This window comes from Squalius cephalus, assembly GCF_949319135.1.
Source record: "Squalius cephalus genome assembly, chromosome: 20".
Lineage (NCBI taxonomy): Eukaryota > Metazoa > Chordata > Actinopteri > Cypriniformes > Leuciscidae > Squalius > Squalius cephalus.
In genome coordinates, this window is record NC_137141.1 from 9,962,554 (window position 1) to 10,206,346 (window position 243,793).

Genomic DNA, 243,793 nt, shown 5'->3' on the forward strand with positions numbered 1-243,793 from the left:
ATAACATAATGTGCTCGTGAGCATGTCTTACACGCTAATAACTTTTGACTAAAAAATAACGCCATAATCTCTCCTCTAGCTTACTTCCCTTCATGCTTCTCTCTCCTCCACTCCCCACACCCCCCTTCATGTGCACGTGCATTAACCCCCACCCCCACCCCTTAATCATTCTTGTCGTATTGGCTGGAACACTGTTTGTTATGTTTCGTGGTCCAGGCTGGCCCAGTTTGTTTTTGTTGCCATTTGCGGAGCCTGGGCTGTCTACAGAGACCACGTTTTTTTTACAGTGTGTTCAGGGGACTAGTGGATAGTGAGGAGATGTTTGCTGTATGTGACAAAAAATATTTCAGTCAAAAAAAATGCATGATATCGCTTAGAGCACCTTTAATGCATTTGTACGATGAGGGCTTCCTCTTTCCTCGTTCCTCACATCCATAAGTGCATTTAGAGAATTAATATGTCCTTCATGATGATCGATTTTCGGGTCATGGGTTGAAGGACGGAGGAGTGAGGAAATGAGGAAACATTAAAATGAATATTGAGGAGCAGCCAATCTTGCATGACAGCAGCACCGACCGGAATTGCAGAAATAATGAACATGCCATCTCTCTCCCTAACATCAATATCAATGTTGCTGTGTCGGGCCGCCTAAACCAAGAGCAACAAGTCTATGAACTGCTTACTTATAGAGATACAAATATGTTATATTGATGAATATTGGTTATATGTAACCCTTGTACAACCACTCTTATTTGTCAAAAGACACTTTTCACAATCCTAATAGATAAAATCCTGCCCTACATTTCCCCCACCTTTTAAATAAATCTGATTGTGGGAGTTTCCTGTTAAGCTTAATTGTTTTTAAAGGTTTAGTTCACCCCAAAATGAAAATTCTGCCAGTAATTACTCACCCTCATGCCGTTCCAAACCCGTATGACTTTCGTTCATCTTCGGAACACAAATGAAGATCTATTTGAAATCTAAGCCAGTTTTTTACTCTCCATTGACAGCTACTTTGATGCTTCAAAAAGTTCATTAGGAGATCATAAAACTAATCCATATGAATTCAGCGGTTTAGCCCAAATTTCCTGAAGAGACATGATCATTTTATATGATGAGCAGATTGAATTTAGGCATTTATTTACATTTAAGCATTGATCAGCAGACATAAACAGAAGGTTTAACAAACCTTTTTGAGGAAGCTCAAACGTGCTGTGTAACACGAGAATGAACTTCATTGGTTCTTGCTGAAGCTCAAACGTGCTGCGTAACACGAGAATGAACCTCATTGGTTCATACAGAAGCTCAAACATGCAGCGTAACACGAGAATGAAGTGGTAGTTGTGTAGCTGTCAATGGAGGGACAGAAAGCCCTCAGGTTTACATTTGTGTTCTGAAGATCAATGAAAGACTAATGGGTTTGGAACTATGAGGGTGAGTAATTTATGACAGAATTTTAAGTTGAACAATCCCTTTAAGGAAAACTGGTCATATTAATTTTGATATTTGATATTTGCCCTGGTCCAAAAATTCTCCAGATCTCAATTACTCTCAAAGAAATCAAGTTACCTGGACAGCAAAATCCATCATGAGCGAAAACTCTAGATCTTGTTTCTCTTTGTGGCCTGGGGAAAGATATAAGCTTATGTGAATATATAAATTGTATCGGGTTTTTTTTTTCAGTAAAAGCAATGTGTCAATTAAGATCAAGATTAAGGCAAAGTTAACATTAGTTCACTTACTGGTGAGAAATATCTTTAAAGAGCCATTTTTCATGAGCTCTGTCACTAAACAGACAGGTTCACTAGTGGTACACACAGCATAGAGCCTCAGCAAACGCTCATGATGCAGCTCTTTCATGATGTCAATCTCTGTTTTGATATATGGATAATTGACAACTGCAAGTAAAATGGTACAGACAAAAAGTTGCATCATAAAAGTCAAGTCAAGTCAAGTCAAGTTTATTTATATAGCGCTTTTCACAACATAGGTTGTATCAAAGCAGCTTCACAGTAATAAATTAAAACAATACATCAATGTTTGTTTCTAGTGGAACGTCCACGTTTGGTAATGCTGATCAATGGTATCGTTGATTGATTAATTCAATTAAATATCCCCAAATATCCCCAACTGAGCAAGCCAAAGGCAACAGTGGCAAGGAACCGAAAAACTCCATCAGGTGACCTAATGGAGAAAAAAAACCTTGGGAGAACCCGGGCTCAGTCGGGGGCCAGTTCTCCTCTGCCGTTTATGAACTAGAGACCGGATTTAACTGTAAGATTAAAAGTATTATATAAATGCCTGGCTGAAGAGATGCGTCTTTAATCTAGTTTTAAACTGGGAGAGCGAGTCTGAGCAACGAACAGTATCCGGAAGACTATTCCAGAGTTTTGGAGCTAAATGTGAAAATGCTCTCCCTCCTTTGGTGGATCTGGATATCCTAGGTATGACCAAAAGCCTCGAATTTAGTGATCTTAAAGAGCGCGATGGATTATAGGGCGATAGAAGATCGGTTAAATAGACTGGAGCTAAGCCGTTTAGGGCTTTATAAGTCAGTAGCAATACCTTGTAAATAATACGTGACTTTATAGGTAACCAATGTAGTGATGATAAAATTGGTGTTATATGATCATATTTTCTTGACCTAGTAAGAACTCTAGCAGCTGCATTTTGGACTAACTGTAGCTTGTTTATTGAGGATGCAGGACAACCAGCTAATAAAGCATTACAGTAATCTAGTCTCGAGGTCATGAATGCATGAACTAACTTTTCTGCATCAGAAACTGATAGCATGTTACGTAGCTTAGCAATGTTTCTAAGGTGGAAAAAGTCTGTTTTTGTAACATATGAAATATGATTTTCAAAAGACAGGTTGCAGTCTAGTATAACACCCAGGTCTTTTACTGTAGAGGATAAAGTAACAGGACATCCTACTATGTTAAAGTTGTATTGTGAGAGGTTTTGTGGGTGGTTTTTTGAACCGATAAGTATTACCTCTGTCTTGTCTGGATTCAATAAAAGGAAATTGCGCGTCATCCAATCTTTTATATCTTTAACACACTCTGTCAATTTGGATAATTTAGCGTTTTCATCCGGCCGTGATGAAATATATATTTGAGTGTCATCAGCATAACAATGGAAACTAATTCCATGTTTCCTTATAATATTTCCAAGTGGCAGCATATATATTGAGAATAATAGAGGGCCTAAGACAGATCCCTGCGGCACTCCATAGTTTACTGGAGTTATGATCGATTTTTCTCCATTTAAATAAACAAAATGGTAGCGGTCAGATAAATACGATCTAAACCAGCTTAATGCTTGTCCTTGAACACCAGTATAATTTTGTAGTCGATCTAAGAGTATTGTATGATCTATAGTATTGAACGCAGCACTAAGATCAAGTAAAACTAGTATTGAGATACAGCCTTGGTCAGAAGCTAAAAGTAAATCATTTGTGATTTTAACGAGCGCAGTTTCAGTGCTATGATGCGGCCTAAACCCAGACTGAAACTTTTCATAGATGTCATTTTCTTGCAAGAAAGAGCCCAGTTGAGAGGACACAACTTTTTCTAGTATTTTAGACATAAAAGGTAGATTTGAAATGGGTCTATAATTTGCTAGATTATGTGGATCTAATTGTGGATTCTTAATGAGTGGTTTTATAACTGCCAGTTTAAATGTTCTTGGAACATAACCTAATGATAAAGATGAGTTAATAATATTGAGGAGAGGCTCTTCCACTACAGGTAACACTTCTTTCAATAGTTTAGTTGGTATAGGATCTAATAAACATGTTGTTGTTTTAGATGAAATGATAAGTTTATTTAACTCTTTTTGTTCTATAGTTGTAAAGCACTGTAATTGTTCTTGCGGGGTGATAATTGAGGCCGAATTATAAGGCGCGATTGAGGATTGAACGTTTACAATTGTGGTTCTGATGTTTTCTATTTTCTCAGTGAAGAACTTCATGAAATCATTACTACTAAACTGTAACAGAATATTTTGTTCAGGAGACATCTGTTTATTTGTTAGTCTAGCCACGGTGTTAAATAAGAACCTAGGATTGTTATGGTTGTTTTCTATTAGATTGCGGAGATGCTCAACCCTGGCCTCTTTTAGGGCCTTTTTATAACGTGACATACTGTCTTTCCATGCGATTCTAAAGACCTCTAAGTTAGTTTTTTTCCATTTACGCTCTAAATTACGGGTTTCTCTCTTTAGAACATGCGTAGTATTGTTGTACCATGGTGCTTTACTTTTCTCTCTGACCTTTTTTAGTCTAATGGGTGCAACAATATCCAATGTACCAGAGAGAATGGTGCTCATAGTGCTAGTTAATTCCTCAAGTTCATCTGTTTGTTTGGGTTCACTGAGCAGCTGAGACAAATCAGATAAGCTATTTGAAAAATTATCTATGGTGGATGGAAGGATTGTTCTGCCTAATCGATAACGCGGCGCAGCATGATATATTACAGGGGTACGTAATATGCAAGTTACCATGTAATGGTCAGTGACATCTTCACTTTGTGGAATGATATCTATATCGGTTGGATCGGTTCCATGTGATATAATTAAATCGAGTGTATGATTAAAACGATGAGTTGGTCCGGTAACGTTTTGCTTAATCCCAAAGGAATTTAATAAATCTGTAAACGCAGCCCCTAGCGCATCATTTGAATTATCTACGTGGATATTAAAGTCTCCAACAATTAATGCTTTATCGAAATTAACTAATAGGTCTGAGAGAAAATCTGCAAACTCTTTTAGGAAATCAGCGTAAGGCCCAGGCGGTCTATATACGGTAGCCAAGGCTAGAGATAATAGGGATGTTTTTCTAACATCTAAGAGCGTAACATTTAGTACAAGCCAAGAAAAATTATTTATGAGCCAAAACATTATGACCAGTCACAGATGAAGCGAATATCATTAATCATCTCCTAACAAGGCCACATGTTAAGGTCTGGGCAGAGTAAATGGTAAGCAAACAATCAGTTCTCGTAATCAATGTGTTGATGCAGGAGAAATGGGAATAAAGACCTGAGCGACTTTGATAAGAGCCAAATTGTTATTGCAAGGTGAATGGGTCAGAGTATCTCTGAAACGGCAAGGCTGGTGTGTTGCTCCCGGTCAGCAGTGGTGAGAATTTACCAACAGTTATCCAAGGAGGGACAAACCATAAACCAGTTACAGGTGTGTTGGGCGCCCAGAGCTCATCGATGCACAAGGGCAAGGAAGGGTATCCCGTCCGGTCCGAGCCAACAGAATGTCTACTGTGGCACAAGTCGCACAAAATTTAAATGATGGTTAGGGGAGTAATACCACAACACAGAGCATCATTCTCCTGTGTAGACCCAGACCTATCAGAGTGCCTATGATGACCCCTGTCCACCATCGAAAGAGCCTACAATGGGCACGCGAGCGTTGGAACTGGAACTTGGTGAGGTGGAACAAGGTCGCCTGGCCCGATGAGTCCTGCTTTCTTTTACATCACGTGGACGGCCGTGTACGTGTGCGCCGTTTACCTGGAGAAGTGACGACGACAAGCCGGTAGAGGGAGTGTGACTATGTTCTTCTGGGAAACACTGGATCCGGCCATTCATGTGGATTTTGACAGGTGCGACCGATCTTAAACATTGTTTCAGACCAGGTACACCCCTTCATGACAATAGTGGCGTCTTTCAGCAGGATAATGCACCTACCACACTGCACACATTGTTCAGGAATGGTTTGAGGAAGATGATGAAGAACTCAAGGTGTTTCCCTGGTCAAAAAATTCCCCAGATCTCAATCCAATCGAGCATATGTGGGATGTGCTGGACCAACAAGTTCAATCCACGGCGGCTCCACCTCATAACCTACAGAACTTGAAGGATCTGCTGTTTACAACTTGGTGCTAGATACTACAGGACACATTCACGGCTCTTGTATAGTCCATGCCTTGGTAGGTCGGCGCTGATTTGGCCGCATACAGGGGACCAACTTATTAGGCAGATGGTCACACCTGTAGGAGTTTCTTTCTTCTGTTGAACACAAAAGAAGTTCTATCATGACAACTCTCTGAAGATTTTTAGCATGGTAATGGATATTATGTTAATGTATTTGGTCGTGGCTGCTGAATTCCTGCTGTTGTTGTAGATTATTGCTGTTGTTGTAGATTATTGCTGTTGTTGTAGATTATTGCTGTTGCTGCTGCTGCTGCTCCTGCTTTAGAACAAGTACAGGAACTTGCGACTGCCAATACATATCTGATACGCTGCTGCACAAATAGCATTACCCCTAGCAGATCTTTACAGGTGGAGCTGGGGAAGGTGAAGGGTTTTAGACGAACTCTGAAAGCACGCTGCAAACTGCTATCGTGAATGATAAATGTTGAGCAACAAGCTCATTGGCTGCAGATGCGACATGAACCAATCAGCTTGTGCCAAGTAGTTGATGCTGTCAAATATCATCAGCTTGCATTAAGGACCCATCAGCCAGCGCCATATAGAGTTTCATGACAGAACTAGGCATATACTTACTATGGAAGTCAATGGGTGCCATCAACTTTCTGGTCACCAGCATTCTTTGAAATAATTTCTTTTGTGTTCAACAGAAGAAAGAAATTCAAACAGGTTTAAAACAATTTGAGGATAAGTAATGACATAATTTATGAACTATCTGGATGATCAATCCAGATCTTTAAGCAGATTATTTATTTACCCTTTACAGTTAAATGTAAAGGGTAAAAAAATGATGGAATTCCATGTTTATGTCTAACCAAGTTGTGCATTTTGTTTGCTTTTGTATGATAAACACTGTTGGTTCGCCACTCAATATCCAATGTAAAATATGGGACCTGAAGTAAAACCCGTCGAGAGCCACTGAATTAACCAATTTATTAATTACCTTTGAACTCTTTGATGGCCACGTCTGTTGTATTGTTCCAGAGCCCCTGCCACACATCGGCAAACTCCCCACTGCCGAGCTTCTTTATTCTGATTAGAGAACTTCTCTCTACCTCCCATTTGGAGTCAAATGACAGAGTAAGAGGAGCTGGCTGGTCCAGCTAGAAGAGTAATGAACAGATTGGAAGTGAGCTGAAAAAACGTATTTATAGGATGCTGCCCTGCTTTCAATAATCTGTAGGTTCAAACTCTTTACTGACCTTCACACAGGGTTCATGAAGCTTTGTGCAGAGTCCGCCTTCATTTGTAGAGTAAAACTCTACCAGCTCACGCAAGGTCTGGAAAGTTGTATGATGAACAAGGAAAAACTGCTTTTCGCTTTCCCTCTGCTTGATCCGGTAATGTCGTACATGAGGTCCATTCCTCACTTTAAATTAAATAATTACAGAAAATGTTATTCAGCTGCTCTGAAAGTTAAGATTAAGGCTGGTTCATTTTTAAATGATACTCTAATGTAGTTAGAGTGCAAAAAATACAGTTAAATGAAAAGCAGTAGAGGCTTGAGACATGATGTGTGTGTGAATCACATGTACCTGATAAGTAGTAATTGTTATTCTCATAACACTTCCAGATGAGAAATGCACCCTCGTGGTTCTGGGGTCTCAACAGACATCTCCTGGCCTCTATACGCATTTTAACATTCTCAAAATACCATCTGAAAATAGATTGATACTAGTTTTTATGACGTTCATTTTTATTTGTGTCCAATGTATGTGGTGTAACAACATTCTACTACCACAGATTAACTGAACAATGAAGTAAACAATATAATGGATGAATCTCGAAGAAAAAAAACTCTTTCACATACTGATATACATGTACAATTTTATATAGCCTAGGCATATACAATTATAGATAAATAAAACTGAAAAATAAATGTACTATTTATTTATTATTAAATTGACTGATTTGCAAAGTATCATTTTAAGTTTACTAAACTGTAATATTTATGCTGATTTTTTATTTAAAAAAATATTTTATGAAAAAATGTCATATTTTATGAAAAATTATGAAAAAAACAAACACATTTTTTCAACATTTTTAATTAGAATATGGAGGAAATCTGTTTATTTGATATTTGAATAATGTTACATGATCTTTATTTTATTATTTCTTATACTTGTCTCATGAGTTTTCATAAGATTCATCCTAATAGCATATATCTTAGTGTTCTATCAGTAATTTCCAAACCCCATCTCTGCACTGTAAAATCTAATTAGTTGGACTTACTTAAAAAAAAAGCATGCAAACCTATTGCCTTAAAAAAAACAAGTAAAGTGAAATAGGAAGATTAGTATGTGGTACTGACAAATGCTTAGTTAGTATAGTTCACTTACACAAGAGTTCTAGTAACTAAAAAAGAACTGAATAGAGTACTTGATAATTTACTTTAAATAAAATATAATTGTTACCATCGTTGTGTTTTGCAGGCTGAATGTTGAAGTCTGTGTGACTCAAGTATGATCAATTGTAAGATTGTCACAAATATAGAGGGATTATATAAACCCAATTAAAAGTTTCACAAGGTGTTTAGGACATAAGTGTTAGCAACAAAATTATAAAAGATCATTAATTGACATAAAATATAGTTATGTTATACATCATTCATTCATTCATATTCATATATGATTTATATAAATGAAGTTCCAAGTGCCCAACCAAAGGGATCACTAAACGCCATAATGGTGACTAAAAACATTTTAGGAAAATCAACATCAATTTATGAAGTTAGCTTGTGCGATGTTCTCTCAAATTTTTCAGTTGTATTAAAATTTCAACATTCAAGATGACTTTGGGAAATGAGTGAATGGAAACAGAGAAAAATAACTGCAGAAGTGGAGGAAATGAGTGAAAAGTCAATTAAGATTTCCCCTGCCTCAAAACCACACTCTTAACTTGGGTTTTCTTAGTAAACAAAACATAGTATGTGAATAGTGCAGATTGATAGATTTTTACAATTAAGTTAAGACATTAAGTAAAGTTAACTAAAAAGTGTTAGTTAGAATCACTGTTGGATTTCTCATGAGTCATTTCTACAGAGAAACACAAACTGAGCAATAACAGCACTGTAGCTGTTTCACCAAAACTTGTGAAACTGGAAAGATGGGATTCCAGTTTCTTTCAGGGCAAGGATTCAAAACACAAAGCATGAGATAACTCTGTACATTATTCATTCACACAAGCTCGAAATGATCAAAAGAACAACTCAAGGACTCACAACTCGGCCTCTACACTGTCCAGCGGCTTGACGAAGTCTTTAGGCACATATCCACGTTCCTGCACTTTAGCTCCGTCACCCTTAGCTGTTTGTCTCCTCACCAACAACCAGTACTCAGTCTCTGATATCACTTCCAGAACATCTCCTTTCTTCAGATTTAGATCCCATATTGTGCGTGAGGGATAGTCGTGGATTGACTTGACCCTGTTACGGTTGATGGACGGCTGTTCTTTCTTTGTTTGGCAACACCGGCAGCAGCGTTTGCAGGAAGAATTCCCCATGTTCACCAGTCATATCTTCTCATGCCGTGTGCATAAGAGCAGAATGATGGTACAATGGCATGACTAGGTTACTATAATACCAACTCGCTGTAGCCAGACAAGATCCTATTGGTTACATTTAGATCAAGGAAGTATTTGGTGAAAAAAAAAGATCAGAATTTCCCTGATGTCATCCAGTTGGGTTTACTTTAGCAAAAACAAAAGGCTGTAGCACGCTTGCATATCTTTTCATTTGTATGAAGAGTTGTTGTTGTAGATCCTTTGTAGATGCACGATAACACTTTACAATAAGGTTCATTAGTTAACATAAGTATTAGTTAGCATGAACTAATAATGAACTGCACTTTTACAGCATTTATTTATCTTTGTTAATGTCAATTTGAACATTTACTTAAAATACTTTATTAAAATCTTGTTAACATTGGTTAATGCACTGTGAACTAACATGAACAAACAATGAACAGCTTTATTTTTATTAACTAACATTAACAAAGATTTACAAATACATTAACAAATATTGATCACGGTTAGTTTATGTTAGTTAATACATTAACTAATGTTCACTAATGAACCTTATTGTAAAGTGTTACGAGTTACATAAAAGCCAAGCAACTTAAAACACTGTATCTTAAAAAATGTCCCATGATTGTGAGAATGCATCATTTCAAAAGTAAACAATTTTATAGGTAAACCTCACAGAAAAAAAATATGGATATTTCTTTTTTTCCCCTTTTTTTTTTAAATTTGCACACTTGCAAAGTATAAATGAAACCATACGTAATTGTAACATTTATGCATCATTTTATTGTGTGTTCAGTCCACAGTGCTCTTGTTTTTGAGGAGTTGAGGCAGGCGCTCACTGCATCTCGAATCACAGGATGACAGTCCAAATGACGCTGTGCTTCAGCATGAGTGCAGCCACTCTGGATCATCACCAGTGCAGTCGGGACAACCTGCCAGTGCAGGACATAGGTTGACAGTTAAATCTGCCTTTGGAAATAACACATTTCTTTATTAAATATGCAAAGCCAACTAAGCCATTCGGAGCAAAAGTGTAAACAATGTGGTTCCATCAAACCTCTGCTCTACTCAACAAGTGGTTTACGTTTGGGGTGGGGCTTGTTGTTTGTCTGGCAATAGAATGTGGGAAACCTGTTTAAAAACAATTTTTCACATTTTTTGCAATTCTGCATGGTGACTCTAGTAGCTTTAATCTTTAATCACTCAATGTCACCATGTTGATGTCTTGTTGGTTGTTTACTGTATGCAGTTTCTTCAAGGGCACTGAAATGACTGAAAAAAAATAATCATTTGAGTGTTGGACACCATTCCAAATTTACACTATTTACTTTTTCAGCGAACATACTAGTCTAGTGGTGAACAATTAATCCCTGCAAGTTTATACAGAGAACAAAACTGTTTTTGTCGTGATAAAACTAAATCTGAAAATTTGCTTCTGCTCTGGAATGGTTTTCCTTCTCTGATGAAGTCAGTTTAACAGCTTGAGCTAAGGGCTTTTCTTACACAAACTCACTACACTTTTATGATGGATAGATGCACTTTTATGGACTTCAAAACAGAAACAGCAATTCACTGCCATTATAAAGCTTGGAAGAGCCAGGACATGTTTTAATATAACTCCGATTGTATTCGTCTGAAAGAAGAATGTTATAAACACCTTGGATGACTTGAGGGTGAGTAATTCATGGGCTAATTTTCATTTTTGGGTGAACTACCACTCCCCTTGAGCGGAGGTGCGCTAAAGTAAAACCCCGCCCTCTATTCAATATTCCGTTTCACTTGGAAATACGTCACAACACTGAAGTAAAGTTGGTTGCAACTTTCGTTTCACGTGGACTTTAACGTTAACAAATGTTAACTAATAGCACTTTATTGTAAAATGTTAACTACTATTCTTTGTTTGTGTAAAAAAAAAAAAAACTTTAAAAGTAAGTGTTAGGCTATGTAACCTGACAATTTTTTAATCTTTCAAACTTCTGTCTGCCTCCACAGATGTTCAAGATAAATAAACCAGTTCTTACTCGCTCCCGAGTGTTAGCTGCATCTGTGTGTGTGTGGACATCTGCTGCGGTCATGTCTTCAGTCAGATCATCTGTGCTGTAGACGGCTCTCAGCAGAGCACTTTCACACTCGGTTTTGGAGCAGCCTGTGAACCGCTGACAGTGATTGTATATAATTAAACGACCATGCACAAAGGGGTCATATTACAGTTCCAGCTAAATTACTTTTCAAAATGTAAAGCTAAAATTTGCCATACAAATGATCTGAAGAAAATATGATTGTTCTTTGCCCATGCATAACTCTTTGTTACCATGTCAGGGTTTTGGTATGTGGTTACCAAGGTAATAGTTTTTGCATGTTGCATTGTTGCTAGAGCATGTCATTCAATATATAGTTTCTTTAAGAGATCAGTACAGAACATGCATTACTGATACCTGTAAAATGTTGATGGCTCTCCTGTACAACTTGCTGTTAGTTACTCTGAGATCTATCATGTAATTCATGTAGACTTTTCCCTTCAGTACATGAGCTCCTGTGCTGATTGCATTAAGACACAATTTGGTTGAAAGCTCCCAGTGCTGTCTCTGTTAAATAAAAGAAGGATTGAAATCTTTACGTAATCAGCTAAGTATTACAATACAGGTATGTCAACTAAATATTACTTACCATTACAACTGAGTTGTCCTTTGCTGAAGAAAAAGGCCATGTGATATACAGGACTGTTTCAAACATGTGGCAAACTGTTTCCTGAAACAATAAATATAAGTACCTGTCAAACAAGCAAATTAATTGTATTGATGGGGGGGGGGGGGCGTATTTTGACACTTCGATAATCTCTATTCAGTTTTCGCAAAATATTAGTTGGTTTCATCCTTTTGCAAGACATTGCACCATTTCATGCTTTCCATCTTCAGAAAGATCTTTCTTCCTCCCCATGTTGCATGAGAACAGTGACTTGCTTAATATTATGGAACAACCTTAATAGGTTTTCCACTTACCTAAGAAGACATGGCAAATTCTTCTTAACAAGAAGTTAACTCAACTTGTTAACTTCTTACCTAACAAACCTGTCTGATATTGATTTCTAAAAAGATATGAGAAATAAAACAAAAGTTTTCTTTGAAAAACTAAAATCTGAATGCCTTTTGTACTGAAATCCTACTAAAGGTATATAATCCTACTAAATATATACTGTATGTATACACTCACCTAAAGGATTATTAGGAACACCTGTTCAATTTCTCATTAATGCAATTATCTAATCAACCAATCACATGGCAGTTGCTTCAATGCATTTAGGGGTGTGGTCCTGGTCAAGACAATCTCCTGAACTCCAAACTGAATGTCAGAATGGCAATTTTGAGCGTGGCATGGTTGTTGGTGCCAGACGGGCCGGTCTGAGTATTTCACAATCTGCTCAGTTACTGGGATTTTCACGCACAACCATTTCTAGGGTTTACAAAGAATGGTGTGAAAAGGGAAAAACATCCAGTATGTGGCAGTCCTGTAGGCGAAAATGCCTTGTTGATGCTAGAGGTCAGAGGAGAATGGGCCGACTGATTCAAGCTGATAGAAGAGCAACTTTTACTGAAATAAACACTCGTTACAACCAAGGTATGCAGCAAAGCATTTGTGAAGCCACAACACGCACAACCTTGAGGCGGATGGGCTACAACAGCAGAAGACCCCACCGGGTACCACTCATCTCCACTACAAATAGGAAAAAGAGGCTACAATTTGCACGAGCTCACCAAAATTGGACAGTTGAAGACTGGAGAAATGTTGCCTGGTCTGATGAGTCTCGATTTCTGTTGAGACATTCAGATGGTAGAGTCAGAATTTGGCGTAAACAGAATGAGAACATGGATCCATCATGCCTTGTTACTACTGTGCAGGCTGGTGGTGGTGGTGTAATGGTGTGGGGGATGTTTTCTTGGCACACTTTAGGCCCCTTAGTGCCAATTGGGCATCGTTTAAATGCCACGGCCTACCTGAGCATTGTTTCTGACCATGTCCATCCCTTTATGACCACCATGTACCCATCCTCTGATGGCTACTTCCAGCAGGATAATGCACCATGTCACAAAGCTCGAATCATTTCAAATTGGTTTCTTGAACATGACAATGAGTTCACTGTACTAAAATGGCCCCCACAGTCACCAGATCTCAACCTAATAGAGCATCTTTGGGATGTGGTGGAACGGGAGCTTCGTGCCCTGGATGTGCATCCCAAAAATCTCCATCAACTGCAAGATGCTATCCTATCAATATGGGCCAACATTTCTAAAGAATGCTTTCAGCACCTTGTTGAATCAATGCCACGTAGAATTAAGGCAGTTCTGAAGGCGAAAGGGGGTCAAACACAGTATTAGTATGGAGTTCCTAATAATCCTTTAGGTGAGTGTATATATATATATATATATATATATATATATATATATATATATATATATATATATATATATATATTATTATTATTATTATTATTATTATTATTATTACTTAGTTTAATTAGTTTATTACTTAATTGCACTCAAAAATAAAATACTAAGTCCTGATTACATAAACAACCTTATGCATTTGTAAGAAATGTAGTGGAAGGGAACTGTGTTAGGAAGCGAGTTTTTGCCACAGGCAAAATTCCAGCTCACTCATTTTACTCACAGGAATGGTGAATTCCTCAAGGTCATGAGCAATTGCATACAAATTAGATGTCCTTTGCCTCAGTTGATTGGCCAGCACAGTCACCTCATTTAGGTCATCTCGAGAGAGAGACATTAAAATATATTTAAAACATACTCAAGGAACTGCTCATTTTCCAATTTAACCATATTGTCAAATGCATTTAAATCATAACTGATTCATGTTTGCTCACCATTCACTGTAAACAGAAATAAGATCATGTCATTTTGACTCAGGTTATGTAAGATGGTGTCCACAAAATCCTTGTGACCAATTATGAATTCTGGTCCCTAAAATAGTTGTTAATATATTAATAGCTGTTAATAAATGTTATTATAATAAATATTCATATACATGTATTACCAATGGTGTTCGATTACTGCAATTGTTACACATTTAAAGGTACTTTTGCAATATGCATGCAAAAAATGCATACAGGAATGAGTAGTAAAAAAAAATCATTTTTGCACAATCTATCCCTTCAAGTTGTTAAATCAATTGCTTTGAGCTCACCAAATATGATAGATCTCCTTCTTTGTTTTTCATTTCGCTGAAACCGTTGTTGATGAAACCTCTGATGTCACCAAAATCTGAAAAAATGAAATGTGGTTCTGGTTTAAAACATTTTCCAATATAAGTATGCTTGCGCTGTTATTAATTCACCCATTTGTCAAATTAACAAATTGAAATAACATATCATAATAAAATGACACTGTAAACAGCACCTGCTCCATATGTTGGGATACATTCACTGGCATCAGTCATTCCTATTATGCCAAGAGTTTTCCATCCAAGATAGTACACATGTGCTTTTATTTGAAGGCTGTTGAAACATTTACAGAAATAAATCATGCGTGAGCCTTTCATTATGATGAAACCTTCATTATTGAGATAAATTCTCCACTTTTTACTACATGCACCTAGTTCAGCCTATTCATGTGCATGGGAAAACTCCAAGGTTTATGTGTTAGAAAGCAGTGAAATGGTTCTACCTCTCTCCTGCTTTGTGAATAAGTGCTGCAAGTTCATCACTGCATGAGTAAGTAGTGTCATAAACCATCTCACTCGCTGAGATCCAGGCAGACATATATCTGGATGACACATTTAATTTTAGTACATTACTCATGAGGGAAATGTATACACACACACACACACACACACACACACACACACACATATATTCATATATGCAATATAATACTGATATATGCTTAATATGTGCAATATATACACACAACAACTATTTCACCTACTCAGTTCAGTTACTGCCTTACATTTTTTAAGTATAATCAAATTGACTGTACAAGTTATATCAACTTAAATTACATTATACTGACAAACCCCTTAAAGTGCCCCTATTATGCTACTTTAAAGGTTCCTAATTTTGTTTTCCTAGGTTTACATGCATCAAAGGTCAAAACACACTTTCATTTTCTTATAATACACATTGCACATCACCACATTTTTCAATGATTCTGGTCAGACGGCCCAGTCTGTTACGATTCCCTTACGCAACAAAAATATATTTCTCAATATATTACGTGACAATATATTTCATGTGTCTCCATATATTGTGAAATTGACATAGTAATATATCATATGATATATTATATAATAATATATTATATATGTAAGTTATATATTGCAATATATGGGACAATACTGCAATTATTGCCGTTTTCATATATTGAATAAATACATATTATTATAATATATTGTTATGTATATTGAAATATATCCCACATTATATGAAATTATATATTGGAAGAGGCATTGTATATATATGTAAATATATATGTAAAATTATATGCAATAATATACCTCAATGTACAAGATAATATAATCAGATTTATATGGGAACATATATTAAATATGTTGAAAAATATATTGATTTATATTACATAATATATTATATAATTATTATATTATATATTGTATACATGGTAAATATGAAATAATCTAATGTACAATGTCTGTCATATATTTTAAAATATAATAGATTGAATAAGACATCGATATAGTTCACATTAACTGAATGAGGTTTATTTCAAAAGCAGCAGCTGAAGGACAACTGTTCTTCATTGTAAAAAAATAAAACAGTTTTTAGTGCAACAAAAACAGAACAATCCCTCAGTGGAAAAAACTGGACAACAATCCTTTAGTGCAGTGTTATGTTATGGTGCTAAGAGCCAATAGGAGTGGCGCATTCAGATCGCGCTGGCGCCGCTGCCAGTGTGAGCAGGGGAGAGAGAGTCAGATGAGAGCAGATCTGATGAAACAGCAGGCAGCAGCACAGAGCATTTCTCCAAAGCATTTCTTCTCTTAACAAAAACTGTGATCAGGCCCTGTTTACACGAGAAAGCTCGCGGGTGAAAACGTAAAAATATTTTATCAGATGTGCCTTTCGTTTAGACGGCGACGGCGTTTTCGGGGCTTAAAAACGCAAAAAAGTGAAACCACCCTCCAGAGTGGAAATCTTAAAAACGCTCCACCGTCGCGTTTCCGTCTAAATGGTAAAAACGCAAAAGTTTGCTAGACAATGAAGGCACCGATCAGTGCTTCACATTGCCACCTAGCCGCCTGGAGTGCATACTACATTGAATTTCACACACTTTTGCGTCACCATATGCACGCAGATTTCCCCCCGATAACGCTCGTCTAAACGCAGAATAAAAAGTGATCACTTTTGCGTTTTCTCTTCAGATCGTTTCCGTGTAAACGTAGCCTCAAGTGCGCTTGGAAAGTTGGACTTTGGTCATGTTGAGGATGAAATGTCATGTGGGGGAATTCAAAGTGGACTCAAAAAAAAAAAAAAAAAAAAAAAAAAAAAAAATTGTAATTGCTGCTGTTAATGATAATTTAATTTATAATACTCTCATCTACATTTTACAATATATGAATCAACACATAGCCATATATGGCCCATCCATATGGCTATATAATGTAAAATATAATGAATGTCATGCAAAAATTTGATTTGGACTATTGTTAATCAATCTCTCTGTAAACCTATGCATGAGCTTGCTTAACTCATAAAAAATACTTTGTTTCAATAAACATACATGCAATAAATGTAATACAGTTTTGTTTGTATATCAATGTATTTTAATATATGAATCAATATATAGCAATAGGTTGTCCATCCATACATTGCTATATATTTTCAAATATATGAGGAAGTTTCTGATACATTTAAATATATTTTCTAATGTATTGCAATATAAATTCTAGTATATTGCAATATATTTTTGTTTCGTAAGGGTTGGTCTACCGCTTACAGAGCTTGTCTGAAGGTAAACGACCATTACCATAAATTAAGCGTAGCGTCAGTTCTGGCAGGTCACGTTAGTCAAGCTCGCATCAGCTGACACTCAGCTGATACATGTCTATCTATAGGAATATGAATACGACGCCTATCACTACATACATAAGCTCCTTCAGTATTATCAGCAGCTATCGCGTTTCTCAGGAGCTAATTACCCTCCTCCATCCCCAGCTCCTCCTCTCGTCAGTCAGTATGGCATTCTGATTCCCCTTGAATCAGAATAAATTCTCAAATTATGTTATACTTTAAAATCTTGAATTAATGATATCTGCATACATTCATGATGGTTCTGTTCTGTTTACCCCAAGGGGGGTTATTGCTGCTCTCCCTGCTCTTATCCATGCTGGTCTGCATGAATGCACAAGGAGTTCTCGCCCAGAACAGAACCATACCGCCAATCCTAACTGTATGCTAATTGTCAATCGTATTTGACGATAGTGGTCCTGACAGAACTGAACTTCAGCTCAGGAGGCTTCCTCAGTAATCAGCGATTGTACACACTGTAAAGACAATGACGTTGATTTTACCATATCAATCCGAGCACGAGAACATTGGAAGAACTAGTTATTCATCCCGAACCTCCATCGCAAGGACGATTTGAGCAGGACCTTTCTCAGTGATACGCTACTCAGTTTAAGATACGTTATGGTGAATGTATCATTACTGTTTTGTGATAGAAGTGATATTGTGACATAAATGTATTAATTTGTTAGAGGAGAACGCATCAAAAATAATTAAATGTAATGTGGGTGTCACCCGGTGGCTATTTTTGGTAAAGTGGCAAAAAAGAAAAAAAATCTCACAGGAACTTCAATTTTTGTGATATCAACTTTAAATTTGAAACACAACTTAGTTAGCCATATGTATTTGATTTTATAGCATTTTTAGAGTAAATATTATTTTAGAGTATATTTCGATTAAAATTAAAAATGTTTAGTGGAGTACATTTGCTTTACAGTAAACCTAAACTTCTATAACTTTTTTACACTTTTTTTAACTTGAGCAATAATCTGATGAGTGTATTCTTTAAAAAAGACCAACCTTATGTCTGTATTCCAAAGCATTCGTGAATTGCAACCGTTTTAAGTTTGGATAGTGCATTTTCATGTCTATGCTCAAAAATGGGTGACAGTAAAATCGAGAGAAAAACTAGTCGAATCTCGTATAACTTATAAAAAAAAGTTCACACTATTAAAGTTAAATTATTTTGATGATATAAAGTAAAGCAAAAACACATGGGACCCTATTTTAACGATCTGAAACGCAAGTAGCAAACGCAAAACGCAAGTAACTTTGTGGGCGGATCTCTGCGCTGTTGCTATTATACCAGCGGGATAAATGACTCTTGCACCCGACGCAAATCTAAAATGGGTTAGTCTGAAGTAGCAACATTACTCATAGGTGTGGTTTTGGGCGTAACGTGAAATAAACCAATCAGAGCGTCATCTCACATTCCCTTTAAGAGCAGGCGCGCTTGTTCCATGGCGGATTGCTATTATAACGGCGGATTTGCCAGGCGCACACCAGGAGCGGTTCACAGCTGAGCAGACCGATGTTCTTGTCAGGGCCGTAAAAGACAGAGAAGTGACATTGGGGATGGGAGAAACCCAACCAGATTAGCTTCGGTTAAACAGGCGTATAATAATTTGGGTAAATGTGATTAGATTTGGGTAGATTTAAGCCTATTTTTTCACATCTTCATGGACACAACAATGATTTCCCTCGTGTGTTAATATTGTTCCTTGTAATAATGTATGGTTTTCTAAAAATGAGAACTGCTGCGTCTGTGTGTAGATGAGATAAGCAAAGTGCATGCGTGTTGTGCACACACTACATTGATTATGGCCAAGCATGCGCCCTTAAAATAGCATATGAATAAACATGCGCCACTGACTTTAGACTAGGTTTTTCCTGGTCTGTGACGGAATTGTTTTCTGGAACTGCAAAATAGCACCAGGGAATGTTTGCGCCGGAACACGCCTCCTCTTTGCGCTGAACCGCCCCCCCGGGAGCGCAAATTCATTTCCTAATTTACCGACGTGCGTCTGCGGAGGGAAAAGTCTGCTGTGCGCGGGTGCAAAATAGGAATCATACATGCGTCGGTGTACAAAGTCAATTGTGCTGGGTGCAAGATAGGGCCCATGGTGTCTTGACTTCTATAAAGTATCTCACAAAAGTGAGTACACCCCTCACATTTCAGCAAACATTTTAGTATATCTTCTCAAGGGACAATACAATAGAAATGAAACTAGGATATATTTTAGAGTAGTCAATGTGCTGCTTGTATAGCAGTATATATTTACTGTTCTCTGAAAATAAATCAACATACAGCCATTATTGTCAAAATAGCTGGCAACAAAAGTGAGTACACCCTAAGTGAACATGTCAAAACAAGTCAATATTTTGTGTGAGCACCATTGTTATCTAGCACTGCCTAAATCCTCCTAGGCATGGAGTTCACCAGAGCTGCACAGGTTGTTGCTGGGATCCTCTTCTACTCCTCCACAATGACATCACGGAGTTGCTGGATGTTAGACACATGGTGCTTCTCCACCTTCCGCTTGAGGACGCCCCACAGGTGCTCAATAGGGTTCAGGTCTGGAAACATACTTTGGCTACTCCATCACCTTCACCTTCAGCTTCCTCAGCAAGGCAGTTGTCTTCTTGGCGGTGTGTTTGGGGTCGTTATCATGCCATTCGGCCCAGCTTCAGATTGTCACAGTACATGTTGGAATCAATGTTTCCCTCAATGAAGCGCAGCTCCCCAGTACCAGTAGCACTCATGCAGCCCCAGACCATGATGCTACCACCACCATGCTTGACTGTAGGCAAGACACAATTTTCTTGGTACTCCTCACCAGTGCGTCGCCACACATGCTGGGCACCATCTGAGCCAAACAAGCTTATTTTAGTCTCATCAGACCACAGGACATGGCTCCAGTAATTCATGCTCTTGGACAGGTTGCTTTCAGCAAACTGTTTGTGGGCTTTCTTGTGAGCCAGCTTCAGAAGATTCTTCCTTCTGGGACAACGGCCATGCAAACCGACTCGTTGCAGTGTGCAGCGTATGGTCTGAGCACTGACAAGCCGACCTTCTGCTTCTGCAACCTCTAAAGCAATGCTGGCAGGACTCATGCGTCTGTTTTTTTAAGCCAGCTTCTGCATCTGACGCACAGCATGAAGACTCAACTTCTTTGATCAACCCTTTGCGAGGCCTGTTCCAAGTGGAACCCGTCTTGGAAAACCTCTGTATGACCCTGGCCACTGTAACTCAGTTTCAGGGTGTTACCAATCTTCTTATAGCCTAGGCCATCTTTGTGGAGAGCAACCATTCTAATTCTCAAATTAGAGAGTTGTTTGCCATGAGGTGCCATGTTGAACATCCAGTGGTCAGTATGAGAGAATTATACTCATAGCACAAATTTTAACTGCTCTAATACAAGATACACACATTTGTATGGTCCTGTCAAGCAGACAAAAACATGAACATGATGAATAGGACATGTGGCTTTGCATGGTTAAACGACATACAGCTATTATCACTTAGGGTGTACTCACTTTTGTTGCCAGCTATTTTGACAATAATGGCTGTATATTGAGTTATTTCAGAGAACAGTTCACTAGTTCACACTTACAAATAAGTTAGATAGAATAAATGCGTATTTGGCGTGCTGTCCGAGGAGAGGGCTCCGGGCTCGGTATTCGGCCCGAACCCAGAATACTCCCCCCGTATTCCTGGCTGTAAAGATTAAGCCAAGAGTGAGGAGTCGGGGTGGTGGAGGGATGCTGAAAAACTGTCAAGGAATATTAGGTGAGTTGACAGTGTGGATATATATATACTTCTTGTCATGCTGATTAGGGTAGACATAATTGTTTGATGACGAGTAGATTGGATTGCTTATTTGAACGTGCTCCTCCCGAACTTTGTTTATAAAACATCATTAAATATATACTGCTATGATCCTTCTTTAATGGAGTCTTTCCTACAAAATTTAAATATACCCACTATTAATACATTAACAGAGGAGACTTTAGATTTACCTCTCAGGCTAGATGAAATCACCACCTGCATTGGTCTCATGCAGTGTAACAAGGCTCCAGGGCCGGATGGCTTCCCCTTAGACTTTTATAAAAAATTCTCAGCTCAGTTAGCCCCCTTATTGTTTGATATGTATGTGGAGTCATTTGAGCAAGGTTTTCTTCCAGCTTCATTAAATCAAGCATCTATCTCCCTTTTATTAAAAAAAAATAAAGACCCAACTTTATGTAGTAGCTATAGACCTATTAGTTTATTGAATGCTGACATAAAAATTCTAGCGAAGGTGCTGGCAAAGCGCATCGATGCATGTCTTCCTGATATTATTTCTGAGGATCAGACCGGCTTTATTAGGGGACGTCAGATGTCATCTAATATCCGGCGATTGCTAAATATACTTTTTAGTCCATCTATGTCTAAGACTTCTGAAATGATAATCTCTCTTGATGCTGAAAAAGCATTTGACCGTGTGGAATGGAATTATTTATTTACTGTATTAGAAAAGTTTGGCTTTGGGCACATTATTATCTCTTGGATTCGACTCCTATATTCGGCTCCCTCTGCAAGTGTTAAAACTAATGCTGATAGTTCGTCATTCTTTCCTCTTTCCCGTGGGACACGGCAGGGTTGCCCTCTGTCCCCTCTGCTCTTCGCTTTAGCTATTGAGCCACTTTCGATCGCCTTAAAAGAATCTTCATCTATACGCGGGATCCAAAGGGGAGGCACAGAACATCGTGTTTCTCTCTATGCTGACGACTTGTTGCTGTATGTACAGGATCCAGTTGGCTGCGCTAACAAGATTATGCACTTGCTCGACACCTTTGGCTCTTTTTCAGGTTACAAATTAAACTTTACCAAAAGTGAATGTTTCCCCATAAATGACGTGGCTAAAAAAATTCAGAAAAGCACTCTACCTTTTAATTTTTCACCTTCAGGGTTTCGTTATTTAGGTGTGAACATTTCACACTCTTTCGGTTCTCTCCTTAAGAATAACTTTACGAATTTGGTTGATCAAATTAAACTAGACTTAAAGCGTTGGGACAGCCTACCCCTTTCTCTTGTTGGGAGAGTGGAGACCATTAAAATGAATGTTTTGCCGCGACTTTTATTCCTCTTCCAGTCCCTCCCTCTATTTCTACCTAAATCTTTTTTTAAGTGCCTAGATAAAATTATCTCCTCTTTCATCTGGGCTGGTAAAACTCCTAAAGTGAATAAAATTATTCTGCAACGAAATAAACGTGATGGAGGTCTAGCTCTGCCAAATTTTCTTTATTATTACTGGTCCGCCAATATTTCGAAGATTTTCTTGTGGTGTAATTCGCCGGAGGTTAACTGGTGTACTCTAGAAGCTGCTACTTGTCTTTCCTCTTCTCTTCCTGCACTTGTCTTTGCTCCTTTGTTCATGCGTCCTTCCAATTATATTAGAAATCCTATTGTGCTATCGACTTTAAAAATCTGGAAACAATTTCGACAACATTTTCGGTTGGAGTCACTATCTGTTTTAAGTCCTATTTGCAACAATCACTTGTTTTTACCACCAGCTATTGATCACACTTTTAAAAGATGGAAAGATAAGGGTATGGCCTGTTTTTCAGATCTTTTTATTGATAATTATTTTGCCACATTCACCAATCTTATGTCCAAATTTAACCTGCATACTACAGGCTTATTCAGGTATTTCCAACTCCGCAATTTTGTTAAGACTAACTTCCCTAGTTTCCCTCAATTACCAGAAAAGTCTCTGGTTGAGAACTTATTGACAGCCCCTACAGGTGGTAGTCGTATATCCTCCGTCTACACCATGTTACTCTCATCTAATACGTCCTCTCTCTCCTGCCTAAAGATGACTTGGGAAAATGAGCTGCAAATTAAGTTTTCGGAAGAGCTATGGTCTGAGGCCCTTGCTAGAGTTCATTCTACTTCTGTATGTGCTCGGCTAAGTCTGATTCAGCTAAAAGTCTTTCATCGAATTCATCTTACCAAAGCTAAACTTCATAAATTGTTTCCAGAAACAGAGGACTCCTGTATCAGATGCTCATTTTCTCCTGCCGATCACACCCATACTTTCTTTAGCTGCCCAAAACTGGCTTCTTATTGGTCTTCTTTTTTTTGACTTCATGTCTAGGGCTCTGCACATTTCTCTATCTCCATGTCCCCTAGTCGCCATCTTTGGTGTATCTCAATTGTCATCCATTACGAGACAGAAAGCAGATGTTATCGCGTTTGCTTCTCTTATTGCTAGAAGGTGCATCTTGTTGCATTGGAAGTGTCCAACCCCCCCTCCAACTACCTCTTGGTTAAAGGATCTGATGTCATTCCTTTCACTTGAAAAATTGAAATATTCGACTCGGGGCTCAACTGATAAATTTTATAAAACTTGGAACCCTATTTTTAATCTTTATGACTCTGTATCCTCTCTAGATTCTGACTTAGTTATATAATGGTTGAGCAAGTGTTTTATTTTTATTTATTTTTTTTTATTTATTTTTTTTTTTTATTATTATATATATATATATATATTTTTTTTTTTTTTTTTCATCTAGGCATGTTTTTCATACAACTGATAACACAATTACTGTTTTTTTTTTTTTTTTTTTTTTTTTTTAAGTATTAGTATAATTGGTTGTAGAGACTACCGATTATTTTCTAATCCTCCTGGGTGGGTGGGGGGAGGGGTTGGGTTGGTGGTTACTCTGTTGTTTGTGTGATTCTTTTTTTTTTCCTTTTAAGGAATGTGTAAAAAGAAAAAAAGTGCAGACAATGTTTTTTCTTTTATGCTCGTCTCTTTAATGATTTAATGTAAACTCTTGTCTGTATAATAAAAATTGTTGTAAAAAAAAAAATATATATATACTGCTATACAAGCAGCACATACTCTAAAATATATCCAAGTTTAATTTCTATAGTATTGTCCCTTGAGAAAATATACTAAAATGTTTGCTGAAATGTGAGAGGTGTACTCACTTTCGTGAGATACTGTACATATACAAAACAAAATAATACTGTACATATTTTAATATTTTAAATATATATGTGTACATGAAATTAAAACAAAATTGAAATTGAAAACATACTCAGGTGTCATCATCTTGTCTCTAAATGCAGCTTCATGTCCGGCCAGAAGAACAGTTTCCAGAACGATTTTTGTTGCACTGCCTCCTTTCATCCTGGACGATCCACTGATGGCCTCAGCCTAAAGAGAAAACCAGAGGTTCTTCAACTACGACAACAGCATCATTACTGCTTATGACTGGCGGAAGGAGAAAGAACATTGATATTTATTGTTTATGTTCATTTAAATAATTATGTCAATGCAATTTCTCAAACCCCCAATACAGGATTCAGCACGTATGCTTTTTTATGTCTCTGCTCTGCAGCCATCCTCTCTGCAACATCTTTAAAGTGAAACGAACAGTCCTGCATTAGCTCACTCCTGTAAGGATGGCATCAGCGTTAGCAATCTGTTGTTGTTATTGATAAAAAATAAATAAATTATAAGTTTTTAATAAACAGAAAGGCATTTGTTTTTGTCTTGATTAGCCTTACCTCGCCATATGTACGGGATTGAATCCCAGAAGCACTGGGGTGAAGATGTCTAAGTGGTTCAGACAAAAATCCAGTTGCCCAGCAACAAATGGTGCCTTTGAAATAGAAGAGCATCATGAAGCACACTCACAGGTGGCTTTGATATGAGCATGCATTATATGTAGGGTTGGGTATTGTTTGAAATTTAGCGATTCCGATTCTGCTTATCAATCCCAATTCTTATCGATTCCTAGTTTTGATTCCAATAAGTAGAAAAAAAAAAATCATTCACATTTAAGTCTTTTTGCAAAACATTTAGTTGCAGCTGAATTCCATGAACAAAAACAGGCTAAAGAACTTTTGCCTATGGTTTTAAACAAAAATACCACAGAAAAAATAATGAACTATTTCAAGCATTATTAAAGGATAGGTAAACGCTCAGTAATTAAATAAGAAGAAATAAACAAAGCAGCAATAGCACAAACAAATGAAATAAACAGTGTTTTTTTTATTTTTAGGTCTAGGTCTAGGCCTATTCGGGTACAGAAACTGTAATAGAATTTAAAATCACACTGCACTTTATAAATAAAATATACATTACAAATATAGTAACAAAAGCTGTTCAGTCAAGAACAGAGAATTTTCCTCGCGTCTTTACGAAGGTCGCAGCCCTTGGTAAAGCATCAACTACCTTGATGCTCGACCTTTCGAAAGCGAACCGTAGGTCTATCGCCGCAATCTTCATTTTCAACACATGCACTCCACTGTCTCTAGGTGGGCGCCTGAAGAATTGAATTGTGAACAGACCACCTTGGGAGATGGGGGCATTTCGAAAGTGCACTTTCTCTGAATCCCACATCTCCACAAGGTTGAGCCACTCTTGGAGTGAGTGCCACTTGAGTGCCGCTCTTGGACCAGTAACGTGGACATCGCCCAACCGAGAGCCTGCGTCGTCACCTTCGTAGCCCGAAGGGTTTAGGCCCTGTCCCAACTTGCACCCTAAGTAGCCTACTTGCGGTCTTCCAACGAGTCCGCACTTTCATAACGTAACGCCGCTTTAACAATTAAACAGATTTTTTTTCTTTGTACAGTGTAGGAAAGCACGGCTGCCAACTCTGCGTCAGCCTCAGACTGCACTATCACGCCCAAGGGCGGCAGCACAGAGGAGTTATCCACGTCAGAAGGCATAAGCCCGCCCTCCGATGCTGCAAGTGACACTTCATCTTCCTCTCCAGCCCCAAATGAGAAATTAAGCTTGCCTGAGGGCGAGCAGCCAAACTCATCCAAAAACTCGCCCGGGGGGACTGATCATGCTGAGGAATGAGAGGCTTGCGGCCCGGGTACTGGCCTTTTACCCAGAGGGCAGGAGTCAACTGAGGACATTCTCAGCCTCTCAGAAGTGCGAGAGTCGTGACCAAAATGGTTTAGAACTATATCTTTATTGTTATTATTAGTTATCGCTAATAGCTGGTGTGAACTATCGGATTTTCAGTGGGGAGATTGCATTTTAAGATGAGGAGATTGATTATTTGAATTTCTTTTGTCATGACTATTGTCTTTTACTGCTAAATGGAATGTGATTTGAGAAAACAGACTTCATACCGACATGCCACAGGATATTCCAATGAACAGGACATGCTTCTTTCCTGCACAAACCTGTTTAGAGAATTTAGAAAATTTAGAGAAGTTAAGTATGTTTAATTGTGTCATAAATATCGTTTTTGTTAAGGCAACCATCACTATTAATATCATTATTCAAATATAAATACAAATGATTTAATATCTAAAAGTAACGTACCTCACTTACTTTTCTAATCGATTAGACTTGATTTTAACAGATGGTGATGAATGGGTGAAAAAATAAAGACTTATATTGAAGGATGGATTGAGGTGAGCAATTTTGACTTGAGTCTATAAGCAACACACGAGCAGCAAACACACAACATTGTTAATACCCACTTAGAACACTTTAGTAATCACTCTAGCATTGCGATGAGGTGCCGCTCACATGTTCTTCTGAAAATGTGAAAGAATAGCCTATTGTCTCACCACAGGGAAACTGATTTATTACTATGGTAAAGCTGCATTGCATTGTTTGTGTTCCCTCTCTGCTCTTGCATTCACCTTCTCCAGCGTGCGAGCTCCGAGCCCCGGGTCGTCCTCTGGAGCCTCCTGTGATGTCAGCAGGGCCCTTTAAAAACAGAGAGCTGAAATACTGCAGTGTCACACTGGAGTCTCATCTTATGCATCAAACAGACAGACTGTTTATTCACCTGTCACCTCCAGCTATGATGTACGAACAGATCTGTTTCTGTCTTTGGGCGTTCAACATCTCATTAAAGGACGTCTGAGGTGATAGAAAATAGAAATTGATTATGACGAATATAAAGTATAATGTAATTTAACACAGTGAGGAAAATGTCATTCAATGTCAAGGTTTTTTTTTTTTTTTTTAAATCAATACATCTTTCTTAAACTCTATACCACCAAAAGAAATGCAATACGGCCTGATGTTCCACAACCACTTAATACAATCAAACTCTCCTCTGGGTCCTGCAAAGACAAATCAGTTGTGATGTTTTAACATTTTTAAAGAAAGTAACTTAAATTAATTAAAAGAAAAAGAAAATGACTAAAATTAAAAATGAAATGTGAAATATGTACAGTGCCTAACAAAAGTATTCGTACCCATTCATTTTTCACATTCTGTTGTGTTGCTTCATTATGTTAAACTGCTTTCAAATTACTTTTTTAACTTCAGTCTACACTCCATATACCATAATGGAAAAGCAAAAAAAAAAAAAAAAAAAGATTTGTGACAACTTTACAAATGAAAAAAAAACTACAACAATTACATTGCATAAGTATTCAAACCCTTAACTCAGTATTTAAAGTACCTTTACAGCCTCAAGTCTTTTGGGGTATGATGCGACAAGCTTTGCACATCTGCATTTGGGGATTTTCTGCCATTCTTCTACAGATTCTCTCAAGCTCTGTCAGGTTGGATGAGGACGGTCATTTTCAGGTTTGGGTTCAAGCCCAGACTCTGGCTGGGTCACTCAAGGACATTAACAGAGTTGTCCATAAGCCTAGCATTGTCTTAGCTGTGTGCTTAGGGTCATTGTCCTGTTAGAAGGTGAACCTTCTGCCCAGTCCGAGGCTCTAAATGCTCTGGACCAGGTTTTCATTTAGGATATCTCTATAGTGTGCTGTGTTGAGCTTTCCTTCTACCCTGACAAACCCCCCAGTCCCTGCCGCTGAAAAACACACATGATGCTGCTACCACCACTTTACTGTCGGGATGGTGTTGTGCAGGTGAAGAGCAGTACCTGGTTTCCTCCATTCCATACATGATGCTTGGAACTGAGCTTCAGCAGACCTTTAGTTGCTCATTTGCAAATTTCCAGTGGGTTGCAGTGATGTCCTTCTCTAAGTTTGTCCATCTGTAAGTTTCTCCCGTCTGCATGTATGATCATGGAGCTCAACCAGAGTGACCATCATCTTCTTGGTCACCACTCTAACCAAAGTCCTTCTCCATCAATTGCTCAGTTTGCAATGGATCGATTTGCTCAGCTCTAGGAAGAGTCCTGGTTGTTCCAAACTTCTTCCATTGAAGCTTATGGAGGATACATGCTTCTGTGAACCTTCAATGCAGCAGATTTTTTTTTTTTTGTTGTAGTCTTCACCAGATCTGCGTCTTGACACAATCCTATCTCTGAGCTCTTCAGGCAGTTCTTTTGACCTCATGGCTTGGTTTTTGCTCTGATACTGTATGCATTTTCAGCTGTTAGACCTTTTATTGAGAGGTGTGTGCCTTTCCATATCAAATCCATTCAATTGATTTTGCCACAGATTACCGGTAACTCCACTCGAAGTGTAGTAACATCTCAAAGATGATCCAATGAAATTGGAGCTAAATTTCAAGTGTCCCCGAAAAGGGTATGAATACTTATGCAATAGAATTATTTCAAAAGTTTATTTTTAATAAATTTGCTAAGTTTTCACAAATCTGTTTTTAGCTTTGAGATCATGGTGTATGGAGTGTAAGATGTAGAAAATGTAAAGCAGGTTTTAGGATTTATTGCGGAAAAAAATGAAGGGGTGCAAATACTTTTGCAAGGCACTGTATTAGTGCTGGCTAACGATTAATCGCATCCAAAATAAAAGTTTAATTATTTTGTATATATAAATACAAACACAAAAAATAAATAAATACTGACCCTCAGAATCATTTCAACCCTCTTTGCAACATCCACCATCGTTTGGATGACAGGTAAACTATACAGTCTCTAAATAACAAAATGCACAGGTCAGCATTGTATGGGAAACTCTTGTTAGGAGCGTAACGACTTAAGAAAACACAATTAGTATCCTGTTTACACTCAATAGGCCAAACCTGATAAAATGGGTCATGATTTCTTTCTTTCTCAAAAATCTCAGCGTCGCATCGTTTCAGTATTTGCACCATCTGTTTGCTGTGCGCTCTGTCAATATCTCTGCTGATGGGGTTGCTTTTCTCTGTCACAGGTAGAGAGAGCTCGTAACACGACTGCTGTGTTAGACAGAAAACCGAGCACTTAAAGATTACCAGCATCACTCAAGAGCTCCTTTAATTACATTTAAGCTTACAAGGGAAGAAGATTTGTTGGTCTATTACCAGCTAAAGGACATTTGAAATGAAAGTACAGGCAGTTAACAGTGTTCGTTTCACTCACCTTCAAGTGATCCATGTTTATCAGACAGTATGAGGAATTCAGAATTTCAGCGCAAACAATGCAGTGTAAAAGCATGAAATTCAATGCACTGAAAGGAAAAGCCCTGACAGAGAACAAAGTGAGCATAACAAAGTTCACCAAATGAACTTTGACTCATCAGCTGTAAAAAAACTGTGTCAACTGTGTTTGATTACTGCATATAATGATCAGTTGACAAGGCAGTTTTCAATTCAATTCTATTCATACTGTATATTCTGGTTATTTCATGTTTATTTTAATTGCACATAGCCATCTTTTTTCTAATTATTTTGTTCATTTTAGGATTTTTATTCACATTTTTGGTTCTGTATTCTTAATCATAGTAGACTATTCCATTATTTACAAATTTGATCAATTTTGTCTTAGAATCATGCTTTATATTAAGCATATGTTTTAACACTTTACAATAAGGTTCATTAACATTAGTTAATGTATTTACTAACACAAACTAACAATGAGCAATACATTTGTTACAGTATTTATTAATCTTTGTTAATGTTAGTTAATAAAAATACAGCTGTTATTTGTTTGTTCATGTTAGTTCATAGTGCATTAACTAATGTTAACAAATACAACCTTTGATTTTAATAATGTATTAGGGTCAATGACGTATAAGGATTTTCAACAGGCCAATTTAAAATACGAAAATTAACAATATATATTGCAATTGTTCAATCATTAAGAATGTTATGTACATATAAATTCAAATAAAAAATTTAAATTAAGTGATTTTAGTATTTTTTCATCTAGATGAATTGTCCATAGGCTTAAAAAATGTCATGTGGGGCGACCGTGATTTATCTTAAAATTAATTAATTTCCTTAACATAAATGTATTTTTTTTTTACATGTTCTCAGTAATTAAAGTGTTTAAAAACAGAGTATTTGAATTTCTTTTGAGTTTTTGTATATAATGATCTCATATTTTTGTTCTGCAATTTCAGTCGCCTTCTAAAATGCAGTTAACAGACTTTTTCCTGTAAATCGCATAAAACTGATAGAAATGTTTTAAAAATATAATTTACAAAAGCATACTGTATCAGTGATTAATATTTCAGCCACAGAAATAAGATATTTTATTTTAAATTTAATACAGTGATAGCTTTTATTGGTCGCACCACATGATAAGTGGTCGCTCCAAATGACATGAAAACCTTATATAGTTAAAAATCTATTTAAAGAGATCAATGAACAATACATTTTATACAATTTTTTTTATTTAAACCAGATTTTATACAAATTTCACAGAATTTTCCTGAACATAAACATTTTATAAACTCACTTTTATAAAAAAAAAAATCACTTCACAAACACAAGTGCACCATTTAATTTAACTTGACTTAGAATTTCTTTCTAACAAATAATAATGTTATAGATATAAATTATTTCATAAAAGTATTGTATACAGGTAACATTTGGAGTCAATAGTTTTTTAAAGTAATTAATACTTTATTAATCAAGGACACATTCAGTGTCACATTCAGGCGCAGGCTATAATGTTCCGAAAAATTCTATTTCAAATAAATGCTGTTCTTTTGAACTTTATATTCATCAAATAATCCTGACATATAAAATGTATCACAGTTTCCCAAAAAAATATGAACATTGATAATAATCAGAAATGTTTCTTGAGCAGCAAATCATTAGTGACCCTGGATCACAAAACCAGTCACAAGTCGCACAGGGTATTTGTGGCAATAGCCAACAATACATTGTATGGGTCAAAATTATCGATTTTTCTTTTATTCCAAAAAATCATTAGGATATTAAATAAAGATCATGTTTTATATTTTGTAAATGTCCTACCATAAATTTATAAACATTTATTTTTGTCAGTGAATATAGCAATATTGCAAACATAAATGGACAACTTTAAAGGCGATTTTCTCAATGTTTCGATTTTGTAGCACCCTCAGATTCCAGATTTTCAGTTGTATCGGCCAAAAATTGTTCTATCTTAACAAATCATACATCAATGGAAAACTTATTTATTCAGCTTTCATATGATGTATAAATCTCAATTTCAAAAAATTTACCCATGTGACATTGACCCATTGAGTGGTTTTGTGGTCTAGGGTTACATATTAGAATTATTTCTGAAGGATCATGTGACACTGAAAACTGGAGTAACGATGCTGAAAATTCAGCTTTGATCATAGGAATAAATTACAGTTTACTATATATTCACATAGAAAACAGATATTTTAAACTGTAATAATATTTCACTCTTCTCCTATCAAGGTACTCTGCTCTTGTTGCAGGGTCAGAATTTTTTCGCTTGGCAGTGGCATCTGGTAAAATAGATTAAATAGTTTTAAATAAATAAATAGGCAATACAATACAATAAATACACTACTAATAAATGCATTATTACTAAACTGAAATTACATGCTCTAATTTTTTTTTTGTTGCATTTTTCTCATATTGTACAAAGAGTAAACACAAACTGTCTGAAATCTATAAAAAAGATCCCAAATTGCATAAAAATCTATTCCAAATGATACTAAAGTAAAGTACTTTTTTTATATAAACCGTCAAGTGAATATAAAAGCATAAAACTGCCAATCTAGGACATAGATCTATCATGGAAAACAGTCTGCAGTGGTCGCACCACATGATATTTGGTCGCACCACATGATATTTTCAAATTCAGTCATAATTTACAGGCACAGAATTGGTCACCTAAACAAAACAAGCTAGCTTGCCAAAAAAGGTCACTATGAATTTTATAATAAAGATATATATTTGTAGAAATAACTTTAATATTATTATTTTTTTGAGGTCATACCACATGACATCCAAATGTGGCAACTACATACCAACCATTACAAAGGTTTATTTTTTTTCCAATTTGAGAGAATTACAAACCTGCTTGCTGCTTCCATGGGTCCTTGGTAAATTGGTTTATGATGTAACTTCCTGTGTTTGAATAGTTTTCAACATATAAGTCGCAAAATGGTAGTTCCTTGATGGTCGCACCACATGATATTTCATAAAATGGACATCATCGGACAAAGTTTGTTTGTATATTATGATGGAAATATAAATACAAATGCTTTGAATTTTTTTAAAGGATTACAAAACATTTTGGAAATCATGCCAAATAGTGCAGAAAATAAATTTGAATAAATTCAGAGTAATTTCAAAGACGTTTTCAAAACAGAAGTTATGGCCGGACGGTCGCACCACATGATGTTTTGACACTTTAAATAACAAAAAAAATAACAAATAAGTAAAGGTTTTTTAAAAGTTAAAGTGAGTACATACATGGGAGAGGTACTATAAATATACAGTATCTTTTTATGCATTTAAACCCATTTTTGCCTGAAAAAATGCAATCGGACAGAAAATTTAGGCGTCACGTCATTGACCCATTAGTGAATGTTGAAATTAATATTAACTAAGATTAATAAATGCTGTAGATGTATTTTTCATTCTTAGTTCATGTTAACTAATGTAGTTAACTAATGTTAACCAATGAACCTTATTGTAAGGTGTTACCGATGTTGTTGGGTGTTGGTTTAAAAACAAATACCTTTTTAGGTCAAACACAAAATCTGAGACTTGGCAAATTACCTTGGATTGTCACTAATTTTGACCAACAGAGTCAAGCTTAATTCATTTGCATAATTTCCCAAGCCCAGCAGAGGGAATCAGCTAAATACATACAGACATTTTTATTTTATTATTAGTACTCCGTCTATCTGAAATTCTTGTGTTCATAATATAATAACACTATTGCAGTAGGCCTATACTATTCCATTCCTGATCTATTCTATTCTGTAATTCTTTTCTCACATCTGATGTGAAATATTCAAGTATTTGAAATGGCTTTGTTATTATAGCTTTAGTTTAGACTATATCAAGTCAAAATGTTGCCTCTTCTGTTCCTCTCGCACAGTTCGGTGTGAGATTCTCCAGATCTTGATGTTTGCCGTGGTCTATCGACGTGCAAGTTTGAATGGCGTCATAAATCGCGTCTAACAGATCTGGTGAGGGTGTTTTTACTGCATTCATCCCGGTGCGGGTTCGTGCGTCATGCGGCTACAGAAGGTGAATGAGTGACTGCTGAGAATCAATCAGTAACTGGCCACCTGTGGGTCATGTGCCCGCGATGCAGCGCAGATTTATTGGTATTCTCAAAGCGTCTTACTCGAGCGAGTGCTTAAAGTGAGGAAGGCGAACGCGAGCTTTGTGGTGGACGCCATGCGCGCTTACGCGTTACATTAGACGCGCAGCGAGCATGTAACTGGTGGTGAGGCTGACGATTCTCGAGTCCCTTTGTAAACATAAAAAGTGTGATTTCATTAGCTCTTAAATCACTGAAAATAATCGCAAAAGGAAGCGTCTCCCTCGCTCTTTCTCTCCAGCTGATGCGGATTCGGATGGCAACAGATTGAGGTGCGTTGGACATCAGACTGCGTGGATGCTGAAGAAGAAGATGCTGCTGGTTTATTAGACTGTTTATCATCGTCACAGTGTAGCAAAGAAAATGCGTTGTTGATAATCATGTGATAATTGGAGGGATGTTAACTTCAGGTTACTTTTCCTTGGAAATTGGCGTCACTCATCTGGAATAACTCTTGTGGAAGATATGATTCACCTATTCACTTTTATGAGCCTTGTTCTATCTCTGTTTGGATGCCACATCTGCTTTGCAGGGGCGAGTAAGTAAACTTATGTTCCTTCTGTCGAATAAACGTCCTACAGTATGACTAAGAATAAAGATCAAATGCAACATGCATATCTTTCTATGCTTGTGCGCTCATGTGTTGATCATCATGACTACAGTCTATAAGCATGCCGTGTTATATAATCCTTTCAGTGTTTTTAATGTAAGCCCTTCCCGAGCCAGCAGAGGAAGACATTAAGGAAATTGCCTTTTCTCTGTTAGTCGTTGTCTTTGATTTAATGGGCCAATAGATAGAGCTGAGAGAATGACCTGTGCTAGAGCATGTCAATTCATGGCATTTAAGTGCCAGTGCGATGTATGGTATGTTCTTAAGGGGAATAACGGTCTTTATTATGCTTTCTTGTATTAAAGATGATTTGATCCATCTATTATTTTTGTTTCTTAATAGATTACAGTCATTGAAGATCTCATTTTGCACACCCTTCGATGCACTAAAAGTCTTTTAAAGTGCTTGCCATCCATGTCCTGCCAAACCTTACATCAAAGTTCACAGCTAATTGAAAGACTGGCAGCTCTCTCAGTGCACTTATTCTTAATTAGACAATCTTACCAGAAAGCGTACCGTGCTTTCTAAGCTGATGCGTGTTCATGAAGCATTGACCTTGGTACATTACAATTAGCTTAATTTCTCTTTTCTTGGCAAATAACAAGATAAAAAGGATGGGTGCGGATACTGACGCAATGTTTGCTCTCTTGCTGAGCTCTGAGACTGTGTTTGATCCTAAAACACTGGCTGAATTGCCCTGCCAGGGTTGCAGTCATGCCTTATTGGGGACTAAATTATTAAGAAGGACGTGTTTAGCTTTGAAATGGAAACATAGATTGGGTTTAGTGTACTGCTGATATAGTAGGGCTCTATTATGACATTTTGAGCTGTACCCTATTGTACTAAAGGTTAATGCTTTTTCTATTTATTTCTGTTGTACATTTGTACTTATGATCAATATGCACTTTTTTACAGTGTTCTTGTTACATACATGTACTTACCATAGTAATAACAGTAAAAAAACTAAACTAAACCTCAACCAAATCCTAATCCTACCCAACCCTATAAGTACATGTTGTTAGTTAATATTACTTAAATATATAATAACACTACAATGACACCTTAAAATAAAGTGTAACCGTAATTTCTATAAATTTAGCATAATTACATGCAACCAACCCTAAACCAAACCTAGTCCTAACCCTGTACATGTAGTTAATTAATATTACTCAGTACTTACATGTATAATTACACTGTAACAAGGACACCTTAAAATAAAGTGAAACCTGCACTTTTTTTAAGCCTGTTATTTCAAAACTGATAATGTGCATATTCACAAAAAAGCGTTTAACTGATGTTAAACATTCTATTGATTATGAGCAAATTTCTCACTTTGCTTTTCTTTCTTTTTTATTATAATTTTTTTGCTCCAGGATGTAACATTAGCAATCTAGCCTGTTTTATTCATAAGGTCATCTCAGTAATTGAATTGTTTTCTGTCTACCTCTTGAAGTAATATATGCCAATATATGCATGAGCTCTGGTTAGAAAGCATACTTAAGAAAATAAAGATGTAAATGCCTTTGGATGTGCATCTGGACATATTAGAGCTTATGGTTCACAGGGATACAGGTTCAAGTCTGACCTGGGTCATATCCCATAGTAGCTTTTTTATTTCATATACAGTATAAGAAATTATTGGATATCAGCAAAATGCCAAATGTTAAAAATGTATGTAATAACATGTTTGCAAATTATAGACTCTGCAACCCATTTCTTGTCAGTTTTTAATCTTTTGTGCATTATAATGATATTTTTGATGTTATTTATACACCTATAAAATACATGTGCAGGAGTTATTTCTACCTTATCTGACCACTGAAACATTACTTTTTAGCAATATGTTGTCAGGTTGATTCAGACTTGATATATATATATATATTATTATTATTATTTTTTTTTATAGTGCATATTAAAGCAGATTTACATGTCGTTATATTGTATCAGAAGGTCATGCTTATAATGTTTAGAATGTTTTAAAGTCCCTATAATGAACACATTCAGCAAAAAAAAATTATTAAAAGTGTCACAATGCATTAGTCTTTATCTTCTCTAGATTGTTTGGATTGTTATTTTTTATTTGAAGAATATGTGGTTGGGTTTGACAAAACCTTCTGCATGTCCTTTTTCAGTCAAACACATTTTTCTCCTTGGCACACAAAGTCAGAAATTTGGCAAAGCACTGTGGATTGGAAGTCATTTGGACCAACTGAGTCACGCTTATCCCATTAAAGAGAAGAATTAATATTAGAATTCATTTGCATAAAATCCCAGCAGAGTGAATCAGCTGAATACAGAAGTGTTGCATATTTATGAACTGCATTATTGTAGTTGTTCATTGAGCCGGTGTCAAGTTGGTCCTTGGATGTCTCGGGGAAGCAGAGACAGGATGAATCTATAAATACTACAAAGCGTCTCAAAATCCCTCACAAGCATCATCCATTTGCATACAACAGTAACGTGTTTAATATAATGTTTTTAAACATGACGTTCATGGAGCCTGAATCTTTTATTGAATATTTCAGCTTTAATTTCAGTTGAGTGCATCAGATGTTGTGCTAAGAAATGATTCATGCTGTGATTTGTGTTTCACAGACCGCCCTGCTGCTCCTGTCAATGTCTCTGTTACACACCTGCGCGCAGATTCGGCCACCGTGTCCTGGAATATTCTGGACGGAGAGACCGTAATTGGCTTTGCCATCTCACAGCAGGTCAAACAAAGTTATTACAATGAGATTATATTGCAATCGAGGGAGTCTGACATTTAATATCTGCAATAAATATGCCCTCTAATGAATCTTTAAACGTGTGTATGTGCGTGTGTTTTAGCGTCAGGACGGGTTGATGCAGCGTTTCATTCGTGAGGTGAACACGACCAGTCATGCTTGTATACTTTGGGATCTGGATGAGGACACAGACTATATCATCCAGGTCCAATCCGTCGGACTCTATGGAGAGAGTCTGGCCAGCAAAAAGATTCACTTCAGGACGCTTAAAAAGTCTGAACATTTTCAATCCACCATGATGGATCAAGGTAAACATGTCTGTTAGATCAGCATTACTACAATGTCATTCATTTTATAATGAAACTCATGTTTTTTGTGAAAGATGCTATTGAGTGACTCAACCAGCACATATTTCATTTATTTGTATCTGCTAGTTTTTATCATCATTTACACTGAAAGAAAAAAAGAATTGATGTAGGATTTACTTTGAAACTATTTTCACTCAGAAAGTGCTAGTAAATTTTACAAATAATACTCAAACATGAACGTTGGATGTAGAAAGACTTAAATTCTAATTTCTTGTATAGCATAATCCAATAAGCTTGGTTTTATTTACAACTTTGACTTTTTTTTTTTTTTTTTTGGTGCATTAGCATATGATGACATACAAAGTTCTGTCATGAAACTCTAGGATGTTCCTTAGGTCCTTAACTCAATCTGCTTGCAATCACATCATTCTATAGGGCACAGCTGATTGGTTCCTGCTGTTTCAGTAGCCAATGAGCTTGCTGCTCAACCTTCAAATACTTGGTCAGCATTTGAAGCATTTCAGAAACCCTCCACCTTCCCCAGCTCCACCTGTAGAGATCTGCTATACGGCTAATTTGTGTACGCTATATTGTACAGCAGCAGCATGTCTTACTTGCTCACAGCAGTGTGTTTAGTGTGTATTGGCAGTAGCAAGTCCCGCACATTAATCCTTTCTACTCAACATTGTCATCTTATCCATTAGCATGCCAAACACTCCCAGGGTTGCCATGACTGAAATGAACTAAAAGCCACAAAACTTTCTAATTTCTTGAGTTTGTTAATAAATAACATCATCATTAATTCTGACATTTCTTCAATGATCTAACATGTGTTGTTGTCTTGTTTACCTGATCAGATGACCCTGCGGTTGAGGGTTTAGACATTTCCAGACACCTTCAGACTGGAGAGATACTGATCATAATGACTGTACTACTAATGTGGGCAGGTAAAGGGCATTGTCTTGGATTTAATTAAACATAATCATTATAAACAAGTAAAAAAAAAAATTCTCGTTGCAATGATATTCGTGATATTATTTACCAAAGAAAATCATTTGACTTGTCCCTCCATTTAACCCTGTAAAGCCTGATTTGATACATCAGGCTTTTATGGCTCATATACAGTGGGGCAAAAAAGTATTTAGTCAGCCACCAGTTGTGCAAGTTCTCCCACTTAAAAAGATGAGAGAGGCCTGTAATTTTCATCATAGGTACACTTCAACTATGAGAGACAAAATGAGAAAAAAAAAATCCAGAAAATCACATTGTAGGATTTTTAATGAATTTATTTGCAAATTATGGTGGAAAATAAGTATTTGGTCACCTACAAACAAGCAAGATTTCTGGCTCTCACAGACCTGTAACATCTTCTTTAAGAGGCTCCTCTGTCCTCCACTCGTTACCTGTATTAATGGAACCTGTTTGAACTTGTTATCAGTATAAAAGACACCTGTCCACAACCTCAAACAGTCACACTCCAAACTTCACTATGGCCAAGACCAAAGAGCTGTGAAAGGACACCAAAAACAAAATTGTAGACCTGCACCAGGCTGGGAAGACTGAACCTGCAATAGGTAAGCAGCTTGGTGTGAAGAAATCAACTGTGGGCGCAATTATTAGAAATGGAAGACATACAAGACCACTGATAATCTCCCTCGATCTGGGGCTCCACGCAAGATTTCACCCCGTGGGGTCAAAATGATCACAAGAACGGTGAGCAAAAATCCCAGAACTACACGGGGGGACCTAGTGAATGACCTCCAGAGAGCTGGGACAAAAGTAACAAAGGCTACCATCATTAACACACTACGCCGCCAGGGACTCAAATCCTGCAGTGCCAGACGTGTCCCCCTGCTTAAGCCAGTACATGTCCAGGCCCGTCTGAAGTTTGGTAGAGAGCATTTGGTTGATCCAGAAGAGGATTGGGAGAATGTCAGATGAAACCAAAATGGAACTTTTTGGTAAAAACTCAACTCGTCGTGTTTGGGGGAGAAAGAATGCTGAGTTGCATCCAAAGAACACCATACCCTCTGTGAATCATGGGGGTGGAAACATCATGCTTTGGGGCTGTTTTTCTGGGGACCAGGACGACTAATCCGTGTAAAGGAAAGAATGAATGGGGCCTTGTATCGTGAGATTTTGAGTGAAAACCTCAAAGGGCATTGAAGATGAAACTTGGCTGGGTCTTTCAGCATGACAATGATCCCAAACACACCGCCCGGGCAACGAAGGAGTGGCTTCGTAAGAAGCATTTCAAGGTCCTGGAGTGGCCTAGCCAGTCTCCAGATCTCAACCCCATAGAAAATCTTTGGAGGGAGTTTAAAAAGTCTGTGTTGCCCAGCGACAGCCCCAAAACATCATTGCTCTAGAGGAGATCTGCTTGGAGGAATGGGCCAAAATACCAGCAACAGTGTGTGAAAACCTTGTGAAGACTTACAGAAAACCTTTGACCTCTGTCATTGCCAACAAAGGGTATATAACAAAGTATTGAGATAAACTTTTGTTATTGACCAAATACTTATTTTCCACCATAATTTGCAAATAAATTCATTAAAAATCCTACAATGTGATTTTATGGATTTTTTTTCCTCATTTTGTCTCTCATAGTTGAAGTGTACCTATGATGAAAATTACAGGCCTCTCTCATCTTTTTAAGTGGGAGAACTTGCACAATTGGTGGCTGACTAAATACTTTTTTACCCCACTGTATATGATTCACAAGAATATGAAGCTCATTTCAATATTATTCAGAGACTCAAACTGAGCAAAAATATGCAGTTTAGTGCAGTTGCTGATATTTATATGACCAAAAAGTAAGATGAAATTCTGATAGCTTGTAATGTAAATCAATGAGACCTTTATAACAGTACTTACATAAATGCATATAAATATCAGTTGTCACTTTATATCTCTCAATAATATGTCTTTGTAACATGATATTTAAATGCTTAGTTTATAATCAAAGTAGTAGTTTTTATTGCACAAATAACTGTTCCTCAAAAGCTGGATTTATCACATTTGATACTCACATTTTAAGATTATTTTTTCTAAAAAATGATGTATGGATAATCAAGTAATCAAGTTTGTTCGGTCCTGTAAGTGTTCAATTTGAAATAATACTAACAATATAAATGTTATTCTTATGTTTACTTTATAAAAATCAGCAAAGTTTTGATCATGTTTATAATTTCGAGGCCTTGGATATTTTCATATCAGATATGAAACAATAGGCTTTACAGGGTAGTATCAAACCTGTAACAATATTTGAACTTTCTCTGTTCTGCATTTCAAATATTCTCCTAAGTATTGCTTTGTTGTTGTTTTTTTACAGTGACCTTAAGAAAACTTTTGTCCTTTCAAACTCAATTGTGATATCCAGATGGAAGATAGTGTTTTGTTTTAATTAAACGTATCAGATCTGCGTCCCCGTAATCAAACTGATCTCTGTCTTGCTGCAGCTGTGATTGTGCTCTTCTGTAAGCAGTATGATATCATCAAAGACAACGATTCCAACAACCACAGTAAAGAGAAAAGCAAGCCGCTGTCTGGCCAAAGTACCCCAGAGTACCATAACGGAGGCCTGCTGGGCAGCAAGGTGAGACCTTCACCACTGACCAACACTGTGGCTTTCACTGTGGTCAGTGTTGCCAGGGTCGCGGTTATCCCGCACAATTGGGTTATTTCGAAAATGCAGTCACGGGAAATGTACCGCGTACTTGTATAATGTACCGCGGCCGCCAGATGTTTATCTGTAGGCAAAGACAAATGAGAATACATTATTTTATTGAAAGTGTGTTGATCCTTGGAAACCTGGCAACCTAAAGCAGTAGCACCTCACTGCAGTACATGAGATCCAGGGGGCGGAGTTGGATCCAGATCTAAAGGGTGGAGCTTGGTAGGTTTAGGGGTGGGTTTAGGGATCAGGGGGTGGAGATGGGTAGGTTTAGGTATATGTAAGGATTTCCTGTTCTGCAGTGAGGACCATCTCATCTAAAGACCGCGGAAAGAGCGAGTGATTTATTAATCTTTGTTAATGTAAGTTAATAAAAATACAGGTGTTCATTGTTTGTTCATGTTAGTTCACAGTGCATTAACTTATGTTAACAAATGCAACCTTTGATTTTAATAACGTATTAGTAAATGTTGAAATTAATATTAACTAAGATTAATAAATGCTGAAGAAGTATTGTTCATTCTTAGTTCATGTTAACTAATATTAGTGAACTTTATTGTAAAGTGTTACCACATGTTTTAAGGCAAAGACAATCTTATAGACATAGCATTTTAATCTGCTAAATGCGACTATAAGGCAAAAAGGAATAAATAAATTATGAACATCATGATTTTCTGTAAAGCTGCTTTGAGACGGTGTGTATTGTGAAAAGAGCTATACAAATAGCCCAAATTGGACTTGAACTGACTTTTATGGATGGCTATGTCATTCATATTTGTAGCTTGAATTTTAAACAATTTATTATGCCAAGTGCTGAAAATTACAATCAAAGACAGAGTAAAAGAAGAATTAACAGTACCAAAGTTTAAAAAAGTATTTAACTGAAGAGGGATAATACAGATTCAATAATTAAATAAGCACATATACATATAAACATCTAAAATAAGATTTAAACCATAGAATAAACAAAATCAAAACGTTTATTAAGGACCTTAATGGGAATCCCGCAGCTTTCAACTGTGATTGGACGGGGGGTAAATTGGGCTGGTTTTCATCCCTTTTGGGCGGGGTTTGAGTCGGCTTTGGGCTGGAAATTTTTCTGGGACCTGGCAACCCTGACTGTTGTTTCCAATGGAATACTGCATTATCTACACCAGTCATTCCCAACCGTGGGTGCGTGTACCCTAGGTGGGGTACGTGTGCAGGTTCCAGGGGGTGCGCGATTTAGACTTTGCTTGGTTTGTTATGCCAGGAACACCGTCAATCGCACCAACATCGCCTCAGCCTGGCGCATTAGTCGCTGCAAATGTGTCCATTTACAACGTGATTTTGCAGCGTTGAGTATTGTAGCCAATTACTGGCATGTATGTTGAAAGTAATGTCCAATCAGAAGTGTTTAAGTTACTAGTTGTGAGAATCCGCCCAATATTCCTCAAAACACTGAATGAGTTTCTGTTTAGTGCCAGTTTAAGTTCTACATGCCTAACCCATTATAACAAACAAATTGTAAATGCATTGTGAATTAGACATTTATTGTGCACTTTAGTTAGATTCATTGATTAAAACGGGAGTTTTCGCAACTGTGCCGAAATCATTGCGTTAAAGTGACTGACAGCTTCAGTGATTATAAAAGGAGCGCTCGTTGTACCCTTTGTGTAATTCATTGCCAATTTATTACCAGTCAATTTAAGAACAGTTATTGTTTTTTATGAGACTTTGTGAGGCTACTTCAGTACAAAAAGTGACAAACTTTGATAAAACTATTTTTTTTTTTAAACGTAGTGGTTTTATAATGTCTAAATATAAATGTAAAAGCAAAATGAGGAAAAAAAACAATATTAGGGAATGGAAATAAGTTCTCCTCTGTCGCCATCTACTGGTTATAGTGGTAATTTCATGTCTTTTTTATTTTTAAATAAGTGTTTGTTTTCCATCAAATGTTGTATTTAAAATATTAAAATTTAAAATGTGTATTTTGTCCAGTCTTCTTTACCCACAACATTGATTTGTTGGTTTAGTGTCAATGAAGGGGGCCTTATTGATGGGGTTGTGGGGGTACTTAAAGTTTTTAATGTTGTCTATGTGGTGTTTTTAATATGCATTAAGACAAACCATGTGCAGATTCATAAGTCAGCACAATTGCTGAGTATTTTCTCTTTAAAACTGTAAAAACTCAAAAACGCGGTTTGAAATCGCTGGTGTTTCTGACGTCACAAACGACCTTGTAACCAATCATGTCAGCGTGCCGACAGGCTTTAGCATATCATTAACTGCAGTGAAGCAGGAGAGTCTCTAAGGCTAATCATATTATTACCGTTAAGTGTCTGACGTTGTAAAGAGTGATTGTGCAGTGTTTACCTCAGTAAGTTGGCCGAACAGATCTCTGAACTGGTGTGAGTGAGCGGAGGCGGGGCTAATTAGCATATTCATGAGTCTGCGGATAGTAAATAACGCAAGGGTGTAGTTACATTCAAGCTATTTTTATAGGGAAAAAAAACTTTAAAAATTTAATTTGGGTGATCAACTATTAATTTTAAGGGATACAATTATTGAATACAGAGTAAACTATAAACTATAGAGTTCTTCAGTCACTGTAATTTACAAATTATTGTTTAATTAGCTTGTATGTAGAGTTAGATAATGTTCTTTTATGCTTTGTATCCTAATCCTAACTGATGTTTAATGTATTTGTAAAAATGTTAAGGAACATTTCATGTTAATGTAATTAATGTCCAAGAAAGGATGATTTAAATCACTTAATTAATGACATTTTCCGATTGTCTCTGACTTAATCTAAAGTGAGAAAGTTCTGTTTACTCATAATAACCATTAACAGCTCCCTTTACTACTGGATTGAAATACTGTACATCACTTATATGGTTAATACGTTGTTAACAAAGCATTTAAAAAACAACTCTTTTCATATGAGCTAATTAAACAATATTTATCCTATCCATATAGTATATTAGAAACAAAGACTATAATTACCTATAAACTAATGGTTTGAAAATGATACTTTATTACTGTATACCTATTATAAAGTGTTAAAAAGATTATGCATTCAGCAAATATTAATCAAATAAAATGATTTAGCATTTTTAAATTCAGTTTTATGTAAATACTGTATGTCTTAACTCTATAGTCTGATCAAGTCATGCAGAGAAGTCAAAAATCACACCTTAAATTACTCTTGATTGACTCTTCACATTTTGGAATGTAAGGTTAAATAAGGAAGTCTATAATAATATTGTGATATTCATTCTCATTGTCCATAAGTACGCAACATAAAATATTTGATTCTCTCAAAACACACTGCTACTTTCCAAAGGACGTCAGTGTAGAAACATACTGTAATTGTATGTTTGAATATTGCATGTTTCATTGTGGTATAAAGTACTGTACACTGCATAATTTAATAAGACGATGTCATACAGGTATTTGGTATATGCTGAAAATTGGGTAACACTTTACAATAAGGTCCCATTAGTTAACATTAGGTCATGGGCGTACAGCTTGACATCGGGGCTTTCGCTTTGGTCATTCGCCATTTTTATCACATTTTAGCTTTTCTATAGTAAACCTACACTCTAAAAACTGCTGGGTTAAAAAATAACCCAACCTTAACCACACCGCTGGGTCACTATTGGACAGAACACGCGCTGGGTTGGTTTGACCCAAGTGCTGGGTTTTACCATTTAACCCATATTTCTGGGTCATTCATTTGACCCAACCAGTGGGTGGAATTAACCCTCTTGCTGGGTTAAGTCCTACTTATATGCTGGGTTATTTCGTGTCTCATTGCCTTAATAAAATTAGTAACAAATATTTGTTATATTACGAATATAAAATAATTATTGTCTCTGTAATACAATAAACCAGAGAGGCCGCTGTAAATTTGATTTAAATCTCGTTTAATTGTTTTTTTTAAAAACATTTTTAATACATATCTTTAATAATTTTTATACAATTATTACAATTATACAATGTATACTTCTAAGGTAATAAAAACATAACGTTCATTAAGTAAGGTCTTTATACACCACTGAAAACATAGTTATGTAGGCCTATATGATATTGCATTTCTGTCAACAGATCCTCGTAAATATTACACAATGCACCTTTAAAAGTCATTAAGCAACTCATTTGAACTTATACGATTACGATTTCATTTATTAAGATGTGTTGATTTATTAAGAACAGCAACAAACATTTAAAATGCGACTAAATATCACGTGGGCCTGAAACAACTGTTGTCCTCAAATTTGACAGAGGAGGACTCTTTCCATTAATTTGATACAAGGTATGCTGGAGAAACTCCCAGGTGGGGAAACACTGCTTTGTGTATTTAACATAAAAAACAAAAAAAGCTTTGAAACAAAGATGAACAGCCTTCAGCAAAGACTCGGTCTCGATGGTGTGGCCTGGAACAATGGCAAAGGTCTGACATGTCCTCCTCGTCTCATCCTTGAGGCACAGAATATGCAGCAATGCTCCAGTCATCTCATTTTGTGAATATTCAACCATGTTGGTCCCCACCTGTTGATTAAACACAATCACTTAGAGTGTTGCAATATAACTAACATGCAAGTTAAGCTTTTTTTTGTGTGTGGAAGTATCAAAAAAATGTTATTGCAAACATTACCAAATATGACTAAATGTGGCAAACAAACAAAATGTCTATTTAAATTCATTATTTGCAAACTGAATTATAGTAATAAAAGAGTACTTTGGACTAATATTTTCAACATTTAGGCAATAAAAGTAAAAATATTACTGTAGCTGTATATTACTGTAATGTTGATAGTGTCTTTCTTTAACATTAAAACTCACAAACCAACAAAGCTGCTCGTTAATCTCCTGACTGGCAGCCCTGATGATCGCCACGCTTAGATAATGTTACACAATAAAATGAAAGATGACATGCATGGTAGGGTATCATGTAAGTCTACATTTTTTAAGTTTTAAATATTGACGATCATTCTTAATAATTTTCTTCTCAAAACTGGCACCTGTCCATTGACAATCCAGGCGGAAATTCTTTACACTGTTGCCTACTAACCAGGTCACAATGTGACGGCGCGTATCGTGATGTTATTCCTCAGTTCATTTTTTTCTGAACGATCCCGACAGACATTACAGAAGACACACGCAAGAGGAGACTATGCTGGAACTTACCCCAGTCGCTTCTTCTGACGAGTATTTATACAATATACCAGCAGACTTTCCACACACAACTCACTAGCTAGTAGCTACAATAGCCTCGAGACTAATTTCCCGCAATTTTACGTGCAAGCCCTGTGAGGGACTAAAAATATACCGCGCTTGTATGGATTTCATTCAAAACGCTTTCCTCACTTTTAAATACACAACGTCCACAATGAATACGATAATTACGTGATGAATTTACAATTTAAACTGCATATTTTAAAAAGGCTGCTGATATAGGCCTAGCTGGTTTACAATTAAGGATTTAACGATGCGGAATTTTGTCAACAAATCTAACTGGCTAACTTAGCTGTGGCTATTTAGGTTTCACAGAATAAATACGTTACCCCTCGCACTTCCATATCAAAGACTGTATGTTGAACAGTGAAATTAGCTTGAAGTTACCACAACTTTTTAAAAATATAGGTAAACATTATTAACTTACCATAAAACACTGCCTGCTCCGGTGTGGCGTGCTCCTCGAGTCTGAAGTGAAGATCCAGAAAGTTCCGCAAAGAATAAACCGGTTGCTGGGTCAAAATAACCCAACCAACTGTTTATTTGTAAATAACCCCCTTACAACTCATTTGACCCAGCATGAGCAACCCAATAATGTGTTTACAGTACCCCAAACAACCCAATATTTTGACCCAGCACAATCAACCCAACAATGTGTTTACAGAAACAACCCAGCATTTTTTTGAGTGTACATATTCACACGCCATGTAAGCTTATATATGGTAATATTGAAGTTGTTTTAACCAGATGCATCGCATGCAGATTACTTGTAAGGGCTAAGTATATATATATAAATTATTTTTATTTTTTATTAAGCAAATAAAGGAGTGAAAAATTACTCACCCTCTGCTTTAAAACAGTTTGGCTGTTATCTTCCAAAATGCAGATTCATCACAGCATAACTTTATTAATTTATTTAAAAAAAAAAAAAAAAACACTTAAAAAGACCTACATTATATGCATATTTACTTTCAAGTTGAAAATATAATTTACTTGTAAAACTATATCATAGTATCTTCCAGTCGCCAGTCGCAACTCGCAAGCGTAGCGCTCATGCATTAGGTATGCATTAACTAACCTTATTAATACAATTTGTATATAGTACATTTGCAACAGTATGTATTAATATTATAGCAGAAGTTATAGCATACAAACACAAAATGCATTGATTGTTAGTTCATGTCAATTATGAATAATATTAACAGATACAACTTTTAATTTGAATTAAGTATTAGTAAATGCTGGAATTAACTTTGATTAAAATTGTTAAAAGCTTTAGAAATATTTGAATTGTCAGTTTATTGTGAAGTGTTATGGAACATTCACATGAATGCTGTGAAAATAGAAGTATAGTATTATACGTGCAGTTCAACCATAAAGATATTCAATCTTGGCTCAGTATTTTATTGATTTTTTTTTTTCTAATCTCTGACCATTTTTACTCTTTTGTAGTTCCAAAGGACATCATCCTCCCTTAGCATCATCAAGGTTTAACCAAGGCATCATCAGGAACCCTGGTCTGTCATCAGACCCGTCAGCGGATATCAGCTCATCTTCTGATATTCAAGACGAGCATTAAAGGCAATATTAATGTAAACCTCTCAGCTCCCTCAGCCAAGTCGGGAATTGTAAGGTAGTATACGGGTATTCAGTAGTATACTCCAATAAAGAACAATGTCCTGGACAATGAGCATACCTCTTTACCTATTACATAAACTATAATCACAGGAGGAGCTACTGGTGCTATGAATATGATTGTGGAGTTCAGACACTGGCAGCCAGATATACAGCGGTTTAGATGTGTGTATATGGATTTGTTGCGTGAATGTGTTTCATTGAAAGAGGATGAACAATAATAATAAATGTGGCATTTCTTATTAATACATGTAAATTATTACAATAAATTCATCGTCAGCCACAAGAGTGGCCTTATATTATGCATTAATAATTTCTAACCACAGTGAACTGTATATCAATGGCTTGTTTTGTGCTTTAAGTATTAGCACTGTTTTATTAAATGTTTCAGACCCTCGTAGAGTTGATTGTTCAACAGATTGGTTTACATGAGAACCAGTTCACCTGTGTTCATAGAAATGGTTTGGTGTGTGGCATTTCTATACCAAACTAGTAACGTTTCTATTAGTACAAGCATATGTCTACCCTGATATTGTAATGTGTTAAAAAAAAAAAAAAAATTCTTCTTTGTTCCCTATAAGTGAGAAGTTTTGATGAAGTTATGTACAGTAAATTAGCTACACATCGCTGTAGTTTTGGGCAATAGATAAAGAATGTAGTTTAAATACTGTATTTCACTGCAAAGGTTAGAAGCAAAGTTTATTAATATTCTTATTCTCAATCCTACTTTCCAATAAATGGAAAATGGAAAAACCATGAGTTTTGTCTGTTGGTTCTTAAAGAGGCAGACATTTCATATTATATTAAATCATATATATATATATATATATATATATATATATATAATCTATTACAATTCATATTTAGCCTATATATTATAATATTGATTAATATTAGTATATAAAATTGTAACATATTATAGGCCTATTACAGACAGACAGATAGATAGATAGATAGATAGATAGATAGATAGATAGATAGATAGATAGATAGATAGATAGATAGATAGATAGATAGATAGAATATACATATATTAAATCTATTACAATTAATATTTATATATTATAATATTTATTAATATTAGTATTTAAAATTGTAACATTATATTTCAGACAGACAGACAGACAGACAGACAGATATATATATATATATATATATATATATATATATATATATATATATATATATATATATATATATATATATATATATATATATATATATATAAAATCTATTACAATTCATATTTAGCCTATATATTATAATATTGATTAATATTAGTATTTAAAATTGTAACATATTATATTACAGATAGATAGATAGATAGATAGATAGATAGATAGATAGATAGATAGATAGATAGATAGATAGATATATCGAATATACATATATTAAATCTATTACAATTAACATTTATATATTATAATTTTATTAATATTAGTATTTAAAATTGTAACAATATATTTCAGACAGACAGACAGACAGACAGACAGACAGACAGACAGACAGATAGACAGACCGACAGACAGACAGACAGACAGACAGACAGATAGATAGATAGATAGATAGATAGATAGATAGATAGATAGATAGATAGATAGATAGATAGATAGATAGATAGATAGATAGATAGAGCGCTGCTATACTCTGATCTTCCAGTAGATGTCGCGGTTTCTCTGTTTCACACTGAACTCTTTCAATCACTTCCTGTGCTGCACATTCCCATCACAACACCAGCAGCAATGAAACTTGCACACTTTCACTTCTTCAACTCATGGAGACACTTCACAGGGATAAAAATCGACATGGACGAATAATTCCTCATGGAGAGACGTTGATGTTCCCGCTGCTGGCTGTCCAGTGGTTATAAACACTGGACTTTTATTGTATGTTCTCTTTTTGGGCTAGCTAGTCATGCTAGTTAGCCTTCGACTGATATCAGGATAAACACGAATTACATCCAAAATATCCTATTTTTTTCATCGATGTGGATTAAAATCAGGCTACAGTCGTCATCTTGCGATGTGAGGGTCATATAATCGTAAATGACAGTGTTTCTACAGTCCTGTCTGTGTATTATGTATGTAGTTTAATTTTAGCTCACGCTAACATAAATAATAACAAGAGTTTCAGTTGTTTGGCTGTTTGAATATGATTTTTGGGGATACATGTGATAAAACGTGTTTAATTCGGGGTTTATGAGGGAATTGAGGAACTCTTTGTTCGAGGGAGGAAGAGAAAAATGAGGAAGAGGAAGGTGATGGTGATGAAGACCAGCTCAACAGGGAACTGCTGATTATTAACAGACACATTAAGAAAAATGCCCAGAAGAAAACAGTCCAACCCACAGCCTGTCAAATGTAAGTCTGGACTTCTATCTCACTTGATTTCACCTCAATTCACAGTTTAACTCTATTTTCTGTTATTTCTTGAAAATAATGCCTGATTTTCATTTATTTTACTGTTGAAATCAGTGTGATTGTGATTATGTCTGTTGACAATAATCAACAAGAGCATACATTTGTGTGTGTGTATGGACATTGTTTTGAGACTATAACTATTCACATGGCCAACCATGACTAGTCTACAATAAACTGACTATTTGACTGTAATGCTTTGTAATCTCATAATGTAGTTTTCATACACACACTTTTTTACAATATTGATTGACACACATTTAGACTTAATAATGTAATGTCAGATCAGAATGTGTTTATGAAACACTTTTGTTGTAGATATGTTTTGTTATATTTTTTTTACTCTGGTTTGCATTTTTGTCCACTGTATTTTCGCTCTTGTTAACTTGCTTTTTCAGTACTTTCTGTTGAAATAGCCTAAGTGTTCATTTTCATTTCTTTCAAAAATGAATACACACAAGTTTAACCTTGAGCATGTCTTTCCTTTTGCTGTGTCCGTTAAGAAAACACAGCTCTTTTTAGTTCCTCTCGAGTTTTTATATAAGGTTTAAATGAGATGCCTTGACTAAGTGAGCAGAATCTCTTTCCAAAAGCTCTTGTTTAATATTGATTTACGTGTCTTTAAGAGTCAGCCAAGCTCGGTTCTATCTCAGTGAAAACATATCGGCTTCCCCTTCTTCTGTCGTCATTCTTTCCTCACTCCGTTTCCTCTGGACAGATCCCCCTGTTCCTGCTGCGGGACTCGGGCTTGACCCATCTCTGACCCAAAACCCTCTGTTTATCTAGTGTCTCTTCACTGTTCCTTCCTCCTTCATTCAATCCTATCATATTTTTTCCTCTGTCCAGAGCTCAAGTAGTGCTGTTAACCATCAGTCTCGTCACTGTTTAAATCCCGTTATCATTGGCTGATCCCCTTTTATATGACTGAGACAGAGAGAGATAATTATCAGACAAACGCATCTGAGATGTCCTCTAGAATGTTATATTTATAGTTAGTAAGAATTATTATTTAATTTAGTGTTCAATTGCCAATGCCGAAATCAAAAAATGGCCGGAATAAAACTGCTGCTAAATGACGTCCAATATAATGGTTAAATTAATATTTTACACAATATTCACTCTGAAAGTCTGAAAAATCCACCAAAGCTTTTTAGGAACCAAATGTGTGCCATCCTTTGACACGTTTGCTGGTAGATTTAGTGGACTATGACTCAGGAGTCATCCATGTCCACTTTATTTTCCCAATACTGAGAATCTCAAAATGAATACTTTCTTTTTAGTTTCATGTTTAAGACTGATGTGATTATCAGATTGATTCCAGCATGGTAAAGACGTAGGCTATAACTGTATAACACAGGCTGTGATGTTGTACTGGTTTTATTGCAGTGGGAGCTGAAGATGGTGCAGCGGTTGGCAATCAGGAAAACCTCGTCCTGGAGAGTGACTTCCTCCTCGGACAGGATCTGGGCTTTGGAGAAAATGACTACAGGATTGTTGGTTTTGAGAGGGACTCAGGTCAGTGACGTACATGAATTACTTTAATTCAGCTTAAATTACAGTATTTTGCTGTACTATTCCATAGTTCAGCCAAGCATTTGCCAGATTAAAGGGTTAGTTCACCCAAAAATGTAAATTGTCATCATTTACTCACCCTCAAGTTGTTCCAAACCTGAATGAATTCCTTTCTTCTGCTGAACACAAAGATATTTTGAAGAACGTCGGTATCCCATTGACTCTATTTTTTTTTCTGTACTATTGAAGTCAATGGGGTCCCTCAACTGTTTGATTACCGACATTCTTCAAAATATTTGCTTTCAAATCTGTGTTGGCACTGCTGACCCAGAGAGAGCGGTTACCATGTATAGGTATGAAACAGCTTCACAAGCAGTCTTTTAAAACACGCATTTTTGTTATTTCTGTGTTACAAATATTCATATTATCACAGAAGTACTGGTATAAAAGTTTATTGTTCAGATGATGTCTACGATAGCGATCAAAATAGAGCAAATCAACTTTTGAAAGTAACTTGGCGCTTCAAATAACGATTACATATACCGCTGAAAACATGTATTTGTCATTGAAATTATTGAATTTATTCAAGAGATTCGTTCAAAAATGCTGATTCATCCAGTAATGAAACAAGTGAAGAATTTAAGAGTCATTGAATCATTCTTTCTTAACGATGTTAAAAATAAGGAATTCAGATTAATTAAACTTTTTAAATAGACCTCAACAATTAACATTTTATCAGAACTTCTTAAATTACATGTTATTTTGTCTGGTTGTCTGTTCAGAATCATGGGAGAATCGTGATCAGTATTTGAAACAAAACAAAAAAAAGATTCTCGTTTTATCCAGAATCATGCAGCTCTACTTCACTGTAATTTTGCTATGAATAAATACCTCATAAATTATTGCAGCTTATAGTTCATCTCAGGTCATCTATATACTAGTGTTCTGTATTTTGCTATACTAATCCCTACTTTATTCCAAACTAAATTGTAAAAAAAAAAAATATTATTAAATAATTAATATAATATTTTATTATTATTATTACATTATATTTAGTGCTAGGCAACAATTAATCACATCCAAAATAAAAGTTTGTGTTTACATAATATATGTGTGTGTACTGTATTTATAAATACACACATATATATTTAAGAAATATTTGCATGTATATACTGTATATTTATACACAATTCGTTTTATACATAAATATTTTATATATAAATACAAATCTTCTTAAATATATACATGCATGCGTGTGTATTTATATATACAAAATAATTATACACAGTACACACACATATATTATGTAAACACAAACTTTTATTTTGGATGTGATTAATCGTTGCCCAGCTCTAATTATGTTATATTATTTATATCTTTTAAAGCATGAAACCTTTGATATGTTTTGCCTCAACATCCCATGTAAAGAAAACGGTTTTAAGCACTGTATAACACAGCATCTTGTGATCTCCCGACAGACTCCGTCACTGCCGACATGGGAATGCCGGTGTACGGCTTCAGCGACGAGGACTGCTCCAGCTACAACCGTCTCGGCATCGAGAGCGACTTCGAGGACCCGCGAGACACGGAGAGCGAGCGGGAGGAGATGGGCCCCGACGCCACGTTCACACCGTACCTGTCCTGCAGGCAGTGCGGGCAGCTGCTCGCCGACCCCCTGAGCGGGACGCTGGACCTCGCCCTGCACTGCCTCCAGTGCGGAGCCGAGGGCGGAGACGCCGACCGCCAGGACAGGCCGTTAGAGGAGGCCCACCCGGCCCACAGCGCGCAGGGGAGGATCCACCGAGGCAGATCCGCGACCGATGAGGGCGCCACTAAAACATACGCGTGCAAACTGTGCAGTTTCAGCTCACGTTACTCTAATCACTTGAAGCGGCACATGAAAACGCACAACGGCGAGAAGCCGTACCAGTGCCAGCACTGCTCGTACGCCTCCGCCCAGCTGGTGAACCTGCAGAGACACGTGCGCACACACACCGGCGAGAAGCCGTACAAATGCGAGTTCTGCACGTTCGCGTGCAACTCTCTGGGCAACCTGAAGAGACACCAGCGCATGCACACGCAGGAGAAAGAGCTGAACTGCGGCGAGTGCGACTTCCGTGGGAACAACAGCCACTCTTTAAAGAAACACATGATGAGCCACAAGGAGGACAAATCTACAGCCTTAACGGAAGGTATTTGTTTAATCCACCACGTTGTTTTTACTTTTCAATGAATGCTCCTGTTATTGTGAATGATTCGTCAGTGCACGTTAGGGCTGCACGAATAATCGAAGTAAAACCGAAATTGTGATATAGCTTTATTAGGGATGTCCCGATCCGATCCACGGCATCGGTATCGTGCCGATACTGGCCCAAAACGCTAGATCGGATATCGGAGGGGAGAAAAAAAATTATCCGATACCTATGATCCGATACCCATTAGCAGCTAGGGGTGGAACGGTACGTATTCGTACTGAACGTACGTTCGGTGCATGGATTTACACAGAGAATACACGGTATAAAAATAAATAAATCTCGCGTGCACATTAATTAATGTAATACGGAACTAACGTTACTGTTAGATACGCGCATATGCGGGTTCTTTAGGGACACCTAATCTGTAGCCCGCCTTAGCTCTGAACGCGCGTCTATATCGCTTCAAACGCTCACTTTATCATTATACGCGCGCGGCGCGTCCTATTCGCTTTGGACGCGCGAATGGATTCAAACTGTTCAAGCATCGAACTAGACGCGATAGACGCAAATTTGACGCTCTATTCGCGTTTGGTGTGGACGCAGCAAAATGAACAGGCTGCGATGTCAAGATTGCAATGCTGGAGTGTGTGTGTGTGTCAGAGAGAGAGAGAGGCACGGGCGCGATCGAACAGTGGAAACATAAAAACATACTCCGTCATTTTCATACAGGACATCATTAAAACTGCAAAAAGTGTTTAGCCTACTTATATTTCTGTAAAACACAACATTGTGCTTTTGTCAAACTGTCAACTCTTGTCAAACTGTAACTGTCACCCAACCAAAATCTCTCACACACACACACACACACACACACACACACACACACACACACACACACACACACACACACACACACACACACACACACACACACACACACACACACACACGCTGTTTAAAAGCAAAAATGATCTCATCTTTTGGACATTCATCATTGCATTGGTTTTCATTTCTTGTCCTAAAACAGAGCACTAATCTGTTTATTTTTAAGTTACACATTCTACATTGAATAAAAAATAAAATCAAATGTGTTTTTAAAAGTAGTATTATTTTATACAGAAATAAATTATTTATAATTCAGATGAGAATAAAGGGTTAATTAAAGGTTAATTAAAATTTTAAGGAAACAAATATATTGATCTGAAATATAGCAAATTAATTTTAAATTCATTCAGGTTACCAAACATATCTCAAGGTCTTTTGAATAAAGGCTGGCAGTCTTTCATTATCAACTGTTGTTGTGGACTATATACTGGAGAAGTATTTGTTCTCCATTTGAGTGAGATGTTTTTATGTGGCTAATTGAGCAAAGTGCTTCCATTATATTTTATTATTATTAGTATTAGTTCAAGAATAAAATTAAAATATCGGATTGATATCGGTATCGGCAAATAGCCAAAGCTGCGGCATCGGTATCGGTATCGGAAGTGAAAAAGTGGTATCGGGACATCCCTAAGCTTTATCAAATCTGGCTTAGTATCTTTTTTACTGTAACATTTAATAGTACTGATTTCTTATTGGATCATTCCATGTCAGCTCAACTTTATGATAATTTTTTTTTTTTTTGGTGAAAGAAATACATAAATGAAGAAGAAAGCCAAAAGGGGGGTCACAATAACAATTTTCACCTTGAGATTTGAAGCCAAATTACAGGGGAGTAAAAATGACTTTAAAAAAATGCATCATTATTTTATTTGTATACGGAGATTGGTTGGTCTATTAGTAAAATCTGTTCACTTTAGCAATTTTTGTCGCATTATATGCCAACGGTGACAGTTCAAAAATGGGGAAAAGCACTTCTTGTGTTTTTTTGCCCCAAGTTTGCATGCCTGTAACTCAAGAAGTATTAAATAAATCTTAATACCCCTCCGTCCTCTACAAAATAGTGGATACATTTAATATTTTGGCTTTCATCGCTATTTATGTTTGTCTTTCTTCATAAAAAAATATTTACGAAATTAAACATTTGAGCTGGTGAAGTTTCTGAAATTTGATTGATTTGACTTGGAATGACCCCATTTTGTTTATATTCAGTAATTTTTATCTTTTTATGTAGTAATAATAATGATTATTATTATTTAATAGCCATATTGAAATATAATCACACAATTTTGTAAAAAAAATAAAAGAAATATATATCTTAAATGTTAGATTTTAATGTGAAATATACGATGATAATAATAATGTTATATGTTTAATTTTAATATTATTATTAATATTATAGTGATATTTATTGATATGCAATCACATACTTTAAGAGACACATTTGTACAGCCTTATAAACAAGCACAGCAAACCTGGAAAATCATCTTTTAAAATTACAATTTTGATTTTATCAGAAAATTTGCACTTACCCAAATTTGAGTTTGAGTCCCAGCTTTTGGTCGTTTTCTGATCCTGTTCCCCTCTCACTTCTACTGACCTTTCATAATACATAATGTATAAATGCCAAAAATATAGCAAAATACTAGTTAGGCTATAATAATGTTAAATGAGGGCAGATGAGAACAAGAAGAGTTAGCACTGGCATAAGTGGAGATACTCTGAAGGATGAAACTCACTCTCAGTCCCGGTTCAAAACCTACACAAAAGTGTGCGCTGGTGGTGTTCCCCCACAATCCACTGCAAACTCATGTTCAGATCTGATTTGAAACACACTTTTCCTGTCAATTCCCGATGGATAAAAAGTGCGACCCTAAATATCTTTTCTTGTTTCACTCACAAATGTGTCATATTACAGAAGTAAAATGGGTTATGAATGCCATTTCTTGTTAACTTCAACTACTCTTTTATTTGCCTTTATTGGATTATCAGTACTAAACAGGAATACAGATTCCTTGAGGAAACATCTCTGCTATTCTGATGGCTTTTGAGTGTTTCAAAGTGAACAAAGAAGCACCTGTTCCCTTCAAAACTGCAGGTTTCTTGCTGGTGTATTTCCACTTGCTTACGACACTTTGCACTTTGAGCGCTTCATGCTGCAAGAATAAAAGAGGAAGTGGAGTGTGAAGTAAAGGGAAGTAGAAAGTGTTGGGTTCCTAAAACTGGGTTCGCTCAAAAGAGGAAAATAGCCCTTCAGCTTTTTTAGTTGTTTTTTCTTGTCTTTCAGAGTCGGTGGTGTCTGACCTCACTCTGCACATCAGCAACGACTCCGACTTCCTCCAAAGCTACGACACCCTACGAACGGACCGCCATCCCCCCGCCCTGCTGCACACCGAGAGTTTGGCCAAAGAGTCGGACCCTCTACCCGAGCTGCTATTCCCCTTCACGTGTCGCGTGTGTGGCGCGGTGCTGGAGGACGAGGAGGGCGCGACGGCGCAAATCTGCAGCAAATGCACATTAGACATGTTGTCCAAAAGCTCGCCCACCAGCCCGGAGAAAGACGACAAGCTGTACTCGTGCACGTCGTGCCCGTTCGTCACACAGTACCCCAACCACCTCGCCCGCCACATGAAGACTCACAGCGGCGAGAAGCCCTACAAGTGCCCGCAGTGCAACTACGCGTCCGCCCACTTCGACAACCTCAAGCGGCACCACCGCGTGCACACGGGCGAGAAGCCGTACAAATGCCACGCGTGCGACTACGCCTGCGGGAACTTGGCCAATCTCAAACGGCACGAGCGCATCCACTCGGGCGCCAAGCCGTTCCAGTGCAGCGTGTGCAGTTACAGCTGCAACCAGAGCATGAACCTGAAACGCCACATGCTGCGGCACACCGGCGAGAAGCCCTTTAAATGCCAGGAGTGCGGCTACACCACGGGACACTGGGACAATTACAAACGCCACCAGAAGAAGCACGGCCACTCCGCCGAGGGGTGGCTCAAGATGCAGCTACCGGAGAAAGAGGACGAGGACGAGGAAGGGGAAATGTAGCGGGATCTCTCTGTTGATGTCTAACTCCAGTTGCCTTATTTTTATCAGAGGAATCGGTGCGGTAACGCCGCGCCGCAACATGGCCGGTTTGCTGTTTTTTTTGTTGTTGTTGTTTTTTTCACATGGAATTTGATTGTATTTTGTATTTGGTCCAACTGTTTACAGCAGCTGATCACAGAATCACAGGTTTGTTATTTAAGACCGACATCTCAAACTCAAAGGGCACATTTATGCACCGCTGGGAGAATTTCACAAAACAACCAAAGGACAAATAAGAAGTCATATTTTGGTAACACTTTACAATAAGGTCTCATTTGTTTACATTAGTTAATGCATTAGTTTACATGTACTAACTATGAACAATATGTTTTTACAACATCTATTAACCTTTGTTGATGTTCGTTAATAAAAATACAATTGTTCATGTTAGTTCACAGTGCATTAACTAATGTTAACAGATACCACTTTTGATTTTAATAACATTACCTAAGATTAATAAATGCTGTACAAGTATTGTTTATCTTTAGTTTGTTTTCTAATGTAATTAACTAATGTTAACAAATGAAACCTTATTGTAAAGTGTTACCCATATTTTGCATGAAGAAAATGAGGTCTGTTTCTTAGGACCATTAAGATTTTTTTGCATTGTGAAAATATCTTTTAGACATTTTTTTTTATTATTATTTAATTTTTTTTTTTGTAGTTACTCTATTGCAGTAAAAAACTAATTTAAATTTCAGCACAGCATAACATAATTCTTTTTCACATTACAGTAATGAGTAAAATTGTTTTTGTTTGCTGTCATGAAAATAAATCTAAATCCTAAAACCAAACATTTTCTTTCATGCAAAATATAACTTCTTAATTTTTTCTTTTGAATTTGGGATCAAATATATTCTTGATGCGTTTTGTGAGATTTACTACAGAGCTCCTAAAGGGATAATGGAAAAAATAAATATGAGATGGGAGGAAAACTTATATTTCGTTGTCTTTGCTTTGCCCCGAGAAACTTTGCTTTCGCCCTGCAAAATGTTTCCGTTCCCCCAAGAAAAGAAATTTCCTCTGGAGGAAAGCAAAGCCTGGAATCTAATTTTTCCTCCCATCACCATGTCCCTTTAGGGGCACCATAGATTCACACCTCTGCTGTTTTGGATTCTAGTTGAATTGCTGAATGAGAGGACTGAAATAAAAGCAACGGGTCAGCAGCTGTAGTTGTTTCATGAGGGATTCGATGACACTGAAGATGTCTGGCTGCTACTGTATGTTCACTTATGCACAATGACAGTGATGTTGCCTTGTCTTGAGGAGGTGCTGCACCTCCTTCCCTCATTTACTGTACATGAATTTCCTGGTGCCACTGCAAAATGCTGCACTGATCGGGGGTTTCATCCGCCTCCAGCACACTCATAGTTTTTCCAGGGCATTAGAGGGACACGTATGATGAGTGAGTCTCACGAAAACTGTTCACAAACGCTAGTGTCGTATTGAACCCCAAAATCATAATCAAGGGAATGTTTTGCATGAAGAATACGAAGGTATTCTTTTTTTGCATTGTGACATTACTGTCCCCCTCTACAATGTTCATTACTGTAATATTAAAAAAAGTATATAAATTGTACAGTTATTGTATATATTGTGGTAGTATATGTTCTATCCCTTTATTTTTATTACTGTACTACAGTAAGTGATTTTTTATTGCATTACAGAATAAATGATTAACTGTCTTGAAATTGTCACAATGCAAAAAAAAAAGGCATAATGGTCCTAAAATAGGTCTCATTTTCTTTATGCATTTTGTGTGTGTGAGTGTGTGTGTTCAAAATGAATCAATGTTTTCATGAGATTCACAATGATGTGGGTGTGCGTTAGTGCGTCTTTTGTTTGACTTTAAAATATTCCCGTCAGATTTATTTAGATTAAAGTGTGATGCCTACTGTGAGATTTTCTCTTAAGGAAAGTAATCATGGAAACCTGTAAAGGTTTATTTTTTTCACACATTTAGTGGGGAAAACCCTGTTTTTCTTTTTTTCTTTTGGTTGTGCAAACCAGTTCAGGAGGAAGAAGGTGGGGACCACACATTAATCATCTCTTTATTGAAACACAGCGAACAGATCACATTCAAAACAAATATCTAAACATTTTGTACACAGTCACTTTCATACATATAGGATATGAATTGGTCCTCCCTTTTGTCCAATGTTGCTCTGTTACAGAAGTGGCACAGTCACTGAAATACACAGCAAGAGTTCAGTGCAATCAGGGAATTAGTGAAATAGAAGCACAGCACTGAAACCAATGACGTTTGATTTGCCATATAGTGTAATATGATTATTTATGTACTGTATTTTTGTGGGTTTCATTAGCTTTCTGATTTTTGTACACAAATTGTTGGTCTGAAGAACTGTCAAGTGGCCTTTGGTTTCATAATAAAGATGTTTATAACATTTTATTAAAATAGCTGAGTTAAGACATTTGTAACAACAAATGGAACAAAATTGGGGCTCCGAAGAATAAATATTTAGTACAACACTTAATTACTGTGCGCTAATTTGATTGGACAAGCAGAGTTCTAACGATGCTGATATTTGTTTCATTGTATCACTCCACTAGTTCGCTTTGACACACATTTCACGATTCGATTCTATATCAATTCACAAGCTTAATTAATTGGGGCCAATCAGGTACAGGGGAAATATTCTCAAGGAAAAACATCTCTCAACTACTGCTGTAAACTATACATTACCCTAAAATTAAAGGTTAAAATTAACTGATTGCTATAAGCTACTTACATTTAAATTACACAAAATAAATTTTTTTAATACAACTATTGTTGTAATAACTTTTATCACAATTATGTTTCTACTTGTTTTTTTGAAATGTAAACATTTAAATGGTGTCTGTCATAAATGGCAGTTTTATTCAAACATCCATTAAATATTGACGGATGCAAAAAATATGCAATGTAGTTTAACAAAATGTTCCTCTAAAGTTCATTTTTCCAGCTGACTAACAAGTTTGTGATCATTTTATGTTTTTTTTTTCTGGTGTAAATGTAACAAGCTGTTTTATTTACATCTGTCTGTGGTTGAAATGCTGATTAGGTGATTATATGAGACAAGATACAGATTCTGTATCTTTCATCATACACGTGTTCATTTATGTTTATTTCGTGCTGTAACTAGTAGTAAAGCGGAGGAGACGAACAGTGTTAGTACACAAGCTAAATACAGATATTAATGGTCATTATAACCTAGTTCAATCAGCATTTATCAGATTTTGTAGGATTTTTAAACAGGCGCGAAAATGTAATTGCATTTGCTTGGGGTCCTAATTTCGAGGAGGACCCGACAGCATAGACAGCGATGTCACGTTTAAAGAGCGCCAAAACGGTAATTATTGTTTGAATTTCATAATACAATTGACTATTTGAAAGCTGAGATTTTACTACATATCAAAAGTAACAAAGCTTATTGTGAATTATAGGATGGTGATGAAATATTTCATTCATCAACCAACTGTAGAAGTAACGTTAGTTAGGCCTACTGTGAGGGAAATCACGCGGGAAAGAATGGGATTTTAGCTGAAGTTGTTTGTGGTTGGCATCTCTGCACTGATACTAAGTTGCTCTTTTGGTTCACATGGCCTTCAACATGTGCTCATGATCAAAATAATAAGTCAAAACCACTTAATAATCACTCAATAATATGTTTTTGTTGACTAGTAGGCAGTCGGCCACCCAAAGAAAACAGCAATAAACCCTCATCCTCTCCTCCCGTATCTCTAACAAATCATTCAAGCCCTAAAATTATACTTAGTTATGTTTTTTTTTTTTTTTTTGTCCAGAAATGTCACTTGTATCATTTCATTTTTATATTTTTAATGCAAATTATTTGGGAGATATTTTATTTTTTATTATTCTTTTTATATTATTATATTGTATCTTTAATTTAATAATAAAATGTACGCACATTCTTCATATTCTTTAACTTAATATACAAAATAACATTTAATGCACAAACTCTACATTGTGTGTCTCTGCCGACCTCTTGTGGGGTAAATACATTATTATTATTATTTTTTCATACATACTACTTACCACTAGATGGCCTTATGGCTCTATATGGAGCAAATGAACTGTTCCCCTGGCCCTGGGTTCAGTTGCTTCAGTATGCATTCAGGTACATATTTTAGACATTATAAAATAATTTTTGGTAAAGTTTTAGCATTTTTAGTTTTAATTTTGAGCATTTTTTTTTGGGGGGGGGGGGGATTTTTGTAGTGTCAGATTTGTAATAATTCAAGTTAGTCAGGTGGACAGCAGGAAAAAACAAAAAAACCTTGAAGAATATTTACTTGCTAAGCAACACATGCAGCAACAAAGAATCACAAACGGCAGTTGCGCAGTAACACTAATGTAATGCGGCCACAGGTGTGTGTTTGTGGAGTAATTTACGAACGGCTTCAAAAGCGGCTCAACCAATCAGAATCAAGGACTGGAAATATCCGTTTTATAAATCAGCATTATATTCTCTATCTGATAGGCATCTTGTAGTTTTATGTTAAAGGCACACAGTAATTTTTTGCCAAGAAAAGGAGATTTAAACAAAAAGACTAACTGTATAACAATGATTAGTTTTCTGTCGATGAATGTATCCAAACAGTTGCTCACCTGTCTAATAAAACACACACACCTAAAAAATAATATATATATATATATATATAAGCTTCTTTGGTGTTTCTACAAAATAAAACCAGAAATTGAGGGTAACGCGGGGTATGACACGGTAGCTCAACACATTTAGTCTTTTTATTTAAATCTCATTTTCTTGATTTTTCTTGAAATTACACAGTGTGCCTTTAACATAAAACTACAAGATGCCTAGAGAATATAATGCTGATATATGCTCAAATCAGGTGTACCCTTTACAAAACCATGTAATAGGGTTGACATTTTAAAATTTTCAACAAAAATATATAAAGTAATAAAGTATTTTAAAACACTAGCCTATGTTCAAGTAATGTATTTTAAATAAATGTATGTTATTAATACATTATGGCAACAAAAATGTATGAAACAAACACTGAAAGACTAGAGAAAGAATAAAGACAAATGCTAGCTTTTATTTTTAATCGAAATGTGCTCATATTACAAGACAAGATGGAAAACACAGGACTGGCTTGAAAAAAAAAAAAGTTACTGGATTTAGAAAATATCTATAATAAAGAAACATTTGCCTGATGCACATTTACCTTTTCTTTCCTGTAGAGAGCAGAACTGAAAACCAGACCACTGCACATATTAAAAATCATTGGTATTAAAAATAATACACAACACCAGTGTTTTTGTGACATGGCAGTAATGCAATGAACACATATTGAATATACTTTTCATTTTGGATGCTAATCCACCTGTTTTTTTGTGTTGTTGCTGTTGCTGGCTGAATTCACGGCGCAGTAGCTGGTTGAAAGGGACCAAACCTCTCTCAAACACCTGACTTGGTTCCGTTTTACCAGCAACTAAGACGTGTTTCTGAGGACAGACGAGTTTCCAGCTTAATTCATCATCATATTTATAGAGGTGAGGAGGAGATGCATCGATTTCCTCGGTGTCATTCGCACATCAACATTTGACACGGCAATTATCCAGTCATCTGTCTGATTAATCTCAGATCTAACTTTTTGCTTTGCATGTAGGATCATGTCAGCAGAAGAAGTCCATCCACGTCATGATCTTCCTCCTCCTGCAGGACGATGACACCGAGAGTGCGTGGATGAGCCGGTGTGTCCTCATTCTGGGGTGTCAGGTCAGAATTAGCTCTTCTCCACCTGTCCAACAGCAGCTGTTCTGTCACTCAGAGCCATACAGTATTCATGTCATCATGGAGGAGCTCAGGAACATCAACATGTGTTTAACAATAGCCTGTGCTTGACTTTGACATAACCTTTATAAAGTCATTTGTAACAAGGTTGTTAAGAAGATCCTAATTCATACTTTAAAACAGAAGATGACAAACTTTCTAAACCAGGAGCACTTTAAAATAAAATGCTCAATTCTTGGAAAATCTCTATCTCTAACATTAAAACATTTTCCTGTAATATTGAGTATTTGTTCCGCCGTTGTATTGCCCAACTGACAGACATTTAATTGTTTGGAAATGTTTGTAAGCTCTATAGAATCAGCTAAATCAACCTAGATGATATTTGTGGTTCTTTTGAAAATAAATCATTTTAAATAAATTGAACAAATTAACTTCTTAATATATATATATATATAAAAATTGTATAATTAAAATATTTAAAATATTAAATTATTTTTTTTATGCTTTTAAACTTATTTTGATAGAACAATTATAACAATGTTATAAAACAAATTAACTATCTTAATGTTTTATTTATTTTTTTATAAATAAAGATTATATATATTTATAATAATCTTTAAAATGATCGTTTTTATATTTTATACATTTAACATTTATTTTTATATAACTAAGTTAGAACTAATTAACTATCTTATTTTTTATTTCTGTTATATATATATATATATATATATATATATATATATATATATATATATATATATATATACACAGTGTATGTATATATATATATATATATATATATATATATATATATATATATACACAGTGTGTGTATATATATATATATATATATATATATATATGTATATATATATATATATATATATATATATATATATATATATATACACACAATTTGTATAAGTAATAATATATATTTTTTCATATACACACACAGTATGTGTGATTAAAACTGTATAATTAAATATAATAAATTATATTTTACTATACATTTAAATTTATTTTTATACAGCAAATATAACAGTTATAAAACAAATGAACTATCTTAATGTTTTTTTATTTCTTTTATATATATATATATATATATATATATATATATATATATATATATATATATTACACACACACACACACATTAAATATGTATTTCTGCAATATGTCCATTAAGATGGATGGTAATGTTCTCTTGAGTACATAATATGTAATATAATTCAGTTTTATATTGTCTTAAAGTTTTAAGGAGCTGTGTGGATGGTGATGATGTCTCTCTGAGGCCACACACTTCCTTACATTCCATAGATTGATTCCGTATATGGGGATATAAGGAAGTATGTCGTCTCAACGAGCAACAGCCGGATCTGTTAAACACACAGTACATCACAACTTTGTTTGTACAACTCAGATAAAACAGTCCAATACTAATGCCAATATCTAAGGCATATGGGAAGTTGACACAGAACATGGACTTTTTCTGTAGACAAGACTTGATGAATCTAGGGAATGCGTTAAATCACCTTTTTTCCCTTCACTGGCTCATTTTAACCATGCAGTGAAACAAATTAACATTTAAAAGTACAAATATTCTGTGTATTATTAGGTCATAAAAACCTAATGCTTGCTGTTAAAAATCATTTGGATTGATTTTAGATGGTGTTAATTCCTAACTTTTAAGCAGTTTAAAAATAACTTTAGATGGAGTTCAGCACGTCACACCACAGGAGGACATGTCAACTTTCCATAAAGTCAAGCCATATCCCATTCTGGCCTGGCATGCATTTAGTGAATAACAGGCTATTGTCTAGAAAATTGCATGCTGCTTTTGCATGGCCTTTATAAAAAAGTAAAATGGTTAAAAATGGCATTTTCGCTCTGAAATGCGCTTGAGTAAACAAACCAAACCTCTAAAACAGAACGAAGCAGTAAAGAGAGACTCAACCAAGATCTGCTTCTGCATCGAAAAGCCCTGCAGTCCGACAGCAATGACAGTTTCAGCACAGGTTTCCCACATTACTTGCCCGTCCCTTGGCGCCCAGTCCGTCAGACGGGACAAACACAGGTCCGGCGCTCTCTGTCCTCCTCTCTTCTGTGCGTATCCTCGTCCATTGCCATCTCCTGGATTGTGTCCAGACCTGGCTTGGCTTCCCGTCCTTTTCTATGGGTTGCCCTCCCCCTTGTTGGCGGCCTTCCACCTGTTGGTGTCTTTTAGAGGCCGGGGTCTCTCCTAGACCTCCTGTTCGCAGCCCTCAGCGCTCTGACAGGGCCAGCAGCCTGTGAAATCACACCTCTCAGCTGTTCACACTGCACCCACAGCGAGAGCTGCCATTGAATGTCAATGGCTTCTTAAAAAAAGCATGGGGTGGGCAAAAAGACAACTGCCACCAGCTTTTATTGGGAGACAGCATGACAGAAAATGTTTTCTGGTGCACAGCTGACAAAGAAGTTCGTGTTTTTGGTGTGTATGCAGAAATATATCTCAGTGATGTTAATGTTAATAATTCTTTTGGTTTTACTGTAAACTTCTCAGAGTAGGGCTTCAGGACAGCTTTTACATGCTCATGTCATTTTTGTCTTTCATTTCAGTAGTGTCTATATATAGCCTAGAAGCGTGTTTCGTCCAGGGAATAAATAAATAAGTTAATTGCAACCTTTTTCTCTCACAATTTTGGCATTTTCTTGCTATTGCAAGTTTATATCTCACAATTGCAAGTTTATATCTCTCAATTCTGAGAGAAAAAAAGTCTGAATTGTGAGACTTGACACAACCTTTGAGGTGAGCAACTAAAGATATGAGTAGCATTTAATTCTGCTAATTAATAAAATAATTGGTTATTGGGGGTATTGGTTATGCGCGTGCCATACGAGGATGGGAAGTTCGAATCATTTTACTGACTCTCTTGTTTGATCTCGTTCATCAAAATGAAAGAATCTTTTTTCGAGCCATTTCGTTCATCTAAGGGGCAAATGTTATACTTTTAACACGCAAATTCCCCGAACACATCCACCTACGCAATCTTGATTATATTCTGAATTAAGAAATCATTATAATGCAGTCAAAAATAATTTACAAGGAACATGAATAATTACTTTACCTTCAGAGTCTTTCGTTCATCTGTCACGTGACAGACGCAATTATGAATGGATCGTTCATGAGCAACAGATATATAACAGCTACAAGTCACAAGTGTATGCACTACTTGCTTTATGCAAGCACTATAGGATAAATCACTATACAGGATTTACCCTATTATACTTTCTCGACCCGAATTGATAGGTCAAACAGCAAACATCCACCAACAAATAGTCTATAAATAGGCTGTCTTTGAGTTCACATGAACAACGGTTAAATTATTCGTCGGGCTACAGAAGAATACCATAATTCCTCCGTTCAATTAGGCCTAAGACATCGAGAGTCACGCAGACCTATAACAACCCAGCCACAACACATTTTGGGAATAACATGCCTTACCTTAACACAGAATGGATTTCAAGGACTTCGCGCGCAGATCAATGGCCTCGTTTATATTTTTTTCGACGAATCTGTGAGTTAACATGAGTGGAATTTGCACCGCAGCGCCACCACACCTTGATGCTCATGACAAGAATAGCATGCATAGTTACTTATCTTTATTGAAGTGAATTACCGGTAGGTTTAAATCGCCGTCCTGCATGAATGAATGATATTTTTGCTATTTTACACATAATAATCCACGATGATCACATTACACAAAACTGAAATTGCACGTCAAAATAACACATTGTCAATATTTTTTGAGACCCCCAAAATTTCACAAATCACGTTTTCAGGGGAGCCCATGTCTTATTAAGGGGAGCCGAGCTTCCCCTAGCTCCCCTGTAGATTGCACCCTGAATCTACCCATCACAGAAAACATTCTGCTTTTTTAGATTTAAAAATCATCACTTGGTATGATTTATAAGCTGTTTTCTTCAGGGGACCAAAACATTTTCCCACAAGGGCAAGGTTTTCAGATATCTTTTGGGGACATTTTGTCCTCATAACATAGAGAATACCTGAACCACACACACACACATTTATGTACAATTAAATGAATGAATTAAATGTAAATATTTATTTTATTTATATATTATAATATTTTATTTATATATTTATTTAATATATTATTTAATCTTATTTAATCTAATTTATATATATATATATATACTACTGTATATGCATATATTTGCATATATGCATATATGAATATACTACTTGTATATGCATTTTAATATTACATAATGTATCCTATTATTATTTAATTTATTACTAACTAGAAAAGTTATTTTAAATTGTAATAATATTTAACAATATTACTATTTTTACTGTATTTTAAAATAAATAAATGCAGCCTTGGTGAGCAGAAGCGGCTTCTTTCAAAGACATTAAAATTTTTTTAATGTTGCCAACCTGTTGATGGGTACTGTATGTATATGTGTGTGTGTTATATATGTAAATGTATATATGACATTCCTTATTTATATAATATCCTAGAATAAGGATAGGATACATTTATTATATGGAATTTCATCTAATTTGGCACAAGTGTAAACTAATTCATTTAAATATTTAGGCTACATACAGACCCAGAAAAAGTGACATATGCAAGACCAAAATAAAATGTATGCTGAAATTGTTAAAGTGCGACAGATGCTAAATTACTGAAAGGTGAAAGATTGGTGCTGTGGGTTGAAATGGTTACAAATGACAGGTCAAACACTAATCCTAACTCTTAACCGCTGCTACAGTCAGAGGGGAATGTTGTTCAGCTCAGGTCTATCTTACAGTCTGATTGGCTGAATGTTATCAACCAACAGGGATAATGATCCTGGAACATCTCTTTCTTGACATTGAAACGCACTGACCACATTTATGATGCCTTTGCCTATTTTTGCTTGACTCTGGGATCACATGTGAGACCGCTGCTCCACGGACAGAAACAGGAGCTGCTGGGGAATGTGAACGTGGAAGCTCATAATGGCTAAGGTCAACACCTGTGTTCTAAAATCAGCTGGAGTGGAGAGAGATAGATAGATTTAGAGACCGAGAGCGGTCGAGCTGTAAGACTCCTATTGAAATTCAACTCTCAGTCTATTTCAGTTGCACACAGAAGCTGTAAATAGCCTTGGCTGCTTGTGTGCGTGCCTTCAGATCGCTCCATGACATGATCGTGGAAGCAGGCCACTTCATGACTCTCTGTTTCAGTCGAAATCATTGATTATTCTTTATATTGGTTCATCATTGAATTGTTGAGTATTCTTTTAAAAAACCCATAAAGGTGTAGATTAGTTCAGCACTTTTTCCAGTACTTGTAGATGCGGGACACTGGGGTTAGCAGTCACTGTTTTACTCCAGCAAAAAACTAAAGAAAATATAGAAAGAAATAAAGGTTTATTTATTTAAAGTAGACACAATAGATTCTTATTTTTAATAGGTGCAAACTGTCTTCACTAAAAAAAACCTGAACATTTCCAGAGTTCATTTGTCACAGTATATGTATAATGTATTGTGTTGCATTTTATTAAAGTATTGAAAAAATATATATATAATAGATTTTCAGCTAAATTTAAACCGTAAACAACCATGAAACAAAACAATCAACCCAAATACTATAATTTAAGGGAACAAAAATATATATATAAAAAAATTGGCTAACTAATGTCAAAATGAATCTATATAATCAATTATATACACACACACACACACACACACACACAGTACACATACACAGTCAGACTAAAATTTATTCAGACACCTTCAACATTGCTCACATTATCACAGTTTATTCGCTATAGTTTAGAAAATGGTAATACAATATGACAAGAACTCAGAGTTATCAAATCAGTTGATATTTCACTGGTTTTGGCCATTCTTCTGTTAGACTGTCTCACGAATGAATTACTGTAGGTTGAATATCTGTCAGCTGTTGAATTTAACTACACAATTAGATAATACCAATTTCGGTCAAACAATAACCAAGCAATGCTTAATTTTCTTCAGTCTGTGGTGTAAAAAGGTTGCATTAGCAATTAAAGAAAAAACACTTAAGTAAACCATGATCAGGTCAGTGTCTGAATCATTTTTGGTCCCAATTTTTATACATTTTACTGGTAGTCCACTGTATGAAGAATTTTTGGGTGTAATATTTCAATATTTACTTTATTTTGTGTCCTGCACCCACTAGTAAAAAAATATCAAAAACTGTATCTGGTGTCTAAATAATTTTTGGTTTGACACTATATTATATACATACTGTATTTATGTTTGTGTGTGCATACACACATATTTAAAATGTGTAAAATTATTATCCTAATTTAAGATGGCAATAAAGGCAAGGCAAGTTTATTTATATAGCACATTTCATACACAATGGCAATTCAAAGTGCTTTACATAGAATAAATTAAAATAATAAAAAGAAATAAGAATAATTAAACAGTTTAGAAAAATAAAATACTGTACAGTACAAACAGTCGGACGAACAGTGGCACAGTGTTCAGTGCTCAAGCACATTGGACAGTTTTTGTATAGTTTTTCATTTTTGAGAATGTTACGTTCATCCATTTAGATGTTACCCCTTTATTATTGTATATTCTTTGTTGCTTTATAAGTTATTTAACATTACATTGCTTGGAAAACCCTTCCTACATCATGATGTTGAATGCCTTCTGTACATGTAAGATGAATTCGATTTTAAAGGGGTCATATAATGTCATTTTTGTACAAGCTAATATGATTCTTTAGGGTCTAAATTAAAAGTTTGTAATATACTTTAATTAAAAATTCTCATTAGTATTGTAAGAAAACACTAATTTTACCTGGTCAAAAACAGCTCTGTTTTCAGCACGCCGTTTGAGTGCATGTGTCTTTAAATGATAATGAGCTTTGCTCACCCACTCAACCACTCTGTTCTGTGCATACACCGTTTTTAATAATAACACAATACCCATAATGCGTTGTTCATTATAAACGTGGGATTATGAATTATATTGAGAACGTCATACATAGAAAACATGCCATAATGTACCCTGAGTGTAAAAATAGCCGCATTCATCATGAAGCGTGCAGCAAGCGATTTGCAAAGATTAATATAAAGATTAATAAAATGTTACACTCACTCACTTCTTTTGGAGGTGCAGCATGAACACGAATAGTTGGTACCGATCCTTTTTTCAGGAGCAGCTTCTTAGCAAAACCAGCTTTATACTGACCCTCGTTTGTAAAGCAGTGAAATGATTCGCGCAAACATGAAAGCAATGACTTTGATCGCGGGGAATTCCCTTGGAAAACAAACTCAGCCACTGCGTCTTCAGCTGTACGGATTTAGGAACATCAAAATGACTGTTGTGTTCGTTATTACACCCAAGAACACCACAATCGCTTAGACACCATTCTACTCAGTGCTCCAGCTATCAGCAATGAACGCGCCGGTTGGCTCAGGCTATGATTGACAGCTCGCTCACGAGGGCGCGTGGGCAGGTCTGTGCTGAAACGCTGCTGTCAATCAACCATTGTGGGAGGGGCGTCGATTTTGTGACGTCACAAAATCGAACAGCTTGATTCAGGAGAGGGGAAAACATATAAGAAGATTTAAAAAAAAAACACTGGATGGATTTTTATCATTATATGATGGTTGTGTACAGGCACTGCCAACACACACTTCAGTACAATCAACTTGGAAAAGTGCATGTACCATTATATGACCCCTTTAAAAATATCTCTGTGGAATTCATGAAGGCTTTTTATAGATAATTTCTTCAGAATGTGAGATCATGAACTACCAAATTACATTTCTATATCAACCCTGACTGATTTAAATCCAACATGAAGTGTTGAGGGGGATCAGCTAATGGCTTCCTCACATGTTGGTGCTGAATCATTAGCGTTTGAGCCATTAAAGTAAGAGGCCTGTGTTTGCCGGCCAGTTGCCGTTCCTGTGGTTGATACAGCTGTTCCATAAGGGCCACACGAGCAGACTCCTGAAAGACCTGCCATTGTGTACGTTTCTATCAGCGAGGTCAAAGGTACCGTAATCAACGGTTAAGAAACAGGTGGGGATTCTGACAGGAGATGGCAAATGCTGCTCTGGCCGTTTTATATGACAATGAAGACACAGATTCTTTGTTTGCAGGGTTGTAGGATCAGCTGAATAATGATAGTGACATTTTGAGTAAAGTTGGGTTAGATCTCCCTCAAAACCGAGCTTTTGATAATCTTTTGTACTGTACAGTATGTGAAATGAAATGACTTCATGGAATGTGACAGAGCCATTCTCAGCTCTTAAAGGGTTTACCCATAAATGAGAATCTAATGATAACTACTAAATATGAAAAGTGAAACTTCTAAATAATAAAAATTTGAGGGGAAAATGTGTCTCATTCACTAAGCATGCATACACACAAATTTGTGCATGAAACGAATGATTTTAAGAACAAATCACTATTTTCACCAAACATTTTGTAATAAAATGTATTCTAAATTTATGAAAAAAATACAGGAACAACTGAAACCACACATACACAAAAAGCACTTACTCTTTACGGCCTTATAATCGTGTTAAGAAATTATATTTCATCCTAACATGACTATAATTATATTGAAGTTGCTTTATATAATAATAATAATAATACAATTGAATTTCATCTTAAATACATTCCATCATATACAGTTAAAGAGTAAGAAAAGCGGCGTTATAGCTTCAGCGTCGAGGTTTCTCTGAATAACGCAGATATACGGGTATGTAGCTGGCTAATGAGAGGTCTGTAATCTGGGTCTGTATGAAATATGTTGTGAGAATGGCACACTTGGCATTGCTCGAGGATTGGGCTAGAGCGCGTCTGTCAAACAGCGGCAAGTTAGACAAGAGTGATGAAAGGCTGTAAGGAAAGCGTGTGCGGAAAGCGCTTATATGGAGATTGTTTGGACGTGTTTTATGCAAATGAATCCTCTCATGCACACGACCACTCATTTAGAGTACTGCAAATTCACTAACATCAGAGCGATGTTAAAACATTCATGTGCGCATGAATGTGTTGTGAATTAGGCAAAGGTTTTTCGTGTGAAGTTATCCTGTACAAATACAAAATAATCCACTCAATTATTTTACTGTTAATTACTGAATGAGACACATTATTCTTAATTGTCATGATTTTTCTTTTTATTAAATTAAATAAAAATTAAATGAAATGTATTTGATTACTAAAAATGTTTTTTAAAGTAATATTATCAATTATTTTTAGTTCATTTAAAACGTATGTAGTACTATAAGCAGTTAACATTGTCCCGAACATCATCTGTGTTTCAAGGAAGAAAGTATGTCATACAGGTTTGTAGTGAGTAAATACATTTTTCTCTATTTGGTGAACTATCCCTTGAACATCAACACTGGAAACAAAAGTCAGCAGAAACACAACTGAAATCAAAATGTTCTGCTGAAACCCTAGTGATATTTACTCTGGGAGTTTGTTGGATGAAAGGTGAGCAAATGTAAGCGAGGACAGGACATGATGAGTGCTTCAATGACTTCATGCTCAAGTGCGTGCTGAAGACATCCAGATTCCACACAGCAAGTGACAGCTGTCAGGTGTCGGAAACGGCTAGCCAACTCATAGTAACCAAATACATGCAAATGATCATTTTAACCATATAAAGCCTTTTGTATAGCTGAAAAACCTGTTGTTCACAATCTAATACATTCCTTCTGTTGTCAGGTTGATAGATCATATTTTTTGGCTAGTAAAAGGCATTTTATACGGTGGCCGATTGAGCTCAATGCTCTGCAACTGATGAAAACGCATGAAAATAGGAAAAAAAACCACGGGCAAATTCAATTAATTTCAAATTGCTGTTCCAGCCAGGTTTGGGATCCCCTTGAAACATTTCTGTTGTGGTCTGTGCTATTTGTAGCACGTCTCTGTATTTTGATGAGTTGTGAGTATTTGCAGTGCGTTTCTGTTTTTTTTTTTTTTTTTTGTATTTGTTTTTTAAAAAGTATTTGTTTATCAGAATTTCATCTTACTTTTTGGTCAAATATCAGTTATGATATAATTACAAAATGTAATAATTTTACTCAGTTTGAGTTTATAAATAGAATTTAGCACTTTGAATTAAACTGATTTTAATTAGAGCCCGACCGATTTATCGGTCTACCGATTTTTATCAGCCGATATGAGCCTGTTGCAGATATATCGGTATCGGGCGTATATGACGCAGATTTGCCACCAATATGAACTTTTTTTTTACAGAACATATAACGTGGATAAAATGCTTGTAAATTGTGTAATTACGTAGTTTGTCCAGCAGAGCGTCTCAATTGTTTGCTACTGGCGACCCAGGTTACTGTAGTGACACCAGACAAACCCTTTCACTTCAGTAAAAGGAGGTCTTTTCTTCAGATAAGGTGTAAGATGCGCACACATTAGCTTCCACTCCACTGACAAGGTATGAAACATGGCTTGTATGCAAACGAGTATGATAAGTTTGTTGTGAGAGTAAAAGACGGGGACATTGTTTGTTTATTTAGTTGCGACGCGAGCAACAACGGCCGCGTCCGGTGTAGACACAGTGTTAAAGCCCATTCTGCCTATAACGCTATGTTACAACATCAAGCAATATTCCAATCATTTCTATAATTATAACACTTTATATAGGGCCATTTTGCATAATGAGTAGTTTCACGTTTAGTACATGTTGCTGACTTATTTAAAATAGTATTTAAGTAAAAGTTCTGTACATATGTAATTAAACATGTTTCATTATGGTATTATTACTTTTACTTTAGTTAAAGATGAGTACTTCCTCCACTCGTCGAGACTAGAGGAATTAAGACTAATGATAAAAGATAAGGTTTTGCCTTTTTATTTATTGATGTTATTTTTTTATATAATGTGACTAAATAAAAAGACAAAGTCATTAGTGAAGATTTTGCAACAGTATTTATAATATAATATAGAATAGAACATGCAATGCAAACTTTGGTTACAGCTCAAATGTATCATTCTCATTCTATCATTCACCCTGCCTCCATTACATATCTGTCACACAAGTGTTTGATCACCACATTTGAGAGATCATTGCAAAAAATGTTTATATCTTACCTTATTATCTTATTCTACCCTCAATATCTTAAGTTATTTTGGATCTCAAGTAAATTATCTTGATTTAAAAAGCATTTTTTTGCAGTGTAATAATGTTGCAAAGAGTTGGGTTGACTATGCAATATTAATACATTTAAATGTGTCATAGTTTTGATTTACCAATTGCATGGAGAAAAACCAGGGAATCCCTGCTCTAGACTAAACGTGCCAGTGAAATCCCAGCCGCTCCTCAGAGGCAGTTGAAGCAGCAGCTGGTGAATTTCCCTCATACTGCATTGTGGGGGCTGCACATGGGCCACACGGCAGGTGGCACTGACCAGAGAACTTCTCCTCCGGCAGAAATGTCCCCTCTTTCCAAGGCCGGGATATTCAGCTGGGATATGATTAGGCCCTGTCTCTCATCCTTTAAGTTCCCGGGAGAATGAGAGGGAAAGGCATGTGCTTCTCTCACATTATCTGAATGGCAGACGTGCCTCGCGAGTCCTGCTGTCTGACGGCGAGTCACAGCCGCTGCTCCCTCCTGCAGTCCTTCATGACAATTGTGCACTCACTTGTTCAGGAAGCTTCATTCGGCAGGACCTTTGATTGTTTAGGGATTCCTATGAAGGACAAAAATATTAGAGAAGTGGTAGGGTACAACGGGGCACTGGGGTAAAAGGTGCATTTGACTATTCTCTTTTAAACCACTAGATGGCACAACAATTCTGCTCAGCACTTTTTCTTTACAACCGCTTTTGATGATGCACATGGGAGTTTGGCAGATCCTTGACGCGATTGCGGACAGCAACGCAAAGTTGATTCTGCGCTATTTTGATATAATATTAAATGGTGCTTTTAAAAATGTTGTAGATTTATGTAGTAAGAATTGATAAAAATATTCTCTATATTTTGAGACAAATGTTTTAATGATTTTCAGTTTTGTTCAAGGTAAATAAAGCAACAGTTTTTCAAAAATGGAAGAATATGTAAAAGTATGTTATTTGGGGTAAAAGGCGCCCCCAGCTGTTGGGGTGAAAGGCACAATAATTAAAGCTGCATCAGAGCCTGTCTACGGAGAGCCTGCGCACTCCCTATTAAGTCCTATTGTACCGAATTTTGGTTGTTGTTCCACCAGAGTTCCACTGGGGGCGATCGATCGCTCATGAGTGCAAAATGAATGGGAGTGTTCACGTGTTACTGCAGCCAGTCCAGAAACCGGAAGTAACCAGAGAGTGCCAATTCTCTTCCTATTAGACATTCTCTGGCTGCATTCGTAAAGTCTGGCAGATTGAGCAGGGGGGTAATCAAGCTCTCGAATTCTGTACCACCCCCGGGGTCCGCCATAGGCTAACAAGCCATCACCTGCTGTTAGCATTCCATTGACTCCCATTAATTTTGGCATCACTTTGACAGCGAATAACTTTACATCTGAGGCATTTAAAGACTCCATTTGTCCATTGTTTATTTCTAAAAAAACACGACAATGTATAAAAGGCTCCATTACCTTGTATCTTACGTTATGGCCCCGTAGAAGCATTTTTTTGTAAATAAATAGGCTAACGATTGCGTCATAACCATGTGGCTCTGTGGAAATTACCGTATAGACAGGACGAGAAGCTCGCACTCGCAGTCAATCGGAGGGACGTGGAGGCATAAAGCCAAGGGAGAAGCCCATAGAGAGTCCATAAAAGCAACGGAACAAAATATTTCAACAACGTTTTGAGGAATTGTAAATAATTCGGTATGTGGCAAGTGAAAATATATGAAGTAACATTCATCCACGAACTTTAAATAATTTATCTACTTCATTAAATATGAAGTATGGGTAACGGGGCATACCTATATTAACGGGGGATGGGGAAATTATACAGGCAATGAAAAAAAAAAACATCTCAATATCAATCGCAGTTAACGTTATTCCTTTTATTTATTTACATTTACATGAAGATGAATGTGATCCCTTTCATCCTGGTCGAAGCCATCTACAACATGTCTTGGCCTACCTAATGTGAAATAAAGAAATAAAAACGTTTCTGTTCAAGTGTTTTTGACCATGATTTATTAGCCAAACTTACATGATTTAACACCTATATAGTATGTGTGCATCTGTGCCTATTTGAATCACTTTTAATAATTTTGGAAGATTGTGCTGACTTGTTCTTTACCTGTTATTTTTTTATTTTATTGTGTGTATATATATATATATATATATAATATATATGTGTGTGTGTATATGTATATGGGTTGGGCATCTAAGGTATAATGCCGATCCAATATGCATCTCGATACAAAGTATCCGATCCGATATATTAACGATACATGTGTAGCATTTTGCGATGCAATACGATACGATTCACAGTCATCACGATACAATGCGATAATTCAGCACTAGCTAATTAGATCAAGTTTATGTGGTGATGTGAAAGAGGATGCAGTGCCATTGAATGAGTTTGATTATTTATTAACCAAGTAAAACCAAGACTTTTTTACAAACTGGCTTTTCTCTCAGAGCCTGAGTGTCGGTTTACTGTAGAGGGCCATTTTAGAACACATGGCACATATTATTTAAGTATTTCCAAAATAAACAGAAGGTATAAGTGCAATATATACAAAAAAAATAATATTTGCACTCTTTCAACAGAAAGAAGGCTTACCATTGCACAACAAGAATTGTGATTTCACTTTTCAACTATGAAAATAAGTTTTACAAAGAGATATTTTGCCACTGAATATTCAAATCTTAACGTTGTGAACTAGCAGTGTTATGCTGCTTTTACTTTGAAACATCACTGTCACTGTAAACAACAGGCTAATAAAATAAAATTAAATAAAAATTAAATAAAATTCTAAATAAAAAAATGCCTTTTAGAACAGTGCACATTGGTCAGTCACCTTCAGTTAAAGGTTTTTCTTCAGAAATATCAACTGATCAACATGATCAGGGTGAAGCAAGCTACGCTGAGCTGTAACTATGTCTCCAGCTGTGCTGAAAACTCTTTCAGCTGGTACGCTTGTTGCTGGGATGGACAGATATCTCTTTGCTAAAGCTGATAGTAGTGGAAGATCTACTTGCAGTCTCCACCACTGCAACACATCCCCATCCAAACCTAAAGTGTCCCTTTCTCTATATTTTAAGATTTCATCCTTAGCTTTCTCCCTGATGGTCTTTGCTGGTGGTCTTGCACTCAGGAAATCTCCAAACATCTGGTCCATGGCAGTCTTTTTCTTTGGAGGGGCATCATCTACAGAAGAGGGCAGAGGCTCATCAGTTGTGCTAAAAATATTCCTTTCATTTACAATCTGAAAATTACTTCACTATATTGAATCTTCACTACATACTTCTGTACATTTTTGGCATTGTCTCCATTTAAACCAACCTGTCTTGTCCTCTTTGGAAGGGCTTTTGTCGCCTTCTGTTTCAGCTGTCTGGTCCTCTTCCAATGTGCCTGTTGCCTGGTCTTCATTCGGCATTGCTGTGTCACTGACCTCTTCCTTAAAAATGCATAAACATGTAAAATAATGCATATTCATATATTATTAGTTCTAAACTGCAATAACAATCTTACTTTAACAAACTTCCCTCTCCATTCATCTGTACCACCTCTGTTGTTATCTTCATGAATACCATATCCTTGGCATCACTGTCATCCAGAAAAGCCAGGTTTTTAAAACGCGGGTCAAGTGCTGAGGCACAGTGGAGAGTGCCTTCAAGATATGTATAACGGCCATCAAAGTCCTGCCTGAATCTGTCTTTCATATGGGAAATAACCTCTAGATCACTCTCATCTGGTTGGAATTGTCTCTGCAATTTGGCTTGGATTGGAGAGATAATGGAGATGGTGGGATTTTTTTCCTCACTGAGGAGTGTGGTTGCCACTTTCAGAGGTGACATTAATTTGATGATCTCTGGGATCAGTGTCATGTCATCTTCTGTCAAACTGGCCATAGCCGCACGCCTCTTTATCTTCCTGGACAGCAGGGTGTTCAGCACAGCAGGCTGCTGCTCCCAGAAACGCTCCAACATGTCGAGGGTACTGTTCCATCTGGTGGAAACGTCATGGATGAGCTTGTGGTTGGGCAGGTGTAACTGGGTCTGTATTTCACGCTGAACTTCAGTTGCCTTGGGGCTTTTGTGGAAAAAGGAGACAAGCTTCCTAACTTTCACCACCAGCTCAGAGACACTGTCCACCTTAAAGACTTTTTGAGATGCCAAGTTCAATGTGTGGGCGATGCATCTCACGTGTGGGTCCATTTTGGCACCAGCACCAGCACCAGCACCAGCCAGGATCATGTTTCTGGCATTATCTGTGACTAACGCGGGGCTCTTCTCTTCGATCTTCCACTCGTGGCAAACATCCTGAAGTAAAACGGCTAGATTATTCCCTGTGTGAGCCTCGTTGAACACTCTGGTCTGCAAAACGTGGTTTTTGAGAACCCACCCGTCATCTATGTAGTGTGCTGTGACCGTTACATATGATGCTGTAGCGCACGATGTCCAACCGTCCACTGTTACAGCAACTCTTTGGGCTTTGTGCAGAGACTCCTCTATCTCTCTTCTGACTTTGTCGTAGAGAGCAGGTATCTGTTTATCGGAGAATAGCTTTCGGTTTGGTATCTTATAACGAGGCTCCAAAACATGGAGGAGGTGTTTAAAACCTTCGTTCTCCGTGACACTATAGGGCTGAATATCTTTACGGCAATAACAGATGCTATTGCATTGTTCATCTGCAGAGCGCGCGGAATTGTTAGCAAGCGGGGCATGGAAAAAACTTTCAATACTTTTCTCACCACTTTTGGAGCTGGTAGCTACAGGTGAGTCAGAGCAGGAGGCAGGGGATGCAGGGGCACTGGCAGATGCTTCCACAACAACACCGTGGCGCCGCTTCAAGTGAGATATCAGATTAGTCGTACTGCCCGTGTATTTTACAGATGCGTGGCACATCTGTCTTGTCAAGTCGTCTGTCTTTCTTGTAAAATCCTTAGTGTTTCCAAACTTTAGATTTAAAACTCAGTGGAGGATAAAATATCTCGGCATCCGACATGTTTGTTTTGCTTACTCCTCGCGCTTCCCGACAACTACCTTTGGGCGCATCACTGGCTTCATCCGCGCAGCTGATACATTGAGTTGTAGTGTACACATCCGCAAGTCCGTTGCTTAGGCCTACCTTATGTAGGTCGATTCAATTATGTGCCAAAAACAAGTTGACAACACTTGTTAATAAATAAATACATTCTGTATTAAAAGGATAAGCTGTATCTCGCAAAAACCGATGCATCTCTTGCTTCCAAATTTCATTCATCCTCTGCTGCTCTACCGATGCACTCGCATCGTGTACGCGCATGACCGCGTATCGATACATATCGGTTAATCTTCCCATCCCTTATATATATATATATATATATATATATATATATATATATATATATATATATATATATATATATATATATATATATATATATATATATATATATATATATATTAAACCTGTTCAAAATAAGCTAAGCTAAACTAACTGAAATGACTAAGAACTGCCCATAGGCTACTCAAATGATTACAATCCGAAAGTTTATTATTATATTTATTATAGCTATATTTTAAAGTCGATTTTAGCCACTTCTTTTGTCAGGCCTAGAATGTTTTAATGTAAGATGTCATATTGTAATTATATAGCGCAAGATGTTATATTAATTGTAATATATTAATATACATTATATTATGTTATTACTATATTATACGATTTAATTTCCAAACTCTCTCTCTCACGCGCACGCACGCACGCACGCGCACACACACACACAATGTTCAATGTGAGTTTACTCTGAATCTGACACATCATTGGTCAGCTTGCATGCGCTTTATGATAACACCTAGTCAAAGCCCTTTTTTCTGGAGAGCCGTGAGACTTCGACCTTGGAAACTTCTGATCATCATTCAAGACAAGTATTGTGTTATAGGTGGTATTTTGTTAATTCATTGTGTTAACTGTTTGTTGCCTTTTTTTCAGGTAAGTCCACTGTCTCCATCAGTATAATGCAAGATTATGATTATTTGAATCATCATTATATAGGCCTAAGCAGAGGTGTAAAGAGTGACGTTGCAATAAATCAAGGTAGACAGAACAGCCTTATAAACGTCTACAAACTCCCAATTAAGCTCAAGTGCACAAAAAGGCTATAAGTAAACCTATATTATACAAAAAGACCTTGTCAATATAGAGGATATATAAAATAATGTTAATTAAAATTAACTAGTCAAGGTCTACTTGCACTGGATGTGCTGGTTTCGGCCTCATCAGCAGCTGCAGTCGTGACCTCATCTCCAAAATCAAACACCTGCGATTCAGAAACCAAGCACAAAAACTAAGTGTACTGCAAGTGATATACCACAACAACAGGTTTATTTTAAATAAATGGCTGCAACAATAAAATATTTGTGAATATAGGGAGTGTATGTGCATAATGTGTGTGTTTGTGCATGCGCACGTGTGCGTTTATGTGTGCATGCCTGTACGTGCACATTCATATGGGTGTGTTTGTGTCATACAATAGCCTATAGTGCGCTGTTGAATGCTTACTACCAATTTTAATATACCACCACAGCCACATTTTATTGTTTGGTTGGATGTGAGTGACAGATCAGCTTGTGCATTGTCACTGCAATCGATTCTCAACTGAGGTGGGGGGTAGTGAGATCATTTTAGGGTAGCATGGCATGCAGATTCTTTGAGAGAGAAAAAAACCCATCACTCCATTAATTCATTTTCTTGAACAATGTTTTTTTTTTCTTGTCAGGTTCCCCTTCAATGATAAAGACAGGTTGCAGTGGTGGATACACAATGTCAAGAGAAAGAGCTGGACACCAAACAAGCATTCTCGCCTCTGCTCCCTTCACTTAACACAGGACTGTTTCATCCCTGTCCAGGGACTAAAAAAAAACCTTAAACCAGATGCGGTGACAACCATCTTCTACCCCCATTGCCAGGTGAAGGCCAAGGTGAGGCACACCAGAGTCAGTAAGAACACAATGGTTAGTAAGACTAACTCTGACACACAAGCTGGTAAACACAGGAACGTCAGTCATGACCATGATTACATCAGTTGCACTCACAGTGAACCACAGACAGTCGAGATGTGTAGCCAGCTGCAGCCATAGCCATTCTGCAGATCATGGTGCATGCACACTGAAAAACTCCCCCAATCCTCTAAAGAGGAAGGTGTCATTTGTTCAAAGTAGCTTGCGTTCTTGCACGAAAAAATTGAAGCTTCAAAAGCAGAGAGTCAGAAGACTGAAACAGAAAGTGAAGTCTCTCTCTTCAGTTGTTACTGATCTGAAAGAGAAGCTGCTTGTTTCCACGAGCTGTGGCGATATGCTGGAGGCTTCCTTTAGCGGTGTTGCTAAAGAAATTCTTACAAGGGCCAAGTGTAAGACTAAGGCTAAATCCCAATTCTCTGTCTTACCCCTTCCCCTTAGATTTGCACGTTCACGTGAGAGTAAGGGCTATCCCAATTCTCATTTTGATCTAGGGGTAGGGTTAAGGGGAAGGGGTAGACACCCCTTAAAACCAAGAATTTTCGCGAGCTTACTTGAAACCAAGGGGTACCCAGAATGCACTGCGCAACCGGCAACAATGGCGGGCATACCATCAAGAGTCCCATAAACGTAAGTATTTTCGGCTTAAAGGCACAATATGTAACTTTTTTGCTTTAAAATTAGCAAAAATCACTATATCTATGTTATATATTTTTTTTAGTTGTGTACTTACATTATCCCGACTGTTTCCAACAACTTTCAAACCAGGAGAAATTTTAATTTAATTTTTAGACACGGGACGTTTCTTTATTTCCGGTTTGTCGCAGTCAATGGCGTCATATCCGCGTTGTCCCTGGTTTCTGCCTATGATTTCTGCTCGTACTGCCATGGTAACCAGAGCTATGAGCAGAGCCCTCTGATTAACCAAAGCGACAGACGCAGACAACTGTGGAGTTCGCAATGTCTATTTGCACGCTGTTGTTGTTTCGTTCAAACATTACGGACCATGGCAAGCAGACTTTGGATAAAAAAGGAGAACTAAAACGAGTATCAATATCAGCGCGGTGTTTTCAAGATGCCTAGCGCTCCCATAGATAGTGTATATAAACGAGAGCTCCACGTCCGAGACTTCGACCGCTCCTACATGTACTTTATTAAACAGGTGAGCACATTTACATAAAACTAATCAATGTTATATAGTTCAACAATGATAAAATGTTAGAATATGATCTGTATGTTATTCTAATGTTGATCTAGCTTACTGCTAGTCTCATATAGACAAACTAACACATACATTTCAACACATTCAAATGCAGTTTAGTGTGCTAGTGTAATGTTAGACCAAGTGAAAAAGCACTGCGTTACCTCACAAGTTTAATTTGTCTAATAAACTGACCTGTGAGTTGTAATTCTGCACTGCGTGTAGTTCGGTAGAATGAAATGTCCATATTCCTTTTATATCCGCGGGACTCGTGTCGCGCGTGGAGCTGATAGCTGTCTTTTAGCAATCCCGAACTGCTTCATATCACAGTCATGATAAAAGCATCGATGTATTCAGTCATCCATAAACATTATAAGATCGGTCGGCTTGACATTGACGACAACATCCATAATTCTTAGCATGTTTTGCGTCATCAAACTACGCCTTTGTTATTGTAAAGAGGTTAGCGACCCCTAGTGGAGAAAAATTCCATACTGTGGCTTTAAATGATTGATTGAAAAATTATGACAGTCTTGTTTTGTGCTCTACACAGTCATGTACATATATATTTGCAAGCATGTTGTTAATTGAAATGTTTTTAAATGTTTTTAAAAATCGCTAGTCTGCTACGCTAGGCTATGCTAACGATACATTGCTGGTTTGCACAATCAGTCCTGCATTTCTCAGACTAGCCTTGAATGGACTCCATGCATGTCTACAGTTTTAACTAAAACTATAAGCAGTGAATTTTCTTTTCCCTGGACATGTCTGGCCAGGATTTCGAGATCGCCCATAATGTCCGGGATTCGGCTTTTGCTTTCTACATACGCCATTCATTATATGTACATTATTTGACACTGACACGTATGTGCCAGCTTTGCAGGTCATGCATTCAGCTTCAAACGGATCCCGACTGATACGAAAACAGGAATTTATGCAATGCTAAAACGCACATAAACCGATCACTTGTTTGATTGAATTGAAACAACACCTTGTGCATGTAAACATAATGAATAGCAACGGCAGAAAGCAAAAGCCGAATCCCGGAGATTTTGGGTGATCCCGAAATCCAGGCGACATGTCCGGGAAAAAGAGGATGTTGCATGGTCACCCTGGAGACATCTATACGTGCTTTACATATACTGTCCTGTATCACACAGGGACGCAGGAGGAAACCCGGCAGCTGATCCACTTTCGGGATGAAAACGAGCTGAAGTTTCTAAGATCAAAATATGATCCGATTTTTTTGCCTGTTATGTTTACTTTATTGGCCAATAAAGACAGATTTTTGTTAACAAAGAAAGTGTTTTTGAACATCAGTGACATTCAAAACAGTGATAACTGAAACAGATATACAAAACACGATGCAGTGTGTATAAAAAATATTAGTAGCGATGTATGATGACGTAACCAAGTGGTGTCTCATTTCATAGGGGTATGTTTTCACCCCTAGCGCTTATCACTCGGTTTCGAGGGACAAGGGCTAGAGGTAAGACGAAGGGGTAGGGGAAGGGGTAAGACAGAGAATTGGGATTCAGCCTAAATCTGCTAGAATCTCTGATAATTTGAAATCTTTTGCCATGACTGTCCATTTCTACTCTGCAAAAGCTTATCAGTTTGTTCGTGACAGCTTTGATTGTGTTCTGCCTCATCCTCAAACAATCAGGTCTTGGTACAGCAGCATTCCTGCAGACCCAGGCTTTACAGAGGCATCATTGGCTGCCCTCCAATCCCATGTGGAGGAAGGAAGGAAAGATGGTAAGGAGACTGTTTGTGCTCTTATGATGGATGAGATGACCATCAGAAAGCATGTTGAATATGCTAAAGGGAAATTCCATGGGTATGTTGATGTAGGATGTGGCAAAGTTGATGACTCTTTGCCAGTAGCCAAGGATGCATTGGTCCTTATGGTTGTAGCTGTTAATGGATCTTGGAAAATCCCTGTGGATTACTTTCTACTTGACGGGTTAAGTGGACATGAGAGAGCAAATATTGTCACACAGTGTCTTTACAAGCTGCATAACATTGGAGTGCGCGTTGTTTCCCTGACTTGTGATGGACCGTCTTGTCACTTCACCATGATGCAGGCTAGGGGTGTGAACCGACACTGGTCTCACGGTTCGGTTCGATTACGATTATCATGTCATCGATTCAGTTCAATTCGATATCACAATGCATCGCGATGCATCGCATCCTCAATTTAAAATTTTTCTTCAAAAGTGATGTGTGCGCGCGCGTGTGTGCTCGCCTGTTCAAACAGTGACATTCCAGTTTAATTTCAAGGGAGTAAAGCTTGTTTATGCCATTAAGAAAAGGAAAATCTGTCAAATAAATTTTGTTTTAAAGAAATGTTCATTTAAAAGCAGCGCTCATCACTCATTGTATTATGTTACCATTAAAGATGCACACATCAACCGTCGCCGAATCTGCTGTTGAAGGTGACGATCATCCATTTATGATCACGCATAACACAGAATAATTGTAATTTGACCATCGGGTGCGGATACTTAAATCAGAGAAAATTATTGGGGCGGGTGGATGATTTATTTTTGGCTGCGGATTCGGTGTTGGAGCTCATCCGCGCATCTCTAAAGCAGTCAGACTCTGCCAGGCATTAACAGCTCGGGGGGAAAACGGCTAACGTGGTTTATCAAGTTAGTGGTATTACCTCCTGCATATTCTATTTGTGCGTGACATGAGCGCACACAGCGCATGTCTTCTGTAGGTCGTGCTTACCAGGTTGTTCATAAAAGCCGAAATGTGCCCAGATGTAGGCTTTAAAAGTAGTTGGAGCATTTTTATTTTCTTGCACTCGTGTCTCACATCCCTCTGCCATTGTATGCTACCGCGACAAAGCATGTACTCGACAAATGACGTCAGAAAAGCATCAGTACATTATAATCGGTTATAGTCTATTACTGAACCGATACCGAATTGTCCTCGTCTGCTTCGTGGTGCATCGTAGAAACGATAAATTTTGACACCCCTAATGCAGGCTCTTGGAGCCAATATAACAGTTGGAAACATGAGGCCATTTTTTCCTCACCCTGCAAATTCAATGCAGGCTGTGCATGTTGTTTTTGACGTGTGTCATATGATGGAACTCTTGAGGAACGCTTTTGCTGATGGACGTGTTTTCCTGACAGGCAGTGGCAAAAAGATTAGGTGGCAATACCTAGAAGACCTCAACAAACTTCAGGAGACTGAGGGCTTGAGTCTGGGTAATAAGCTGAAGATGGCACATATTCTGTGGAGAAATCAGAAGATGAAGGTAAATCTTGCTGCTCAAGTTTTCAGCAGCAGTGTTGCAGATGCCCTTGAATTCTGCAACAAGGAACTTCACTTGCCTCAGTTTCATGGTTCAGAGGAAACCGTTGAATTTCTGAGAACAATCAACTTAGCTTTTGATGTTCTCAACAGCAGGAACCCTCTGGCAAAGGGTTCCAAAGCTCCTTTGAGAAGTTGTAATAAACTTTACATGCTGAGTCTGTTGGAGAGAGCTGAAAATTTCCTTCTGCAGCTCAGAGATAGCTCTGGGAGACATCTTCATGCAGGTCCTAGGAAAACGGGTCCCATTGGATTTGTTGCCAGCTCCAGAAGCATTTCCAACATTTTTAAAGAGCTGGTTGAAGCACAGGATGTAAGTATCTCCTCACTTACAAACTCAGTCAGGATCATCTTGAGCTGTTCTTTTCTGCAGTTAGGGCACGCGGAGGCTACAACAACAACCCAACTGCCCGACAGTTCAAAGCTGCGTACAAACGCCTCCTAGTGAGACATCAAGTGAAAAACGGAACAGGGAACTGTCTCATTAGAGATGGAACCAACATGTTGGCAGTGACAGTTTGTCCAGCTTCTCGTCAATTTGATGTCACACCAGCACTCCCTCTGGATTCTGACCACGACTACAGCATCTTACCTTATGTCGATTCAATATCCGAGTTCAAGGACGCCGCTATCCATTACATTGCTGGATTTGTGGTGAAAAGATGGAGAAAATCTTGTGCATGCCCTGTTCTCTTGCACTGAGTTCTGATTCCAGCATGCATGCTTTCATTGCCCTGAAGAACAGGGGAGGCTTACAGAATCCATCAACAAGCATTGTGGAGGTGTGTAAAGCCCCTCTGAAAGGTGCTTTCAAAGACTACTGAATACTAGTGGAGGAAAGCTTCCTCAAGGAAAAGGAGTGTCAGCTGCCATTATAATTCAGGTTCTGAGTGATTGTGCTGACAAGAATATTTTTTCAGAGTTGCACAACCACATGTTTGAGACCAGTGTTGAGGACAATCATGTTCACACCTTGGTTAAGATGGCAGCCTCCATGTACTGCAAGATACGCCTTCTTCATTTGGCAAGGCGAGAAACTGAGAAAGTAACAGGGGCTCTTGTGAGAAGGAGGATGAACAAATTAATACTTTTCCATCACCAATAGTATTGTGTTTTTACTGCATATCTTCCTGTTCAAATAATGTTTACAGCACTTTCTGTATGTATCGCTCACACTTGCTTTGCTTAGAGCCCGCATCAACGTGGCGTAAGCATTTGCTGAATAAACCTGACTTTACACATGTTCATACATCGCTCAGACTTGCTTTGCTTAGAGCCTGCATCAACGGGGCATAAGCATTTGCTGAATAAACCTGACTTTACACATGTTCATACATCGCTCACACTTGCTTTGCTTAGAGCCCGCATCAACGTGGCATAAGCATTTGCTGAATAAACCTGACTTTACACATGTTCATACAACGCTCACACTTGCTTTGCTTAGAGCTCGCAACAACGGGGCATAAGCATTTGCTGAATAAACCTGACTTTACACATGTTCATACATCGCTCACACTTGCTTTGCTTAGAGCCTGCATCAACGGGGCATAAGCATTTGCTGAATAAACCTGACTTTACACATGTTCATACATCGCTCACACTTGCTTTGCTTAGAGCCTGCATCAACGGGGCATAAGCATTTGCTGAACAAACCTGACTTTACACATGTTCATACAACGCTCACACTTGCTTTGCTTAGAGCCCGCATCAACGGGGCATAAGCATTTGCTGAATAATATGTTCATTGAATAAACCTGACTTTACACATGTTTATATAATGCTCACACTTGCTTTGCTTAGAGCTCGCAACAACGGGGCATAAGCATTTGCTGAATAAACCTGACTTTACACGTGTTCATACATCGCTCAGACTTGCTTTGCTTAGAGCCCGCATCAACGAGGCATACGCATTTGCTGAATAAACCTGACTTTACACATGTTCATACATCGCTCAGACTTGCTTTGCTTAGAGCCCGCATCAACGAGGCATAAGCATTTGCTGAATAAACCTGACTTTACACATGTTCATACAACGCTCACACTTGCTTTGCTTAGAGCCCGCATCAACGGGGCATAAGCATTTGCTGAATAAACCTGACTTTACACATGTTCATACATCGCTCACTCTTGCTTTGCTTAGAGCCCGCATCAACGGGGCATAAGCATTTGCTGAATAAACCTGACTTTACACATGTTCATACATCGCTCACACTTGCTTTGCTTAGAGCCCGCATCAACGGGGCATAAGCATTTGCTGAATAATATGTTCATTGAATAAACCTGACTTTACACATGTTTATACAGATGGTGGTCAACCAGAATGCCTATTACCGCCGCGCCAGCCGCCGCGGCGAAATTACCGCGGCGAAAATAAACCAGCCGCATTTCAAAGTCGTTCCCGAAATGACCGCCAGGTGGCGCAAAGGGACATTGTGCAAAACAGCAGCAATTGCCGTATTTTAAAATGTAAGTGGGTTAAATAATAGGCATATTTTTCATATATATAAATAGGCCTATTAGGCTACAACAGAATAGAACCAAAGATAGAATCAATTTTACAGCTAAAAAAATAGAATCAAAAGTTAAAAATAGAGACGATGTTAGGAGCAATGACGCTGAATATTTTTACTATTCTATTGAGGAATTAGATAAACGAAGAGCTCTCGTGAGCGATACAATTGCACAGTAATTTATAGTGATTTCAAAAGCAGTCCTTAAAAAAAAAAAATTTACATGGAGTAGTGTGGCATAATTTTTGAGAGATTACGCGGAACACGTTTTAGTTAAGATCCTGGTTTCAATGCCCTTAATGTATATAGGCTAGGCTTTAAAAAAAATTCACAACGCGTTTTGAGATTGTTTTGAATTAAACATTGAAGTTTAAAATGTAGTGTTTTGGCACACCAGGCCGAGTGGCGTTACGCATTGTTCAAAAATCAGGTTTTATTCTGGCATGTTGAAATGGCGTTAATGTTTTTTTTTTTTTTTTATTAGATTTAGATTTTAGGTTTTGTTAGATTTATTTTTCTCATAACAGCTAAAATAACTTAATATATGCCTTGTCTTCATATGATTTTTATCAATGAACTAGTGTTTTCTGACAGTGTCGACTGCAAAGATGAAGTTGACGATCGCCATATTTGTAGTGAACGCACCTAGAGAGAAATGCACAAAGACATAATCAGAGAGTAGCCTTTTTCTTTTTCGTTTTGAATTATTTCGTTTGAAGACATTTCAAGCTTTGTGTATTTGATGTATTTATCATGTCTGTGTGAGGCATACGCTGAGTTTCGTTAAATTAGGAGGATGAGATGCGCTCCAGCTGACGTGCAATGCAAGTGACCTCACGGGCGCCTCTATGATTAGTGTCTGTTATATTTGCTTCTCTTACTTATTGAATCCAGACAATTGGGTGATGAAAAAATGATTAAAATTAAGATACAATTTATAGAAAACGAAATTCACTTTAAAAAAAGGTTTCTACTAAACAAAACTTAATGAAGTGGTCAAAATCATGTCTGACCCACTCCATATCCATCTCTCGATATAATGCATCTTATCTTACTCATGCTGTTCACTTTTCATATTCAACATAGATTGAAAAAACTACATTATAATATTTTAACAAATATGATACTAAATGAGATTATTTAATGTCTACAACAGTATAGTAGGCCTATAGACTCTATTTGTACAAATTGCTGCACGTTAATGTAATTAAATGAAACCTTGTAACGAATTCACACTGTAGACTGTGTACAGTTGAGACACCTTAAATAACTTGCGTTCGCAGCAAGCACAAGTTGTGATTTTTGCTGTGCACTTGCATATTAGTGTCAGCTGGGAAGGAAATATAGAGACCAGACCTCTTGGAACTTTAATTGAATACATAGCGTTGGTAAAGCATACTGAAATTACATCCCTACAAATGTATTAGGCCCTACTGAAAATAAATGTATCGAATTTAAGCAAAGTAGCCTAAATGTTAAGACTGTAAGCCCTTTACTTTTTTTACGTAGCCTAAAGGACTCTTATAGCCGACTTTGGGTTAATTTAATTTGTAGAGGATTTTTTAACTCAAACATTAACACTGAAATAAATTAAACTAAATTATTGTAATTTTTTGGCACACCACGACGAGTGGCACTATGCATTGTTCTAAAGCCAGGTTTTATTCTGGCATGTTGAATTTGTGTTCAACAAATGCGACGGCGCGTTCATTTGAATGAAGAGCGTTTCTCGCTCGTGTGAGCGAACACACACTGGAACGTTAGGCCGTATCGCAACGAGTGAATAGTGGCCGAGTGGTTGAACTTACGTTACGATCATTTAGATGACACGGGTTCGAATCCCGAACTAACTTGGACTACTGGTGTTTTTATATTAGCCTATTAATGCATTTTATAGTCTATTGTTGATGCAGAGAGATTTGTCTTCTAAAACATTTTTTTTGCCTATTTACAAAATAAAATCGCCATGCATTTCCATTTTACACTAAGGAACAAATATTATACAATGACTTTACTTCTGTAGCCTATAATAATTCATATATATGACGTTTAAACGACAAACAATAAAATCAGAACCAGTATTCTGTTGCGTTCATGGTTCCAGTGGCAGTAATGCATCCACGGCTTTTCAAAATGTCACAAAGCGTTTTGAGATTGTTTTGAATTAAATATTGAAGTTTATAATTTGTTTGGCACGACGAGTGGCAAACTCTTTGTTTTGTTTTGCAAACTCAGCTAGCCTGTGGGGGGTTTGGAGAAGGCAATACTTTGCTTTATCGTGGGGGTGCAGGACAGAGGTGTTAATGTTCCGTCTTTCATATGGAGAGTGTCGGAGCCAGCCTGATGAGCAGGCAAAGGCAAAATTCTTTTAAGGATTAATCTCAAAATCTCCAAAAGTCCATAGCCTATGTACAGTAGGCCCTATATCTTATTAAATTATATATTGTAGTTTTATTGATTGTATAGGTTTTCCACAAACAATTTAAATTTAGCAGATACAGAGCTCTTTTATTGGCGACCCACCTCGTTTTATTGTAAGGTGAATTCAGCAAGGCATGTTGTATCTTTGAAGGAACAAAAGCTATTTGTTACAGTTTTTTCTTTCGTGATTTGTGTGGATGACACACAGCGACATATACAGTATTATCAGCTGTATGGTGTTTTTTTACGCTGAAATGCTTAATTTCGAGAAAGACCCACCGCGCGCAGTGAGGGAGACCAAACTTACTAAAAAAATATCCAGCGCGAGAGAGGCAAAGAAAAACGCCTGTTCTTAATTTATGTTGCTTTGAACTTTTTCCGTTTTGTACCGTTTTAATTTTTTAATTTAGCTGCAATTTCTTTGACAATAGAAATTTAAAATGTTGCAAGAATAGGCCTAAGATTCTGTGTTTCTTATTTTGCATCACAAAGGGAATAAACTCTATCGATGCAACCCTGTTTAAATAAATAAACTGTCCCGACACTTTATTCATATCTTAAAATGTGCGATGGGTTTTCAAACTTAATTAATTTTATTTTTATTTTACATTTTCATTGTTTATTTTTTAATTGAAAGCAATACTGTATTGAAAGTATTTTTCTGATTTGTTCGATCTGTTTTGAAAAATGTCTTCCGTTGATATGGCCGGGTATACTGTCAGTCATCTCAATCTCGTGAATGATTCACACACACACAAAAAAATAATTTAGCAGATTAAAGACGAGCTTCATCATCTTCATTTTCTGGTGCGATCGACTGACAGTCTTCCTTCATCAGATGTGTCGTCTTTGCAGCGGGAATGTAGCAAATTTATGTTGTAATGTACAATTGATAATTAAACAAGATGATTGACTTTAATAAACCGATACATATTTAAGCATCAACAACACTGTCGGCTACACTGAGATTCGATCTCAGATCGTTTGAAGCTCCGAGAGGCTCTTGTTAATGCTTTGACCACAGAGCTACCGTCTGAATCGCCAACGTCTACTATTTTCTCTGTTTTAAAAGTTTGTAACATGTAAGGCTATATTTAGTTCTGAATATAACAAAGAATGCTTAAACCGACTACATCGGTTAGGAGCTGCAAGTCCTGAAAATGTTTTAATTTCACGGTAAATTATTTTAATTTATTTCACTGTTATGTTTCAGTTAATAAATCTACAAACACATTAAAATAACACGAAGAAAATGACAAGTAACCTATTGACATAGCCTTTCTAAATTATAGAAAAACTGGGCACACAATGTTAACGTGTGTCTACTTTGTTTGAATTTAATGAATTTGAATTCGTTTAACCACAATATTTATCTTGAATTTATCTGTGACCTCAGCTCAAATTACTGCCGCGGCAGATTACGTCATAAAGAGAATAAACTGACACTTTTCAAAGTCTGTGATTACAGCGCCACTCAGCGGTAAAAGGCAGCAAATACACATCCCAATTTTGCCGCCGCGGGAACGGCGGCGGTAAAAGTCTCATTCTGGTTGACCACCATCTGTATAATGCTCACACTTGCTTTGCTTAGAGCCTGCATCAACGGGGCATAAGCATTTGCTGAATAATATGTTCATTGAATAAACCTGACTTTACACATGTTTATATAATGCTCACACTTGCTTTGCTTAGAGCTCGCAACAACGGGGCATAAGCATTTGCTGAATAAACCTGACTTTACACATGTTCATACATCGCTCACTCTTGCTTTGCTTAGACCCGCATCAACAGGGCATAAGCATTTGCTGAATAAACCTGACTTTACACATGTTCATACATCGCTCAGACTTGCTTTGCTTAGAGCCCGCATCAACGGGGCATAAGCATTTGCTGAATAAACCTGACTTTACACGTGTTCATACATCGCTCACTCTTGCTTTGCTTAGAGCCCGCATCAACGGGGCATAAGCATTTGCTGAATAAACCTGACTTTACACATGTTCATACATCGCTCAGACTTGCTTTGCTTAGAGCCCGCATCAACGAGGCATAAGCATTTGCTGAATAAACCTGACTTTACACATGTTCATACATCGCTCAGACTTGCTTTGCTTAGAGCCCGCATCAACGAGGCATAAGCATTTGCTGAATAAACCTGACTTTACACATGTTCATACATCGCTCAGACTTGCTTTGCTTAGAGCCCGCATCAACGAGGCATAAGCATTTGCTGAATAAACCTGACTTTACACGTTCATACATCGCTCACACTTGCTTTGCTTAGAGCCCGCATCAACGGGACATAAGCATTTGCTGAATAAACCTTACTTTACACATGTTCATACATCGCTCAGACTTGCTTTGCTTAGACCCGCATCAACGGGGCATAAGCATTTGCTGAATAAACCTGACTTTACATATGTTCAGCTGTCACGCTTCTCACTTGCTGTAAGAAACCTGCCTTTACATGAGAAAAACCTGTAAGTAACATATTTTTGTTCCCTGTTACTCAAATGCTATCCACAAATTACATGAAGTTTTAAGGTTAAACTGTTATTTTTTGTTATTATACAGTACGTTCTGTTCAAATGTTATACTCAAATGTTCAATTGTTCAATAGTTTCAGTGTTATCTGTTTGTGGCGTCTGTTTGTTACGTTTGTCTTGTCCTGTCTACCCACTCTGAGCCTGCACCTTGACGTGGTGAGTGGGCTTCTAACTAAGCCAGGCTAGATGTTGAGAGTTAAAGCCAAGATGCTGGTCATCTTTTCTCTTTTTCAGACATGCTGGTGGTTGCTGTTTCCAAGTTTTTCCAGTAACTAACATTGCTAAGTATGAAAGAACTTTTAACTCAGATTGAGGACAGTGAAGAGCAGCACACATACAAAACACACATACAAAGTTTAGTTATACTTAGTCACTTGGCTTGGCTGTTAAGCAATTAAGTGAGATGAATTATTTTCTCAGCTATGTTATTATTATGTCATTGCTATTACAGGTGTAATAGATCCTGGTGAACTTCTACTGCTGCAGCATCAAGAGCATCCTCACCAATTGTGTCACAGTATGGTATGGCCAACAGCTATGCCTCTGACTGGAACGCACTGCAGAGGGTGGTGAAAACTGCCCAACGCATCACTGCTTCCTCACACCCCTCCATCAAGGCCATCCAGGGCAAGCGATGCTTGAGTAAGGCGCACAGCATCACCAAAGACTGATCTCACCTCAACCAGACTGTTCACCTCATTCTACTCCAGGATGCGTTAAAGGTCTCTATGCACCCGGACCAGCAGGTTCAGAGGAAGCCCACCGACACCACCTTGCCTGTGCCTGATGAGCTGAACCATGTCCATGGGGCTGCTTTGACAGGGGCAACAAGGAGGTAGCCATCAACGTTGTTTTGTCAGTGTCAGTACACATATTTTAACACACAAAAGTAACTTGTATCGGGCCATTGATTTCTTTCTATCCAAACAAAAAAAGTCTATGCAGATATACAATAAAACACAAATTAATTGATCTTATCTGTTCATTGAAATAATATGACAATATAGGTATTACACAAGGTTAATTTATTATTTTATTCTCTCTTACGGTCAGTGATAAGACAATGTAGGTACAAGGTTAATTTATTATTTTATTCTCTCTTACGGTCAGTGATAAGACAATATAGGTACAAGGTTCATTTATTATTTTATTCTCTCTTACGGCCAATGTGTTGCTTTCAATATTTGACTTTAATCTAAATTATACTATAGCTACATGGCTTACCTTTGTTGTTAGGCATGGTGTAGTGCTACTTCAGTGCAGCTGTTAGTATTTTTGAACCTATGTCAGTCCCTCCAGGATTTCACGATTTTTTTGTGTGATTTTTGCGATCAAAATGACTGATTTTGTGGTGGTAATTTCCAGAAATTTGTGAAAAAATTTGCGATTTTTATTTTTTATAATTAGGACATCACATTTACCATAATAGTATTATGTCAGATGCACAATAGTCATACATGACACAAATCACAAACAAAATGCATAAAGCTTGTTTATTTTGGTCTAGTCAAATTAACTTTTAAAACAACCTATGGGCAATTTTTCTACCTTTGTAAATATTAACAGCAGGTGTAGTAATTTATACTGTAGAACTGTGTAAATCAAATTCAGTAATTCATAATCAAATTCACAATCAGTGGATAATTTACGTTTTTTTTTTTTTTAAATTGTGCTGTACTGTTGTTGCTTGATTAACATTAAAGGAGAAGTTCACTTTTAAAATGAAAATTCTCTCATCATATACTCACCCTCATGTTGTTTCAAAGCTGTATGAATTTCTTTCTTCTGCTGAACAGAAAGGAAGATATTTAGAAGAATGTCAGTAACCAGACAGTTTTTGGGTCCTATTGACTTCCATAGTAGGAAAAAAATATACTATGGAAGTCAATGGGACCCAAAAACTGTCTGGTTACTGATATTCTTCTAAATATCTTCCTTTCTGTTCAGCAGAAGAAAGAAATTCATACAGCTTTGAAACAACATGAGGGTGAGTATATGATGAGAGAATTTTCATTTTAAAAGTGAACTTCTCCTTTAACAACACTGACAACAGCAGGTAAATTAGGTTACTGTCACTTTAAGAACTACTACAGTAATGACAAACGTCCCAATCAGTTATTACTACTGATTGTTTTACGTAAATACTCGCCAAGATGAATATTTTGAAGTAATTGTAGCTATGTGTATTTGTTCAAGCGCTATAAAGAGAATTCAATACTCTAATGCTGACAGGCGGTGACACGCAGTCACACACACACACACACACACACACACACACACACACACACACACACACACACACACACACACACACTGCAGTCAGGCAGTCACTCAGTCAGAGACAGACTGTCACTCGACTGGCTGAAATTAGTTCTCTTTCGTGGTATACTGCACTTTTAATAATTATTTTTAGTCCCATCAAGCATATCATACCATTCGTGATGTCATTCAATCATGTTAAACGCGTTAATAAGTTTGCCGTAGCCTATACTGCCCAATGAAAACTGTTCGGATATCGGCTGATTCAGCTACATAGCCGGATATAAAAAAAAGAAAAAAATCTTTTCAATTGAGTGATTATAATTTAATGTTTTGTGAGGTCTTTTTCATTTTTGTGATTATTTTGCGGTTAAATTAGGAATTATGCAGGATCGCAAAAAAAATGCGACATTTTGTTGATTTTGTGTTGTATTCAGCAATCGCGGAATCGCGAAAAACTGGAGGGACTGCTATGTGGAAAGAAAAATGGAAAGGGCAACCATTAGTTATAGATGTTATTGGTGAAATTCGTTATTGTCCATCTATTATCTATATGTTATTTAACAGGCCAAAGCAGACGCTTTTGTCCAAAGCGATTTACTGAATAACTTTTTTATATGACTGATTCGTCCATTTCTCTTGCGATGTAGATAACAGTTAACGCTATTTTGTGGTTATATTCGGCGACCATTAACGTTATACAACCATCATGTGCATCAATTAACTATGTTAATTATGTGCCCAGCAAGCACGTTATCTTTACCAATGCCTAATTTCAACATGCTTAACGTTAAATGATATTTAAAATATGCGCTCCCTGGGCGGTTAAATAAATATGACTTATTTAACTTACATTCGACTTACACTTACACTTACACTTACAGTTTAATTAATAATGTTAAAGGTACTGTAAGTAGGAATTTCTCCCATCTAGTGGTGAAATTGTATTTTGCATTCAAACGAATAATGCTCTCCAGCGCCTCACTTTTTCAAATGCGCGTTGCATCTACGGTAGCCGTTATGTAACAAAAAGCTATGACAGGATGTCTTATAATAGCACTTCGAGTTTTTCTTCCTGTGAACAGGTTTGTTATTTAAAACAAACTGAAACTTGAAACAATGAAAAAATAATGTTACAGTATGAATTACTGACTGTGAAAAACATTAACTAAGGTAATTAGTAGTAATAAAGCCTTCTTTACTCGTTATATTTTTTGAAGTACGTGCATTGTTAGATATCATCATCATCATCAGAGCCTTCTCTAATGTTACTTTACTCAATAGCTGCTATTCATCAAAGAGCCTGTTTAACTTTTACTATAAATGTTCTTCTGTCTATATAATAAAGTACACAACCAAGCAATGAAAAAAAAGCTTGTAATTAAGACCGTAACATTGACTTACCTGTCGAGAAGAAAGCAGGCAACTTCAGCTTCTCTTTTAAAAGCTTTCTCCTGCATTAGCTATCCCGACATTAACCCTTGTTTTTGTAATCTCCGGTCACGTTTCATTTTACGGTCTATTTTGGACTTTTTCGACGACGAGGACTCCTTATCCTGTGACTCAGCATATGTATGAATGAACGGTGTATAAATAACCGTACAGTGCAGCCTTTTAAACTTGCAGTGACAAGCGCCTTTCTCTGCTCTGCTCCTCCGCTTCTGCTGACTTCAGTCACGTGACGCCTGGCTCTGAACGAAAACGCGTTGGTCTAGTACTTTTTGTCCCTCTCTGCTATTATAGTTTTTCAAGATGGCGGAACTACATGGAAGCCTCCGTGGACCTACCTGTCCCATGTATATAAAGATAATAAATTCTTCGTTTACGAGGATTAGTCTGATCATTGGCAAAGGTATTTGTACATCATTGAGGGCATATTTATTAATAAAAATATTGATTTTAGATAATAAAATACCTAAAAAGCTACACACAGTCCCTTTAACTAGCATTTAGTTAGCAATAATTAACCTGTGCCTAGTATGTTATCTCCTTACATATACCTATTGGGTATAAATTCATATCACAAGTTCTTGAATATAATTTTACATAATTCCTTAATATTATGCATTAACTTAATATGGCGTACTGGCGTTAAATTTGAAAATAAATACTATGCAAAATGACAAAATAACTAATCAGAAAACGTACCAAAAGTTGCTGCTCCTCTTAGCTCATTGATTCAATGATTCAGATAGACAGAAAGGATTTCTCTTGGCACCGCTACTACAAGACTTATAACTGTCAGACAGGTTGCTCACGTCACATCTACGTCATCAAGCTCAGTTTAAATCTGCACAGTACGCTCGGCCATCAGGAAGTGAGTGCTTCAAATTTGCTTCACTTTTCTCCGTTGAAACCTATGGGGTCGTTGTGTCCAGTTTATATACTATCTATGAGATTGAGGGGACTTAGCCAAAATTGTGAATGTTTACAACTCTCATGCCCCTCCCCACTACCACGAGCACCCTCCCATCGATTCCGTGCTCGTCAGTGCGTGTGCACCAGATTTTCTGTGAACACAACCATCTCTTCAGCATCGAAGCATCATTTTCTTTTCCTTGGTTATTTTAGACCTCCTTGCTCTGGTTGTTAACCAAGGAATTGGAAGCTTGTTAGTAGATTTCCTCTCCGCCATCACGCTTCGTACAATCCAACACACCTGCGAACTTCAGGCGTGTGCATGTGATATTGTAACGTGTGCGAGAGGGGAGGGGGGGATCTGTGGCGTGTGCACAAACTGTGATGAGCCTTGCGCTGATTGGACCAGAAGAACCGGGTTTTTTTACCTGGATTTTTGCAAAACAAATAACGCGGGTTTTTTTCTATAACCGGCTGATTTATGTTGTTCTGTCGGAGCATAGTGTCGGTTTCAGTGAATATGATAAAAAAAAACGGCAGCTTTAACATGATAATAAACAGATGGCTGACTTTTTTGACATGACATGGTTAGATTCAGTTAGTAAATATCATATTACAGGGTTTTTCCTGGCTCAAAACAAGGCAGAGGTGGTAAAACCGTGATCATATTTACTTATCGTATTTTATTAGTAAGATAATTAGATTTTTAATTTTGGAAGGCTATTATATATTGTCTTTCCCACTAGGGGTGTGACGGTTAGTATATAACTGTGAGACCGACGGTTATAGTTGAACACCGTCATTAGAACTCTATAACCACCAAAACAGTGTTATTAAAATATTTTTACAAACATTTCTTATCATAGAGAATGTTTAAATACTAATTAAAAACAATTGTTAACAGTCTGTGTCATTAATGGTCTACGTCGTTTCCAACTGTATTTGATTCTTTGCCAAGTAGCCTACCAATGCAAGTTTTGTTTTGTAAATCGTCAGACATGATTTTTACTACTTCATTAAGTTTTTCTTTGTAGAAAGCCTTTCTTTAAAACTAATTTCATTTTGTACAAATTGTATCTTAATTTTAATAAATGTTTCATCAACCAATTGCATGTATTTAATAAATAAAAAGCAGATATAGCAGACAATATAATAACCGGCGCTGGTGTGCCGCGTTCACTTGCATTGCATTGTGAACTAGAGCGCATCTCATCGTAAATGACTGAAACTCAGCGTAGGCCTATGCCTCATACATTAAGCATTAAATATCTTTGCTGCATCCTTTCTAGAACAGACAAGGGCTTTCTCGCGGCTCGCATCAGCAGAGCATTGCATCGTCCATAGACCGTCACCACAAAACAATCACACGGGCGGGTGCGGCTTAGAAATTTGGATAAAAAAACCGGTGCGGATGATGAGTGCGGTTGCGGGTGAAATAATACCCCATCTGCGTATCTTTATCGATAACATTGATTATTATTATTTTTTAATTTAGGCGATGTCTGCTCCTTTATTCAAACTAAGTTGTCCTATACAGACGAACGTCGCATGTGTCCCCCCCCCCCCCCCATGGTTATGTTACGAACCGTCACATTTGACTCACGTCATAACAGTCATCACTAATTCTGAAACGGCACACCCCTATTTCCCACATTATTTGCGTTGGTGGACCGTGGGACCTGTAGGGGGGTCCGGTGGCAATGCGACCCCGGGAGAAATTTTTGTACAATTTAAAGATAAAATTATTAATATAGAGCACTTTTAGAGTTCAAAATAAATAGCTCCAACCCATGTTCAGTGTGCAAATTGAACAAAGGAAGTCTGTGCATTGACTTGTACCTGAACTTTAAAGGGGTCTCTAGGGCATGTGCGCTAGAGATGTGCAGATCAGCTCTAACTTCACCTTAATCTGCTGTTAAAAATAAATCATCCACACGCCAACCGCTCAAACATATGATATTCTCTGATTTAGATATCTGCACCTGATCATCACATTACAATTATTAAAATTCTCAGTGTTAAGCATGATGATATGGTAACATAATATGGTCACACTGAAGTAGGCTGATTTAAAATGAAAATGTATTTAATATAAAAGTTCTAATAGCCTAAAAAGAGGCTTTACTCACTTCAAACTTAAATTGTCACTGTTTCATTACATCACTGTTGGAAAATAATCAGCAATATTTAAAAATGTATACGATATTTAATAGGGAGCCAATGCAGTGTTGACAGAACGGGGCTAAAATGGTCATACTTTCTGGTTGGGCTGTCACTTTTGAGAAAAATCAAATTCGAAGGGATATCAAATATCATGCAATGTATTCGAATATCTACGTGCCCACCCCCCCCCCCCCCCCACCCCCAATAAAAACAAAACAAAACAAAACACTGTAATGGAGATTCAATCACAAATTTATTAACAGTCTGACTGTCATAAACAGGACTCAGGCCATAGCCTGTTTGGAATTTTTTTTTCTTAACTTAATGTTTGAAACAGCAGGTTATCAACTTAATCTATATATGAAGTGCCACTATGCATAGCCAATCACAACATTAGGCTACATGGAAAAAAACAGAATCAGAACAGGCACAAACAATAACGTGACAACTTAAACAGCAGCAGGAGTAAGGCCTATAGCCTAGCCTAATTAATTTCTTAATATTGTTTGCTAGAAACACCAATCTATCAACTTGATCTGGATCAAGTGCGGCTCTCTTTTTATTGACGATGTTCCCCGCGGTGTAGAACACATGTTCGGAGCGCACAGACGAGCCTGGCACACACAGGTATTTGCGCGTCAGTGTTGAGAGAAGTGGGTATTTGTTGCAGCCTGTGTCTCTCCACCAATGCAGCGTGTTGCTGTCTGCGGGGAGAGGAGGTTCAGTCATGTAGTTTTTGAGCTCCTGGATACCATTAGTGTTGCGTGTGGCCGAGTCGATCGATTTATACATGTCCCCAAACAAGCTTCCCATGGCACCTAAAGCCGTCGGTCTCACATTCAGCTTCCTTCAGCTCCTGAGATAAGCTTTCAATTACGAGGTGTTTCTGCCCAGGCGAAAGGTGAACTAAGCGGCTGAACCGGGGGTCCAGAACCGCTTTATTGAGAAGCATCCATTCGGTGTTGTTTTCACTGTAGCGCGGTTTGAAATTGTCGACCATCCTCGCTAAGAATGGATGGAAATAATAAAATGAATTATTTTATGATTATGATTGAATGATTGTATCTGAAACTAATTGTTTTGAATAGCTCGTGTTATTAACTGTCATATTTCGATAGGTTATATTAATAGGCTTGGGAAATTAGGCAGTTAATGTTAAGCATTAGCCTGTGCTAAAAGGAATAAGGAAAAGAAGACACACCTACCTTTCATTTCTTTGATAGCTGCTCTCTATTGCGTCAGGAGCGGTCAGCTGAGAGAGCATAACATGTTGTAGAGGGAGGATGGCGAATGCTGTAGGGTAGGCATCGGTGGAGAGGGCCCGAGTTGCAATTTTGAATGGTTTCAGTGTGTCTTTTAGTTGTTCAACCACAGACCACTCCGAAGTGTTCCAAGTTCCAAGTGAGACATTTTCTTTTCAAAAATGACCGCGGCTGCTTGCTGTTCGGAGGCACGGCAGATCATGTCATACGTCGTGTTCCATCTCGTGGCGCAGTCATTTATCAGTCTCGCCTTTTTTAATTCCGAGAAGCTCCTGCTTTGCCTCCAACAGGCAGCAGTCAGCAGAAGACTTTCCAAAATGAGCTGCTGTCTAAGGCGAGAAAGGGCAGTATCAATAGCCCTCACCTCTAGTCCCTTGCGCACGGCTAGGTTTAACGTGTGTGTTAAGTAAGGTACATCTATGAGACCTAAATTGTGTACGGCTTTCACATAATTTTGCGCATTGTCTGTGGTGACCGCTATTACTGCTTCACGGGATATATCCCAGTCGTCCAGGGTGTTGCTGATGCTCTCTGCGACATGGGCAGCTGTGTGACTTCCCCTTAGCTCTTTCGTACAAAGAACGAAATTCTCTAGGTCCCATGTGTCTGAAATGAAGTGAGCTGTGATTGTCACGTAAGCATGTGAGGCCAGTGATGTCCACCCGTCTGTAGTTCGAGCGAGTTTCTTGTTCTGCAATAAGGTCTTAATGTTTTCTCGTGTGGCGTCATACAACTTTACTGTGCGGGCTGACATAGTGGTGTGACATGGAATTGTGTATCGTGGCTCCAGTTCCATTATGAGGTCCTGAAACCCGTCTCCCGAAATTACACTTATAGGTCTTATATCCCTGCAAATAAACCTTGCCATCTTATCGGTGATGGCCTTTACCCGTGCATCTGGCAAGGTGCCGACCGGTTTTGCAGGAAAGTATGCAGTCATACGATGTTGGACGCCCGATGCTCTGGCCGTCTGCTGTGTCTCTGACTCCGCTGCCTCATTTGGATGGTTACTCGACAGGTGAGCACGACGATTGGATGTGGATGATGTGCAAGTAAACCGTTTTTTTGCAAATCCGGCAAACTACTTTATCTTTAACGGTTACTTTACCATCTACGGTGTAGAACCCAAAATATTTCCAGACACTACTTTTAAGATGCGTTGGGGTTGTAATTGTCCGCTCAGGCTGGCCGTTCTGTGCGTTATCTTCCATTTTCAAAACAGGGTGGCTATTGGTATTATTTGCTTGATTTGGTCATGGTCCTACGCTACAATACGTCTAGAGTGCCCTCTACTGGATGAGATCGCAAACAATAAAATAAAAAACAAATGGTCTAATCGGGCACTTTAAAAACCGGATAGTTTATTTATAGTTCGATTACGGATATTTCACGTCATGTTCGAATGCTTATTCGAATATCAAATAAAAAGTGAAAGCCCTACTTCCTCGTTCTAGTAAGAACTCTAGATGCTGCATTTTGAACCAGCTGTAGTTTGTTTATTATGCGTGCAGGGCAACCACCCATAATAGCATTACAATAATCTAATGCATGAACTAACTGTTCCGCATTTGTCATTGAGAGCACATGTTGTAATTTAGATATTTTTAAGATGGAAGAATGCGGTTTTACAGATGCTAGAAACGTGGCTTTCAAATGAAAGATTGGTATCACCCAGGTTTCCAACCGTGTCGACGAGCCGCCTTAGTGTTTTAAAAATAGCGATTTTTGATGCTATCATAGAAATGCCCCAAGCACTCCCATTCAAAAGGCAATTTGACCGAAAACGAAAATACGGTCATTCTTAAAAGTGGCGTTTCCATTCTAATTATGCTTTTAAACGAAAGTTTGCCTCGGGTAGATTCCCAAAAAGAACCTAAGTTGCATTTTGGCGAGAGTTACGCTTTAAGAGAGAGATGGGCATGATGCGTTTAGCAGCTTATTTGCATTTTGCACTTTGCTTCAGCTTGATGAGCAGATGTTTCCTGATAAAAAGAGAAGTTAGGCTTTAATTTAACTCCCTTGAGAAGCTGCTGCATCAGTTAACCTGAGATGTCTTTCGAAACTTATTGCCTCTGACAAAAGCTAAAATAAATAAAGCATTCAAATTTATTTATTGTCTTTCCATTCACTTAGTACTCTTTCAGACACTGAAACATCTATATCCTATACAAAGAATCACATGTTCACAGATAATGAAGGCCTTTTTTTTGGATGTCTTTTCATGAGGCACTGAAGAATAGTTCCTGGGTGTGTGTTTAAAGAGGAGAGCATAACCTGCACATTGCTTGTTCTTGTAGGTTAGAATCTGATAGGCTTCCCCCATAAATCTCCCCTTTGAGGTTTGTGAGATCAGATGTTATTAATGCTTCACTGTTCTTTTAATGAAGGACTCTCTGTACGTCTCCAGTGTTTTCGACGGTAAAGGCATCGATAGCGCAGCGAACACCAATGGGACTGGTAAATATTATTTTTGTTCTGCACTCTTAGAAACAAATGTTCTATATAGAACCTTAAAGGTTCTGTCAGACGTTATGTAGAACCTTATAGGGGTTCCTGTCATTTTATCGATTTATTTTATGTAGTTTTAATTCATTTTTAATTCTAATTAAATGTTATGAATTAAACAGCTTGTAAACATACTTTATCACTAGAAAAAATGTAAAGAACCCATAAACATGAAAGTATTAAGCAATCATTTAAGACATTTCTCTTTATGTAGAACCTTTGTGGCATTGAGTCAAGAACCCTAGGGTTCTGTAAGTTTAGTTCTTTTCCATTTTTAGTTGAAAACGGTGGCACCTAAAACTAAACAAGGCAAACTTTTTATGGGTTTTGGCCATTCATTTACACGACAACAGCATTTTGGGGAGCCTGAAAATGCAAACTTTTAAAAACAATACTGTTATCATCTCTGTGTAAACTACAGAAACACAAATTTGTGAAAATGGGTATGTCATACGCATGCTTATTACATGTTCAGTCTATAGGCGCGTAGTTTCTCTTTACAAAGTGTAGTTACATTTACAAAGTGTACAGAACGTACGTTTAGTATAACGTTGTCGTGTAAACGTACCTTCTGTCTTGCCTTAGTTCTAGTTCGTTCATTAGTTGTCATGGTGTCGAATTAGTCCTCACCTGTTCCCTGTTCTGTTGATTACCTTCCTCATGTATTTAGACAGTCTAAGTTCCTCAGTTTTAGGTTTTGTGTTGAAGTTACATTCTACTGTGTATTTCTATATTGTTCCTGGTGTTTATTAAATGTTATTTCATAGTTTTTCTGCATCACGCATCTTTGTTTGGTTCATCACTACAGCTAAACTGGGACAATAGATCCCCATTGAACCCTTTTCTTTCTAAGAGTGTGATGTGATCGTGCTTTTAAAGTGTAGTTTCCTGATATCTTTACTTTTTTTCTTCTTCTCAGCATAACTCTCATCCGAAGCTTTACCCGGGAGATATTCTTGAGTTTCCCGGAAACAGTTACTTTTCTCATTTTGGACTTTACTATGGTGAACGGGACGGAGTTCCTTACGTGGCTCATCTGACCATCAGAGGTGAGTGTGTGTGCGATCTGTTGGTGTGAAATCTGAAATCTCATAACTTATTCTCCCATCATCTCTCTGCAAGATTCAGACACCAAACTCCTCCTTTTCGGCCGAGCTATAAACGCCGCAGTAAAGCTTGACCCGCTTGATGTGGTCGGGAAGAAATACAAGGTAAGAAACTACTTGGATGACAAGCATCCACCTCGAGATTTCTACACTCTCATCAAGCCGGAGATTGATGACATCATGGCGAAACCCATCACCTTTGACATCCTGTTCAACAACAGCGAACATCAGGCCACAATGTTTCGATACGGGGTTAAAAAGTCAGAGCAGGTAAGAAATGTTTTCTAATTCCAAACATGATTATCATCTTTTTCATTGTAGAGTCGACTTATTACACTTGTTCTGGAAAACATCATTGGCAGTTGAGTAACATTTTTGAAAATTGTTTCCAGATTGAAAAAGTCTATTCCAAGATAGTTCCCACCTGGAAAGATTTATTTGAGAAGAAAAAGATTTAAGGGACTCGTGCTGCATGAAGACAAGAGTTCAAGATCATACAAAAACATACTTTCTTTCTTAAATAATTCTTAAATGAAACAAAATATTGGAACTTACTGATGTCAAATATGCAAAATTATTTGAAGTTGCGTACAGTCTGAACAAATGGAAAAACCACAATACTCTTTATTGTATTGAATGTTTTGTAATGTGCATTGAATCTTCTGGTTCAAGTCTTGCATGTCTCCACAAGGAGGCGGCAGACAGTAAAAGTTTATATTGCATTGAACAACAGGTATGATAAAATGTCTTCATTAACCAGCAAAATGTCTTTTACATATTATTTTTTTTAAGTGTCTAACTAATATAACTAATATAGAACTGAAAAAATAAATGACTCTGACCTTTTTATTAATGTAAATGTGATAATCTGCAGATAATCATGTGCAAAAGCCAACAAACTTTTGTCTCATCTCATCATAGTATAGAAATTAAATTGAATGTCTCTGACCTTATGGATTTATACTATAAATGTGATGAATAATGTACAGATTTTCATGTACAAAAGCCAACTAACATTTTGTAAAACTAGAAAGTTATTAAAATGGCTTCCACGAAAACCGAGTCATTTCTGTTCACCCCCCCCCCCCCCCCACCCCCACCCCACACTTTAGTTAAAGCTTCATTTATTTTATAAAAGCCTAATTTTTCAACATGATGATGTTGCAGCAGGGGGCGATTAATCATCATGTTGACTGATTTATGGATAGAATGCATGGAAACGATGACTAAAGAGCCTCTCGTTGCTTTATTTTGGATGATCTCGGTGTTCACTGTGGCATGACGGAAAAGGATGCAGGTGTACAGTATGTGAGAGGGACAGTTCCCTAAACAGAGGGTGATAGAAAAAGGTCATAGGACTAACTATAAAAATCAACATAAAGGGAAGCCTCCCACTCTTATAGGTGCAATCGCTTATGTTGTGCCATGTTGGCTATTTAAAAATCTCATCTAATTATTCAAATCGGGTTTAACACTTAAAGGCTGGGTTTGTGATTTGTCCTAGAAACATTTTTTTTAATGCTGGCTTAAAGTCTCTTCACATCCTGATAGTAATCACATCCTGATAGTAATCACTAAGTTTTGTGTTCTAAGTGTGTGTGAAGTGAAGAAAACGTCCTGCAAAGCTACCTGAAAAACTATGCAAAAGTGTACCTGGACAAAAGCTTTTTTTTTTTAAATGCAAAGGGTCGTTACACCATATATTGATTTGAATTAGTTAATAGAAGTTAAATCATAAATAAATTTAATTTTTTAACATGCCTAAGACTTTTGAACAGTACTGTATGGATAGATGGATAGAATGCTGCCAAGGCAGCATTTCTCATTTTCATTTCATTTAACTTAAATAACCGATATAAAGATAGATTAAATAAAATTATATAGAGTATAGAAATTTAAAAACAAACAAATAAAATGAAGAAAAAAATACTACAACTTTAAAACTAAAAAAAACTAAAATAAAAACAGACTGTAAATGTAAACTAATTCAAAATAGTTACAAAGTCAAGTCACCTTCATTTATATAGTGCTTCTAACAATATAGATTGTTTCAAAGCAGCTTTACAGTGATAACAGGAAATAAAAGAGATGAGATGTGTTTTAGTCTAGATTTGAACTGACAAAATAAAAAGATACATAATTAAAAAAAAGTGTAATAGTATCTCAGTGATACTAAAATCACATATACTGATATTTTCAAGTATTTAAAAAATGTTTACCAAAAAAAAAAAAAAAAAATGGCATGCATAATATTATCTACAAGACTTTGAATGGAGGCTGTATGTTTGGTGGTTAAAACTGAAATAGTTACAAAAAAATTGCGAAGAAGAATAAAACTTAGCAAACTCTAAAATGATTTAGCAGACCAATCTTTCCTGTCCATCTTGTCCCTTTAGATGTTCATTGCTTTTAACAGCTTTTGCACAAAGTCATTGTGATGTACATGTTACTTTGGTGAGTCTTCAGTGAAAGAGTCATACTAACAGGCACTTCAAAAGTCATTTGCATAATTAATTATTCTGAATCTTATTGCCATTAAGAAAGTCAATTAACTCAAACAGTTACAGTGGCAGCAAAAATACACTGTCTGTCACAATGAGTTCTGTGTAATTTAGCTGTCTTGTTGTGTTAAGAATGATACTCTATTAAAAAGTTGTAGGCCTAATATTTAACTGGACTTCAATCACAAGTTTTCCACTTCATGCATTCCGATCAAAGGATACATAATTGTTTATGAAGTAAGCCAATTTATAAGCACACAAAAGACTTTGATAAAGGTAGGGATTTTGTATTACTCATACTCACTGTTTTGACAGCTTCCTTTTTAAATATTATAGAACTTGTGTGAAAATCCTTTCCGGTAATTATATGAAAGTTAAATAAAAGCAAAGAATAAACAGTCGGCAAATACTCATCGGGTATATGCATCAGTTCTTTGTAAGAAATCCATCTGAGAATAGAAAGGATTATCAGAGCAAAAGAAAATCACCAAACCGGAACCCCAGTTTCATCTGTTAAGGTTCTTCTCTATTGTTTGCGATATGAGTGCTAGATTGAATCCCAAAATTAATTTACTGAGCAGCATTAACACATATAACAGCAGAGCTAGAGCTCAAAGAAATCTCTCACGTCACTGGAAATAATTAAACCGGCACACGCAAAAGAAGAAACTATTACTGCTGCTTTTTGGATGAATATAAATAGAACTAATCACTTACACTTCTTATAGCTCCTATAAGCACAAATAATTAAAGATAAAAAAAAAAAAAATTCAGCTTTACACCCAAGATCTAAAAGAAATAAGATAAGAATCACTTTATTCACCAAATGCATCAGCAGATACACAGGAATTTGATATGGCCATCAGTAACACACACACTCAACACACAAACGTATATGCGTGTAGCTACAAAAAGCATGCCTAAAACAATCAAGTCAAATAATAAAATAGTCCAAAAATAGTGCTGGATCAGCTATTCATAAGGGAAATGGCTCTTGGAAACTATTAAAGGGATAGTTCACTTTGAAATTAAATTTTGGTATGTTTTAGCTTACCTAAAGGGCATCCAAGATGTAGGTGTCTTTTTTTCCACAGTAGTTTCAATTTTGATATTTTTAGGTCAAACCGTTCTTGTCTGACAGTCATATCATGCAGGTCTGTGGTCACTGTCTCTATTTATATCGTTTTTGCCTTTTGTAACACAGCCACGTCCGAGTGATCTGAAGGCGCGGGCGCTTCCTATTGTGTGACGTGTGCGCAGACTGGTGCATAGATATATACAATAGATGTCGCCTTGGCTACGGCAGTTCATTGGAACGAGGCGACATCTAGTGTATATATCTATGCACCAGTCTGCGCACACGTCACACAATAGGAAGCGCCCGCGCCTTCAGATCACTCAGACGTGGCTGTGTTACAAAAGGCAAAAACGATATAAATACTGTTCGTTTTCTCACACAAACCACTCGTTTCGTGTCTTAGGCCATCAATGTGTACTTGCGATGGGGAATTGTTTAATTTGGACGATGGGGAATTGTTTTAATTTGGACTCTGTGCATGCTCTTTGAGACAGTGACCATAGACCTGCATGATATGACTGTCAGACAAGAACGGTTTGACCTAAAAATATCAAAATTGAAACTACTGCGGAAAAAAAGACACCTACATCTTGGATGCCCTTGAGGTAAGCTAAAACATACCAAAATTTAATTTCAAAGTGAACTATCCCTTTAAGATGGCGTGAGGTCCTTGTCCTCACCGCCCTGTTCCTTCTTCCTGAGGGAAGCAGCCTAAAAATGTCACTTGCTGGATGGTACTGATCAGCAGCAATTTTAGCTGCCCTCTTCCTGACTCTGGCCTCATACAGGTCGTTAAGTGACAGCTGCCTCTGTCCAGTCAGCCTCTCTGCTGTACGCACAATGCGCTGTAGTCTGACCTTCACCTGGGCTGATGCCGATGCAAACCATACAGTGAATTATATATAGACAGACAGAGAATGCATTGAGTGTTTGAGGACTAATAGTATGGTAATTCACACTGACATGACTTGTTTCAGGATAAATGGACAGAAATGATGAATCAGTACTATCACGCACTCATAAATGCAAACTAAATACTTTTCAGTAGTCAAGTCACCTATATTTATATAGCGCTTTTAACAATATAGATTGTTTCAAAGGAAATTAAACTTAGTAATTAAAGTAGGATAAAGTTATTGTCCAGCTAAAGTTAGTTTTGATTGATTTGACTGATAACAGAAAACCCTTGACGCGCTCCGGCCGCTCATTCGCACAAGAACAGTGCCTGGTGGCTCGAGAACGCAAACCTTGAAATAGATTCCAAGGTGCAAACCTTGAAAAATTTTGTTTAAATTTTGTTAGCGCTTTAAGTAATCAGCAATATTTAAAAATGTATACAATGTTTAATAGGGAGCCAGTGCAGTGTTAACAGAACCGATGGTCATACTTCTGGTTCTGGTAAGAACTCTACAACTCAGATTTCTTCAACTTCAGTACTCTTCAACTCGGAGTACAACTCAGTACAAAGACCTAAAAACTTTACAGTACAAACACCTAAAATAAATTATTCCTCAAATCATGCATCTTGTCTATCTCTAAGAGATCAAAATAACGATTTGGAAAAAAAAATCTCACAGACTTGCATCGAGCCTGAGCCTGAGCCTAAGCCTGATCACTTTTGAATTTGACTATCTAGCAACCTCTCACATTTCAATGTAAAAATAGAGAATGTAAGAATATAGTTTTTTTTCCCGTTGCAAAATGTAAACTACATTGCTGAGCTAAAAGCATATATACAATATACTTTTGTAAAACAATATATATATAGAGTACATTGCAAATCTCATCTACATTCTTTATATTGTCGCAGATGTAATGTAAACTGTATTATCTATTGCTCAGCTCTATAGTTGGATATAGGCTATATTAAAGCCAACTTTTTTCTTTATACATACAGTACACTCACGTAAAACAATATATACTATACATCTATATTTAGCCATACAATGCAACTATCTTATCAGCCAGCTCTTTATATAAAGTTGGTTATATAAGTATGTCCAACTTTGTCTGCATACATACAGCACCATGAAACACTGTGTACTATATAAAAAATCTCAACTGCTTGATTGTTTGTATCCCCACATAACGTTAACTATATTATCACCCAGCTCTATTCTACTAACTTTAACAGGGTTTCTCAAACTCGGTCCTGGAGGGCCACTGTCCTGCACAGTTTAGCTCCAACCCTGATCAAACACACCTGAGCAAGCTAATCAATGTCTTCAGGATCACTAGAAAATCACAGCTAGGTGTGTTTGATCAGGGTTGGAGCTAAACTGTGCAGGACAGTGGCCCTCCAGGACCGAGTTTGAGAAACCCTGAACTATAAGGTATGAGGATATTAAGTGGGGGCGTTTCCTCTGAGGAGGCAAGTGACGTGTCAACGCGATGTCCGGTTCATGAATGAATCATTCTTTTGAACCCGTTCTTTTTAGTGAACCGGTCGACCCAGCTCACCAAATCAAACTGAATCGTTCAAAACAGTTCACATCTTGAGTCAGCGCTGATCCATAGTATTCTAAAGTTACTCTCTTTCGGACATGCCTGATAGTCAATCCGGAGTATATGTTACTCCAGTGACTCCAACAGTTCACTGAACTGAGACATGTTATGCTGAGAGAACTGATGAGCACGAGCCGCTGATACTGAGCATGCGTGTACTATCGCACACAGCCATGGTCGCTTTGGCCAGGTTGTATTTATAGCATAGGGGGTGGGATTCGCGGGACACTTCAGATTCTAGAGAGCATTTGATTGGACAGAATATGTGATGAGAAACTAAGGTCTGCGGTGATGTCATAAAAATCTGTGATCCATTTTAGCGGAAGTGTAAGTTTTGAATGTTTATATCTCCTAAATGCGAATTTTGTCATTGTTTTGGAACACACCAGCTTATTCATAACCTTAAGGCTAACATATTCATACTAAAAGCTAAAAAAAAAAAACTCACATTTTGATTTCAGGGGGCCTTTAAAGGGTTAGTTCACCCAAAAATGAACATTCTGTCAGTAATTACTCACCCTCGTGTTGTTCCAACCCCGTAAGACCTTTTGTTCATCTTCAGAACACAAATTAAGATATTTTTTATGAAATCTGAGAGATGTCTCACTCCTTCATAGGTTTCTAAGTAATTTCATTCTGCCATCCCAGAAAAGTTAGTAAAGACATGGTTAAAATAGTCCAAGTGACTACAGTGGCTCAACCTTAAGTTTATCAAGCGACTAGAATCCTTTTTTCAACTATTTTCAATGACTTTATTCAACTATATTCTTCTGTGTCGGCCTCTGACATGAGTTCACGAGAGCGCCACGACGCATACGCTTAGAGAACTGAGAAGATGACGCTCATGATCATTTGATGGGAAAGTGTGAAAGGTACGCCATTTTGCGGCACTGGTAAGGCACTTTTACGTTTTCTTGTTGGTTTCTCATGATACGGATACATCCAGGAAATGCACACTTTAGAACCATTTTAAACACTAGACCCATCTGCGTCATCTTCTCAGTTCTCACGCTTGCGTCGTGGCGCTCTCGTGAACGGAAGAAAATTAATAGTTGAATAAAGTCGTTATTTTTGGGGGGTTTTGCGCACAAAACGTATTCTCGTCGTTTAATAAATTTAAGGTTGAGCCACTGTAGTCACTTGGACTATTTTAAACATTGTCTTTACTAGCTTTTCTGGGCCGGCAGATATCAATTACCTAGCAGCCTATGAAGGAGTGAGACAGCTCTCAGATTTCATCAAAAATATCTTAATTTGTGTTCCGAAGATGAATGAAAGTCTTACAAGGTTGGAACAACATGAGGGTGAGTAATTACTGACAGAATTTAAATTTTTGGGTGAACTAACCCTTTGAACTGGACAATGACTTTCTTCTAGAGCTGCTGTCCAGCCAAAATCAATCTTTCTTGCATTATTCTTCTGTTATCACTGTAAAGCTGCTTTGAAACAATCTGTATTGTAAAAAGCGCTATATAAATAATGGTGACTTGAAACGATGTGTATTGTGCGCTATATAAATAATAGATTTGACTTGACTATCTTAAGCTTGCAGCTCATAGAAATCCTCTATTGCAGGGTTCCTCAAATCTTGCTCTGATCAGGGTTGGAGCTAAACTCTGCTGGGATGTGTCTTAAGTTTACGAAAGAGCCGAGACACACAGAATCTGTATTACACGTTTTGTTTACTGAACTCTCCTCTCCACCTCAACGCATGCGCACACCATAAACATCACGCAGCTGATTCTATAACAACCAACACAACTAATTTACTTCATAATAGTAGCCCCCTTGCTTTTTCCTAGCAGTGTGTAAATAAATGATTTTAGTTAATTATGTGAACACAACATTTCCCCCTCCCTCCCAAGAAACTAGACTTATGCATAACTAAGTCCTTGCCAAAACAATTGAACAGTCCAATACATAGTGCCAGGCCTAACTGTCACTCTGTGACAAAGTCCTTTAAGTAGGCAGGGCGGACCCTGGCCCTTACGGGTCGGCCCTCCTCGACCTCAGGCTGCGGCCATTCCAAAACCGCTGGGGAGTTCCCCATAGCTGAACTTGTGGCATGGCCCAGCCCTGGATCTGACGGGAGGCCAGGGGAAAGCCGATGAGATTGCAGGTCAGGGGCAGGTTGCGGTTGCTGGGGCGCTGGTGACAGTGCAGCCTGAGGAGTATGGGAAGCCTGCTGTGGCCCTGTACATGTTGGCACTAGTGGAGGAGGGGCCAATGGCAGTGGAGCCACTATTAATTCACCTGGGTTCCGCACTTTCCTCAGTCTTTTAGCATGCCATCGTGATCCGTCACTAAGCATGAATGTGGCTGGGCCCAGCTGGCGGTGCACCTGAAAGGGCTGGCTCCAGTAAGAAGCCATCTTGTTGCCCCGCTGTGGCCTACGTGCTCGAACCCAGTCACCTGCGGTAATAGCAGTGGCCTTGACCCTGTGTTTCCGGTCAAAATACTGCCGCATCCGTTGCTGGTGTCTGTTTACAGCGGCTTTGGTCTGAGCCTGAGAGCTGCCTGCTGTAGGCACTGCCATGCCTTGTGCCTTGAGTCTGTCCAGTGGCAGTTCCATCTCCCGGCCCAGCATGAGGAGTGCTGGAGAGGCCCCAGTTGTAGCGTGTTGGCTGGCCCTGTAGTGCATTAGGGTTTGGTTGAGTGCTGTCTGGAATGTACACCCCTGAGCCAGGTGGGCCCGGACACCATTCTTCAGGCTCTGGTTGAACCGCTCCACACTGCCATTTGCTTGTGGATTGTAGTATGCTGTGCGAATGTGTTTGATTCCCTTATCGCTGAGGAACTGAGAAAAGTCTGCAGAAATGAACTGGGGTCCATTATCTGTCGTAATGGCGCGAGGCATACAACCAACGCGCGAACAAGACTTCTAGAATGTCTGTGATTACCTGTGTTGTGACAGTTCCAGCCGGAACCACTTCAGGCCATTTCGAATGGAGGTCGTACAGCACCACAAGGAAACGCTGATGATGGGGAATTCCACGGCCATGTATCTCTCCACAGATGTCAAGCTGGAGATGTTCCCATGGGCGTGACGGCCATGGGACCGGCTGCAGAGGGGTTGGCACTGGAGGTCCAGTTTTCCCACTAAGGAGGCATGGCACACAATCTTTAACGAGGGCTTCAATATCGCGATCGATGCCTGGCCACCAGATGAGATCTCGGCATCGCTGTTTGAGTTTAACGATGCCTAGGTGCCCCTCGTGTGCCATGGATAGCACGCGGGCCCGCAGGCTACAGGGCACCACGGTGCACAAGCCCCTGGAGACACAAACATCACCCCAACATGAAAATTCATCACACACCCTTGTGAATGGCATGAGCTCATCACCAACCTTTGCTGGCCATCCAGAGCGAATGTACGTGCGTAGCGAGCACAGTGCGGGGTCACACTCTGACACTCTGCAACTCCTCCAACGACACGGCCGACTGCAAAGGCGTGTGAAGCATGTGAATTAATTCAGTCTCTGTGTCCTCGTCAGGGAAGACCATGGGTGTGGGGGCATCGATGGAACGAGAGAGTAAGTCGGCGACTACATTGTCCCTTCCAGGGGTAAATTTCAGTACATAGTCATATTGCCTCAGCCTTTCCCCCCATCTGTGCAGGCGCAGGGGTTTATGACCGGATCCAGATGCTGTAAGCAATGCGGTCAGGGCCTGATGGTCAGTCCTGAGGGTGAAACGCCGTCCGTAGAGGTAAAGATGCCACCTCTCTGAAGCCCAAACACAGGCAAGCGCCTCACGTTCACCCACGGAGTAGCGCTGTTCTGTTGGTGTTAATGCCCTGGAGGCGAAGGCTACAGGTCTTTCCACCCCGTCCTGCACCTGTGAAAGGACTGCACCAATAGCCCGATCTGAAGCATCACAGGTTACTAGAGTCAGACATGCAGGGTTGAAATGGGCTAGTACAGGAGGTGTTGTGAGCTAGGCTTTCAGTGTTTGTACGGCCTCCGAACATGCTTTAGTCCAGTGCCATGGCTCTTCTTTTTTAAGCAATTGGCGGAGAGGTGCAGTAGTCTGTGAGTAGTGGGGCAGGAAACGGAGGTAGTAGGCCGTCATGCCTAAAAATGAGGCCACTTGAGAGGCTGAGGTCGGCTCTGGAATCCTGTGTATGGCATCGATATTGGACTGTAGAGGGGAAATCCCTTTGGCTGACAAGCGGAACCCAACAAAGTCGATGGCTGGAGCAGCAAAGCAGCATTTATCTGGGTTCAGAGTCAGGTTGTTCTGAAGAAGGGCCTGAGCTACCCTCTGGAGGTGCTTGTTGTGTGTCTCGATGTCTTGAGCATGAATAACAATGTCATCCAGAAAAACCGCTACCCCAGGGATGCCAGCCAGTATTGTGCTCATCACCTTCTGAAAGCAGCTAGGGGCGGAGCTTAATCCAAAGGCCATTCGAGTGTACCGGAACACCCCAGCATGTGTCACGAAAGCAGTGAGGTCCCTGCTGGCTGGGTGGAGTGGTACCTGCAGATAGCCCTGACGTAAGTCAAGCTTTGTGAAGACTGTTGAGCGGTGAAAGTGTGCAGTGAGCTCCTCTGAGGTAGGCAAAGGATATCTGTCTGGAATAACTGCCTTATTCACTAAGCGTAGGTCCACGCATATTCTTATTCCCCCCAATTTTTTTTTTTGCAATGACTAGGTTTGAAATCCAGGGGGCAGCGTTGACTGGTTCAATAATTCCCATGTCCAGGAGTGTCCCAAGTTGACCTCGTCTCTCAAGGCGAAGGGGATCCTGCGCAGGGGCTGGATGACAGGTGACACGTCCGGGTTCACCAGAGGCCTGTGTGTGAAGGCTGAGAGACAGCCTAGGCCATCGAACAGAGCCGGCCACTTTTGCTGCCAAGTGGAGGTGATGTGGTGAATGTCGGAGCCAGCATCATCCCTGAGCGTGAACCCCAGGCCTGTGAACAGGTCCAGGCCTAGAAGGTTGGCTCCCCTCCTCGCAATGTGAAAGGGGAAAGATGGTAGGTGCTTGGAGCCATAGTGAACCGGCACGTGGAGCACACCTAGGATGTCAATCCTGGAGCTGTCATAGCCGCATAGAGCAGTGGCAGGATGTTCTAATGGCAGGTGAGAGAAAAACTTATAGTAAGTACTTGAATTTAGGAGCGATGCAGCCGCACCAGTGTCCATTAATAAGGGTAGGGTTACTTCGGCTAACTGGACGGTACATGTTTTGAAAGCCACCTGACCAGCAGTCACATTTCTGATCTCTGTATAGTTGTGCTGAGCTGGTGGAGGTCCAGTGTGTTGTGGGAGAGTGGCCGGGGCTGAACGGCACATTTTGGCAAAATGGTTTTGCTTCAGACAGTTTCTACATTGTTGTCCTTTGGCAGGACAATGCTGTGCCTTAGAATTGTGTGATTTAGAACCACAGTTACCACATACCTCTGCAGTTCGCCTATTGTTCTGTCTCTGCGTGAATTGTACCGGGAAACTTTGCTCTGAATACCGACTGTCGTTGGCGGAGTGCATGCTGGTGTGATAGGCAGGCTGTAACTGCTCTGCAGCTCTGTCCGCGAGGGGGCTCTCCTCTCCACCTCAACGCATGCGCACACCATAAACATCACGCAGCTGATTCTATAACAACCAACACAACTAATTTACTTCATAATAGTAGCCCCCTTGCTTTTTCCTAGCAGTGTGTAAATAAATGATTTTAGTTAATTATGTGAACACAACAATGTGGCCCTTCAAACACACCTGAGAAAGCTGAGAAATCACAGGTAGATGAGTTTGCATACAACTAATCTGCCTTGCATATGCAACGTTTCTAATCAATTTGTGCAACTCACACTTGAAACAAACAGTTTCACCAATAAAGATGAATGATTTTTGGAAACGTGTGGCCTCCAAATCTGCCGCTAACCTGCGATCTTCATGCATCATCTGTGGGATTGAGCATTTTGACGGGGTGAATTGTCCCTTGTGCACACTAAACCTTCGAGTATCAGAAGTTTCACTGATGGAGCACCTGTCTGTTTGTGTCCTTCATCCGATGAGTATAGAGCGATACTGTCAAACGTCATTCTGAGAGTGAACTGTACAGCACATCTCACGATACACATCGTTTCAAAGCAGCTTTACAGAAAATCATGATGTTAATGTTTATAATATCTCCATGCATTAGCAGATACTGTAAGAGCTGAGCGATAATAGTTTATATTTCTCAATGATGCAAACAATCATATTTGAGATTTACTACAGCATATTTCTTTATAAGAGTATACTATAATTTTGCAGGTTAAGTAGAATGTACTATTTGTCTAACTTTTAATAAGGCAGGGCAATAATAATATAGTTTACATTTTTAAGACAATATAAAGAAAACAAGCAGTTGAGAACTGATAAGTGCACTACATATTTAGAAGTTGGGCTTTAATTTTTATGGTTTTGTTTGGCAAAATGAATGCATCTGATGTATAACCTGCATTATGCAAATAATATACTAAAAAAATGACTTTTACAGATTTGGGAGATGCTTTTGTCCAAAGCAACCCCATGTCATGTACTACATGTAAATATTTAGTGGAACCATACATGTAAATACTTTATTTAAAACAAACACACCAATATCTAGATGCCAATCTAGATTTTAATAATGTTTAGGCTATCTGAAAACTCCTGTCCTGTTATCCATCCATGCTAATTAGGAAACATTTGTTTCTGGCCAGAACTTCAATAAAATATTCCATCATTACTGAAATTGCCTAAATCCAAAGCTGAATATGGTAAATAATTAAAGTGCATAATCATTAACAAGAAAGTGTAATTATCTATTACACAAGTACAAAAAGCAGAAACTTAACTTGAATCTTAGCAAACAGGAAGGATGTATAAACGCATGCTCTGTCCTCTGAGAGCTAGACATTGATGTTCAGAACATAATTTAAGGCTATCCCATTTGAAAACAGTGACTCGCTTGTAACTGCAAAACACTGAATCCTTTGTATATGAAATTATTTCCTTTGTATATGAAATGATTTCCTTTTTGAAATGAAGCAGTCGCGGTGGTTGTAGTGGCGAGCGCCTTCCTCTCTAAACTCCATTATAAGACAGTAATCTCAGGTCAAGGCAATCAGTCTGCTTCAACAAAGAGTGTAATCACAGCTCCGCCTCAGGAAATGACCAGACTGAGACTAGGCCTAAGACAGGACGCTTTTACACTTTAGGTTTGTTCATGTATTAAAGATGGAAATCAGACTACTATTGACTAAGAGGTAGTGCTCAACTGATATTTAGAGCAGCGTTCCTGATCAAATGCTGAAATGCTCACAAAGACTGCATTTATTTGATCAAAAAACAATATTACTAGAATTTAAAATAACTTTTCTATTTTCATTTATTCCTGTGATGCAAAGCTGAATTTTCAGCATCATTACTCCAGTCGTCAGTGTCGCATGATTCTTCAGAAATCATTTAATATAATTTGCTGCTCAAAATATTTTATTAATTATAAAAACTTATTTTTGTGGAAACCATTATATATACAGTTTTTTTTTTTTTTTATATTTATATATATATATATATATATATATATATATATATATATATATATATATATATATATATATATATATATATATATATATAAATATATATAATATATATATATAAAAAATAAAGCCTGTGGTAAACATAACTTGATGATGTTTTGTTCTACAATGTACACAGCACACACACACCCCAAGCTTTCTTATCTAGTTACTATTTAATAACTTACATTTTCAAATATGAGCACAACTGCCTCAAAATGTGTGTTTTTGCTATGGGTGTGTGTAATTTGCATTTGTAGAACAAAACGTCAAAGTATCGTCAAGTTATGTTTACCACAGGCTTTATTTTACACACAAATTGGAAAAACCTCATAGGAAAATCTCGTTGCTAATCAAAAAGCGGCCAATTACAGTAATTGGTCTGGCCGATGTCAGTCAGCAATATCAATATGTTTGTAGCAAACATTGATGATTGTTGAAGAAAGCAGAATTGATTCAGTTTTTTACAATGCATATTTATTAGTTTTCTTTAGCAAAGCTGTTAATAAAAACAATTCATAATAAAATGTGATTTAAAAAAAAAAATATATTAGGTTAAAAAAAGGCAGTGGCAGATAAAGTTTGCACCAAATATAAACAGCATCTTGTTTAGACTCAGTGACAGATGCTGTTCATACAAAATGTATGATATTTGAACAAAAGATGAAATATATGGGCAGTGTAAATAGACACTGCCTTTAGAAAATCTTCATTATTGCAGAATACGACTTCATATGTAAAGCAGTCAGAGGACTACTGAAATTCACTCAACTGACAATGGACTGTTATTATGCAATCAGCAAGCCTGGACATTAGAGCACTGTAGCCGAGCCGGTATAGTTAAATCAGGACGATCATCTCATAACTTGGGGTGAACAGGGATCAAGGTTTTCTGGTGTGTTTCCTTCAGCCAGGAGATGAGGATTTTATTGAGCTCTGCAGGCCTGAAGAGAGAAAAGGGAAGAGATTGGACTAATCGGATCATGTGATAGAACCAGAAATGACTATGGCATTAAAATAATTAGTGATGATTACTATAGCTCATGCTAAGGGTTAGAGAATTAAACAAATCATTAACCCTGTAAAGCCTACTGTATCATTTTTGTAACGTACATTTCAATTATCAACATGATCCAAACTTTGATGAAAAACCTGTGCCATAGTGACAGATTCTGCGCACACAAAATGTGAAATATATTCATACTCCGTCTGCTACATGCTTTTAATTACATTGTCTGGTTGATACTTTTTTTTTTTTTTTCAAGTAAAAGCCTTTTAGTATTAAGTGTAAAAACGTCCACCTTCAGCTCGTACCTTTTAGCTGTGAAATCTTTACTATTTTTATTAAGTAAACGGAAGAATAACGTTTATATTGTAATATTTTAAGGTGAACACTCCCAGTGAGCAACTTAGATTTACTTGATTATCCATACATCATGTAGAAAAATCATGTTCAGGCTTTTGAGGACCGTTTATTTGTTCATCTCTCGATCATCATTGTATTGCATTACATTATGTGTTAAAACTACAGAGTTTTGGTCATAAAACTAAGCACTTAAATATCATCTACATACTGTAAGACATATTATTTGGAGATATAGAGTGACAACTCATATTTCTATGCATTTATGCAAGAAGTCTGTTATAAAGATTTCTTTGATTTACATTACGAGCTCTCAGAATTTCATCTTCCTTTTAGGTCATACATTTCAGCAACTGCATTAAATTGCATAATTTTGCTCAGTTTGGGCCTCTGAAAAACTCAAGTATGAGCTCCATATTCTTTTATATCATATTATATGAGCCATAAAAGCCTGATGTATCAAATATGATTTTTTTTTAAATGAGATCTTCAATAGTAAAAAGATATTAACCACAAACCAACTCCACAAGAGAAAAAACACTGATCCGTGTCTACCCTTAACAAGAGTGTTTGTCTTATGGGGTCACAGAGGTCACGTCACATGTCCTGCTTTGAAAATGAAGCTTACAGGTTCAGAACGTCAGCGTTCATCTATTGATTGCTGAAGTTCAGTGGAGGGTGGAGAGGTGGATGGGTCAAGAGATATTAAAATAATTTACGGCTGCATGGGGCCGAGTTATGGAGCCCTCGGGTCATTGTGGAGAGGACGGTTAAATCGCGGTCTGCTCTGATAGTAGGACGGGTATAATTAGATGCACATTAACAACCACGACAAGGACATAACCATTATGTTTCAGAAGACACATTCACACAGCAAAAATAATTTTCTTTTCTGTCAAGTTTTTCCATGTGACTAAATTTGTTGTTGTGAAAAACAGAAGACACCAAAATCTGATAAATCGATCTGAAACAGCCCAGTTGAACTAACTAAAAGCTATAAAACACAGTCGCACCATGACCTGAATGGAAAGAGAAGTTAGTGGTTAGATTTTGACAGATCTGCTAACTGTACCAGTCATTTTTCACACTTCAAAAAGTGTGTAAGTTGCATTTCACCCCTCGACCAACACTGTGGCTCATTTTTGGTAAAACAGTTTCACAAGAAACGACTTGGTGGAAATGCATTGGAAACTGGTCAGTAATTCCTCAAATGAAGCTCCTTATTATAAAAGTCTATAATATACAACGATGTCTTTGTTGATTATGGGGTGAGATGTGACCTGGATGGGTTTGTGACAGATTCGTCCTGCATTATTAGATTGGACTTCTAGTGTTTTTGGATTTGTATCTTTAAATCATGGTAAATGAGAGATGTTTTTCTCTATATGGTTGTTCAACCTTGGGGTGAGCTGGATGTTTCTGTCAGTGTCACGTTACTGTTATTTATGTGATTGGTTGGTTGACCGAGGTGATGGTGTTGTACAATCAGTAAACCTGGCCTGACCCTGTTCAATGATGGAAACCCTGTATTCGATCTATCCTTCACCAGTCCTGATAGTAAACGCTCTCCTCTAAAAAATAAACTGAACGGTAACGTGTAAAGAGTGCTGGTCTCCCTTCATTTTAGTAGTCTTACATGCTCAAATGTGCTAGCCTGGTAATACCAGACTCTGCTACTTCACTTTGCTTCGTAGAGAGAGTCTGGAATAGCATAATAGAGAAGTGTTTTCTCTCTCGCGGGGGGGGCGCTTGTCTGAAGTTTAAAATCATTGGTTACCCGTAAGCCAATCACATAACGTTTGGTTATGGCGTGTGTTATGCGCATGCTCAGCCGCATCTAACTTCCACTGTAAACACATGTATGATGCAAAAACTAAACCATCGAGCGAAATACCGGAGTGAACATGGCTGTGAACGACTTTTGCAGATTATGTGAAGTAAATCTACGCAAGTACGCATCCACCACGGTACAATCAGCGTCTACGTCACGGCTCTCAGCCCGCCCTCTGTTCGTTGATTGGCCCGGCTGTTTTCAGGCCGGTGGAAAACTGAAAGATACGCTGCTATCTCAGACTGACTACAGGAGCGAAATGAAATTAGCGGAAGTAGGAAGTCTGACGTAGTCAGGCTAGCTCAGGGCTGGTGTAACGCCAAAAACAAAAGAAGCTCTAAAAGGCTTAGAAATAGTCATATAATGTTGAGTTGACATTCTGAATATGCTTTCAACACAATGCAGTGTGTTGCTGATGTACATCTGCAAGGTTTTAACATGACAAAAATGTCTGGGTCATATTTCATCCACATAAAAAAGGATAACAAATGAACTAATAAATATCTATACACAAATAAGCCTCATTTTTTATATTTTTATTATCATTGAGATACTATAAGTTTTAATAAAATGTATATTTATATTAATAAATGTTTTCATTTTAGTTTTAAAGTTAAGTCATTTTGTTGAGCATTGTCAATTTTTATTAGTGTTTATTTTTATTAGTGTATTTTTTTTTTCCGGTTCCTTGCCACTGTTGCCTTTGGCTTGCTCATTTGGTGATATTTTGGGAATATTTAATTTAATTTTATCAATCAATAAATCTCACTAGAAACAAACCTTGTTGTATTATTTTAATTTAATACTGTGAAGCTGCTTTGATACAATCTGTATTGTGAAAAGCGCTATAGAAATAAACTTGACTTGACTTGACTTTGTTTTTATTTAAATGTCTATATAGTTTTTAATAATTTTTTAGCTTTAGTTATTTTTGTACATCGTTTAACTATATGAAAAAGAAAAATGTTGCCTTAGCAATGCAACTAGCTGAAATAAAATAAATGTAACTTAATTATATTTATATAATAAACATTTTATTTCATTTCAAGCAAGACTTTTTTTTTTTTTTACTATTACTACTAGTACTACTACATTATACCCCGTGTCACAAAGCATACAATTTTAATGATTACATTTTTTTTTAGGTGAAATATAACTAATGCAATATACATCCTTGACTGTTTTCATGACAATTACCTGGTTCAAGGTGTGTGATCATATACTAAGTATTTACAACTGAAATGAGTGTAGCATTTGATCTGAGAGACCGATGGGGAGAAGGATGAAGTTTCAGAAAACGATACGATTCAAACATGCATCACCCACTTGAGCCAGCTAACCTGACATTGTATTAACCTTTTTATTCGATCAATTATTACACAAGAGTGAACTAAAGTACTAAAGGTCAGACAGTCCGTCAATTATTTTGTTCTCTCAATTAACTGGAAACCAAGTATTCTTGATTCCTTGCTGACATTTAAACAGCAGCACCCTGTAATTTTACAGCCGTTCAGGCATGTAACTTGTTGCTATATGAGTGTTTGATTATGTTTGTAATCATTTGATATGTCAATATATCTGTAAAAAGTCATTCTTGTTATGCAGTACAATTTTATATCCCCATCATATAGTGGATAAAATCAAGTCAATTTATAAAGATGCCAATCACAGTATTTTTCACAAGCAATCATAAGTGTGAATATTTAACAACTGCACTACTTTGAATTAAAGAGATGCTATTTTTGAAATAAACTTTTTTTTTCGTGTTTTTTTTTTTTTTAACAAAACATTCGAGTGAATGTTGTTTGAACCGGCAATCACTTCATAGTTTTTCCCCGTGTTCTCAATATCATTTTCCATCTTGTTAGTCTTTTGTAAAAACTCCTTTTAAAAGCCAGTTCCTCAATGACATCATCCTTCAGGAAGTGACATAAAAAATAAAAAGAAAGTGGGTAAACAGGCACAAACAATAGTTTCCAGTGACCCTTACCTCTCCATCTGAGTCCAGTGTCCACACTCCTCAATGTGGCCTCTGGTGAGGTTGGGGACCTTCAGACAGAAAACATCCAAGACATCCAGTTTACTGAATGACATCACACATCACTGCGTTTAGGCAAGTGTCAGAATGACCACAATTCACGTCTTTGTCTCGTAATTCTGAACTTGCCATAGACGCTAATAATTTGTGAGTCTGCGGACATGAACATCTCAGTAAAAATGATGTGAACGCAGAATTAACATTAAGAAAGAATAACTAAAGCTGTCTCACCAGGTTCTCCATGCCTTTGGCAAAGACTGGCAGAAGAACAGGGTCCTTTCCTGCGGTCACCATTAAAGCTGGCATCATGATCTGTGATGGCAGAAGCATTTTAAATGATGTCTTAAGGAACTGAATGAAAAACAATGCACCAATTTCATTCAAATAAATGTGCAATATATTATGTTTTATGCATGAAGAAAATGAAGCCTATGCTCCATTAAGATTTTTAAAATGATCTTATGCAAGTCTTAATTTTCTTTATAGAAAAATATAATTTCTTTTTTTTTCCTTTGATTTTGGGGAGGAATATAACCCAAATAAATCCTTTAGCATTATCATTAGAATAATCTGGTATATGCTGAATATCCCAATTTCATAAGGCATATCAAGTTTGATTGCATTTGCAGCATGAAACAACATTTAACAGCATCAATCAATCTGCAACGGTATATTTTTTTTAAAACATTTTTCTTTTTTTTAAATGAAAGGAAAAAAAAATTGGAAGAACCAGTTGTTAATTCCCACCCTAATAAAGATGTAAATTTCTGAGTGATGCATTTATGAGTTAAAACACTTGAGCTCAAGTCATAGAGGGGCAGATGTTGGGGCAAAGGGAACAGACACCATCTGCTTCCCTCAGGTCAAGCTGTGGTGTGTATTTGCTGGAATAAGGGACACTGGGGTATTTCTGGCAGTGCTGGTGTCAGAGATCTGGTTTGCTGGCAGAGAGCCGGAGCACGGTGAGGACACTTGCCTTGCCCCTTGGCCTGGAACTCATCCAACGCCAGTTCCTCTCCCCGTTACGGTACCAGTTCAGAGGACCCCTGGGACAAAACAAGACCCTCAGTGACAACATGTCATCCACCAGGTGCATGAGCATGCATATATTAGCAGTGCCTGAAACTTCACAGATAGAAATAAAAATTCTGTCTTTCCAAACCCATATGATTTTACGGGGAACGAGTCCCAGAGAAATACTGCTGTCCCTGCAGTAAAATATTACTGATATAAATCCTTGTTTGATTGAGATTCAATTATACCGACCTGCTAATCATTTCTCTGGTATTTCAACCATTGTGTAACTTGTGCTTTCTTCTTAGTTCCAAAAATAACTTTTTTTTGTGGAAAATCTCATGAAATCATGAGATGCAAAACTCTACAGACCGACGATAAATGGATGGATGGATGCCAAAACTGACAGCTTCACCTTTTATTTAAATATTATTAATCATTTGTAAAAGAGACTGTAAGCATATTGCAGTGATTTAATCAAACTTGGGTCAAAAAAAAGCAAACATCCCCTCTAGACATCACTTTTGCCCACCACTGAAGACTTTGTGGGTCATTTGAATCAGTGAGTTGTTGACTCAAGAACAGATGCAATCAGATCGGTCCAATTCATTAATGAATCGCTCAGTGCGATTTGTGAAACAATTTTACCGGTTAATTGAAGAGAATCAGCTCATTTATGAATAGCAATATCCAATTGCCTTGAGCAATATCCTTTATTGGACCATTGATATCAATCATAACCTCTAACATTACAATGAGTGCCGCCTATGGAAATGATAGTTTGGTAAGGGTTGTTCCAGGACTAACATGTCCTACTTTAGTAAATCATGTTCGCATAAGAAGAACACACACAGACACACAAATACCCATTTTGGAGCCCATTTTCTCAGTGTACCTGAAGCCGCTCTTGGTGTACTGCTGAACGTAGTACTGGAGAGCAGACTCGCTCAGAATAGCACTGCGGGGCGGATCATCAGACAACCCCACAAACAATCCACCTGATAAACAAGGAAAACACAACGATAAGGACAGTGCATTCACGCAGGCTTGTGAGGCTCGGTGCACAAACAGTTTGTACCGTTCTTCTCGAGTGCGACTCGAATCAAACTTGCATTCATTTCTCAATACAAAAACATAAAACCAAATCCGAAGTTGACTGAATATCAGTTTTAACTGCTGACGCTAATGATGCTGCCAATCACTCTCCATTGTTCATCAACTAATACCAATTCCAAATGTTAGTCATAGTTTGATGTACTTTCTTACCTCTCTGGCAGACTCCAGCAGTGTTAAACTTAGGAAATGCATCCTGCAGATTATAAAGAGAAGATATTTCAGGTGGTGGCCTTTCAACCAGTATAACGTTTATAATGTATATGAAAAACTTTGCCACCCTACCTAGTTTACTTTTTACCTAAAACCTACCCAGATGGTAATACACAAATTTGAACATGTGCACATTCAAGCATTTCATGAAACGGACTTAAACAGTTCGAATTTTTGTTTATAGTTCCTAAAGTTATTAATATGGTTATTTTCCTTACAAGAACGCATCGCTTCACTTCAGAAGGCATTTATTTACAACCTGGAGCCATTTGGATTTCTTTTATGTTGGATGGATGCACTTTTTTGGGCTTCAAAAAACAAGGTATCGTTCATTCCCATTATAAAGCTTTGAAGAGTCAGAATATTTTTCAGTAAAACTCCTTTTGTATTCGTCTGAAAGAAGAAAGGTATATACACCTAGTATGGCTTGAGGGTGAGTAAATGATGGGATAATTTTAATTTTTGGGTGAACTATCCCTTTAATAACGTACTTTTAATAATAACAGAGTTTTTTTTATAGCACATTACTATATGGCCCAAGACTCAGGTCCTGCCTTAAAATATAGAGATCAGAATTTTACAAAGACTTAGCAACCACATTACAACACACTAGCAACCATCAAAATACAAAATAAGTCTTTACATTAAAAAAAAAAAAAAAATCGTCAAGTAAAGTCACCTTCATTTATATAGCGCTTTTAACAATACAGATTGTTTCAAAGCAGCTTTACAGTGATAACAGGAGATTACAGTAACAGAGATTGTTTAGGCTTTACAGCAGCTCTAGAATAAAGTTATTGTCCAGCTAAAGTTAGTTTTGATGGATTCACTTCCGTCACAAAGATCATTAGTTATTAATTTAAGGGCCGCTAACACGACACCGTTCTAACTGAAAACCCTTGACGCGCTCCGGCCGCTCATCCGCACAACAACAGTGCCTGGTGGCTCGAGAACGCAAATCTTGAAATAGATTCCAAGGTGCAAGCGTTGAACATTTTTGAAAAACGTTATCATCTCCACGTAAGCTTAAAAAAACATGAACCTGTGAAAACGCTGACGGCGTGCACATGCGTATTACGTGTTCAGTCTATAGATGTGCGCGTTTGAATATGTGCGCAGTCTTTCTTTTCAAATTGACCACACCAAAAAATGTAAAGGTATTCACTTTTTACAGTTTAGCATAAATAACATGGCTCTTTGTTGGATAAATGGCATTGATACGTGTGAATGCAATTATTGGCTTAGTGTCTCCGCTGACGTGCTCCTCTCCTCCTCCGCGGTGATTTCCTCGTTTTATGGCTGAGACGTGCAGCAGAAGGGGATCGTGTCTAGAGATCCCCGTCTGCCCCGACACCACAGTCATTAAGATGTGGCGTGTGCGACCTGCGCCTGAGTGATGGCTTGTGATTCATTACTCCAGGATCAGAGTCCCAGATGAGAGCCCTTTATGTGGCCCTCATTAAGATGCTGGGTCATTCAGCACGGCTCGGCTCTTTGATCCCCATCAGCACTGGCTTTTTGATGCCGGTGATAAACAATGTCAATTTCTAACAGATAACCCTATCACTTTAGATCTCGTGCACAAGATGTTTGCAAGTGCAACAATAATTACTATGGTTCTTTTGAACCTCTTATTAAGATACTGGCAAGATTATGATCTTGGGGAAATCTAGTTTTAACTTCCTAAATACTCACAGATAGAACATCATTTTTGAGCCAAGAATGCCTTTTTAAAGGATCATTTCACACACACACACAAATTACTGGTACAATGCCATTATTAGGCTTATAGTGCATATACCAAAACTGTTCGGAGCTTGACAGACATGATCACTATGAATGAACTGTCATTGTTTGGATACATGAAGGTTCTTGCTCTGCTTTGTATTAACTCTAATTAAATAAATGAAATTAATGTTAAATTAAACTCTGAAACTTACAATCTCAGCACTTGAAAAGAACATCAGTTTGAAGGTTCGTTCAAGGTTTTTCTCCATTTCAGCCTCTGCAACACCCTGATACAAAAGATAAGAATATTTATATGCAGAAATACATATAAATGGTATCATTTTACAGTAATGTCCCATTAGTTAATGGACTACCTAACAATGAGCAATACATTTGTTAGAGCATTTTATAAAATCTTTTTTAATGTTAGTTAATAAAAATACAACTTCATTGAGAAATATAATATAAATATTATTTGTAATGTATATAAAGATTACTTAATTCAGTGGTGATGTTACTCACAGGCTTCTGAAAATATATCTGGTAATCAAAGATTGGCACGGCCTTGAGCTTCTCCATTGGATTTGTTTTTGGATCCACAGGAAAAAGGGGTGTGTTGAGAGACGCCACAGCCCTGCATGTCAAAAGTAAATGATTAGCATGGGAAGCAAAAATGTGAATGTCTGTTCAATGTGCACAACAATATGACGACATACATTCTTTAATCATTTTGTTAATGATTCTCTGCTTGAAATGTAATACCTCACTCTCTCAGGATGATACTGAGCCATGTTCCACACGAGGGAGCCGCCCCAGTCGTGGCCCACCAGGGTGACCTGAGGGATGCCCTGCGGAGCAGAAAGACTCAATTATAAACTGATTTATGCAATAATCTTCAAACTGGGAGAATTTCACAAGGAAATGTCATGACATGAGAAATCATATTTCAGTCCAAAACTATGAAGTTATTAATACTATGTGTTGAACTATTAAGATGTTTTACATTGTAACATATACATGTACTTTCACGATTATTTTCAATTATTTTCCCCTACAAATTCAAATTTCTACTAAAACAAACAAATAAACTAAATTGCCGAAGGAAAAATACTTAAATAATAAAATAAAATGTGCTTTTATCAAATAAATATAAAATAATAAATAAATGTACTATTTTTAGGAATATTACAGTTTTTCTCGATTGCTTAAACACATTTCTTGAAACTATGCCTCGTATTCTCAAAACTATAAACACAAATCCATAACGTCTCACCCAATTCCCCAAACATCCTATTTACAGGTCAAAATGAAGTTCTACACTCAAAACCATTCACTCTTGCTGAAAAACCAATCTTTGCCCTCAGACAGGACACACAAGCCCTCAAAATCACACACACTACAACATAGTCTTAAACACTGGTGCAATAAATTCAAAACAACATTTCCAAAACTGGTAAGTTATGTTGCTTGTGGTTCCACATATGGTTGAAATACCATAATTTGCCTAGACAGAAACACAGGAAAAACTGAGACAGACTAAATCCAGAAGAACTGCGGGAACGTCTCCGAGATGCTTGAAGAAACCTTCCTGCAAAGCTACAGTACTGTGAAAATTGAATTTATTTATGATTTAACTTCTATTAACTAATTCAAATCAATATATGGTGTAACGACCCTTTGCGTTTAAAACGGCTTTTGTCCAGGTACACTTGCGCATAGTTTTTCAGGTAGCTTTGCAGGAAGGTTTCTTCAAGCATCTCGGAGACGTTCCCGCAGTTCTTCTGGATTTAGTTTGTCTCAGTTTTTTCTGTTTCTTCATGTAATCACAGACGGACTCGATGATGGTGAGATCAGATCATCCTGGCTGCTGTCAGACTCCTTGTGCATACACAAATCTCACTGGATTATTACAATTAATGGCAAAAAGAATGTTTGGAAATGTAAACTGATATTTCCTACTGACACACTACAGCAAAAGATATAAATAACTGACTTAAAACCATTTTTTTGGGGGGGGGGGGGGGGGGTATTAACATGCCTAAGACTTTTGCACAGTACTATATATATATATATATATATATATATAGAATATTAATAATCCTAATACTAAACCTAAGTCAAGACAGCAAAACAGTCTGGAAGAAGCAGTCCCCAACACAAGTCAGGGGGGATTCTATCTGAAATTGTTTTGAGATCCTCCCAGCCATGATTAAAGCATATTGAAAGGCATTGTCTGGAGTCTGTCTGGTTACTGCTGCACAGCAGGTTAGTGGATCACTAGAGACCTTATTCCTCTACTCTCTCAGTCTCAATCCCATATGGAGTCAAAAACACAGATCACATGATTCGTGTTTCTCTCTGCCTTATTTACATACTTAGACCACCAACTCTAGGAGGTAATTGGAGGAAAATGACCTCCTTCACAGCAAAATGACAGTCAGACCCCCCTCCCCCCATTACTGCCTGAGGGGAAATAAACTCAAATACCACTCACATAAGATTCTTTTGTGAAGATTTGCGCCCATTCAGACATAAGGCGGGCTTTGTGCACAACTTAACCAAATACAGGAACACACTGCAAACGTGCTGCAAATACGTACTTGCAAGACACATATGATCAGGATGTTAAAATAAACAAAAAACTCATCTTTCAGGTCATCGACAACACCACTGATGAGTAGACATTGAACAATAAGCATGTCCCAGCCAGGTTCGTCACTTGTTGGGGGTCCCCATGAAACATTTCCATTGTGGCCTTTGCTATTTGCAGCGCATTTCTGTCTTTGGTTGTGTTGTGAGTATTTGCGGTGTGCAACATTATATCAGATTGCAACATAATCAGATTGCAACATTGTATCTGTACAGGGTATCTGCACAATTTTTAAAGTCAAATTTAAGGCTTTTTAAGACCTGAAGAAATCAAAATTAATACCGTACATTAGGGGTGCGCAATATTGACAAAAATATGTCTAGATATTTTCAAAGTTTTGTTGATAATAATTAGCCTGGGTGCCAGCCCGAACCCCGCCCACAACATTTTTTGGTCGGGAAGTTCGGTCTGGACTCGATCCGTTGAGGAGTAATTATGCTCGGCTCCCAGAAGGCCGAGCCAATCAAATTGCCAGGGCGGGCTTTAATCGATGATGGACAGTTGATCTGCGGTTACGTAATCACCCACGTCACCAAAGAGCGCTTGGGTTGAATTGGTTTTCAACAAAGATGACTGCAGCTGGAGAATTGAGATGTGTAGATTCCGCTATCGCATCTGTTATAAAAGAAATCGACAGCGCATTCATTTTAAAAGATGAACAGAGAACCGCAATCAAGGCATTTGTCGATCGGAAAGATGTGTTTGCCGTCCTTCCTACGGGATTTGGCAAAAGTTTAATTCATCAGCTGACTCCGATGGTCGCTAAGAAGATGGGACGCAATGAAAACCCTGTGGTCATTGTGGTTTCTCCTTTGGTCGCACTCATGGAGTGCTTTATTATTACTTTACTCATTACTTTACTACTTCTTCTTGCGTGTGTGCAGTTGAGCTCTGTTGACAACTATGCGTCGCTCAACATACGTCACTTACTGCGTTGCTCTGATTGGTTGTAGGTCTATCCAATTGAGTGCAGAGTTTTGTTTTTTTCCTGGTTCGGTTAAGACCAGACACGCCTCATAATCAAAGCCCTATGGAGCAGTATCAGACTCACATTCTGCCTAGAATATGAGTATGACGAAGTCAGGCTAGATAATAATTAGATGATATTTTACTGATTGTGTTTTTGTACTGGTATCCTGGCTGGTTTAGGCCTGTTGTTGACAGCAGACCCACGAAGATATTCATATTTTTTATATTCTATGCAGTGGTAAAATTAACATTTTTATTAAGGGGCAATATTTGCCACCTTAAATTGATTTCCAGGGGCATTTTCACCTATATATGGACATTGTTTCTAAACGTATTTAGTATTGTCATGTGAACAAGCAAATCCACCAAGATAGAATAAAAAAATAATACGTAGGCCTGCGCTAATTGGATAGTTTTAATTTCGAAAGCATTTAGATAAGTCTAAGTCAAAGTGTCATCTAAAATTTCAGACCTTTCATAAGTAAAAATAATTAATTTAAAAATATATATATATATTTTTAAGACTTTATATGGCCTAATTTAAGACCTTTTAAGACTTTTTAAGGATCCGTCTGTAGTTCACGAGAACAAATAGCATGCATTTCTAATACTAAGCCAGACGACAAGGTAGCCAAGGCACACATAGCCTTAGGTCACTACTAGTGTTTAGCCGGTCGGCAAGGTAGCCAAGGCAATAGATCAGGGTTTTTCCTGCAATGAACATTTATTGGTGGCCGCCAAAGCGAATTTTTATCTTATTTGATCAGTTATTGTGATTTCTATATAAATGTCCTAACTGAGAAAGAGAACTAGCAGAGAGAGAGATATACTATCTAGTGTACTTCCAGGTTTGTTCAATGCATTTAGTAATACAGTTCTTTCTGAATCAAAGTTTCAAAAAGCTCTGCAAAATGCTGCATGGTGTTTCATGCACCACGTACCGATGGCCAAGCGCACCGGACAGCAAACAATTTCAGAGGCTGTGTAAAAGCTGAATAGGGCAACTGTCCAGACAAAATACTGATAATAATAATAATAAGCAATCTAGCATGTTGCATGACTGTTTATGTTTACTGTTAGAGGTCATAAACCATCATGTTTTTGTCCTTGGCTGCCACCTCAAGATAAATGATGAATTTACTTCACGTGGCCTACAGGACAATGTGTCACTGCATGTCACTGACAAAGAACATGCTGAAAGAGTATAATGCTGAATAGGACATTTATATAGTCTGCTCAAGTGAAAAAGATTGGCCACATTCAAAAGGAATATTTAAACTGCAGACATATTTGATATTCCTTCAAATAATCCAAAGCAAAATCAGAAAAGACCAGCCAAATTTATGCACGCATTTCAGGACAAATTCACTGAACGGATGCACCACTTTTAAACACAGTGTTTTTAGCACAAACACTTGCAAATCAAGTGCTATCAGCATTACAGCTTGCAAACCCACTGGTCTGTTCAACAGAGATTGTGAACCAACTCACAAATAAAAAAAGTCAGTTAGACGCCCTAAACCCTTAAGTGTTATCTGAGCAGAAGCAGTTTTATATCATGATATGTGCTGAAAAACTGCTGTTTTTGCAAGATTAAACATTTACAAAACACATACAATTGCATTTGACAGTATATGATTACACTTGAGAATCCTTTTGCATGCTGAGGTAGAGATCCTCGTTCATTTGAGGTCTCTGTCTCTCTCAGTTCTGCTGCCACACATGGCTCTATGATACTTTTAATAAAATCGGGGAATAATGTGCAAAGCCACGTTAACACTTTAGCGGTCACACATTTGCTCAAGCTGAAGTCAACAAGAACACTGTACTTAAATGAAATGGATTGAAAAAGGGGAACTCCTCTGTGGGTTTTTTCTCTGTCATTTAGCTTCTCTATTTTGAGAGGTGTAAAACAGCAGAGCTCAATGGTCTGATAATGAGCAACACTGAAAATGGATAAAGAATATCTGGACATTCAAACTAAGGGTACATTTACATGACAACGATGTGCTAAAAACAGAAACGTTTTTCCTTTGTGTTTTTCGTGTACAGACAACAATATTGTCAAAATGATTGTGAAAATGACTAAAAACGCTGTATTATGCATGCCAGGCCAGAAGTTGGCTACAGTATGTCACTTTATAAAGAAACATTACATTCCTATAAACTGAACATGTAATGCGTATGCGCACGACATCACCGTTTTCACAAAACAGTTGTCGTGTAACTCAACGGCCAAAAAACGCACGGTGTCTTGTAAATGGCCCCTAAACCCATCAGTGTTATCTGAGCAGAAGCAGTTTTATAACATGATGTGCGCTAAAAAATGCTGTTTTTTTGTGAGATTAAACATTTACAAAACAAATGTAATTGCATTTGACAGTAGCCTAAATGATAACACATATGATTACACATTAAAGTAGAGATCCTGATATATATAAATGACTTGCGGTGAGTGAGTCATTCGCTCTATTCATTAAAGAGAACCGGCGCGTTAGATTAATCTGTTCACGAATCGTAGATATGTGCGACCAGCATGGACAACCCCATTATGTGCCGTCAATTTATGCTCTATGAATTCTTTTTCAATTCAGACTGCAAACTCACAGTCACAACTCAGCTAAAACATCATTTCTTTTGCCGTGGCGCTGTCGCCAGTATATACCCTATACTGTATATAGGAAACAGTATATTTTAGTACGTTATTCGAAGGAATGCAGACATTCAGGAATCACTAACGTACTTTAACATAAACCTATTCAAATTAAGAACCGGTTCTCGAGATCCATCCTTTAAGTACATGTGCTAACATGACACCGCCCTTCATCAAAGGTTTTTTTAATATTCTGTTATATAATAAGTAGCCTTTCTCAATAATCCTGTGATTATATGTTTGTGTGAAAGCAAAAACAGTACATACCATCTTATCCAAAAATGCCACCAAATCCTAAAAGGCCACCAGGGAGAGAAAAAATGATCAATTTCGTGAAACATAACAGATTTAATCTAGATGAATCTCATTTTTAATGGGAAAGATTTGCTTACCAGCATGATCTGTTCTTGAGAGTACTCCTCAATGTCTGCACAGACAGATGGGAATAAAACAGCTTATTCTATGATCTGTATCTTCTCATACGTTAGTTAATGTTAACTACAGTATATATTCTATCAGAAGGATGACACTTAGTAAAATGCTTAAATAAAAAACTGTTTTAATGAAAAATGCGCTTAATATTTTGATTGCATTGTTATCATTTTATAAAAGCAATAAGGCCTTGAGATTTTGTTATATTGAGCATATGTTTAAAACACAGCACAGCCTCTCGTATCTTATCGTTCAAAACATGCACTCCACACACAATTAAAGTTAAACGTCAAACCAGAAGTGACCCGACACACATGGTGAAGAGCAATGCTGCTCGTTTTCACTCTCAGTCTGATGACGCAGCGATCAAAAGGGAACAAGAATGCTAGAACCCCTTAAGGCATTTATTTCAGTTACCTGGAAATTCATGCTGCTTTTAAAGTGAAAGCATGACATTTGAGCAAGCAGCGCACGCGTTTAAAACAAACTCTCAGCAGAAGTTTATAGATTCTCTTACTCGTGCATTAACTCGTGCATTGAGTATATAGGATACTTCAGAGATCAATGACACTTTTTAGGGTTTAATGCGATTGCAAACAAAGTCAAACCAGACCTGCAAACATTAATGACAGTTACTGTTGGTAAAAAAAAAGCAAGCAGCATGCAAAGCGTAAAAAATGTTCCAAGATCAAAAAACATAACCAATTACACATAACTGCTTATGTTTATAAGGCGATACAATTTCCAGTTGGAATTGCTTATTTACCTTATCTTGAATGTCCTTGATCACAGGATGCAATTAAAAAAAAAAAACCTTAACACTTAACCTTGATGACTTCCTGGGAAAGAATTCCTTCCTGCATTTTTAATGTACAATAAGCAAAAATAAAGTATCCAAGCTAAGTTTACGTACAAAAAACATTCTGTGGATTGCAATTCGTAGTATTCATAGGTTAGGAATCTTGCTAAACACAACTAAGGGCTTTTCATACTTCGCCTTGGGGGTTTTAACTGTATGGCCCCCTGCCTTACTTTCTTTTTTAGTTTTGAAAGGGGATGAACACTGCCTCTAACAAGTGCAGTGTCTTTACTTCAAAGTTGTGAGGAAATGGAAGTAACGACAGATCTTTTCTTCTGAAATGCCACATATTTGCTAGTGTAACAGACAAAATATATGGCAGGGGGCATGGTTCTACATCAGCTGTTAACTGGATTTTAAGTTGTGAGCGTTGCACTCAAGAGTGAATGCAGACGAGCGTGAGCTTGCAGGGCTGCTTTTTAAACAAACTAAATGAGACGTCCTGCCTACATCACTGGAGTGAATCGTTTTCACCGTATGGTCTAGGTACAGGCCCGGCATGAAAAATCAAAGCATGAGATCTATTAGAGTTAAAACTGACCAGGTGGTGCAGTGGAGTCACCGTAACCCTTCATATCAGGAGCCAGAACCCTGAAACCAGCATCGGCCAAAGCCGGAATCTGATGAGAAACAATAAAGAAGAATGGTAACACTTTACAATAAGGTCCCATTAGTACATTATTACACATTATTACAACTAAAATTAACTAATGTTGAGAAATAGTAATAATGAGCACTTATGTGCCAAAACAAGAGATTTAGAATGGTTTAAAATAGTTTCATAAAAGAACTGACTTGTCTTTTTTGGTGTGTGGGTTACCACCTCTGATCTTTGACCATTAAGCTATGGCAGATATCAATAAACCAATTTCAAGTTGCATCCGCTGGAAATGTTGATGTTCCTCACCTGATACCTCCAGGAAAACCAACTCTCAGGGAAGCCATGGCACAGGAGAACAGGTGGTCCTTCTCCCATGTCCACATAGTGGATCTTCACACCAGGCTGAAAAACAGAAGAACACCCTTTTCATGACCCTTTCTGTCAATAACACATTGCCAGTGAACTTTGGCACGATTATGACAGAAATAAGCATTATAAATTACCTTAATATTCACATATCCATGAGAGACATTTTCAGGCTTACAAAAGGGTGGCTGGGGGTCACTGGTGACCTGTTGGGCAGAACATCTCGCACATATGTAGTAAATATAGATAGAGAGGTTATCGATAGCATCTTTTTTGGAGGCACACAGATGACCCAAAAGCCTCCACAACATGGTTTAGGATCAGAATTCCTCACCTCTATTCCTGTAAGCTTCTGGATTTCCTTTAGAGTCTCAGTGATGTCCTTGACTTGAACGGATGTTATTCCCAAACCTTCAGCTGCCTTGATGCTTTCTTCATCCACATCCAGCCAGACTGCCTTAAACAAGTAAATTAAAAGAACATTTGGTTACATCTTTAACTAGCAGGCTTTGAATCTGCAGCCAATTTTCAACTGCAGACCTTCTGAAATAATTTCCTGCACCTACTTCTTCAGGTTTGACAGCAAGTTTCTCAAGGGCATTGTTGAAGATGTCTGGCTCGGGGATTCTGACGCCAGCATGGCAGGATCGCAAAACCAGGTCAAAGCGGCTTTCCAAAACTGAGAGAATCCTAGCGATGGCATCTCTCTGAGGGGTGTCGTCCACCCAGATATTGGCCAGGACGCCTGTAGCAATGCCTTAAAAGCAGAGGTGGACAGTAGTGAAGTATTTTTACTCTGCTTAAGTACATTTTTAAAGTGTCTGTACTTTATCAGAGTGTTATTTTAAAGACATTATGCTTTGGAATGTTATGTTTTGGAAAGTTTTCCAAAGATAAACACAGACACTTGCCAAATTTACTTGAGTAAAGTAAAAATACGTCACTACTGTCCACCTCTGTTTAATAGTTCACCCAAAAATGAATCATCATTTGTTGTTTCAAACCTGTATGAGTTTCTTTCTTCTGTTGAACACAAAAGAAGATATTTTGAAGAATGTTGGTAACCAGAAAGTTGACGGTAGCCATTGACTTCCATAGTATTTACTATGGAAGTCAATGGCTACCGTCAACTGTTTGATTGCCAAAATTATTTATAATATCTTCTTTAGTGTTCAACAGAAGAAACTCATAAATGTTTGGAACAGTATGAGGGTAAGTGATAGAGTTTTAATTGTTGGGTGAACTATCGCTTTAAGAGATAAATCAACATACCCTTTGAAAAAATATAAAAGAATTTCATATCTCACATCTCAAATCAAAATCAACATACCGTGGTGACGAAGGATGGCAGCAGCTTCAAGAACTGGCTTGTTGAATTCTACCTGACCAATGACATTGAAAAGCGTCTGAGCTGAGAATTGGTCAGGTAAAGACAGACCCTGATCGGCCGCTACCTTCTGACAGTCAGCTTCAAACTCAGAAATCATCTGCAAGAGGTAAACAGAAATCAGTGACACAAGAGCAAATATTTTTGTTGCACTAAATCAGACTGGATACATGTTATATCATGTCAGACGCACAAATACATTTTCTGCTGTAGTAAAACATACTGAATTGCACACTGACTAAAATGATGAATCATACTTAACATGCATGAAAGAAAATGACCTGAGTTAGGGTGATTTTCCCTTTCTCTGAGCGAGACAAAGCATTCTCACTGCCAAGTTTTGCAATCACATTCTTTATGAAACCCCTAGAGAGAGAGAGAAAACATACCTTTTAAACCAGTTATTTTAATATTGATAAAATATACTCTTAAATCAAAATGCTAAAAGTCGTTAAGAATATATAAAAACGAAAAAAAACAACGTGTTTTATTTATATAATTTAAATAAATAAATAATAGTCACATACCTTGAAACGCCAGTGGTTTCCTCAAACTTCTGAAAAGTCTGGGCAAGATGAGGGGTAACAACACCACCCCACAAACTAAACAACACTGCCTTCTTCATTGGAAACTGGTTTTATTTCCTTTTATTCAAATCTAACAAGCCTCTGTGTTTAAAAAAAAAAAAAAAAAAACACAAAGGAACACAGAGGAGAAAACATTATACAACTTTCTACTTGCTTCTGCCGGGACAAAAAAAAACACAGAATTCGCAGGACAAAGTTCATTGCTCACTGCGGCCAATAAGTAATGATGGGTTCAATAAAGTCCTACATTTACCTGATATACCGCAGATTCTGGGACGGTTCCCGCAAACTTAGTGACCTCAGTACAGGAGACAACTTCCACAACTACTGATGTGAGGATTGTCACTGCTGCGATTCATAAGCAGACTCTGGGCGTAAATACGATACAGTATAGATACATACTATGGCGGAGGCACAACTAATTGAATATTAATCACGTAACTTGACGTTCACCAAATACGCGTAACTGATTGGCTGAAAGGCAGAAGTTCGCAAGAGGCGCGATGATCATTATTTGGCGAATCATTGATATTGATTAGATTAGGTCATGGATCTTCTACAAGCATTTAATAATAAAAAAATAGATTAGGTCATGGACGCTCCAGAAACGTTATCATATCAAGCAACGTCAACAGGACCCATTTAATATTCATGAGATATTCCTTGACTAAAGTATTTAAAGTCTCTGATGTAGTAGTTGCAAGGGATCAAATTAAATGTCAAAAAGTTAATCGCAAACTTTGTCAAATGTTTGTAATTACCAACTATAATATTTAATGTTAAAATGGTACACTTTATTTTAAGGTGTCAGTATCACAGTGTAATTATACATTTAAGTACAGAGTAATAATATATAACTACATGTACTTACTATAGGGGTAAGAATGGGGGTTCGTTTTAGGGTTAGTTGCATGCAATTATGCATCATTTATAATTATTAAGCTGCATATAGGCTAGTATAACAATGACACTGAATAAAGTATATACGATAATAGATTAAAATAATACGATAACAAGTAACAATTTGCAATATCAAGAAGCAAAAAGGTTTTGTAGCTACAGCTAAAATAAACGGAAGCTGATGAGACAAAGCCAGTCGAAACAATAAGTCACAATGCTCTACGGTTAGGTGAATATTTTACGCGAAACTGGCTAAATCTCAAACAAATTGTGTCAAATTAATATGTACTTGCTCATTGCATTATTTGCTAGTGTAATGATTGAGGACTTTGCACGTGCAGTTATGTCAGCATGTTCAGCCCTCCCACTGGGGCTCTCAGTCCGTCAGTGCGAGTCTGAAGCCGGAGCAACGATCAGCACATCCAGCAGTCATGAGCAGTCATTGCACACGTCTCTAGCGGACTCATGACTATTGATATGGGGCAAAATCATTTCAAAGTATTTTTGAAGAATCTCTGGCTGCTCTTTCTTATTGTGGAACACGTTAAACCTGGTAAGTGCACTTCTTTTTTTACTGGCGAAAAATATATATAAAAATATGGAAATCGAATTAATTAGGCTATAGTTCATGTAGCTTATGTATGTATTTAAAATCATTTGCATTTGTATATGAAACACGTAGCCTACGATGTAATGCAAAGTATCTAAGCTATCAGAAAGTTTTAGATGAAGTATTGAGTGTTAGGATCTGAACCTGATTTCAACAAGTGCAACATGTTCCTGGATCAACATCTTTGCTGATCCTCGAACAACATTCCAATTAACCAATCAGATTTGAGGGACAAGTTTACAGTTTATGTGAAGATTAGGGTTATGTGCTTCTGCGTCAATGTTATTAACCTGTCATTTCCCTCTGATTTTAGGGTCATTTGTAATGTATAGGGTTAGGACTAAATTTCCGGACAGGAATGTTGATCCAGGAACATGTCTTTGGCAAAAAAATCATGGTGACAATTAGTATCTTATTCTCATATATCTGTGGATGAGGGCTTTGAAATGCATATTAATAACATTTTAAACATTTTCTTTTTTGCACAACAGTCTACATATAGCATATTTTAAGGCAAGATACCCCATCTGAATAGGGTAAAAAAATAAATAACTAATAGATATCACCATACTTCCTCAGTTGGTTGATTTGCTACATTAAGCATTGCAAAAAAAAGTACAAATAATAATAATAATAATAATATTTATTACAAGTTTTCTGAAATGTTATATGCAAATAATATGCAAATGAGGGGTTATCTAATTGAATATGCTCTCATTTGCATACATTTCTAGAACACAAATCTGAACATTGGATGAAGTCAGGTTCAAAAATTATTTATTTTTTTATTTATTTTTTACATATTAGAGTCAAAGGTAAAATTTTGACATATTAGAGCCAAAATACAGCCAGATACAGCCAGAAGAAAAAATAATAACTTTTTTAGGAATAAAATCAGGCAAATTATATACTGTATGAACAAACCCCTCTGTAATAAACTTCAGAATATAGAATAAAAACAAAAGTTTGGTGTATAAATCTGCTGAAGTGGAGATCTCTGGCTCATTGCAGGAGAAAAAAAAGATATGAACTGTAATTAAAATCTACAGACGCAAATAGATAAAGTGCTAAAGTCCAAAAAAAAACTGTTTTTGTAATGTCTCGCCATAATTCTATATGGAATCTTAAGTCCATTGAAAATATTTTTAAATATTAAAACATTCAGTACTTATGCATATACAATGGGGATCAAAAGTCAAAATAGAAATTTGGAAATTATTTTTTTTTTTTTCAATTCAACTGAAAGGAATGCGACAAAGAAGCATTTTCAGATTATTGATATTATTCAGATTATATTCTCTTTTTTTGACCTTGTGGTTTACCATTCAACACACTGTATGTTTGCATTGCATTAGTTTCTGTCCCTGAGTGACTCCACTCTTCTTTCCATTTAGATTCTAATATGAAGTTCCCACCCTCTGTACTAAGAAAAAAAAAAAAACACACATCACAAATCACTGGATGGCTGGATTAATTAGAGCTGACTGCAGTGATTAAGGAACAAATAGTAATTACAGTGAGGAGGCGGCTCTGCTCGGCCAGTCTTTTCTTTTACCCAGCCATAACTATGACCTATTCAGTGTTGCTCATCCTCCACTGTGCCTTTCCAAAACATTTATCAGACACTGTAATCAATTACAGTGCAGAATGAATCAGTTATCACTAATAAAATAAAGTGCATGATCAAGATCTGTCAGAAACTCTCTCTTTGTCTATGAATATCTCTTGCAGCACTATCAGATGGTTGGATCCATGCGCATGCAGAAGACAAACTCTTTCAAAAACTCTTCCTCGGTTACAATAAGTGGTCCAGACCTGTGCGGAACATCAGCGATGTTGTCATCGTCAAGTTTGGTCTCTCGATCGCCCAGCTCATTGATGTGGTAAGTTGATATTTTGCATGTTTTCTATGCTTGATGCTTGTCTCTGTCCTGGTGAGTGGCAAATTCAAAGCATCAATGCACTAAGACCATCTTACAAATGCAAGCCATTTTGGCCATACATTTCATAGCGTTAACAAGAGCTTTACATATTCTGATGGAAATGTGTGGTTGCTAGGCTCTCTGTAATATTCTGGTCTCCAGAAATGGCTCGAGTCCCACTTAATGGAAGTCTGTGGGATTTAGTCATCTACCAGACCGAATGTTTGATGCTAACTTCATCCTCTGATATTCTACAGGATGAGAAGAATCAAATGATGACAACAAACGTTTGGCTGAAACAGGTGACTGTTATAATCATAATTATAGTCTGTTATAGTCATAATTATGAGATAAAAAGTCATAAAATTAGATACAATTGGAAATTGACCAGTCAAAATTATGAGATAAAGTCGAAATTATGATATACTAAATCATAATTATAAGATTAAATGTCATAATTATTGACATCCCGTCATATTATGAGATAAAAAGTTGTCATTATGAGCTAAAAATTTGAAATGATGACATAATTATGATATAAAGTCAAAATTACAACATACTAAGTCATAATTATGTCATAGATTAAATGTCATAATTATGATAAAACATCAAAATGATGACATCCCATCATATTATGAGATAAAAAATAATTATGAGATAAAAAGTTGAAATTATGACAAGTCATTGTGAAATAACGTCAAAATTACAGCATGTATATATGTATTACAACACGTCAAAATTATGAAAAAGTCGAAATTATGATATACTAAATCATTATAAGATTAAATGTCATAATTATGATAAAAAGTCAAGTAGCTGAGTGAGTTTTGAAGAATCACATGCTAATAAGAAGGCATGTGACTTTGCAAAATGTACATCAATAAATGCACTTTCTTTAAAATAAATTAAATATAGAATTTGGACATATACAGTATAGTAATTATGGTAACTCTTTAGAATAAGGTTTCATTTGTTAACATTGTTCAAATTAGCCTTCCTGTAGCTCAAACAGTAAAGCACAGAAACGCCAAGATCATGGGTTTGATTCCCAGGGAAATGTGTATATTGAATGCAATGTAAGTTGCTTTGGATCCTGCAGGAATGGAACGATTATAAACTGCGCTGGAACCCCTCCGAGTTTGACAATGTGACGTCTATTAGAGTCCCGTCAGAGATGATTTGGGTGCCTGACATCGTCTTATACAATAAGTAAGTACTGATGTATATTTCTAAAAAGGTTGTGACACACATGACATATGCAGGAAGATTTTGTCAAGGTGGTCCTGGGTATTCGGAGATTAAACGTTATCGTTGAACTAACACGGTGTCCTGTTAAAACTCCGGAAGAAAGAGGGCGGTCCAAGTCTTAATGGCTCTATTAATATCTGCAGGCCTTAGATCCAGCGCTCCGGTGTTTCTGTAACATTAACATGTGAAATCAAACAGACATGGCGTGAAATAAGATGTTAAGCACTGCTGTAGTTGATTAAAAAAAGGTGCATGTTTTAATCTCCTAATAAAATGTCAAATGACTATTGTCTATTTTTGGAAAAACCAGGTCTGTCTTTATCTAGGAGGCGAATTTGATCTCGACAAATAGAAATTGAGGTCCTCTTGCATCATCAGACCTGAAGCAAATGCTAAAAAAAAAAGTGATGTAGATATTTGAAGTAATTATCGCAATTGTCACGGAACATCTTCCTAGAGGCATGAAGAAAGTTTCTACCCCAGATACATCATCAAAGACACTTCCTATAATTCATCCATATTTTAAAGAAAGCACTTTTAAAAGGCTCATATCAGACTTTCTGTGGCTCATTTACAATGTTAGTAAATATTTAAGTGTTTTTATGGCCCTTTGAATGCAACATGCAATTTTCTTTCTTTCTTTCTTTCTTTCTTTGCTGAGGCTTAAGACTTAGATTGTTTCTTTTACTCTGCAATTATGCATTAAATTGGTCAAAAGTGTCAGCCAAGACACTTATAATGTTACAAAATATTTCTATTTAAAATAAATGCTGTTCTTTTTTGTACTTCTTATTCATCAAGGAATCCTGAAAAAAAAAAAGGTTTTAAACATTGATAATAATAAATTTTTCTTGAGTATCAAATCAGCATATTAGAACAATTTCTGAAGGATCATGTGACACTGAAGACCGGAGTAATGATGCTGAAAATCCAGCTTTGATCACAGGGATAAATTGCATAAATTAGAAAACGGTCACCTTTTTCACAATATTACTGGTTTTACTGAATTTTTTGATCAAATAAATGGCGCCTTGGTGAAAAAAAATTATATCGGTAACACTTTACAATAAGGTTCATTAGTTAACATTAGTTAACTACCTTAGTTAACATGAACTAAGAAAGAAAAATATATCTACAGCATTAGTTAATATTAATTTCAACATTTACTAATACATTATTAAAATCAAAGGTTGTATTAGTTAACATTAGTTAATGCACTGTGAACTAACATCAAAGAACAGCTGTATTTTTATTAACTAACATTAACAAATATGAACTAATATAATAACAAATGTATTCCTCATTGTTAGTTTATGTTAGTACTTACATTTACTAATGTTAACTAATGAACCTTATTGTAAAGTGGAACAAAAAACTCTTAGCGACCCCAAACTCTTGAGTAGTCGTGTAAACTGGTGTGGTTTTGTCTACAGCGCGGATGGCGAGTTCGCAGTGACCCACATGACCAAAGCCCACCTGTTCCACACGGGGAAGGTGAGTTGGGTTCCTCCCGCCATCTACAAGAGCTCCTGCAGCATTGACGTCACCTTCTTCCCGTTCGACCAACAAAACTGCAAGATGAAGTTCGGCTCCTGGACCTACGACAAGGCCAAGATTGACCTGGAGCAGATCGAGAACACCGTGGACTTGAAGGACTACTGGGAGAGTGGCGAATGGGCAATCATCAACGCCGTGGGAACCTACAACACCAAGAAATACGACTGTTGTCACGAGATCTACCCGGACATCACCTACTTCTTCATCATCCGCCGTCTCCCTCTCTTCTACACCATCAACCTCATCATTCCCTGCTTGCTTATTTCTTGTTTGACCGTGCTGGTGTTTTACCTGCCATCGGACTGTGGAGAAAAGATCACGTTGTGTATTTCCGTCCTTCTCTCCCTCACCGTTTTCCTGTTGCTCATCACTGAAATCATTCCCTCCACGTCTCTGGTCATTCCACTCATCGGAGAGTACCTGCTCTTCACCATGATATTTGTCACCCTCTCCATAGTCATAACTGTTTTTGTGCTCAATGTGCACCATCGATCGCCCAGCACCCATAAAATGCCCAGTTGGGTTCATTCGGTGTTCCTGGACCTCATTCCCCGCTGGCTCTTCATGAGACGCCCAGAACCCGTGCCGAAGCACCGCAACACGACCAACCTCAGCACATCTAAAAGCTGGCTTCAGCAGGAGACCGACGTGGACGGGCAGGACTGTCAGGACATGGAGTTCGGGGTGGGGATGGGGATATCCGCGTCCATCTCGTCCCCATCCGCCGCGTCTCTGCACCTGTCCGACTCGGAGCCTTTGCTCCAGAAGTACGAGCTCCGGCAGTTAGGACACGTGATGAACCTGCGCCAGCGTCCAGCAAAGCTCACGGACCTCGTGTCAGACCCCGGTCTCAGCTTCTCACCGTGTGTCCTGAAGGCCCTGGACGGGGTGCGCTACATCGCTGATCACCTGCACGCTGAGAATGAAGACTTTTCAGTGAGTCTTTCACTCATGCAGACGTAGGGGATTATGGAAGCCTCTTTCTGACACACAAAAAAATGTAATCATATCATAATGGAAAGTTGTAATTATGAGATAAAATTGGAAATTGACAAGACAAAGTTATGAGATAAAGTCGAAATTAGGATATACTAAGTCATATTTATAAGATTAAATGTCATAATTAAGAGATAAAGTGTCAACATTATGACATCCCGTCATATTATGAGATAAAAGGTTGTCATTATGAGATAAAAAGTTGAAATTATGATGCCATAGTTATTATATAAAGTCAAAATTACGATAATTATAAGATTAAATGTTGTAATTATAATAAACCATAAAAATGATGACATCCCATCATATGAGATAAAAAAGTCATAATTATGATATAATGTCAAAATTACACCATACTAAGTCATAATTATAATATAAAAAGTCATAAAATTAAATAAAATTGGAAATTGAGATGTCGAAATTGTGAGAAAGTCGAAATTATGATATACTAAATAATAATTATAAGATTAAATGTCATAATTATGATAAAAAGTGAAAATAACAACATGCTAATTCATGATTATAATTTAGTCAAAAAATTAGAAAATTGACGTCGAAATTATGATATACTAAATCAGAATTATAAGATTAAATGTTATAACTATGATAAAAAGCAAAAGAAGTAATATAAAAAGTCAAAATGAGAAAATTTGAAATTTACATGAAAATTATGAGATAAAGTTAAGATACACCAAGTCATTTAAGATAGAAAGTTTTAATCATGACTTAGTATCTCATAATTCTAACTTTTAGTTAGAGAACTCTAAGTCATTATTTTGACATCCTAAATATAATTTGGAGATAAAAAAAAGTTAAAATTATGACACAAAAAGCCATAGTGAGATAAAAAGTTGAAATTATGACATTCAAAATTATGACATCCAAAGTCATAATTATAAGATAAAAAGAGATTGTTTAAAATAAGAAATAAAGATATAAAGTTGCACTTATGGGAAATAAAGTAATAAAATAAAGAAAGAAAAAGTAATAGTGAGATATAAAGTCTTGATTTATAGAAATCGTTGCAGTTACTAGAAATAAAATTGCAGTTACGACAAAAATGTTGACAATAAAAGCAGTGACCTTAAAAAAAAAAAGACTAAAGTGGAAACAGGCTGATCGAAAAAGTGCAAAACCCTTTGAGTGAATATTGCGTCACATGTTTCTCCACTATCTAAACAGATATTCCTCAGCTTCACGGCCACTGACCTCATTACATTGTTCACAGTTTTCCTGCTCTGAGCACTTCTGAACCGCACTGTGTTTGCTTTTTGACAGGTCAAGGAGGACTGGAAATACGTGGGAATGGTGATTGATCGTATCTTTCTGTGGATGTTCATCATCGTGTGCCTGCTGGGAACGGTCGGCCTCTTCTTACCTCCCTGGATATCAGGAATGATCTAAGAGCCGTGATACACACCAACATCAAGAGCTCTGATAAACACTTGAAGCCAAGACCTTTTACAGGGACCATTAAAAAGATGGCAAACACTGTAATATATATAGGTATAAAGGTCAATTTTTTTCTCTCTTCCTTTGATTAAAGGGAATATTTGAGGACGCAATTCATTGTTACAACGCAGGAAAAACAACTGAATGCCCTGACATTTAGTACTATCAAACCGCACCCGAGTCCTGTCGTTTCCATGCATAAAGAGCGGGGCCGTCACCGCCGCAATATGCAAAATTAACCTTTGGGAAAGAGGCAAACGCTTATGTGACCCTGATGGGTGGCAGTTCAATTCAGTTCACTCTTTACCCTTTATCCAACTGTTCAATGAATCGTAGATTACATTTCGTGCCGCTTTCAACAGCAATTATCTCCAAGGTCAGAAGGCAACTATTTATTTATAACTGTTTTTTTTTTTAAGTCTTTGAAAACACAATGTTTTTGATATTGGGAAGGTCGTGCAATTATCCAAGACGGGTCTGTGGACCATGTGGGTCAAATGGGACCTGGGAGAAAAATGACATTTACGACTTGAAATTCCGCTCGTCCACTGAACTAAAACACTATTTTGAAGTAACATGAAGAGCAATTAAAGCCAAACTAGGATCTGTCTTTATCTGCTGGAATCGAGAATGAATCGTGACATTAAAACGTCTCCTTCGGTTGACTTCATAATTATTGTAAGTGAGACTATCTGCCAGTCATATCCCTTAATAACTCTATTATACAGCTGTGAAAAAAAAGTCCCCAAAAGACTAATGACAAATGAGACGACATGAGCGCTGTCGCCCTCTGCTGATGATTGTGTAAAACACCAGGATTCCCACTGTCATGAAAACATAGAAATAAACAATTCAATTGAAATTATGACAAGTCATAATGATGATATAAAATCATAAAATTAGATAAAATTGGAAATTGACATGTCAAAATTATGAGAAAGTCGAAATTATGATATACTAAATCATAATTATAAGATTAAATGTCATAATTATGATAGAAAGTCAGAAAAAAAACACTAAGTCATGATTATAATAAATTCATAAAATGAGATATAAATAAACAATTCAATTGAAATAATTAAAAAAAGGTAATTTGATCAAAGGCATTTTTTACATTAAATGAAGGTATTAAAATCTACATGAAACAAATTTGACACATTCTTTATCTAGTAATCCAAATTGATTAAAAAGTGAACTTGAAATATATTACAAATTGTTAGTATTTTAAATGAAATGAAGTCTTAATTTATGGTGGCACTGAAAACTCAGAACAATTAAATGTACTTTTGTGATTCTAAATCAGTTGTACTTTATAGAAAGCTAATTGTATTGATGTTCTATTTATAAACATACTTGTAAAGTTTAGAAAATGAAATAAGTTAATACTTTGAAATGACAAAACTGCAAAACGTCTGTATTTATTTCCTTCCACAGTGTGCAGAAATTAAACATCTTTGACTTAAACATCTTAAAAAGGATTACAATCATACATTCCCTGAAAAAATATCTGAAAACATTCAACATCGAAAGCACTGCTTTCATTACCTTTCGGAAGCATAAATAAAGCGAGTTGTGCCAGGTCATTTACAAATAAATTCATCCTCTAGCTTTCTCATTGGATAAAACCCCCTGTTTGACATCCAATCAGGGATCAGATCTAGGGTGTGGCGGATTTGGCTATATTGGCTCGTACTCTGGCCTGGTCCACAGCGTCCAGGAGGTTCTTGGAGTCCATGGCCAGCGTGTGAGCGGCCGTCAGCATCTGTTTCTTACACTCGTCCTTCAGAGACGTGACGGCGTTCTGCTGAGCCAGACGCATCTTACTTATCAGCTCGGCCAGATCTTTATTCAGCAGCTTCTGAGTTCCTTCAATCTGAGGAACAGAGAGGAGCCAGGACAACATGCTTTATACTGCATTTAAGTGCATTCTGGGTAAAACCATCTATGACGTTTTGTTCAAAATAGCTCACTAACCCAGCTAGCAAAAATATGTCCAATGAACGGTTTGCTAATGTTCCCATTCAGTTCTCTGAACGTTAATAATGGAAAAATGTAAAGTTAAAAGGCGCTATACGTAGAATTCAGAAACCCTTGTTATTAGCGACACCGGTGGCTGTTAAGTGAACTGCAGACAGCAACATCTTGCTGGTGCTCGCATTCATGAACACATAACATGTACAGAATGGCTCTTTCAGCATTATCTTGAACATTGTATAAGCATTCATTTCATGTGTCATTGAACGAAAGAGAGGCTCTTGGGAGCAAGCGTAAACGGCAAAAACATCAGTCTACTGGCTTTCATAGACGAGCTATAAAGTTGGGAAAGGTTTCGTAACAAGCTGTTCACACATTGGCAATACAAAAAGCGATTAATACATGAAAATTCTTACTCGCAGCATAGCCCCTTTAATTTGATCATTTTGTAAAAAGTATAAGAAGATTACTATGTTCCGAAACTAAAAATTTTCCCCAAAAAAAAACGTTCCATGAAAGTCTAAATTATGAGATAAAGTCATAATTATGATATACTAAGTCATAATTATGACATTCCATCATATTATGAGATAAAAAGTTGAAATTATGACAAGTCATAATTATGATATAGTCAAAATTACGGCATGCTAAATCATAATTATAAGATTAAATGTCATAATTATGAGATAAAGTCAAAATTATTAAATACCAAGTCATAATTATAAGATTAAATGTCATAATTATGATATTAAATGACAAAATTATGACATCCCATCATATTTTGAGATAGCTTTTACCGAATTCTCTATTAACATCTCTGGAAGAACGTTTGCTTGTACAATCCAGAACGTTCTGAGAAAGTTCTCTGTTCGCTGGGAAGTCACTATGGCTACTGTATATTATCGAAATCCTTTTACCTCCGTTCTGATGGACTCATGTAGAGACGGGAGGATGTCGTCCACACTACGGATCAGACTGCGCAACGTCATTCCTACCGACTGCAAAATAAGACAATAATGACCTTGTCAAACAGAAACACAACTCCAAACATTAAGCATTCAGCATAAATGACCAGAAATAAGATGTTCAAAGTTGACCTACCTTCACCACATTGACGTACTCTGAGGCTGGTAACGTGTTGACATCGTTCTTCAGCTGGACCACGACCTTCACCATCTCCATGACGTTATTGTAGACCATGTCATCTGTGCGATCCAGTTCTGCTGTGGGAGCCGGCTATGATGGTCAGAATCAGTCGTGTTAATATGTGTAGCAGATCATTGCAAATAATTTTTTTAATAAAGATTTTATCAGATGAAATTCTGAGAATTTTTCTTGCATTGAGGTTTAAACCATGTCAGTGGTATTTGAGTTACTTGAGCCATTTTGTGTTTTTGTTATTGTTATTAAATATTTCTATTTAGCTTTAATTTATATTAAGCCCTATTTGGACAGGACTAGTTTTCTAAATGACGTTTGAGTCGCAAATCTTAGCACTCGACGTTTGTGATTTCACATAGCGATTCGGACGGGACGAACATCTCTATGTTTATGAGGTGGGAGTGTGTATGTATTTTAATTGATTATTTACAGATACAATTTTAATTGATTATAAAAACTCTATTTATGTAAACTTCACAAGTTTATAGAAGTGGTTGTGTATAATAGACCCACATAATTAAGCAGAGAAATCTAGACAAGTGTCTTGACCTGACACTGATATTAAAATGAGCAGGCTTCGCAGTTTCCACGATTTTGCTCTATTTCTTCATTTTATTGGCAACACTTTACAATAAGGTTCATTAGATCATTAGCTGGAAAGATGAATGTGTATTTAAATTGGGTCATTTATGAAGTAGAAATGTGAAATTGGTGCCTTCTAGACTGAGAAAAGCCAGAAAATGTGTTTTTGGCTCATGTGGATGAAAGACAACAACTCCCAGAATGCACTTGCTTCGCTGCCCTACGAGGCCACTCACAAGCCACGCCTACCGGTTACAGAGGGCAGTATCGGAAGAAATGATATAACTAGGCTACTAGTTGACTCGACACTGAAAAGACGCCGTTTTATCGTGAGATCCCCCTATGGGCGGGCTGAAGACATGCTGAACGAGCTCCTACTACTGGCTGGAGTCTCTAGCCTCTTTAGCTAGCTTCTTTGCACGAAGAACAACAAAGCAACGAAACGTGTTTGTCCGTTTAGGGCTACTGTAGAAACATTTCGGCGCATTTCAATGTAAGGGGACCCGTGGTGTATGTAGATAGAAATGGCTCATTCTATGGTAATAAAAACATAACGGTTCATTAAGTAAGGTCTTTATACACCACTGAAAACATAGTTATGTATATGATATTGCATTTCTTTCAACAGATCCCTCCTAAATATTACACAATGCACCTTTAACTAATGTTGACAAATACAACCTTTGATTTTAATAATGTATTAGTAAATGTTGAAATATTAACTAAGATTAATAAATGCTCTAAGAATGTTCATTCTTAGTTCATGTTAACTAACATGGGATTTCACTAATGTTAACTTATTAACCTTATTGTAAAGTGTTACCATTTTATTATTAATTTTTTTTCGTCGGATACCATCTATATTGAAACGAAATGAAAGCATGTGAAAGATTGGTGTGCAAACGGCAACTCAGGTAGGTCAAAAACACATGACAAGCGTTAGTATAATACAGTATCAGCAATCACACACATTCACATTCGGACGGGATTAGATTTCTCAGAGGAGTTTTCCGAAAAACAGTAGGCAGTTTACACCTTGAATTTTTACAGAAGTTGTGTGATAAAAACATCAGATTTAGCAGATATGGACGGAATAACAATCGCAAAATATGTAAGAACTTCCCTTGAAAACCAATCCCGTAGGGCTTTAGTTTCAGTAATTTTTCATAATTCGTTTTTTTATATTAATTCTTATTTTTATTTCAGTTTTAGTTTTTTTAGGACATTAAGTTAAACTAAATTAAAATGATAAATGTTGTTAACTAGCTGAAATAAAATATATTTGTATTTGTTACGTTTTTAAATTTTTATCAATTTTATTTTATTTCAATTAATGTTTATTTATGGTTTTAGTTTTTGTTCCTATATTAGCCTTGAATCATGTATGTTTCACTTCTTTAAAAAAAGTCATTAGTCTCTCTATTTGATTTAGTCCTTACTCTCATTTGGTGATGCTGACCAAAGCTACTGCATAGCTCGGAGACAGAAGGTTTCGTTTCAACTTCACCAAGGCTGAAGTCTAAAGATATGTGATGAGGGAATCGTCCCTCATCCTCTTTCGACTGACCCATTATCAAGGTGAGCTCAAAAGGCCCAAAGCTCATCAGGTTTTAGTCACAGAGCTCTCAGTAAAAGCCGTCGCTTTGATTGCTGCCATCTGCTCGTCTGCAAACTTCCAAAGGACGGCTGACACCTTTACTCAGCGGCTTCAAAAAGAGATCAGAAGTCTCTTCTGCCCTTCAACCCCGTCCCTAACCGCATTAAGACTGCAATTACCTGAGCGGACACCCGCGGGGGCTTCTCTGGGGGACCCTGGAAATGATCTGAGAGCCAAACAGAGAAAAACAAAACCAAAGTGTGACAACATAGAAGAAGCTTTACTATGGAACCTATAAGTTATTATTGAGACTGTGACAGTATAAGTATTGGCTACTTATATATTTCCGATCTATTCCTTTAATAATTAATATTTAATCACGTCAAACCAGAGGTGCATCAAAAACAGTATTGTCATTGTTAACTAAAACTGAAACAAAAAACTATTCAAAATCTTGTTCTGTAACAGAAATAAAGCTGAAATAAAATAAAATATCAATATTACAAGAAAAACAAACACAAACTGAAATAGACCACATTCAGACAGCAGCAAAACATGGTCGTCATCTTGTATTTGAGTCCTTATACAGTTCCATTCACACGCAGTTAAGTCATTTACGGGACAACTGCATTCTATATATGAACTCATGCATGTACATTTTCAGGACTCACAACCGCATTCTCGGAATGGAACCCGCATTCTTGGAATGAAAATGGTGTGAATGGAACCGCACTGGACAACTAGTTGTCTGTCACATCATGCAGTGCGAGAGAGCCGCTCTGCGCTGCACAAACGCAAGTCTACCATGTGTTTTCCTGGGATTTCATGTGTGGTTTCGGTAACTTGCAGTGACGGAGATATGAGGGTTTTAGATCCAGTCACTGTTCTCCACTAGAGCTGCTCCTATCAGTTTTGTGCTATGCTCTTACACGCGATTCAAATGCTCCGCTCTCCACCCAAATATAATCACTGCTGTCGTTTAAAAGTGCAGTATGTGATTTCAGAGAAATGCTGTTGAAAGCGGATCAGACCGAGCAGCACAACACACTTGTAGTCAATCAGCAGTAGGGGGCGTGTCACTCATGATGGGGGAGGAGAGAGAGTGAGCCAATCAGCATTAGGGGGCGTGTCACTCATGATGGGGGAGGAGAGAGAGTGAGCCAATCAGCATTAGAGGGCGTGTCACTCATGATGGGGGAGGAGAGAGAGTGAGCCAATCAGCATTAGGGGGCGTGCCAGTCATGATGGGGGAGGAGAGAGAATAAGCCAATCAGCATTAGGGGGCGTGTCACTCATGATGGGGGAGGAGAGAGAGTGAGCCAATCAGCATTAGGGGGCATGCCAGTCATGATGGGGGAGGAGAGAGAATGAGCCAATCAGCATTAGGGGGCGTGTCACTCATGATGTGGGAGGAGAGAGAATGAGCCAATCAGCATTAGGGGGCGTGTCACTCATGATGGGGGAGGAGAGAGAATGAGCCAATCAGCATTAGGGGGCGTGTCACTAATGATGTGGGAGGAGAGAGAGTGAGCAAGAGGGAGATTTGAAGAAAGAGATGGCGGAGAGACATTACAAAAGAGAAAATGTCAGAGGAATATCACTGGAAAAAGAAGGGTTATGATCAGGCAAGAGCTTTAGGACCCGTGATAATATTAGAAAAGCTTTCCAGCGCTGGAGAGATCTAAGCGGGAAGGCATAAAAACGGAGGCAGAGGTTCTGTTGTTGCTCCATATGTGAGTAACATTGGTTTTGCTGTTTCACAGCTTATGCTGTTGTTGTAATGTTAGTTATAGTAACAGGACAGTTTTGAGTGTCATTGTTTGTCTGGAGCTGCGATGCTGCTCTTGCTTGAATGTATTTTTGCGTACTGTGTTCATTTTTTGTTCTTCCTTGTCATTCGTTCATCATCTTCGCTTTATTTTTCGTGAAGCTTTGTTTTGCTTCGCTTCTGCTTTGATAAAGAGACACTCACTCTTGCATTGTGTGTTCATGCATTTTGGAGGCGGAGCAATGAAGGGAGGGATGTGTTTGTTTGGGTTAATTCCAAATATTAACAGTGTTTCTCAGAAATCGCTTACTGCACCTTTAACCCTCTGGCGCTGCTCACGTAGCAAGACTGTCCTCACTGCAGCCTGTAGCGCGGTGACGTACTTGATTAATCAAATAAGTAGTAGATGTTCGACGTGCATGCGCAGAATAGGATGTTTTTAACACGCATGTATTAATCTCGTATTTAATGTAATTTACACTGTAATGCAGAGTTAAAGATAGAATAAATAGATACAAATGGTTGTTTCATTAGACACTACTAGCTATAGAGTATTTAAAATGTATTTAAGCAACGAGGGCATAGTGTTTTGAATGATGTATAACCTATGTATTATTATTATTATTTGTTTAATTCGTTTAATTTGGTTCTTTATGAATACAAATAGACTGAAAATATGTATAACTATTGTCTTTATTTTTTCCACTCAGTCTGTTTTATATAGCCTAGTCTTCTTTGTTATTTGTTTAATATTTCTGTAATGTAGCATTTATTCGTTCATGAATGAATCAAATATATTATTTTTCTCTCTCACTCGCTGTGCTATAGCCTAAATGACAGATTATAAGAGTTATACTAAAATATTTTTTTTATACCATAAGACATTTAATAAATGAAGATGACAAGAAGAAAAAGAAGAAAAAATGTCTTGTGTCTGGTATCCGATCTGTTAAAACATCCCAATGTCCAACACATTCACAAACTGTTGGGGATAATGTCAGGTAATAATATTAATACAATGAAAACAATTATTTTTTTTATGCAAATGAAATCCCTAGAGATAGAGATAGACCGTTCTAATGAATTAAGACATTTTATATATATTCATATAGAGTTGAATGCTCTACAAATAATTATTATACCGGTAAGTTGATAAACGATATAGTTTATTAATTAGCCTACATTACTTTGCATAAAATAAAAATAGCGCTATCAAGTTATCAAGAGAGCATTTAATCTCTATCTAGGCAGACTTTTTCCTTCTAAATATTTTGAAATTGAGTGTACAGCCTACAGTTAAACTTATGTGTTTTAGACAATTATGAAAAGCAACTATAATGAATAAACATTTATTTGACTTAACTGAGGCGTGCCGCATTATTAGTCATGTGAACCTGTCTTTTCTTTCATTTTAATTGTCATTTTTATTGATGAGAATGTTTATTTTAGCTATTATAAAAATCGATATACACAAAATGGAATGGGCATTACATATATGGGAAATTACATGACGGATAAAAACAGACAAAAAGAGAGCTAGTTTTTAAACTCAACTAACTCCGTCAGAGTGGATATCCTAATAGTTAGGCTATTGCAACTTCTGCATATCTATCATGTTACAGTGCTTTGTGTAAACTTATGGATTACATTAATACTATAATGGATGATAAAAGCTCTAATTTGGGCAGTGTTGTTGGAGATAAAATAGGCTACAAAATGCATATCCAGTATTGCAAATCTTTGAAGCTGCCAGTAAGGAGAAAAACATGTTATGGGCCACAATGTAAACGCTTTAATGTTTAAATTCATCCACTATAGCCATTATTATGTAATATGTCATACAGAGTTTTAGACCTGAAAATAATTTTCCAACCTAAACTGTTGTAAATCTTGAATGCTTTGGAGCACAGACTTAAGTTTGGTCTCTTTTTAAAGAAGACAGATTAGGTAGATAATTGCTGAAGTGAAAAAAAAAAAGTGAAACTAAAAAAAGTTAAAGAAGTTATGTATAGTATTATGAAAAATGCACAAAAATACTTTTTAAATTGCATATATATATACTGTCTCCATATATATTTCCATATTTCCAAATCACATTTTACTCAAAAACTCTGAGAAAATCAAAGCCATAAATCTAAACATGTTGAGCTTTCAGTAAGATTTTGTTTGGGCGCAGTACCAAATGTTTTCACTAGATGAAGTTCATCTCCAATGCAGTCCTTTTTGAGTGCAAACAATTTAAGTGTGACTATTTTTTCAGGACCATTTAACATTTTCGAATCATGTCCATGATGCAACTTAAATTTGCTGTTCATAACTCAAGGCTATCATATAACTTCAGAACGCTTCAAACAGGTTTTAATGATGACTGCTTAATAATCTCTGCTTAAGTAAAATATATGTAATTGTGTGTTAAAATGAACTGACCTTGGCTTGTCTCGTTTTCTGACATCTAAAATAAAGAAGAATATGTTAGCAGTGTATAAAAGTAGAAGACAACGGTCATGATGTGACGAAGACAGTATAAAAGAGACTTATATATTACCACTTTCGCCTTTGTGTCATCATTTGCAAACGGATCCTGAAAAAGAAATGGAGAAACATGAAGATGACCCTAAAGTTAACATGAAATGCTGTTCAACCTGATTAACTGTCATAATGCACGTATTTCAAGTGAAACGAGGCAAAATATAGCACAGAAATGCAGAACAGAAATGTCAATCAAAAAGGAAGACGTTTCAGTGGCGGAGCATGACGTTTAGACTTTCATGAAATATTAGAAATACTAATATTGTTTTCTTCTAAATAATTATTAATTGTGCACAGTATCAAGAACATGTAAACAAGATTAAGAGAGAAAGAACGTTTTGCTAACGGTCACATAAAAACGTCCGGATTTTGTTATGTTTTAAAAAGGTTTAAAAACGTTCTTGGTTATGCAAACGTTAAAGTCCCCTGTCAATAATTGTATCCTTTAAAACTCATATTTGATCACTAAAATGACAAAAAAATTATTCATGCCTTAAAATAGCTTGAATGTAACTCTACACCCTTGCCTCATTTAGAGTATATGCGGTTCTATGAATATGCAAATTAGCGCCGCCTCCATTTGCTTACTCCATCTCACAGACCCACTCGTTGACGATCAAACGTTGACGTGATTGGTTACAAGGTCATTTGTGATGTCAAAAACACCAGCAATTTTATAGAGATAGTAGAACAGGTATAGTTTTAGTTTAATTACGGTTATAACTTATTTGTCATCTGCTTTTATCCACTATTAATACAAGTCTGCTTTAGCGTCCCAATGATGGCCAAAAATATAATGATGAGTTCAATGAAGTTTATTGTACATCACACAAAAGATGAAGCGTTAATTTTACAGAAAATCACTGTAAGAGCTGAATAACACAGTATAAGAAGTGCGCATTAAAGTCGGCATGAAATCAAATTTGACAAATCTTCTTTTTATATGTAATATTGTAGTGTTTATTATAAATGATTTATCTGTGCACTTCATTATTTTTTTTAAAATTCATGTACCCTTATAATCTTTAATCAAATACATTACCCTTCCCTCCCCCCTCGAAACGACCTCTCTTCTCTTTCGGTCACGTGCCATGGCGAAAGGGTGCGGCCAGTGCCGATGAGTGTGCGGCTATCGGTGTTTAAGATAGATAGCAGCCTACCATTCGGACATGTCGAGATGCTCTCGAGGGTGAACTTGACTGATAACAGAGAATGTCTAATAAGGCTGATAACTTGACTTGACTCATCTTGGTTTGCGGGAATAATAAAATAAAATAAAAAATCCTTCATGGGAGGGTAACGGTGGGGAGTCCGGTGGAGAGAAATCCTCCACAACTGAATGTAAACTGGCATTCAAATCTGCCTCCATTTTGTTTGCAACGCCCAACCTCCAACGATCCAATCAATTCCCGAAGGACGAAATCAAGTCCCGCCCTACATTTTTTTCTAATTTCAGAAGCCGTTTCACTCGGATATACGTCACAACAAGGAAAAAAATGACAATCTCAACTTCCGTTTCATGCCGACTTTAAAGTCTTATCCACAAACTCTCTCTCTCTCCCTTTCATTATCATCAACATACACAGCGAATTACACAAAACACTTGTTACAACTGTGCTCTCTCTTTCATTGCTGACGAGATCACTGATCATCAGTAACGTTAACTGTAAGCTGGATCGCGAACAGTTGGTACAGATCCATCCTCGAGTAACAACGAGAGTAAATGAAGACTGCTATGTTCATTCTTACATCTTATAACAAAACACCTCAATCGCTTAGAAGACATTCTTGTCTACAGCTGTTCCGGCGTCGAAACAATGTTGGACTGTGTGTTTAGCTCACTCAGGGCGGGTCTACGCTAAAACTGCAGTGTCAGTCAACAGTCGTGGGAGGGGCTTGTGCAAAGTGACGTCACATTGCCCCGAATCTGAGAACAGGTTGTTCTGAGACACTGCTTATGATTTATGGGGATTTTAAAAAAAGCACTGGGTGGATTTTGATCATTACAGGGTGGTTGTGTACACACACTGCCAACACACATTTATATTCAAACACCATGTAAAAGGGAATTTTGCATAATAGGTACCCTTTAAAGACCAGATGGCTTTCTATTAACATTACTGGAAGAACATATGTTCATAACTTTGAGAGAACCTTGCCAGGACATCAGCCAAATTTCAGAGAAGGTTCCCTGTTGGCTGGGACGGCTCTGACGAGAGACACTATTGATGACTTACCAGAAGCTTCTCTTCTTTCTCCAGCCACTTGTTGTCCTCCACCATTTCCTGTTTCTGCCTCCTTAAAGTTTCCTGCACACGCTGCCTGTCCAGTTCCCACAGCCGCTGGGCGTCTTCCTTACTGCTGGGCTCAGGAAAACCACGATCCTTCACAAACACACACACTCACTCAGTAATGCAGCTTTTATTCCATGTCTGTTATCATTAAGTCCATCAATATGCTAATAGTACTCAAAATGTTGAAATTATGCATTTATAGATTAGTCTATAGATTTATAGATAGTCTTTCAAAAGGAAAATGGGCCAAAAATGTCTTCTTGCACCAGTGCTGTTTTCGTTGACTAAATCCAAAAACTAATATTAAAGTACTAAAAATATTATTACATATTTTTTTAATTATTAATATTATCAAAAATAGTTTTTAAAATAAAGCTGAAATAAAATAATATAAATATGACAAAAAAAAGCTTGAAAACCTAAAAATTGGAAATTAGGCAACTAACTACAATAAAATAAGTTGAAGTACAACAATTATTAAAACTGAAATAAATATAAAATAAACCTAAAAAATGACAAAAGCACATAAGAAAATTTATTTTAAAAAATTTTTTTTTAAAAGTCAAAATATCAATAAACACTATGATAGTATATAAACAATTCTAAAATAGCACTCTCTTGGACTATACCAATTTTTGTCAATAAGCATTCCTGTAGCTCAAACAGTTCATAGAACTAGCAACGCCAAAGTCCTGGCATATATATATCTTAAATACAATGTAATATGTGCCAAATGCATAAATATAAATGCAAATGAAGTCCAATCAAATGCTGAATAGGACTGTCCCTCCCTCTGAGTGAGTTATAAATACTCCTGCTTCCGACTAGCATCAGCATGAAGCAATCATAGTTCTTCTGTGTCTTCTGTTGCGGTAACATTCATACTTTATTTCCTTTCTCGACCATAAGTAGGTCACAAAGGAAGAGGCTGAAATTGATTCATTGCGAAAGTCTCCTTTTGAGTCTATGGCACAAGCTGTGTTGGGTGTTTTTGCAAGGCTGTGACATCAACTAAAGGCAGTTTTTACATAAATAGGATGATTTTTTCCCCCAGCCGAATTTCCTGTTTTAATAGGAAATACATCAACACAGGAAATAAAACTGTGCCTATCAAGCAATCTCATGGATTCTTTTAGGTTGTTGGGCAGTGTTTGTTGGTCTCTGCGTTTAATTGGCTTTTTTTTAAAATCTTCTAGCAACACTGCAAAATTTGATTTCCTTACTCAGTATTTTTGTCTCGTTTTCCATTACAGATATCTAAAACTTTCTCAAATTCAGTACAAATATATCAATATTAAATGAGTTTAAGCTTAAAAGAAGATTTTAAAGTTTATTTTAAACCCAGCTAAAAGGGAACGTTCTCAGAACTTCAGCTAGGGTTCTCTCAAAGTTATGAACAAACATTCTTCCAGTAACATACATTTTTAGAAAACAAGACGCAATATCTGATGTTATTTTGCTTCTCAAGTAAATGTTAGGATAATTGTACTGCAAAACAAGACAAAAATACTGAGTAACAGAATCATTGTTTGCAGTGAGATGATCTAGGACACACAGGAGCAGTATGTCTGCAGTACTGAAGGCAGGTGGCGCTCTTACCCCCATACTGCCACGGCGAGGGGACAGCGGCAGGGTCAGCGTGAGCGCGAAACGCCAGTCTGGCGGGCTGGAGAGGACAGGCGAGCTAATGCGCAGAGACTCGGGCAGCTGGAAAGTTGGTCGCATGAGCAAGAACACACACACAAGCAAAACTAAACCACACGCTAAAACATTTTCACACAATGACATGCATAACATGGCGGTTTCAAGCACATATGCAGAAAAGCAAGCCAAAACCACACGTACTGGAAATGGTGTGACTTGACCTAGATAAACGTGACCAACATAAAGCTGTTTACAGTTCATAGTTAGTCTACTAATTTTAAATGCATCATCCACAGGGTAAAACACAGGTATATTGCTCAGGAGTTTCTCTTTCATTGCTCAGAAGATGTAGTGGATCTCTAAGTTGTGTTTTATTTCAGTATTAACATTGTCTCAGATGTTTCTCTCAAAATTTCTTTGAAATATATACAAATAAAGCTATAAAATTGAGTTTGAATTTGAGTTTGAGTTCATATTGAGATCTCAGAATATGAGACTATGAGGAGATCTCTTCTGAAACACAGAGGAGTCTTTTCTCAGCAGAAACACGTGAGGAGCAAAAGACTCTCCATTTCATTTATTGCCGTCTATGAGAATGAAATGAGACCTATGGACCTGCGTTTCAAACATTACAATGCAAATGGCTGCGTTTTGTGCAGTTAAAGCAACTACAGACATTATAGGAGGAAAAATCACCTGCCAATGTAGATGTGGATTGAGAGTGTTGAAACCAGATGGTTTCAATCTTGATGGCTTTTCATAAAACAAGAATGGAGATGAACAGAAAAATTATATGAAATGATAAATAGTATGTTAAATAGTACAAGAACCGTATGAGAGAAACAGAGAGTGAAAAGACAGACACCTTTGGTGGAGCGTCATGAGACGGCTTTATGCTTATGGAGCGGGTTCTGGCTCTCAGCTCATCCACCTCCATTTCCTTCTCCATTTTATGAACATCACTGTGGGAGGCAAACAGAAAACGCTTGATGTCACAGTTTGTATCATTTTTACTCCTATTAAATATTATTATACAAATTTTATTTGATCATTTTTAATATGTATTTATATATTTTTTTATTTTATTTGTAATATATTTTATTTTTTATTATTATATATTTTAATCTTTGTATATATTATTTTTCCGACCACTTATAGTGTTAGTCATTATGATTTACATGTTTATTTTAATTTTTAATATAACTTTTAAGATTTTAATTTTAATATTTTTATATAATTTTTATATATTTTATTATTACTTATACCATTCACGTTTGTTCACGGTCATGTCGTTACAACATTGCATTGTTATAATTTTTAAAAAAATGTACTGGCCAACTAGCGATTGGCACGGGTTCATATACTCGGCAACGCAGATTTTTACTTGCATTTTGGGCCCTGGTTACCTCTGTTCTTTGATTAACATTAATGGCAGACAGCATTAGTGGCTGCTGTCACTTTAAGACCTGCCGCTGCTGCACATGACCCGGATCTCACATGCGTCTCATTTTCTCACAACTCTTTACGTTCATTTAAGGCTGACATTTTGGCATAATTGTGTGTGTTATTGTTCGTTCAAGCGCGAAAGAGAACTAGATTCTGGCAAGTCTGTGCACGCGATACTGGCGCTAGTCTTTCTGTGCGCTGTGTGTGTGTGTGTGTCAGGACATTCACAGACAGAGTGTTCTCTTTTGTCTTGCCGGGCTTGAATGGTTTAAAAGCATTTGCATGAATAAGAGCGTGATCATTTAATGTAACGCTAGCCAAAGGATGACAGAAAAAACGGATGCTGCGTTAATTGCGTTAAATATTTTGAACACATTAAACTGGAAAAAATGTATCGCATGCATTAATGTTGACAGCACTAATATATATATATACACACAGTATATATACATACATTTTTTACATTTATTTTAAACAAATTATTTTATAATTTGTTTTATTTTATTTTATTAGTGCTTGCACTAATTGCCAATTGTATTATTTTTTCAATTGTATTATTTTTTTCATTGTATTATTTTTTATTTTATCTTTATTACATACATATATATACACACACATATATATACACACACATACATATTTATATATATATATCAGCTGTGTATATGTGTATATGTGTGTGTTTTATTATATTATATTTATAATATTTTATACGTAAAAAAAAAACACATTCATTTCTATGGTTTCTTTTACAGTTTTTTTTGGGGTTAGAATTAGACCCGTGTTGAGCTCTGAAACGTTAAGGGTTCAAACTGACAACCCTACAGGTCTTTGACGACAAGGGCAGGCCGGCCAGCGGTGTTGTAACTCAGCTTGCACACTAGCTCAGTGAAACTGGGTCTTTTTTATTTTTTTATATATATATTATTGTTTTGAATGTGTATTATTATTTACAATTTGAATATTTATTTATAATAATTTTAATATATCATTTTATTTAATATTCATTTTTCCCTCAATGTCCACTTACAGTAAGTGTTGGTCAGTTTGTATTATTTTTATTAGGCGTTTGATGAGTATCAGTGTCGTACCTCAGTTTGCACACTAGCTCAGCGAAGCTGGGTCTCTCACGGGGGATGTAGGCCCAGCAGTGGGTCATGAGGGAGTAGAGGGTTGGCGGGCACCTCTCGGGTTTAGGTAGACGGACGCCCTGCTCCAGCTGGTTTATCACATCCTTGTTCTCCAGCCAGAAGAACGGCTGCTGGCCTCCACTCATGATCTCCCATATACACACAGCTGAAAGGAGAAGCGCAGGAAACCGCCAAGAATCAGGAAACTGCTTTAGATGTTCATTGCAAAACTTTGATTGTGAAAAGTTTGGTTCGTCACAAGAATCAGCATTAAATCAGCAAGAATAACAAGAGGAAATAGGGATTTACACCATGACAATGGCTTGAAAAATCCTGATGATTACATTGATTTTGCCTAATATGATCAAAACAGTGATTCAGCTTTGAAAAGTCTGCATTGCGCTTTGCAGACGTGATACAACACGTTCATCTCACTAACGCTACGTCACTCTTCAATAGTCACTAACCAAACATCCAGACATCACTGGCCGAGGTAAACCGTCTGAAGTTGATGGACTCTGGCGCCATCCATTTGATAGGTAATCGAGTCACGGAGGCTTCGGAGAGAGAACAAAGTGTCATTTGACAGCATTCGGCATAAGAAACGAGAGTGAAATGAATTTGCTATATTAGTGTGAGTTAGATCAAAACAGAGATCTGTGACATCTAGTCAGAGCTTGCCTTTGTAATACTCTTCCTCTTCTATGTATCTGGACAAGCCAAAGTCTCCCAGCTTCACACAGTCTGGTTTGGCAACCAACACGTTTCTCACAGCAATGTCTCTGATGGGAAAACAGTGAACTGAGTAACTTGATTATCTATGCACCACTAACATAGGCTTTGAACAACCACATGCATGAGATACTATATAGATGATTATCAAAAGGAGATATGAAAACACGTACAATAAAACGCTGTTTAATTTATAATGCGCGTGTGAGGTGTGAGAAATCAAGTCCTGATTTTGTGTCTTAAAAGTTATACTTTTATAATAATTCATAAATTAATACCTTTATTCAGCAGGGATGCATTAAATGGATCAAAAGTGACAGCAAAGACATTTCAAATGTTCCAAAGATTTCTATTTTAAATACATGCTGCTCTGTTGAACTTTCTATTCATCAAATAATCCTTAAAAAAAAAGAATCACGGCTTCTACAAAGATATTAAGCAGCAAATCTGTTTTCAACAGTGATTTTATAAACAATAAAAAATGATTTTTAGCGGCAAATCATCAAATAAGAATGATTTATGAAGGATCATGTGATACTGAAGACTGTGTTCAACTGTATTAGAGTTTGATAAGATACATAAAAAATTGTGATAGTTTTGTTTATGTAGTATGGTTTTGTATTTGTGAATGAACCCTGTAACGCGAGACAATTTTTCAGACTTTGACAAAGTTATCATCATCATCAGTAATGATACTGAAAATTCAGCTTTTCATCACAGGAACAAATTACATTTTTAAAATATAGTCAAATAGAAAACAGTTATTTTAAATTGTAATATTATTTGACAGTATTATGGTCTTTACTGTGTTTTTGATCAAATACATGCAGCCTTGGTAAGTAGAAGAGAAATCTTAGAAGTAAATATCACCCAAAAAACGATAACCAACCGAGAGCAAATGCCCAAAATTTCAAACTAACTAGGTAATAATTAATGTTCACAATAATAGCATAATATATTTAAGCAAAGAGATGTTTAATTTGGGACACACAGGTCAGAAAGTGTATCGGCGTACCTGTGTACCATGTTGACACCCTCTAGGTAAGCCAGGGCTTTACTGATCTGCACGCTGTACAGGATCAGGGTGATATTGGTTAGTTTCTGCTGGTTCTCCGTCAGGTAATTTCCTAGCTGAAGTAATCACAGAAAAAAACAGGATGATATAAAAGTCTGATTAACAATATTGCATAATGTACTGTTATGAGCAGTGTCAGATTTACCCTTTATTGTGACATTGGAGTGATTGTTATTAAAGATATAATAGAAAGTACCTTTAGTAGTCAATATACTGGAAAACAATCCTATTCCCTTAATGAGTAATTTTGTGTGATTTAACAATTCTATTGTTGTCAGGGTTCTGTCACTTCAATCTGGTTTATTCTTGGTTTGGTGACACTCCTATCGTCTTACGTAAGGTTTTGAGTTCATCCACTTGATGCGTTGGGTTTAAGAAACCCTTTATGCCAAAAAGGTTTTATATAAGGTTCTATATAATGTGATGTTATTTTGTCCAGCAGGTGTTTCTGGGTAACACTTCTGTGTCTTCAGGTTAAATGCTGTGACCCAGGTGTGGAGAATTGACGGTGATTAAACATGCTGCTTATAAGATGCTGGCTTTCTCACCCTCGGGAGTCAAAAGCTTGGGGTTTTGTCGCTGTGGTTCTCGCTGTTCGGTTGTCATGCTGGCTTTCTCACCCTCTCCAGTTTTTTGCATCTTTATATTTTACTTTTTGTTTGATGTAGTTATGTCTATTTTCTTGATTAAATACTTGTTTCAAATTTGATTACGTGTTTGGCCTCCCCATTCATGTTGCTACTACTTGAGCCAAGGGGTCGTAACAATAAGAAGAAATATCTTAAAAGATTGCATAATACTTTCATGTTAAACGGGTTATTTAAAAATTTTTCAGTGATAAAGTATGTTTACGAGCGGCTTAATTCAAAGGGCCTTATCATACACCCGGCGCAATGCAGCGCAAGTGTTTTTTGCTAGTTTCAGCCCGACACAGTTATCATTTTCACATCCTGCGCCACGTTGTTTAAATAGCAAATGCATTTGCGGCTATTTGTGTGCCCACGGGCGTGCTGGTCTAAAAACGAGGTGTGTTCAGGGGCATTGTTGGCGCTTTGCTATTTTGAGGCAACTAAAATAGACTGCGCCATTGACCAACTGAAACCTGGTCTAAAGTCAATGGCGCAATATTTGTATTTTTTATTTAAAGAGCATGTTATTAATATGCGCCTATAGGCAGGTCCACAACGCACGTACACTTTGTCCCGTAGATGGTCTGCTTGCTTGCATGCTTGCTTGAACCTCGCGCATGAGCAGATCCGTTTCCTCGCTAGAGAAGTGTTCAGTTTTTCCGCTTGCAAATTCTGCCATGTAAATAGCGAATCCGCCATGGCGCGAGCGCAACTGGCTTTTAAAGGAGAACTCCGGTCAATTTTAACATTGAGCTCATTTTTTTGTACATTTGGAGTGCTGTCAATACAGAGAACAACGACAAAAATCGGTGTTGCCTACACCGTGTTATCCTCTTTTTAAAATTTGCACCCTGTTGACTTCAATGGGGCAAGTTTTAAACCTGCTTTTAGCCTCTTAACATCCTTGATGTGTCATTACAAGTGCACAGGTCATGTGAGTGATTCCTTCGGAGTGAACGCGGGATAAATGAATAAAAATGATATTTATTTAGCCAGCGCTCATACCTGTATTTACATCCTGTTTTCGGTCAAAGTCCATAGTAATCGATTGTCGAGTTCACGCGCATTGGTTTAGTACCAATGATCATGCGCGTGAACTCGACAATCGATTACTATGGACTTCGACCGAAAACAGGATGTAAATACAGGTATGTGTATCATTTTTATTCATATCTTTCACATCTACTGCAGTCAGATTGACCCGCGTTCACTCCGAAGGAATCACTCAAATGACCTGTGCACTTGTAATGACACATCAAGGATGTTAAGAGGCTAAAAGCAGGTTTAAAACTTGCCCCATTGAAGTCAACAGGGTGCAAATTTTAAAAAGAGGATAACACGGTGTAGGCAACACCGATTTTTGTCGTTGTTCTCTGTATTGACAGCACTCCAAATGTACAAAAAAATGAGCTCAATGTTAAAATTGACCGGAGTTCTCCTTTAAAGGGAATGGGAGATGAGACTCTGATTGGTTTATTGCACGTTACACCCAAAACACACCCATTACTCATTATGAGAATATGGACAACCCTTTCAGACCATGCACCGGGTGCGCCGACCATTTTTCCTGTGGTTAAACTAGCAAAAGTGGATTGGACACAATCTAAGTCCACTTGCACCGTGCGCTTTAGAACATGGACTTGGTTCTATAAATGCATAATATGGTCCAATAAAAGGTTATATATATGAAGCGCCTGACAGAACTGTGTACATGTTCTATAGAGGACCTTCTTTTCTAAGAGTGCAGAATTTAAATCTCTCTCATATTTGAACAAGTTTGCATCATTAATTCTGTTATTTTCCTTTTTATTGATGTGAAACTGAATAAAAGTGACTTGACTATTTTCCTGTAAATGAGCAAATCGTTGTCAAGCTTGAAATCAATGAAATAAATGAATCTCACCTCTCCATACTGGTAAAGCTCCATGACAATCCAGACCGGATCCTCTTCGATAATTCCTATGAGTCTCACAATGTGTGGATGGTCCAATTTCTTCATGATCACTGCATGATAATAATATTTTAAGGGTTTTATTGTTAGGCATCAATTTGATTCTACAGGTGGAAGATAAAATAAGCCCAGTGACGCCATGGATTACAGTAAATTTAGAACCGACAAGCAATGTAGTTCTTCAGAAGCGGAATGGTTTCCAAGCAACACACAGACGCAGTGGTGCAGTAATACTGATGTAATGCGGTCACAGGTGTATGTTTGTAGAGTAATTTACAACAGGTTTAAATACAGCTCAGCCAATCATATTCAGGGACCGGAATTATCCGTTTTATGACAACTCACAAGCTTCACTCATGAACTTCTCCTTCACATCAGCTGTGCAGTCCTTGCATGTCTTTACAGCTACATTCACTCGCTCCCCTGTCTAAAAGAAGACACAAGATTTGTGAGGTTCCTGTCCAGAAAGCTGAACTTGAATAGGTTTCTAGCGATTTCTACTAAATCCTTGTGATCCGCTGTATATTTTGGCCTGTAGGTGTGTGACTGATGCACTGACCTTGCTTTTATAAATCCCATCATGAACCTCACCAAAGAAACCTTCACCCAGAATCCGACCGAGCACAACATCGTTCCGTGAGATGCTGAATTTACATGCTGGAATATAAGGGGATTGAGTTAAAGATGTCAAATAAATAAATAATAATAACAAAAAACAATTAATCAATCCCTTAAAATATATTTTTGTTCTTACATTCAACTGGTTTATTTTCTGGAATCTCTGAATAAATATCTGAACCTGTGGGGGAATTAAAAAACCATTTAATGAAACAAAAAACTGTATTTATCAAACAATCTTTTATAAAAAGTGGTATATACTGTATATATTTTGTTTCACATACTTTTACTTTCCATGTGAGATCTGGTGTTTTCCATACTGCTTTGCAATAGAAAATTTGAAAATTAATTAGACAGGATCAATCAGACAGAATCAGCTAGAAAACTATCAAATTAAATGATATAGGACAAAATACAGAAAAAGCGAAACATCACTGCTCACCTGCCGGGTAAAGGAGGTAGAGAGATTCGAGCATCTCTGTCTGGTAAACACAAACGGTAGTTTGTTAATCATATGGTGGCAAACACAGCGTACACTATGTGGTTTACACTAGCGATGGTAACGCACTGACGAGGCGAGTCAAAAACTGTTGAAGCAGAGGAACTATTTCCATTGGTTTCATTAGTGGATACTAATTTGAGATAGATGATAGTGATGTTGGTTTCATGCCCTGGTAACATGAAAGAATAACACATATGCACCTTTATTAGGCAGCACTATTAAAGTCGCCTCGTTTCCATGCTCCAAACGACAGTAGCCATCAATTAAATCCACCATGTTCTCTGCGATGGCCAGAGATGCTGTGCTGATGGACAAAGGCTGAAAAAGACAAAACAGAAAGGCCAGATCTTTTAATGTGCATTATTTTAATCTTCATAAGAAAGTCAAGGAAGGTAAACAGATCAATCAAGCGTTCATTTCAGCAAATATGTTTAGACACATTTAGATGCATTTACCTGTTTAGCTCCGTCTATAGATATATGTAGCAGCGTCTTTCCGTCATCCTGAAGGGTGTATTTAATACTGAGAATTTGCGCAAATGTGGCTAGTAAGACCGGCTAATGAGGACACAAAGAAAGCCATGTTAATATACATTTAAAAAATTGTAAATATTGGATATAGAAATCAAACGCATATGAATCAAATTAGTTGGCTTAGCAAAGATTTTCCATCAGTTATTTTCATGCCTAATTATGCCTGTTAAAATGTATTGTAAGAGCTACAGTTACTTTCACTGTTCATATTGTTGCTCTGTCATATTTTATCTTTAATTTAATAGCACAGTGAATATTTAGAGCTGCTCCAGCAGGGCTCAACCAGTCAAGAGCAGTGAGTGATGTGGTCTTCGTCTTTTGTTGTTAGATTAACATTGAGGACAAAGACAGCAGTAGGTTTATTAGGCTGCTGTCACTTTAAGAGCATGTATCCAACATACACGTTTTCTTTTCAACGGTTTACGTTCACTTAAGAAATAACCGACTATACGGCATTTTGACAATTTTGTTTAAATTTGTCCATTCAAGCTCAAGAAGACCTGAAAGAGAACTTGATTCAATATGCTATTCACGCGCTGTCTGAGGGGCAGCTTTCTGGGCGCGCTTCGGATGTTTGCACACAGAAAACTAAATTATTAATTATTCATTAAATTTGGAATTTAATTCAATCAATTTGTCCATTTACCCTTCCTTTTAGGACCTTCTACTTTTTACTTTGACCTTATTTTAGTTATTTTACCATCACCATCTTTCCTCTCTGTATAGGATTACAGTAGTTCTAGCAACTGTTGTTTCCTAAATTAGTTATATCAGTTATTAGTAACCCTTATTCCTGTTTCTTCTCTACCCCTCCTCACTCCTTAGTGCCAGGCCTAGTGCAAGAAGAACGGCTACTGATAAACACACTGTAGGCCCCATGTAGAACTAGAAACACCTCCCATTGTTTGTCTTTCTTTTTGACCTTGAGGTGTTTGGTGTGTCCCTGCTAGCTTAGCTAACAGGCTACCCTATGTTTATGAGTCTACTCCAGCATCGCCCACAAGTGACACCTTCTTAGCCATATCTCCAAGCTGAAATTAAATAGGTAAAACCCTCCTTTCTTCTTTTCACTTTCTGATTGTATTGTTTTATTTTAGTTTTACTTGTTACCCTCGCAGTGACAACCTGTGAGAAGAACCATCTGTATTTTGAGTAACAGTTTGACGTGTCAAACTGTAGTTACAATTAGTAGTTACAAGCCTTTCTGGCTCTGGCACTACCAACAGCTGGATAGAGCAAACACAGGACGAGTGCAGAACTGTCTCCATGGCAACAGCCCAGGTACAAGCCAAGACACTGGGAGAAGCCATGGAAGACAGCACCCTTAACCTGCAAACACCACAGGATGACCAACCGCAGTCGACAACAAAATCCTCCCTCACACCCTTCACACAGTGTCAATCGGAGGCCGCACAAGGAAAGCCGGACAAGCCTGCCTCAAAAGGTACAGGAGCTGCTGGCACAAGCAAGACAGCTCCCTGAACAGGACTCACCAAAGGAGTACTGCGAAGGACCAGCTTCTGACTCCTTGCCCAACACAGCTCAAGCAAGCTCACGTCGGCACCGCCACAAGAGCAGAGCGGCACTCCAACCTTCAGACTTCTCGTGACTGAGAGCTAACGCAGGTTTCGTAGGTTTTGCGTAGGTTTGCGCAGATATAACTGATAATCGTTTGCACCTTGGGACCTATTAAGGATGGACAGGCCATTCTCAGAGGTTAAAAGCCTCCACTCAAGTTCCTCCTCTCTCTTCCTGTTTCTGCTGTGTGTGTGGGACAGGAAACCCATTTCGACCACGAGGTCGTTAGCCGGCTGGCCCAACACATCAAGCCATGAGCAACTTCCTCGACCATGACGGAGTCGGACTAACCATGCAAGTTCAATGCAGAATAAATCGATTGCAACTTCATCGACTCACGGAACCATCAAATCAGGAACTTTACGAAACTGCTTCAACTGCAATGCAAGTATCGTACAATTAACTGACTAAACGAGGTTTAGTAATAAGCTGTGAACCCTTCTACGAGGCTTTGAAAATAATAAGCTGATGGTTCTTTTCCTAGTTAAATTAATCTTTTCCATAGCTTCATTCCCTGTTTCCGTTTCCGTTTTCATTCTGTCACTTACCATTTTACCCATGTAGTTGTGTTCGTGATTTAGTTAATAAAACTTGTGCACAATACATATTTGGTTCTGATTCTCTGCTTGCAGCAAAGTCAATTTAACGATTTCTGATCTTGTTACACGCTCTAAGCGCTGTACATGCTAAGAAAGAATGATTTTTCTAGGCCAATGAAAAATGCAATTTTCTTAGAATTAATGAATAGTAAAAAGTGTTCGTTGGACGAACTGATTAATTGATTTTAATATTAATTTAGCCACATCAAGGTAATCTTGATGGAGCTAACAAGTTATGATTAATTATTAATATAATTCATATTTCCTCTTTGACCTAATTTGTTGGAAAAGTTTTTTTTTTTTTTTTTTCATTTGAGCTAAAGCTAAAGTTTAAGTATGTTACTAAAATAATTTTTTTTCCATTGTGGTCAACTGACAAATAGAAGTGGTTATTATCGCTTTGATGGGCGAGTGCTGCTTTTTAGAGTAAAGGCTAAGCGGTGGCATTAACGTGTTAGGGGATATTCTTCTTACCACAGAGCTTTTGTCTGTGCGTTGCCGAATACCTTTGGGGCCGATGACCAGATCCACAGTGACGCTCCATCCTTGCTACAGAACAATCAGACATTTGCAGCATTTACAGCATCACAATTACTGCTTGATCTACATTGGTCACTTAAACCATACTTGAATCAATGTCATGGATGCAAAAGATAACAAAATGTCAAAGCGACATGTTATCTATGCTACAGAAAGATAACACAAGCACATTTTTCAAGTAAAACATTAAGCAAAAGACGATTATTATGTTTAAAACGATTAAAAAAAAATGCTGTTGAAAATAAAGTTAAAAGTATTAATCTAATTTCATAGCCATTGCAAAAGTGAAATTTTTGCAGCATGTAATTGCAAATAACATTTGCCTCGAGATTGTTATCTAATGCAATGACCTTCACACATTTCGGACTGCATTTATCCATCCACCCAAAACTAGTTCTCAAGCTATTTCAGCCTAAATCTCACACATCAAACATTACCATCAAACATGGCTGTACTGTACTAAAAAAACAACTTACCACCAGCTCACAAGGAAAAACCTCTTCGTCAAAACTAGAAAAGACAGATAATGTCTCAAAGAACTTCATGATGCACTGCTCCTCCTTCAGCAACGCAAACTGCTGAAACGTTTGCTGGATCAGTTTTCTCAGGTGCTTCGGCTGTTCCCCAACAGACATATATGAACAACATTTTATCATTATTAATCGAAAATCACAAACGCTGTTAGTGTGTTTTGGATCGCTTTGCTGCCTTATTCTCAAAGAGGTCAAGAAAATGTTTTTACCTTCATATTGCCGATTAATTCTTGAGGGAAGAACAATTGCAGGCCGACATCTTTCCTGACAGGAGCAGAAATGTCATCAATGCACTGTGCATATCCTTGTGTAAAACTATCTTACAGCACAAGACAAACTACTTACTCCAGCAGTTCAAAGTTGGATTTTTTCTCCAGGCCGCTGGCATTCATGTCTTTATAAAACCTCCTGTTAGAATTGAAGAAAATTTTTATTTGAAAATGACTTTTCTGCAGCATTCTATGTAATATGTTGTCTTTTATTATTACATTTTAGTTATGCATTTTGCAGAAGCTTTTATCCAAAGGTATATACATTTCTATCGGTTCTTGCATTCCCTGGGAATCTAACCCATTGGCGTTGCCATTGCCTTATTAATTGGCTTTAATTACCATAATAACCATCATTATATAGTGGGTTAAGTTAAATCTGAAGTTATATTAATTATGGTATTTTCTTTACTTGTTTTCATGTGAAGTATTTGGTACTTATTCTAAAGATGTTTAGTGTAAAGCACTTCAAGCTGTATACAAATAAAGCTTAGAATTATTTCTGATTATTATTCATTTTTTCAGTTGATTCCTAGCAAGATTGTTTAAAGCAGGGTTTCTCAAACTCGGTCCTGGAGGGCCACTGTCCTAGCTGTGCTAGGTGAGAGTTAGATGAGAGCTAGCTGTGAGTTTCTAGTGATCCTGAAGACATTGATTAGCTTGCTCAGGTGTGTTTGATCAGGGTTGGAGCTAAACTGTGCAGGACAGTGGCCCTCAGGACCGAGTTTGAGAAACCCTGGTTTAAAGGGTCATATCATGCCCTTTTACAGTTTTGATTTTGTTTGAATGGATACTTGAATACTTGCGTGACATCAAAGCTTTGTTCTAGAAACCTTTTTTGTTATGCTGGTTGAAAGTCTCTTCACATCCTGATACTGATAGCAGTCACTAAGTTAAGTGATCTAAATGTATATCGTCTGTGGAAGGTGTAAGACCATAAAATGGTTGCCCCATACGATGTCCTTCCTGTTAGTATTTTCATACCTTCAGCGTGTTTCATGCTATGCAGAGTTAGACACATGTCAGTCACCGAACACGCAACCGAAACAGCAGTCACCTTTTATAGTTCAAGCTCAAGACTACAATGGAGGCGTTTCAGGGAGTTCAGAAACAGTGTGCACTGATATAGAGAATAACTCCCTTTGGAGTGACTTTGTGCTTTGGAACTTTGCAGAGCATTACACACTAAAGTTGAAAATATAAAAAAGCAACTTGAAATAATGTTCAACTTACCTGATCTCCAGACAGCCCAACTGCAGTGCCATCCCATCACTAACTCTCCTAGCAATGTGCTGCATGTAGTCACTGCGAACCTGCGGAACAACATCAAACAAACACCTTTATAGATGTGCAAAACACCATCACGCAATCTGTCAGCTCTTCAGTGCTACATCAGAGATCCATGATGCTTCAGTGCAAATGGTGTTTCCTTTACTATTCAGTGTGTTCTTTTAGGATATGGCGTGGTAATTTTGAAGAAACACTCCCCAAGTGACAGGTACTGACCTGCTGGTAGAAGTAGAGCATTGTGGTTTTGTCTTCTTTTAACTTCTCCAAGAAATCAGGAGGAATGTAACGGATCCTCAAATCATATCTGATCATGATAGAAGAACAAAAACAGAGTTAGTAACATATATATAAAGAACTGATTTCCAGAACTGTAAGACTATACTGAGGATTTAGCTCAAATATATGAATTACCATTGAAAAGCAAGTTGTTGTTGTTGTTAACAGTAAAGACATTTATAATGTTACAAAGGATATCTATTTCAAATAAATGCTGTTCAACAAAGAATCCTGAAAAAAATGCATCAAGGTTTCCACAAAAAATATTAAGCAGCACTGTTTTCAACATTGATAATAATAAGAAATGTTTCTCGAGCATCAAATCAGCATATTAGAATGATTTCTGAAGGATCATGACAAGACGGAAATAATGATGCTGAAAATTCAGCTTTGCATCACAGAAATAAATTAAATATTAAAATGTATTCAAATAGAAAACAGTTAATATTTCACAATAATAGTCTTTCTACTGTATTTTTGATCAAATAAATGGAGCTTTTGAATGGTAGTGTATACTATGTTTATATTGAAAATATATTTTAAATTGAATAGAAAAACACTAACACTTTATTCTAGGGTGACATAGTTACACGTTACTACATGTACTTACTATAGTAATAATAGTAAATTATGCATAATTACAAGTCACTAACCCTAAACCAAACCCTGACCGTAACTGTATAGTAAGTAAATGTAGTTAATATTACTCAGTACATATTTGAGTAAGTACAATGTAATTACCCTTATAATTACCCTTACTTTTTGCTGTATGGGACACACACACCTCCACACACACACACACACACAAACCTCCACTCCGCCTCGACGTGCTGCTGTTCATATTTCAGCTCCACTTCTGCTACGGTGAGGTTCGGGTGCAGCCAGTGAACCTCGTCTGATTTGAGGTGTTTGAGCAACAGACCGTAGCATTCGAAGAACAAGATGTTGGGACCAAGTCGTCCGCTGTCCAGGATGGACTTAATAATTTTCTGCAGAATAAAATCACACGTCAGATCCCTCATTATGACAACAGAAAGATGCGCTTCATATTGCACTCATCATTAATGTGTAAAAATGCACGTTCATCTCCTCACCCTGATATTCCAGGTACTTTCACATTTGACCAGTTTGAAGTTCTTGCCCAGGTTGGCGCTGTTGCTTATGAAGCACACTTTGAGGATTTTCACCACCCCCCTGCATTTATTCCCCGTCTCCGCGGACACATGCGGGTGACCTGGAGGAGGCGGTTTCCATGACAATGTATTGGTGTCACCTGACATCTCTACACAGGCTCAACTGACTATCAGCTCTGTGGAGAGAAATACTACATTCAAGCTCAGGCACGACTATGAAGCAACAGAGGAAATCAATGAGTGACAAAATATGAGAACATGAAAAAAAAAATTATTCTAGAGATGAATTCTTGTATTCTTAGCTTCATGTCCATATATTTGCCAGTTATTTGAGGTTTAGTTGTAGGTTGCTTTGTTAATTTTTTTTTTTTTTTTTTTACATTTACACCTGGAAATATGCAAAAATGGAAATCTGAAAACAAAGAAAAGTTATCAAATCAAATTATTATTATTATTATTAATAATACTTCAATCCTACATGGAAAAGGCAATTTTGAAAATCGATGATTAATAATAATAATATAGGATGAATTAATATTATTGTTAGAGTCAGCTGACAATTAAAAATTTGAATTAAAGAATTATAGTTATTAGAATTATATAAATTCTAGTAGTATATGACAGTAAGCTCAACCATCTTAAAAACAGCTTAAAATATATTTTACTTGGAACATTAACAAATAAAATATAAGTAAAATGATAAAAACTACAACAATAATAATATTGATTATAATAATACTAAATATATATATATATATAATATTTTATTTGAAACATTGAGCGTTTAGTGATATATTTGATCTATTCTAAACAATATTCTGTCACATTTCATACACAAATCTCTTATTACAGACAAGAGTAGTAAAAGGACGTGACGTTCTTGATTAAACACACTATATTTCAACATGTTGAGACTAATGCAACATTTCCTACCTGGACGTGCTCCATGTCTTTGATGTATGAACGAGTTTACTCCTGTGCTACCATATGATGTCTGAGTCACAGGAAAGACAACATAACAAGTTAAAATAATGACAAGATGTCAAGCAGAAGCAACGACCACTTTCAGAATATCATAGAAAGAAAATAGGAAGTGAAATGTAGCATGGTTAAGCTTTGCTCAGAATCTTCTACTAGAAGATGAGTGCCAATCCTGAAAAACACTACCTCTATTATAATTCTCTAAAACTCATCAAAACCATCAACCACAACTCTGGTTTCCTGTCATGTGGTATTGAGAGAAGTTACAATATGTGTTTGGAAATTGCGAAGGTGTTAAACATTCACACATTTGCATTTTTAAAGGAAATAAGTGCTTCACAAGAAACAGAGGTAAAGAGAGATGTAGGAAGTACTACTACTAAAACATTTAGTTTGAATCAAATGGCAGATTATTTTGACCATTGTTTAAGACATCAGCTGAATATTTGTGAATCATAATGACAACAAACACTCCACAACATCCATATACATGCACTTCACCTGCTCAGACAGTGTCATATTTCTGACTCGGTGCTAAACACCAACAATAAAATAGAATCTCATTCTGAACATGGAAACATCTAATGAAGTTTGTAACACATCAGCACCTATTGAACTTCCTTCTTAAATGTTACTCTGTGACTTCAAGGTTAGAAACTGTCATAATCTCTAATTCAAATATCAAAATGAAAATGCGTATCAGACCTGAGAATGAGCTGATGTTCAGTCCAGCTATCTCTCACTCTCTATCTCTCGTCCGCTGTTCGTTTAATTCATATGAATCCAAACTAAGAGAGAGTGAGCTGAACTCCTGACGTGAGTGTTTTGGACACGCCCCACGTGTGCCACTGACTTCCTCAAACTACACGCCAGTTCATCTCTCACACACACACACAGAGAGAGAGAGAGAGAGAGAGAAAGAGAGAGATCGAGATCATATAAACTGCATTAAAAGCTCTATTTGTGAGGACTTCTCAGACATACTGTAGGTTTTCATAGATATTTACTGTAACATCGACAGAAACATGCTGACATTATTAGGTATGAGGCAAAACACTTTACCCAGGTAAACATCTCTTCAGAAAAAAAAAGTTTCTTTGGCAGAAATCATGATACATTTTTGGCATGAATTTAACTGAGTAATATGTGAGGAAAACAATAATAAACATTGTTAATTTCCTCAATTTACATAGTTCATGCAGTTCTTACAAAATAATACTTTGCTTTAAATTTTGCCATTTACAACCCCAAATCAGAAAAAGTTGGGACACTGTACAAATTGTGAGTAAAAAAGGAATGGAATAATTTACAAATCTCATAAACTTATATTTTATTCACAATAGAATATAGATAACATATCAAATGTTGAAGTGAGACATTTTGAAATGTCAAGCCAAATATTGTCTCATTTTGGATTTCATGAGAGCTACACATTCCAAAAAAGTTGGGACAGGTAGCAATAAGAGGCCGGAAAAGTTAAATGTACATATAAGGAACTGCTGGAGGACCAATTTGCAACTTATTAGGTCAATAGGCTTTATGCCCAGCTCCACTACTTCCTTTGTTTCAAAGGAGCTGGCTGAAGTTCAGGAAGTAGTGGAGCTGGGCATAAAGCCTATTGGCAACATGATTGGGTATAAAAAGAGCCTCTCAGAGTGGCAGTGTCAGAAGTCAAGATGGGCAGAGGATCACCAATTCCCCCAATGCTGCGGCGAAAAATAGTGGAGCAATATCAGAAAGGAGTATCTCAGAGAAAAACTGCAAAGAGTTTGAAGTTATCATCATCTACAGTGCATAATGTCATCCAAATATTCAGAGAATCTGGAACAATCTCTGTGCGTAAGGGTCAAGGCCGGAAAACCATACTGGATGCCCGTGATCTTTGGGCCCTTAGACGGCACTGCATCACATACAGGAATGCTACTGTAATGGAAATCACAACATGGGCTCAGGAATACTTCCAGAAAACATTGTCGGTGAACACAATCCACCGTGCCATTCGCTGTTGCCGGCTAAAACTCTATGGGTCAAAAAAGAAGCCATATCTAAACAGGATCCAGAAGCGCAGGCATTTTCTCTGGGCCAAGGCTCATTTAAAATGGACTGTGGCAAAGTGGAAAACTGTTCTGTGGTCAGACGAATCAAAATTTGAAGTTCTTTTTGGAAAACTGGGACGCCATGTCATCCAGACTAAAGAGGACAAGGACAACCCAAGTTGTTATCAGCGCTCAGTTCAGAAGCCTGCATCTCTGATGGTATGGGGTTGCATGAGTGCGTGTGGCATGGGCAGCTTACACATCTGGAAAGGCACCATCAATGCTGAAAGGTATATCCAAGTTCTAGAACAACATATGCTCCCATCCAGACGTCGTCTCTTTCAGGGAAGACCTTGCATTTTCCAACATGACAATGCCAGACCATATACTGCATCAATTACAATATCATGGCTGCGTAGAAGAAGGATCCGGGTACTGAAATGGCCAGCCTGCAGTCCAGATCTTTCACCCATAGAAAACATTTGGTGCATCATAAAGAGGAAGATGCAACAAAGAAGACCTAAGACAGTTGAGCAACTAGAAGCCTGTATTAGACAAGAATGGGACAACATTCCTATTCCTAAACTTGAGCAACTTGTCTCCTCAGTCCCCAGACGTTTGCAGACTGTTATAAAAAGAAGAGGGCATGCCACACAGTGGTAAACATCGCCTTGTCCCAACTTTTTTGAGATGTGTTGATGCCATGAAATTTAAAATCAACTTATTTTTCCCTTAAAATTATACATTTTCTCAGTTTAAACATTTGATATGTCATCTATGTTGTTTTTTGAATAAAACATTGAAATTTGAAACTTCCACATCATTGCATTCTGTTTTTATTCACAATTTGTACAGTGTCCCAACTTTTTCTGATTTGGGGTTGTATAATAGTAATAATAATAATTATTATTATTATTATTATTATTATTATTATGCTTTTGCTGAAAAAGATGAATACTCTTTAATGAATAATCAATAATGTGGGATAAATTATTATTATGCTTTTGTTGAGAAAAGGAAATAAAAAGAACAACAATAGAAAATAATGTTGGTGTCAGCAACAGAAAAAGACAAGGCAGATAACTTCAACAACAGGACGTTTATTAACAAGCGTTCAGGAATTAGTAAGCAGGTAAGTCTTATGAGAATAGAACGATCTCAGAACTTGGCTGAATGATAAACAGTTTTGTTTGTTGCAGGCAACCATGATTGTTCTTCTGGGCCATAACTTTCCCAATCAAGGAGGTATTCTAGGTGGCCGCCCCACCGTCGGGAGTCCAGGATGGTGTTGACCTCAGCTTCCACTGGAGGAGGAGGAGGAGGAGGAGGAGGAGGAGGAGGAGGAGGAACGTTGTCAGCACCAGACCCTGGGGAAGAAGGGACAAGAGGATTAGTGAAGGGCTTGAGGAGAGAAACATGGAATGATGGTGAGATGCAGTAATGAGATAGAAGGTTCAAATTGTAGGCTACTTTGTTGATCTGCCTCTGGACGGTGAATAGATCGATGTAGCGGGGACTCAGCTTGCGGCAGGGCAGTGATGACATATCTGATGAAGTAAATGGTGTCTCGGTGGAACTCGCATTTTTCAATCTTCAGGTAGAAGTGGTAGTCAAGGAGCTTCTGGAGGACCTGTGTCATGGGGTGACGATGTTCGGCCAGGTTCCGGAAGACAACGATACCGAAATGGTGGAGGAACTCCCGGAACACCTAGTTCATAAACCCTTGAAATATGGAGGGTGAGTTGGACAGCCCATATTGCATGACAAGGTAATTGTAGTGACCTGATGGTGTGATAAAATCATTCTTCCACTTGTCACCCTCACATATTCAAACGAGGTTGTAGGCGCTCCACAGGTCCAATTTAGTGAAGATGCGAGCTCCACATAGATGCTCCAGGGCTGCTTGGACCAGAGGAAGAGGGTATCGGTATTTGACGGCATGCGAGTTGAGAGTAGGATAGTCAATGCAGGGACGCAAGCCTCCGTCCTTTTTCCCAACAAAGAAGAAACTTGAAGTAGCAGGGGAAGTTGATGGATGGATGAACTCCTGCTTCAGAGCCTCCTCGATATACTCCTCCATTGCCTTCTGTTCCGGGACGGACAATGGGTAGACTTTTGGGTAAGGTAGCCACAGGTACTCGAGGGGGACCTCCTGTGGATTGAAGGTTTCAGGACTCTCAATGGAAGTGGAATTAACAGTGATATGTACTAGAGTGGGTTTTTTCTTGAAGAAGGGTTGTTTCACAGATCTTTTCTTGACTGGTTTCAGACAGCTCATGAAGCAATTTTCCCTCCACAGCAGGATCTCACTACTATTCCAGCAGATCGATGGAGAGTGTTGTAATATTCACAGGCATCCCAGGATGACCTCATATGTGGAACCCTCCAGCACCATGAACAAAGTCCTTTCGTGATGCAGATGACCGACGAGGAGTGTCACGGTGGGGTGCAGTGTCGGATAATTCCACGGCCCAGCGGCTTTCCCAGGATCGAGTGCATGTGGAGAACTTGAAAATAGGGTTTTCTGGGTAGACTAAGTTTGCCTAGAAGGTTGAGAGAGATGAAATGTCCTGCTGATCCAGAATCTGTGAGGGCTTTCGATGGAACAGAACAGCGACGAGCAATTAATACGACATCAGTTCTCGTCAATGGTGGGATTGATAGAGGTAACTGGATAGTTCCTTACGGCTGGGCATGGTGGACGAACTGGACAGGATGGTAGCAGGTGTCCTACAGCGCCACAGTACAGGCTGAGTCTGTCAGCAATTCTCCATTGACGCTCCACATTTGACAGGTGGAAGGAGTCGACTTGCATAGGTTCAGGTGCCGGAGGGTTTACAGATGGTGAGGTGGATGGAGGATGCAGAGTGGGCAAGCAGTGAGGCGTTGGGAAAGCCGGATGGAGTGCTGAATGAAGTTTTTGATACCAATGATGTCATTGTAGATTGCCATCTGCTGAAGAATGGATGAACTGAGACTGTGATGATAGGCAGTGATAATGGTGGTCTCTTTCCAACCACTGGTGGCAGCGAGGGTACGAAACTGAAGGGTATAATCAGCCATGGTGTATCTCCCTTGACGTAATCGATACAGCTGATCATGTACTGAGAGTGAACTGGACGTTTGGCCGAACACTTCCTTGAAATGGTTTGTGGCGCCTGGACGATATCACGATGACTTATTCATTCCAAATTTCAGAAAGCTTTTAACCTATTGGACTCCATGTAATCACAGTCCTAGCGCCAATGAGTCTGAATCAAATTGCTCCATTGACATGTTAGTGTCATGGTAGAGATAAAACAGAAACACCTCCAAACTTTTTCGTGAGCTTCAAAAAGATCGTAATCACCTCAACTCCCCTCTCACGGCAAGCAAAAAGTCCAGGGGGCATGGAGGGACCTCTCTGAGACGCCCCAATACACATTCACAAACATTCTTAATTCTAACACCATCATAAACCATGCAAATTAGGCTGTCAGAAGGAGACAAAGAGACTCTCTCCCGCTCAAAGTTTTCTGAATGTTATTGGTCAGTTCACCCAAAAAAGGTGTGGACGAAGATTTCCTTAAAGGACGATGACGGTGGCTCATCGTCTCTCCAAGTTTGTCCTCTCTCCGAGTTTTGTTTTGTGTTCTCTTAGCTTTTTGTCTTAGTCTTTTCTCCGGCTTCTAGCCTTGTTTTAGTCTCGTGCTCATTCATTTCTATCTACGAGTGAAATGGACTTAGCCTGAATTTCCGGCAACTTTGCTTACAAGTAAATCGTTTGAACTTCCCGCGAACGACACGCGCTCCGGAAGAACCGAAAGAGCCCTTCAAACTCACGGACACACCAAGGACGGACACTCACACACACGCATTCTTGCTCAACATCAAAGATCCATGCAAGTATTATTTCTATAGAGATTTAAATGCGTTTAAGATTATCTGCCCCTGCTTTAAGGTGATTTGATTCTTTGCTGGCTCTCAAAGGTTAACTGTTTGTGATATTTTGACATTCTGTGATCTGCTCTTTCTTTCTTTATTTATTTATTTACTTTCATTATTCTGTTTATATATATTCTGTTTAAATGTAGTCGTATGTTTTTATACATAGTTCCTACATGACGTCACAACATACGGGCATTTGCCGACCCGGCGCCATTTCTGTGGGCATGTTGTGGGCAGAACATTAGAAGAAGAAGCTGAAACGAGTTAATTTCATGATAAAAAGTGAAAATGGTCATCTCCTGCTGGGTCAATGGATGTTCAAATCGTGCCGGAGGTTCAGTTAAATTTGGATTTTACAGTATAGCCGTCATTAGACTTCATGAATGTGAGAAAACTAAGCTTTTGTCGGAACAACGACGGAGGTTATGGCTGGTGAGGATAAACAGGAAAGAAACTCCCTCAAAACACGCAAGAATTTGCTCAGAGCACTTTGTGTCAGGTGCACAATGTTGTGTTTTATTGCGAGTGTACACAAATATAAGTTAACACTTTGCAGTTTGAATGATGTCCTGTATGAACAAAATGACAAGGTATTAAAAACATACAAAAACAACATTGTTTCCACTGTTCGATCGCGCCCGCGCCTCTCTCTCTCTCACTCACTCTCTCACACACACATACACACAGACAGACAGACAGCGTTAGCGCATACGGATCCACACCATTTATGACTGAAATTTTCACATTGTACCTCTCTCTGTCTTGTTAATAGAGTCTCTTTATAATCTCTTTATAGTCTCTGTCACTTTGTCTCTTCTTGATTTTCGTAACATTATAAACAGAGAGAAATATTCGAAATTTGCTTGTAAAACTTCGTAAACACAGCAGCTTATGCCATCAAAGATGGCGTCTCCGGGGAGGTCACGTGACATTAATTGGCCTGTGGGAACTATGTATAGTTTCATTTAGTAAAACCCATTATACACTTGATTGTCTCTGTCTGCTGCTCACCGAACAAAGTCTCTTAAATGTGTGACCTTTAGTACTTTAGTTAGTAATCTTATAGAACAGAAAGTTATTCTTTGTGACCAGAAGAATAACATTTCTTAAGAGTTTATAAGAAGAATAATCCTTCTTGAGAGTTGATAAGAAGATCGTATGGTCGGTTCGGTGGACGAACGGATGATTCAATGTGAAATTAATTCTGTTAAAGGTTATTCTGAAATTTGATCTACAGCCTATCTGTATATTCATAATTGATTATAATTTGTTGTAGTTAATTGTCTATATATAGATACAAATACATGGGCTATGTATTCCCTTTTTGGGCGATTTAAAATGTGTAGGTAATAATTGATCATAACCAGTATGATTAATTATTAATTACATATTCCCCTCATTTGAGCTAATTCGCAACAGGTTGATGAAAGTTGATGGTAACAGGACCATTCAATTCCCAAGTGGATTTTGCCCACTGTAACGCTCGTCCGGACAATAGGGAGATATGTGTGATTTTCGCTTGATCAGTAGCGAAACATTGAGATTGCATCTCAAAGTAGAGTGAGCAATGTAACAGAAACCCGCTGCACTCCTCCGCCTTGCCTGTGAATGTCGCTGGACGGGCCATGAGACTGGCAGAGGCAGATGTAGAAGAAGTGGTGACGAGTGGTTGCAGTGATAGACGTAGCGTCAGTAGACGTCAGCAACAGAAGAAGACAAAACAGGTAACTTCAACAGGATGCTTATTAACATAAACGTTCAGGAATCAAGCGAAGTAAGCAGGTAAGTCTTATGAGCATCAGAACGTAGATGAATGATAAACAGTCCTGTTTGTTGCTGGGGCTGACTGGTGCAAGCGGGCTGATTGACTGAAGATGACTGGTAAAGGCTGAAGACAGATGACTGAAGAAGATCTCAGAGATGAGCGTACCAGGTGAGTATTCCAGTGATGTTTGGTTCTTGAACAAATCGTTCCATTGATCCGGTTCATAGGAAGTAACCGGTCGAGCCGGTTCATTAATCGAACTTTAGTTCCAGGTTGTTGACGCAAGAAGCACGAGCCGAAGTAGCACGTCTGACTCAAAAAGTCCCGAATGGGCCGGTTCAACCAACTGTCGAAGTTTGCAGAGGATTACAGATGAGTCTGATAAGGGAGTTGGCAAATACTATGCAAGCCTGTGGCACGTACTGGAAATATGCTTACCATGACTACTGTTATTAAATAACATTTGATTAAAAACCTGCAAAAATATTTGTCGAGAGATATAAACAAATTTTACAATAGTTTGTGCATTCAGATTATATTTTAAATTAAGCGAAATCAAGGAGTTTAAAAGACTGGTTTATTCTTTCTATATACTTAAGACATGTAGAACATATCCGCATTTATGCATGTCTGTAATGTGTGCTGTAGGTGTGAAACATTTAGGAATCTTATCCATGATGTAGGCTACTCAATATTGGTCAGTCATATCCGACAAAGGATCCGCGAATGAAACTGTGACCAAAACACCATTAACTTAAGTGAATGACAGGCAATAATCAGCAATTTTATTTGAATGTTTCAATATGCATTGGCACAAATTACTTTATTTGAATGTTTCTTTGATATAACACGTTACTGAGTTGTAAGAAAAAAAAAAACGTAGTACCATCACTGCTTAGTGATGTAAGGAACTGATGAATCGGTTCATTGAAACAAACTGTCCAAAAGAACCAGTTTGTGGAAATGAATCGGACTTTACATCACTAGAGTATACACAGGTAAGGAGCCAGATAAAGTGCACGGTAGGAACAACAAGACCATACAGCGGTGAACTGGAAGGTGACTGCTTATAAAGGGGAGCTGTGATGAGTGGGTGCAGGTGTGACTGATACTGAACTGAGAACTGAATCTTTTGGGTGGAGTGGAGAGGTCTAGTGTTGAAGTTGTGTTCTGACTCTGTTACAGTGGGATGAATTATTATTATTATAATTATTATAATTATTATTATGCTTTCGCTGAGTAAAAAAAAAAGGGAAAAAAATGAATACTTTTTTTTTTAAACAAACAAACAAATAAATTAAAAAACTCTTATGTTAAAGTTTGGTGTGTGTGCCATATTGTGTCATAGTGAAAGTGTGTTTAGAGGATGTTGAAGCGGAAGTGCGTTTTACAGCAGAGGGCACTACTGATGTTCACTGCAGATCTGTCCACCGAATTGCAGCTTTACATTTGGTAGATTTACGATCTTGAAAACTGAACTGCTATTTGGAAACAAAAAAAGTTCTTGGAGCTGATGGCAGTGTGTGTCTGTGTCATGTGATCCTGGATCCTTCGGCTGAAAGATGACAAATGAACACTATTCAGAGCTTCATCATGTGTCCTTTTCCTTTCTAAAAAAGGTAAGTACTTTTTGTTTTTGCAAAACTCAAACACTATTTAATGAAGCTCAAAATGGAAGCAGATTATGACACTGAGTGAAAATATATTGATATAAATTTCCTTTCAGTTCATAAAAATATAATTTAACAACCTTAGCCCATTCTGATGCATCACAGAGCATTCAAATTAGAGCAGTCTAAAATAAAACTACACAATCTATTGCTTCCTTCAGTTTACTATTACCTTTTTTCCTACATTTAAACTTTTAATTTGCACTAAACTGCCTAAACTATTTAACTGCAGATGGAAATAGGTTTCGGTTAACAGGTGCAACTTTATGATCAGATAAGATGATGATGAAACCCTACTGCAGAACCAATTTCATTATTTCTTAAAGCTAAAGTCAGCTTTTTAAAAAATTAAACAGGGCCTATTTTGTGAAATCTTGTGGAAAATGTTTAAAACATTAGTTGCTGCGCGATAAATTCCTTTTAAAATAAAATATAATGAAAAACATTGAAAAACACAAGACAGAACTAATTACACTTACAGTAGCAAATAGTGATCTGATCAGGGACCATGTTTGAAAGCACATCATTTGCTCATAGTAATTGGGTTGATGCATTTACATGACGGTTACATACGCATAATATGACCTGATTCTTATTAATGTCTGAAAATTCTCATGCACGCAAACGCAGTCAGTGCCCGTTTAATTAACAGTGAAATCAATGCAACAGCCTTTTTTATAACACAAAAGGCTCTCGTCCTTACATAAATAAGAGATTCCTATAACATACAACTAAAACTCACTTTTGGGATGTGGTGGGTGTATAACTACAGATTTGATAATCATATGCATTGTATATTGTTAGCTTACTGATTTGAGATGAAGATTAGTAAGACGGTGCCGCAAGTATTCTGTTCACTGGACATCAACAGGCCTACAAGCAAGCATAAACATAAGGAAATAGATGTAAAATTCATATTCGGTTATACATGCATGATTTATTCACATTGAAAGCACACATAACTCTTAATTAAAGGAGACCATCAACTCATAAAAACCATTATTCACTATGAAACTGCTGATGGCAGCAAATCTCTGCCAGTACACGTTCACCACAGGACACATTCACAGAAACGCTGACCTTTCTCAATGTGTGAATGAAAAAGTGTGGCTAAGCTGATACAAGAATAATGCAACCATAATTTACATTGGCAACATTTACATTTGATTGGATTGAAAGATGCACATTGTAGGATGCCATGTACAACAACACTGTCATTGTAGACTTTGATTCTGACAGTACAGATTCTAATATAGCTTTCTATGCACCATTGACCACCGGAAAGCCCACTTTTTATCCTCCTCCATTTTACAGATGAAGCTATGAGACAAATAAAAGCAGGTTGAGAAAATAGCTTGTGGTTATAACCCCGGAAGCCTCTGAGCTTAAAGAGAAAGATGACATTTCCTGAACTTCCTTGAACCCAACTCAGGCCTTTAGACATTTTCTGCAGCTATAAGAGGACACAAGCACAATTCATTAGTCAGCAGTATGAACTGAACTTACTTCCCATTTTCAGAAGTGCTTTTGAGTTATTCAGAGGTTTTTTTGTGCGTAGTGCCGACCTCGTCTATGTTTGTTATGATATGGTTTTGCATCTTATGGTATTCACTGCATCTTGATGGGTCATTTTGATGTACTAAAAAAGTGCATTACGGACATAAAGAAACGAGTGAGGTAAGCATGATCACTTTTTATCACAGAAATGCACGCAGCATGTGCATCTTCTAAAGATGCCCAAACTGCTCAAGACGATTTTAAATGCAAATAACAAACTGAAAAAAAAAAAAAAAATGGGTCAACACTATTTTACAGTGTCATTTTTAAATATGTTACAAGCAGTTTATAGTAATAACGGTAGCGCTTTATTTTACAGTCCTGTTCCGACCGCATGTACATACTACACATGTACGTACAATAACTGGGTTATAATTAGGTACTAACCCTGAACCTACCCCCAAACATAACCCGTGTAGTTACCTTATATAACCAGTACACCAAGTACACTGTAAGTACACATAATGTAAAATAAAGTGTAACAGTAATAACTATAAATTATGCATAATTACATGCAACTTACCCTAAACCAAACCCTAACCCTACAGTAAGTACATTTATTTACTTTATAATTATACGTTTAAGTACTGAGTAATATTGTGTAACGAAGACACCACAAAATAAAGTGCAAGCAAAAAGTGTTTGATTTTAACTGTGACATTCTGTTTACAGTCAATGAACAGATCAGTAATACAGTCAGTGCATAATGTAATACTTGCATGCATTGACCTCAGTTGGGTTGCGGATCGGTGTTGCAAACTTTGATTGTGTTATACTGTATGCACAATTATGGTTAAGAGCTCAACGCAGTCTAGCATATGTTGAGCCAAATTTTTGAGTAGCAGTTTCTAAAAATGCTTGTAATTGAAAACACACGTACAGCGTTTTAATAGTCGACTGTACTGTAGTGAGCACTAGGTGAAGTGGCTTTACCTCAAGAATAAATTAAGTTTAGCTATAAGTATAAATGACACTTGAGATGTGACCTTTGAGACGCAACTCAAGTTACTCAGCTAATGTTGAGATTAACAGTCATAAAAATAGATATTTTGTCATTTATTTTTTGCTTGAGGCGCACAAGAGTTGATGCGATTTTAATAATTATGCAGAGGATAAAAGTGAAAAGTGACCCATAATTTCATGCTTAGAAATCTATAGCAATCGTCACCTTTGAACTACAATAATAATTTATTTCTTAAAAATAATAGATTTAAAATATAGAATTTATCATCTTCGTGAATTCCAATATTCCACCTGAGCAGTTTGATGGAGAAAAAAAAAAAAAAAAAAGTAAAGAATAATTTTTACACATATTACACCAACTGTTGTAACTACAGCTATGTCTCAGTAAATGTGTGATGCACAACTACTGAATTCCAAAAACTGTTAATAATGTACACGGTCATACAACAAAGCTTGTTAAACCAAGGAAAAAAAAAACGGGGCCGACAGAAAAAAAACAAGCCTTCAATTGGTGCTAACTTTTTAAATAGACAGGGTTGAGATGATGTTGTGCCTCAGTAGTGTCTTTTGTTTGTCTGTACACACACATTGTCACTTTTAAGTTTACTTCAAAAGGTCTAACAGTCGCCTTGTTCCACTCACTGGTCAGAGTCTGACGGCTTCACGCACTCAGAGTAAAGTGAAGATGGAAACTTTCAAAACCACAGTGCACACTTGAGCCTTTTGACACTCAGATGCTGTTTTAATCTGATTCAGAGAGTTGAACGAATGATCTGTTAGCACACTTTCTTTAAACGACACACAACACTTGGTCTCTCTCAAACCACACATGGGTAAAAGTATACGCATTATTCTGTACATTTGCAGACATTGTTTTGTAAGACAAACCTCAGATTGGTAATACTTTAGAGGTAGAAATTTGATTTTTTAATAAGTAGAGGCAAGTACATTTTTAAGCCAGTTTTGCCATGAGAGATTCAATTCACTGAATTTATGTGAAAATGTTTGTACACCAAAAATAATTTTTTTAGGACAGCATCATCTTTCAAAGAGCTCTTAGATACAGATCAAACTGTCGTCCTATATTCTGAGAAGACCATGTGACAGGAAGTGATAAGATGGTGCCTATACTTCATATTCTAGATGTAAGAGGAAGCCTCAGACTGAGTCATGGTGTGAATTTACTGTATCTGTTGTGGGTGGAAAAATAAGATATTATTAGTTTGCTAAAGACAGATTCCTGTCGGTATGAAAAATGAACAAATTAATCTCAGACACGATCTAGACTTTGACAAGTGTTTGAAAAACTAAAATGGAAATAAACTGTGAACAACATATATTAAAGTCGACATGAAATTAAAATGTGCACTACAGTAAAGTCTCCTCTGCTCACCAAGACTGCATTTATATAAACAAGGCTACAAAAAACTGTGATATTGTGAAGTATTATGACAATTTAAAATAACTTTTCTATTTGAATATATTTTTAAAAAGCTGAATTTTCAGCATCATTACTCCAGTCTTCAGTGTCACATGATCCTTCAGAAATCATTCTAATATGCCGATTTGCTGCTTAAGAAACATTTATCATTATCACCAATGTTGAAAAAAACAGTTGTGCTGCTTCATATTTTTGTGGAAACTGTGGAAATCTTTTTCCCCTCTTTGATCATCTAGAAACATTATAAATGTATGTGTCAACTTTTGATCAATTTAATGCATTCTTGAAGAATAAAAATAGAAATAAAAAAATATATATTACTAACCTAAAACATTAGAATGGTAGTGTGTATAAAACAGGTTCTGATCTTATTGTGCACAATTTAACTTGCAGGTCTTTCCTACAAGACAAAAATGTCTTTGTCTTTGTAAACTAAAAAATATAAGATCTTGCTCTGTCTTGTCTTACAGGAAAACGCTATTTTTGAAAACCGCTGACGGAATAACCAATGATGGAAAAGTTTCATGGTGACATTCAAACCTCCATGTAATTACATCCCCCTCAAACCATTAGTTTAACAGTACAGAAGTGGCACTTTAATATTTCTAAAGATGACAGAAAACCTGTACGAGACAAATCAGTTCAACAACCACACCAACAGGACCTATTTGTTCCAGCACAGCCCAAGTGCGTTGGGAGTAACTCACTACGGTGTACCTAACGTAAGCTTGATCCAATCATCTCCAATGTCTCCGCTACTCAACCACGAGCAACTAACATCTCCTGGCACTCCAGCACATGAACTTTCTCCAATGCTTGACATGCCAAACAGTGCCGGGAACTGGGAATATGATCAGTTTGGAAGGTCATCATGGGGATCTTCTTCTCATGAAGAACTAGCAGAGACTAATCGAATCTACCCGTTTAACATCACGTCTCAGAACAACTCATCACTGACTTGCAAAGACAACGGCAGTGCTTCTCATCCTCAAAGGTTGGACTCATTCTCGCAGGCCTTCCCTACAAAAAATATTCACCCTCTCTTTGTTGATAGTAACAGAACAGATGATAAGCACTCAGAAAACCACATTTCAGGGGGTTTGCACTTACCTCAAAGTCTTCCAGAAGGATCGGACAGGCAATCCTTGGAGTCTCCCATTTTTAACACGATGGTCATCCAAGGCCAAACGCCAATGTTATGTGAACAGTCCGGCTTCCATACGTCAGAGAGCCAACATTCACTGCACGGCCTTTACCAAAACCACCAGCAGTTTCACTATGGATACCAGCAACACAAACAGAAAGTGAACAACATGGAGCAGGTAAACAGGAGTCTCCATAAGCCACAAAGCCCTTGGCATCATCAGCACGGTTATCAAAGCCACCCAATGTCATATCCAATGGCCTTGAATCAACAACAAAGAGGGATATTTGCACATAAAAATCACAATGACTCTCTAGAGAGCCAGGAACCTGCTCAATCACCAACCTACGGCCACCGTCAAGACTTTAAAGTCCCTGAACAGCAGATCTTCCATTACCAGGACCAACAGCATCTTCGTTCACTTTCCCAACCTGGCAATCCTTACCTCACCCTTCAGTCCCAAGATCAATCAATCCCTGCAAAGCAAAATAACATGTTTAGTGATCACTCCGCACCCAGCACACCTGTGTTTTCAAGTCCCAAAGAAGATCAATCTGGTTTCAACTTCCCTCAAAGAAGTGAAGATCTTTGCAGTCCTCTTTATCAGAGCAAGAGTTCAGGGGTCTGTAAAGCTCTTCCACAGGCGACTATGAGAGGAGATATTTTTCATCATCTCACCGCACATGCGCCTCAGTGGTCACAGGTACTCTATTTTTATTTTAATACTTCATTAGCAACTCATTTTTATTTACGTTAAAGGTTTCTCAAAAATGTCTTGCAGGCATCTTCACCAGATATTCAAGATGAGGCTATTTCACCTCATTTCAGGTTTGACTCTAACCATAACCCTACTTTATCAATTTAGTCAAGTCAAAATTATTTTTATAGTGCTTTTAACAATACCCATTGTTTCGAAGCAGCTTTACAGAAAATCATGTTATGCTATGTTTCTCATATCTTAATATATTTGCAATTAGCAGATTAGAGCTGGACGATAATATAGTTTACATTTTGTAATATTATAAATCAAGCAGTGAAGATTTGCTATAGAATATACCGCATAACGGCTTGGGTTGGGTTGGGGTAAAATAATTTATAACAATTTGGTGTAGTGACAAGCCTAATTATTATTTGGTGATGTTTATCATTGACACAGTTATGTGATGCATATAAATGACATGATAAATAAAATCTGATAATATCGCCCACTCCAAAGCAGTTTAACATAGTAAAGTAGTCATGGCATAATACTTACACAATACATTGTACATAAAGGTAAAGGTATTATTAATACCTTTAGCCCCTACAGTAAGGGTGCAAACCAAAGGCAACTGTGGCAAGGAAAAATAACTTGCATTATTTATATATTATACAGTAGTCAACATTTGAAATGGATGAAAACCTTTCAAAGTTATACATGAATTTTGAACATTACCCGTTCTTGTCTTAGGACAACTTTGATCAACTTTTTTGATCCACTTCAAATGTTGACTACTGTATAATATAGTATGTGGATTTGGATTTCTGTAGAGCAGAACCTGGGTTGTCGAGAGAGGAGGGATCTCATACAAAGATGAGATGCACCGTATGTCAGAGGGAGTTCAAAAGTCTTCCGGCACTGAACGGCCACATGCGCTCACATGGAGGACTGCGAACACACCCCACATCCATCAAAATGGTACGAACCGCACTCATTTTGATCATCTATGGAGTTGTTTGAGTAAAAGACAGAGGTTTGCATGAAATACGGCATGCTGATTTGCCCCACTCATTCAAGTTTCTTTATTTTAACAGAAAGACGGGCACATTCATCTGTCTACTGAGGTTGCTCAAACCAACCCCATCATCTTACCCGTGTCAGTACCCGTCAAGGATTACCAGACCCCAACCAAACTTATGCTCAACCTTCTGTGCCAGCAGAGAGATGATCAAAGCGGTTTAATTAAGTGTGGTGCACAGTCACCCCTCGCGTCTGTACAAAACCACCCTTCCTGTGTGAGTTTCTGGCATTAATACAGTTATTTTAAGCCACTGCTGATCTTGAACATCACTTCAGCTTTCTGAGAATAAGACTGACGACGCTCACAATTAGAAATAGAAAAAAACATGATTCATGCTTCAAATTAAAATTGGAGTTTTGTAGCTGTTGTAGTCTGTTACAGTAGCTTCTAGGCTATCTATATTGATGCGGACACATTTTTGACAATTTACTTTTAGCAATACATGCATTTAAAATGTGCATTCTCTCAAAAATATTGATGACGCATCTTGCATTTAGGAGCCTGTACAAATATGTGTCCATTTGAAAAAAGTTATGGCTGTGATTTAAACTAAAGGCTATTTCAAGAAACATATTTGATGTTTTGACAAATTGGAGGCTAAACTTATAAATTTGTACAATCTCATTTGTTAATTTTTGAATGATCAGCATACACCCCACTGACTTATGTTTAGGGGTGGACCTTTATCGGTTTGTTTGTTTTTTTGGTTTGTTTTTTGATCGTACAAATTTATACGAAATCACCAGCTTGTAAAATAGTTACATTTTCTTGTGAGATTGGGTTGGCTATTTAAAGTCGGCATGAAACTGACATTATGAAAATCTCTCCTTCTCTATTGTGAAATACTGTATATTCGGGTGAAATCTCTCAGACAAAAAAAAAGAAGGGCGGGACTTAATTTTGTCCATTAGCAATTGATTGGATGGTTGAATCATTCTTTTGTCACATCATCTCATGTGTGTGACAGGTTGCGTTTTGATTAAAGATTACAAGGGCACTTGCATTTTAAAATAATAATGATAAATCATTTATTAACCCTCGTGTTATGTTGGAATTCTGTGCACTCCCCTTATGGTCCGGGTCAAATTGACCCGCATTGGATTCAATACAATTCCTCAAAAATCACACTATGAAAAACAACAAAGATTCAGGTTCAAACTGTAAACTTTTAATATCAACATTTGTCAAATATTCCAAAAAATATATATCTGAAGATATGATTTAATGAAAATGTTTTTTAACCATTTTTTAAAACTATTTAAAATTTGAATTTACGTTATATTTATATATATTTGCAAATACATTTTTTTAACTTTTTTTTTTTTTGCTTAGAACATCATAACTGAACAATTAATCAATTAATCTGAGCTAATTTTTCCTGCTGTCTATGTCAAAGTCTCAATATATTTCAGATATCTTGAATATATAAATGAGAGCTTATTTTACTATCTGTGTCTGTCAAAAAATTTCATTTGTAATTTGCAATTAATTCTGAGCACCATGATTTAGCTTTTTCAAGTGTGTTTGGTTTGGGTTAGAGCACTTTTAGATACACTTACACTTTAGAACTGGAGTTGATGCCCTGACATACATAAAATAAATGTTTTTATTTTGTGTCTGTACAGTTGCTTTTGAATAGCTGCCTATGATGGTCAAATTGACCTGCGAACATCACAAACGTAATAGTAATTTTGTTTGTATATGTAAAAAAAAAAACACCAGCATGTTGAAACTTTGCATGCATGTTCATGATGATAAATGTGAAAAAGTCACAAAATATCAAGAAAAAAAGGTTTAATATTATTTCAGGTAGCTTGAAAAAATAAATGATAGGTAATTTTTACCATCTGTGGCTGACAAAATATTTTTCTGTATTGAAATAAGTGTGGAAAACCTAATTTTTTAGCTTCATAAGGTAGTAAAAAAATAAAATAACAAAATATAACCAAGAAATTTTATTATTTTGGGTCCGTACAGTTGCCTTAGAGCGTTAAAATATGCGGCTCAAATTGACCCGCGAACATCACGAAAGGAACAGTAATTTTGTTTGTATATGTCAAAAAACACCAGCATGTTGAAACTATGCATGCATGTTCATGATGGTAAATGAGAAAAAGTCACAAAATATCAAGAACAAAAACATAGGTTAACCAGTATTTCCAACAACTAGAAAATCTAAACGGGTCATAACACAACATAACACAAGGGTTAATAAACATTACAATACTGCATACAAAAAAAAAAAAAAAAAAAAAAAAAGATTAAACTTGCTCTACATCCAATTCAACTCTGAAAAAATGGGGAAACACAGATTGTCCAGTCTTTTCAATCATATGATTTGTGATCTACACACAAAAAAAAAAAAAAAACTTATTGAATATGAAATTTATGAAATAATTGAAAGTGTATTTCCAGTATGCTTTCCAACAATGTTGTCAATTAGAATAATTACACATTACATTGTGAGGAGGAGTAGAGTTTTTGCTTAGGCTGAAGACTGGTGCATACATATGTTTTTACCGCTTTATTTAAAGAGAAGACTTAACATTTAGCATGCTAATACTGTATGTGCTATTGTTTGCAAACCGTTCACTAGCTATATAGTATAATTCAGTGATATGACAAAAAAAATATCTATAATTGAATAAATTCAATCCTGTCATGAAACCATGTAAAATCACTTTAAAACTACTTCATTTGGTTACTTAAAAATTACTCAAACAATGTTTTTCATAGCTTCAGTATTATCAAATGAACTTATGTAATCTCTGATTTCTCATTACGCATTCTAGATAAAGAGATCCGTCTCAGATGAAGAATGTGCACCAAAGCAGGTAAAAAAGAGATATCGCCACTGTCTGGTCCCATTGATGATTCCTCCGCCCAGTGCCGGTCAGGAGTCCCGAGGCGCTGTGCTCTTCCGCAGTCAGCTGAGGACAGCAAGCAGCATGGGGGACGACGTGCCGTACACTCCTCCACCAATGCTTAGCCCCATACGCCCGGGCTCGGGCCTCTTCAGTGCTGTCAGCGGAAGAGGAAAGAGCAGTGGGGTCGAGTCTTCTGCAGACGGTAGTGAAGATTATTATATCTCTAGATTTTATGACAATAACAAAGATTAAAGAGTGATTTTTTACTGAATCCTGGCCTGTTCACACTAAGGACAATAACTATGGAAATAAAGATATAATTCTAAAAATCATCCTAAAAATGTAAAAGTATAGCAGAGTCCACACCTCAACTAACAAAAATGGCACGAAGTCTTTGGAATAATTTTCAGAACTATTATTTCCAGCAGACAAACAATAAAAACATTGACAACCAATCAGAATCTATCCTGCTTTCGTTTTAGTTATCATCCTTTGTGTGAACGGGCCGTTATTTGAGATGCATGGTGAATGCTTGTAACAGTACCTGTATTTTCATCTTTATAATATGCATTATCCATCTTTATCTATAACTAACAGGTTTTAAGGATGACTGTGGTGAGACTTCAAGGGAAAAAGCAATTAATGTAACTCCGTAAGTAATTGTTTTTACGTAAAGATAATATGGGTTTAAATTCAATCCCACTAATGGCAACAAATGAAATGTTTTACCTGTGAAAAGCTGCTGCCATGATGCTTGGTGCTTTTTTTTACTGGCCCAACTAATACCCAGAGTTCATCCTCAAGTCTCAGTGGTATTCTGTTCTTTATGATAAGATGGGCACATGGTGATGGAAAAGTATGAAATGAGAGAAAAAATTATATTTCAATGCTTTTGTGTTCACTCCCAAACCTTCTACCCAGAAACTTTGCATTTGCTCGCAAAAAAAAGAAAAAGAAAAAGAGAACAAAAGGGTTTTTCACGTGAATGCAGAAGCACTGAAATAGTTTTTCCCTCCCATTTCATTTTTTTTTTTCATCAAGGCTGCCAGATGGGGGAAAAAAGCTTATTCACTTAGAAAAGTAATATCCCACCTCCTCAAGTTGCATGATTTAAGGTATACATACCATAATAAGATCGAAAACATTAGACACTTCACCTTTAAGATCAACAATGTGTAACTGCAAATTATTTTACAGTCAACTGCTTGCTTTATTTATTACATTTTAATAATGTCAGATTAAAATAACCAGTAAATAAACAGTTCTTACATGTTCTCTACAGTCACATTAATGTTGGTAAAGAATTTCAAGCAAAGATCCCAAATATTAAGAGTAAAGCCCTCATAGAGGAAGATACCCATAATGCTGTTCTTCTGTGGTTGCCGACCAAAGACCTGGATACCCCTGATAACCAGCAGAAAGGTAACTAAAAACACACAAGTATTTAACTTTTGTGCTTAAAGAATGCAGCAACTACAGTGATTTTACAATGCAGAGCGGGCATTCTTATGAACAATGCAAAGCAGAACATAAAATTTACAAAGTAATAAAGTTAACTAGGCTAACAATGTTACACAAAACATAAACTAGATTAATACATGTATGTAACCATTTTAAAAGGTTCCCTTTTTTTGTCCACAGTTAGAAAAAAAAAAAAAAAACGGTCCAAAAATCTGACTACCATTGATTTTTCCCCCCCTTTTAGTGGAAAACCTTCTGAAAATGGCTTGCTCTAGTGTACTGCCTGGTGGTGGAGCAAACACAGAATATGTCCTTCACTGTCTTTTTGAGTGCAGAGGAGATATTATGGTAATTATATTTCTTATAATCGCTTCCTGACACTAAAACTTGTCTAAAAAGCCTTAAAATAACTATTATGTTCCAGAACACCCTGGAAAAGCTTCTCCTGTCAACGCTAAACACATCCAGCCTCAAAACAGACTATCATTACGCAGGTACGTGACTCTTCAAAAGATTTTGTACCCAAAAATAAAGAGAGACATTCATTTTGTCTTTCTTTTTACTGTGCTATCCTCATATGCAAGAAATCCTTCCCGAGGAAGTATAATAAGATTATTAATTAAGTAAAGGGACTTAAAATACTAAATGCATCACATTACAGTATTTCTTCTATTGTCATCAACTAGGATCAGACAGGTGGACACTTCAGGAGAAACGGCAGCTGAACAAAGCACTTTTAAATCATCACAAAGACTTCTATCTCGTCCAGAAAATGGTAGTTGCAGTCATGCAATAAATAATAAACTTTTGTTTTCTGTAAATACATTAGCATTAATTTGGTTTGGTGACTGTAAGAATGTTTTTTATTTATTTAGGTCAAGACAAAGTCAGTGTCTCAGTGTGTCGAGTACTATTACACGTGGAAAAAACGTTTGCGCCTGGGTACGAGAATCAGTACAGCTCTGGCTACTCCTGTTCAAGACCAGCGGGTGAGTTACAGCGCGGTTTACTAGTAATACTCCTCTGGGGGGCAAAAGCAGTGACCTAAGATTCAGTGCTTAAACACTTAAGATGAACTTATAGGAAACAATTTAAAAGTGCAGACGCTTTGCTATGTTATCTTATTCAAAGACATTCAGACATTTTTAAGGGTGATTTAAGTGTATTTAAACTTTCAGTTGTCAAATTATTACATTCATAGAGTGTTAAAAGGCTTAAATGGGAAATGCTACTACAGTCATTCGCTTATATCAAACTGACTGTTAATTTGATTTGAATTGGAATGATCTATAGTAATAAATATTTTTAATGCATAGCCTATATATATTTCATTAGGGAGACTGGGCGATAAACAACACTGCACAACCGAACAAAGAATCCAACAGCAAAATATCAGAAAACTCCAGCACTGTGTTTGTCTGTGAAGTGTCAAACTCTGTGAGTATCTGTGTACATACTGAAACCTCTAGGTGCTTTCTCCACTTCCTGTCATTTACCTCACGCCTTTCTCTAAAACATGCTGTATTCTGCCTCTGCATTCATGTGACATTTCATGCACTCACTCATCTACAGTATATGTCCTGTGTATAATCTAAGTTGTGTTATTGTGTAGCAATCACCTAGCAGCTATAGGGACGTCAATTTACATTTAAATTAACGATCAATTAATCGATTATTCAATAACCTTAACTTCTTAAATACGAAGCAGGGGAAGTAAGCAAGAAAGTACAATTTATTTATACAGCGCCTTTCACAGGCTAGGTCACAAAGCGCTTTACAATAGACAATAAAACATAATAAAGAACAAACTAAAATAAATAAAATAAAATGGATACAATTATCAATATATAAAGGACAGAGATTACCCAAAAGCTAACCTGAACAAATGAGTCTTCACTTGTCCCCTAAAACTGTCAACATTCTCAGCAAACCTAATACTGGTTGGCAAAGCATTCCATAGTCTGGGTGCCATAGCGGCGAAGGCTCTATCCCCACATGTCTTTAAACAAGTGCGTGGCGTAGATAGCAGATTTTAGTTATTAGACCTGAGAGGGGTATGAAGATGAATTATGTCAGCAAGATAAGCAGGGGCCTGGCCATGTAAAGCCCTATAGGTTATGGTTAAAATTTTGAATTGGATCCTGTAAATTACAGGAAGCCAGTGAAGGGAGCAAAGTATCGGGGTGATATGGGTGCGCCTATTTGATCTAGTGAGTAACCTAGCAGCGGAATTTTGAATAGATTGCAGTCGATGAAGAACAGATTTGTTAAGTGAGGAGAAAAGTGAGTTACATTAATCAATACGGGAGGAAATGAAGGCATGAATGAGCATCTCCAGTTCTGAGTGAGAGACCACAGACCTCAATTTACTAATATTACGTAAGTGGAAAAAACAGGATTTGGTCAGTGATTTGATGTGGGTTTCGAAAGATAGAAATTTATCAAATGTCACCCCAAGGTTCCTTAAACTAGGCCGGACCGCAGATGACAAAGGTCCAATGTTCTGCATGATCAGAGGGATAGCGCTGTCTGGCGCTACAATTAAAACCTCCGTCTTATCTGGGTTCAGCTGCAAAAAACTTTCAGCCATCCAGCTGTTTATGGCATCTATACAATCTAAGAGCCTTGCAAGTTTGGATGACTCATTTTGCCGGAATGTACAATGAAGCTGAATGTCATCTGCGTAAAAGTGATAAGAAATGTTAAAATCACAAATAATCTGACCCAAAGGCAACAAGTATAAAATAAACAATATTGGACCCAACACTGAACCCTGTGGAACACCACAAAACAGGGTGATGATGCAGAGTGGGAATCACCAATATAGACATCAAAACTTCTGTCTGAGAGATATGAGGTAAACCAATCTAGGGCCACTCCCGATACGCCCACCCATTCACGTAATCTCCTAATCATGGTGGTCCACAGTATCAAAGGCAGAACTAAGGTCTAGAAGTACCAACACTGAACATAGTCCGAAAGCCATATGAAGGTCATTATAGACTCTCACCAAGGCGGTCTCAGTAGAGTGTCTCTAAAACCTGACTGAAATTTGTCATACAACTCCAAATTTTCTAAAACAGCTGTAAGTTGATTAGCCACAACTTTTTCGAGGCAACTTTGAAATTGGCCGATAGTTCTTCAAAACTGTTGGGTCCAAATTAGGCTTTTTTATTATAGTTTGAATAGTGGCATGTTTAAAATAGGATGGGACACAGCCTGTGGCCAGTGAGGAATTGACAATAGCTACTATACTAGGGCCAATGGCAGGAAGTGCTTTTGAGAATAATGAAGATGGCATTATACCCTGTGGGCAAGAGGACATATTCATTTTATTAGTCAATATTAGCAGATCAAGAAGGCTGATTGGTTTAAAAGACTCAATGGTAATAGGCCTAGGTGGGCGAATACAGTCTACAAGAAAGTGTGGTCCACGCAGAATATTTGATCTAATAGACTGCAACTTATCAACAGAAAATGACAGCAGCCTATCACAATCGTTTTAAGAACATATTGTTGTCACAGTGGCAGGAGGAGATACAATATTATGTATGGTATCAAATAAAACCTTAGGGTTTCACTTAGACGAAGAGATTAAATTAGAAAAAATAAGCAGCCCTAGATTTCACAACTAAATTATTAAAATACTGCATAAGTTCCTTAAGATACATACGGTGCACTTCAAGCCTGGTGGATTTCCACAGACGTTCAGTCGTACGGCACCTCCTCCTTAGACAACGCACATCGTCCGTCATCCAAGAAGAGGTGTTACAGATGGGCTTAGTTTCTATCTTTAAAGGAGCCACTTCGTCCAACACAGAAGAGCAGAAATTGTTACAAGATTGCATTAAGAGCTCAACATCATTGCTACAACCCATAAAATGAAGATCACAGTCAAACCGAAAGATAAATTGCTCAACAGTTGTTTGAGTAATAATGCACGATTGTGTCAGACGTTTCTGACAAGGGGGGTCAGCGATGGCTGAAAGATTAAAAAAGATACACTTATGGTCACTAATTGACATATCCTCACAACATATTGCATTAACATCCAAACCTAGTGTGAAAACAAGGTCTAATGTATGACCACCAGTATGTGTGGGTCCATGAACATGCTGCTTTAGATTATGTGAATCCGTAATACTAAGAAAATCTTTTGCAGCATGATTATCAGCAACGTCAGTGTGCAGGTTAAAATCCCCAACCATTAATAGCTTTTCAAAATTAATAACAGATGACAAAGTCCGTAAACTCTGTTAAAAACTGCCCAGCAGGACCAGGTCGACGATAAATGAGGATGCAAAAGAACGGCTTTATCCGACCAACTCTAGTGATTTGCTAGCCTGACTACGTCAGACTTCGTACTTCCGCTCAATTTCAGTTCGCTTCTGTACTCAATCTGAGATAGCGACCTTTCTCCCCGTTTTCCTCCGGCCTCAAAACAGCCGGCCAATCAACGAACAGAGGGCGGGCTGAGAGCCGTGACGTAGACGCTGATTGTACCGTGGATGCGTAGATTTACTTCACATAATCTGCAAAAGTCGTTCACAGCCATGTTCACTCCGGTATTTCGCTCGATGGTTTTGTTTTCGCATCATACATGTGTTTACAGTGGAAGTTAGATGTGGCTGAGCCTGCGCATAACACACGTCATAACCAAACGTTATGTGATTGGCTTACGGGTAACCAATGATTTTAAACTTCAGACAAGCGCAGAGTTTAGTATTACCAGGCTAGTGATTTGCAGTTCAAAAGAGGAAAAACTTTCCACGCTCACCAGCTGACAGGGGTTGTTATTTCTCCATACTATGGCAAGTCCTCCACCGCGGCCAGACAGGCGCGGGGATCCAATAAACGAGCAACCAACAGGACACAGCTCATTTAAATGAATAAATTCTGAGTTATGTTGCCAAGTTTCTGTCAGTAATAGAAAGTCCAAGTTTTGCCTTACGAACAGATCATTCAGAATGTGCGCCTTGTTCGCCACAGAACGGGCATTTAACAAGCACATATTCACAGAAGAAATACCCGAGTCTTCAGAGGTTGAGGAAGATGTGCACTCGATAATCCTAAGCGTAGGCAGGCCACGACGAACCCGGCCAAGGCGGGGGAGGTGGATTGCTGAATAGGGACGCATCCGGAAACACCACCCGCAGGTAAGATGCTCTGACGGGGATCCAGGGCCAGGCAATGCCGGTTGGTAGAAAAATGTAAGATTACGATCCACAGGCAGACAGTCCGTCCGGTTACCAACAAGGGAGTATTTCCATAGGCTGCGATTCCTGACCTGGAAACCCGCTCTGGTCCCTTGCCTCTTCCGTTTACCACACTTCTTGGGCTTTCTTCTCCAGTCGTGGTGCAGCGAGAGATCGTGACCTGGTAAGCACAGGCGAATACAGGGTGGTATTGGAGGTGGATCACCGATACCCATAAAACCGGACATTTCAGCTCTAATAAGCAACACCAATTGCCGATCATAAACCAGGGCCGCTGATACATTTGTGGACAAAAATAGTGGCATTAAAAGGCATATTAAAATAAATATCTGAGACAACGAGACAGAAAATACTGAGAGAGACGCGGCTAAGCCAAACACAGGCACCATCGTGACGATGGTCCATCGCCACCAAACACCTTGCATAAGCTCTAAGAGGCACTACTAAGTTATCATGTTACTTAACCACTTGCTTATCTAGCACCAAATAGGTGTCGTTTTAAAGCTTAGAAACTTGGCTTTACAGTGAATATAGGGAATATGGCCATCACAAGTGCTTTTAATTTGCTGATATATTAGAAGTGCTCCATTTTCATAGCATGAAAAAAATAACTGCGTTACATGAAAATGTGATCTGTAAAATCAAGTAGCCTACATAACAGACTTGTGTCATTTGTCGTTGAAAAGGTCTCAACTAGCAGAATACAAGAAGCATATTTGTTTCAGTTAGAGTTAGAGTTTCAGTTAGAGAACAAACTTTATTATAAATTTAGTATTTGTATGAAAAAGCGTTGTCGACGCACCTGCAAACAGTATACACGAGCGCCACGTTATGGTTTGTAACTTCGCGCAACATTAGTAACCCTTAGTAGATAGCATATCTTTATTTAGAGCAGGTGGTGTCGAATGAGCCCAAACACAACATAAGACAATGTGTTGATCAAGGAGTGACATGACATGCTTCTTGGCTAAACTATAGAACTTCCAGGATCCGATCGCATCGTGATCATGAGTGTTTTCCAACATCATTTGAAAGTTCAACCAACTAGGGAGGAGGTGTAGAGACCAATCGGACACTGTTTTACAGATGGAGCTCACTTGGATTGGTTTGATCGCTTAGATTGACAGGTCTTGATTTACCATGAATAGGAGTGCACAGCTGAAACAGCACTGGAAGATCATCACTCATAAACCAAGTAGTTATAACGTTCAGTAAAATCACTTGTTTGGATGGTATTATAGACCCTTGGTTAAATTACTAGCCTACCTAATCCATTGCATGGCTTGAAGACGTTAATACACTTTGGGTTTGTTTTAATCAGCTCCCTAGTTCAGTAGTCAGGGCACTGACTATTAACAGAGTAAATGCTCCAATACAGAACATAGCTGAGTATCGGACCTAGTCAAAACCACCTCTCTCTCACGGGGCTTTTGCCCAGGTTCAATGCAGACAAACAATAGCAGATCAGTTGTCACCTCACTGCACAGACAAAACATGCAGTGCAAAAGACGGGAGGTTGTAAAATCTAGCAAAAGTGTTGGTGAGAAGACCAACCTGCCGCTAGACAGATGTCCTGAATCGACATCCCTTTAGCCAAAGCCCATGAAGAAGCCACACTCTTAGTAAAATGAGCACAAACTCCAAAAGGAAAGATCTTATTCTCAGAAGCATATGCCAATGCTATTGTTTCCACAATCCAATTACATCCAAAGGCGGTTTCGAAACTTTCGCCCTCCAAAACGGACAAACAGCTGTTCTGACAGCCTAAATTGTTAAGATCTGTCCACATAAGTGTGCAAAGTGTGAATGGGGCATAAGGGGCGTGGCGCAGGCACAGTCCCCTGAGGAGCAAGTGCTTGAGGCATTATAACTTGTGCCCTAAATGACATGGAAAGCACCATGGGCACATAGCCATGTCTTTGTGTCAGTCTGACTATACACTCATCCTTCCCAAATTCCAGACAAGCTGTTCTGTAGATAAAACATGAAAGTAACCCACTCTCTTCCCACATGCCAGAGCGTGTAAAAATGTTACCAAATTGTGCTTCCCCACTGAACGACAATCAATGGGCAGATGGAAAGCAGAAATAGCAGTCATATACACCTTTAAAGTGGATGGTGTGCACCCGTTATCCAAAAAGTCCTGTAGAAATCCTGGGTCTTCATTTCTATATTTACACCATGAGGCGAAGACCTTCCATTTCAGGGCATAAAGGACATACTAACTTCCGCGTTAGTATCCAGCACACGTTGCAGCACAATCAATCATAATGGAATTGGCCACAGGGGAGCCGTCGCCGTTCTCCGTGGACCGTGCCACCACTGGACAGCATGTCCGTGCCACAATTCAGATGGCTGGAGACATAAACTGCTCGCATCGATAGGAGATTCCCGTCCGCCCACAAAAGGAGACGCTCCGCCAGCGGGTGAGAGTGAATGCCCTCTTGGTGATTGATGCAAGACACCACCGTCGGGTTAGCGTGCTCATACAGCCGCGAGTCACCAAAATGAGCATCTGGCCTCTTTGCCAGGCAGTGCGTAGCACACAAACTTTCAACCAGAGCTTAAGTGGTTTCATATGCAGGAGTACAAGCTGGCACACAACTCCATCAGTCCCAGCAATCTCTGAAAGCACTTAAGAGAAACCAATTTTCCTGGTCTGAATGGTGCAAGAGAGTTGAGCAAAGAACGTACGTGCCTTTATGTAAATGCACTTTGTAAATGTCCTCAAAGCCAAAGCCAGCCCAAAGGGGAGGACTTTGAACTGATAAACAGTGCCCTCAAACATAAATCTCATACTGCATGCAAATTGAAGCGTATAACTGCTTGTGATGGTGTTTATCACCCACTCTGACACCCCCGTAAGCACACGCTATGCACTGGCGCAGTGAGAGAGAGGTTGTAGCGCTCTGTGATGTGACTGAGGTGGCTCGCTTCCCATTGGCGACAGTGTGACGCTCTCTTTTAGAAGGGTGATATTGACATATCAATATCAAGGTCAGTGGCCGATTGCAGCTTCCTGGAAGCCTCCGGATCTGGACCCCTCTCAAATAGGGGGAGCAGCAAGCCCGCAAGATTTCCTCTTGGACGTCCGGGGACAATAGAGCGGGTCTCTGGGTGGGCGCCAGCTTCGTGACCCTGCTACAGAAACCTTGCTGGCTGTTCCGGTGGTGACCAGTTGACGCCCAGGTCTTTAATAGTCTCTGAAAGAATACTCAACAGCTCCTCATCCACCGCAGCTGGAAGCTCGGTTACCTCACTGCGTTGAGCCTCAAACTCCTGACAGGACCAATCACCAGAGTCAGAGGCTGCAGTGGACATGACGTCATCATCCTCGCCTGCAGTGCCAAAAGAGATCAGGTTACAGGCTTCATCAGAGGATAGAAAGCTGGTCTAAGAATAGGACACAGGAGACCCCAATCGATGCACACGCTGGAGCTGCGTCGACGTGCGAACATTACAGGGGCCTAATGCACGTGGCTGCCTCTTCCTCTCCATCCACTAAGGGAGGCGGAGGCGAGGGGGCAGCCAGAGCACAGTTCAGGACTCTGGAAACCCTGGCAAGTAGGATTCTGACTGTCATTTCCTCACAGAAAGAAATGGGCACAGCCCAAGTAGCAAAACACACGCATCATGCATGGTCGGGGAGCTCGATGGGTCCACCACACACACATGACATTCCTTGATGGACATCGCCTTCCTGCCAGAAAACACATAAGGCGAGAGAAAGTGTTGTCCTCTTAAAGAAGAGATCAACAGCGAGAAGAATTCAATGCTTGCTTCGTGAAAGAGGAAGAGAAAGATTCTGAGGCAGTGGCACTGAGCTATACAGTGAATGGCTCCACCCATAGCTTGCACTCTCAGTCGCCATTGGCGAGTAATTTTAACTGCCGTGATGCAATCAGACTTCAGTATTCAAGGAAGGAGAGGGATACCCCATAGCATTAGCATGCAATGTTGAGAGACCGACTTGAAAGGGAACTACACGCTCTGATGATGACCTTGCTTAATCGACCCATCGATAAGTTTTATCAATTAAATTAATTGATCGTCACTTAATCGTTAGCATACCTACTAGCAACTAGGCCTGTCGCGATAATTAAATAACCGTCTGATCGCGATTATTTGATCTAACCGCGATTGTTTCAGACAACCGCGATTATTGCGCTCTTTTATAGACCTACGGCACAAGGGGGAGTCATGAACCAAAATAAATAGACAAGCACTAATTACGTTTTCTAGCAATATATTCAAAGTCATCTGAAGCCATTTCATAGCTTAATGTGAGGTACAGTAGTATATTTACATTGTTAAATTAAAGTTCACAAACTCGTCTGCAGCTGTCAATCATTCCGTTCAGCATTCAAACAACGCGCGCCGTCCGGTTACGACAGGATACACGGTAAAACTTTCTCCAATGTGACATTGACGTTATAATGCTTGATCTGTAGATAAAGGGCTGTGGGTTTGCATAAAATGACTTTATTTTGCTGGAGTTTTTTGCTGTTTCTAAATGACTCGCTCGCTACCGTGTGCCTACACAGCACAAGGACTATGAATTGGCATCAGACGCACAATAACTGGAGTTTAAAACTGTGAAGAAACAAATGATCAATAAACTGTTGGACTGATATACACTAGGATTTGTGCCCTCGACATTTCTTCGCTTTGTGCCGTGAACTTTTAAATGCGCACTTGTGCAGCGCTGCGCACTGTGACTCCATGTTGCATTAAGCACATCATTCTGCACCCGCGATGCGCATACGCGCTTTGTTCCGCTCTGTTTTGAAGCATATCATATTATCATGGTTTGTGCACATTTGTTTTTATTAACACTTAAATTACTGTGCAGATGTTTTCAAAAATTACTTTTTGCTGCTGATTTATACACTCACTAAGTTTAATAAACAAATTGTCATAGCTATTGAATATATTTATTTAATATTTAAAGGTGTTAACTGTAATCTTACACTGCAAAATGATAACTTACAAAGGATTAAATTCATCACAATTATTTAATGAATGAAGCACAAAGCCCTAAAACAAACAATTAATCAGCATAATCGCCAAAGCCCTAACACAGACAATTAATCGTCAAAGCCCTAAAACTGACAATTAATCGGCATAACCGCAATTATTTTTTAGACAATTGATCGTCAGCCAAATTTCATAATCGTAACAGGCCTACTAGCAACCACTCAGAACACCTTAGCAACCAAAGAGAAACATGTTCAAAACACCCAGAACACTTTAGCAACATCAAAGCAACACCCTGGAAAACACAATTCAGGTTGATTGAGACACTTTTTCCCAGTCATCTCAATGGCAAAATGTGTCCCAATCAATCTGAATTCACCCCTACATCTTGTTCAGTGATATATAATTCCCTTGTTGATAATGTTCAGTCTGTTCCATTATATAAAATGTAAATGTGTGTTATATATAGAATAACCTATTCTGTTCAATACAGCAACAAATGTTGCATATTCCTAATAATGAAGACAATTCTTTGCTAACAATACAAGTTGATTTTAATTTTAGGATTTGCTTTAAAAAATAAAAAACATAAGATGATTAAATAATTATTCAATCTAAAATTACATGCTGTCATTATTTACTCTTAATGTAGTTCCAAACCAATTCTGTAGAGCGCAAAAGGAGAATTTTACGCAATTACATTTCTGACACCTTCACATACAGTTTAAACTTAGGCATATTCTTGTATATAAGTATATTGTATATTGGATAAGTATATTGTCTGTAATAAGTAGACTTTTTAAAAGTATGCTGAAGTGCACTTCTTTTTCACAATGGGTCTTTTCCATACAACTTCTGTCAAGCTGCAAAAACACTATAAAAGCACCATCTATAAGTACTCCATACAACAATCTTTCCCTCTGAAGAGTCTTATTCCAGAATAGTTTACTGACAGTTAAAACAGAATAAGTTACTCAGACAAAGATATTGTATGATTTGGTATATAGTGTATGATTTGGATAGTGCATGAGTTGCATGCTTTTTTTATGGCGTTGTCCATTTTGCAACTTATTACAGTTGTTTTAATAAAACTTATTCAGTTGTTCTAAGGAAACATGGGGTTGGAACAAGTAAACATTTGTCTCTGGGTAAACTATTACCATTTTTCTCCCAGCAGACGAATGGAGAAACGTGGAACCAGAACAATCTCCGGCTGCTCTGTAGCTCTCCAGCCGAACACAGAGCGTCCACGGTGACCCAGTCTCTGGGTTCGGCTTCTGTGAGAAGTTCTCCCTCCAACAGCACCACCAGCGGAGATACTGATTCAGCCCTCGTCTTTCCCTGCAGTGAGTGTGGAAAGTAAGCTGCGTCCTGAGTCAAAAACAGAAACACCTTCATACAGATATGAATCACAGTGGTTGCGGTCTGATTCACGATATATCTCTTTTCATAGGGTGTTTTTGAAGGTGAAAAGTCGGAATGCCCACATGAAGACACACCGGCAGCAGGAGGACACACAGTTGTGGCAGTTTCCCAGGGTTTCTGAGCCAGATCATGTGATTGTGACACGTGGTTGCCATGTTACACCACTAAAACAAGCCATAAACCTTCATTCTTTACCATATGACAGAACCACAGAAGTGAAAACATCCTTAAATGACATGCGCAGTGAGTCAGTGCAGGAAATAGATCACCCTCTGAAGACGCTTCCTGTCCATAGTCCACTGGACTACATTCCAAGTTAGTAGCTTAAGTTTAGCTGACTGAAGAAGGACATTCTTTGTAGACTATAAAACAGACTACTTTATGTAAATGGTACAACTATATATGTATATTAAAACTAATAAGGCTATGGCATATCTTTGCTTTCATTTTTGGTGTTAAAACTAATGAAATGTGCTGTTTTTTATCTGCTTGTATTTTGTATCACTTTTTTGTATTTTTAATTAACCACAAGTTGATTATTAAACACTCACATTCACAACACATGGATGTCTTGTGCAATATTTGCATTGCATAATTTTCCAGTGTAAACTATACAGGGCCTAAGTTTAGCTTGTTGATCGATGGGTGATTTTATCCAACTTCTCACCATTGCTTTTTTAAAATAGTACAGTAGTTATTCTCTACTTCAAGCAAAATTATTCAACATGGTTGTCATATGACCTCATGGCACCTTTTTAATATGTACACACTGATGATGACTTAGGCCGAAACGCGTCTGTGAGGACATGGTAATAATAAATGTATGAAAATAGAACCTGAGAGTGCGGTTTTTCATCTTTACTTTTGATAAACGTTTTTTATTACTCGCACCCATAAACTATTTTGCGAGTTGAGCGCGCCTGCTCTTAATACCTTTTTAATATGCACAATACACAAGCGTTGAATTACTACAGGCCTATGCTATTTATGAACACAGACTTTGTCAGGTTGCAATCTATGACATCTGTAGCATAATAAAGATACTATATGGCGTAACTGTATGTCTCGCATATACATTAATTTTGTTACTGCAGACTGAAAATATGGGCTTTTGATACAGCAACACACACACTCACACACTGCAAGGAAAGTACTAGGGGGTCTGTGGAAATGACGAGAGAAAAAACGTAATTAAAAAATAAAAATAAATAAATAAATATACACACACACACACACACACACACACACATACATACATACATACAGTATGTAAGGGATAATGCAGAGCGAGGTGGTTGTTATAGGGAATACAACCCCGACAGGCTGATCAGCAGGGGCCAGTTTCACAAAGCAATTTTAGAACGGTCTATAGTGTTAGAAAAGTCTAAAATTTGCTCATAGACTAGTCTAATGCAAGTTAGACTGTTTCACAAAAATAAAGACTGACTTAATTTAGACCAAAAAAAATTAGACACCTTACCCCCAGGCTAACTTATGTCTTAGACTCTGATCCCTTGGCAACCAGCAGTAACAATCAGTTACATTACAAACAGCCAAAAGAAAAGGGAAAATGGCTCAAAATTTAAACATTTCTTCTTGTTACTACAGTCTCCGCTAAATTTCCCAAATAAAATGTCCTTGTAACTGTTATATTCCTCCAACAAACACATATTTTCCGCTGGGGTAAACTGCACTGAGCAGTTGAATGCGCTTACTCGATCCACCATATTTTTTGTTTTGAAAAGTGTCTTATTTTACCCAGAATGCATTGCAGTGTAGTCCAGTGTAGTGCTTTGTGCAACGGTCTGATTTTGATGTCTATCTGAAGTCTGACACACATACTCCGTTTGCAGTGCGTATGCGGTGCGTATTTTTTTAAATGCATTTAATTAAATACTAGCATACTATTTTTCACAGTCATCTTTTTACTTCAAGCCCGGGGTAAATCAAGGAAAAATACAATTTACTTCAACAAGGGACATAATGAACAACACTCGTCTCATTCGTGGAGATGGAAAAACAAGTTCTTTGTGACATGCAAGATTTATTGTATAAAGATTTAAATTATGCAAAAGAAAGGGTATGGGTCTGCTGTTTTTGTCAATTTTAAGTTTTAATTTAAAATGTATGCGATTTTAATATAAGTGCATGGTTAAATATTTTACCACTTGCTTGAGCAACTTAATATATAATTATATAGAAGTAATGCATTGAATAATAGTTTGTTTAAATTGTGTTTAAACGTGAATACGTCTATTAAAGAGTATATTGTGTACAAAGAGAATCGCAATGCTGACATTTTTTTTTTTTTAAATAAAATTTGCTGATAACTTCTGTATTTGAAATAGGCCTACAATTTGTTTGTGGTACAGCCGGATCAGACTGCAAACGCAGCTTATGTGAAAGCACTTTAGCGCGTGCTGCTCCTGCACCGCATACGCACTGCAACACGCACCGCACACGCACTGCACACGGAGTATGTGTGAAACGGGCGTGAAACGGGCGTAAGCGCCATCTGAAATTTTCTTCTAGAATGATCATTTTTATCAAGCTTGTATATTTAAGTTCAATAATTTCACTTAAATGACAATGCAAATTACCTATTAATTGTCATTTAAGTGAAATTACTTAAATATACAAGCTTGATAAAAATGATCATTCTAGAAGAAAATTTCAGATGACACTTAGAGGCTTTTGCATCTGAACTCTTCATATATATATATATGTATATATATATATATATACATGTATATATATATATATATATATATGCTAATATTAGTAGTCAACAATTAGCACGAAACGCAGGGCAAAAATAGTGACATTCGCAAGTACGTTTGGTCTAAATAGTTTGCTATTTTAACTATCAAGGTTTAGTTCTATTTAAATTACGTAATGGGTCGTAAATAATATATATATATATATATACACACACACACACACACACACACACACACATATACATACATACATAATGTATATAGTAGTCAATATTTTAAGTGGATCAAAAAAGTTCATCAAAGTGGTCCTAAGAAAAGAACGGGTATTGTTCAAAATTCAAGTATAACTTTGATGAACGGTTTTTGATCCACTTCAAATGTTGACTACTGTATATATACACATAATATTTTATTTAAATAAAAATTAGAAAAGATAAATAAAAGATAGACTAAAATAAGTAAATAAGCAAATAAAAAAATAATTCTAACAGTACAGTGCTACAATGAGTTGGAAAAAAATGTAATAGAAACTAAATATGTTCTAATTAATATTTAGACATTTATAATATTTTTTTCACAAAATAAATTGGCCTTTTCCACAAGAAACTAAACATGGCTTTTCCACAAGAAACTAAATATGTACGGTACTTAAAAGTTTGAGGAGTTTAGGATGAGCGTCCCTTAGAACAAGGGTGGTATTATGCGAGTCCATGGCAAAATTGAAAAGCCCTGCACAAAAACATTGTTTTTCTTTCACCATTGATTCACCTGTCCTACACAAAAACATTGCTTGTCAGAAGTGGGATTCGAACCCACGCCTCCAGAGGAGACTGCGACCTGAACGCAGCGCCTTAGACCGCTCGGCCATCCTGACATGCTACATGCTAATCACATGCTAGTATTAGTAGTCAACAATTAGCACGAAACGCAGGGCAAAAATAGTTACATTCGCAAGTACGTTTGCTCTGAATAGTTTGCTATTTTAACTGTCGAGGTTTAGTTCTAATTAAATTACGTAATGGGTCGTAAATAATTGTCCAGGCCCCTTCTAAAGTAGCAACAGAAGTCTTTGTTAAGTCCCGTGGTCTGGAAAATTATTTACGCCTGAAAAATGACGATGGGAAACTGCGGGTTCGAATCCCACTTAAGACAAACACTATGTTTTGTGAAGGTGAATCAATGTATGCGTGTGAATAGTTATTCAGGTAGTAGCCATGGAAGTCTTAGTTACGTGATAACCGTTACTTCTCTCAGCGCTGGTCGAACTGGGCCAATCACAGTCGTTTATGATTATAGTAAAATGTACGTAATTTAATTAATTTTACAGAGATTACTAAGTTGAATTTTTGTTATATCAACTACATGTAGTTGCGGTTATTATAGTTAAAATGTTTAATGTTTAATAAAAATAAATGTTTCCAGTAAGTCAAAACACTCCGACATCGCGCCCCCTGGAGGAAGAGCCTGCATGTGGCACACAGACTATAGTAACATGTGCCACTAATGGTCGAACTGGACAGCTGTCGAGCAGGGTTCAGTTCCAAAGATACGACATCGTATTTGCTAAAATAATATATGGATCAATGCATTAGTATTTAGAGAACAGAAGCAGTGTGTGATTATCAGGGTGTCCAGAAGGGAGCCGTTTAGTGGACTGATATGGACCACGTCGAGTCAACACTGAACTAGGCTAAACAAGGTAACGGTACAGAGAATTATTAGCCTAACGTTAACGTTACTTCTATTTGCAATCAAAATACTCGATTAATTTACCATGTACACCAAAAACGTGACATAATATATATGATATACAATGTGAATGTGCAATGCAATATTTTTGTGGTTACATTATATCACAATATTATTTGAACTGTAAAATTGCATTAAAAAATACAATAATATTTAAATTAGCATTACAGCATATATTGCACTATACAATACAACATTATTTAAAGGTACATTAGCGGTAAAAAAAAACTGCATTCATTTTGCAGAAGAGCACTGTTTTGATTGTGTTTCGGTTCTGCAGCGGATGAATATGGTTCTTTCTCATAACTAAACAAACACTAAAACACTAAACATTAACTGTTAGGCTATAGTATAATCAGTTTAGATGGAGGATCACAAGCGGACTGGCTGAAGATATTACTAGCTATAACCATTAATAGACACGGTAACAGTTAATTCCTTGAAAATAAATTCCAGCACCGCTAACGTTACAACAACCATAGTGACATTAAATGAAAGACCCTTCACAATAGATAATGTTTTACGATGAATTTTAGAGCTATGGCAATTTATCTGTTTAATAAAATATCTTACTCACCTGCTGAGTAACGCCATCTCTGCGTCGCCTTTACAACATTTCAACCCCCTCTGTTCTCACTGTTGATTCTGGTTTTATTACGAGCTCGGTCGCGGTCTCTTATTGCCAGCAGACGCTCCTTTGTTCGGCGTTTTCCTAAAACGGGCGATTCCCCGGAGGTTCAAATATTTAGCTGCAGATCAACCTCTCTCGCTCCTTGTGACAACTTAACCTGTACCACTCCCACCGTCCCACACCATACACGCTTTGTCAAAGTAGCAGGTGTAAATTGGGACATGCGCGTGCAGTCAAAACATTTTACCTGGCTTCGCAGCATGAGGCGGCAGATTCGCCGAATGCCATTTTCCACGGAACAGAAATAAACAAAATGTTTGTTTTAACGGAAACTGATTATGATACTTTAAATAAATTTGAGCGCATTAAATAAAGATTTTCTTTGTGTATAACGCTAGTGTATAGGCAGTATTTATGGCTATATTTAAATATATAAAAGCTATATTTATGGTTAATTTACGTTTTGAGGTTATAAAAAATGTTTTATAATTATCTTTAACATTTATTTTTTTAAAAATGGAAAAAAAGGATACTGTATTTTCAGAACAATACTAGAGCCTGTTTCATCATTCATATTCATATTGAACACAGGAGCAAATGCAGAAAACTGCAAGTCATTCACATTGCATTTAAGATATGCATTTTATCCATCTGGTCATCATCAACTCATGACCTTTGACTCGCTAGTGTCATCCTTTACTTTTTGAGCTACAGGAACTTTTTTTTTTTTATTGACTATAATATTTTACAATTTATGCTATACTATTTGCTATTTTATTCATAGTTATTATATTGCTACTGTATTGTACTCATACCATACTCAATTTTATTTTAGGCTACTAAAAGTAATAATAATATAGGGTAGTGATATAATAATAATAATATGCTTTAGAATAAAACTGCCACATATTGTATATTGAACTATTACATCTGACCTTATATTACAAATATATTTCATAAATTTAAACCGGACTCAAGTTGTGCTATAAATGTTTTACCACTGGAACAAATGTTCAAGGATTATCTCATAATTAGGGGCCCAAGCTGTGATATTAATATTGCTCACTAGATGGAGCCACAGGACACGGAATATCTTAAAGTCCCCCTGTGGTGAAAATCAAGTTTTTAATGTTGTTTATGTCTATGTGGTGTTTTTAATATGCTTTAAGACAAACCATGTGCAAATTCATAAGTCAACACCATTGGTATTTTCTCCTTAAAACTGCAGTGAAAAAAAGTCTTAAAGGGACACTATGCAAGTCTGAGTGTTTTTTCTCTACGAGCTCCCCCTAGTGTCTGGTAGTATAATGCTTTCAAACACTCTGTCGTAAAAACGAACTGTTGTCCCTCCCCCCTCGCCACGAGCAACCCAGCTGATCAGCTGTCAACCTAGCTGAGCAGAGGAACCGGCTATTTCAAAACCAGTTATGTCTACCGAGGCAAGTAAAGCAATACTTTCTTTCCAACTGATGGCGATTTTTTTATTTATTGTGTTGTCATGCATACTAGTATTTTTACCGGGAACGAACGATATGAACGAGGCGAACTACTGCTTTCGTGTTTGTTTGTTTGTTTGTTTTTGGGAGAATGGGCATGAGCATAAAAAAAATATATATATCGGAGGCTAATATTTGTCTAAAGTTATATTAGCAAGGTCTATAAGTTCATCTGGTAGAATGATGGTTTACCTGTGCTTGTCTAAGAAAACATCAGAACGTTTTTTCTAGCTCGATCATGATATGTGCAACATTTTGCGCGTCTGATATTGCCTACTATCAGACGCGTTGACTTAGTGACATAAAATAAAAGTGTAAGTTACACAAATAAAACCGACAGAGGAACTGCCAAACAACTACAGAAATCAAACGTGTTTGCTATGACAATGCTAACATCAAAGTTATAGTATCTAGCGTACTAGTAAGCCCCTAACAGACAGCGATCATAATAAAAACCTTTACAGACAATAGCAAACATCCTGAGGTCACAATTACTTGAAATTTAAATATTAAACACAGTTTATTCCAAAGATACTTCACTTACAAGTGCAACAGCAGGATCAGCATCCGTTTTGCAGGCTTCTGTTTCTCTCAGTTCTCACCATTCTGAAAAAGCCGGTCCGATATATTTACTCGAGTCTGACTTCTTGCTCGGTCAGTCTCCCGTTTCCTCTTTCGTTGGTCCTCCGACAAAGATTTCCTAGCTTTCTGCTTCTTTTTTACAGGCTCAGCCTCAGCCATAACTCAATCTATCATTGCCCTTTGCTTATAGCTAGCCCGCCGGTGCTTGAATAGGGGCGTGTACGTGTGCAGTGTCGTCAAGCAATTCGTTACATCGCGAGACCTGATATCACGCGATACTTCCTGACACCGACCCGCGTCCCAAAGTTGCAAGTGAGTTTTTTCCGCTCTCGGGCACCAGGGGGGTGCGAAACCACCACCATTCAACCCGAAATAAGTAATATAACCATTCCACTGACTCCGAAGCTGTTCAGTTAAGGTTAAAAAGTTACCTAGAGCACCTTTAAAAACGCGGTTTGAAATCGCTGGTATTTCTGACGTCACAAACCACCTTGCGGGGCGGGCGGGCTTTAGCATATCATTAACTACTGTGAAGCAGGGGAGTCTCAAGAGAAGCCAGGTTATCCCGGTATATTTTTCTGTTGATATGAAAAATCGGGTATATTTAGCAATATAGCGAGTGAATTGTGTATGTGATGTATATTATGATGAACTGTATGTTCTTCAAAGCCTGTATACAAATTATTAAAAGGCAGCTTTCACCACAGGGGGACTTTAAAACTCATCTTTGATCACCAAAATTACATTTTTAAATGTTTTTTCCTGTGTTTTTCCTCCACGCCTTAAAATACCTTGAATGTAACTCTACACCCGTGCTTCATTGAATATACGTCGCGCATTAATATGCTATCCAATTGGTCAACTTATTGTAGTAAACATGGCATAATAGCAAGTGGAAATACTGGTTTAATCCAGCCATATATGTTTGAACCTGAAACTAATTCATCAGAAGTGTAAGAGTGGATTATACAGGCTCGTATACAAGTCGATGCCTCAGAATGGTAATGCATTAATGTTCTTTAAGACAAACCATGTGCAAAGTTTTGAAATGTTTTTATTTTCATTTTATTCATTTTTATTGCATGTTTCTGTCATTTTTATTTCAGTTTTAGTTATTTAAATAGCCTACTTTGTGAAACTACACAAAAATGTGAAATCTTGCCTTTGCAAGCAGCTTCATATTTTATTCCAATTAACATTTATTTATTTTTATGATTTTGGTATTTAATTATAATAACTGGCCCAAACAGCACTTTAGCAGAAAGATTTGTAAATATGAGACAGTTTTTCCTCAATCCTGCAGATATGCGACAGTGGGCCTCGTTTAGTGCTAACCAATGTTTTAATGTAACTCACGCAACAGAGAAAACTATGGCTTCGGCACAACCTCCAAACTTCTCCTGGGTGGATCCTGGTAAAGTGGCAGGACTGGCAATGCCACGAATGACGGCCCACTATCAGTACCTGCTGGACAACGGCGTCAAGCACCTGGTGACCCTGTGCGAGCGCAAACCTCCTTACCACGACACCTGTCCAGACCTCACCCTTCATCATATCAAGATTCACGACTTCTGCGCCCCCACATTTGATCAGATCAAGAGATTCTTGTCCATAGTGGAGGAGGCCAGTGCGAGAGGACAGGTAAAACATTCTTCATGCACATCTGTGTTCTGCAAATATGTGTTCAGCATCTCTGTGTTTGTCTACTGGACTTTGGCAGGCTGTTGCGGTGCACTGTTTGCATGGTTTTGGCCGGACGGGGACGATGCTCGCCTGCTACCTGGTGAAGAGCAGGAAAATCAGTGGAATCGACGCCATTAATGAGATAAGAAGCATACGCCGAGGGTCTATTGAAACCCGAGAGCAGGAACTAATTGTGGTGCAGTTTCATCAACAAAATAAGGTGTAAAATAAGAAAATTTATATTTTTAATGCAGATGCTTACGAATAATGTTATATTAAGCAATAAAGATTTATTTATTTCCAATGTATGTATTTATTTTTGAAGATCTTGAGCTTATGGGCAAGGCTGTACAAGTTACTATCACTGAAAAATATGAAAAAGCAGTGCAACTGTAATGAAAGTCTCTAAAACATCCTGCTATTTCCACTATTAATACATTCCTACAGGATATTTCTATGACATAGTGCACTATGTTAAAAGCAGTGGTGAATTTAGATAAACTAAGCCACCTTTTTAGTAACTGAAATTAATAAGTGGCCTATCTTATATGAGTTTACCTTATGTGTATACAATTTTAAAACTCGCATAATTCAGGAGGATCTGGAAACAAATCATGACCTTTTAAGCCTTGTTAATTTTTTAAGACACCAGATTGTCTAAATGATGGTAGCCTCCTGAAAAAAATGATCTTAGTGGTTTGCCTTTTCATCAGGACACTTTGACTTTACTTGAAGTGACCATTTCCAAAGAAAACAGCTGCTGACGCTCCTTAAAGCTCAGATTCTCTGGGGCTCGCTGTGTTTTGAAGCTTTTGTGATCCATTTCACTGTAAGAGTATTAAAAAAAAAACGATTATTACAGGTTTTTGTAAATAACCAATGTGTGAAACAAAAAGATTGCAGGGGCTATGTTAGAATAGACATTTTAAAATGATAATTATTCTTATTTGAATTCAGTTTTTGTGAGTTCTGTCCTACAGAATAAAATTTCAATACCATCATATTAAAAAAAAAAACTCTGGGTAACAAGTAAACAACAAAACACAATGACAAACACAACAGTCAGTGATATAGTAAAGATAGAACTGAACTGGGATCTCAGAATAATTTTCATAAATGTCAGATTAAGACAAACATCATAAATTCATTACTGGGCCTGAAGTAACTTAGGTTTATTTGATTATACATAGTTTACACATTCAGCAGTTTTCAGAAAAATCATGTTAAAATGTATCAATTATGATCCATCAGGCTTTTGAATAACTTTTATTTGTTCGTCTCTCAATCAAATAAATCAGTGTATTGCACAGCATTATATTATATAGAGTTTTGATCATAAAACTAAGCATTTAAATATCATGTTACTAAGACATATTATTGGCAGATATAAAGTGACAACTGATATTTATATGCATTTTATGTAAGTATTATACCGTTATAAAGATCTCATTGATTTACATTACAAGCTATCAGAATTTCATCTTACTTTTTGACCATATATTTCTGAATAAATTGGTGTTTTTTTCTTCCTCAAGTATGAGTTCCATATTCTCACTATAAAACTATATGAGCCATAAAAGCCTGATGTATCAAATATGATACTCAACAAAAAACTTTTTAAACTCTTTTCCTGCCAGCATTTTTGCTAGCCACCGCCAGTTTTTAAATTATTTTCACAAAACTTTTATGGCCCCCAAAATATTTTGTTCATTCATTCTCTTTTTTTTATCAACAATTGAATGTGGTTATGTTTAATAAAAAAAAAGGCAACATTTTGAGCAAAAAGCGGAGAAAATCACGCTTTTTTTTAGTCTTTTAAATTAGTCTTCTTTTTTTTTTCAAAGACTACAACGTGCATAAGCAAAGCGTCTATGACCCTGTACCAAATGGCAACCTAAACCCTCATTCACTATTCCCTATGTTAGTCCACTAATACTGTTCAGTTGAAGGAGTGAATAAAACGAGTGAGTGAATTCGGACAGCTGTTGAGCGTAGGTTACATCGGTTGTACACTCGATAGTGCAGTGCAAAGTGGGATTGAATGAGTGCACTCAATAATGTCCACTTTGGTTTCAGACACCACTACACATGGCTGTCCCCTAAAACAGTGCTCTATTTGAGGGTGTAAGGGGTGATTTCGGATTCAGCCCTGGTTTCTGCTTCTTCACCTGTGTTTTGATCCGGAGATTCTGTACTCTTTCAGGAGATGTGAAATAGCGTCCCCTACCATACAACACTGAAAACATAGATTGCCGGAAAATTCCGTCAATGGTAGGAAAAGAGTCAAATATTTTGTATAAGAAAAGGTTCTATAAACTGTTCCACTTCGAACTATTCGGGGTTTTTTTTTTTTTGGACTATTATTTAATATTTCAGGCTTTACAGGGTTAAATTGAACTGAAAAGTCATTATATTACCATTAAAATAAACATAGTCTGAGAAATATTGACTAAAGTAAACAATGAAAATGACACTCTCCCCTATTTTGGAGTGTTAAAAAGCAGAATTGCAGTGAATAATTATGAATTTTGGGTTGAGACTCACCTAGAAGAGAACTTCATGTCACATCCCATAGATTCATGTTTGATTCCATCTGCAATTCCAGAAATCAATGTCAGACAAATGTATCAAGTCTAAACCAATATTAATCAGTGATTGATTTTGAAATACTGTCCAATACCTTTCAAACTGTCCTCTTGAGAAAAGTGGCCTTCCTTTTGCTGGTCAGCCGCACTTTCATTCTTCTCACAGTTACTCTAGGATGACATTAATAAAATGTGTTTTGGTGTTTAAGTGTCTCTCAGTATGTGGTGTGATGTTTTTAATACCTCTGTTTCATATGTTTTATTGCTGTTGCAGTCAAAGAGAAAATTTATTGACAATTAAAGGGATAGTTCACCCAAAAATGAAAATTAGCCCATGATTTACTCACCCTGAAGTCATCCTATGTGTATGGCATTCTTCTTTATATTAGTTATATTAAAAAATGTCCTAGCTCTTAAGCTTTATAATGGGAGTCAATGGGTATATATTTTTTGGAAGTCCATTAAAGTGCATCCATCCATGATTAAAGTGATCGAAACGGCTCTGCGGGGGTTAATAAAGGCCTTCTGAAGTGAAGTGATGCGTTTGTGTAAGAAAAATATCCATAATTAAAACTTTATCGACTAAAATAACTAGCTTCTGGCAGACGGCGGTACGCAAGTCGACTTACGCCAAAAGAGTAACACTTGACGATGTATGACGTAGGATGTAGGAGTAGCGTAAGCTTTGACGCCTCTCGCGGTTCAAATAAACAGGGCTGGGCAACCGCATTCCCTGCGTACATCATGGGCTAATTTTCGTTTTTGGGTGAACTATCCCTTTAAGTCAGGGATGGGCAACTTCAGTCCTGGAGGGCCACTGTCCTACAGAGTTTAGCTTCAACCCTAATCAAACACACCTGAACAAGCTAATCAAGGTCCTCAGGATTACTAGAAAATTACAGGCAGGTGATTTTTTCAGGGTTGGAGCTAAACTCTGTAGGACGGTGGCCCTCCAGGACCAAAGTTGCCCATCCCTGCTTTAAGTAGTTTTGTTATTGTTATTGTGATGTTATACACATACAGTAAGAAAACTCACCACTACATCACTTCCTGTCTGAAACCTCTTCCGTTCTGCCCCGGAATGACTCTCATCATCATCCTCATCTTCATCCCCGTTGTGCTGGTACTCCTCTAGTCTCCTCTGGAACTGCAGCTCTAGAGAGAGTCTGCGCAGACGTTCACTCTCCTCTAGGGTGCGCCACACTTTAGCCTGCAGATGCTGGACTTCCTGTCCCAGCCGGTCTGTAGCAGCAAGTTTACTCGTCTTCTCGACCACTTTCTGCTCAAGATTAGCACTTAAACGTTCTGAGGCTGTGTTATTCTGGGATGTCTTCACCGATGAGTGGAAGACAACAGTTTTTTTCTTGAGGACCTGCTGTGGTCTTTGAGATGGTGATGTATTGCTCTGATGTTGATAGCGATGGTGTGCTGGAGACATCATTTGGGTTTCCGCAGGCTGGCGGAATGTGCTAAATGAAAGACTGTTGGCTTGTGGCGAGTAGGGGACGTCCATTCGTTTCGGCTGCGATAGAGGGACGGACTGGGTGGTTGTCGGGATCTTCCAGAGTCCATTTTTGTGTCCCATGCTGGACAAGCTGGAATCCATTGGGCTTATGGTTGAAAGGCTGTTCCATTTGCTCAGTTCTTGCTGTTTCTTCAAGTATCTTGATCTGTCCTTTAGAGGGCGTCCTTTTTCTACACTCCAAAGATTGTCTTGAGAATGTGCCTGTTTCTGTGAGATTCAACAGTTATTCTTTGTGAATATGGGTGCAATTTATTTTTTGATTTGATTTATTAGTAACAAAAATAAATGCATAACAAGATGCCATCACAGTGACATTATACATTTATCAGAACTGTTGAGGATAACACAAGAAAGTTACAAACTTATTTCCATTGTGGTCCTCGTTGTAGAATTAGAATTTGTGTGTATATATATATATATATATATATATATATATATATATATATATATATATATGTGTATATATATATATATATATATATATATATATATATATATATATATATATATATATATATATATATGTATATATATATACACACACACACACACACATATATATATACACTCACCTAAAGGATTATTAGGAACACCATACTAATACTGTGTTTGACCCCCTTTCGCCTTCAGAACTGCCTTAATTCTACGTGGCATTGATTCAACAAGGTGCTGAAAGCATTCTTTAGAAATGTTGGCCCATATTGATAGGATAGCATCTTGCAGTTGATGGAGATTTGTGGGATGCACATCCAGGGCACGAAGCTCCCGTTCCACCACATCCCAAAGATGCTCTATTGGGTTGAGATCTGGTGACTGTGGGGCCATTTTAGTACAGTGAACTCATTGTCATGTTCAAGAAACCAATTTGAAATGATTCGAGCTTTGTGACATGGTGCATTATCCTGCTGGAAGTAGCCATCAGAGGATGGGTACATGGTGGTCATAAAGGGATGGACATGGTCAGAAACAATGCTCAGGTAGGCCGTGGCATTTAAACAATGCCCAATTGGCACTAAGGGGCCTAAAGTGTGCCAAGAAAACATCCCCCACACCATTACACCACCACCACCAGCCTGCACAGTGGTAACAAGGCATGATGGATCCATGTTCTCATTCTGTTTACGCCAAATTCTGACTCTACCATCTGAATGTCTCAACAGAAATCGAGACTCATCAGACCAGGCAACATTTTTCCAGTCTTCAACTGTCCAATTTTGGTGAGCTCGTGCAAATTGTAGCCTCTTTTTCCTATTTGTAGTGGAGATGAGTGGTACCCGGTGGGGTCTTCTGCTGTTGTAGCCCATCCGCCTCAAGGTTGTGTGTGTTGTGGCTTCACAAATGCTTTGCTGCATACCTCGGTTGTAACGAGTGGTTATTTCAGTCAAAGTTGCTCTTCTATCAGCTTGAATCAGTCGGCCCATTCTCCTCTGACCTCTAGCATCAACAAGGCATTTTCGCCCACAGGACTGCCGCATACTGGATGTTTTTCCCTTTTCACACCATTCTTTGTAAACCCTAGAAATGGTTGTGCGTGAAAATCCCAGTAACTGAGCAGATTGTGAAATACTCAGACCGGCCCGTCTGGCACCAACAACCATGCCACGCTCAAAATTGCTTAAATCACCTTTCTTTCCCATTCTGACATTCAGTTTGGAGTTCAGGAGATTGTCTTGACCAGGACCACACCCCTAAATGCATTGAAGCAACTGCCATGTGATTGGTTGATTAGATAATTGCATTAATGAGAAATTGAACAGGTGTTCCTAATAATCCTTTAGGTGAGTGTATATATATATAGAGAGAGAGAGAGAGAGAGAGAGAGAGAGAGAAACACACACACACACAATAATAAAATGTAAAACTTTTTCAGTTATAGTCAATTAGAATTTTAAGTTACTTACTTATATAACTATACTTGTAAGGGCCAAATGTCCTCACTTATAATAGTGAAATATTATGACTACTGACTAGTAAAGACATTTTACTGGTTCTTACTAGTTAAAAAGGCTTATAAATCGGCCAAAACATCTTTTTATTTAAATCTAATGTTTTGCACATTTTTCTGTGATGAGTAGGTTTAGGTTTAGAGGCAGGGGTTTGGGTTAGGCCATAGAAAATATAATTGACCTGATATAAAAATCAATGGAAGTCTATGCCATGTTCTCACTAATATAGTGAAACAAACGTGTGTGTGTGTGTGTGTGTGTGTGTGTGTGTGTGTGTGTGTGTGTGTGTGTGCGTGCGTGCGTTTCCCAACCAGCCCCGGTCTCATCTATCTCCAAAGTTATTTTGCTTCTGATGAAAAGATTATGGAAGCACAAATATCAAACATGGCAATAAAAGTGCAACACACAAATACCATAATGTTGATCTTTTGCAGATCCCTGGAAAATGCAGAAACATGCTGAGGATTTTCTGTGGTTCCGGGTACTTTATTGCTGTGCAGTTTTGATGCTGGCAGGGTCAGATATTCTCTGTGATAAGTTTCTGTGTTTAAAAGAGTGTTTTTGGGTTTCACCTGGGGTGAGATATAGAAATATATGAGATAGTGAGGTCAAAAGAGCAAAAAAATGTATCTGTACCAGGGTTATTATCATTAACTAAAACTGAAACACACCAATACCATAAAAATATTATTTGAATTAAAATAAACATATAGGCTACATACATACAGACATATGCATATATAAGGATGCCGCCGCCTGAATATATATATGTATGTATATAATCCCATTCAAAAAAAAAAAAAAAAAAAAAAAAAAAAAAAAAAAATATATATATATATATATATATATATATATATATATATATATATATATATATATATATATATATAATGTATAGGCTATCAAATAGTATATCAATGATACTCACAGAATCCATTAAACTGTCAGTGGATAAAGATAGCTTTATCTTTTCATGGAGAACTGGATCAACAGGCGTATCTGAGGGAAACAGAAATAGAGCTTAACAACCCAAAAACAAAAAATGATGTGCAAATATAAACACTCACATGTCAGGTTGGGATTTGAAAGATACTCCAGTTTCTTCTTGAGCAATTTCTGGTTTTGTTTTGTGTTTGCTCTGCTGATTGAGTGCTGGTTTCTAAAGGTTACTGGTGGTCTTGATGGAGGTCCACCATTATCATGATCTAACAAACATGAAACAAAAGCATGCATATATTCAAAAGCCATAGATTATGTTTTGGCTGTACAAACATTGCTCTCACATGACTGATTTTTAATTGAAGTGTTTCAAATGGTTCATGCATAATTATAGTAATTAAATGTGCATAATATTTACTACCTTTAGAAGTTGTTTGTGTCGACTGGGTAAATACTCCCTCAAAACCGTAATATAAAGCTGCTGACTTGAGAGTTTCCAGTGTTACAACTGATCCAGTGTGCATTATTATCTCTGCAGCCCTGAAAAGGATCATTATTAAATCAGTTTTCACTTCCAAATGTGCATTAGTTCTTGTCATGCCTTGCCATACGCACATAAGAGTCTTAAATAACACTAAATAATTAAGTAATATTCTGATTATTTCACCTTTCCTGTGACACTCCCATGAGACTTTTGCCATCCACACTCAGTAACTGATCTCCTGGATTCAGTCTCCCATCCTTCAACAAAACTCAATAGTAAATAATATGATGCAAATAGGCACATTTATGGATCATGCTTTTGTTTTTTGCACAACGATACTGACCACATTTGCTGCTCCTCCCTGGACAACAGATTTGATAAAAATGCCAAGCTTCTCCTGTCCAGTCCCCTGTAGGATATACACATATATGTTATACGGAACACAAATGAAGATCTTTTTGATGAAAATCTTTTTCAACAAGAGATTGTAAAACGAATCCATATTAATTGAGCGGTTTAGTCCAGATTTTCTGAAGAGACTTGATCGCTTTATATGAAGAACAGATTGAATTTAGGCTTTTATTCACATATAACATTCATCAACTCATAAGTTGTGATACTGTAAATGGAAGCTCAATTATGTTCACTTGATGTGCGAGAACCAATGAGGTTCATTCTCATGTTACACTGCATGTTTGAGCTTCAGCAAGAACCAGTGAGGTTCATTACTGTGTTACGCAGCATGTTTGAGCTTCAGCAAGAACCAATGACGTTCATTAATGTGTTACGCAGCATGTTTGAGCTTCAGCAAGAGGTTTGTTCTGGCGCATCAAGCAGGTTCGGTTGAGCTTCTGTTTATGTTCGCTGATCAATTTTAATATGTGAAATAAAAGCCTAAATTAAATCTGTTCATCATATGAACCAATTGAGTCTCTTCAGAAAATTAGGGCTAAACCGCTCAATTCACATGTATTAGTTTTACAATCTCTTTATAAACTTTTTGAAGCATCAAAGTAATAGTTGTGTAGCTGTCAATGGAGGGAAAGATCGTCAAAAAGATCTTCATTTGTGTTCCGAAGATAAACGCAAGTCTTATAGATTTGAAACGACATAAGGGTGAGTAATTAGAGACAGAATTTAAATTTTTGGGTGAACTAACCCTTTAATGTAAAGGGTTCATACAGCTGTTCATTGTTTTTTTAGTTGACAGTGCATTAACCAATGTTAACAGACACAACTGTTAACTAATGTAGTTAACTAATGTAAACAAATGAAACTGTGTAGTAAATTGCAACAAAATCACTAATAACTGAACTTAGTCTTACCTTGGCGGCTACAATGCTCACTCCCATTCCACCATGCAAAGGTTTCTTTAGAGTTATTTTCACTGGATCAGGTTTCTAATATTGATAAAATAACATATATAAAGAGTGTTTCAGAATGAATGCAGAAAATCTTTAGGTAAGCGTAAACTGAATAACAGTTAAATGCAGCAACAGCTCCTCCAAAGTCCAGATGTACTTGATGGATAAGGACGAGGTTCATTACTACCTCATCAATTATTTGCAATTTTTAGGAATTGTTTACTTTAATTTATGCTTTATCTGTAAATGAGCAACATACCCAAGTTGAACACTCTGTGGAACAATCTGACAAGCCGAAGAAAATGGTCCAAGTCCCAACACAGATGGAATGAGAAACCAATTTGCAGAGACCTAGAAAAGTTGCAAGTTCATCAGTTTTTGATGACCATTAAAATATTTATTAATAGATGTATTTTTAATCCTTGATTTTATATGTATTGACTCTACACTATCACAAGAGGAACATTTAAAAGGATATTTCACCCAAAAATGAAAATTCTTTCATCATTTACTCATGTCGTTCCAAACCTGTCTTTGGTTAATCTTTGAAACACAAATTTAAAATATTTTTAATGAAACCTGAAATATTTCTGTCCCTCCATTAAAAGTCCAGGTAACCAAACCTTGATTGACGCATAGGGCACAACAGGTAAGCTCAAACATGCAAACCAGAGAGGTTTGTTCTAGCACGCATGAGTATTTAACATATTTGCCATATGTGATACGTATATGCACTCTATGTTTCTTTGTTTACATGTAAATAAAAGCCTAAATTAAATCTGTTCATCATATAGCGGTTGTGTCTCTACACAAGACTTGGATTAAACTATATTCGATTCATATAATTCATTTTATGACATCTTTATGACCTTCTTAGATCTTCAAAATGTTGGTTACCTGGACAAAAATCTCTCAAGTTTTGTTAAAAATATCTTAATTTGTGTTTCAAAGACTAACTAAAGTCTTATGGGTTTGGAACGACATGAGTAAATAAAGTACATACAAATGTTTATCTTAATGATAAATTAAAAGCTTTACAATGCCATTATTATATGTTTTTCTGCAAATATCAGTGTGGACATATCTTAAGACCATCTTAAGATCCATATCTTCATAAAATCTCCATATGTTAAGATCTTAATCTTATATCACAGATTGTTGTAAAAAAAAGTTCTGATATTATATTGCTATAAAATTATGGTAACACTACACAATAAGGTCTCATTTGTTAATGCAATAGCTAATATAAAGTAACAATGAATGAGTGATATTCTTGTGATTTCTTGTGGCGTTTATTAACATTTGTTTACATTAGTTAAAAATACAAATGTTTATTGTTTGTTTTGTAGTTGACAGTGCATTATTACCAAAATCAACATACACAACTTTTGCATTTAAAAAAAAAAAAAAAAAAAAAAAAATATATATATATATATATATATATATATATATATACACACTCACCTAAAGGATTATTAGGAACACCATACTAATATTGTGTTTGACCCCCTTTCGCCTTCAGAACTGCCTTAATTCTACATGGCATTGATTCAACAAGGTGCTGAAAGCATTCTTTAGAAATGTTGGCCCATATTGATAGGATAGCATCTTGCAGTTGATGGAGATTTGTGGGATGCACATCCAGGGCACGAAGCTCCCGTTCCACCACATCCCAAAGATGCTCTATTGGGTTGAGATCTGGTGACTGTGGGGGCCATTTTAGTACAGTGAACTCATTGTCATGTTCAAGAAACCAATTTGAAATGATTCGAGCTTTGTGACATGGTGCATTATCCTGCTGGAAGTAGCCATCAGAGGATGGGTACATGGTGGTCATAAAGGGATGGACATGGTCAGAAACAATGTTCAGGTAGGCCGTGGCATTTAAACGATGCCCAATTGGCACTAAGGGGCCTAAAGTGTGCCAAGAAAACATCCCCCACACCATTACGCCACCACCACCAGCCTGCACAGTGGTAACAAGGCATGATGGATCCATGTTCTCATTCTGTTTACGCCAAATTCTGACTCTACCATCTGAATGTCTCAACAGAAATCGAGACTCATCAGACCAGGCAACATTTTTCCAGTCTTCAACTGTCCAATTTTGTTGAGCTTGTGCAAATTGTAGCCTCTTTTTCCTATTTGTAGTGGAGATGAGTGGTACCCGGTGGGGTCTTCTGCTGTTGTAGCCCATCCGCCTCAAGGTTGTGCGTGTTGTGGCTTCACAAATGCTTTGCTGCATACCTCGGTTGTAACGAGTGGTTATTTCAGTCAAAGTTGCTCTTCTATCAGCTTGAATCAGTCGGCCCATTCTCCTCTGACCTCTAGCATCAACAAGGCATTTTCGCCCACAGGACTGCCGCATACTGGATGTTTTTCCCTTTTCACACCATTCTTTGTAAACCCTAGAAATGGTTGTGCGTGAAAATCCCAGTAACTAAGCAGATTGTGAAATACTCAGACCGGCCCGTCTGGCACCAACAACCATGCCACGCTCAAAATTGCTTAAAATCACCTTTCTTTCCCATTCTGACATTCAGTTTGGAGTTCAGGAGATTGTCTTGATCAGGACCACACCCCTAAATGCATTGAAGCAACTGCCATGTGATTGGTTGATTAGATAATTGCATTAATGAGAAATTGAACAGGTGTTCCTAATAATCCTTTAAGTGAGTGTATATATATATCCATATATATATATATATATATGTATATATTAGTGGTGGGCTGTTATCGGCGTTAACGCGCTGCGTTAACGCGCTATCTATTCTCCAAGTTGGGTTGGGAGCGGAGCTGGCTCAAGCTACACAAGCTATGATGACGCAATCTACCCGCGGCCGCGAGGAACACCCGGCTGCAACGCATCATATTCGTCGTCATCTTAAGTAAACACGGCTGAAAGTGAAAGCTGGTGTAAAAGATCCGTGCAACATCCATTATTTGGACTTGGTTTGTATTTAAGCCGTCCGACGTAGACTGTGTGGTGTAACAGTTCGGTAAATTAACACACGACTAATCCGTTCTACCACCTCAAATTCAAAGCGAAACATATCACTGAATACCAGCGCGCGCGTATTATTCCCAATAGGCCTATATCTTAGTGAGTGGTGTAGCACATAATCTCTTTTTATTAAAAGCGCCCGATTTTAAGAATCGTTGTTGTGTTTCTTTTTAACTGAAAATACATCAGTTAGACAATATTCTAATTTTAAATTTGGGGTTTCATAAGCTCCAAGCCATAATAAACATTAGACCTACTTAAGTCTCTGCAGCTAGTGTACTTAAATTTTATTTATCTGCAAAATTATGTTGTATACTTACAGTTTTGCACAATATATGTTCTCAAAACTACATACACCCTTTCAAAAAAAAAAAAAAAAAAAAAAAAAAAAAAAAAACATTTAGCAGTTGTTTAGCAGGGTCTGTGTAACCTGTTCTGAAATGGTTTTATTATAATATCGTTATCGCAAGAGGCTGCAATGTATATCACAATATGGATTTTAGGCCATATCGCCCATCCCTAATTGATAGCCTATAGTAGTTGATAATAACATAGGCCTACCTAATGTTGCCTACGGACGGTAACAGTACAGTAGTAACCTTTTACAGTCTATGAGTAGAACAGCTTTCTTAAGCAGTTTGTGATGCATTTTGGAAACAGGAGATGAGCCCCTGGTCTAATGCGCCACCTGGCTTGAGAAACCCGTTCTCAAAGACTTACTTTTATAGTCATTATTTGGGTAGCACACATACTCTGAATGCCTTCGGCAGAATTCAAATGAGCCATTTTAATCTAGATTAATCTAGATTAATTTCAAAATTAATCTAGATTAATCTAGATTAAAAAAATTAATCTATGCCCACCTCTAGTATATATATATATATATATATATATATATATATATATATATTATATATTATATAAATAAATGTTGAAATTAACTAAGACTACTAAAACCTCTTGGGTTTCATTAAAAATAGCACAATTTGTGTTTCAAAGATTATCCAAAGTCTTATGGGTGTGGAACTACATGAATGTGAGTAAATTATGACAAAATGTGTTATTTTTGGGCGAATTATCCTTTAATGCTTTAGAAATATTATCGATTTGACTGCACCGACACCACTGGATGAGAAGTAAACTTGAACTGAATTGAGCTGGATGATGGTTTTCTGCAGAGCTGCTTTGAATTGAAATGAGCTCATATTAATTGATGAACTTTACAAGTTGAACTGAACCGAATCAAACACATAACTATCCTTAGCTGAATAATTACAGTATTGTCTTTTTAGAGCTGCTTTATAGCAGAATTGAACTCAGTTTGCATCATTAATCCTTATTTTCCTGTTTATCGCTGTCAAGCAGCTTTGAAACAATCTGTATAAAGCGCTAAATAAATAAAGGTACTTGTCTTGAATAGTACCTTTGCGACAGATGGGCTCTAAAAACTCCTGAAATCCCTTGGGAATGCCACGCATGGAATCACATGAATACCCGTCCTCGGGCAGCAGGAAAGGCAGGTGAAGCTCTAGTTCCTCTTCCAGACGGATTTCTCCTCCCTCTCTTCTCAGAACGTCTGTTGTGGTCTCCGCCAAGGCAGCTACGCGCTCTATCAGTGCCTATGAATGACAAACTCTGTAGACATCATCTTCCAGTGGGACATCAGAACAATTATGCATAGCTGTTTTGATTTTCGTGCGAGTTATCATTTTCCATCACTTACGGGTGGAAAGTGGGGTTGATTTGGGGCGTAGTGATATTTGCTCATCAGTGCTCTTAGCTGTAGGGAGTTCAGCTTGTAACATGTGGACTGAATCATCATGGCGTCGCGTGTGGAGTGAGAAGTCATGGTCAGGAGCATCGTCGCCTGAGGAGAAGCAGCATTTTTAAGGAAATAACTATCATAACCCGGATAGGTCAGATCTTTTGATGTTGTTAAAGATCGAAGTAATATTGTTAAAAAAAAAAACACTCTTAAAGGTTCCAAAAGGGGGGTTTCGCAGCCATAACGTGAACCATTTTTAGTTCCCCAAAGAACCTTTCAATGAACAGTTTTTAATGGGATAGGTCATCCTGAAATGAACATCAAGTCATAATTTACTCACCGTGGTGTTGTTCTAATGCTGTATGCCCTTCTTTCTTTTATGGACCACAAAATGAGAATTTTAAAAAAATGTCCCGCTTGTGCTCATCCAGATAATGGCAGTGAAAAGTGACCAACTTCAAGCTTTTTAAAAAAAAAAAAAAAAAAAAATGCAAAAGTATCACAGAATGGTCCCATGAGACACATGCTGTATATTCCAAGTGTTCTGTGGGGTATATGATAGGGTTTGGTGAAAAACAAAACGAAATTTTATGCATTATGTAACCAAATTCTTGACCTTGGCCGTTGGTCTGTGTGCGCTTTTGTAAGACTTTTAAAAAATATATCCTTTTGTGGTCCATAAATTAAAGAAGGGAATATGGCATTTGAACAACACCAGGATAAGTAATCTTTAATTAATTCATTAAGTGTGAACTATCCCTTTAAAAGGACCATTATAATTTTTAGTGTGCACGTGAAGAACATTTTAACAACACTGCCCCATCATATTTGGTTCTGAATGAAATCCAACACTTGTTTCTTACTAATTTTGGGGTGCTGAGTCCAAAAATACTGGCTGTTTTCCTCTAGCACATAATGCTTTCTCAAAAAAAAAAGTGAAGTGAAAAAAAGCTTATTTATTTATAAACTTGTGTTTATGTAAAGTTCTTTGACATTAAATGGAGTATTAGAACTTTTTTTTTTTTTTCAATTTCTTTGCAGATTGTAAGCTAAATTATACATTTTGAGTACCGTTTTCAAAACTTTGGACATTTGATTGCATTAAGGCTTATTTAAATTATATGTATATATCATTTGAAAAATCTTCATTCATATTTTTCCACAAAAAAATATTTACATGGTGGAAAGTTTTTATTGATATTACTGAACTCAACATCATCAAATTAAGATTTTATTTTTTTCAAAGTGTGAAAAAAAGGGGCTGTGTAATCTAAAGAAACTTTTTCTACTACACTCTTAAAAACAAAGGTTCTTGAATGGCATTGATGGTTCCATGAAGAACCTTTATCATCCATGGAACCTATTCATGGAACAAAATGTTCTATATAGTGGGAAAAATGGCCTTTAGAATATTAAAATGCTCTTCACACTAAGAAAATAACGGTTCTTTGAATAACAGATTACTGGAAGGTTCTTAGGGGAACCAAAAAAGCTTATTTGATGGCATCACTGTGGGGGGAAAAAACATTTGAAACCTTTATTTCTAAGAGTATATAAAGTACCTGGGAAAGGTCCCAAGGATGTTAAATGTTCTTCACACCATAGATGCCAATAAATAACCTTTATTTTTAAGAGTGCATATCATTTTGCGTTTTGTATTTCTCATCATCTTTAGGCTACACTACCTGGATTATCCGACTGAGATGGCAGTCAACAGCCAGCTCTAGCCCTTGTCTTTCTGCCCAGGCCTCTATGTGTTTCAGACGCTGGCGTAGAGTTTTGCCCCAGTAGTTCGAGCACAGCTTTGATCCCGGTGCAGTGAACCGGTTCAAGATCCAGGCCCCCATGAAGTGAAAAAGCTGAGAAAAGAGCTGGATGCTCAGAGCAGGGTTGACCCGACACCTTCGGAGCAAACTCATGGTCTTTATGAGAACGTTCAAGACGCCTTCTAAAAAACAAATTCAGAACAGAACAAAATCTTTACTTGCTATACAGTACACAACCATGTGCAAATTCACCATCTTTAATCCAGATGTTTTATCATCTGAAGCAACTTAAGGTTGTTTTTTGCTCAATTGCACAATGCTAAAAGTTCACTGAGCATCATTTGTGGGCTCTGAACCCGTACTCAGCTAACAGGGAACATTCTCTGAACTTTGGCTTACAAGGTACTCTCAAAGTTATGAACAAACTTCCAGGATGAACAGTTCTTCCAATACATCATTTATGGAATGTTTTTCGGAAACATTTTAGTTGGACTTTAGTCTAAAGTTTTTAAACGTTACTCCTTGCTACTTTTTGTAAATGATTCAGAGAACATTCAAAATTAACATTCCCATAATACTTTTCTAAAAAACATTTTCTCTAACATTCACATAAAAAAACATTTAAAGCATAAAAAAGAAACTGGAAATAACTAAATAACTGGAAGAATAGCATGAAGGTTAGTGAGCCTCAGCTGCTTTGACTGGAAATTCAGAAATAACGTTTCATAACTTTAATGGGAACATTAGCAAAACATAGAACATATTTTTGATAGCTGGGTGGATCCAAACTTGCAACATACAAAATCTGATCCATTTGACTGACATGCAAACCATTTGACTGATCCATTTGACTGACATGATCTACCGAATTGTTTTCACAATTAATGGTGGGTAATTCTGAATTAGATGACACCTGTCACGTTGTGGGTTTTGTTTCTTGTTCCTTGTTCTTGTCTGTCATGTGATCCCCTGTTCTAGTCATGTGATCCTGCCATGTGTTCCCTTGTCTGTTGTGTCATGTTGTCATTGGTTGATTGTTTAACTGTTCACAGGTGTTCCCTTGTCTAGTCGTTAGTCTTGTATATTCAAGCCCTCATGTTTGCCCTGTGTCTTTGTCGAGTATTGAATGTTTCATGTAATGTTGTGTAAGTTATGTTCTTGTTCTGAATTCCATGTCTCGTCATGCCATTGTTTTATGTTTGATCACATTTTCGAATTAAAGTTGCACTTGGGTTCTCAACCAGCTTGCCTAATCATTACAACACCACAATTATAGATTGATATGGACAAAATGCATCTAAAATATGCCACAGCAGTCTGTGAAAGGTTGTACAGAAAACACAGAAGAGATTTTGTGACGATTTCAGATGATAATATACAAAGCTGTCAAATATTGCCCTGTTGTTTCATTTCCTAACCCGTTTCTTGTGTCTGCTAACATGTTGTTAACTAACCACAATACTTTCTGATTGTAACATGCATTTGAAGCTGCTTTTGAAACAATATGTATTATGAAATGCGCTATACAGATAAACTTGAATTAAACTGCATTGTAAATAAGAATGTAGGCCTACCCATTTCTGTTGCCTGAGCTGTTTCCTTGTTTACATCAGCAAAGAATGCAGGCAAGTGGTTTTCAAGATCAACCTGAAGCCGATGTGACAGGTACCTGAGGAAACATTAACGCTTCATTAAACGGTCAAAATACATCGCCCTCGCTGCAAACATCACAATGCAATCACGCTTTTATCATACCTGAAAGCCTGTTGCACAAGTTGAGCAAGAGTGTTTTGAGCCTGGAGTGTGATGGGACACAGATCTCTGTCCCGTCTGACAAAGTTCAGGAGCTCAGATGCGTTCGCCATCCAAAAGGCAAGAGCCACTGCGATGCTCCTCTGTTTCTAAACGGGAAACACGGACACAATCATGGAAATGATCAGGGAATTTGACCTTGAAGTCATGGAGTACATCATACAGTACATTTTTAATAATAGATTTGAATCTACCTCAATGATGTCTTGAATCAAGCTCACACTCTTGTCATATATAATGCAGAGTCTCTGTTCAGTCTGTTGGTGAGGTTTATACCTCTGCCCAGGTTGGCTGGTTAAAAATCGCCCAACCAGATAAAACACATACGCGGGCGAGAGCTTAAAGTGAATCGTGGAGCTGTTGATGTCATTTATCACAGCACGCAAGAAAGAATCCTCATCTGAAACAGAAATCAATGACGTAAAACGCAAATGACCCTAAGAGCAGTACAGAGAAGTGTGTATTATTTTATTCTGCCAGGATAAACAAATGTACCTTTTTCCTTTAAAGAAATGCTGATTGGGAGATTCCATTTCACTTTCAAGTAGTCTTGTGTTTTGCTGTAATGAAAAGGGAAAATATACTATTTTTTTGGGGGGGATAATGAATGTTGCTTTAACAGGGATATGCTTAAACAGACGGAAGGATTTACTGATTTCAGCAAATGGCAAACATAAAGAAAAAACAGTTGATAGAATTTATAAACATTTATTATGATTTTATATCACCTTGACCTATAACGTATAAGCATCTTAAGGTGACATTTAAATAATATTTGCTGGTAATAAGGGTTTTTGAGAATCTTTTTCGTTCACAAAGTGTTTTGTATATTTTTCCCATATACATTTTTTACCTTTTATTAAATTCACCAGCTTTTCAGGGTTCAACCAACTGATCACATTAAAGTAACATAAAAGTTGACATTTTCACTGGTGTCTAAAACCTTTGCTATAATATGGATATTTGCACACACTCAATAAGATGCCTGTTTTTTATATATATATATAGTTTAAACAGTTCAAGTCACAATAAACAAATTAGGTTTTTATATACAGGGTGGGCCATTTATATGGATACACCGTAATAACATGGGAATGGTTGGTGATATGTCCTAGATGAACAGTTTCCTGGAAAGTGGATTGGTCGTCGTGGGCCAGTTGAATGGCCCCCAAGGTCTCCCGATCTGACCCCCTTAGACTTTTATCTTTGGGGTCATCTGAAGGCAATTGTCTATGGTGTGAAGATACGAGATGTGCAGCACCTGAAACTACGGATACTGGATGCCTGTGCTGGCATTTCTCCTGCGGTGTTGCTATCAGTGTGTGAAGAGTGGGAGAACAGGGTTGCATTGACAATCCAACACAATGGGCAGCACATTGAACACATTTTATAAGTGGTCAGAAACTTGTAAATAACTCATGAACGAATAAAGTTACGTTGAAACCAAGCACACCATTGTTTTTCTTGTGACATTACCAATAAGTTTGATGTGTCACATGGCCCTCTTCCTATTGAAAAAAACAAAAGTTGTATCCAAGATGGCCGACTTCTAAATGGCCACCATGGTCACCACCCATCTTGAGGAGTTTGCCCCCTCACATATACTAATGTGCCACAAACAGGACTTTAATATCACCAACCATTCCCATGTTATTACGGTGTATCCATATAAATGGCCCACCCTGTACTATAGCTTTATGATAATTTTCATTTTTAAGTAATACCTATCCACCTCAAAAATGTATCACAAATGCTTCTAGGAACAAAAATCTTTTACGTTAAGATTGTCATGCTATGGTCAACAACAAAAAAGATTTCCTACCTGTTCGGTTTACTTTCAGAGACATCGTTCTTCAACATGTGACTGCGAGAAACTTCTTTTTTCGTCTCTTTCTTTTTACTCTTCTCTTTCCTTGATAATGTCCTTTTGAAATTCTCGATTACCCCAACTTTTTCCTTATTTTCCAGACAGCCATTCTAAAAAAAGTTTTTAGTTCAGTCCAAAATCCTGATACAAAGTGGTAACACTTACAATAAGGTCCTATTAGTTAATGCATTACCTAAAATTAACTAACAATGAGTAGATTTTTTTTTAAATGTCAGCTCAGGTTCATTAAATAATGTTAACAGATAGATTTTTATTTTATTTTAATAATTTATTAGCAAATGTTGAAATCAACATTACCTATACGTTTAATGTTGAAAAATCATTGTTACTTCATGTTAACTACTGAAACCATATTATAAAGTGTTACCAACTAGTTTAACTTACATATTTGATTTAGTAGAATGACAGTGATGACACACACCTGTGAAGATACATAAGTGTCATTCCTCAAGACAAATCGGCCATCTGTATCTTTACTCCAGTTGAGCTGAACCACCAAGGGCTTTTCTGAAAGGTCCAGTTGTCTTTTCTCTAAATGGCAAAAACACAGAACATTAAGTGACTGGCAAGAACATGCAATGTCTCAAAACAAGAGTTAAATTCCTGATTTCACCTTGATTTTTTAAGACCTCAAATAATGAATATGGGAAAGGATTTAGTGTCTCATCACACTGAAACTTCTCCAGCAGGGTTTCAATGACCTCTTTTGTGGTAGTAGAGCTTGAGATACAAATGCATTTGGTGGCACAGTTCCCTGAAATATGGTCTTGGAGGTAGAAACGAACAACTCCATGGAATACAGAGTCCTAAAAAGATGCAAATCTATTAAATTGTGAACACAGAAATACTGTAATCAAACTAAATGGAAAAAAAATCATCTTTAATATCTAAATTATTCTAGACAGCAATGAGATTAAATAAAAAACATAAAAAAAAAGACATGGAGAGTTTTGCTAACTCTCCTTTTTCTCATATTTCTCTCCTAAGAAAAAGTCCCCTGCATTCTCTTATCTCGACTGTCTGGAGATATATTAATTCTTTCTCAAAATGTGCTCAGATTTACCAAGACACCAACACTTTCAACCAAAAGTCAAAGATCGCAGGATGAATCATCAAATTCTTCAAAGGCCAAATTATCTGATCACATGCATTTTTTGCCTCTTATTCCTACTGAAATTTAGGGGGGAACTTAAAAGGATTTAAATAACCCAATAAATACTTCCACTCTGAATAGTTTGAAAGTGTAAAATTGTCCAGCTCTAACATTAGAAAAAAAGTGTTCACCTCATCAGGATCAGTGATCTCAAACAGGCTGAGTCGGTTTGAATTCCACTGTCGAATGTTCTCCTGAAGTCTCCTGCGCTCCTCTGGACCCCTTTCAGCGTCATGATCCGAATCAAAAGCATTTCTTTGCATTTCCTTCATAGCTTGACAAGCTTTGTTTATCACATCAATATATTTTTAAGTTTATATTTAACAGTCAAAGCTGCTGAGGTTCACTAACCTTCGCGCTATTCTCACATCAAATGCCTGGCACTGATTTTTTTCCAGCCTGTTTAACATTCAGACTGTTGGTTGATTGTTCAGGTTTGTTTGTCCCATTAACACACAGCAGTTGAAAGGCTAACCTCATTTCCCATGATGCCCTAATGTAATGGCTACAGCAACACTGACGTACAAAACGGGGAGGGTCCTAATATGGCCATTCAAGCTTCTTTTTTAGTGCCCATACGATTATAAACTGATTTTTTGTCAAATACATTTAGTAAACTGAAATTCAGTGAAAGAAATTTCAAAATCTGTATAGCTCTTGTGAACTAGAATGACTGGATTGAGTGTTGCTGAACGTTCCCCAAAAATGAATGCAATGAATTTACCTTTTGTTCAGATTCAGACACTAGCATAATAACATTAGAGTAGAGAATTTATAGGTCACCACGTGTTAATTAACATAATGTATTGTGTGTCTTTAAAAGCATCTCTTCATTAAAAGTGAGTTTCATGGATGACTGGATGTGAATTATGAGCATGAATATAAAACAGCTTAACACTAACGTACTTCATATGACTATATCACCCAGACATTAGATATTAAACAAATGAACAACAACAACAACAAATAAGCACATGAAGCATTAAAAGTGTATAATATGTCATATTTAAAAATCTGTTGTCTGAAAGCATCTGAAAGCAACTATACTCTCAGTTTTTCTTCTGTATGTATATTGCATATATGATATTACGGTAATATTACAGCAATGGACATGTTATAAACCATAGATCTTATGATTACATTTATTGTTGTATGGGATGTTCTCTCAATAGCTTTCACCGGAACCATACTTATTTCAGGAAACTGATCACCATCTATTTCCTTATGTCTGCGCCTCCTGCAGAACATGATATTATTAAGGCTAAACTAATAACTGGCCTATTATTAGTGAATTGAAAACGGAAAACTTGACCTACCTTCTCATATTTTCCACATCATCCACAGTTTCTGGGAGATCAACACCTTTCATTTCTGGTAAAAGCATCACCAGTCCACTGTACAGAACAGACATGGCCCCTGTATATGGTGACAGAGAGAATTGTGACAGCTGATAACAAACACAATGGAATTATTTGTATTGTCATTTCTGCAATTGAAAGACTCCTCACCATAGACAAGAAGGAGAAGTTCTTGCCAAACACTAGCTAATCTGTACAGAATAAATGGAGCAACAACTCACATTCGTAAAACTTCCATGTTAAGAGCCTGCTGTCTCCAGTCTGTTCATTATAAATATAATCTAACATGGTGTCAGAAGTGAGAGAGATTCCGAATAGCAGCGGGAATTAGTGAAAGAAGCCAAGAATATCAAGTTAATTCACATATCTACACAATGGGAGATAAAGCTGATGATATCATGTGCATGCTGGCTCTTTCTGAAGAAGGCAGGAAGAAATATGACAAAGTTAAAGAAGCGTTCGAGAAACACAATGTGATCTACGAGAGGGCTAAATTCAACAAGAGGTGCCAAGAACCGGGCGAGTCAGCTGAAATGTTCATCACTGCAGTTCATAAACTAGCAGAAATTGCCAGTATGGAGTCCTTCAAGAGGAAATTATACGAGACAGACTGGTATAGTTGGCATACGAGATCACGGATTGTCAGAGAGATTACAGCTTGACCCCGAGCTCACACTTATTAAAGCCATTACAAAGATAAGACAAAGTGAAGAAATAAAAAAGTAGCAGACGATCTTAAGACATGCAAGTGGTGACTCAAATGAGGTAAACATGGACATGTTAAAATACAAAATGAAACCAAAATTTGCACAAAAAAGACCGCAAAGACGACCAGACAGTACAAAACACAATGAGGCCAGCAAGGGATGTGGCAGATGTGGAAAGCCACAAGCACACTCACTGAACAGCTGTCCAGCGAGGGAGGCTGAGTAAAGGAAGTGCAAGAAAAAAGGCCAATTCGTTGCAGTCTGCAAAACACAGAAATGACTGGAGGAAATATATCATTGTGATGAGACAGAGAGCATAGAGATTGTGTTCCTGGGAGTGGTAAAGTCTGAGAATTCGACTGATGTCTGGCAAAAGTCCATTGAAGTGAACGGTGAGCAAATTCTTTTAAAACTAGACACAGGAGCAGCAGTAACAGCCATCCCAGAGAGCATGTACTCAAAGACGAGCCACGGTGTTCTCAGCCCGCTGAACAAAAAGCTGTGAGGACCAGGCAACATGTCAATACAGGTGAGAGGGCAGTTTGAAGCATCACTTGGTCATCAGGGAAGAGTGATAAAACACCCGGTGTTTGTGATACCACAGTGGATTCAATTCAAACATCAGAACCGAACTACAAAGAGCTGTTCCCAAAAGTCTTTACAGGACTTGGAAAACTGGAAGGAGAGTACAAAATCAAAGAGTTAACCACTCCATTTGCTCTGTCTGCCCCTAGTCGAGTGCCCTTGCCCATGATGAACAGAGTCAAAGAGGAGCTGGAAAGAATGGAAGAAATAGGAGTTATAGCGCCCATTGAAGAAGCAACTGAGTGGTGTTCAAGTATGGCGATAGTAGGGCTGGGCGATATATCGGATGACATTGTTAGGCGCATCTCGTCAGTAAAGCCGGTTCTGGTTCGTTTAAAAAAGCTAGTCACTTAATACCTCCAAGACAAAGGAGCTCATCATTAATTTCAGGAAACGGGGAGGAACCTGCCCCCTTGTATATCAGGGGAGAAAGGGTGGAGAGGGTGACCGCCTTTAAATTTCTTGGCACGTATATTTCCCAGGAACTCGAAAAGACAGTTAATACACTTTCTCTAGTGAAGAAGGCACAGCAGCGGCTGTGCTTTCTAAGGTCACTGAGGAAAACCAATCTGTCCCGGCAGCTGCTTGTTTTCTTGGATGTTTATTTTGTACAACCGGAGATTGTGATCAATAAACACGGCTTTTGTTGTTATGACCGCATTTCCGTGCGTGTTTTATGGACATGTGTATAGGAAGAGACTCCTCCTCTAACCTCAAGGGGCTAAAGAAAGTTTGAAAAGGATATTAGCCTTCACAGCTGCCATCCGGAAGGCGTTATCGGTCTCTTAGGACACGCTCCTCCACCAGACTCCTGAACAGTTTTTACCCACGTGCCATCAAGGATCTGAATTCTAGTTGAATTGCAGTTGTGCAATGACAATAAAGTATTCTAATTCTAATTCTAAAAAAAGGTGACTGTCATTAAATGGATTTACTCAAACATACATTTAATATTGAAGAACAGGTTAAGTAAAAATACAATGAATATGCAATGTAGTGCATATATAAGCAAAATACTCCTCTCTGAATTAATTTTTCCAGCTGACTAATGAGTTCTTGGACAATGAATGACTTTTCTGAGGTAAATGTGATGTTATGTGACAATAAGTATGTTTACATGCACACCAATATGCTGATAACTCACAAAAATCAGCTTATTGAAATGCTTAGGGAATCTCCTGATGCAAACTGCAAACCTGTTGTCCCGGTTTACATGCAAACCAATAACCCGGCAACACAAGTAAGCCACGTTTACAGTCTTTTTTTAAAAACATATCTGTTTTCTTTTAGACTTTTAAATTATTGCAAGACTCAGTTTATTTCCCAGTAGTGATTTCAAAACGTAATCATTCATGTATCTGACTCTGAGTATTCCTGTATAAATGTGGTGTCGAAATGCTGACACTAGGGGGTCACACTTGGGAGCACCAAACACCTCTAATTGGAAAGTGGAATTTGCATGCACCACTCCCCCGGACATACAGGTATAAAGGAGGTTTGTGCTGAGGAGCTGAGTTTATGTCCTGGCCATTTCAGCGGGCAGTTCAGCGTTGTGGCAGGAGGGACACCATGTCTCGAAAGATTACAATAGTAACCGAGACGTTCCCTTTCTGTCAGTCACTTCAACGTGGTGTCGAAATGCTGACACTTGTGGTCCCTATGGAAAATGCCACAACTGCTGAACTGAGATACGAGGTCCTAGCAATCCAGATGTAGGCAAACCACTGTGTGCCAGGCAACCGGTGCAATCGCGACAACATAACTAATCCAGCGCCCCCACTTAAGCCGTGTAGTCCTTAATACCACTCAGGGATCGAAAGGAGAGTACTTAAAATGCAAATAGGTACTAGAGGTCTTCTCTGGTCCTAAAATCTGTACCCGACCCGAATCAACCTGAATCACTACTTACCCGAACCCGACGTGCATAAATTATTTTTTAAACAGAAAAACCCAACCCAAGACAGACCCGATGAAGTTATACCCGACTGGACCCGAACGTAAACAGCATTGACGTGTGCACAGCCTGAAGCCAGTCAGGAAAAATCCTGGTGTTCTGCTGACTGATTTAGCCGTTGCTCCATTACTTTCATTTATTTATTTATTTTTTTGTTACTTTATATTATTGCCTGCCCGGTGGATACAAGTTATTTCTGAGTTTGACTTTCAATTGTGACCAGTGATTGGAAAAATAAACATAGCCTACAGATTATTAAAAATGAAATTGATAGCCTAATAATAAATCATGGATTCGCCAGTGTTGTCTGCAGATATATTTACCTCATCTCTGGCGAAGGGCTTCTGCAATCTGTACACAAAAAAGAAAAGCCCTGCATGCACACAGTGTAATGAAGTAAATGGTTTTTACGAGCGTTTCTCAAAAATTCACTTGACATGGACGCACAAGTACGCGCTGAAGTGCTTAAATGTCAATTGCTCATCACTGTTACCTCATTAAGTCATATAACTATTGGCGTGATGTTATTTAACTGACCCTAAGATGATTCAAGTTTATTTTAATCCATGATGACGGCTCTCGCAGAAGCGCGGATTCAGAGAGAACTTAGAAA

General features: G+C 37.4%; 12 protein-coding genes and 1 long non-coding RNA gene across 21 annotated transcripts in view; 7 read left to right on the top strand and 6 right to left on the bottom strand.

Annotated features, from left to right (window-relative positions):
- The window catches only part of LOC307148294 (tyrosine-protein kinase Src42A), a 15,206-nt gene extending 5,730 nt beyond the window's left edge, over window positions 1-9,476 (bottom strand). Inside the window, exons 1-6 of the mRNA XM_079853702.1 lie at window positions 9,166-9,476; window positions 7,481-7,602; window positions 7,148-7,314; window positions 6,889-7,048; window positions 1,743-1,898; window positions 1,570-1,625 (exon numbers count right to left, since the gene is read on the bottom strand). Coding sequence (XP_079709828.1) covers window positions 1,570-1,625; window positions 1,743-1,898; window positions 6,889-7,048; window positions 7,148-7,314; window positions 7,481-7,602; window positions 9,166-9,446 — 942 coding nt within the window. The 5' untranslated portion in view covers window positions 9,447-9,476. The remainder of the gene's footprint in view (window positions 1-1,569; window positions 1,626-1,742; window positions 1,899-6,888; window positions 7,049-7,147; window positions 7,315-7,480; window positions 7,603-9,165) is intronic.
- Window positions 9,477-10,186: 710 nt separating this feature from the next.
- gckr (glucokinase (hexokinase 4) regulator) lies at window positions 10,187-29,896 on the bottom strand. 3 transcript variants are annotated; one of them, XM_079853901.1, is made up of 19 exons: window positions 29,752-29,896; window positions 29,433-29,585; window positions 29,257-29,325; window positions 27,521-27,589; window positions 27,310-27,383; window positions 27,161-27,227; window positions 26,639-26,692; window positions 25,058-25,152; window positions 24,839-24,944; window positions 24,586-24,704; window positions 15,143-15,241; window positions 14,876-14,973; window positions 14,664-14,740; window positions 14,344-14,440; window positions 14,133-14,230; window positions 12,135-12,215; window positions 11,903-12,052; window positions 11,489-11,623; window positions 10,187-10,399 (listed from the first exon to the last, which is right to left on the bottom strand). In XM_079853901.1, exons 1-19 carry the CDS (start codon window positions 29,875-29,877, stop codon window positions 10,244-10,246), a joined length of 1,923 nt encoding a protein of 640 aa, XP_079710027.1. In that variant the 5' UTR covers window positions 29,878-29,896; the 3' UTR covers window positions 10,187-10,243. The 3 variants fall into 3 exon arrangements, with proteins under 3 accessions (XP_079710027.1, XP_079710026.1, XP_079710028.1); XM_079853900.1 differs by having other exon boundaries at window positions 29,433-29,588; XM_079853902.1 differs by having other exon boundaries at window positions 29,433-29,554; window positions 29,752-29,827.
- A 3,831-nt stretch (window positions 29,897-33,727) lies between these two features.
- fndc4b (fibronectin type III domain containing 4b) lies at window positions 33,728-48,841 on the top strand. Its single transcript, XM_079852703.1, has 6 exons — window positions 33,728-34,456; window positions 37,124-37,239; window positions 37,358-37,562; window positions 38,420-38,509; window positions 41,021-41,157; window positions 47,911-48,841. The coding sequence occupies exons 1-6, from the start codon at window positions 34,384-34,386 to the stop codon at window positions 47,950-47,952; spliced, it is 663 nt and encodes a 220-aa protein (XP_079708829.1). The 5' UTR covers window positions 33,728-34,383; the 3' UTR covers window positions 47,953-48,841.
- Window positions 48,842-49,804: 963 nt separating this feature from the next.
- znf513b (zinc finger protein 513b) lies at window positions 49,805-61,944 on the top strand. The gene is made up of 4 exons (XM_079854354.1): window positions 49,805-50,453; window positions 51,897-52,025; window positions 53,501-54,214; window positions 57,387-61,944. The coding sequence occupies exons 1-4, from the start codon at window positions 50,414-50,416 to the stop codon at window positions 58,148-58,150; spliced, it is 1,647 nt and encodes a 548-aa protein (XP_079710480.1). The 5' UTR covers window positions 49,805-50,413; the 3' UTR covers window positions 58,151-61,944.
- Window positions 61,945-62,887: 943 nt separating this feature from the next.
- LOC307148667 lies at window positions 62,888-82,119 on the top strand. Its single transcript, XR_013819475.1, has 3 exons — window positions 62,888-63,728; window positions 63,845-63,954; window positions 81,872-82,119. It is a non-coding gene; the product is annotated as an uncharacterized lncRNA (long non-coding RNA).
- A 22,201-nt stretch (window positions 82,120-104,320) lies between these two features.
- plaat1l (phospholipase A and acyltransferase 1-like) lies at window positions 104,321-109,052 on the top strand. The gene is made up of 4 exons (XM_079854355.1): window positions 104,321-104,613; window positions 105,581-105,710; window positions 105,784-106,037; window positions 106,160-109,052. The coding sequence occupies exons 1-4, from the start codon at window positions 104,605-104,607 to the stop codon at window positions 106,223-106,225; spliced, it is 459 nt and encodes a 152-aa protein (XP_079710481.1). The 5' UTR covers window positions 104,321-104,604; the 3' UTR covers window positions 106,226-109,052.
- A 10,810-nt stretch (window positions 109,053-119,862) lies between these two features.
- On the bottom strand, window positions 119,863-139,610 carry ephx2 (epoxide hydrolase 2, cytoplasmic). Of its 2 annotated transcripts, none has more exons than XM_079854198.1 (20): window positions 139,459-139,610; window positions 139,146-139,286; window positions 138,900-138,984; window positions 138,562-138,718; window positions 137,794-137,988; window positions 137,566-137,684; window positions 137,369-137,437; window positions 137,172-137,267; window positions 136,806-136,884; window positions 135,366-135,400; window positions 135,241-135,267; window positions 129,464-129,549; window positions 129,224-129,335; window positions 128,914-128,988; window positions 126,914-126,956; window positions 126,543-126,645; window positions 125,610-125,679; window positions 124,865-124,945; window positions 124,586-124,644; window positions 119,863-120,345 (listed from the first exon to the last, which is right to left on the bottom strand). In XM_079854198.1, the coding sequence occupies exons 2-20, from the start codon at window positions 139,241-139,243 to the stop codon at window positions 120,261-120,263; spliced, it is 1,674 nt and encodes a 557-aa protein (XP_079710324.1). In that variant the 5' UTR covers window positions 139,244-139,286; window positions 139,459-139,610; the 3' UTR covers window positions 119,863-120,260. The 2 variants fall into 2 exon arrangements, with proteins under 2 accessions (XP_079710324.1, XP_079710323.1); XM_079854197.1 differs by having other exon boundaries at window positions 119,868-120,345; window positions 137,566-137,688; window positions 137,798-137,988; window positions 139,459-139,562.
- An 895-nt stretch (window positions 139,611-140,505) lies between these two features.
- chrna2a (cholinergic receptor, nicotinic, alpha 2a (neuronal)) lies at window positions 140,506-149,306 on the top strand. The gene is made up of 6 exons (XM_079854199.1): window positions 140,506-140,658; window positions 142,447-142,598; window positions 142,895-142,939; window positions 143,737-143,846; window positions 145,319-146,378; window positions 147,717-149,306. The coding sequence occupies exons 1-6, from the start codon at window positions 140,571-140,573 to the stop codon at window positions 147,840-147,842; spliced, it is 1,581 nt and encodes a 526-aa protein (XP_079710325.1). The 5' UTR covers window positions 140,506-140,570; the 3' UTR covers window positions 147,843-149,306.
- Window positions 149,294-178,059, bottom strand: ptk2ba (protein tyrosine kinase 2 beta, a; the record flags this gene model as incomplete). 3 transcript variants are annotated; one of them, XM_079854193.1, is made up of 32 exons in its annotated part: window positions 177,960-178,059; window positions 177,207-177,267; window positions 176,235-176,449; window positions 175,951-176,129; window positions 175,081-175,168; window positions 174,808-174,887; window positions 173,651-173,713; window positions 173,515-173,569; window positions 173,249-173,389; window positions 172,707-172,781; window positions 169,978-170,079; window positions 169,723-169,840; window positions 169,463-169,502; window positions 169,305-169,339; window positions 169,157-169,201; window positions 168,962-169,059; window positions 168,748-168,829; window positions 168,355-168,455; window positions 165,763-165,878; window positions 164,697-164,797; window positions 164,483-164,572; window positions 163,977-164,181; window positions 162,305-162,401; window positions 162,136-162,192; window positions 161,395-161,502; window positions 159,739-159,885; window positions 157,518-157,553; window positions 157,400-157,424; window positions 153,384-153,430; window positions 150,966-151,100; window positions 150,782-150,862; window positions 149,548-149,763 (listed from the first exon to the last, which is right to left on the bottom strand). In XM_079854193.1, exons 3-32 carry the CDS (start codon window positions 176,418-176,420, stop codon window positions 149,548-149,550), a joined length of 2,949 nt encoding a protein of 982 aa, XP_079710319.1. In that variant the 5' UTR covers window positions 176,421-176,449; window positions 177,207-177,267; window positions 177,960-178,059. The 3 variants fall into 3 exon arrangements, with proteins under 3 accessions (XP_079710320.1, XP_079710319.1, XP_079710321.1); XM_079854194.1 differs by lacking the exon at window positions 161,395-161,502 and having other exon boundaries at window positions 149,294-149,763; XM_079854195.1 differs by lacking the exons at window positions 161,395-161,502; window positions 162,136-162,192.
- A 2,389-nt stretch (window positions 178,060-180,448) lies between these two features.
- Window positions 180,449-181,003, bottom strand: LOC307148505 (uncharacterized protein; the record flags this gene model as incomplete). The annotated part of the gene is made up of 2 exons (XM_079854115.1): window positions 180,761-181,003; window positions 180,449-180,657 (listed from the first exon to the last, which is right to left on the bottom strand). The coding sequence occupies exons 1-2, from the start codon at window positions 180,927-180,929 to the stop codon at window positions 180,449-180,451; spliced, it is 378 nt and encodes a 125-aa protein (XP_079710241.1). The 5' UTR covers window positions 180,930-181,003.
- A 5,341-nt stretch (window positions 181,004-186,344) lies between these two features.
- Window positions 186,345-210,046, top strand: LOC307148569 (transcriptional-regulating factor 1). Of its 3 annotated transcripts, none has more exons than XM_079854182.1 (15): window positions 186,345-186,601; window positions 191,084-192,460; window positions 192,539-192,585; window positions 193,288-193,435; window positions 193,552-193,752; window positions 196,331-196,607; window positions 197,003-197,057; window positions 197,688-197,827; window positions 198,111-198,214; window positions 198,291-198,360; window positions 198,553-198,641; window positions 198,742-198,855; window positions 199,202-199,303; window positions 209,234-209,418; window positions 209,513-210,046. In XM_079854182.1, exons 2-15 carry the CDS (start codon window positions 191,225-191,227, stop codon window positions 209,802-209,804), a joined length of 3,060 nt encoding a protein of 1,019 aa, XP_079710308.1. In that variant the 5' UTR covers window positions 186,345-186,601; window positions 191,084-191,224; the 3' UTR covers window positions 209,805-210,046. The 3 variants fall into 3 exon arrangements, with proteins under 3 accessions (XP_079710308.1, XP_079710310.1, XP_079710309.1); XM_079854184.1 differs by having other exon boundaries at window positions 209,237-209,418; XM_079854183.1 differs by lacking the exon at window positions 186,345-186,601 and adding an exon at window positions 188,084-188,329.
- A 3,617-nt stretch (window positions 210,047-213,663) lies between these two features.
- dusp23b (dual specificity phosphatase 23b) lies at window positions 213,664-233,704 on the top strand. Of its 2 annotated transcripts, XM_079854201.1 has the most exons (4): window positions 217,618-217,663; window positions 218,026-218,303; window positions 218,383-218,565; window positions 233,633-233,704. In XM_079854201.1, the coding sequence occupies exons 1-4, from the start codon at window positions 217,651-217,653 to the stop codon at window positions 233,657-233,659; spliced, it is 501 nt and encodes a 166-aa protein (XP_079710327.1). In that variant the 5' UTR covers window positions 217,618-217,650; the 3' UTR covers window positions 233,660-233,704. The 2 variants fall into 2 exon arrangements, with proteins under 2 accessions (XP_079710328.1, XP_079710327.1); XM_079854202.1 differs by lacking the exons at window positions 217,618-217,663; window positions 233,633-233,704 and adding an exon at window positions 213,664-213,903 and having other exon boundaries at window positions 218,383-218,649.
- Window positions 218,955-233,924, bottom strand: afdnb (afadin, adherens junction formation factor b). The gene is made up of 15 exons (XM_079854196.1): window positions 233,643-233,924; window positions 231,916-232,059; window positions 231,616-231,811; window positions 227,448-227,539; window positions 227,150-227,224; window positions 226,168-226,233; window positions 226,008-226,081; window positions 225,762-225,880; window positions 225,469-225,606; window positions 225,330-225,400; window positions 224,815-224,973; window positions 221,967-222,662; window positions 221,026-221,101; window positions 220,890-220,938; window positions 218,955-219,172 (listed from the first exon to the last, which is right to left on the bottom strand). Exons 1-15 carry the CDS (start codon window positions 233,874-233,876, stop codon window positions 219,055-219,057), a joined length of 2,307 nt encoding a protein of 768 aa, XP_079710322.1. The 5' UTR covers window positions 233,877-233,924; the 3' UTR covers window positions 218,955-219,054.
- Between the last annotated feature and the right edge of the window lie 9,869 nt (window positions 233,925-243,793).

Excerpts from the sequence above, each read along its gene's own strand:
- gckr (XM_079853900.1), bottom strand. The coding sequence starts at position 29,877 with ATGCTCACTTTGTTCTCTGTCAGGGCTTTTCCTTTCAGTGCATTGAAT. Across the intron at positions 29,326-29,432 it reads ATCATGACCCATTTTATCAG|AGACTGTATAGTTTACCTGT; the intron begins GTTTGGCCTATT and ends TTTGTTATTTAG. Across the intron at positions 24,705-24,838 it reads TGCTGAATCCTGTATTGGGG|GCTGAGGCCATCAGTGGATC; the intron begins GTTTGAGAAATT and ends TTTTCTCTTTAG.
- fndc4b (XM_079852703.1), top strand. The coding sequence starts at position 34,384 with ATGATTCACCTATTCACTTTTATGAGCCTTGTTCTATCTCTGTTTGGA. Across the intron at positions 34,457-37,123 it reads CATCTGCTTTGCAGGGGCGA|ACCGCCCTGCTGCTCCTGTC; the intron begins GTAAGTAAACTT and ends TGTGTTTCACAG. Across the intron at positions 37,563-38,419 it reads ATCCACCATGATGGATCAAG|ATGACCCTGCGGTTGAGGGT; the intron begins GTAAACATGTCT and ends TTACCTGATCAG.
- znf513b (XM_079854354.1), top strand. The coding sequence starts at position 50,414 with ATGCCCAGAAGAAAACAGTCCAACCCACAGCCTGTCAAAT. Across the intron at positions 52,026-53,500 it reads TGGTTTTGAGAGGGACTCAG|ACTCCGTCACTGCCGACATG; the intron begins GTCAGTGACGTA and ends ATCTCCCGACAG. Across the intron at positions 54,215-57,386 it reads ATCTACAGCCTTAACGGAAG|AGTCGGTGGTGTCTGACCTC; the intron begins GTATTTGTTTAA and ends CTTGTCTTTCAG.
- plaat1l (XM_079854355.1), top strand. Across the intron at positions 105,711-105,783 it reads GGCTCATCTGACCATCAGAG|ATTCAGACACCAAACTCCTC; the intron begins GTGAGTGTGTGT and ends TCTCTCTGCAAG. Across the intron at positions 106,038-106,159 it reads GGGTTAAAAAGTCAGAGCAG|ATTGAAAAAGTCTATTCCAA; the intron begins GTAAGAAATGTT and ends AATTGTTTCCAG.
- ephx2 (XM_079854198.1), bottom strand. The coding sequence starts at position 139,243 with ATGAAGAAGGCAGTGTTGTTTAGTTTGTGGGGTGGTGTTGTTACCCCT. Across the intron at positions 135,268-135,365 it reads CTCAAGAACAGATCATGCTG|GATTTGGTGGCATTTTTGGA; the intron begins GTAAGCAAATCT and ends GTGGCCTTTTAG. Across the intron at positions 124,946-125,609 it reads GTTCCAGGCCAAGGGGCAAG|ATCATGATGCCAGCTTTAAT; the intron begins GCAAGTGTCCTC and ends CTGCCATCACAG.
- chrna2a (XM_079854199.1), top strand. The coding sequence starts at position 140,571 with ATGACTATTGATATGGGGCAAAATCATTTCAAAGTATTTTTGAAGAAT. Across the intron at positions 142,599-142,894 it reads TCGCCCAGCTCATTGATGTG|GATGAGAAGAATCAAATGAT; the intron begins GTAAGTTGATAT and ends GATATTCTACAG. Across the intron at positions 146,379-147,716 it reads CTGAGAATGAAGACTTTTCA|GTCAAGGAGGACTGGAAATA; the intron begins GTGAGTCTTTCA and ends GCTTTTTGACAG.
- LOC307148569 (XM_079854182.1), top strand. The coding sequence starts at position 191,225 with ATGACAGAAAACCTGTACGAGACAAATCAGTTCAACAACCACACCAAC. Across the intron at positions 193,436-193,551 it reads ACCCCACATCCATCAAAATG|AAAGACGGGCACATTCATCT; the intron begins GTACGAACCGCA and ends TTATTTTAACAG. Across the intron at positions 193,753-196,330 it reads TACAAAACCACCCTTCCTGT|ATAAAGAGATCCGTCTCAGA; the intron begins GTGAGTTTCTGG and ends TACGCATTCTAG.
- dusp23b (XM_079854201.1), top strand. Across the intron at positions 218,304-218,382 it reads AGGCCAGTGCGAGAGGACAG|GCTGTTGCGGTGCACTGTTT; the intron begins GTAAAACATTCT and ends GGACTTTGGCAG. Across the intron at positions 218,566-233,632 it reads AGTTTCATCAACAAAATAAG|GCTACACTACCTGGATTATC; the intron begins GTGTAAAATAAG and ends CATCATCTTTAG.
- afdnb (XM_079854196.1), bottom strand. The coding sequence starts at position 233,876 with ATGAGTTTGCTCCGAAGGTGTCGGGTCAACCCTGCTCTGAGCATCCAG. Across the intron at positions 224,974-225,329 it reads CTGACAGTTTAATGGATTCT|GTGAAACCCAAAAACACTCT; the intron begins GTGAGTATCATT and ends ATCTCACCCCAG. Across the intron at positions 219,173-220,889 it reads GACATGAAGTTCTCTTCTAG|TGAAATGGATCACAAAAGCT; the intron begins GTGAGTCTCAAC and ends ATACTCTTACAG.